A 288,358-nucleotide genomic window follows, 5' to 3' on the forward strand; every position below is an offset into this window, starting at 1 on the left:
AAGACACAGACATTGGAGACGGTGACACGCACAGAGACATCACAGTTGGTCACACACACACACACAGTGACACAGACACCAGCCTCACAATCACACACACACACACACACAGTGGCACGCGCACACACGAGAGATCGTGACGCAGTCACACAACGATAGACACTAGATAATGACACACACCGAGACTTCACCGAGATAGTTACACACACACACACAGAGTGACACACTGAGGAAAGCCGCGCCGTCACACACACACACAACACGCAGCCCCGCAGCTGCAGACCCGCCGGTGCCACGCGGCGCCCCCGACACCCGCGGGAGAGGCGCGGGACACGCGGTGACACCGGCCCGGTCGCGCGGAGGTGCAGACACGCGCGGTCACACGCACGCAACAGACACGCCCGGAGGCACACGCACACGGACGCACACAGCGGCAGCCCGGGCACGCAGCCATCCGGCGCGCACGGAGACACATGCACTCCCCCCGCCCCCCCGCAGACCCGGACCGCCCCGCTCCCAGCCAGCCCGCCCGGGCCGGGGCCGCCGGCACAGCTGCCCGCAGGCGCCGCCGGCCCCCAGGCGCTGGCTGGCCGGGATGGCGGCCACAGCTGAAACGCACGGGGAGGGGGGATGAGGGCAGTGGACAGAGCGACCCGCGGCACCGGTGGAGGTGTGTGTGTCTGACTGTGTGTATGAGTGTGTCAGTGTGTGCAAATATGTGAATGTGTATCTATGTATGTGATTGTGTGTGCATGCATGTGCCTGTGTGGTTTTGAGAGTGGGTGTTTATGAGTGTGTCAGCATGTGCAAATGTAATATATATGTATGTATGTGATTTTGCGTGCATGCATGCATGTGCATGTGTGTGTGTCCACACATTTGTGTGTCTGTGAAAGTGTGTGTGTGTGTGTGTGTCAGTGTGCACATTTCTGTGAATGTGAGTATGCAGGCTTGTTTGACTATGCATGCTTGTGTGTGCCCACATGTAAGTGTCTGAGTTTCTGCATGTGTCAGTGTGTGCATATGTGTGTGAATGTGTGTATGTCTTTGTGCTTGTGTGCATGCTTGTGTACATTTGGGTGCATGTGTGTGTGCCCATGCATGTGTGTCTGAGAGTTTGAGCATGTATCTGTAAAAGTGTGTGGACATGTGTGGGAATGTGTATATATGTGTGTGATTGTGTGCTTGTGCATGTGTGTGTGTGCGCGCACGCATGCATGTGTCTGAGAGTTTGTGGGTGTATCTATGGAAGTGTGTGTATGTGAATGTGTCAGCGTGCACATGCGTGTGTTTGAATGAGTATAGATGCGTGTGATTTTGTGTGCATGCTTGTGCATGTGTGCGTATGTGAATGCATGTGTGAATATGTGTGCGTGCATGTGTGCACAGATGTAGGGCCAGCCCCAAAGACTCTGCTTCTTTTAAAAACTTTTATAGCTTGCTTTTATTTTGTCACTTTACGCTCTGTTTCCACCCGCCTGGAAACCCCTTCAAAAGTGTGGCAGCCGGACCTGTCTCCACCCGCTTCTCCTCCCAGCACAGCTAGGCTTTTATCTGGCGTAGAAGCAAGAAGGTAATTCATTACTGTCTGTTTCCTTCCCCCCGCCCTGGCCTCTTTGCTGAGAACATCAACGAGAGCGCATGTTTGCGCTCTCCCCAAAGGTTGTTTTTCCCCACGCCTTGTCCTTTCCAAAGTGGACTGAAATTAAACTAATTTCACGCAGTCCATCAAAGATATCAGACGATGATAAATTTCATTCACTGCTGCGCTGTGGATACAAATTAGAGTTGGCATCAGTGAAAGGCACTGTATCATGTTTCTAATCCCCATAGCCATCCAGGTCTCTTAACAAATAACGTGACTGGGGAGATGCCGAGGGCTTAAAGATGAACTCAAAATGCTTAGAAATCAACATGTTTCCCACATATATGCTATGGATTTTTTTTTAAAACGTCACTTTTTAAACTTTTATGAGTCTGATCGTGCGACCCCTTAGCACTCTTACCACTTGGCGGATGTTAAAGTGCTCATGTGGTTGGTGCCTTTAAGGAAAAGGACTGCTCATGTAAAATTCTTTAAACATGGAGCAGCGAGTTGTTTATGGATGTGCCTAATAGCAGATGATTTACAAGCATTAGAGGAGCACTACAATGTGACTTTTTCAGCATTCTTTATTATGCACAACTGTAAGCAGAAGCTTACAATGCCAAATGCAGATAATAATGTAGAAGCATTAAGGCCCTTAGACCTTTCTGTACTTTTCTTCTCTAAACAGTGTGTGATAGTTATTCTAACCAAAGCTAGAGAAAGTATTGTGTTATATACTGACTTGAAAAGAAAGAGTAGTTTCATTAATTCTTTTAACAAACTGTAATTTTTTCATAAATATCCTTTCACTCTTTAATCATACACTTTTTCAAATAATTGTTGATTTTTTTGCTATATTATTAGTGGCTGAGCCAATTCATTTCTTTTATGCACTAATAAAAACCATAGCAAGAGATGCACGATACTTACCAAGCATGCAAGCAGTCCACACTGACAACATCTCGAGGCCAATTCTGATCCTATATATAGGCACATTAAAGGGCTGCAATGAGTTAAGGGGGGCAGAACTCCCTCTGTTTCAAAGCTATTTAGGCATGTGTTTGGTGGACCTGTGCTGACCCCCTTACAACCTTCATAGCATGGGCAAGAAAAGGTTTGTCAGGATCGGAAGAAAGAAGGAAAAGCAGAATTTCTCATCTGTATCACAGCTCTGAGTGACTGGTGCCTCCTGAATCTGAAGGGGCACCCGCAGAACCCATCAAGGGCAGCAGCCCTGCTGGAGTGGGCACCAGCCCTACCGACAGCATCAGTGTTGGCCATTGGGGGGGCACTGGCCCCGTCGTGGGGGCACATGCATCCCCGTGCACCCCCTACCCATTGCCTATGCTGCCATAAATTACAGGCATTTATGATGTACAGTTTTAGAATCCAGTATCATTGATGTCCAAGCTTGTTTTCTTCATCTCTTTCTGATGAACTCTTAGCAAGGTTTCATGGAAAGTCATCATAAATAGAGAAATACTTGTATCATTTTATTTTCTAAAATAGGTTAGATATAAGCTCTGCACCATATGTTGTGCAAAGTGATATGCAACTACCTCAGTCAGTGATGGACGTGAAGCATCATGTTTCTCCAAACTCTACACATGGGTTACATTTATTAGACACAAAACTGTATTCATCCAGTATTCATCTACACCAAATGCTTGCCAATTAGCAGGCCTCACTAATTTGTAACTATAATACAAAACAAGGATCAGGCAAGGAATTGCTAGAGGCAAATTATCAGCAGTGAGGGACTTCATATTCATCAGCCTTTTTGTCATGACAGTTTTTGCTAAATCATTTTCCTTCTATAAAGCCAAATCCTCAGCTTCTTCATAACTACCCTTTTGCCATTTTAACTTACATCACAGAGGTATGGGTGGGAAATAAAAGGAAGGTGCACACCCAATAGTGTGCAGGCAGGATTGAAGGTAGTTTATTTAAACCTAAAATGACTGTCCATTGTTTTCAGTGTGTGCTCTGTTGTTATTTCATTTTTATGGTGTTGTAACTTCTTTGGAATCAGTGTGGTCCAGTATAGTAAAACTAGATTAACATACTAGGAAGAGCCAGATTCTTATTTAAACTACTTGATCTTCCCTACAGAGTTAGCGCAGTCATATGTAGTATCTTGCTGTGCATCTAGATATGATAGTGCTGCCATCATAAATGGCCATCCCCTTGCCAATAGCTGTAAATAAATACTTGACATTTTGAGGCTGAGTTGTCAAAGACATGATGCTAACCACATCACTTCCTTGTGTGCCAGTAGCAACAGAAGCTGCTGTACCTCACAGAAGCTACACCTTACACCAGCTACAGAAGCTGGTGCTTGCCAACGGCATACCTAAGAACGGGTCTTTGACCTTTTTGGCTTTTTTGCATGGGAACCTGACCGTGACCGTGTACCATGTACTCCAGCTTTGCTGGAGTAATAATTTATCTGGACACTCTTCTGTATAATTATTTATCTTCCTGCTGTAGGCAAGCCCTAAGGCTCTTTTATGCTTTACTCTGAAAATCTAAAAGAGTCCTTGAAGCTGGAGTAAATCACATTAAGTAATTACTTTTACATGCACTTGAAGGAGCTTCTTAATCTGCTCAAGAAGTGTAATGGGGCCTTCTTGTAATGGAGAATGTGGCCCTTAATATTTAATATCCCATGTGTGACAACCATAATCAACCTGTCAGCTGCATAACATTTTCATGTCTTCACCTCCTGAAATAACAAAATGGGGTTGATCTACTAAAATAAAGTGTTATGCTTATTGTGTATTTTAGGCTCTTCATGAAAACATGTACCTTTGGCCATGCTAGCTAAGGAGACAGATAGGGTGGGGGCAGACATAACCTTTGAACTATTCTAAAAATGTCACCGACTGGGAACCAGGTCACAGTTGTCCATGTGTACATTTATTTAAACCTAAAATGGCTATCCATGGTTTGGAGTGTGCACTCTGTGGTAACCTTCAGGGTCTGTCTTACTACTGGTTCTAGGTACTGTAGACAGACCAACTGCAGGCACTTCTTCAGTCTGACGAAGGGTATTTGTACTTGAAAGTTTGCAAGAAAGAATTTTTCCAACTATTTGGGTTGGTCTAATAAAACATCAGATTTACCCACAAAACCTTGTCTGTCTAAGTAGAACCCTCATCTTCTATGCAATGCACCACTGCCAAAGTGCCATGGCAGGTAGGAGAGTACCCAAACCATCATGTCTTTCAGTGAGAGGTAGAGGGTTTGCCAGGTACTGCAGGTGGGGGTGGACACATGTTTGTGTTTCCTGGGGGGGTCCCCCCAAGATATCCGCAAATTTGCTATGCCTGCCTTGAAATCTGCACTGTCATTTACACCTCTTTGCTGGAGATCCTGCACTCTGGGATGCCAGGCACTTCTGGGGCAAACCACACAGCTCCCTCAGCCCCTGGCAACCCTGCCACTCCTCCCCTTTTCACCAAATGAGCTTCCAAATGTGGATCTCTCACAGGAAGCAAAATTGACAGCACAGCTTTCAAGGCAGGTGTTGAAAATCTGCATAGATCTTGGGGTAGAGATGGGGGGCGGGAGTGGGGAAGGAAGCAGAACGTGCCAGACCATATGGAACCACAAGCAAGGGACCATGCACTCCTGCAGTATCTGGCAGACGCAGAATCAGTGGGAGTGGCATAGATGTACCCCTCTTTCAGACCATGCTGGCAGTGCAGCAGCCCCCTAAACAGGTAAGGACTCTTCCCCTCTCTTCCTCTCTGTTGTCAACAGCACCTCCCCACCTCTCCCATTTTCTCCCTACCCTGCCTGCCACCTGTGCTGTCCCTACTGTCCCCAGCTGATGGAGTGGGACTCTAGAGCTGCTCCTGTCCCACTCCAGCCGAGTTCAGCTGGGGACAGCAACAGTGATGCAACAGCAATAGGATGGGAAGAGAGGTGACACAAAGCATGGAGGGAAAGGGAGTGGGTGTTGAGAGCAGGGGTGGTGGGATTGTTAACTCATTTCAATGCAGTCTGTCCACACAGTGGGGAGGAAGCTGAGACCAGGGGTTTGGACTGTAGAGTCCAGCCTGTATTCCACAACAGCCTTTTGCCACGCATGTGTTTGTGTGGAGGTGAGGAGTGGCACAATTTGGGATGCCTTGAGGATGCTAGGTATGTAATGCTTGTGCCCCCATGTAACAGTTCATGGAGGACAGGCTCAAAGTACTACTTGATATTCCTGGTGTGCTTTTGAAACATTCCAGGAAAATTAAGCTGGTCTTAAGTATGCCTAGATTCTTGGGGTTTAAAGTATATTTAGGATGTTCTAAGCCAGGGGTGTCCAACCTTTTTGAATGTGGGGCCGGATCATGAACTTTTTATCACCCAGTGGGCCAGCCAAAGGACCCCCCCCCACCCATTAGGAAGCTGCTGAGGGGCTGGGGGAGGGACAAGGAGTGGGGACAAAAGTAAACAGCGTTTACTTTCGTTTCCCATCGCAGCACCTCGGGCCTCAGAAAACGGCTTGGCGGGCTGCATGGCGGGCCACAGGCCATATGTTGGACAAGCCTGTTCTAAGCACTATGTCTGTCCACCCCCATAGAGCCCGTCATGTCTAAGCACAAATGGGGAGAGCCTCTTAGTAACACTTTTCTATTGCTAAATTCAGCCCTGTTGTAATGAAGTACCATAGGGAGTACATGGATTTAAATGAAGTTTCACTTCATGATGTTAGGATTTAATATGATTGGTGGATTTTCCAAACATTATTAACTGCCCAGTAATCAAGGTGAGTATTTTCATGAGACGTATCAGAAGGACATAAAACTGCCTGGCTCAAGCCTTGTACATCTGTTGTTATTGGGATATTTGTCCATTAGAGCATAATTTAAAATATTGGCAGTAGTTGAATTTGAAACCATCACCGACCTCTAGATAATCAAAATATTGTATTTTATTTCAAAATCAGTTCCACTGTGTACTTTCTTATAGGTTCTAGCTCCCTCATTGCCCTCAAAAAAATCTAGCTTAATTTGGAGTGGGTGTTTTTGGTAGACATTTATTCCTTGGTCCTTAACCCTTTTGGTCGTCTGAAAACTAAGTTTTAAGCGGTGTGAAATTAGCTTATATGCATAACATTTGATGTGATGGCACAAATTCCAGTTGGAATGAAGGGCTATTCACTTCAATGGGAATTTGTAAATAGATTTGTGACAGCACAATGTGCTTTTCTGAAAACTCCAGCTTCCATTCTAATGGATGTGACGGTAGCTCCCCGGCAGTGTTTGTGCTTTGCCACCCAGTATGACCTTTAAAAAAAAAGGATGCTTTTCTTCTAGGTCATTTCATCTGGGTAAGATATTCTTCACTTTCTGTGAAGAATCACACTGCTTCTGTGACTAGTTTATAGGTGGTCTGTGGTGGGCAAAATCATCACTATGTTATTTCCAGACCCACCATCAAGCTAGGAGTGTCCATCTGCACAGCCTGCTGAAACAGCATACAGGGCCAGACATTTGTTGTACTGTCTGGTGAGAGATGTCTGCCTGAGTCTCAGTCTGGAAACCCGTGGAAGGTCTCTCTGTAGGCTGTATGTGACAGGAGTGATTGACAACAATTCCATCAGGGCCAAGGATCCAAGGAACATGGTCTGCATATTTATGTGCATGTCTCCCCTGACCTAGCAGTGGTTCCTATGCTCAAATTATCCATAAGCGCTTTTGCGTGAAGATTAATCCACTCAACACTATGAACAGAATCAGACTCGCTGCTGGTCACTCATCTTTTTAATGCTTGTTGGATTCCTTGGATGAACGACACTTTGTAAACAACAGTTGTTATTACTTTTAATGAACAACTAAATAAATCCATAATTTCCTATGGAAGACAGAAATATTAAAAGTCATGCATTTTTATTCCTCATGCTCAGTGTGTACAATATGATATAAAGTAATCAAGGTTGTACTGTCCTTGCACTCATAGGGAAAATATCTTATAAGATTTTAATGTAAATCATAAGCCCCTGAGTCAAGGATAGTCTATACCTGCCTGGTATTTGCTGTTTCCAAATTCCACTCGTCCCATGTGTCACATGTTAAGGATGACCCATTTTATAGTTATTTCAGTCACATACTATCCCTTTAAAGAGAAATCTGGAAACACATCCATTCTTTATTCCCATAAGTGGAATACAATTAAAAACCCTGTTTTGCTGGCACACAGAGCTGCCCTTCATGTCATAGTTTATTAAAAATCCTTTCTTTGTTCAAATACAGTCCCGAAAGTTATAGTCTTTGTATAAAATAGTAGTGCAGTCAGTGGCAATAATATTCCAAAAATTACGTTTCTTACCCATGGGCAGAAGTAAACATCCTCGAGCCTCAAAAGAGGTTGAGATTCCCATAGTCTCAGCCAAGCAGCTTTAAGAACCCCAGCCAAATAATTAAATTCCCTTCACATCCTAACAAACAAAAAATAATAAGCAGGGAAATGAAACAGTTTCCACTTAGATCTTTCTGATTGCCACTTATTGCAGAGAGAAAGGAAATAGAAATATTAAGGATTCCTCTTGTAATATTTACAAGTCATAGAATGCTTCCTCTGTTCTCTGTTCTGTTTCCCTTTTGTGTACTCTATTTCAAAGTCTCTTGTCATTTATTTACAATCATGATAGTTGTAACAATAACTAGCACTTAATCTATGGCATGGTTTTAAAAGGTAACATTATGAATTTATCTATAAAACAATGCAAATATTTTATCCTAGAAATTACTTGCATTTCATTTCAGGTACAAGCTGTCAGTATTAAAGGGGAAATAGGAGTGAGAGAGAGAGCCAGAGTGAGAGTGAGACTTGGGTTAGTTTAAAAAGTTTTAGAAACAAAATTGCAGTAGTGCAAGCGTAAAGAAAAAAAGAGAAACAACAACCTTTTTAGCTGTAGCTGAGAAGCAGATGATCAACTTATGGATACAAACACACACTTCACATTCTACCTGTCCCAGGGCTGTTTTGTACCTGTTACCAACAGCCCTCAGGGCCTGAGATGGGAGCTCAGGATCGCTAGCACATCTCTGCAGCTCAGCCTCACTTACTTCTTTGTACCTACCCAAGTCCTGGACACCAGGTACAGGGAGGAGGCAGTGTAGCAGTTCCTGTCATCTTTATACTGAGCGATTGATTCCCATATGCAAGAGAGAGCCAGCCAAGTGGGATTTACTGGGATTAGAACACTTTCTACCTCTGAACAGCCCGAAGTGGCTGAGCCTGGAATGCTCCAGGACTTGGGTCATTATAGACCAGAAATACCAGAATAGTATTCTTACTACCTAATAATATTTATGACAAGAGGAAAATAATACTGAATTGGCTCTGTAGGAGAACAGAATGGTGACATGCTAGTCATATATGGACCATAGAAAAGTGGTTTTAATGATATTTCAATTTTATAACACTTACATACACTTCACAATAAATGACCTACTCCCTGTCCTCCACTGGGTTGATTCCAAGCTCCAGGGAAGCCTGATTCTGATGCACTGAAGGAAAAAGACGTTTTCACATTGGTATCAGAAGGAGTGGGATTTGGCAGAGATCCCTAATTTGAAGCTATTAGTTTTCTTGGACTTACTCCTGGCTTTCAGTTCCATGAGATGAATCAGACTTAATATCTCTGTTCATCTTCTCCTAATTCTTACCCTAGACTCTCTTTCTTTAGTTTCTCAATCATTTCCCTTCCTGTCTTCTAATTGTCATTGTTAAGGTTTATTCTCTATTTTTAGAAATGAGAAAATGTGGTCTAGGTCTTGACCCCTATACCTAATATCATCTTATTACTTAGCTTTCTTTGGCTCTACCTCTCCTAATGGTCCATGGATTCTTAGATTCAGCAGGTATTCCGCATTATAATTGAGTACAGTAGGTTCCCACAAAAATGATATGTGTGTATATCCTAGGAAAGTGGCTTGAATCTGCAATGCATACAAGCCACATCAAAGTTGGGTCATAAGGTGAATGCAGCAAGATACTGTATACCTCCAATCAGCACCTACATTTTGTACTTGCAGACCACATTAACTTCTATGACTTCAGAAATGATGTAAAACAGCTCAAAGATCAGTAAGACATATGCAGCCTTATTATAGTTACTTATTTCTGCTGTTACAGTTCAGTTTAAGTTATGACAGATTTTAGGAAATTCCTGAACTAGTATAAAAATTAGCCCTAAGCTAATACTAGCTAAAACATTTCATCTTCTTAATGAACTTACTACCAATTTCTTTTTTTTTTTCTACTTGGATGCTCTTAAATCTTTACGACTGAAAATATACAAACATATACACACACATATTTCTGGTGTTTATTTATTATAGATGTTATTTTTGCATTGTATATGTATAACTCAAGTCAAAATTCTGCTGTTCCATTTTCAGACTGACAAATACTTTACCCATAAGATTGTCTTCCTCTTTTTTTATATTTTGAAAAAAAAAAATGGAAGCAAAGACATTTTATTAAACTCTGGTCACAACACACAAGCAGCCCTCTCTTTTTATGAAGATTTTTACTAGTTTTGCTTAGTAGGCAGCATACAAATTATTTAAAATCTCTTCTATTCTGTATCAGTTTAGCTAAAGATGGATTTATTTAACTGAAGAAGTACAGTAAATATTGGTGTGTAGAAATTCATATTTCAGTTTTAGGCCCTTTCTACTTGCCTAAGTTGTACTGCTACATAATAATGTTATAGGCTGGCTAGGCGCTGTGAGTCTATCAGCCATGAGGCTGCTGGGTTCAGGATCGTGGAGGCGAGTCAAGAGTGAAGTAAAGGCAAATTTACTTATAGCTTAGCTTACAACAGTTAACAGAAGGGTTAATGCGACAAAAAGATAGTACAGCAATAAAGAGCTAATAGTGAATGATAACAACAGATAGACAGAATGACAAAGAGTTCCCACATGGGGTTGGCAACTTATCAGCAGTCCCTCTATGCCAGGGGCGCGCCAAGTTGTTTCAGCGAAGTCAGGTGTTGCCAATCAATGCTGTCCGAGGGCTCACCGGGAAGGTCCGTTGGTCAGGATCTGGTCCTCACTCACACTGGGAGTCCGGTGTCCAAGCTTGGTACAGTGATGGTCCTTCGGTACCATCCTTCATGCTGGTCACCTGACATACGTGCTTTTTTATACCTTATCTTATGCTAATCTGTTTGCTTTAGAGCCACTCACAATCTTACCCTATAGTTGTTACCCTACGGGATCAAAAGGTGTTAGAAATTATCATGAAAGGTTACCTCCCGAACTTGGGTTCACCCGATAAGCAAATTACACCACTTTACTTTGAGGTTTGAAATTAGCATTACCTGCCTAAGCTCAACTCCTTAGTTTTATATTCTTGGATTCCTTGGAATGTGCTGATTATATTAGGTGGTCAGATCTTGTTATGGCCTGACCTTTAAAAAACCCGTTAGATCAGCTAATCTTGTAGCTGTTTATTTTTGGGGCTCAGTGGTCCCATGATCAGTGCAAACAGTTAGACTTCTAGATTTCATAGATATTAGGGCTGGAAGGGACCTCGGGAGATTATCGAGTCCAGCCCCCTACCCAAAGGGCAGGAAGTCAGCTGGGGTCATAGGATCCCAGCAAGATAAGCATCCAACACTTTGGTTAAATTGTGACAGACAAATTCTACTTGCAGGTTGTAAACTTACAAGCTTTGCATTAGTTAATCTTAATTGCTTAGAAAATTACCAGATGCTTCCAAGAGCATATATTTTTTTTATTTAACTCCTCTGGTTCTGGCTACCACAGTATACCAGGATAGCGTATTATCATTATACCAAAACCATTATACCAATGCCCCACCCAGAGGCGAGACAAGCAGAGTTGGCACCCTGGGCAAACCCTATGGGAGGGTCAGAGGCACATGGTTCTGAGAGCAGGGCAGGGGAGGCATGGTGCATGCTGGTTGTGAGAGCAGGAGAAGCACACCTTTCCAAGAGTAGGGGTAGGCAGAGGGACTGCAGCCTTGCTCTGCCTGCAACAGCTATTGCTCTTAAAGTTGCAGCAGCCACCAGGGACTTTTTTTTGAGTTCCTGGCATCATTAAGGTGTGGGAATGCTCTTGCTGCCAGGGAGGAGATTCTACAGAGGTAGGGAGTGATTCTGGTGCTTCTTCTAACTTGGCACCCATTATGGTTGCCCCATTTGTCCACCCCTAGTTATGTTACTGGCTTCAACTGAAATGGTTCTTCCAACACGAAAAAGTGTATTGACTAGAACTAAGCAAATGATTGAACAAAAAAGTAAAGACATATATATGGGTCAACCTGAAACAGTACACAGAATTAAACATTATTTTATTTATCCTGTTTGATTACACCCATTTCTAAACAAAAATGTTGATATGAAACAAACATTTCCTACTCTTTCACCTTTTTGTTTTTTGCCAACCTACATTTGCAAGTAGTTTCAGATCCCCTCCACACACATTTTTTTGAGCAAATTTACAAATTTGCAAAAAAAACTTACATTAAGCTCTAGTGTACTCAAAAGATTGGTTATTTTGGTTTAATAAAATTCATTAAAATTGGATTCTTAACCTCTTAAAATAGATTAGATAAACCCAAAATAAACTACTCTTACACTGAAATAAGAATGTCAATATACACACATGCACTCCTTTAAATAAAAAATGCACTTTTTGTGCACAAACTGCTACTCTTTGATAGGTGGAATACCTGATTTTCCCTTCCTATCCAATAGGTTTAGCCTATGAAGGATACTGGGCCTAATTTGTCATAACACTTAAGCACATACGTAACTTTAAGCACAGGCATTTTCACATTAAAGTCAATGGGAAAACTCAGACGATAGTTACACCCCCGGGCTCCATCCTGCTCCTTGAGTGGGCCCCACCGCTGCACATTTCCACCCCAGCCCAGGGCCCCATGCATTGCCCCAGCTGGGCAGTGCCCCTAGTCCAAGCTATATCCTGCCCTGCTCTACTCTATTCTACTCTACTGTCTTCCTCCCTTCATCACCATGGGGTCTTCAATCTGCCCTCCCCCCCATAGACTTACCTGGAAGGAGCTGCAGGAACTGTTCTCCATGCTGCCTAGCTACCATGTGCATGTGTGCATATGCATGTGCACATAGGGCCCCAATCACCCTCCTCCTGCTCCCCAAAGCATCCCCTTGCAGGCTGGAACTCTGTTGTTTCCCAGGTTATTCTCCTTCATTATAGTAAACCACTGGTGGCAATCTACCTTTTTATTTTAACAGGATGTCATGGGCCACAGCAGTGTGCTGACTGGGCCACATACAGCCCATGAGTTGTGGTTTGAGAACCACTGCTCTACACCATACTACTGCTACACACTTGTTGCTTCTCATGTTACTGCTTCTGTCTCATAATATCCTTCAGCAGGAAGTTCCAAGGTCTAAATACATATATTTTATTAGACATATTTTGTCAGTTTATTTGCATCCTAGAAAACTGAACAGTATTTTACTTGGTATAAATTCAGTAACTTTTTGATTATAGGATCTATATTTTTACTTCAGAGGACTACATTCTATTAGAAGTAGTTCTAAGCATATGGTGACTCTTTTTTATATGTTGAATACAAGGCAGTATGTCAGCATTTAATCCTAGACCCCCAATATTAATATTGTTTATAAATGTTTTGGTATCCATTTAATTTCTGTACAGTAAATTCTAATATTTTATAGATTTCATAGACATTAGGGCTGGAAGGGACCTTGAAGATCATCAAGTCCAGCCCCCTGCCCCAGGGGCAGGAAGTCAGCTAGGGTCAAAGGATCCAAGCAAGATAAGCATCCACACGTTTCCTGAATGAGTCCAGAGTAGGTGCCTGCACCACTTCTGGAGGGAGTCTGTTCCAGGTCTTGGGAGCTCAGACAGTAAAGAAAATTTTCCTTATGTCCAGCCTAAAATGGTCTTGGAGGAGTTTATAACCATTGGTCCTTGTTTTTCCTTTGCTCTGGTGAACAGACGTTCTTGCAGATCCTGATGTACACCCCTTATATACTTATAGGCAGCTACCAGGTCCCCCCTGAGCCTGTGCTTTTCCAGGCTGAAGAGTCCCATATTATAAGAACCTTAATCTGACTGTCTTTTTGGTGATCTGTAACACTTTATTCATGCTCTGATTCACTGACAAACAGCCAATCAGAGTGAGAAGAAGTGTTTGGACAAGTGGCAACCCACCGCCATGATGGCGGGGACACAGGGTATGCAGTGGGGAGGGTGAGGCCAGCTATGCTGTGTTCCCTGGAGGCAACGGCAAGGAGCAGATGGAACAGTGGAAGCAAGGCCAGCAGTGCTGGCCTCACCCCCCTGCCCTGCTCTCTGCAGATAGTGATGATGGAGCAGATGAGGGGGCGAGGCCACTGAAGGCCTTCAAAGGATGGAGGATGGTATTCATCTCCAAGGAGGATTATTCTGCACTGGTCCGGTCCTACAGGGAGCAAACCAAGAAAGCCAAGGCTGTAACTGAACTCCAACTAGCTTCGAGCATCAAAGACATGAAAGAAAAATGCTTACTGTGTCTTTATCCTCTGAAGTAATTCTGGATATTCTAGGTAACACGGAAAGAATAAATAAAATATATATATATTGGGAAAAAATCTCACAAATACATGCTTTCTTTTACAGGAATAGCCATTATATTTAGGTATGGATATACAGTTTTGGAGGCTACTGAAATATTTTTTCAGTCTATAGAACACCATTAAATAAAAAGTATACAGACACAGAAGGTAGCATGATAAATTGCCATGTCATGTTATACATGATATTTATTGTACATTTTTGACCATCTCCTCAAAGCTTTCATTCTAACTCCCTAAATCCCAGACAGTGGTCTTATTAGAAAGGAAAAAATGTCTCTTTTATATTCCCCAAATCTGGGATTTTCTTCCAAAATTACCCAGTCTTGAGGGACACAATTGGAAGTAATCAGTGATATTTTACTTCCAATATCTTGTGCACCCTGCAGAGCTAGAAACAGGGGATTTGATTTTCTGTTGTACTTTACCCCACATAACCATATTTACCTGTGCAAAGAGGGTGTGAAAAGTTATGATTCTGATCCAGGGGTGTTCATAATTTTCATTTTTTGCTGTAAAATATGTATATATGAGTACACAGCCTACAGGAAGGAGGAGTATCCCCATCTAGGAATGTTATGTCATTGGAAAGAGGAGATCTCACATTCCTGACAGAGAATGCATCATTTGCATTTATCCTAGGAGTGCCCAGGATACAGTTTACGGGATACACCCTTTACAGTTCTGAACTACTGTAGTACGTATCAATAAACTATTTTAAGTTAATTTTAGAGGTGTTTTATTTTTATACCTTATATTTTCCTTTCTGTTAGAATCTGTACAGTTAAACTCACAGTGACTAAGTAAGCAAGTGCACGGAAGTTAAAAAAAAATGTCCTAATAACATTTTTAAAAACTGTCTCAGAAACAGACAAATATATAAAATATGTGGAGAATACCTAATGGTACAATGTTTCAAAAGGATTTTACTGGTAATTGTGAGGTGGAGTGACCTGCATACGCCATATGAGCAAGATGGCAGTTCTCAGTGATTTCAGTGGTGCTTTTATAAAATGAATGAAAAGCAAAAAATCAGCCCAAAGGATTTCATCTAAGTTTAGTGAACATGACAAAACAAGATATATTACTCAAGTACAAACATCTCCAGGGAAACAATTAGTGATAGAATTTTTTTTCACTTGGATAGCACCCGAAGTGGAAGAGCCCATATTATTCAAATATTCCATGATCACTGACTGGGATTGATACTAAATATCTGATCCTATAAAGAAACCAGGCCACAAAATGATGACAATCCGAAGACATTGCCATATGGTAACAATTAGTTAGCCTGCAATAAGTGTTTTGGCGGTATCAGCCCAGTTACTCATGAGCAGAAATCTTCAGCAGTAACAAAAGCTATGGATTTTATTGTAAAAAATGCCACTGTAAAATTCTAAACAGACAGACGGATATAAAATGAGCACAAATTGATCTTGTTGGTAGTCATGGCACTGAGGAAAGAGATAGAACTGGCATGGACAGTAAACAGTCTTTTCACCCTTAGGGATAAGTCTTGCATAAAAACACACTGTCTGGGAAGCAAAGGGAAGGTGGTGTTAATATGGTCTGCATTGTTTCTATTCAGTGGATAAAAAGAAGACTCTCTTTTATGTGTGAACTGTGTGGAAGTGTTATAAATTATGTACTGTATGACTATTTTACAGAAAAATGCTACAATAATTAATTTGGTCCATGGAATGCAGAGATTTATACAAAACTTTAAATATTTATATGCCTTTCTCCATTACTACGTAAGTATAGCATTTAAGACGTAAGGGTAGGATTAGAAGCAAGACTGGTGGTGCTACATTGAAACATTGCAATTGGAATATTTCACGGTTTCTAAATATAATAAAACTGTGACTATAACCTACCTGAAGAATGCCTTACTGTTGGAAGTTTGTCTAACTTTATGCCGTCTATGCAGTTAGTTCAATAAAAGATATATTCAAAAATCTTTGCCTCTCTCTTATCATGTAGCATGCATTCCTATGTATACATATATTGTATATGGAAATATACATATATTCATATATTATGATAATATATGTAAAGGTTCTATATAGTATAACATCTATATATGAAGTTTTTCATATAGAGAGAGTAGATGAAACTTTATGCACACATATGCATACAGAAACAGAAAGAGAATGTAGATGTAATTTTTTATTTTAGGTTTTATCCTACAAGGACTTGTGCATACATATCTGTCTTTATGTGTAGAGAAGTCTCATTAACTACAATCAAACTACCCAAACATTTAAATGGCTATATGTGTGCAAGTCTTAACAGAGTGGGGAGCCATAGTAGACTGGGTGTCTATGTCATCTGTGATTAATGCAGGTTAAGAAATTTCTGGCAAAATGCACGTTCATCAAAAAATGTCAGTTAATTACAAATCTAATATTTCTCAAGATCATGCATTCTAGTGTGAAGGAACACAAAATTTCAAAAGTTTGGTTTGACTAGAACCACTTTTTAAAATAATTTTTTCAGTTCTTTAACCAAACTTAAAAATCCAGCTATTTGTCCAGCTCTTAGTGGCAGTCAAACATGCCACCAGGCTGTGTGAGCACATCTATCTTTAGCCCTATTCTGAGTCTAAAATTTGTGTCTATCAGGCTATGACTTTCTAGATCTGAAAGTGAATTTATTTATGCTAAGTTTGAACCAAAATGATGCAGCATATTTGCCTTATTATACAAGAAAATCTAGAAAATTTTATTTTGAACAACTCTATGGAGTAACTTGAGTAATATTTTGAAACAAGTTTATGAAGTTCTGGTGAAAATTAGTCTGCATTTGATTAAGTTGCAATACTATAAAATAATCACTGTTTTGGCATATGTCATTACCATGATCTTCTTACATCTTTTGGCAAAAAAATTCAGTCAAAGTAGATTGCACTGTGTATGACTGCATGGCTAATCTAGCTCATTAGTGGATAATTTAGTAAATGTGCACACTGAAACACCACAGCCCTAAAGAAGACCTTGATTCATTATTTCCTCTTTAGTGAGACATTTTAGATGTGAAGCAACCTCTGCAGGAATCTTTATCATATACAGGGCCTACTGAGGTCACTGACACGTTAGATATATCCCAAATATACATTTCTTGTAAGAAAATGCCAGGGTTATATTTACCTGAACCTTGACCCTTTAGGGCAGAGATGGGTGGACAAAATGGCAGATCCGGGGCCGGGATCTTGCAGTGGTAATTGTGTGGTCCAGAGCTGGGGCTGAGCCATGATCCCCTCCACGTAGGCCCCTGCCTGGGGTGTGCGGGCAGCGGATCACAGCTCTGCCTCAGCCCCAGACCACACCGGAGCAGCTCCCTGCCCAGCTGTGTGCCCTGCCAGCACTGCTGAGGCCGGTCTCCATGGAAACCCTGGCCCTGCACTATCATGGCCCTGCTGGTACTGGGGTCTCCATGGAAACCAGCTACAGTGACATGGGCAGGGGCTACTGGGAAATGGAGTGCGCCACAGGCCCAATTCAGCCCATCAGCTGGACTTTGCTTGCCTCTGATTTAGGGCATGTATTGACGTTACATCTGCTGATCCATGCAAGCATTAAGGCGTTTAAATTGGACTAGAAATGGTGGGCCTGATCTAAGTTCAGGTGACCTTATTTAAATTGGGAATGGGTTAGCACATGTTCAGAGCACAGTCCCAGGGATGAGAAAGCCCAGCTGCTCTCCTAATGACAAGGCTATGCTCTTCCTACCACATCAACCATGACTGGGTTATTTTTAGCTCCCCGACTCTCTTACCCCCAGATGGAAAACTCCCTTACCTCCCCCCCAACCCCTTGTCCAGACTTTCCCGGCAGACCCAGCAGTCTCCCCCACTGTCCATCCCAATTCCACCAATCCACCCTCCCCCACACACACCAACTGCCCCCCCATGAACCCACTAGCTTCCAACCCACCCTCCCCTTACTCCAAGTTCCTTACACTGGATTCCCCACACCGCTCCCAGCACTGGTAAACAGCTGTACATACCACCCCCAGTTTCCAGTCATGTGTCACAAAGCAAGCTGTGTGATCATGGAACAGATGTGGGAAACGTTTGACACACCCCTAAGGATCTGAGTGCTGTTGAAGGGATCAAATGAGACAGTAGAAGGAGTGTGGCTGCATGCAGAAGTTTGGCGGGGTCAGAAAGCATGCTGCAGCAATGAAACTTGTGTAAATGGTGTTTATTTTTGGCTGTTAAACTGAATAAAACTCCAGGTTTGCAACTTCCTCAGGTCAGGGAGCGTGACATATACATCCTGTGATGTGGCCAGTGAGGATATGTGGCAGAATTGTTAGCAAATATTAAGCATCAAAGAGGTTGTGCTCGTGCAAGAGGGGCCAGAATTTGGTCCATCTTTATTCACGCTTGTGGTAGATGTGAAAACGACAGACTGAAATTCTACGGTTCTGTTTATTCCTTGATTTAGTGTTCCCAGTTCAGTATTCTCCCACTTAAGAGACAGAATCCAGAGTGTTGCAGAGGGGCGATTTTCATTTTTTGGTAATTAATGAGCCACCATTTTTTAATATTTACTTTCTTAGCATAGTAATTATTTTATAGCTGTGTAAGCAGCTTCTCAAGTCCCATTATAAATAAAAATCAGTGCATCTCCCTTTAGGTTATCAGAAGTGAATTCAAGATTATAGGTCCCAATATTTTCACATTTCTATGAGAGGAAGACTGCATAGATTAATCATAATACCTCCCAGCTAAATAAATATCCAACCTGATTCGGATGTCATTTCATGGTCAATGCTAAGCACAAGGTGACTGCAGGATTGTGGCAAATACACAAATAGACTTAGTCTCTGATTTGTTGTTTTTTTCGGAGGAACTGTGAAAACTTCTTTCATGGTACGCTTTGATTTTCTAAGCATCTTTTCCTAGGTGACCTATGCCATCTTCAGTTAATTGTATCCTCTTTATTTCTTATGTAGTTCCTCCCCCATCCCACCAATGTAATGCTCAGTTCCCTCAGTGGGTATTATAGTCAAGCCAAGCATGATGTTTTAAAAGAAAATGATGAAGTGTTTATGAGGATTAAAAGAGCAGCTGAACAATTGTCATAGCACAAGAAAAATTCTTGAAACATTTTTTTGTTTAAATAATTTAAAACTCTTACTGAATTAATAGTAACTAAATCCCGTGATTAGTGCAGGGTAGGGTTTTTTTTAAACTATGTTTTTTCCATATCTGTGTAGCAAAACTTAGTCACAGTCAAGAGCAAACAAGAAAGAAAGAAATACTATAAAATCAGTATGAGGGAAGAACTGATACACAACCTCCTGATAGCAGGGGCAGTATTCCCACAGAGGGATGCTCCACATCACAAACAGGACATGGGCACCCTATTCCCATTGTTTTCCCATGGGAATTCCACACCTAAGTGCTGTTTCTGCCTCTGAAAATTCATCTCTACCCCTTCCTTCCTTCGTTTTTGCACTGGGATCAAAAAAGCAATATGCTGTTTCCTCTCTCTGAGCTTCCTCTGAAACACCCTCACACCTCCCCTTTATGTTAGCAAACATGTTTAATGACTGTCGTGCCAGAAAACACAAGAGCCTGCCTCATAATGGAAGGTCTAGTACATGGGAAATAGAAGCATAACATTTTCTGCAGTCATCCCAGAAGAAAGCAAGTAGTGTAAAAGCATATCATTTTGCACAGCCATCAACATTACTCTTTCTAAAAATATACTCCAGCTTTGGAATGAAGATGAGAATGGCAACTGTGGGGCCAAAAAGGCAAACTATATCATCCCTTGTTTAGGTGATACAAATCCCTAAAGCAAAGTGCAGTTGAGTTTGACCACCCAAGACTCAACTGACAACACATGGGAGATCTTGAGTGAGTGTGGCTAAACTGGAGGGAGTATAGTGAGATCCAGTTCCTCTTCTCCAGGCTGGTTTGGTGGCCTTTGAAATGTCTGAGCTCTCATGAAGTTCATCTTTGGGGGTACAGCAGCTTTTCTGCCAATCAGCTCCAGTCTACCTTTCAGAAAACTATCCCCTGCTATTTCCCCATCTGTGTAGAGGATTCCAAACTTTAGGATGACCATTTCAGGTCATATTATCACAGATAGCTCTGCAAATCATAATTTAATACACATTTTAAATTCAAACCCATTTATCCTGCACCTGAAAGTGCTTTTTTGGAGTATCTTGGAAAGGAAATTTAGCTGACAGTTCACTAGGCTCCTTTTCCAACAGCTACCAGGAAAGGTATTACAAGTTTCATGTATAAGTGAATATTTTGACATTTCACTGCTCTGCATGTATAAAATTGACTCAGAGCCATAGGGCAGCGATCCATGGAGTATTCACCTCCAGAATAGCTTACAATAATTCACAGTACCTGTAGGTGAATGTGGAGACCTTGAATAGAGTCCAGGTGGTTCAAAATGAGGCTATTTGCTTCCTACATGATTTAGACTGCTCTGGATACAAGCAGCCCATGCTCTTTTTTTTCCATTGGCTCCCAATTTTTTCCCAACGTCAGTTGACGGCTTTTGTCCTAATCTCAAAGTAATTAATGGATCAAGCCCTAGCTATACAAAAGATCCAGTTTCAATCTGTGAACTGCTGAGACATTTGCTTTCCCCTAGGACACGGTAGATCAAGGAAGCAACACTCTTCCAGCTATAATTTCCAGAAGATATGAGGCAACTCTAGAATCTGACCATCTTCAGATAATTTTGCTGAAATATCTCATCAGTTATAATGCTCATAAAACATTCCTACCCAGCCCCACAGCAATGTTTTCCCAGAAAACCATGAGATGAAATAAAAACAGAGTAACCAAAAAACCAAAAACCCGTAAGATAAATAGATGGACAGATAACAATATATACAGCATATTCTTGTACTAGAATAACTCGGAACCATATTTCAGATTAAGATTTGCTGTAGTTTCTTAAGGTAGTGTTAATATGATGGTCTTTCTCTCTCTCTCTCTCTCTTTTGCATTCAAACTATGCAGTGACATTTCATGACTGTTAAACACTTGAAACCCAGGATCTGATATATACATCTGCGCAGAATGATACAACCACAGATAGAATGAGTGCCTCATATACTGTCTTTACAACAATTGGTTTACACACAATTTCAACTCAGTGGGCACATCTACACATGACCCTATGTCACCGTGTCAATGCACTACAGCAACCTAGCATTGTCGGGCACAAACTGTGACTCGGCAGCTACGTCACTATAGTGATGCACTCCCTTCATATATATAGTGCATTACTACAGTGATGTAGGGGCTAAAAATAACTGTGTGCTGCTGGCATGGCATAGTAATGGCTATTATTGTGCTATCATTTAGTACTTCCAAAAGGAAGTACTATATGATCATGCAGTAACAATGGTGCCATAGGGGCACATGTAGACATGCCCACTATGACCTAACAAGCACTATGACCCAACAAGAACTTACATATTCTGATGACTGATGGGAAAAAAAGGATGCAGTGTGACCAGTCACCATGTGCAAACTCTGAAAAAAGTTTAAAAGCATACAAGTGGGGTACTTGCAGATGTGCAGACCCCTGCTCTAACTCATGGCACTTTACATGAATGCTAGGGCTGTCACTGTGGGGTGAGAATCAGGGTGACTGCCCCAGGCCTTGTGCTTTGGGGGGCGCCACGCACAGTGCTGTACAGGCCCCGTGCTTTGGGGGCCCCACGCACAGTGCCGTACAGGCCTCGCTGTGGCTGCTGCATACCACCAGCTTCATACTCTGGCTGCCCACCACCCCTGCCACACCCGTTGCATGCTCTGGCTGCTTACCATCTCCCATGCCTCACTCCAGCCACTTGCCACCCCCCAGCCCTACATGGGCTGATATGCCTCGGGCCCTGCACACCCTTACGGACATCTCTGACGAACACTGTGAGTTAAAGAGTTCCCCTGGCCCAACAGACATTTGTCTGTTGGGTCGGGAGTGTAGGGGGAAATAATCCAGCTGAGGATCTACCCCTCTCCCTAGCCCTGCTCCCAACCCCCTCCAGCTCCTGGGCTGTCATCAGGAAGGGGCATGCTGGGGGGAAGGTGAAGCCAGCAGTAGTGAGCTGCCAGTTGGGGTTTGCCCAGCCTAAGCTGGAGAGGGAGTTTTGGGGAGCGGGGAGGCACAAGGTGTGGGGGTTCAGGTCAACCCTCCCCACTCTAGCTCAGGCTGGGCCAGCCCCATCCTGCAGCTCACTGCTGCTGGCTTTCCCCTTCCCCCTCCCTTCCTGCTGACAGCCCCAATTGTGAGACAAATGAACCCTAGGGAACACAAGTTCCCTAAGGCACTCTAAAGTACAGTGATTTCATCTGATACCTCATTTGAGGAGTGTTAATTTTTCAAGTGATCAGCCACTTCAAAAGCTCTCTGCAGCTGTGTACATATGTCACAGCTGTAGAACACTTAAGAGGGCCAATCGCATGAAAAATATAACTTCTGTGTGCACCCCTGGAAAGAACAATAGTACCCTAACTTAGTTGATGGTCTGAACTGGAGTTGAATTTTGGAATATTGTTCCAACTTCATTTGGCCACATCCTGATAGAGCCTTATTTGATCACCACAAAGTACATGAGTTTTTAAAATGCTGTTATCAAGCAAACGTTAGCAAACCTGAGTGCAAGACAAGGTTGAAATGGAAAGACTGGAATGTATAGTATTCAAAGTGTTGCATCATCAGAAGTGTTCAATAGTGGAAACAGGCATTGTTATTACACAAGCTTTCAGTCTTCTCAGAAGCACTCCACTATTTTTCTAGGCTCTGATTTTGCTTAATGATTTCACTTAGCTGATGTTAAATTCTTTGCAGACGCTTCTTGTTTTGCTCCCTCCCTAGAGCATATATTCCATTAGCACTAAGGCAGGTCATTGGGGCCAAGTATTTCATGGAATACACAACAAGTGATTAATCTACTGCAAATGCATCAGGTCAGACACTGAAGCATCAGAGGCTCTAGTAACAGTCTTCTTTCTACACTATATAATTCTACAGAATTAATTTTAAACATAACTCCCTAAAATGCACTTGGATATTTTGAAGTGGCAGGCCCCCTATGGCCTTCTCAGTTCTTACCTGCGGAGCCCAATCAGAAACATGCACAGGTTTGTCTGGACATAGTGTGAATAAGTAGTCAACACACACATACTTAATGCATTAAATTTAACATATAAAATTCAACACACACACAGAAAGTTAATACATGAAATCACCCCTTTGTGGGGTTTGCCCTGAATTAATCACATAGAGAACAACAAAACCTTAGTGGCCTGTCCTTAGGATTTCTCTCTTCAGGAACTGTTCATCAGAGACTTAAGCTGTTGCTTTCTTTCTCCAGAAAGAGATACTCCAACTCATCTATATATCCTGGTTAGAGTTAATTATATTCGCTTGCCTCTTTGAGTCAATAGAAAATTACTTTCTGCCAGTCTGCTAAAGGAATCATCTAGCAAAACATATCCTGTCTTGGGAATTGTCTTGACAAATCCCTCAGTTGAGAGCATTATCAAACATAATTTCTGCACTCTGCACAAAACCAACTAAAAGCATAATATTCCTGAGCTGTTCAGAGGGGTTACATGGAAAAAGCTTAAAGACTACGGGAAGCTATGAACTGCTATGAACAATCAGATTTCACACTAGGTGCTATCTTGTGCTAGTGTACTAAGGAAGCAGCATACAAAAGTGCTTGATTTCTTGAGCCCAGACACTGGTCAGGTTTTGAAAGTTTAATGTCCATGTTACACAGGGGTGGGGCAGGTTGAATATTAACTGACTCCTGTGGCTAGCCTTGCCATTTCTCTCTTTCTGTCAGCTGGGACAAACCTCTTCACTACAAGAACTGCACTTTCTACATGTCATGATGTTGTACTGTTCTACTGCAATGAAAGCATACATTATCATGACATTTTGACAACCGACAGCCATTTACTATTAAAAAGAAGTAAAAAAAAAAAGATTAAAAAAAAAGTCTGTGCTGGAGCATGATAACATTTCAGAGACCTTGAAAATGATTTAATGACCTCTGAAATCCCCTCAAACAGTGGAACCAACTTAACATAGGACCTCAATATTTAGAACAAATGGTGTGGTGAACAAGTTTTAAAGGAGGAAGTGGAAAATAGATTCTTGATCCAGGGGAAACTTAAGGAAATGTATCTGATTTAGAATTTGGCCAGAACACTGGGTCTTACTCTTGAGCCAAGTGCCACAGGAGCTTTTATGATCACAGGTGGTTTCTCTAACAAGGCTTTGCTGTAAAATGACATCTTCAACAGAAACGAGCAACTAGTGGCCTTATGAGGAATTAAATAAGTTTGGAATAAGTTGTGAGCAAAACTTTTCTGAGGTGTAAAATACATAGTTTTCTGTTCAGCTACTGTGAATGGTCAGTATTTACATGAAAAACCACAAGGTACACATACATAGGTGATAACTGAAGTAGTGATGACTCAGTTGATTTCACTTTTCCTACTGAGTGGGTGCATCTACACATGCATTTGATCCAAGATCAGTTTATTTGTGAGTAAGCTACTCGTGAGTAAATGCACCCGGGCAAGTGTCTACACATGCAGGGATGTGGGAGAAGTTTGCTGCTCCTGCTCCCACTTCCTGCAGCCCTAAAATGGGCCCCTGCTGCCACCAGGGGGAGTTTGAACCTCCCCCTGGGTACTAGTTCAGGGGCTGGCAGGGAACACCAGGTCAGGAGACAGCTGTCTCCTGGCCAAGGCTGGGACATTGGTCCTTGTCCCAGGGGGGCTGCATGCTGCTGGGGTGGGGACAATGTCCCCCTGTCCTGGCAGCAGTGAGCACCCAGCCCTGGCTCCCTGACTGGAGCAGGGGAGTTGGAAAAAGCTGTAGGGGAAGGACAGGTCCTGCTCCTTGCCCTGATCTGCCGATGGGAAAGCTCCCAGCTGGGTGAGGAATCCAGTGTTTATGAAGATTAAAAGAACAGCCCAGCTGGGGCTAACTGCTCTGTAGGTAGATGGGGCCCTTTTCAAGCCCTCCACCTCAATCACCTGATTGGGGCACAGAGCTGGGACCTGCCCCTAACCACAAGTGTGGAGCTAGGTGGGGAACAGGATGCAGAGCTTGTTCCGTGCTCAGCTCCTTAAGTGCAGAGCTGGGTGGGGAACATGCTGAGAACAACAGGATCCCCAGCCTGTTACCCACCCAGCTCCTTAATCTTGGAGCTGGATGTGGAACAAGCTCCCCAGCCCCTGCCAGCAGGGAGCTTCCAGCACCAGCTCTGCAACCATAGGGTTGGTGCTGGGAGATCTTTATTTCTCAGCCTGAGCTCCATGGTTCTGGGCCTTGGGCTCGGAGATCCAAGCCCAAGGCCTAGTCCTATGTACCAGCTCCATGGTCACAAGGCCAGCCCCATGACTGTGAAGCAGGCTCTAGAAGATAAGGGTCTCCCAGCCCAAGCCCACTGTTGTGGAACTGACACTAGGAGATAAGGATCCTTAGCTCTCTGATCATGATGACGAAGCAGGGACTGGGAGCTAAGAATTTCCTAGCTCCTGCTCCCCAGTTGCAATCTTGGAGTGTGATCCCTGCTGCCAGGGCAGGGGGACATAGTCCCTGTCAGGCTCCAGTGGCAGAGCCTGCCTCATCACCAGGCACCTCCTGAGGGCAGGGAGAGATCTCCTGCCCCCTGTTGGCCAGCTGACTGGGAGCAGATTTCCTCCCAGTCAGGTGTCTACATGAATGCTACTGTGCAGTAACTACTCACAAGTAAATTTGCTACTTGTATTGTCAGGTAACAAATTTACCTGTGATTAGTGAGGTTTACTGCACAGTAAGCATATGCACATGTCAACACACATGCTTACTGCACAGTAAACTACACTACTTCGCAGTAAAGTATCTCATGTACATGTGCTCAGTCAGTCCTAAATTAGTGGATATGTGATACTGCAAAGGCACTGTGTTATGAGAGATACCTAAGAAACTTATTGCCATTTTTATAAATTGGGTAATCATTTCTCATAGACGGGAAGTAACTGTTACAGAAATCTTTATATTATTGCTATTCATCTAAGAAAAGAGCTTTTAAAAAGATTTGCTAATGTTGAAAATACCAACTTTATACATAATCACAAGCTTCTGGGCAATAATAATAAGCAGAAATAAGGAAGGTATTTTAATGAAAGACTACTATGGCTATCTGTATTAGTAGGGATTCCAATTTATGCTCATCATATGAAAGTAGCATGTTGAAGAATAAAAAAAGTGCCAATATTAAAATGGAATATATTATTTAATACAATTTAATGTCTATATGTACATAGATAGGTAAGAAATGTAATTCAACAATTAGGGCCCTTTCTACATTACAGGTACCGTGCAATTAACCGGTTAATTGCACATTTACCTTGAGACATGTGCAAAGTAGCTATCACACCATAAAAAGCTCCAACCAGCTATCAAGTTAGACCTCAAAATGTGTACTAACTTCATAGCTGATTGCTGTTGAGCTTTAATTTGTACATGTAGCAGGGGCTCCACAGCTGATCCCAGCTGCAAGGGTTTCATGGAGCCCCAAAGCTGGGAGTTCATGACAGCTGTGTTTCCCAGCCTTTGCATATGTGTTGGGCATCCCCCACAGTTGCAGCTCCTTAGCTGAGGGGGCTTCTAGTCATGGGACGTTGCTTCTTGCTGGTGCAGGGGGAGCCCAGGATCAAACTCTCCCAGCTCTGGCAATAAGGTACGATAGGATCAATCTAATGTGCAGTCCCACAATTGTGCCTCCTGCCATTGTGTGGATTATGCATTGTGTGGATTAGATTCCATTGTGCATTTACTAAGGCACTGTGTAAAGCTTCAGGTGGTGATTAGATTTGGAGGAGTTTCAGCTTGATTTGGTGGCTGAATCTCCAAATGTGAATTGGATCAGGGGATCAATTAAAAGGTCTGAATCAGTTCAAAGCTCTCTGAATCTTTGTCAAAGTTTTGGAGAACTTGGATGATTCTGACAGTCCCTGCCCAGCAGGGAGCTGGAGCCAAACTCTGAGTTGGTAAGTAGGGGCTGGAAGAGGGGGGAGGGTACCATGGGGGGACCCCTGCCAGGCCCCATCCCTTGCCTGATCCCCCAGCGCTGCTGAACACCTGCCAATCCCTGCCTACTCCCCCAGCCCTCTCATGGCTGCTGCACCCGCCCCAGCTCCCGGTGCTTTAAAAAAAAAAGCCCACTCACTGGGTGCTGCTGAGCGGCAGGGGTGATCCCCGCTGCCCCCTACTGCCCCATGCTGCATGGGGGGCTCTGCCACAAGTCCTCCAACTCCCCTACCCCCACCCATAGCTACCTCACCAGCCCCAGCTCTGGCCCTTTAAGAACAAAAAACCCTGAGAAAAACCATGGGACTCACCACTCCTGCAGCCTTCAGGGGGCTCCTGAAAGAGCCACCCACATAGCATGGGACAGTGGGGGTCGCCCCCCGCTGGGCAGGAACCCGTGAGTATGCGGTTTTTCTAATTTTTTTCTTTCTTAAAGGGCTGGAGCTGCAGTGAGTGGGGCAGCCATGGCAGGGTTGGGACGGGGGTGGGGGGGATCAGGGGGCTCATGCAGAGCCCCCCACACAGCAGGGAAGTGGGGGGCAGCAGGAATCACTCCCTGCCTGGCAGCATCCGGTGAGTTGGGGCTTTTTTTCCCCAAATGCTGGGAGCTGGGGCAGGCCCAGCAGCCATTGCCAGGCTGGGAGAGTGGGTGGGGGATGGGCCTGGCTGACTTGGAGATTCAGAGATTTGGCAGGAGCAGAATCTCTGAATCAGATTTAGCTGAATCAATTTGGGACAGTGATTCAAATCACTGAATCGAATCACTGTCCCCTGAATCAGCTGAATCTGAAGCGAACACTAGCTGCTTTGCACAGGCCTAGCATTTACCTGCGTGTATAGAGGGCAGTGTATGTTATCAGAGTGTACTTTTGCTAACAAAATGAGCTAAGTAATTCCCAGGGAAAACATTGCACTTTGAAATATTAGCCATATTGTAATAGTTGACCTTGATGTATCTTGCAACTCTGAAAGTGTAATGATGTAATTTTGAAGCCTTATCGGTAATAAACATAATCCCTGCCTTGGCTAGTTTGAATTATGTGCAGACTATAATTTTACATTGCTGTCTCTATTTATTAATTATATTACAGTTCTCTCCAGATCTTCAAAATAACTTCAGGGAATATATGTTTGGGAGAAAATATCTTTACACTCAAGTATTCTATGGAAAAGTACGCTATAATCTTCTAACCCCCTGGGCTTCATGAGAAATGGAGTGCAATTAATGCATGGCATGGAAACATTAATATTTGCAAGGCTTCTTTCTGAATCATGGAACACCAGCTTACAAAGGAGATTAGCTACTGTCTTGGGAATGCTTGACAGCTCAGCCCCACATGGCTGGACAACCTGTAGTACAAGGGCGCTCCAGTGGCCTTAGGGCCAGCCTGAAGATCTAGGGTCACAATGACATGTAGCCTTCTGCAGGTCTTCTAGGATCCACAAGGATTGGGAGTAGAACTGGTGCCTTTAGACCAACCACATGAGAACTATGACAAGTTGAGAATAATTTGGAGAAAACTCCAGCCCCCCCTTCAACAATGACTACCTTTTGGAAACATTCCTACACTAAAATGAAGCCCGTGGAAGTCAGAGGTGTATCTAGGTGCAGCGTTTCACCTGTACTATGTCTGCAGCAGGACTAAGTCCCATATGAAAGGCTTTTCCTGGAGTAAAATCCTGGCTTGACTGAAGCCAATGTCACATTTGGCACTGACTTCAATGTGACAAGATTTCACTTATGTATTTGTCCGTGATACTGAGGACATCTTTCTGGGGAATTTCTGTAGGGACAGGATACACTGAGGTTCGCTAAATATATGAAGTGTGTGTGTGCATGCGCACAGGTGTGTACGTGTACTCCTGTCTGCGGTATATCCAAACATATTTAATATGCTGAAGACACTGACTTAAAATAATATTTCTCCTTTACAATGTAACGTCTCTGGTGAATCACATAATGGAATCATCCACATCTATTCCATTTGTCTTCTTGAGGCTTGCATATTATTTATCTTGTGAATCACTTAAGTTTTATTTAAAAACAAAAATAAACCATGTTTTCCTTCTTATAACTGAAGTATCTATGAACAACCTGGATAGCTGAAGTATCTTTGGAAATTTGCATATGTTCTCTTTCTTCTCGGTTTATTTTTGCATTTCCTAAGTATTAGTAAAGAACTTTTCTCAAAACTTTCTCTTATTCCTTTGTTTGTGTACAGCATTGCACCCTATATTCCTCAAGAATCACATGCAGATTTAGTGCATACTTATGCACAGAGCTCCAGGAATATTTGATCTCTGTCTCCCACTGTAATATGAGCCTCTACATGCTTGTATGACATGTGAACTGTTCAAAATCTTTTTTGAGCTTTTTTTAAGCTCCGGTTTTGTCCATGGGAATGTATGGTATTTCACTACTGCAAATACGAAGATTATTGTTATAACAAGGGTAGAAAAGCAGGTGAAAGCTTGACTGAACTGTACTTAAAGGCAGAATGAAATTGTATTTGTTTATATACATAGACAGACAGACAAGATCCTATTCTTCCTTCACTTTCAATAGTCTTACACCCCTATCAATCAGCTAAATTCATTATACAAACTAGAAAGAAGAATCAAGGCCCCTAAAGGTTCCAGACCATTTATATATGAATTTATCTGAATCTACAAAAGAAAATACATTTTCACGTACATAATAAAACTTGAATTTTTTTTTTGTGTTTTGCCTTGTAAGAGAATTTGCTTATACTAGTAAAATGCCTTGTTATCTAAAAGGTTTAACTTATTATAGTGCTGAATAGGAATTTTTCCTTAGTTTAGACAAGAACAGCCTGGATTAAAATAAATTATCTAATCTTCATTGCCTCTACTTTATACAGTTCTCAAAAGTACCAGGGACTGCTAAATTCCACAGAGCTGCACTGGAGAAATCTATCGTAAGTGAGCTGAAGGTCCCAAACACGGCCAATATGTTTGTATAATCTTCAGTCAGGCTGCAATAAATGCAGGGATTCCATTGCATGGGACTGGAACTGAAGAGGAAAAAAAAGGGCAGCTCAATGTCATGATCAAAGCAGTCATAGTTATAATATGCTGTGCACAGTATGTTGTGCTCTACAAAAGATGACTGGTACAGGAAGGAAGAATGCAGTGAAATTATTCCCTAATAGGCATGTCAAGAAGCTTCTCATCCATGTAAATTAAACTACTTAAACTGAAGCATGTTTCCCCTTGAGAATCATACCATTTTTTGTTTGAGACGAGCTAGCTGATTTCAATAGTTTACTAGCTGCCAGGAGCATAAACCATGGCAAACCTTTGAGGAAAACCTCTTGCACCACCTGACGTATTTTGAACATTAAAGTAAAAAGAGAAAGCTATCTGGATACTTTAGGTAAATCATTGTCAGTAAATATTTTCTTTTGTTTTGATACAAAGCAAATGGGGCATTTCAAAAAGTGGAATGTTGTTAATATTTAGCACAGGCTACAGCTGACCTGGTTGAGTCACATTAGAAATTAAAACAAAGGACCTGATGTTGCAAGGTGCCAAGCATTCCTGATCAGGAACCAAGTTTCTTTTATGTCCCATTTCAGTTACTGTGTTGCACAATCTGACTCTAAGATTACTTTTCCTTTTCTTTCAAATCTCAGGGTATTCTCTTCTGGTGTGGGAGGCTGTTGTCTGAAAACCTAGAAGCTCTTTCACTTACAGATGAGTTCTGTGGGTTGACCATTTTAAGTTGTCAGCATTGTGAAGGAGTATAAGTCTCGTTAAAACTATAAAATAAGCAAGTTATGAAGTAACAAGGGCCATCATAGACATGTCGTTAAACAATTATCTGTTGAGGTAGGAGTACCGTAAAGTGTTGTTTTCTTACCATGAAAAGGCCAAACCGGTGGTGGTTGCTCAGACCACTTTAGAATATCAGTATACTCACTCAGATACCATAGATATGAATTTAGGGGCCTGGATCCTCATCTGCTGTAATTTACTGTGATTTCACTGAAGTCAGTGAAGTGCCCCTAATTTACACAAATAAAAGATCTGTGTTGTGTTTTTTGTAAAACTTCACCCAGGCTTTTTATTATTGAATGAAAAAAATATTTTGGGAGCACAGTGATTATCTTTTGCCTTAATTCTTAGTAGATCACAGAAAATGAATTGCAGGCCATTTCTTTTTCTTGCTCCTGCAGCTTATGTGCAAGGAGAATGGCCAGTTTTTGGACGACTCATTTGGGGACCACCTTCTTCAATTCCAAATGTGAGGACTTTATCGAACACAGCAAATTGCTGAGATAAAAGAAAACAGTTGTTTGGTTTCTTGAATAAAACAAAGCAAGGCTTTAAGCATCAAAATGATTACATCAAATTTGATTTCTTGGATTCTGATCTGTATGGGAAGGACTCAATGTGTGGTTAATTAAAAGCAGCTAACTGGAAGTCTGGATCATGCTCAATTATTTTTTTCCTTTTCAAAACTGGAAAAGCTAATGAGTATGCAAAGGATGGGAAAATCTGCCAGAACTGATACTTTTCCTTCAAAGCAGACAAGGCTTCAGAAACTCCACCTGAATCTATATCAATATTGCTCACCGTTTACAGCATAATGTGGCCATATGTTGCTAACCCCTGGTTTAGACTAGCACGAGTCCTTTAACTTTTAATTTCCCCAGTCATAGTGATTTTCTCAGCATCCCAGAGTGTATCCCAGAGAAAGCTCACTCCCATTTATAATGGAGTCCACTAACTCCAATTTTACTTAATAATCAACAAGATTTTGCTTCACAACAAACAAAAGTTTTGCTTCACAACAAAGAGATTTGGTTAGTGAATCTAAAATACCTTCTGCAATTTAACAAATTCCATTCTTTGGCAGTCAAGACACAAAGGGCTAAATTCTTATTCCTGTGGCATATGTTCCTGTGTTTCTCAATGATCCTGCAACTGCAGACAAAGATAAAGAAACACAGTATGTGACATTGCTCAGCTGACATTCAAATAAACCCTGCATTTGTGGGTAGTGATTATGGGGTATGCATAACTGCACTTGTCAAATGGTGGTGGGCACTTCAAGTGTTCTAAATTCCCACTGAAGAGCCATAGTCGCCTTTCAGAGACGCATCTAAAATAGACATATCAAATAACTGACACAAGTAAAAGGAATTGTTCTTTTCAGAAACAGCAACTTCATTGACTCCTTTTTTCTCTGCATATTAATATTATATTACAGTACTAAAAAGGAGACTTAAACATCAGGAATAGACTATTGTTTCAAAATCCCAAGCTGAATCCTGAGATGCATGGTATTTCTAAACAAATGAGCTCTCACTAAGACCATGGGATTCTCAGTTTCTCTTATGTGTTTACCCTAGCACTTTCAAATACCTTCCTTAATCGTTATTGACAGATAGTGTACCTGGTCAGCAGATTTGACAGAAAAGCTCAAAGTCTTACTCACTGGTCTGGCGAAAACTGCGGGCCTGTCACAGTTGAAATCATGGGAGTGTTGCCATTAGCTTCAGAATTATAAGCAGTTCTAAAGGACTGTGCACCTGTACAAGGGAGACAAGGAGGGAGTTTCTATTATAACATCTGCTGCTGACCCATTCTTAGGTTATTTCTAGACTGTTATTTAAGGATGACCCTGAGGGTCATCCTCAAATAGCTTGAGCCAAATAAGCAGTCCCTCCTCATTGATATCTTACCTGGTAGTCACCCTACACAATGATTCCTTTCCTTCCCCTTCTAGGCACCAGTCTGTTCGTTATCTGTCTCTCCCTCTAGGCTTGGGTCTAACTGTTCAGAGTGGAGAGGAGGACCTGTGTGTAAAATGTCCAGAAGTCAGGAACAGGGAACTGTAGTATTACCCCTGGTTGATTTCTTGTACTTGCAGTCCACTGCAGTCACCGAGGTAGTGAACGCACTTTGTGGGGAGGGGCAGGCGAGGAGGCTTGACTCCAGGTCCTAAAACAGAGCTCCAGTCTTGGGCAAGACAACTTCCAGTGTTTGGGCATAGGGCTTCTCATTGCAGAAGAGCAGGGCACATGGGTCTACGGGAGCCCTAAATTCCACATTAATTGGCAGTGAAGACAGAGTCTTAGGGTGCCTGTACATGTGCCAGGAGGCCACTCTGACATGCTGTAATTACAGCACATCAGTGCAGACTTGATTAATCCATGTCTTGTGTACCAGTATCCCTGCACTTCAAAATGGTGGCAGGGGCATTTTAACTAAAGCTCATTTGACAAGCTTTAGATAAACACCCCTGCCACCATTTTGAAGTGCAGGGACACTGATACACAAGACATTGTGGGCGCTTTAATTAGAGTGGCTCTCAGAGCTGTTCTAATTAAAGCACTGCCCCCGCCCCCAGCACATGTACAAACTCACTTAGAGACCAGCATCCTGTGTATTGATTGTATAAGGTGGCACTTGTTGGGCTTTTGCAAGGAGTGAACAGTGAAGAACAAAGAAAAATAAAACTTAAGAACATAACTCTAACACTGGGTCAGACCAATGGTTTGTCTAGCCCAGTGTTGTCTCTGACAGTGGTAGAAGTGGATGCTACACAGGGAGAACACTGGCCTTACTATCTTTAGAGTGATCTATACCCTGTTCAATACCCTCCTTAGCATCCACCATTACAGGTTTAGAGAAGCCAGAAGAAACATCTCCAACCATTTTGTTCAGTAGCCATTAATAGATCTATCATTCATGAATTTAGCATAGCCAGGCTCAGAAAAAGACTAGATATCTGCCTCTGCCACCTCCTGAGTCATTTAAAGATATCTGTGGCAGGGGAAACAGGGAGAACCTAATTCACAGTTATGCTAAAGCCCCTTTGAACTCTCTGGCAATGTAAAAGGTCCTTAGTGTAAAGGAGAAGTAGGCACAGCTACACCATACATCACAGCTAATGTGTTTACTTGAGAACACCTGTCATTCTTATGGTCACCTCTGGTCAGTTTAATAAATAGGGAACAGCAGAATTTTTGGCTTCAGCATTAGTACCATCTGTTCTTAGAGTACAGAACTGTCTGTCTTAAGGAGGACGGCTGTTATTTTTCCATGAAAGCACAGTTGCCTCATTGTAGGCAAGTACAGCTTTGAACTTCCAGATAATCAGGTACAGTAACCATTTTATTATTCTCCATGCCATTTCTCATCAGATAAACTCTGGAAGTTATTTACAGTTCAAATCATTTCAAGGTTTCTGGAATGTGAGGCAATGCTGATTACACGATTAGCTTCACATTACTACAAGTAAACAGAAAGTTTTCCAGATTCCTGTGATGCACAAGCCAAATTCATTCAAATGAAGCCTAGGCAGAAACTCCCCTGGGAGTGTCTGACCCTGGCCATCCAAAAGGAGCTCTAGAAGACTTGTCTCCACTCTTATGCCTGGTAAAGACCATTACTGTTACTGAATAAGACTTTGAGTGAAAATCCTCCTTAGAAGTGCTTCCTATGGCTACGCAATATTTTTTCTGAATTTTTTTAACCTCCATATTCTGGGAATAGCAGCTCATCCTTTGGGACAATTCAGCTTATGCTAAATTGTGTTCCAGTATCTTCTCTGTCCTACAGCTCCACCAGCTGCTCTACCTCCATCATCAATTCTTCCTGGTGTTTGCATCACAGTATATAGCTAACTCTCATTCTCTGAGGGGTCTGGGGGATCCCCTGGCAGCCTGCACCCTAAATACTCCCATAATCCATGACAGACATCTCCTATGTGTGCACAGGCCTCTAAAGCAATGCTCTGCATGGATTACAAGCTTGTTCTAAGTTGCGTTCTGAGTTGTATTCTGTATTCTGCTTACATAAGCCGGAAAAGTGAAGGCTTAGGGGTGATCTGGTGGCTGCCTATAACTTTACCAGGGATGTTCACCAGGATCTGGGGAACATCTGTTCACCAAAGAGCCCCAAGGGATGACAAGATCGAACGGTCATAAACTCCTCTGTGACCATTTCAGGCTGGACATAAGGAAGAACTTCTTTACTGTTCGACCCCCAAGGTTTGGAACAGACTGCCGCCAGAGGTGGCTCAAGCACCTATGAACACCTTCAAGAGAAATTTGGATGTTTATCTTGCTGGGATCCTATGACCCCAGCTGACTTCCTGCCCCTGGGTCAGGAGGCTGGACTCGATGATCCTCCCGGGTCCCTTCCAGCCCGAATGTCTATGAAATCTATAACCCTTATTTAAGTAGGTCACTCAGGTGCCCTTTTCACCTTAAAGGCAGCAAAAAGGCTAGGAATAGCAACAGGCCTCTGAGCCTGTTTCTATGTTGCTTTGATTGGCTACTCATTCTTATGTTTCATTTCATTGGTTAAATATTAGAGCCAGTGTTACGCACTATGCTTTTGTTGCACACTGTAGCCAATGTTGGACTCACTATGTTTACAAGATTGACAAGCATGGAAGTTCAGTAAGGAGTTGGGGGGGGGGGAGTGGGAAATGAACCTTGGGCTGCAGCTAGTACATCCTCTCCAGGTCTCCGGGCAGAAAATGGAGGGGCTCACTTCATCTCCTCTTAGTTGTAGCTCTATAGCTTAATGGAAGTTCATCTCCGAGAGGTCTCATGGCCAGCAGAATGCTGAAGGCTCCACAGTCCACTTCAAGCCTACTTTTAGTATAGGCCTACAACATGACTATTCTTCCAAGAATTGAAATCATGGCAGCTTCTTCCTTGATTCTATTACTTCTTGACCCAAAATACAAACTTAGGCTGGGTTACATTAAGCCTGTTTACCCAGGGAATGGCAGAAGGCTTCGTTTCACTGCAATGGATATGCATTTTTCTATCACTTTACCGATGAGGAACTTCTCATACTATTATTTATATCAGGAATGGGCAACCTATGGCCCATGGACCTCGTCCACCCTATGAAGAGACTGGATGTGGTGTGTGGCTGCTCAGGGAATTGACAGCACATTCCAGCTTCAGCCAGAGAGGAGGTATTCCCAGGGTCCTATTGCCTACCCATTTATGCCCTTTGTAGAATCTGCTGACCACTTGGGGAGCATAGAGGTACAGCCTGCAGCAGGGACTGGCTCACGAGTCGTGGGAAAAGGTTGCCAATCCCCGATTTATATCAATGGTGAATTTTTATGCTTTGTTTCATGAAATGTACTTTGAAGGGAAGTAAGAAAGAGTGATGTGCAAGAGTAAGAATTGTAACAACAGCAAAATAATAGTACTACAACTTACCATTTGCACGATGTCGTACAAACTTAAAATACAGGTAGAATCCCTTGTCAAAATGGTTATTAACTAGATTTGGTGTTTCAGCCAATCTGAGCACAGAAGAGTGGGATAAACATGCATGGGGCAGAGCATCTGACCCTGAATCTATTATTTTTAATGATGTTGATTAATGCATTAATTGCTGCAGTATCAATTACACTAAAAGATTATCAGGAGCCTTAAATCCTATAGTTTTTAGCAAATTAATTAAAGGATTTGAATCCTCATGAAACCAAAAATTCTTCATTGTTTAATACCATAATCTTCTTTGTTATGAATTAGGGTTCCAGTCATACAAAATAATCCACAACCTTCTGCAACGCATAATGCAATGAAAAGTGCATGTGTCTGGTTCCAAAGCCAGCTAAGCTGTTTTTAATGAGTAGGGGCATCAGTAGGATGCTAAAGTAGTCAGCTGGTTAGAAGAACTACTGAATAGTCAAAATGTATTAATATGATTGGTAGTTTGAGTGTGAAGAGAAGACTGCTCTGGAAGCACACTGAGAAAGAAGGCTATATTTCTATATGAGTGGAGGCCTATCAAGAAGGCCTAAACTTCACAATAGTGTGGACTTCATTGGTTGTGTCAGTAATCTAAGTGCCATGCTCAATTTGCACATATATAATACAATATAAATATTGTAAAATAGTATGTTTTATATTTATATTGTATATTTATATATAGATTACATATTGCAAATATATTTAATAAATTAATGCATTAAAATAAAATCTCAGATAATCTTAATAGCAGCAACTGAATGGGATGAACAAATGTTAAGGAAACTGTTCCTATTTAAGGAAAGACGATATTGTTGTTGTTGTTGTTGCTGTATCGCAGTAGCTTTATATATATTAAAAAAAATCCCAGGAGCTAGCACAAGAAGGCAAAGTTTAATAGGAAATAACAGCTGTGCTACTTTGGGCTGATGAAAAAAAAAATTAAAGGCATCTTGGATAGTAAGAAATTCCAGAGGTCAGACCAAAAGCATTCAGGACTGACCTGCAATAGGTCCCAGTACTAATTCAGTGGTCCTGTCTTAGATGCATTTTACTCATATAGTTGTCTGTTTAGCTCCTGTTTATGCTCCTTCTGTAGCTACTTTCTCTGAGAGAGATCCAGTGCAATCATTAACTCACTTACACAATATATAGGTACTTAGTTATGGTACTTACAGCCCAGGTCAGATCTAGGACTTTAAAAAGGGGGAGTGCAATTGATGTGGTATATCATCACATACAACACAATGCATATTTTTATCACATTAAAAATAAAACTGCAGAAAAAAGACTAGCTTAGTTTGTGAAACATTAAGACCACCAAAAAGGAGAGAGGATCATTAACACCTGTGGAATTAAGAGTTTAGAAGGAATCAGGTGGAGTATAATGAGCCATGAAACCAACTGTTCCATCACTGATACCTGACTAGAGGGCTGTTGCCACTTTCAGGTATTTGGTTTAAAAATTTGGGTGAACCAGGAATTAAAGCAGGGAAGGTGGGTGTGCAACCGCACCACTGAAGACCTCTGGATCTGCCCCTACTTATAGTATAGTTATACTTACCCAATACATAGGTCATTTTCCTAAAAAAAAAAAAAAAAAAAAAGGTCTCCTGTATGAACTTTTGGCTCTTGCAGAATTTTTTTTCAAGTATTCCCTATCCTTTCTTGCTCCTTGGAAGATGTCCTAATGCTGATAAGAAGGCAACATGTAATTATACTCCTTTAGAGATTTTCAGGAGGCATGCCCAAAATGGCAGTACCAATGTAATTAATCCACGTTGGGTAGTCTGCAAGTTTCAGCAGTCAATGCTCTGTTTGCATTATATTCAACAAGGTAACACTGCAACTGTCTTTCATGATGCCCTGGAGACCACTTACCATGCTGTCATCAACCTATTGGGAAGACAGCTCATATGCTTGCAAGAATATCCAAGTGCACATATGGTTCACTGAACTGCACTGAAGGACCACGCCTATTTTCACTTAAGGACCACTACAACTTCTAACTGGTGTGTGCAGTCTTGGGTGACTGTCAGAATGACAGATATTGAAAGGTGTGGAATTGGACTCTGCTCTCATATCAAACTTATAAATATGAGCTAGGACTCTGCTTCATAAACTGTCTGCCACTCAAAGTAGTTCCAATGACCTGCAAAACTGCAGGGAAGAGCTTCCCTAACATTTTTTCACAAATAGGTGGATTCTAGCTTTTGGATTTGTGCATGGACAAACGGGGTCAATTACATTCAGGAAAATACCTTATTGCAGCTTCAGGGGACCTAGGAGGATGTACACCTATTTCCAGTGTTTTACAAATTGCATCTTGTAACTTGTAAGAGGAAGCCCTGACCCTTGTTACTGGGAAAGAGGAGTGTAGCTGGGGAAGACTGCAAAGAGTCTGATGGCAAAGGGTACCAGGTGTAAGCCCCTGTTTGTAAATTGAACCACTGGCTGCATAAGGTCAGGCTGCTGCTGAGGGATTCAACAATATCTGGCCCTGAAGAGAACTGGATCAGATAACCAGAAGGGGACCCGGCTTGGGGTCATATAAACCCTGCCTTTAGTTATGTTGGGGTAAGTAGTTTGAGTGGTGAATGGAACTTCCTTCAATTTAGAGTAAGGCTGATCCAGATGAAATTCTTGGCAGGCTAGGGGAAACTAGCTTGCTTAACTAGGGGTGGTACAGGAAGCAAAGAGCAAAGGAGGGGTTTATATCTGGGTTATAATGTTTGGGTGGTGTTGTCTGCTTATATCTGATGAGAGGCTTGGATACTGCTAGACAGTACTAGGTGTGCTCTGCAGAACAATACTGGCTGTAAGCAGGGATGCAATAAGCTGAGGGGGAAAACAGTGGACCTGGGCCAAGGTCTTGGCCTTGCATTCAGTGTATCTGTTTCTTCACAAATCTTATTTGTCAGTGTTCTCTAGAAGGTACACCATAATCAGAGGTCACTTTCTTCCTTTACCTTGATACAAAAATTCTCAGCCAGGTTTTTAATGTTCTTTCTCTTTGATCAATTTTTAAGGCTCCCCCCCCCCATTGGTTTGTTTGTTTTCCCCATACTATTATCTTTGAGTTGTTTCGCTTAATTCTTTTGTTTGTTTCCTCCAAAATTATTCTTCTATATTTTGGTTTAATTGCTCTATTTCAACCTATGTGATTCCAATTCAGTAAATACTTTCATGCATATTCCTAGCTTTCACTGAACTTAGTTAAATATTCTAATACTTGTTTCTCTCTTAGTTTCTTCTTTTCTGACTTTCCCAAGTCCTCCATCCCTATGTTGCTTTCCTTATGATAAATGGGAATGATAAATGTCTTTCTTTTTGTTGTTCAGCAGCCCTTCTCTTAAAAATATGTATCCTTATAATGTGGCCACCACTGAAATGTTAATAAATTGATATCTCTCTGTTGGAAGGGAAGATTTTTTTCTGTTTGTTTGGGCGTTTTTTTGTTTACTAATGACAACAGACATGTGAGTGAAAAGAAGGGGGGAAAAGCCATTCTTTTTCTGACATGAACACTTCTAATTTAAAATAAAAAGATCAAAATTCTGAGGAACAAGGAAAATCCATAAGACAGTCTCTGGAATATTTTCCTTTATAGTCTGTACTCAGCTGAATCCCAAATGCTACATACCTACAGCTGAGAGCTGATTTCCAGAGATTTATTGGGGTTGTCAGCAGAAACTGAATTCACAACAGCTATGTGGCCATAGAACATGCACCTTGCCAACTGTCAGATTTGGGGAAAACTCTGAAATCCAAAAGAAAAATACAGCTCACAAAGAATACAAGGAAAGGCTAATTTTTTTTCCTCTAAAAGCATATTGTGTTTCCTTATCTGGCAAGTAGTATGCTCATTAATGTAATCAGAAAACACAGAAGATTTAGTTCATAACAAACAAAGCTCTGGAAGAGTAACTTCTTGAAACTTCAGCAGTGGATAGAGCCTCCATCAATAGATATATTCACTTAATGTGGTAAAAGGTGCAAAAGGTTGCACAGACACCTACCTATCTCTTAGCTCAAAGAAACTGTCCCAACCTTTCTTGAGATGCATCCATGTACAAGCACCTGCAGCTCCTTCTGGTGTTGTTGGAAATCAGTTCCTCTTTTTGTGAACGCTTGAGTAGATGGAGGCCCATAGCACTACTTGTTTCTGTGTTTTACAATGACCCAATGGGATACTGCAAGGATATGAAATTGTCACAAGATGGGTTTACTTAGACATTTACTGTGATTATCATCCTCTCTTTCCAGACGGCCCGCAACACCCATACCGAATTAACGTACTGATGCTGTGCACTGGGGACCTTGCACAGAACTTGTTCCTGTTTGTATTTACCTAGTGTTCAAGAAGGACATGCAGCCTCCTTTCAGCAGCTGTTTCCTCCAGCATGAAAAAAATGACAATACTTCCATTCTCATATATCTAGTCACCTTGCTCAAATCATACTTACCAGCCCTATACTAAAAGCTTAAAACGCCTCTCTCGAATGTGTTAGTTACCACCTTGTGTGTGTGTGTGGGGGGGGGGGAAGTGAGGTAGGTTGTGATCAAAGAAATACTGACACGTACCTTAAAAAACAAACAGCTCTCCCCCACCCAAAAAATCCAAAAAAACAAAAGAACCCCAACAAAAATGTATTGGCTAATATGCCTGAATGAGAAACAAATGACATCTGTCTATATGAACAAGGCAGAAGTCAGTGAGGTGCCATGTATACATGCATACAAATCATTCCTTACTCCATGAAACAGTCTGAGCTGTCTGAATTGCTAAAAAAAGTTGGGTGTTATTTGGCTTATAACTTGTCCAATGGATCTGGCAGGAGGAGCTAATTTCTGTCCAAAATTTGGTCCACCCCAATCTTTAACAACTAGAAACATAGCCAGCAATTGCAGTGAAGAGTAGCAAATTCACACTTTTTTGTCTTATGCTGAACTGTCTGTGTTTTGAAGAAACAGTTCCTTTCCAGTATTGACTCAGTTGGGGTGTGGGTTTTTTTTTTTTTTTGTGACTCATTCCTGGCTTCTCTCAGTTCAAATGAAACTCATTAACTTGATTTCTTTATTAATTGTGTACAGTGTAGCCCATTGTTCCAAGTTCAGTTATGCAGATAAAACATTCACCTGACCCAGACACACAATCATCTCAAATTATGCTTAATAAAGACCTAATTTTAGAGCAAAAACTGAAATAAAAAGGGGCTAAGGGCCTGTTTTCAGTACTTCTGTTACAAAGGTACAATTACTGAGAGAGAGAACCAGAAAGAAGTGTTAACATCTGTAATAGTTACATAGGTGGAATAGATGAAACCTTGAACCCTTTGCATGGGTTGGGTTTGGAGATACTGAGCTGAAAACTTGCTTGCTGATCTATGATGATTTTGCTCTAAAATAGGAGAAATGCACCTGACAGTTGAGCAGAAGAAACAGAATTGAGATTTAAAACATCCCACTTCAAGTTTGGTATTGAGCTCGGAAATAAACTCCCAAGTGAAGGTTTGCACACAGCCTCCAGTCTGGTGCCAGCTCTTTCAGTTAAGGGTTAGGATTTCATCTTTTTTTGATCTGCTGATGTTGTTGTCATTAGTTTTTTAATTCACTACCATTTACCATCAGAACAAACTCCTTTGCAGTACTGACTCATGTCATCTTACTTCCTCATTCCTTGTTTCAAAGCTCAGATATAAATGTCTTGTGCCCAACCCAGAAGCAATAAACATAAATATCTGAAATGTAAACTATAAACTAACATTTTGATTTATCGATCCTGAGCTTATTTTAAAATCCTATAGAAATAAGAAGACTATTTATGACATGAAAATATGGATACACTTTGAATCACAAACAATGTATGAAGGCAGAGATTTTTCAGGACTGCTTAATGGATGTTGCCACACAAATCTTGACTCCAGTTACTAACCTCCCATACTGGGTGTTTCTCCAGACCAAGGAAAATAAAAATGAATTGGCTTAAGAAAATCTTCAGCCTCACTTTCTTTTCTAAGCATATCAGTGGATTTTGCTGATCATTTATGACCATATTGTATATGCAATTATATGGAATTGAATGGAAGTTGTTATGACCTGAATCTCAATTAGACCTTTCTAGGTCAGCTATTCCAGTGCTTGAACAGCACATGAGCTTTGGAAGGTGTTAAACAGCAATGCTGGGAATTAGTTGTCTTGAAAGGCTAATTTTGTATGTGGAAATTTAATGGTAACACTTCAACTTTTATTTGAACACATGAAACAGACAGATCTGTTGGAAACTAAAGCCACTGAAGGAGACAGGAGGCGTTAGTTATGTCTGATAGTATACTGTGTGTATGTATAACCTTTCACAACACAAACAAGTGAAAAATAAGACCTTAAGTAATGCTAGGTGAAATCCGATAATAAATTGTGTAATGTGTATATTCTGAAGCTTAGATTGATTTACAGACCTGTGAGCTAGAATTCTGGGTGCTCTGTAAGTATGAAGTAGCCAGGAAGCTTGATTACCTGCCCTCTTTTGGGATCTCTCTGTACTGGAGGGTCTTCGGACAGAATAGACCTGTCACAATGGTTCCTATAGCACCTGCTCAAGGGGAGGTGGATAAGGTTTCTGGAATTACCCCCAGTATCAGCTTTGCCTAGCTGATGTAAGATAAAGTTGCTTTTTTGGGTAGTTCTGTAATCTGAAGAGGCTTTTCAAGTATATTCCAGGAAACAATCTGGCGCAGATTGAATCCAGGATATGGGCAATATAAAGGAGACTCAAAGCTACTTTTGCCATTCCCATAATCTTTACTAAACACACCGGTAGGTAGTCCCTTTTCCCCAAGCAGTTAAATGCAGTTTTTTTTTCTTTGTGGTGGCTGTCGCTACTCAACAACTTTGAACAGGATAAGAAATGTAAGGAACTAAACTGAAATAAAATAAATGTTTTAGATAGTCACATTTTGCCTACTTGAATTGGATTTGTTCTCTACAGCACTTACTCTTGGAATGACATTATGGAATTTCCTACCTCAAATAGATGGCTATAATTGCATTGGACATCACATTCTATCTAGTATTTGTTGTTGGGTTGGAGACTGTTTTGTTGTCTCATGGAGGAAGCTGACACAGAAAAAGGGTTGAAAAGGAATTTGCCAAATCTTGCTAGCAGGATAATTAATACTGAGATGACAATACAAGGAGGCTGTATCTGGAACAAAGAGCAGCAGGCTTGTGGCCATTTATGGTACATAAGGATCAGGGGGCCAACTAAGCTTTGCACAGAGCTGTAACATATAGCCATCCAAGACAATTTTCCAAATATGAAGGCCAACTCAAGTAATAGTGTATATGTACTAGTACTTCTCTAAACCTTCCCAAAGTATTATCACTATGAAGCAATAACTAAGTAATCTTTACTCTGGCAAAGTAGTAGACCTGGACATGAAAAAAATCTAAGTGGGTAGATTGTCAGGGTAGTGTACAACAAAACAGAGCATGCCTCCGGAAGTGCACAGCCCTGTAATGAAGCTTGCCCTTTTCCCAAGCAGATCTCATTGCATTTTAGGCTGCTAATCTTCTAGTTTTATAATGCAACTTACATTACTACAACTTACTGACCAAAGGTTGCATACAGTTCAAATGTACCACAGATTCTGATAAGTTCCTCACACAGAGGAGCATATATTATATTAAAATCCGGGTAAACTTTGAATCGCAAACAAGACGTGTTCCTTGGACCAAAGCAAAGCATGTAATAAAAAATGGACATTTTCTTAATATAAATGAATAATTAAAATAATTTGCACTTATCTAACTACTTTTATCTGAAGCACTTAGCACACTTTTCAAAGAGAAGCATTTTTATCCTCCTTTTACAAAAGGAGGGAATAATGAGGCATGCAAAGCACAAATGACTTGTTCAAAGCATTGCATTGGAACCCAGGAAAGCACTTCTATGCATTACTATCATCTTATTATAGTCATTTACTAGTGTGCTGGATTTCTTTCCTCCCTTAAGAAGTGCAAGTCTGCAGCAATGGTAGAGAGTTTTCTTAAATCAATATCTGGTTTTATCTCACCAGCTCTGGATGTCAAAATAATTTTGATATTATCCTATGTAGTTGACTAATAAACTATTAAGTTCTGATGTACCACACTACCTTCCTTGGAGTCTGAGTAGTCATTTTACATGCATGTAAAGTAGGTATAGAGCACTGCTAGGATTCAAAGTACCTTGAAAATGTATATTTGACTATCTGATGTGCAAGCCTTTGGGGAAACGTGCCTTATTGATGACTGATTTCCTGTGCTACTTTTTCAGTTTATAAATGTAAAATAAAGAAGAATCTTTTATCTTGGATGTCTGAACAAATTGGTTATAGAATAGAGAGATTTGGTCCTTTAAGTTACTAGTTTTAAAATCAATTCAGGTTAGTTGTGGTCAGAAGTCATAACTGAGAGCTGTTTGTGGTCTTACTCCATATTCCAGTGGATAGGTGACCGTGTTGAAAACAGCAGTAATTCACACTCTTCTCATGCTGCTTGGAGAGGCTAAAGACTGCTTAGGCAGGCATGGAGAATGAATTATCCTCTCTGCCCTAGAGGCAGGTCAGGACTGAGTCACATTGGTAGGGCTCTGTGTGGGAAGACTGAACTGCTACTGCTTCTTTTGTCCCTGTTGAATAAATAGAAAGTTAATCCCTAGGGCTGGGAATCTGACACCTTTCAGCACTACATATTCACACAGACAGACAGAGAAGAGGAATGCAAAGTGTTTTGAATCTGAATTCAAGTTGGTGTAAATTGGAACAACCTCATTGACATCAATAGGGTTATGCTGATGTAAAGTTGATACAAAATCAGAATCATGCCAAAGCCCTTTTCTTATTATAATTCCTGATTGATGAGTAACAAATCCTGTTAACCCTTTGCAAAAATACAGCATTTAATTCATACACACAGCTTGACTAAATTGCACAAGTAAAGAAAGCAGCAATGGCTTGCTCTTTTATATTGCGAGGAGGAAAAAGCTCAGTTAAGTGGGACTGCTAGCAGCACATATTTCATTTAAGACGCTGTTTACTGTGCACATCCTTCATGAACCTATACTAGAAATAAAGGCTATTAAATTGCATTCAACCCATGAAATTATTACTACAAACATTCATTATTTTATGAAGCAGCCTATTGACAGTCTGTAGCCTGCAGAAAGAATTATGTACCCTCATTACAGTAGTATACCATAACTTGGCTTCAGATTATAAATTCATCACTGTGCTCATAAACTCTTACCAGTGTTTCAATGTTTAGGTATAAAATATATATAAATTCACTTATTTCACTGGGGTCACTGCTACATAGAAATTATTGCATTAAAATGCTTCACATACAGACTCAGGCATGCTAAAAATAAAACATAACTCTAGATGATTTATGGTACCAGATAAAACAAGAAACCAACAAGTTCTTAAGTGCACAATGTTAGCAAATCAAGTAAAAGATGGTGGATCAACCCACAAAGCCATGTAGCATATGAGAGGGGTAGTAATCTTATTTTCTGTAGGTTGGCAGCATTCTGTGGGAGCTCTGCTATGTTATGAAATGGTAAACTGAGCAGTGCAATGACAGTATCTGCTAAATGATCTGAAAAATTGTAAATGTTCTAAGTTTAAGAGATCTACTGAATTACTGAATCTATCACTTTGCTAGCATTTGTTGTTTACTAATGCTTCCTTCAGTCAAGTTTTACATTTTCCAAGCAATGGAGCTTCCTATTAAGAGTCTATCCTATGGATTGCAGCATCAGGAAGTGTTTCCTTGTTTTCAATCTTAATTTTCCTTTTCTTAATTTCATGCCATTATTCCTACATTATTCCTGTATATCATACTGCTTAGTAATTCCTTTCCAGACTTCAGATTTCAGCATTCAAACATTTGAAAGGTCATTATGCCTCTAGATAGTGCTATAACCGTTCTGCGGAGTACCCATCAGAGGGAACAAGGGCTGGGTTCAATTTTGGGCTGCTAAATATATTTTATCTTGGCTCAAGCCCCCACCCAGACTACCTGGGAAACACTAAATGAATCACTTGGGTGTACCAACAACCCTTCCCTCGCAAGCAGTGTAAGCACAAAATCCAAATTTCTTACAAAGATTAAAGATAAAACAAAGTAAACACTAATTATAATTTTAAAACACTATGAAATACAAAACAAGGTCTATAGGTGACAGAGGCTTTACCCATACTCAGGCAGTCTGGGATGTTGGGGGCTCTCCAGTGGGTAGTTCTGAGGGCCTGCACCCCCATACCTGCCCTTCAGCTGGCAAGGGGGGCCCACATCCAGGAATCCTATGAGCTGCTCCATGGGTTCACTGCACTACAGGGAGATGCTAGAGAGTGTAGGTCCTTCTGTGTTGCAAGGGGCCCCTCAGTGCTCCCTGTGTAGTTGTAGCACTGATCTCCGTGTGGTGGCTTTGAAGAGTTAACTGCAGCAGATTTCATCAGCATATCGCATCCCAAAGTTTCCAGTCCTAATCCCAGCTCTGATGGGGCAGGAGACTGCAAGAGAACTCAAAGACAAGGCAGCCAAACAACAAAAGAGCCTGAATAGCAACCAGCGCCAACCTCGCTGCTTGGTCAGGACACAGGGCTACAAAAGCAACAACATGTGGCAGGTCCAAAACATGCTAGGTTGCAGGCCTGCCCAGACATATAGCAAATGTACAGCAGGGCTCAGCAATACAGCTATGCTGAGACACAATAACTATAAAACAATAAAAGGGGAACTCAGGTATGTTCTGCACCAGGGCCTAAACATGCAACAAAAGAGCGCTGGGCCTATTTGGCTGCAGCCTGGACATTTAGTTATGCAGAGACCTAATAGCTATGAGACAACAACAAGGGGCAGTGGGGACAAGCCTATCTTGACTTGGGCCTGAACTACAACTAGCACCCAACCACACCACTTGGTTGGGGCATTAACTGCTAAAGGGACAAAAGAAGGCCCCAGCCTATTTCACTGGGCCTGGACTGGCTGGCAAAAAGCTGGTTGGGCCCACACAGCACTGAGGCCTGGATAAACAACAAGAAGTGCCAAGGCTTCTCCCTGGCCCAAATCTGCAAGGCAGCCTAAGGCTGGGGTTCAGCCCTACACAGGTGGGCTGAAAGCGCAATATCTTTGAAACAGCTATAAGGGCCCAGGCTTATGGCTGCAGCCTGGACATCCAGTCTCAGCTATACCGCCAAGCTGAGACACTACAATTCCCAAAGCAAGGGGCCAGTAGCTGCCAGGACCCTGTTCCTGGTCAGTCTGCACTAGGGATTAATACACTCATGGCATCATCCCACTCAAGGCCTGCATGGCCAGTAGCTGCTAGGACCCCATTCCTAGTCAGTGTACACTAAGGAATAAGACAATCGTGGTATCACCCGACTCAAGGCCTACATGGCCAAAACTTCCAGCAAGACAGCTGGGGTTCAGTAACACAGGTATGTTGAACCCAAAAGAAGTTGCAATAGCAACTAAAATATGCTACGCTCTTAGCCCTGGCCCAGAGCACACCAGCAAAACTGCTAGGCTCCAACCTTGGCTAGTTTGCTGCAGGAATTGATACATCCCCATAGCATTATCCTACTCAAAACCCAGAAAATACAAAAGGGAAAAGAAGAGGGAGAGAACAGGGGTCTCAAGCCCTGAGACAGACTTTTTCTTCTTCTTCCTGAGGCTTTCTCTTCATATAGCTTCAGCTTGCTTCTCCAGGGAAAGTGGGGAGGGGTGGGGAGACCCCCCGCCCACACACACACAGGGAACAGGTTTTCTGGCTACCCAATTCAGCATTTGTGGGGTATTTTTAGGAAAAAATTTCGTGTTCCAAGTTCGCCCGGGAACTGACTGAGGCCGCTTGCTCCAGGACCTTGGTTGTCATGGGTGACTTCAATTACCCGGACATCTCGTGGGAAGATCACTCAGCTAAATCTGAGTGGGCGCAAAGCTTTCTCTCGTGCGTGGATGACCTCTACCTGACTCAAGAAGTCTACAGGCCAACGAGAGGCAAAGCGCTGCTTGACCTGGTACTGGCTACGGGGGATGACCTAATCGGCGACCTAGTGATTGATGGGAAGTTGGGTGACAGCGACCACGAGCTGATCACCTTCACCATCCGCCGTAAAGCTGGCAAGTCAGTCAGCAACACAGAAGTCCTTGACTTCAGAAAAGCCGACTTTGATAAGCTCAAGAGGCTAGTTGGTCAGGCCCTCAGGGACCATGACCCCAGGGAGATGGGAGTTCAAGAAGAGTGGTTGCTTCTCAAGGAAGCGATCCTCAGTGCACAAGCTAAATCTATTCCAACACGGAGGAAAGGCAGCAAGAAGGCACAGCAGCCCCCCTGGCTCTCCAGAGACCTAGCGGACCTACTGTGGCTAAAAAGGAAAGCCTACAAAGGATGGAGGACAGGATTCACCTCCAAAGAGGATTACTCCGCGCTGGTCCGGTCCTGCAGGGACCAAACCAGGAAAGCCAAGGCTGCAACTGAACTCAAACTAGCTTCAGGCATCAAGGACAACAAAAAGTCCTTTTTCAGATATGTGGGGAGCCGGAGGAAAAGCAAGGGCAATGTTGGACCCCTGCTAAACCAGATGGGGCAACTGACAACTGACGCCCAGGAAAAAGCCAACCTATTAAATAGGTACTTTGCGTCAGTCTTTCATCAGTCACACAGGATGCCCATGCCTACTATGGGACAGGGAAATCTCGGTGAGGGGGATCCCCTACCCTCCATCAATGCTGACCTCGTGAAGGAACACCTTGAGAAGCTGGATACCTTCAAGTCAGCTGGCCCTGACAACCTGCACCCCAGGGTACTCAAGGAGCTGGCGAGCGTCATAGCCCAGCCCCTGGCACGGATCTTTGAAAACTCCTGGTGCTCTGGTGTAGTGCCCGAAGACTGGAAGAAGGCCAATGTGGTGCCGATCTTCAAGAAAGGGAGGAGAGTGGATCCGGCTAACTACAGGCCCATTAGCCTGACTTCTATCCTGGGGAAGATCTTGGAAAAGTTTATTAAGGAGGCCATCCTTGAGGGACTGGCCCAGGCTAACATTCTAAGGGACAGCCAGCACGGGTTTGTTGCGGGTAGGTCTTGTTTGACCAATCTCATTTCCTTCTATGACTAGGTGACCTATCACCTGGACAAGGGAGAAGAGATTGATGTCATATATCTTAACTTCAAAAAAGCTTTTGATCTGGTATCCCATGATCACCTCTTGGCCAAACTGCCCAGTTGTGGCCTTGGCTCCACCACGATCCGCTGGCTGGGAAATTGGCTTCGTGGTCGGACCCAGAGGGTTGTGATTGATGGCAGTCACTCATCATGGTGCCCTGTGACCAGTGGGGTCCCTCAAGGCTCTGTCCTGGGACCCATACTGTTCAACATCTTCATTAACGATGTGGACATTGGAGTCAGGAGTGGACTGGCCAAGTTCGCCGATGACACCAAACTTTGGGGCAAAGCATCCACGCCAGAAGATAGGCGGGTGATCCAGGCTGACCTGGACAAGCTCAGCATATGGGCAGACGAGAACCTCATGGTGTTTAACACCGAAAAATGCAAGGTTCTCCTCCTTGGGAGGAAAAACCTGCAGCACCCGTATAGGCTCGGCAGTGCTACGTTGGTTAGCACTACAGAAGAAAGAGACTTGGGGGTCATCATTGACCACAAGATGAACATGAGCCTGCAATGCGATGCTGCGGCTAGTAAAGTGACCAAAATGCTGGCGTGCATCCATAGATGCTTCTCGAGCAAATCCCAGGACATCATTCTCCCCTTGTACTCGGCCTTGGTGAGGCCGCAGCTGGAGTACTGCGTCCAGTTTTGGGCTCCACAATTCAAAAAGGATGTGGAGAAGCTTGAGAGAGTCCAGAGGAGAGCCACGCACATGATCAGAGGTCAGGAAAACAGATCTTACGATGACAGGCTGAGAGCCACGGGACTCTTTAGCCTGGAAAAGCGCAGGCTCAGGGGTGATCTGATGGCCACCTATAAGTTTATCAGGGGTAAGCACCAGGATCTGGGGGAACGTCTGTTCACCAGAGCGCCCCAAGGGATGACGAGGTCGAACGGTCACAAACTCCTGCAAGACAGTTTCAGGCTGGACATAAGGAAGAATTTCTTTACTGTCTGAGCCCCCAAGGTCTGGAACAGTCTGCCAGCGGAGGTGGTTCAAGCACCTACATCGAACACCTTCAAGAGTAAATTGGATGCTTATCTTGCTGGGATCCTATGAACCCAGCTGACTTCCTGCCCTTTGGGCAGGGGGCTGGACTCGATCTCCCGAGGTCCCTTCCAGCCCTAATGTCTATGAAAATCAGCCAAATCATTTCTAAATCCATGGGTCATTCAAGAACCATATGTGGTCCTGCTACCAGGAAGCATCCTCCACCCCTGCCTGAGGCTTCAGAGGCTCCCAAATCCTTTAGCGGGCATCCTACATGCAGGCCGAAGCCCAGAGCCTTGGGGTTTGGATGCCCCCAAGTTTTACTTGCCTTCAGCCATATGGCCACAGCAGCAAGCTAGGGAGGAGTCTCCCATTTCCATAAAGTCAGTGTATAGCCATGATCTTCCCAATGGAAGTGAAAGTGGGAGGCTAACTAAGCATTATATTGGTCAGGGTACTACCCCCTGCCACATTTGTGGTCTTCCCCAGCCAGTAGGAAAACCACCTTGGTGGTCATGGAATTTCTTTTGGCTCCCCAATTCAGATTTCAGCAACCCCAGGAGCAGCATTCCCTCTAAGCTGCGTGGCGTGCATGACTGCACAGGCACGCCTGGCAGAGCAGCATAAGTACACCTGCACAGCTGCACATGCCACATAGCTTAGAGGGAATGCTGCCCTCTAAGCAGAAAAGAGAGCCTTTCCAGGTGGCCTGAACCTTACATCACTTTTCTGATATCATCATTCGGTCCCAGTCAGAAGCAGCATCATTTGAACACCGCTAATGGGGACCAATCAATTTAAAGGTGGTCAGCACTCCTAGTGAAGTGGCCAGAGACACCAAACTGGTTTCACAGGTCCCTTGGAGGAATCTTAAGATTAGGTCTTAAGGGGGAGGGGATGTGATCCCCTTCCAGTCTGAGAAAAGGCACAATATACAGCACAAACAAGATACACAGCAACCTGAAACCAGAACACACTTTATGACACACAACCCCAATGTGTGTGTGTGTGTCACATTGCTATTTACTGTAGTTTATTTAAACTTGCCTCCTATATTAAAGCTGAGAGGCTCTTAATAACTTTACTGCTATTCTCTCTCTGTTGTCTGTTCCTCTGATTTGTCAATAGTGATGTGGTGCTGATGTACAGATTCCTAAAAGCAATGCTGTAGGCAGAATTCGTCAAATGAGATGTTAGGTAGAATTTGGCTATTATTTCTATTCACAGTCTGCATAACATTCCATTGCCTATCCTCCTGTATTAATTGCATTCACGTCATGAATCCCTGAGAACACTGACTTCCTGCTATTCACGTGCTCAACTCCTCTTAATGTCCCTGCACTATTCAGTGCTAATGTTCTTGTCTGCACTGGCAAAGCTATGTTTGTCCACAGTGTGAAAAAGAAATAAATCTCTGACCAAAAGAATAATGCTGCCGTGAGTCCCAATGTAGGCAAAATTATACTAGAAAAAATCCATTGTCTGATATAGCTTGTTTCCTTTGGGGAACTGGAGCTATAGTAGCTCAAGAACTTTTTTGCCGCTATCAGCTCTTTGCTAGTGTGTTTTGCCCATGAAGCTATATTACTGTAGATATACTGGCTATCTTTTTCTAGTGTACATGAGACTTTGGTTTAGGTGAACTTGTGAAAGAAACTCTTTCCCATAGGAAAAAGAGGAATGTTAAGTGGAATGATATGGGTGTGGCAATGAGTCAGCATATGGGTGAAAGAATATAGGGCCTCATTCTTCTTATACAGCAAGGCTGCTTTTCCAATGGGTTGGCAGGAAAACATTTTTTAAATACATTCTAGAGAGCTCTAAGGTAAATGAGAATGGAGATCCTGGAGATCCTGGGAACCGCACTCCAAGATTAGGAGATGCCTTGTTGGAGACCCTGCTAAAAGAAATAGAACTAAGACAGTACTGGTGTCTGGTAATGCTGATGTTTACTCTTCAGAGTGAAGAGGTAATGTGAAAAGAACTCTTGGCTGAATTTATGAACAATGCTGTAAATAGCTTCTCTTCCCCTCTGTAAGATAGAAAATATAAAACCTTGTCATTCTCCTCTCTTCCGAGGGGGTGCTATGTGACAGGAGTTTGAGCTATTCATTGACTTGTTTGTGCAGCTCCCATCATATTATAACACAACATTTCCTAAGCCAAGCTTTCAATAAAATAATGTCTTGGATTGAGTAATCTCTTTGCCACATTCTTCTAACAAACAGATGGGTTATTATTGACATACAGCAGTGAAACATGTTTTCATGTTGGAATGCTGTGGTGCACCATATGTTCTCAGGCTGAAAGACAAAGACAACACGTTATTCCAAAGTGTATCAGAGACTTCCTTGATGTGAGCTGATAAATCAGTTTTGATAAGAACAAAGTGTGCTTAAGTCCAAACTGAGATATCCTGTTACATGAGGCTTCCAATTGCCAATACATTTTGACAAATAGATTGTATTTGTCAACCAGTTTTCAAAATTGAATTGGACACTACTTACACCATAAAGTACATTAAATTGTTTTCAGATTTGTATCTTATACCTGCCTGGTCAATATAAACTTTGTAAATTCCTGGAGTTCTTTTAGCTGTTTTGGTAATCTGGGAAGTGCATTTATTTGTGAGATCATTATTATTTTTTCTGACAGCTGTATCTGACAGGAACCTTACACAGGCCATCTCTTCAGATGACGATTGCAAAATGATTGAGGTGCAGGACAAAAGCCCACAACTTGCTACAATGTAAAATATCCCCAGATTAATTGCTTGGAATACAGACATGTGAAAAAGTCACAATCAGGTTGGGTTTTTATAATTCAATAAGGTAATGTAGACAAAAGACATCTACTCTGTAGTTTTAATTAATCCATGACTAACTACATCAAGGGGTTGGGTGGGAGCTGCCAGAGGGGACTAAGGCAGTTCCTAAGGTCTCCCATAGGTAAGTCAGCTGTATTTGGGTGCTTGGTAATTTGGTTGGGGTGAAGGTTGTTAGATGCTATTCCAAGCACATTATGCCCTTGTGTGCCACTGGCTACAGAAACTAGTATGCCTTAACCAGGCTGGTCTGATGGATCACGTAGGCTAGATCAGGGGACAGTGATGCAGAAGCCAGATGTTCTGACATGGCTCCAGTGGTGAAATAGTCTGAACTTTATTACCTCTGATTTAGTATTGAGGATTTTCCATAGGAATCTGATAAGAAAAGCATTTGTGCCACTCCTTGCTGAGAGTGAATTCTTCAACATTAGGAGAAAGGCCATGAACATTTTGCCCATTTGACAGAAAAGCTGATAGCAGTATTTATGTGGGATCAAATTAACATACCATATTTAAGATAAATATCCAACTATATTTCAAGGTCTGCAGTATTTCCTTGAACCTCTCTCCACATTTTATACAAACTATAATACTGCAGGCAACAATTGTAAAAAAGAACTTAGAGAGTTCAGCTTACAGTTGCCTCTGATTGCTTTGCTATATTAACTTTATTTGGCTGTAATGCTTCCATAGGCTTCCCCTCAGGGTGTCACCATGACACAGGGACATCTCTGGCCATGGAGTTTGCACACCTACCCAATGGACAGAGTTTGGCGAGGGGGACCACCAAAAACTGTGGGGCCATTTTTCTATCACTGGTCTGCTCATGTCTCAGGATAGGGTTTCACTGAATAGGTTCCACTGGCTCCTTGGATTCATTTGAGGGCCAGTGGGTATTATCCGATGTATTCTGCTTGGTGTGCCCCCTTCGTACACTTGTTTTGAACTTGTGACCTTTATTCCTGTCCTTATTTTCTTCTTAGTTGTCCCCATAATCATGTGATGTGCACTTAGTAAACTCCCACCCCAGATTAAAGTGGTCTTTTAGCTTTACTTGCTGGGCTATGATAGCCCACTACACCAGTGCATATCAAATAGGCTTAATGGTACACCGATACATTTCCAGTGAACTCCAAGCAAAGGGTGCACCTGCCTATGCTGTAGTTAGCCCTGCTTGCAACGACAGCCCAGAGAGGACATCAGCACTGGAGTGCAGATCAGCAGCTTCTCTAACCTGTATGTGTTAGACACACACTGCACCACTCTTGGATTCCAGACCAATCTTAACTAAAGCACAGGTATCCCCAACATATAAGATTTAAAAGAGTTCCTTTGAGCATTGTAAAGGAAAAAGAGTGAAGTTAAATATTACTGGTCATATAAAGTAAGAAGACAACAAAAGTAAAAATTGAAGGATCTATCCATGTACAGGAAGAATATGCTTCTGGCCATGGCAAGAGACTTCAGTGTCTTAGGAGATTCTGTTGGGATGAATCCAGATGCATAAGAAAAAGTTATGTGTACTTGGTGTAACAAGGCCCCCTTTGGTTGCTTTTACAAGATAGAAAGTAGGGGTGTGTGAAATAGGCAGTATTCAATTCAGATTTGGCCCAAATCAGGGACAATGATTTGATTAGTTGATTCAGATCGCTGTCCCTGATTTGATTTGACTGAATCCAAATCTGAAGATTCGATGCTGAGAGAGAATCAGAGATTGGGAGAATCAGTAATTCGGCCATAGACACAGCTTTAAATGTTTTTACTACATACCTCGAGGTACCAGGCGTGGCTTGTGAATACTGTGATCATGGAGCAGATGGAGTGTCCCACGGGGCAGGTGGGGGGAGGGGGCAGCATGCTCGGCAGTGAACCCGGAAGTGGACTGGAAGTACTTCCAGGTCCACCACCAAGCATGTGGGGGGAGGGTCCTGCACCTTCTTGGCTTGGCAATCGGCCACCCCCAGATGCCCTCCCAGACCCAGGAGTCACCAGTCGCTGAGCCGGAGGGTGTGCTCCCTGGTGGAACCAGAAGTGGACTGGAAGTGCTTCGGGTTCACTTCCGGGTTTGTTGCTGAGTGCACACTCCTGTGGGATGCTCCATCTGCCCCACCATCTCAGCAGGCTTCCTGCTACCTTGAGGTATGTAGAAAAAACATTTAAAGTTGTGTCTATGTCCAAATTGCTGAATCTTTCTGAATTTCTCCAAATTGATTTGGAGAGATTAAAGGGTCTCCTGATTTGATTTGATTCGATTTGGAGACTCAGCCACCAAACTGGGCCAAATCTCTGCTGAATCAAATCAGGGATCGAAACTTTGCACAGCCCTAGGGAATGGCCCTTTAATAGAAACCACAGACTAGGAGACCCCACCTTTACAGGGATCTAGGACAAGGGCCCCACCAGTGAAGAGGAGGAGTAATTTACTTTAGTTAGTGAGCAGACCTGAGTGGATAGAAACCAGAGTAAGATTAAGTGGCTGGTATACTGTAAGGTTATTAGTAGGACAGTAAAGGGACCTCAGGAAAGGCTGGGGCTGGGAAGGATTCAGCAGAAATTGAATAACAAATTGAAAGACAGTGTAAAGGGCAGGCTGGCTGTTAAGAAGCCATACAAGGTTGCCCACAAAAAAAGGACTGTGAGGAGGCTTGGTCATGAAAGGTGCTCCACCCCTGTGAACAAGCCTCACTATCCTCCAGTAACCTGTTCACTGAATTAGCATCATGGTGGCAAGTGAATCAAGAGGGGACAGGAGACTATAAGGATTGTACTGTGCCTGGAAAAAGGGGCATTGATGTGCTGTCATGTTTGGGCAGTGGTGGAGGGATTCAAGATAACTGACATTTGTGCCCATTTTTTCTAAAAGAATTTCTTTTGAGCTGAACCACCTCTTTTTCCCCTTAACCTTAACCTCCTAGAATGAGGCATTGTTCAGATAGTTTTAACTATTATTCTCTCTGAAACTATTAAGTCTCTATACCTAGTTTCTTCCTGCATTTTCTTCTTCTTTTTTTCCTCCCGGTTCTGTCATTGGATTAATGGCTTTGGCTTCATTTTGCATCTTTTTTAGTGATGCAATATAGTCGATAGCACCACTGGCTTGTGGGGTGAGTTGGGGTAAAACATGTTTCTGTTTGGTGCCTCAGTTTCCCTGCATGTAAAATGAGGAATAGGTTGTTTGCCTTCCTCTTTAAGGCATTTGGATTCACTCAGATGAATATATATAGCAATTAATCTGAGTGAGTCCATGTGTGTGTGTTCATATATGGATATGAACAAAATACTTCTATGATTATATGTAAAGCAAAAATCTTTCCCTATGTACTTCCTTTCTAATCCAAGGCATCACTGCTGCATAAGCACGTATCATCTGAGCTGAAGTCAGATACTGGTATGATTTTTACACTGGTGACAAACAAACTTATTTCTGCTTGTTAAGTCAGTTTGAACATAATGTTTTTGTAGTGAGAAAATGAGAGCATTTATTCCTTTGCCATGCAATCTAAATGGCAGGTGGATTAATTGGCATTGTAGATCAAGTGATATGGAATAAATAGTGTAAGATTTATGTGCGGAGGAAATTTTGTTCATGCACATTTCCAGTCCTGTGTACAAACTGGGGGAGGAGGGGAGAAGGGAAGGGAAATATATCGTTTACATGGAGAATAACAACACAAAAAACATAAAAATGAGTAAAATGTCTCAAAAGAACAAGTGACATCCTCTTCACTTGAAAATATGAGCTTGAGCAATGTTGTATCCCTTAACACAAGTATCATTTCCTGTTCCAGACACATACCATTAGAATTCACTGAAAATAGATTTTTTTAGAGCATGTTTATTTTTGATAAATAGGTTGTGTAATGTTCACTATGTATCTGTATGTACTTGTGTGCTGCCAGACCATACCATTTCTTGGAAGAAGTGATGAGTTTACCTAATAAAAAAAAATAAAGTGAAACCAGATGAGAGCTGGAAAGATCTTAGAAACTTTACTATGAATACTCACTCAGAGACAGACAGGCAGGCAGACAGACACGGCATGGGACTCAACACAAATGTGCTTCAGCTTTCCCAACCCCTGTTTGGTTGACTTTTAACATGACTGAACCAAACAATGCCCCTGTCATACCTAAACACTACTACCTGCCTAATTAGTGTCATGTAAACATGCATTGCTCCTCCTCTGACACTGCACAATTACTACCTTTATGTATCAAGTTATGCAGGTGCATATGCATTTGCAAGACTGCTTAATTTACTTTCATAAGTTTAATTTGCAAAAATAAGGACCCCAAAACAGTCACTGAAAACATATATTTTTTTTTAAATGGAATGGCCCAATGGAGTTCTTCACGTGCACAAAGGTTGAAGGTCTGTAAATTCTTGCAGGATAAAGATATACTTGTTAGTAACAGAAGGGTGTGCGAAAACAGCATTTTTTTAGGACCCTAATGTTCTCACACTTTAAAGATAATCAGATAAAATGAGAGTCACAAGGCACTGTAAAATACGTTTGCTTTTAAATAATTTAAACCACCATCTTATACTCTGTAAAGTATCATTAGAGGATGATAAAAACTGCTAGGTAAATGTGAGTTAGTACTAACGTACAGGCTTTAAAAATAATTTACCATGATTTATCCTTTGTTGACAGCAGAAAGTGAGATGATAGTTAGATATTCTGGTGTGAAAATATGAATGGTTCTAGTAGGTTAAATTTACATTACAGGCAACCCCAATTAGTGCTCTTAATTGGCTCCTGAAAAAACGAGCATTAAGCAAAACAAAAGTATTTGATGACCCAAGATGGTGATCACAGTTGTTTTTAATGCCTCAAGATGGTGACCGTGAGCGTTATGATGAAACTCGCTGAGCGCTAAGTGAGATCAGGTATTAATTTCAAATGAGTGTTATAGCAAAATAATGCTAAGCAAAATAGCATTACGTGGGGATTGCCTGTATAGCAACTGTGTTGAGTCTTAAAATTCTTTGTGGCATAGAAGCCCCTTCCTCCTTTTTTTTTTTTGGAAGGGAGACAGGTAGAGGTATGCTCCTACCCAGGAAGAGATGTTCAGCTTATCAATTAGTGGGATGATTTCCACTTGGAATCATTAAGGCTGCTGTGTAGGTAGGCTAAGAAGAGTTGAGGGGGGTGTGAGGGACTAGTGTGCGGGATGGGGAGTCAACCCAGCTGGGGTGAATCCCATTTTCTGCCGGATCTTGTGCCAGGGCTGGGAAGTCAGTGTTTTGACTAGCCAGCCTTTGTTTCTTTTCGATTTTGCTGTTTCAATGTCGAAATGAAACAGGTAGCAAAATTTCGCACAGCCCTAATGTATAGCATAAAGTGAGGGTAACCTGTAATTAAGTAGTTGATGGTGGTCATGAGATGTACTCTTCTTACAACTTGTAGGAGAGTGGGGGCCAAACTTTTTTGCAGGTGTGCCACAAATTAGCCCTGCACCCTTGCCAACTGCCTCACTGATCCCCTTTACCTACTAAGTCTGCTGCTCTATTTTCTACTTCCTACCTTATATACTGCTTTGCTTTCTGCTCCCAGCCCTTTGCTCTCTGGCTGATCTGCTGCTTTGCTTTCAGTTTTCTGACCTATTTGCTAATTTCTTACCTTTTCCCTCTCTGATCTCCTGCATGTCATAGATGGAGCCAAGTGGCACCTGTGTGGCAGGTTGGCCACTCCTGTTGTAGAAGATGAGGTTTTCTGTGGATATTGTTTGTAATTTTTTTTTTTACTTTTTGTTGTTGTTGTTGTTGTTCATTGAAATGGTATGGCTTGAAATGGTAGTGCATGTTATTTGGTAAAGTGGACTGAGAAATGCTTTTGTTTTATCTTGCTTAATTTATTGAGATATGATTGTGTACTGAGAGTGTAGTATAAAAGTTGTGATTTAACTTTTTTCTGTTTGCGTTTCTCTTCCTTGATGGCATAACTAAGTGCTTTTTATTTCTGTGTCTGAAGACTAATTGAAAGAGGTGACTCACAAGCCATGATTCAGAAAAGATGGCAGAATTTTTGCTCATAGAATTACAGTATGTAAGTAATAATCAAATGGGCTTACAATCCTGCTAAGTTGTTAGTTACATGAGGGACAAGTCTCTTTTAAATCAGATGTATGAACATGACATGTATGCTATTTGTAAATTTGTCCTCCGTTTACTTTGCTTTGTGTTCCTTTCCCCCCTGAATTTCTAGGAAGTTAGTGGGTGAAAAAAATCCTGTAACATGATATTGGTTAACTTTTACTAAAATTCAGTCAAAAAGGATGCTGTTGAGGACCTTTTTTATATTCAGTGGCTTGCTTGCGCATGGTGCCAGTAGTTGCAAAAAAAAGTAGCTGGTAATATGGTTTAATGTTCTGTTTGAAGGGTGAAGATAAACATTATCAATTTTATGTAAATTACTTACAGTTCCTACAGAAATTCCTACAGAACCCAGTGAGAATTTACAGAATTACAGTTTGCATATGAAGATCTGTGGTGTTAATAGGTTGGGATGATCTAGAGACAGAGAATGCAACGAGTTTATTTTTAAAGATGTAACTTATGTGAAGGAAAAGAAATAGATAAAAAGCTACACATCTATAGTTATTTTAAGAAACAAAGCAAGTTTGTTGTTGTTAGGCCTCCAATCCAGGAGGACCCCCTGGGTCGGGGAACACATGACAGAAAGGGGAAAGACATAGGAATAACTCAAACAGATCACTTACCAGCAGCAGATCCTGCAACGCAGCTGGAGGGAGTGAGGAAATCCACGTGGATCATAAGCCACACTTTTACCTAGCTGAAACTGGCTGGTGACGTCACTGGCAATCACTGGCTGACGGGGATAAGAGGAACTGCTGGGGAAGATGGCGGGGAGAGTGGAGTAGGGATGAGAAGGTCTCTGCAACTGGGCACTGCCCAGAATGTCTGGTGAGTGAGGGAGCCAGCAGGGGCTCTCTGCTGCGGCTAGAGACAGAGCACCAGGAAAACAGAGGAACCAGAAGACGATCCCTGCCCTGACTGAGGCAGGGTCGATGGAGGGACGACAGAGTTGGAGGAAACTCTCCTCGCTAACAGAGGAGGGAGCACAGAAGGCAAGGGAGGAATCCCCATTGGTGAGAGACGGAATGGAGTAGCGAGAGAAACTGAGGTACAGCCCGGCCAGAGGCTGGGTGCTAGCCCACAACCCGAGGAGTGACTGAATACCTAGGAAGACTCCCCAGGGTAACAGGAATGGGGTGTTCCCTACAGGGGAGAAGGATGACAATGGTCTGTGGCATATGGGGCGGAGGAAGAGCTGTAACAACCCGGGGCAAAGGGCCACAGTCAGCACTGACCCCAACGGGCCAAGCCTCAGCAGGGTCAGGGGGTGTGAAGGATCGACAGATGCCCTAACATAAGAGTAGGGGACAAGGACCAGTCAGGTCCTCACAAGCTAGTTTTTTGTTAGTCTTTTTCTTCTTTAGTTCTCCCCCTTTTGGAGGTGTTGAGAGAGAGGGTGAAGTGATAGGTATAGTAGGGCACTGTACTGTATTTTTCTTTGAGCCTCCACCTTTGGTGGGAGAGTAGTGTGAATGTTGGAGTCCTGGGTAGGGACTGTCCGAGCCAGGAGGGTGCAAGTTTCCATAGCCTTACTTCTGTTTGAGTTAGTCACTTTGGGAGGCAGGCCCTAGAGTGTGGTGAGGGACACATTGAGCCAACGGATCCCAGGGAAGACAAACATCATCAAGGGTATGGCCAAGAAGACCTGCCAGCCTGCCGGAGGTTGGTGTGAGGTTGGGGTGTAGGGGAGGTAGAGTCCCATGGACTACTGCTGGGCAGTTGCCGCGCTGCAGCCAAACCCTGGGTGGCGGGCCCCCCCCCACTGGTGTAACATTCAAAGTCATGGCAGGTGAGATTGGGGGAAGTCACTCGGGGGATGGCAGCCCACAGCCCTACAGGAGATTGCAGGATGCCCTCTACTGGCCACCCGGACGAAGGCTGCACGAGACTGGATGTTTATGTAACTTCTGTCCCAGACCTGTTCCTCATTTAAGTTAAACCAGAGTCCCCTAATAACATAGCATGCTTTTTGGGCTGTGCTCTCTGCTCCAGAGGGCTGGTCCTGCCCTTTTGATCCCTAGCCGGAGCAAGGAAAAGCAAGGTTGGGAGCCTGGCTATTCCTCCCTCCCCTTTGTGTGGCAGAGGGGGCTCATTCTGTAGCTCACCCCATGCAGGGAGCGAGCAGCAGCAGCAGTTGGGGTGGGAAGACCCCGCTGCAGTCCCCCAGGGGCAGAGTGGAGAATAACCCCTTTCCCTACCCGCTCGCCTACTGGGCCAAGCTGGACAGGCTCTGTCTGTGCCTCAACCTTGCCAATTGAATGACAAGTGGGGAGTGTCCATGATGGGGACAGCAGTCCCTGTCAGGGTATCCTGGAGTGCAAGCCTCTTCCTGGTGGGGGGGACTGCGTTGTGGGTGGGGGCTATGCTGTGGGCAGGGAAAGCTGCCAGACTGCACAGGGGAAGAAGGCAGCAGGACTGGGGGGATTTGGGAGGCTATGGCCCCCTCTGAGTCCCAGTGCTGCCACTCGCCTCATGCAGTCTATGGAAGCTCTGACCTTTGCTCATGGTCCCTGCACCAGGAAGAGTCTTGCACTCCCCAGACACCATGACAAGGGGTGCTGCCCTCATCAAGGGCCCTGCCCCCTTGCCACTCCAGCAGCAGGGCAAGGGCATGACCAGAGATTGGCCTGCGGAGCCTCCAGGTGGGGACAAAGAAGGGAGTTATTTTCCCCTCCCTCCAGCATCTGGTGGAGTGGACAGGAGGGGCATATCTCACTGCTTGCCCTGCATAAGGAGCAAGCGGCAGTGGTAGTTGGGGCTGGCAGACCCTGCTGTGGTCCCCCAGGGGCAGAGTGGGGGATAAGTTCCCTCCCTGCTCCCTCTGCCTTAGCAGGCCATGCTGGCCAGCCTCTGGGCAATGCCCCCACTGCTGCAGTAGTGAGGGGGGAGTGCCAGGCAGATACTGGCTTGGGTCTGTGGGACAGGGAGCGGGGAATTCTGCCCCCTCCCTGACCAGTTCACTGCAGGCTATTGCCAGGGCTGCCCATGCCCCGCTTCCCCCCCTCCTCCTACCCAGCACAGTTTACCTGCAGCCAAGGGTGTGCTCTAGCATCCTCCGGCTCCTGGCCTGAGCAGATGCAGGCATGTATCTGCACTTCCCCAGTCCAGGGGGAATGTCTGTCAGTTGCAAACTGGTTCAATCTAGCCACATTAGACTAACTTAGAAAGATTGAATCAGTTCTGGCTCCATCTTTTTGAATGTCTGTCCCTAGCCTTAAAGTTGTACCATCACAATCAAAAGTTGTAAATGAAGTAAAAGCTTTACAGCAAGTTTATAACTCCTCTGGTTAATGCTACTGAGGTAAACATGTGACTCTTCATTGCCCTATTTCATGAGCTCAGAAAAAGTTGCTTCTTTAGTAGTGTGCCCTTGAAACACAAGTGGAGTAGGAGTAAACATCTGGGATTGTTTCTACATAGGCGCTGAAGTCCAGGGTTCATCTAATCTTAATTTTTAATAACTTCCATTAATCGTAAAAGGTGGCTTTCACAAAGTCAAGACTTCAACTTGCCTCTTTCTTTAAACATGATTGAAGGGTTCTTGTTTACCTGTGTTCCTTAATTTTCTTGTACTTAATTAAGGAAAATTCTGTTGCTATCAGTCAGATACCGAAGTACAGGCCTGCTCGTGCAGTGACTAAGCTCTACTTAGGTTTGGCAATTGCTCAGAGTTTTCCTGAAGAATATTTAGCTTTGCTTTAACATACTCATTACACTTTACAGGGGAATTTCTGTTTTGATTTTCAATTTAAAAAGACACAAACCTCACCTTTCTAGCCACCACAGAAAGATGGAAGAAAAGAAGAGTGGAGCTGGAATCATGGTAAAAGAATCCCCATACTCTGGCAGAAAGCTCCCCCCATCCTCAAGCCCAATCATGTTTAAGACCCAGACTACAGAGCACACAAGCATCATAGCATATGTTAGAAACTGACTTATAAATACCATGTTCTAGTAGAATCCTCAATAAGAGTGTGAATTTTAAATGTTGAGGTTATATTAGGAAAAAACATGCTGGAAGTAATATATTTAAATTTTGGTTTATGCACATACAAAATAGTATTGCTCAGAAAAGGCTAAATCTTCTGGGGTTTTAGCTTGTTCTATTTGTAAACTTAAAGATGGCATGAGAGAAATAGGAAAATACATATTTCAGTAAGTCAGAGCCCCGTGGCTACTTGAACACAGAAGACAGGGTAGGTTTGCACTTTACAGGCTAACCAAAGTGTGTGCATGTGGTGGGGGGAGGGGATACTGGGGGGCACAAGTTTTCCTGAGCTGAGGCTTACTGTTCACAAAAGCTTGTGCTATATGTGATCTGTTTTGGTTAGTCCATAAGGTGCAAATCTATCCTGCTTTCTACCTGAGAGTAACACAGCTAACTACATCTATCTACTTCAAAACAATTTATTTGCACCCCTAATAACTATTCATTTTCTCTCAAAGAACACCTAGTATAAAATGAGTTTGGCTGCTTTAAATTGCTCTTGAATGTTAATGCACAATTCAGCTGAAAATAATGAGTAGTTTGATTTTGATAAGATTAGCTCTTAGTTGGAACTGGTTATGAAAAAACAATGCTAACAGGAGAAATGAGTATGCAAGGTTTTATTACCTACCTTGCAGTAGAAAGGAAGATGATATGTTGTCCTGAAAGAAGAGAGATTTTTTTCCTTCAAAAGTCCGACAATGTTTGAGCCTAAAACAAAGCCATGTTTCTGCTTTGGAATGGTTAGGGGCTCTGCTAGTATTAAATAGCTAATTCTCACTTGGAGAACTGCTGGTGAAATGAAACAAATTAAAAGTAAACATATTTAAGCTGTTGTATCCACTGAACTCTTAATAGACTGTGCCTGGTTTCAAGCTGCTCTTAAATGTAAAATAAGTACTAAATAAGGAGTTGGTGTCAACTAAACATTATTTGGAACAGTAATGCAATATCCTACCTCTAATCAGGCAGCAAGCTCTGTTTGGAAATGAGTGGAGACAGTTGAATATGAGAGATGGCAAAAGATGAGCTAGCTACAGTAGGAACCAACTGGAGGAGGGACAAACATGGAAGTTGTACTAGTTGTATTCTACAAATACCTTGATGTTGGAAAAACATGACTCAGGGTACTGATAGATGTGCAGCTCCCCACTCATGGTGCTTCTGAGAAAGTGCCATGAGTTAGTGACCCTTCTCCCCTGATGCAACAGAAGTCTGCTATTTGGTGGGTGTGGGGATCGAGTTCCATTTTAGAGCCAAAGCAGGGGAGGAGCTGCCTGCTTGCAGCCTCACTCCCCTAGCCCCACCTCTCTCCCAGTTCAAATGCAGGAAGGGGGTGGGGATGAGAGAGGGGGAGCATGCTGCAAGCTGGGGTTTGCCCATTCTTAGCTGGAGGGGAGGGGTCTGGAATGGACTGTGAGGCAGGGGGTACTCCATCCACCTCTCCACCCTCCTCCCCCCCGCCCGCTCAGGTTGGACAAACCCCTGTCACAGCATGCTCCCCCTCCCTCATCTCTTTCCCTTCCTGTAGACACCACTAGGGGTGGGGCTGGGATGAATCAGCCCAGCCCTGGTCTTACACAGGGACTGAGATAAGACTGATGAAGGTGCTCTGCTTTGGACTGCCTTCATCTGATGGCTCATTACACAAGGATTAATTTGTTGTGTGATTGGCCACTTTTAAAATGCTCTGCAGCTGTTATGTTCTGTCACAGCATGGCTTTAGAGCACTTTCAGGGGGCTGATTGCATGACAAATGTCACTTCTGTCAGCACCCTTAGAATCTGACTGTAGTTGTAGTATTTTAGCTGCTAACAGTGGATTTCTGATGGTTAGGAATTTTCAGGCAACCCTAACGTTAACTTTACTTCTACTTACAAGCCAAAACAGCCAAAGGAAAGATCCATGTTTGGAGTTACAGCATCTAGTAAAGTGTTATTCATAACCAGGGGCTGCACGCAAACTTATTGCTAGCCTATGTTAGGGCAAAAACATATTTATGATATATCTTGCATATGCTCAGAAGCATGCACAGTGCTGGGCAAATAAAGCTTTAAAACTGGTAAAAGAGAAAGCTGATGGAATTTCAGCCGCCAATTCTCACTACTCTGCTGTTGTTAAATGTGTAACAGTAGTACGTGCTTATAAAAAGAAATAGTTAAATAGGAACTTAAGGTGTTTAAATTATGACTTGAATTTTAGAAAATAAAATGTGTTTTATTTGGTACTTAAAGGCTGTCAACACTGTTGACTGCTGTGGCTTTGTACTGTTGAACTACCAGTGTTATGCACACAGTGCTGATATAGATAAAATGATGTGGCCAATATAACATGCTCATTCCTAGCCTGCAACCAAGGGTAAAAATGCCAGTGGTTTCTAGGTTTCGCTGTATGCTACATCTCTCAGTGGTGGAAACCAACAATGACACAGAATAAAATTTAAAGTTCTGCCTATAGTATTAATAAGTAAACCTGATTTAAAAAAATAGGTATTTAACAATGACAAAGAAATTTAAAACCATACTGCATAATCACCATTCAGCCAAACAAATATTTTACAGATGGAAGAGCAGATGAATTCTAGCCAAATGATTCTGAGGGCAAATGAATAGGCAATAATGGATTACGGAATCATTAGTTTCTCCTCAGTCTGAGACAGTGACCCATTGTTTACAATTAACAAACCCTGAGGCACAAAGAGGATTGACATGGTAGCTGACTAGGATTCATTGAGATCTTAAAAAATATACAGTAGGACAGTTTATGTTGTATGTTGACATGAAAGGCAGTTTTTTCAATGCTTTTTTTAATTAAGTGATTTTTACTTAGATTAACTGAAGTGGATGTCCTGCCACCATAATATTATGTATTATAGACAGTTGCCTTCTGCTACTTTAACTTATGTATAAGATTTTGTTTTTACAGTAAAAATTAAATCTCTTTAGTGGGTTTCCCCTTCCTCGCAGCGTTCAAAAGCATTGATTGAGCTTGTGCATGAGAGCTAGGAAAATGAGGAACAATCCTGAAAGGCTACTGTGCCTTCATCTGCAGGAAGTTGAAGACATAGTTGCAAAGAACCTCAGAAATGGTGAAAACTTGATTTGAAAAGCAAAGAAACTCAGTCAGCAACTAGCCTTAAATACTAGCTTTAAGGAGCAAGTTTTTGGATTGTTGATAATGCTGAAGGTTGCTGTGATTTATTAAAGGAAGATTTCAAATTAAGTATGAAGACAGGCAAACTTAATATGAATGATGGTTCATTCTGTTTTAATAATTGGGTTTGGAGAATATTGTCAAACCTCTCCAAGCAAGAAATCCCCCCAGAAATGGAAAGGTGTCTAGGTCTGACTTTACTTCCCAGTCCAACCTCTAATGGCCATTTACTTAGAACTTGATTAGGTATTAGGGTGGGATTACCTGATCCTGTAAGATTAAAGGTGACATGAATGTTGGCAGGGTATTTGCAAAGTAAAATACAGGCACTTGGAAAACTCATTTGTGTATAAATTTATTCTGAGAGTGAGAATCCATTTTACAATTAGACTACATTAAGAGAACTTAAAACTTGAATGATCATACATTTATGCTCACTAATAAGTGCTAAGTGCCTTCTAGGCCTTGTAAAATTATACCGCTTCAGGCAGGGATTATCTTTGAGCTGTGCTAGTTCACATTAAATTCACTTCTTGATGTTCACCTGAAATAATGCCACCAATTTCTAATCCTCCAGTATCCCAGGATGCACAGCTCCCAGGTGGACTAGCTATCTTCCAGAACTGTACCACTCTGGGCAGACAAGTGAGCTGCCAGACTGCTGCCCCCACCACTCCTATGTGCCTGGATCTAGCCTCCTTTAAGCCCTGCAACTGAAGGAGGGGATGGGGGTGGGGAGAGGGGAGCAAAAAGCTACTGGGCAATCATTGAGGATGGATCTAGGGCTGGTGTAGGCTGCAGGGATCTCAGGAGCGTACAAGGAGGGGGAAACCACTCTGGGGTGCAACCCAAGTGGCAGAGGGGGCCCGTTCCCTTCTGTTCCCCTCTCCTTCCTAGCCTGTAGCTGTGGCTAGAGGGTCACCAAATGGGGTAGGCTTGGAGCAGACTTGTAGTCCATGGCCATACCCCTCCTCACCAGTCCTCTAGCCACTTGTCTGAGCAGTGTAAGTTAGGGAGGGTATTAACATAAAACTTGTGACTGATCACTAGCACGTGCTAATCTTAACACTGACTAACATTCCTGTCCCTTTCCATATCTTTTTGCTCTTCCATAGTTAGGAGACTATATTTAACAGTTTTCCAGATAAGCTAACATGAAGCTGAGAAGCTTGGGCAGCTAAGCAAGTGAGACTTGGAACAGCTATTATTGCTCATTAGTGTAAAAATTACATCCCTCCTGCAGAAAACTTAAATGCTTAGTGCTTAATCTGATTTGTAAGAACATTTCATGAAACAAACATATGGGAAGGGAATTTATCTCCAGCATTCAACAGTACAGCTGGAAGAATATACCAACTGTGTTTTCCTCTGTTCAGTGCTGCCTAGTAGATATAATTGGAGAGGAGATGAACACTGTGTAAGAGGCAATAGCTGAATATTACACAGTACTTTACTCTTAGTCACGCAGTGTTCCTTCCATGAGGTAATTGATAGTGCAGATTTGATACCTTGTAATATTAGAAAACTAGTGGCTTGGTCCAGGCTTGATGGTTGGTAAACTTATAGAGAATAGAGCTGAATCCTTTATCTTGAGGGAAAGGGTTATCTTCTTAATGAGGTTGCTTTAACTGACTGAAGATATTCATGAGAAATAAAATAGAAAGCTAAAGGAGTTAGTAGCAGTGGAGCTGACTGGTCAGTTTGAAGTGGAAGTTTTCTAAGACCAATATGGTAGAAAATGTGGCATAGTAGGAGTCCTTAGAAGTTATAGTTCTGCAGCAGTCCTGTGGACATGCGGGCAAAGAACTGAGCAACCTGGATGTCCCGATTGTGGAATAACCACAAACTCTGGAACTCAGTAGGTTTTCTCATTCAGGTGATGAGCTATCACTGTGGTGCATGGGAGCTTTGGGAGGTACATTTCCTGAGCTGTCATGAGGATTCTAAATGCTATTTGCTGGTGACATGAATGGGAGCCCTTCATTTATCATAGTGCCAATAAGTCTTCAGCTTCAGCAGTGTAGGAGCAAACTGAAAACTGAGAAGAGACCCCTGACAGACATTCACTTTTAGATATGATGGGATCTAATTCTTGATCCCCAAAATCATGTATCCTGCCATGCCTTGTGCATGGCAAGACATGCAATTTTAGGATCAGGGATTAGATTCCCATCATACCTCACTTGCCAGCACATGAGCCTGGATTCCTGCTGCACCAGCAAGATGAAGCCAATCAGTTGATAGTTAATTGGTGTTGGGAACCAAACAGGTCCCCAGCCCCAGCTGCCAGTAAATTCAGGTACCTGGTATCAGGCTGTGACAGCCTAGTGTTAGGCTCCCAGTGTGCCAGGAGCTATAAACCCACATGCAAAATCCAACTGGGCGGCACACATGGTTTTGACATGTCCCTGTGCATGGGGAGCTATATAAATTCCATGTACCACCCAGCTGCCAAACCAAGAAGGAAACTAGAGGAACTACTTAAATGTGGTCATTGATGGCCTAGTGAAATGGAATTTTTCTCTTCTAAACACTGCTTGTCTCTATGAGTTAAGGTGTGAGGTATTATGTTTCAGGTAGAATTTATGATATAAAGAAGGGAACTTTTAATTATTGCTCCATTAGCTATAGAAGGAGGTTTTTCCAGACATGTGAAAGAAAAGCCACTATTCAAGATGACCTGGATATGGGGGTAAACAGGAAACCTATGACAAGCCTGAATTTCAGCAAGCCTTCAAACAATGCAAATTGCTAACAGAAATCTCAGAGGAGACTTAAGGTAAAGATGCCTAAGCAGCTAAGTACTATAACTGTCTTTGTGCAAGAAAGGTAACCAAATGGGATGGAAGGATTTTTGTTTGTTTTTCTTAAAATCTGCCATTTTAAAATAAAAAATAGAAAGATTCTGTAGTTCAAGCAGCTGTTCCATGTTTTGCAGCTTCTTGTTTTCTTGAGCTTTACTCCAACTGTATAAGGGGAGATGAAAAAACTCGTAGCAGTGATGTAGCAGTGACATTCGTAAGGCCTTGAACTACATAAAATGCTAAGTTTTTATATGCTGTCATTGCATGATCTATTGTCTGACAAAGACCAAAGGTTAGCTCTCTGAGCCCAGTTTTTTTTAAAGACAGAAACAATGAACCACATCAGATATTTTTTATATTGACTTAGAAATTACCTTTAACTCTACAAAAACTGTTTTGTTCTGCTTCTATTTCTTCAAAGGAAAACCTAGGTCCTTTCATGAAGGTGCACTTTCTGGTAAGCTTGAGCTTTTTCATGCAGTACCTTGATGTTGTTGAGTTCCTTAACTTCACAGAACTTCAACACTTAACACAGAAGTGAATGACTAACATAGTGAGACACTAAATTTAGTGAGATTATTATATTTGGAAAATGAAAAACATGGCTTTAAGAATGAGAGAGCAAGTCTTTATCTTTTGTGAACTTAATACTGAGAAATTTCTGGTTAAATGTCCTCTTCAGTGTTTCACTATAGAGAAAATTCTCCAGGATGGACAGGGAATTCAGTGAGATTAGAAAGCTTGGTTCTAAGTCTTAAGAGAAGGGGTTTGCAGGTTGCTACTAGCAGAATGAGTGTGCACTGCAGTACTGTACTGCAGTTGGGGCACAATTAAGTCATGTCCCAAGAATAGAGAGGGAGAGCAGCATTAACTTGAACATGTATGTTTCTTTCTTCATTCCTTGGCCATAGCCTTCCTGCAATGGGTACATATTTACGAAGCTGACTATAGGGATACTTATCTCTGTTAAAGTATGCAAATGGAAAATATAGCAAAACTGTAAGCTCTTTGGTTAACAGTGACTGTGTGGCTCCTGAATTAGTCAGGACTGACTGTCACTGATGAATTAAGTCTTTAAGTTTTCCTTAACTGCAGCCCCAATGGCAGGTGTAATCTCTAGGAATAGTTTCTGGCCTAATGTGAAACAAATTTACTTACAGTGTGGGCTAGGCATAACCACGTAATTGCTGAAGAAGCCAAATAAGTTAAGGATAAGAACTAAAACAAGTAGACGACTGACATGCTCAATTTGTGCTGTGAAGTTGGTATAACAGTTCAAGAAATCATACAAGTTTTATCTTAAGACCCTAATTTATCCATGGAAAGAATGGAAATTAACAATGGCAAACTCCAATTATTATATTTTCCTTTAATTATTTAGAAGGTACCACTTAAAGGATAACTTAAATGTCTTTTATTTTGGTTAAAAACTGAACATAAGGCAGTTTTCCAATGTTAAAATTAACTACCAAAACAATGCACTGTTTTAGAGTACTTCGGAAGTCTTTAAAGGTTTTTAGATATATGATAGTTTGTTTGGTGCTGTCTGTAAAAGCAAGAAATGTTAAAGTGGAAACTGAAAGTAGCTCTAAATTTAAGGACTGCAACTAACATTAATTTGCTTCTCAGCAAAAAATGGCCAAGGTCAAGATTCAAGCAATACACCTTCTAGTTATGACAGGGATTACATACTGCAAGTTGGGAATACGAGCAACCTCAACATCTGGTGTTACAAGACTCATCTGCAAAACAAAGGTTGCGAGCCACATCTGAAATATACCAGAGTGAAATTGTGACAGTAGACCTAGGGCTCCCATCACTTTAAAGGGAGAAAATGCTATAGTTAGGACCCACGGTAGCAAAATAAAGGCTAGTTGTGAGAGGCCAAGCAGCCAGGAATCACAGGTGCCTAGGCAGAGAGCAGCTTGTTAAAGAAAAGGGGAACACCTGTGGCCTGTCAGGGAACCACTGCAGAGAATAGGCAGGCTGTAGTAGACCTGGCAGCCAGGAGACCAGCCATCTATCAATGGTCTGGGTGGCAGAAAGTGGACAAATGGCCAGCTGCACATAAGGACTAACCCTGGGAGGATGACTCACCCAGGAAGTGGAACCAGAGCAGTGGGTCACTACACCAGGCAGACAAATAGGCAGTCCAGAAGCCAGGGACTGCAGGATGCTTGGCTAAGCCCTAGCTGAGAAGGTGGGCAGGTCATCAACCACAAAGAAGAAACAGCTGTGTGGAACTGCAGGGTCATCTGACCAGACGGGGCAGGATTCAGGAGGCACACAAAGACAGTGCCTTAGCTCAGTCAGGCAGTTCGGCTCTTCAGGCTGAAAGGGAAGGAGCTCCTGAGCAGGGAGGCCGAAGGGGGCTTCCTGACTGACTTGAAATGGTCTGAGATCTGCAACAAGATGCCTACAACCTACAGGGAAGTCAGAACCAGTATGAGAGGGGAAGCTTGGTTACATTCAGCCAGAGATCTAATGACATAACCCAGAGAGGGGAAACTTTGTTACATACGTACATACTGCTGGGGTCTATGTTGGGACCCAGTGTGAGGACAGGTTTCAGTTACAGGGAGAAGTCTTTCTTATTGATGTGATTTGGGTTTGGGACTATGGGAGAAGTTTGGAGGTCCCAGTTTTCCCTGCAGCGAACATGACTGCCTTGTGCCCAGCCAGGGGTGAGGCAAATAATGAGAGTAGTGGAGAAAGGGCCAGGCTCCCAGTGCCTGAGTAGGGCAAGAACCAGGGTCAGGGACTTCTAGCCCAGAAGGGCAAATTCTGGGGCCAGGGGCCCAGTGTGAGAGATAAAGTGTAGAGGCCCAGAGAGACAACTGACAGGGCTAGAGCTGAGAAGCCAGGTCTGGGACAGCGGACCTTGGCTAAAGGACTAACTGGAGCAGAGGGGCAAAAGCTGGGAAAACCAAAGCCCCTACAAGGGAGTAAAGGCCTGAGGTGGCCTGGTGGCTTTGGGAACAAGTGTCCCACTTGAGTGATGATACATAACATCTGTAAGGCGTGAACATGACTGTAGGGGAGGTTGCAAGCTGGGAATAGCCCATAAGGCAACTGGTGCCTTGAGGCACATGTAGGCCAGGAGAGCCCATCTACTGATGGACCAGGTTTGGGGCTAGTGGAAAGGGATCCACTGGTGAAGAAAGGACTAGGGCATGTCTGAGAACCTTCAAGCAGCTTCCTGTTAATGATCTAACAATTACATCAAGGTATAGCAGGTGAGAGTGGAAGGGACAGTGCTTGGAATCAGAGCCAGGCAGTAGCCATAGATTTCATAGATTTCTAGGGTCAGAAAGCACCTATTAAATCATTGAGTCTGATCCCCTACTCTGGGCAGGAAAGAGCATAGGCATTAAGTAACCCCAGCCAGGTGCTTGTCTAATCTCTTTTTAAACACCTCCAAGATAGGAGAAAGCACCACCTCCCTTGGAAGCCCATTCCGTATTTTGGCAACCCTTACCATAAAGAATGTTTTTTCCTGATGTCCAATCTAAATCTTCTGTCCTTCACTTTCTGTTCATTGTTTCTAATAACCCCAAGGGTTGCCCTGGTAAACAGAGTATCTCCTATTCCCTGCTGACCCCGCCGACGAGCATGAAAACAGCCACAAGATAACCTCTCATCCTTCTCTTGTGGAGGCTGAAGAGATTCAGGTCCCTCAATCTGTCTTCATAGGGTCTTACCTGCAGGCCCTCAACCATACGAGTGGCCAGCCCTACTCTGAACCTTTTCGAGGTTATCCACATCCCTCTTGAAGTGCGGTGCCCAAAACTGGATGCAGTACTTCAGCTGCAGCCTCACCAGTGCTGCATAGAGGGGAAGTATCACCTTCTTAGACCTGCTTATGCAAGACTGAGTGCCGTTTGGTTACCACGGGCATCTTGGCCACCCCTGGGGCCCAGTCCTGCTGGAGAAACCCATTGCTGTTTTTCCCTGTGTGGTACCACTTTTTGGTACAAGTTGTGTACAAAATAATCAGTACATAAAATGCTGTGTTCCTGAATGGATTGATAAAAAATGCACTGGAAATGCGATATATGGAAAAACATTAACAATTTGAAGATAATGGATAGTTTCAGAAAAGCCTAACAAAGTATGTTTTGAAAGTTTACAGATTCATTAGCTATGAAATGAAAAAGTGGATAAATTGTAACACTAGGATACTGGAATACTAATGATGGAACTGAGTAACAGATTTTTTTCTAAATGCTTGTTTACCTAATCTGCTCAACTCCTAAAGAAAGAGTTCTTCATCATAATTACAGTAACATGGCATGTAAATGTTTTATAATTAATGAGCTAAGGTTTTTCATAGATATCATAGACATTGCTCAGGAGGCTTGTCAGTCAGGCCCTAAAGGACCATGACCCCAGGGAGAGAGGAGTTCAAGAAGGGTGGATGCTCCTCAAGGGAGCAATCCTCAATGCACAAGCTAAGTCTATTCCATCTCAGAGACAAGGCAGCAAGAGGGCACACCAGCCCCACTGGCTCTCCAGGGACCTAGCCTGAGGCTAAAAAGAAAGGCCTACAAAGGATGGAGGATGGGATTCACCCCCAAGGAGGATTATTCTGCACTGGTCCAGTCATGCAGGGAGCAAACCAAGAAAGCCAAGGCTGCAACTGAATTCCAACTAGCTTCTATCATCAAGGACAATAAAAAGTCCTTTTTCACATATGGGGGGAGCCGGAGGAAAAGCAAGGGCAACATTGGACCCTTGCTGAACCAGATGGGGCAACTGAGAACTGACGCCCAGGAAAAAGACAGCCTATGAAATGGGTACTTTGCATCGGTCTTTCATCAGTCCCATGGGACACCCATGCCCGCTATGGGACACGGAGGTCCAGGTGGGGGAGATCCCCTGCCCTCCATAAATGCTGACCTTGTGAAGGAACATCTTAAGAAGCTAGATACCTTCAAGTCAGCTGGCCCTGACAATCTACACTCCAGGGTAGTCAAGGAATTGGTGAGCGTCATAGCCCAGCCCCTGGCATGGATCTTTGAAAACTCCTGGCGCTCTGGTGTAGTGTCCAAAGACTGGAAGAAGGCCAATGTGGTGCCTATCTTCAAGAAAGGGAGGAAAGTGGATCCGGCTAACTATAGGCCCATCAGCCTGACTTCAATCAAAGGGAAGATCTTAGAAAAGTTTATTAAAGAGACCATCCTTAATGGACTGGCCGACGCCAACATCCTAAGGGATAGCCAGCATGGGTTTGTTGCAGGTAGGTCTTGCTTGACCAATCTCATTTCCTTCTATGACCAGGTGACCTATCACCTGGACAAGGGAGAAGAGATTGATGTTATATATCTTGACTTCAAAAAAGCCTTCGATCTGGTATCCCATGATCACCTCTTGGCCAAACTGGCCAATTGGGGCCTTGGGTCCACTGTGATCTGTTGGCTGGGACATTGGCTTCGTGGTCGGACCCAGAGGGTAGTCATTGATGGAAGTCGCTCATCATGGTGTCCTGTGACTAGTGGGGTCCCCCAAGGCTCTGTCCTTGGACCCATATTGTTCAACATCTTCATTAATGATGTGGACATTGGAGTCAGGAGCGGAGTGGCCAAGTTTGCCGAGGACACCAAACTTTGGGGCAAAGCATCCACGCCAGAAGACAGGCGGGTGATCCAGGCTGACCTGGACAGGCTCAGCAAACGGGTGGATGAGAACTTGATGGTGTTTAACACTGAAAAATGCAAGGTTCTCCTTGTTGGGAAGAAAAAACCTGCAGCATCCTTATAGGCTCGGCAGTGCTACGCTGGCTAGCATTATGGAAGAAAGCGACTTGGGGGTCATCACTGACCATAAGATGAACATGACACTGCAGCTGGAGTATTGCGGCCAGTTTTGGGCTCCACAATTCAAAACGGATGTGGAGAAGCTTGAGAGAGTCCAGAGAAGAGCCATGCTCATGATCAGAGGTCAGGAAAACAGACCTTACGACAACAGGCTGAGAGCCATGGGGCTCTTTAGCCTGGAAAAGCGCAGGCTCAGGGGTGATCCAATGGCCACCAAAAGTTTATCGGGGTGACCACCAGGATCTGGGGGAACATTTGTTCACCAGAGCACCCGAAGGGATGATGAGGTCGAACGGTTATAAACTACTACAAGACCGTTTCAGGCTGGACATAAGGAAGAATTTCTTTACTGTCCAGGCCCCCAAGGTCTGGAACAGCCTGCCATGGGAGGTGGTTCAAGCACCTACATTGAACACTTTCAAGAGCAAATTGGATGCTTATCTTGTTGGGATCCTATGATCCCAGCTGACTTTCTGCCCTTTGGGCAGGAGGTTGGGCTCGATGATCTTCCGAGGTCCCTTCCAGCCCTAATGTCTCTGATATCTATGAAATCTAGTTATGGTTATCTTGCATGATGTATCAAACTAACTACTTCACCCTTTACATGGGAGTGAAACAGTATCTAGAACGTATCTCTTTCTTACAAAGCACTGACTTGATAGACTCCAAAATAGGAACACTAGTCCTGAGCCATTTGATCTGTGAATGGGGCATCCTTTATCTTTGTACCAGTAACATAGGGTCTGTTTTGTTACTATGAGCAAAGTGGATCGCACCTTCTGCCCACTCCAGATGAGATGCTGCCTGCTCCCTGGTTTCCCTGCTCATTTTGTCTGCCACATCTTATTCTGTGTTCAGGTCTCTGGAGAGGAGGAGAGTCAGCAGCGATTTGGACAAGGGTGTGGAGAGCAGCCTCTCCAAGTTTGCAGATGATACCAAGTTATGGAGCAAAGTTAACACACCGGAAGGCAGGGAGCAGATAAAGGCCGACCTGGACAAGTTGGATTAATGGGTGGAGTGGAATAGGACGCAATTCAACAAAGATAAATGTAAGGTAACCTAGGAAGGAGGAATGCCCAGCATACCTATAGGTTGGGGAATGACCTCTTCAGCAGCTCAGAAGCTGAGAGAGATCTTGGAGTCATAGTTGACTCCAAGACGAACATGAGCCGGCAGTGCAATGAGGCCATCAACAAAGCCAATTGCACCTTGTCATGTATTAGCAGATGCATAACCAACAGATCAAGGGAGGTGATGCTCCCCCTCTGTGCAGCATTGGTCAGGCCACAGTTAGAGTACTGTGTCCAGTTTTGGGTGCTGCACTTCAAGAGGGACACAAAGAATTGGAGTGGGTTCAGAGGAAGGCCTACTCGCATGATTAGTGGCTTCCATGAAAGACCCTAAGAGAGGAGGTCAAGATATCTGGATTTCTTCAACCTTCACAAGAGACATCTGAGGGGAGACCTTGTAGCCACCTACAAGTTTATCAAGGGAGGACAGCAAGGAATTGGGGATGTGTTGTTTACCAGAGTGCCCTAGAGAGTAACTAGGAAAAATGGGTGAAAACTAGTGAAAAGTAGATTTAGATTAGACATTAGGAAGAAATGTTTTACAGTAAGGGTGGGCGGAATCTGGAATGGGCTTCCAAGCGAGGCCGTACTATCACCTAACTTGGAGGTCTTCAAGAGGAGGCTTGATAGTCACCTGGCTGGGGTCATCTGACATTGGTCCTCTTTCCTGCCAGGAGCAGGGGGTTGGACACGATGATCCATTGTGGTCTCTTCTGACTCTACAATCTATGAATCTATGTGAATTCTTTTGGGAAAGGTCCATTTCAGATTTTCTGCTTAGTGTCCCTTTTCTTGTTGCCTATCTCTGCTGAACTTAACCTTCCTGGGAAAGTTTTCCCCAGGCCGCTTAATACAGTTTAATCCTTTTGGATAAGCCCTGCACCAAGCTGGTTTTCTTTGCAGTATTAGGCCTTTTCTTTTCCCTCAGGCTTACCCACATTCAGCATCCTGGATCTTTCTTCCTAAAGCAGGAGCTTTATCTTTCTCAGGGTCAGAGCCCTTTTCTAGCCTTCACTCCTCAGCCACCTCCCACTCCTACGTAGGAGGACCCTTTCCCTTATATTTCTCTCAGAGGTATGGCCTTCAGCATGTATTCTCTTTGAAGGGCTCTGTTCTTTAGGACACTGACAGAAGTGATGATTTGTCATGCAGTTGGGCCCTGGAAGTGCTCTACACCCATGCCCTTACAGAAGCAGAAGGCTTCAGAGCGCTTTAAAAGTGCCTGATCATGTGACTATCGGAACTGTCATTACATGAGTATTGGGGCTCAGATCCATCTGTCCAACCCTCCAGTGCAGGCTGGGCAAACCCCAGACCAAGCTCCCTGCACCCCCTCTCATTCTAAAGCCAGCACTGGAGCTGGGAGGTGGGGTGGGTGGGGCTAGGGGAGAGTGGTTGCAGACATGCAGCTGCTCCAGCTGGGAATTAATCCCCCTGCCCCCTGGCAGTGAATGTCTGTTGGGTCCGGGGGATTGTTGTAATTCATGGTGCGTCTTGTGAAGTTATTGATAATAAAACAGAAATACCCAAACAAAAATGAGGTATAAAACAACTGTTAAAATTAGAGGTGCACCAATACAGTAGTTTGATATTGGATCAGCACCGATATAAAGAAATTTGATTGTATCAGAAATCAGCCTGATGGTGCCAATAATTTGGCTGATAAATGCCCATGAATGTGTTCAGCTGCAACACAGGAGACAGGCAGCAAGGAGCACAGCTCAGCAGTTTAGCGAGCTCCATGCAGCTGGTAACTTTGTTGTGGTGGACGGGAAGGAAAAGAGCATGGGAAGGCAGATTGATGCACCCAGCAGTGAGAGAGAAAGCGGGGCTGGGGCAGGCACTGCCCAGCCAGGGTGGAGTGGAGCTATGGCTTGTTCAAGGGCTGCAGGGAGGGGGTGGGCATCTCCACTGCTGCACACACCCCATGAGGGCACAGGGCGGGGCATGTGCCCCCAGTTCTCCACGAGGCACAGGCAGGGTGGGCTGCAGCTGTGGGCTGGGGCCAGGGCTGCACCAGGTTCTTCCTAGCACATGGAAGGGTTGTGGGCAGTGGTTCTGGGAAGGGGTCCTCAGGGAGGATTACAGCAAAATTTGGGGTGGCGGTAGTGCCTGCCCTAGCCCCTTTCCCAGCACCACCACTGCCCACCCCGAGTGCAGCCCAGCTCAGCCCCTACTGGGAAGAGCCTGGAACAGCCCCAGCTCCAGCCCCAGCCCACAGCTGCAGTCTATCCCACCCGTGCCCCGCATAGTTTTGGGGGAGCACATGCTCCCCCACTTGCCTTCCCAGGGTGCATGTAGTGATGGAAGCTACCCCCCATCCCATGCCCCCTGGAGGAGTTGTGGCTCCTTCCTGCGCTCCGCCCTTCCCTACCCCAGCTAGGCAGTTCCTGCTGCAGCCCCAGCCCCATCCCCTCCTTCACTGCAGGGGATTTGATCTGCCCCCCTATCCCGCTTCCCTCCCCCTACCTCTTCCACCCCAACAGACTTACCAGCTGCATGGAGCTGTATTGGAAGTCAGATCAGTATTGGCCAACATGCCTCCTTAAAAATCAGCTATCAGTATCAGCATCCAAAATCACTATTGGTGCACCCCTAGTTAAAACAGATAAATTGGGAAAAATAATCATAATTCTACCTGTCAGGCTTAAGGAAGTGAAGACTAGAATCCCTACTTTATGCCTTTGGGCCAGTAGCTTTGACCCTGGGACACACTAATTACAGGTCTTGAAGAACGCTTTCCTAGATTTGGTGTGTAGATAAAATTTTGTCAAGCAAATGGCCACATAATTGTGAACACCTCAGAGTTAGAATCAACGAAGTAGAAATTCAATATGAATGCATTATGCTGCAACAAACCATTTATTGTAAAGTTTGCATCTGAACTTGGGACTGAAAAAGGGTGGTATAAAATCCATTGGCTAGTAACTATGTCCTTGAGGAAAGGAAACATTTGCCGCAAAGGGAGTTTAGAACATATAATCACAAAATATGGTTGTGCCTTGATGGTAGTCAGGGAGGAGTGAAAATATTGTAACAGAATAATTTTTTGTTACTTACTTCACCTTTATTAGATATGCATAAATCACTTGGTTTGGAAGGGCAGTAGTCATAATGGGCTGATAATTAGGTCTGATGGTCAGTATCAAGGCTCAAATGAAAACATATTTGCTTAAAAGCCAGGAAACAATCCTTTTGAGATCACTTTTTTGGCTGTGTTTGGAGGTCCTCACTGATTTTTCTGTCTACACAAATAACTGCCTCATTTGTAAGAAGCCTTAAAATAGATGAGGTGCAGGCCTTTAAAGAAAAAAAGAACAATGTTACTAGGGGAGGGGTTTAAGAGTGAAACAAATTATTGGAGAATGATCAATGTTTAGTGTGTTGTTTTATGCCATATGTCTACAACTTTTTCCTCAGTATATAAAAATGTGATTACAAACTGAATTGGAGAGAAAGGAACTACACCAATAACACAAGTGATGATGTAGGAATTTACAGTAAGAGTTTACAGTAGAATTTACAGTAAGAGGTTATACTAAAATGTATAGTACTAAAATTTACTGGTAATACTTGAATATAGAAGGTAAACAAGTTATGAAAAAGAAGCAAGGTTTTGCTTGAGTAGCTGGTACACAAAAAAGCCAATAAGTAAAGGTGTAAAAAAAAGTATAACAAAATGTGCTAGAGTAATGGAGGGGTGGTGCAGCTCGTAATTAGTACTCAAAGAGGAGTTGTATAACATTTAAACAAAAGACAGTTGCTTTAAATTGAGCTTATTAAAAGTTAAATATGTCATGGTTAGTTAAATTACTTTAAATCAGTGAAAGATTAACAGCCATACTTAAACGGAATATTTTACATTTACAAAAATGCATTAAGTATAGCCAATTAAATTTGCCTAATCAAGCTTAACAATGCTACATGCTGTTTCTCATTACAAAATAAGTAGTTGAACAATTTTTCAAAGTACTGGTAATATAACAGTGAGGAAATGGTGTACTGATATCCTAGGGTGCAACCATCTGAGTCACTTGCTTCAAAGAGTTCACTTGCTTTGCCTGTTATCTGTCCCATGTCTATAATAAACGTTTAGTAATGATAAGGGTTTTGTGGAGCCAAGGAAAATCTCAGTTGGTAAAACACAATGGATGGTAGTTCTGGCGATCTTGCACATGAAGCTAAAATACAATAGGCAAAGGTCATGGTATTTAGTAGAGAGGCAGTGTATAATGAGATATTTTAGTCTTAAAGGATTATTATGCATTTAAGATAAAAAATCAGCAAGGGATTAAAGATGGTACCAACTTGGAATCTTGAATGCGACAGCTTTGAGCTTTGTGAATTAAACTGAAGTAGAAGTTAAAATAAGAAAGGTAGAATGCTTAATGGTAAGTGGACTGAAGGGAGATACTGCGCAGGGAGCAAAGAAAGTACAAACAGTTGTGTTTGAAATATTTTTACCATATTTGTAAATACTTAAATGCTTAAAAAGAGTTACAACTTAAGTAAGAAAGGAGTATTTTAGGATACATATTACAACTCCTAATTCATGCTTCTCGTGAAGTGACAGTTTATTATAGAGATGTGTTGCTTGGAGATCTATATAGTCACATTATTTTAAAGTAAACCACCTCGTTGACATTTAGTTATTCTCAAATGTCGATTTTGGATATTCCATGCATTTTATGGAATAAGAGTGCCTTAACAAATATAGGTTAGAACTGAATAGATCTGAGCTAAGTCACTCCTACCCTGGGATAAGTTCTTGAAGAAGAGATTAAATTGCTAGTAGAAATTTAGGTTTGAAATTTGTATTCTGTTTTTAATTCATATAAGATTACTACTTGTATACAAGGCAATAATTTTAGTTCAATAAAGAAATAGATATTATGGTAATCTATTGAAGTCAAAGTACAGCTTTATCAACTTCTCTTTTTATAGTATTTATTCAGGTCTGAATTATACTATAAAACAGTGAAAAATGAAGAGGAAGAGTCTCTATTGTTACTTTAGTGTAGCAACAATAAAAAGAATGAATGAGGAACACAACTCAACATTTTGACCATAGTGGTAATTGGATGACTAAAGAAGAATGGGTGGAAAAGACACTGGAAATGTCACTTTTAGGTATGGGGCCCCTTATAAACATATACACATTGTACTACAACTAGACAGCTTAAAGTGCTAAAGCAAAAATACTTTTGCAAAACTTTAAACATTTTGTAGAGAGGCTCCCACTAAAATGGAGTTCTTGAGCTGCTAATTTCTTACAAAGTAACCTAGCAATTTGTAAGTTGTCATGTCTATCTTGAGATCCCCCTTAGGTTTATCTAGTTACCCAGAGCTAACCACGGTCTTGCAGCCCGACAGTTTGACCCCTGGCAACAGTTACCAAGACCACCAATGCTTCTTATATGCCACATCTTTGTTGGAACTTCAGTCTTGGGGAATGGTGTTAATCCTGCCTCCGTGGCATCTTGCTAGGTCTAATCATTAGAATGAGAACATTGGAGCTCCGCCTCCCCTACACCCCGCCTAGCGTCAACCCGTTGTTACTCCAATGTTGCATGGATGCAGTTTTACCTTGTATTTCTTTGGTCCCTTTTCAACTTGGTTTGCCCAGGCCAACTCCGCTTCTATACTTGGTCCCTCTTTGATTCAGTCCAGATGAATGGATATACCCCTGAAGGGGCCAGAGGGGCATCCGCCTTCCCCTGTTCCTCTCTCATGGTTCTTTACCAGTCATCTCTCTCTTCTTGTCCTGCAGATCCACTGCTGCTTTGGCTACACTCTCTGAAGCTGGACTTCCACATTGACTCTCCAGGTAAGCCACCTGACTCCTCTATATCAGCCTGTAGGGGAGGCTCCTTGTTCAGAGGCTGCCACCAGTCACCCCTCCTGGGGTTCGTGCTTAGCTGCAGTCTTCCCTCAGCTGCCAGTAACTCCCTTCCAGTTCCACCTTCGGACCAGCTCATGGGGTTTTTAGCTTTGCCCTGCCACCTCCTTTGGCAAATTGGTGTCAGCACATGCTTATAAATCATGTCCATGCTGGCGGCGGCTTTTTTTTTTCCTTCAGGTGTCCTTGTCCCTGTTGGCTGTGGTTCAGGACACTGCATCATCACTGTTAAGTCCTACAGCATGGTAATCCTACAGCCACTATCATGCTCTCATGGACTGACATGCCATAGTGCCTTTGGCAGTGCCCACAGTGTGGCAATCCCACCATTGCCATTATGTTCTCATGGCTCAGCATGCCATGGGGCCTCCAGCAGGGCCTGCGCTGTGGTGATCTCACCATTGCCATGGTCCCACAGCATGGTCTGCTGCGGTGCTGCCAGCAAGGCCTGTGGCATGTGGATCCTGGTGCTGCTGCCAGGTTCCCATGGCTCAGCGATTCCACTGCTCTTGCTACAGAACTATATTAAAATTATATCAAATAAATAAATTATGGCGGAGTGTGGTCATGCTCGAGGACAGGCTGGGGATACAGGAGGACCTGGATAGGTTTGCAAGGTGGGTGGGTCATAATCTGATGATGTTCAACATAGAGACATGTAAAGTGTTCCATCTGAGGAGGAATAATCTGCAACACACTTATAGGCTCAGCAGTGCTACGTTTGCCAGCACCACAACTGAAAGAGACCTGGGGGTTGTAACAGACCACAAAATGAACATGAGCCACCAATGCAACCATAGCTGGCAGAGTGAATCAAACACTGGCATGCAGATAGAGATGCATCTGAAGCAAGACTAAGGATGTCATTCTCACACTCTACTCAGCTTTGGTGAGACTGCAACTGGAGTAATGCATCCAGTTCTGGGCACCACACTTTAGGAAGGATGTGGAGAAGCTTGAGAGAGTCCAAAGGAAGGCCATGTGCATGTTAAAGGTCGGGAGAGCAGGTCATATGAGGAAAGGCTGAAAGACTTGGGACTGTTCAGCCTGGAGGAAAGAAGATTTAGTGGGGACTTGGTAGCAGCCTATAAGTTTATAAGGGATGTACATCAGGGCATGGGGGAGCATCTGTTCACCAAGACACCCCAGGGGAAGACAAGAAACAATGGCCACAAATTGATAGAAGATCACTTCACATTAGGTATAAGGAAAAACTTCTTTAAGGTTTGTGTGTCCAGAGTCTGGAACAGACTCCCCCCAGAGTTGGTACAGTCACCTACCCTAGAGTTCTTTAAAAAACATCTTGATGTGCACCTTGCTGGGGTTGTCTAAACTCAGCAGTCTTTCCTGCCCAAGTACAGGGGTGCTGGAATCAATGATCTTGTGAAGTTCCTTTTAGCCCTTAACATCTATGAATCTATGAATAAATGTGCAGCTCTACTCATGAACACAATGCAACAAAAGTGGTCTAATTGACAGTCTTATTAAAGGGTGCAAAGCCAAGCTTGTAAAGGAAAAAGGCTAAAGTAAGTATGTCAAATGTGGTAGAAAATCTTACCATATTTCATGGTGTATAAGTTGAGTTTTGAAGACAAATTTTCAAACTTTAAAATTCAATTTTTGTACACCATCCCCTGTGAGTGGTGTTGCCTGGACCCCCTGGGAGCTGCAGCGGCACATAGCTCAATGGCAGCCCACCCAGCCAGCCCCAAGGGGTGCCACCACTGTGGAGAGAAAAACTGGCTGCTCCCCACAGCTCAGGGGTGGCTCAGGCTGCTGTTAGATTGCCCCACAACCTTGGGGAAGGCTGGGAGGTTCCACAACAGGAAGGATCAAGCCCCTCACCACTTCTGCCTTCAGCAGGCTGCTGCAGCTGGCAGGACACCTGGTGCTGTCCAGTTAAGGTCTGGCTTGCCCTTAACTTTCATCTTTGCACCCACATCCATCATGCTGCACTGCTCCTCAGGCAAGCCAGCCGCTTCCTGGGCAGTGCCAGGTATCCTGGTGGCTGCAGGAGCCTGCTGAAAGCAGAAGTGGTGAGGGGCCTGATCCTGATTTTGGCAGAGACTGCCTGCCCCTCCCTGAAGTGGGGGTGAGCTGCTGCCAGGCTGGGCAGACCCTGAATTTTGGCCCGGTACTTCCCTCAGCAGTTGCGGCATCCCCTGGGGCTGGCTGGGTGAGCTGCCTGCAGGCTGAGTGTTGCCTGATCTTGCAGAGGTCTGATCCAACTTCCCACCTGCATGATACCTCTACCATGAGCCTGCCCAGGCTTCCAGTGCCTCACACACCAAGGCAGGGTTGACTTATATAATGGATCTACAAAAATCCTAATTTTTTTGTACAGAAATATGACTTCCACAGTGTGTTGACTGATACATGATAAAATATGGTAATTATTAAAAGCTGTCCACTGATAATTGGAATGTTTAAGCTAGGTTTTCAATCAGTACTTCCTGTATTAGTAAACTTGGCAGGTTATGCAGGATTAAGCAGTTAGTCATTAATTATTTTAGCAAATTAAGGAAACTGATGGCATGAGAAGTAAGCTGTGTTGAGCTGCTAGCAAGGATGCTTTGTCAGTTACACCAATAGCTTAGACAGCTCTTTAAGTCCTGAGTCCTCCTTCATAATTTGCTTTCATAGCTGAAAACAAGCCAGGGTATTAGACCTACTTTACTGAATGTAGAAAAAGACTGCTTTGATTTCAGTGTTGAATCCATTTACATGAGTGTAGCAGGCTTACCTTTCAGAGCTTGGGTTAAGTGCCAGGCTTGAGATCCTGCTGTTTTGATTGGTGGAGTCCATCCACCAATCAGAAGGCAGCAAGAGAAATAAAGTCATGCCCCTTTCCTGAGGGGAGGGGGAGAAGAGTTCCCCCAGACTTGACTGAAGACTTCAAACTGTCAGGTCCAGAAGAATTCAGGGGTGGAGCCCTGGAGCGTATAAAAGGAGCTGTGTGCCCAGCACGAGGGCAGATGCAGCGAGGGACTCAAGAAGGGCAGAGCTAAGAAAAGCTGGGGAGCCCTCCTCCAGTGGGCAGTAGGCTCAAGGCTCCTAAAGCCACCACTGGATGAACAGCCTTGGGACCGGTGCGAGACTGCTCAGGCTGTTGACGGCGCATGGGGACAGTGTGGGGAGACCCAGCCCTGGGAGTGATGTGAGACTGCTCGGGCCCATCATGGTGTGTGGTTTGGTGTACTGAGCCCAGACTTTGGGAACCGCAAGCGGTAGCTCGAGCCTACAACCCTGGCAGGGCCAGTGGGGGACACAGTGCATGGGGCAAAGGCCTTGGGGGCTGCAGTGAAGTGGCTTATGTTCCATCTCCCAGCAAGTGGTCAGGTCCCACCGTACACAGGGCGGTGCACGGGCTCAAGCCTTGGGAGCCAGGGAGCAGCAGAGGCTGCTTGGGTTAGTCACCCAGTGTGAAGATGGCTGGACAGAGCCTGAAGGGCCTGGCCTATGCTAAAAGAGCCCTCAGTGCTGAGCCAGTGCATGGTGAAATAGTAGTGCTGCAGCATGAGGCCCAGCACCCAGAAGCCAGCAGTGGTGGTGCAGCAGCTGAGATGAGCTGAGCCCTCGGTGTCCAGAGCAGGGCACAGGGTGGGGAGGAGCCCAGGGTGGGGAGGCCTGGAGAGGCACTCCAGCAGAAGAGACCCCATCGAGTTGTGCCCTTACCACCACCACCTGAGGGAGCGTGAGTCATTGGGCCTTTGGGTCCCACAGGGGAAAGATGTTTGGGGCGGGCAAACCCAGAGAAGGGGCTAGGTGAGCAGCCCTCCACCGAGTCAAGGCCCTAAAGGGGAGGGGCCCCTGGTGCTTCCTGGACACTCCCCCAAGGGCCCCTTTGAAAATGGCAGAAAAGGACAGTTTTCTTGCCATTTTCCAGTTGGTCTAATACAAGGTATCATTTTGGAACCAAGAGTTCTAGTTTTTTGTATGAATATACGTATATAATATTTAGTTTTATGATTATGTACATTATAACTAAATAAATTCTATAAAGTTAAGAACTTTGGGCTTGGGCTAAGAACTTTGAGCTTGAGCTAACTATAGAGGAAAGAAGGATCCACTTGAAAGTCTGGCATTCCTCTCACAGCATCCCTTCCTGCCTATCCATCCCATCCAACTGAGAATACATCCTTGGGTGTACCTGGGTTACATGAGTTAAGTCTGGTTTTGGTTTTGGAAAATTCTGATTCAAGCTTCCATGTGGACAAACAATCAGCAGCTATATTGTTAACTGAATGTATTACTGGCCATAGACAAATAAGCTGTCCCTTCATCTGAGCTGACCTAAGGTGAAAGGTGATAGTAAATGATGGAATGCAGAATATCAGAGAAAAGGCTAAATGATTTTAGAAGGAATCTTTAAAACATTCAGTGATGAAACCTACTCAGGATTATGCATCTCCAGGCCATTTAGAACAAGTTCAAAACTGGATGTAAGTTAAAAAAAAATGGAAGTAGGCATATAAACAAAAGACAAGGAATCAAAATTATTAAATGTAGAAAATGAAATATGGGAGTATCAAGCAGGTGATAGTCCTATACTTGACAAGAGAGTATGACTTCAGTAACTTCCCCAGTCAAGGGAAAAAATAAGGATTCATTTATAATTTTTATGGGATCAAATAAAAGTTCTGTGGGCTGGGTGGGGATGTAACCTGGTGTGTTAAACAGAATGAGTAGTTAAAAGAACTAGTGTTGACAAATAAACTGTCTTCCTGCTCTCTGGCTTTTACATTTGACAAATCAAATTTTAATGTCCCTAAGCACAGATGAAAGGCCTTTATAAACACCAGAATATTAAACTGCAGCACCAGGACTGAATTGCTTACATATGCTTGATGTGTATAACAAGCTGACCATTTACAAAGGTTTTCTTTTTATACTGAAGTACTTGCCAGCACAGATTCTGGGCAGTGTGAGTTATCACAGCTATTTGTTACACTGGATCCTACCTCTCCTCTAGTCTCCAGGTCCCTCCCCCAGTACTCTTCAGACTTGGCCATAATCAACTTGGCCCCACTGTTGTTTATAACAGCACCCTTAAAATATTTTTTAAAAGCCCTGCATAGAAATCCTTTCATTAGGGCATTCAACAGAATGCTGAGGCAATCACTTAAGACACAAGGACTAGGGAAAGACATTACACATAAACTGGTTTAAGTGATCAGAAACTGGCTTAAACCTGTAACAGAACAGATGTCAGTGCACATAAATGAGTCTGAAAATGGCTGAAACTAGTTTGAGAGAAACTTGGTTGAATGTAGTATAAGACTTAATGGATCTGGGTCAAACCAGGTTATGCAATGTCTGTTCCAGACCCCTTCTTGGTTTAACTTAAACCAGAGTCCCCCAGTGTCCGAGATGCTTTGTAACCTTGGGTGGGGCTCTCTGCTTCAGTCCAGCAGGACTGGCCCCACCCCTCTGCTCCCTCGCTGTTGCTCTGGCATAGACTGCAGGTACAGTGGTGTCTGCCTGGCTTCCTCCTATCTCCCCCCCAACTCCCTGCTCAAGCAGGGTGTGCCCATCTGACTTCATGGAGCCTCTCCTTTGTGTCCCTGGAGCACACGCTAAGTATCTGCTGTGTGGACAACTACAGGGTTGTGTTCCCCTTGGAGGATACCCCAGTACTCACCTACCATGTCTTGGGTGTTACATTCAGTAGTAGGGTTTTCTTCCATTGTGGGGAATGCACTGGCCATCATCACTAGTGGGTGTTCCTGGGGCTTCGCCTCTCCTACACCCCAGCCATGCACCAGCCTATTGGGACTGCTGAACGATGGGCCTTTCTCCCCATTGCAGAGATTTGCTTGGGGCAGTGAGATGGCCTCGATGATGGCCTACCTGCATTGGGATCTTCTGAGCGGCCCTGGCCTGTTCAACCCTCAGTGTCTGTCGTTTGGCCTTTTCTCTGGCCCTGGGGCTTCAAGGTAAACTGAAAGTTAAATAAAGAACCAAAACTTCAGGAAGGGGCCTCTGCCCACTTCCCACTCATGCATCCTGTGTTTGCCAGTTTTGCTGTCCCTTGGTGTCCTCCTCCGGACTGACTCCCTCAGTGCCTATGTGGTGTGGCCCTTTAAATCAGGCCCTGGACACTCCTGCTGGGTCCCTCTCTGGCCCCTTCTTGTTGGTGTCCTCTGTTTAGCCCAGGAGATGGTCCCGCAGCAACCTCCCTGCTGCGTCTGTCTTGCTGATTTCCTGCTGCTAGCTTTTATCCCTGCTGGGTGGTGTTCCAGGATGAAGTCATCGGGCCATGCTAGTCCCAGATGCAGAGAAAAGTGGTTGAACTGTGTGGGTGTTCCTCCCCTCTGTGGCTCGTCTGGCCTGGCTGTGCCTGAGGGAGGTAAGTTTGCCCTGTTCTCAGGGCTTTTCATCTCGTTATCTTGGTGGGGTGTTCCTGCCACAACCCATGCTGTGGGAGGGGGTCTCACAACCCTTTTTTATTGTCCCCCTGTGACACAAGGATTTTCCCCCACAGCACAGACCATAGACAACATGTGGTATGTTAGGTAACGCTGAGAGGTGTCTGTGTAAGGCAGACAGGGCAAGGGAAGACAGGACAGTTGTCTTAGGGCTTTTTGGAGCTACTCAACAGGTTGCCAGTAATGTCTCTCTGTTCCTTCTTTGGAAAAAGTTGTTTAAGAAGACCTTGAACTAATGAGAAAGGCTTTTGTTTTCTTGATGGGGTGCTAAATACTATTAATACTATTAATTCCTGTGTCCCTGCTGTGTAACTAAAAGCTCTGTTATCAGCTCCCTGCTGGTTCCCTAGCTCGTCAGGAGCAGTAGTGGGGGAACCCTTCCCTAATCAGAGCATCCTGCTGGCGCCTGCCCCCCACCCCTCAGCTCAGCATTGTGGAATGGAAGAGAGGGCTGCTCTAGTGCCCCCTGGCATCTAGCCTGAACCACTTCTGGTATGTGCCTGCATTTCTTCAGTTTGGAGGGGATGTCTGTACATTTAAAAACTGGTTCAGCCTAATAGACCTGTGTGAGTAGGCAGCTAGTAAATCTAGCTTCAGATCTGGCTGCATCAGATATGAGGGATTTGATTGGGAGCTCCAGATTGGTTTCCCGCTTCAATCCGGCCAAAGCGGCTCCGAAGGTTCAGAGCCGCCTCGGAGATCTGGCCATAGGGTATAATGGGGAATCAATGTAATATCTATAAATTTGTTGTTTTTTGTCTGATTTGGATGAAACTTGCAAAGATAGTAGCCTCTGCTGAGAGTATGAAGCCTACCAAGTGTCAAGAAGATCGGTACAGGGGTTTGGGGGAAACTGTACCCCAAATTCTTGAAAGCAAAAATCATGTCGTGTGTATGTTACACCACAGGGGGTTAAAACTGCAGAGATGGTGGCCCCTGCTAAGGCCACAAAGCCTGCCAAGTTTCAAGAGGATATGTGCAGGGGTTTGGGGGAACCGCGCCCCAAATTCTTGAAAGCAAAACTCATGTCCTGTGTATGTGTTAATTTACAGTGGGCTGAAAACTACAAGGTGGTGGCCCCTGCTGAGGCTACAAAGCCTGCCAAGTTTCAAGGAGATAGGTGCAGAGGTTTGGGGGGAAACTGCACCTCAAGCTGTGGACAAGCAAAACCAGTGACATGGGTGACACTGTGTGTGTTAAGGTGCAGCAGGGTGAAAGTTGCAGGGATGGTAGCCCCTGCTGTGGCCATGAAGCCTGCCAGCTGTCAAGGAGATAGGTGCAGGGCTTCTGGGTTCTGGGGCCCTGCACCTCTGGCTGCTGACAGGCAAAACTCGTGTCATGGGTGCTTGTGCAACTGTGTCTGTCTTGGGGCACAGGGCAGGGAGTGGGAATGGGGGGACTACTGCAGGCCTGGCTGCTAAGTTACTGTGTTATCAGTTACCAGTTAATCATGATTCACTCAGGGACCAGTTCATTACACAGTACCTAGCTACTACGTAATGAGTTAATAAGCAAGGATTAACACCTACAAAACCACGGACTAAGGAGAGGAAATAATCAGTACAGACAATCAACTGCCACAAGACAGAGACAGTCAGTTGCACAAGCACCCATGTCATGAGTTTTGTCTGTCAGCAGCTAGGGGTGCAGGGCTCCAGACCCCCCTGTACCTATCTTCTTGACAGCTGGCAGGCTTCATGGCCTCAGCAGGGGCTAGCAGGTCTGCAGCTTTCACCCTGCAGCACCTTAACACACACAGTGTCACCCACCCATGTCACAAGTTTTGCCTGTCAGCAGCCAGAGGTGAAGGGTCCCAGAAGCCAGATTCCCCCTGCACCTATATCCTTGACAGCTGGCAGGCTTCGTGGCCTCAGCAGGGGCCACCACCCCTGCAGGTTTCAGCCCGCTGAGCCTTAACACACACAGGGTCATCTATGTCACGAGTTTTGCCTGTCAGCAGCTTGAGGTGCAGTTCCCCACAAACCACTGCACCTATCTTCTTGAAACTTGGCAGGGTTCATGGTCTCAGCAGGGGCTATCACTACTGTAAGTTTCATCCAAATCAGACAAAACCAACAAAGTTATAGATATTTCATTGCTTCCCCATTATACCCTAAGGCTGGATCTCCGAAGCAGCTCCGAAGCTTTTCCAAAGCGGTTTGGAAGCTCCCAACCACTTCGGAAAACCTAACGAAGCCAGTGCTTCAATCCGGACATGCTGCTTTGGATGTCAAAGTGTCTGAAGCTTGTCTGGATCTGAAGCACGGTCCAAAGCCTCGCATAGCCCTACAGACTAGCCAGGTTAGACTAAACTGCAAAGATTGAATCAATTCAGGCTCAGGCTTTTTGAATGAATGTCCCTAGCCAGGATGGCTTACAACTTTTGAATATTACAAGGCAAATAGCACTAACTACCATATAACTTCTTCACTTCCAGTCCTATATCAGTTGGAGGAACCATCCTGGAAAATAGCAGCTGTGGTATCTTCTGAACTTGCTGTATTTTAAGATGTTAATTCTCTGAACAGTTTTTTTCCCCACTAAAACAAAGACCATTGGTTTTTATGCAATAAGATGCTTTTTTCTGTTTTAGATTCACAGCTAAAACTTACAAATGAAATGATCTTCACAAAATCCTAAAACCAAAAGCAACTCTTTGTTTAAAATACACTCTAGCTATAAACTTCTGGATATGAAGTAATAGCACAATGCAACTCTGAAGTTCCTTTGTTCACTTACTTCCTGTTCTTCACCCCCCACTTATTTTGAGTTAATCTTTCATTTCCCCTGATCCATCTTGAATTACTTCTGATTCTAACTGTCCTACAAAGTAAAATATATCCTTGACAATTCAGGTTGGTTATGATGAACAATGTCCAGCATATGGCTCTTTACATGAAACACCAGTGTCTTCATTTCAGGTTTAAAAACTTCCTGCTTACTGGGCACCCATGTTGTAGCTCCTTAGTCCAAAAATGCATCAAATACTTCTTAAGCTTCAGGAGGAAAGTAAGGAAAAATTTTAGCTCTGTGAAAGAGGCAACATTTTCTTTTCATTTTGGAAAAGTTGAGAGTTGCTAAGTAACTTTGCCCCACAGATGTATTCAGATGATCCATATGAATGATGGGAAGTCTCCATGATCAGTCAGGCCTTGTAGCAAAATTACCTTCTACAGTTTAAATTTTTTGGACTGGTGGGCAAAAAATGGGCCTGTGATTAATGAGTGGTTCTCTGTGTATGTGTAATGAGAGTGTGTGTGTGTGTGTGTGTGTGTAATGAGTGGTTCTTGGGTTCAGAAACAAACCCTGTTTATTGCCAAAAGTTGACAAGCTACAGGTGGGCTTTGGTAAAATAGATGGCAGTCAGGAGGCTTTCAGGTGAACTTCTAAGTAAGCAGCTCATTACAGTAGGGAAAAAAGAGCATACAGGATAGTAGCTGTTCTTTGCATAAGCTTTTAGTTTAAATTCTGCTCTTAATTGGGTAAAAAATGCAAAACTTGAGCAAAGTTTATCAAAAGGATAACCAATATAAATGAGTTGTGGTATTTGTACTTATCTGGGTTGGTTCCTGGTTTTTGCTTTGGTCTTATGTGCTGCATATTACTTGCCCATTTGTAAAAGACCCAGAGGAGGTTTCAGACATGATTTCTGCTTGACAAAGTTAATTTAGCAGTAAAGACAAAGGTCTGGAACACCACGGGAGCCCACTTGGGAAAAAAAGAAACCAGAATTAAATGCATATGTCTGGTAGATCAGAAATCCAGGGAGTAGTCAGAAGATGATAAGTTTGTGCCCCATACAGAATATCTCTCTTTCATACTTTCAGTGGTTAAATGGTGTCTTACATGATAGAGAGCTCTAGCTTCTCTTAAAATTTATCCTTTTTTGATGTTTTAACCTGTGAGTAGGTCCTGGGCAAATATCCAAATTAGTAAAATATTCCTTGTGGGACTTGTGGACTTGTTATTAGGATGAGCTCATTTCATTTCATTATCCATTTATTTTTGAGGATAGTATTGTGATGTAAAATAAACCAGGAATCAGTTGCCTTTGTATTCCTTTTCTGTTTAATGAGAAGAAAAAAAAATAGGACTATACTGAAAAAAGTGTATTAATGGGAATAAGGGTCAGCTGTTCTCCATAAAGGTCATAAGGGTTATTCTTTACCTTGCCACTAGATGAAGTCACAATATTTAGTAGAGGTCAGGACCTGAAGGAAACTGCCATCAGCACCTATTGGACCTAAGGTAGTGCACACAACTACTTAAGTGGGAAGAATAAGATGGATTTATCATCATGTCAGCATGTTAGAACTATATGCAAAAGTAGCATGCAAAAAATATCTGAGGTTCTTTGATGCATATTAAGTAAGTTCATTGGCTTCTTTGGATAGGAAGAGGGCTTCCCAATAATTTCCAGTCTGTTGTACTTAGAGGCTACAGCCAAATCAATGGTAGACTTAGTGCAAAGAAGTCTTGTTAATGGGGATGAGCATTACCATGGGGATGGCTTTAATAGTGGGTGGGACACAAGAGTTCTTTGAACAAAAAAAGCATAATGTGCAGCAAAGGTTTACAGGTGTTAGAGGCAGCAGGAGTAAGTATTTAAGAAGAAGAAAGCACAGGGTTTTATGTACAATAGCTTGATGTCTGCGTCTAATCCTGAACAAGGTGACCTGGTTAAGATCAAGTCCAAGGTTTAACATGCCTCTCTTCCCCGCAGGCCTCTCTCCTCCCCTCCACTTTTTAAAAACTTTTGTTAGATAAATTATAGGAAAACTTGAGAGTGTTTCCTCACCAACTAGGAGTATGGGGTCATATGCTTAAGGCTCTGTCACATGGTAATTCTTGGAATTCCTTAACATGTGGACTGTCTGTACATTAACACCTGAAATTGATTTTAAGCACATGTTACACAGCTTAAGGTTATGCCACTTCAGGGCAGGATTATCTCTAAGGTATAGCTGATCTCCCTCTGCCTCTGGCACAGACTGGGCCTATCGTCCCCATCACCCCATGCCCTCCCTAGCATCCCAGATCACTGACGCTCACTGCCTCCCTGCTTACTTGTGCCTGCCCACTTTGTCTGTCCTGGGGGAGCAGATAGGGAAGGGTGAACCTGCCTCCTACTGCCACTGCTGCTCTCTAGGGAGGCTTAGACCAGTGAACAGTGGCAGCATAGCTGTGATAGTTGGGCAGGCAGGTTAACCCCTCCCTGCCTGTTCCCCTGGGACAGATAGTGAGGGCAGCCACAAGTAAGAGGGGGGAAGGGTGAGAAGATGGGAGGAGCCCCAAGGGGAAGGATGGGGAGTCCCAGGGGAAGGGGGGAGCAGGGGTCAGGGAGAGAACCCCAGGGGGAGGGGGGGAAGTCTAGAATGGGAGGGGAGGGGAGGTGGGATTCTTACCTTACAGTCTTCCAGGCCCCTACAGGCCTAAAGTGTGACTGCTCCAAACTCACGCTAGCACTAACTCACACCAATATTTGTGTGGCTCACAGTATAAAATGTAACAAGGCTCTTACATAGCTTTAAAAAAGCATACATTAGTAGATAGTTGATTTTTTGATTTTTCCAGATATTGGAGGAGACAAGGTTAGGCAAAAGAAGATCCCAAGTATGGAATATAATTTGTTCTTTTTGGGGTTTTTTTAAAGTGATCTTAACTTCTAGGTAACACAGTAAGGGGGGAAGATTTGACTATGGGTGTAGTAAATAAGATGTATCTGGGGAAAGGAAATTGAATGCAGGATACACCTACTTTAACAAATGCCATACATGTGCAATTATCAAATAGACTAAAAACATAGGATCATAGGAAAGTAGCACTGGAAGGGACCTCAAGTGGTCATCTGAGTGACCCATTCCTGCCAAGTGTCTGTCTATCTTGTTCTTGAACATTTCCAAGGGTGGAGATTACACAATTTATTTTGATAGCCTGTTCCAGTGCTTGACTATCTTCATAGTCTGAAAGTTCTTCCTAATCTCTAGCCTACCTTTCTTCTCTTGCAGCTTGAGCCCCCTGTTCCTAGTCCTATCCTCTATGGCCACAAACAACAGCTCATGTCTGACCTTTTTGTAATCTTACTTCAGGTATTTGAAGACTCTTATCAAATTCCCTTTGGTCTTCTCTTCTTTAGATTAAAATAACCGTACTTTTTCAACCTTTACTCATAAGTCCGGCTTCCCATGCTCTTAATCATGTTTGTTGCTCTGAACTGAATTCTTTCCAATCTGTCTATATCCTTTGTAAAGTGTGGGGCCCAAAACTGGACATGGCACTCCAGATGATGTCTTATCAGTGCTGAGTAAGCCAAAAGAATCACTTCCTTTGATTTATAAGTGACACTCCTGTCAATACAGCCCAGTATGCTGTTGGATATTTTTCTCTTTTTTTCTGCAACAAAAACTCACCAGGCTACTGTAGCCTAGCCACTCATTCTCCACTATGCATTTGTGAATGTAATTATTCCATCTCAAGTGCAGGTCTTTGCTCTTGTCCTTGCTGAATCTCATCTGACTGATTGTGGACCATTTTCCTACTCTATCCAGGTCATTCTGGATCCTACCTCTGCCCTCCAATATGTCTGCACTTCTACCCAACTTGACCTCATTCACAATTTTGCTAAGAGTGCACCTGATCCCATTGTTCACGTGATTAATGAAGATGTTAAACAGGCTTTCCTGACCCAGTGGAGTTTAGGTAAGAAATGCTTAACTACTGGCAACTACTGGTTGCCAAAATATGGAATAAGCTTCCAAGGGAGGTGGTGGTGTACCCCTCCTTGGAGGTGTTTAAAAGGAGATTGGACAGACACCTGGCTTGGATCATCTGACTCCAGTACTCATTCCTGCCCAGGGCAGGGGATCAGACTCGATGATCTAATAGTTCCCTTCCAACCCTAACATCTATGAAACTATGAAAAACTCAAGATTCCTTACTGGATACCAGTGTTTTTTACACGCCCTCCCTCTACCCCAGCCCTAACCCTGCCTTTGCCTCTTCTACTGCTGGTCAGTGACTTATCAAAATATGTTCCATTAAATAGCATGATGAAACATAATGTCACCAATTGGCTACTACTGACAAAAATTAATACGATTAAAAAAGTGGGAATTCTTGACTATGTTGATGTCAGTAAAGAAAAACTTTTGTTTGTTTAGCTGAAAATAATAAGCCATCTTGTTTGCAATAGCACTTGCTACTTGAACACAGGAAAGCTTAGTTGTAGAAGACATCATTTTAATGTAGTGTTTTAGACATTAGTGAGACATGTACATCTTGCACAGGAAACAAAGTTTGTATAAAAATAGGGGAGAATCTCGCTATTGGCTGAAGTAATGATCTGAGGAATCCAGGAGACATTTTAATTTTTCAGTATACAGGAAGTCTTCAACTTACAATGTTTCGAGTTACAACGTTTCACACTTACAACGTTTATAAATTGACACCCTGTTTCAACCTTCTTATGTCAGGTTTGACTTTACAATGCTTGATCTGATGCCAAGCTGCACCAGCAAACAAGTTTGCTGTTGCCCATCTCCCTGGAGAACATCTGTCCAAACTTCGTTGGACATTTTCTTTAAGAAACCAGACAGACCTCATCCAAGACTCCTGAGATGACTCCAACCGAGAGCCCTTCAAAAAGTCCAGCAAAGTTACCTCAAAGAAGTACTTCCAAATCAATATGATTTCTTTTTACAATATAAACACATTAATGCAGCTATATTACTCATCTATAATTGATTGAGTACAAAATTTTGCGTTATTTTTGGTGAAAATAGGGTATTGGGCCTTTGTTAATCAACCAATCCCCCCTTTATAACATTGTTTCCTATGGGAAAATTGGTTCTGAGTTACAGTGTTTCGACTTAAGACATGGTTTTAGGACCCAATTGTGTCATAAGTCTGAGGACTGCCTGTATAATATTTTTCAAAGGAGAATGAAACAAAGATCCTTAAGATATGCCATAAATGCAAAAGAGGAAGAAAACTCTCAAGGCAATAATAATCTAATGTGCTGTTTCCAGCCTGCCTGGCAACACCAAGAGAAGAGTGATCGTTTTCCTTGGTGTAGAAGCATCTGTTAGATTGTAGAAGAAAGTATCAGACTGGTTTAAAAAGACGTCTTTTAAATTCTGGGTCATGGATTCAAGGACTTTTCTTCCATATGATCATTTGTGTCCAGATCAATAATAGCTCTGCTGGTGTGGTGTGGGGGCATAATTACAAAACATCCTTTCTGATAGAGAAATAGTTAGTGTGAGACAGCTTGAGATGGGTTCAAAGTACTTTGAGGCTCTAGCTACAATGGTACTTTTCAGTTGTACCATTGCTCTAGTTGCAATGATACTCTTTTTCAATAGACTTGAAAAACGTTTACCATATCTGTAGGGTACATTCGGACAGTTTGGTGTGCTTGATACAGACTTGAAGACAAATTATCCTGATCTATGTATTCCTCCTCCAGCTCCCGCTCCCCAAATGGAAATGGTGGGAGGCATACATGGGTTGAGCTGCTTTACTAACTGACAAGGATTAACTACTTATGTTATCCTGGGACTGAACGTTGTCAGAATTTTTGAGGAGAAAAACAGACTAGCTAGTAACTTAAGATGTATTCCAGCAGGAAACCTTTGTTAATGTTAAAGCCAAAATTTTTGTTCCTTGAGGGGCATAGGTTGGCAAGTTACCAGTTACTGCAGGAAGCAAGTACTTAATAGTACCATTTGGCTGGAGAACTATGTAAGAAAAAACACTAAACTAGGCCTAAGAAAGCAAGCCTAGGAAAAGTATTAAATAATAATTTGAAAACTCTAGATTTGGTGAAAAGGTTTTTCTGTCCTTTCCCTTGTTAACCATTCCATGAACAGAAACTGAAAAAAGTTTTCTCTTATTGGCTACTGTAACAAGGAGCCTGGGGCTTCTGTTACTTTGAGAGAGAGACTGCAGTAGGAAGGGCCCCAGGCTTCTGAGGAGGGGTTGGCTGCAAGAGGGACGGCAGTAAGAGAGTGATGCAGCCTGGGCCCAGTAAGCTGCCCATTAAGATGAGGAGGCATACCTTCAGCTGGTCAAGGGATCACATGACCAGAAAGGGGAGGAGCTCAGGGGCTATAAGCCTGGGTCCCTGGGTCAGTGCGGGCAGTACAGCCATGAACACTGAAGAAAAAGGAACTCCTGCCAGCTTAGGCTGGTGGTGAGTGGGAGCTGCAGGCCATGACAGGTACTCCTAGGGCTGAGAAAGCCAGAGAGTGGAAAGGTGGCCTGACAGTGGTAAGATGGCCCAGAGTGGGGACTTTGAATTTAAAGTAGTTGCTTGTTCTTGTTAGACTGGAGGAACGAGTGTGGCTGTAAGGGCTGGAAAGGAGCCACAGGGGTGCCTGAATGGCAATCCAGGTTTTGAGCTCTGCCAGAGGCATGATGGAAAACAGCAGCAGACTGAGGGCAAGAAGGCCAGGACCTGAACTTGAGAACAGGGGACAGAAGTGGCCTGAGGCTGAGAGGGCCAGAGACTGAGCCCAGAGGGGGAACCAGGGACAGCCAGGGACTGACAAGAGGCTAAGAGGCTAGAGTCAATAGGCCTAGGCCACCATTCAATAGCCAGCATAACCTGTAGGTTAAAGCTAAGAAGGCCAAAGTCTACACAGGAAGGCAAATGGTGACTGAGTGACATCTGTGAGGCATGGGCATAGTTGTAGGGGCAGGAGGAAGCTATGACTAGCCCTTAAGGCTTAAATAAGGTCATTTGGGCCACAGGTGGTGATCACTGGTTCACTGTGCGAGCCAGGCATCAGTAGGTGTGAGTGATACCTATGGAAAAGGTGTAGTTTGGAACTGCTGAGCACTGAGGGCACTCTAGGACTCAGGGGCAGCCTCCTAATTAATATCAAGGAAACATCAAGGCATAGAAAGTGAACTAAACAGGGGAGGTTATACAGAGGACTGGGAGCACAGGCAGGATTTTGGTGGCCTTAAAGGGCACCATGGCCACCCCCAGAGCCTGTCCTTCTACAGCTACTAAGAATCTGACAAGAAGTGGTTGATGTATTTACTGCTCAATAGCTCTGAATTATACTGGGCCCCAAACAGGACTTTATACATTCTTCACTACCTCCAAGAAGATGTAAAGTAATAAAATGGCTAGTAGAAGAATCTAAATATAGTAATTTACCAACAAACACAAAACTGTTTGCAAGTGTTCAGTTTTAGAAGGTTGTGTCAACTTCGTACAAGGTAAATTGAAGTATTCCTGCTTGTAGACAGCCTGTGTAGATGACACTTGATTAACCCAGTAGTCCAAGCTTGATCTGCTTTCTCAGATCAGGTTAGCTTAGTCAAGAGTGAAAGAGAAGTTTCTGGATAAATTTGAATTTCTGACCTTTTTTCTGCAACTTGAAGGATAAAATATATCTACCCTTTTGGGTTAAGAATTTCCAATTACAGCTTTCCAATTACAGCCATGCTTCCTTTTATAAATACTAATATATTTGTATAGGCCAGGTAATAGTGTTTTTAGCTTCACCTGAATGGAAGTAAGAGATGACCTTAGTGGAGATGTTACTTCCTGAGAACCCAAAATGCCATGAATGTAGGACTAGGTGTTTTGCTGCAGTTGACTTCCTGTTGAATTGGTATAATTGAAGTTAATGAAAAAATGTGTATCTTAAAAAGGTATGACTTTGGCTTTCCAATTATAGCAGAAAAGTAGTTTAAGTCAATTAGCCATAAAAACCATTTTGAAGTGGTGAAATTAGCTGCAAAATACAGCTCTAGGGATTGAGAACACATCACAGAAATCCCTCAGACAAGTACTTATAGTTTCATAGTTTCATAGTTTCTAGGGTCGGAAGAGACCCGAGCAGATCATCTAGTCTGACCCCCTGCCATGGCAGGAAAGAGTACTGGGGTCAAATGACCCCAGCAAGATGTTCATCTAACCTCCTCTTAAACACCCCCAGGGTAGGAGCCTGCACCACTTCTCTTGGAAGTTGGTTCCAGACCCTAGCCGCCCTGACTGTGAAGTAGCGTCTCCTGATATCTAACCTAAACCTACCCTCTGCCAGCTTGTGACCGTTATTCCTGGTCACTCCTGGCAGTGCTCGGGGGAACAGTGACTCCCCCAATGCCTGCTGATCCCCCCTGACTAGTTTATAACAGGCCACAAGATTCCCCCTCAGGCTTCTCTTTTGGAGGCTGAACAGGTTCAGGTCCCGTAGCCTCTCCTCATAGGACCTGCCCTGTTGTCCCCTGGTCATACAAGTGGCCCTCCTCTGGACCGTCTCCATGCTGTCAACATCCCTCTTGAAGTGCGGCGCCCAGAACTGGATGCAGTACTCCAACTGCGGCCTGACCAGTGCTGCATAGAGGGGGAGGATCACCTCTTTGGACCTGCTCAAGATGCATGACAAGGTGCGGTTGGTCTTCCTAACTGCCTCTCTACACTGCCAGCCCATGTTCATCTTGGAGTCAATGATGACCCCAAGATCCTTTTCCGCCTCCGTGCTGACAAGAGGGGAGTTCCCTAACCTGTAGCTATGGTGCCGGTTGTTCCTCCCGAGCTGCATCACCTTGCACTTGTCTGTGTTGAAACCCATCCTATTCTCATCCGTCCACCCTTGTAACCTTATAGGCTCGGCAGTGCTACATTGGTTAGCACTACAGAAGAAAGAGACTTGGAGGTCATCATTGACCACAAGATGAACATGAGCCTGCAATGCGATGCTGCGGCTAGTAAAGCGACCAAAACGCTGGCTTGCATCCATAGATGCTTCTCGAGCAAATCCCGGGACGTCATTCTCCCCTTGCACTTGGCCTTGGTGAGGCCGCAGCTGGAGTACTGCGTCCAGTTTTGGGCTCCACAATTCAAAAAGGATGTGGAGAAGCTTGAGAGAGTCCAGAGGAGAGCCACGCGCATGATCAGAGGTCAGGAAAACAGATCTTACGATAACAGGCTGAGAGCCATGGGACTCTTTAGCCTGGAAAAGTGTAGGCTCAGGGGTGATCTGATAGCTACCTATAAATTTATCAAGGGTGACCACCAGGATCTGGGGGGACGTTTGTTCACCAGAGCGCCCCAAGGGATGACGAGGTCAAATGGTCACAAACTCCTGCAAGACCGTTTCAGGCTGGACATAAGGAAGAATTTCTTTACTGTCTGAGCCCCTAAGAGGGTGCAGGGGTAGCAGTGGATATAGTCTTCCTGGACTTCCGGAAGGCTTTTGACACTGTCTCTCACCCCGTTCACATTAAGAAACTGGGGGACTGTGGTGTAGACACCCACACAGTCAAATGCGTCGCCAACTGGCTGGAGGGCCGCACCCAGAGGGTGGTAGTGGATGGGTCCTTCTCAGCCTGGAAAGACGTGGGCAGTGGGGTTCCACAGGGCTCGGTCCTGTCCACAGGGCTCGGTCCTCAGGCCTGCGCTGTTCAATATCTTCATCAGTGATTTGGACGAGGGGGTAAAAAGCACCCTGTTCAAATTTGCTGATGACACTAAGATGTGGGGGGATGTGGGCATACTGGAAGGATGCAGTGGGCTACAATCAAACCTAGACCATTCGACCTGTCCTCTGGCGTGGATGCTTTGCCCCAAAGTTTGGTGTCATCGGCGAACTTGGCCAGTCCACTCCTGACTCCAATGTCCACATTGTTAATGAAGATGTTGAACAGTATGGGTCCCAGGACAGAGCCTTGAGGGACCCCACTGGTCACAGGGCACCATGATGAGTGACTGCCATCAATTACAACCCGCTGGGTCCGACCACGGAGCCAATTTCCCAGCCAGTGGATCGTGGTGGAGCCAAGGCCACAACTGGCCAGTTTGGCCAAGAGGTGATCATGGGATACCAGATCAAAAGCTTTTTTGAAGTCAAGATATATGACATCAACCTTTTCTCCCTTGTACAGGTGATAGGTCACCTGGTCATAGAAGGAAATGAGATTGGTCAAGCAAGACCTACCCGCAACAAACCCATGCTGGCTATCCCTTAGAATGTTAGCGTGGGCCAGTCCCTCAAGGATGGCCTCCTTAATAAACTTTTCTAGGATCTTCCCCAGGATAGAAGTCAGCATAATTCTGTGATTTGTGCCAGCATAATTTTCTCAAACAGCTTGCCTAGAATCGAGGTAAGACTAACCGGCCTATAGTTTCCCAGGTCCTCCTTCCTGCCTTTTTTGAAGATGGGGACCATGTTGGCCCTCTTCCAGTCCTCTGGTACCTCACCAGAGCACCACGAGTGCTCGTAAAGCCGTGCCAGGGGACTTGCAATGACCTCGGCCAGTTCCTTTAGAACTCTAGGGTGGAGATCATCTGGACTGGCTGACTTGAATATGTCCAACCCCTCCAGAAGCTCCCTAACTAAATCCTCGCTAACCCGTGGCCCCGGTGTGCCTCCCCCAGGGCCCGAGGGGGGCCCAGCAGGGAGGTGGCTGTTCTGGTCCCTACTTAGGAAGATGGAGGCAAAGAAATCATTAAACATGTTAGCTTTGCCGTCTGGTGTGATGACCAACTTCCCAACGCATCCTGCAAGGGTCCCACATTACCCGGGACCTTCTTTTTACCCCCTACGTATTTAAAAAAGGACTTCTTATTGTCCTACTTGATGTGTATAAGTCAAAGAATATGGTTGGTGACTACATTCAGACTCCTTATTTCTGATATAGTTTTAGTGATTCTGTACAAAATCCACCTTGGTATTGTCTGCTGCTCCTAGATGCCTGATTTTACACCATTCTAAGATGAGGTTTTTTCCACATTTATAATGGGGAAAAGGTGGTCTTATCTTAAAAGCCATTGTCAAGTAAAAATGCAGTACCTGAAATTAGAAAAGGCAGCAGGAACCTATTTGGTGAGGCATGGAGCAGTGTGGGACACAGCGAGGATCCAGGGGGTGGCACAGCATGCAGTGGTGGGGGAGGGTGCAGTGGCAAGTGGCCAAGATCAGGGGGGCAAGGCATGTGGGGGCCAGGTAACCTGCTCCCCCCTACTGCTTGTTCCCCTGCTGCTGTTTTCTCTGGCAAAGCAGTCAGGAGACAAGGGCAAAAATCACAGCAGGGCCCAGGTCGAATACAACATGAGTACCATCTGCAAGGCTTGGGCTGTGATGTAGGGGAGGAAAAGGAGCCACAGATAGCGCCCCCTGGCACTGGGGCACGTAATGTGGGCAGCCTCCCAGTAGTTACATCAATCAATCAATCAAGATCAAAGCATGGCAGGCGAATAAGCAGGTGGTTGGCCCATAACAGAAGGGCGGAATCACCAATAGAAGGGCTGCAGTAGCGATACTCCTGTCATAGCATGTAACAGAACAGAAATTTGGCACACAAAAATGATCTCTACCCATAGCAGAACAGAAACTTTGTAAACAGACTGGTTTAAAAATGGCACAACTTGGTCTAAGATTTACCCTCCCACCTACCAAAAGCTGAATGTGTGTTTTGTTCACAACCGATCTAAACTACACCACTTACAGAAACCTGCATAACTTAGATGGATTTTGCCTGGGGCTTTCTGAATGTCTGTACCTAGCCTATGATTACCAGCTTCAAACAAAGCTTTTAGCACTTGCAAAATAAAGATTTTACATAAAAAGTTTTTACATAACTTTTTGTAATGTGTTAGGCAGGTTTCAGAATTAAAAAAGAAGGATGGGAAATGTGCGAGGCAAATATAGATTACGAGTGAGTTTATAGTGCCTTGAGTTTATGATGTTGACTGAGGATTGTCCTGCAGCCAATATAGATTAAAAAACAGATGAGCTTAGATATTGATGAAATTCAGAACTCCAGATGGCAAATATAAATGAATTTTTCATTGATAGAAGACAAGCACAGCACTTTAATGGAGAAGTTATATTATCTCCTTACGAGATCAATGATAGCATATACTTCATGTTGGAGTTCTGCCACAAAAATGAATGGTAAAAGGTAGAAATCACTTGGTTTTGAAAAAGGGTAGTCCAGATTCCCCTGTCCAAATGAAACCAGTTTTGATCTCCCCTTATCTTTAATTTTTATTTGGCAAAACACTAATTTGAGGCAATTACTCACTGTACAAGGCAAGTATTTGCCCTCATGAGCTAAGTAGTGCATTAAAGTACAAGGTATCATTCAACTGAATACTTGCTTACCATATGCAACAAATACTATGACAATGGGTCACCATTAGCTGCTTGGCTTAAATAATAAAAAATTGTATAAGCATTGGCAGAAGATAAAATTGTATGCTGGCAGAAGATAAAGTTTTCATAGAACTAAATGAAGTTGCCATTATAGTCCAAATTAAGACAATAGTCTCTATAGATCATCCTAATAATTGGCATCTCATAAGTTTTTGCTGCCTTAAGGCTACAAGCTTAAAGTTTGAGCTTAGTTGTGGTAGTACAAATGCAGTTTGGAAATGCACTTTGGTATGACCGTAATTTTATTTTGTAAATGTTTGACCTCTGAAACTGTTTTAACAGCTAACTATGCTAACTAACCTGATGCTTTAAGCTGGTTTACCTTTTGACTTAAGAGGGTTTGACACCCTGGATAGAAGAAAATCATCAGGATGCAATTTTGGAGAAGATAATGGAATGCTCATGACTAAATAGTAAAAGATAAGGTGAAATTAAATGAAAAACATAAGATGTTGGCTATCTTGCCAGCTACAGTTGGCATTACATTTGAGAGAGATAATTAAACATGGTTCTCCCCTCCATAAGCTTGCAGTGAGTTGGATATTGGTGTCTGAACATGGGTACAACTGTGCAGTGTCGGTAGAAGTTACTTTCATACATAGTATGCACCTTAAATACAGTTAAACAGTAGTTCCTATAGTGGGCGGATGGGGACCTCAAGGTATCCTTTCATTCTTGGTAAGTTCCTGCAAAAACACAGTTTATTAGCTTGTATGTGTAGCTTTGAATGTGTAAGCAGACTGCCTTCTTCAGAAGGAAGGGAAAGGCAAGGACCTAGAATAGAAGAAAAATCCTGGCTTGCTGCTTTCTCCCTGTGGGGAAGTCTGTATGCTGATGATAAGAGGTACACTCATTGGTACCTTCAGACTGCTTATCTGAATCACCTGTCCCAAGGTAAGAATTATATGTGTCTTATCCTCACTTAGGTTTTGTTTTTAAAATTGAGAACTTCAGTGTAAAAAAAATCTAACCTGGGTGCCTAGTGGAAGTTTCTAACTGGTGGAGGACTGTTGGTGAGGGGGTGCACTTCTGGAAGCCTTTGAGAAGTGGATTTCAATCCGTAAGGGAGCTTAGAAAGCTTGTGAAAAGAGGTTTTAATGAGCTAGAAGTACTAAGGTTAAGCTGTTCAGGTGTTAAGGTAGCTCATTAGTGGTCTTTCAAAATAAAACCATACTTGCAAGGTTTTTGAAAATAAGCAGCTGAACTGGCCTTGAGCAGAAGGACTTTGTTTAATTGATGGTTGGTAGGGAAGAAAACTCTAGGGAGTGTGAAGACATTATAGCCTTTGCCCTATTAAGGGAACTCCTTCAAACCTGTCATTTTGATTGACATTGGCATAGGTAGAGGTGCTTAAAAAAAGAGAACACAACAAAGCATGGATATTGACCTTAGTGTAGGAGTACAGCAGGATACAGTACTCTGTTCCTATTTCAAGGAGTCCAGATTCCACTCTGCATTAAATTCTAGGCTTCCCACACAATGACATGGTGCCAAAGACATGAGAGTGATAGAACCTGCAGGGCACATCCCCACGAGCAGGAACGTGCATTCCCTGGGGGCAAATAGCAGCGGCATATTTGTGCTCCGACTAATTGTCTCTGGGGGACTCCCCTGCATACACACTCTGGCACATGGCAAGTTACCCCGGGTGGGGTAGGGGAGCTACCCTGTGACTCCTGGGACTCCAGAGGTGGTGATCCAGGTGTGCAGAGCCTGGCCATCAGCCAGAGCCATGCTCTGGCCAGCCAGGCTCTGATTTTGGGCAGCATACACTGCTGCTACATGTGCCACAGTGCTTTTTTTGGGCATGTTTTTTTTTTGACACCAGAATCTGCCTCTCCCCCACAGCTCTTTCCCACCCCCCTGCCCCAATCTGCCAGTGGGGTAGCTAGCCCCCAGCTGGGTGGGGAATCCCTGCTCAATCGGGAGCAGCTGGGAGCTGTCCCACCAGTGGGGCAGCTAGCAGCAAGCCCCCACTGCCAGCTGCCCCAGTGGTGGGACAGTTCCCGGCCAGCCCCAGGATGAGTGAGGAAGGAAGAGCTCACCAGCCCTGGTGTTGTTCAGCTCTCTGCTTCTGTGGGGAGGTGGTAGTCCCACAGTGCTGGGGCAGGACAGGGGAGGGACAGAGAGAGACATGGTACCCATGCTGATTGGCTCCTTGGGAGAGCTGGGAGCTGAGCAGTGTCAGGACCAGGGCCCCTGCTGGTGTGGCTGATTGGGAGCAAATTTGCTTCCAATCAGTGTCTACACAAGCCCTACTGTGAAGTATCTACTGCACAGTTAACTTAGTACCTGTATTTACAGGTACTATCTAACTGCGCCATAGACTCATTTATTGTACAGTAGCTTATTAGCATGGTTCCTTGGTGATGCTTTACTGAGCAGTAGGTTACTCTCTGCATCCTTTCTGCTTCAATGTGCTAATATTTTGCCTCATAAGAGAAGTCTTCAGTAAACCTTGTAAGCCTGAACAGTACAGGAAAACATTTTTTTAAAATAAAATGCAGATGGTGCAAAAAATATCAGAGTAAATAAGGAAGTAAACATGGAAGGGATACTTTCGTTTTCCCAAATCAACTTCAATATTTTGAGTTTTCCACAACTTCAGTGGTAACAAACACTCCTAATCTTAATGTTATATCCATATAATATGTTATGTGATATGCTATATCTCTACGTTTATAAAAGTAAAAGGGACAGAACCATGTTAATCTTCTCTCAAAAGATAAATTAAGTGATATTCTTTCAGTAGGTGATATTGGATACTATTGTGTTGTTCAGCTTGAAAGTTAAATTTTCTATAGCAGTTCATGCTTGAGCTAATGCACTGTAAAATAATCATTCATTTGCTTGCTAAACGTGATCGTTAAGGATCCGTTACTTTGGGACTGGTGACCAGTGACAACTGACTGGCAGAGCTTACTTTTGTACATTTAATTAAACAAGTTATTGTGAAGGATTGCTGTTTAAATGTAAATCCAACTCACTTTCTGACATGCTTTGGCTCTACAACCAAATCTGTTTTCCTTTACCATGTGAGAGGCACTTAGCAGCCCATGTAAATTCAAAGTATATGCCCCTTCACACTTGCTTTGTCTTACCAATACTCTGCAGTGCTAACTGGGTATGAATGGAGTGACTGATTCTTCCACCAAGACTAAAAATGAATGCAAGCGAACACTGACTGAAACTTCCCTGAGAACGGGCAATGGCATACTCAGTTAATTACCCAAGTTGTACTGTCACTTCTGTTTGCATCTCATAAATTCACTTAAAAGAATATCAAAATGAGAAGCTATCAGGGAGGAGGAAAGGAAGTGGAACTTTGGTGGATTAATACTCACCCTTATATTAGCAATTGCATATTTGATCTTAAAAGTTAAATGCTCATTAACTGTGGTGACTTACTGTATATTAGCATATAATGTCATATGCTTTCAAATGCTTAGTCTTGTAAACCAACAGATCTCAGTTTACAGTTGAGAGACATTAAAGACATTTCTGGAAAGGTTTCCTACTTTATGGGAGGGGTCATGGAAAGCAGTTGGAGTTAGGGGTTGCTTTTTTCCCCTCAGCAGGAGAATCTGGATGGATGGAGAAACATGGATGCTGTGGGACTCCCTGAGACAGCAGTTGGAGAGGATTTTTTCATAGTAATGGGACAAAAATTATGTCTATAAAGTGCATCAAGTCAGTCCAGGTTTTATTGCTTATGTAGAAATGATTGAAAGAAGAGGTATAGAACTAAGTTACGTCTGAAAAGGTCAGAAGTAAAATGCTGTGGTTGAAACTCAGTCCAGCTATATACACAGCAATATTAGAAGAGATTCAGAAAGTGGATCTTAGACCAAATGGGTTTCTAGGTTTTTGGCACAAGTACTAACTTGCTATTGAACTTGAGACATTAGGTGAGTCACTAGGTACATAAGATGCACCCAGAAACCTGTGTTTTGGAAGAGTAGCAAGTAACCTTCTTGGAGATGAAATAGTGACTGTAAAGAAGCCTGTACCATTGAAAAGCAGATTAACTTACTGGTTTCTGCTTTAATAAGAAGATCCAAAGATTTCACAGATGCACCTGGAAAATACATGTGTGTTATAATATTATAGCAATCTATTCATGTGTACTCATCATATTGTCAGAGAAACCCCAAATTAAATAGTGACAAATATTGATTTAAAAGAAACTTCTTGAGTTGAGAGGACACATTTGAACCAGTGTAAGTTTCCTGTAAATCTTGACCTTTCTTCTGCATAAGACAAAGTCTTCAGATGTTGTTTACCTTTCTGGTTGAAAGATTTGCTCTCTTCAAGATTGAAATAGAGGCTGTCCAAAGCTAGTGCAGGAAAAGAAGGACAAAGTAATTTTCACAAGTTTGGAAGGGACCTCCAGAGTCTCCTAATCCAAACCCCCTTTATAATTGCAGAATACGGTACCCTGCATCCAGTGCAGGATAAACCAGCCCTGTCAAATGTCTATTCAGCCTCATCTCGAACATTTCCAATGAGAGAAATTCAACAACTTCTCCTGGCATATTGTTTCTTTGTTCTGTTCTTACACTTAAGTGTTTCTTGAGACTTAACCTAAATCTGCCTTGCTGTAGTTTAAATACATTACTTTATGTCATGCCCTCTGCAGCAAGGGAGAACAATTGTTCTCTCTCTTAATGGAGCATTTCTGATGCATGAAAATGATCGTGTTCTCTCTCCCTGCCCCTTACTCTCCTTTCCTCGCGGTTTGACCTATCTAGTTCCTTAACCTTTCCATGTACAGTTATATTCCAACTCTGTTATCATCGTTGCTGCTTGCTTTTGGATCCTCTCCAGTTTCTCTGCATCCTTTTTGAAATGGACACCCAAGAACTGCACACAGTACTTCAACTGAGGCCTAACTAGTATTGAGTACTATCACATCCTGGGTTTTGTATACAATAGCTTTGTTTCAGGTAGCCCACAACTGCACTAGCTTTTCTATATCACATTGAATCCAGGATCCATCACAATGCCCAGATCCTTTATAGAAGTTGGATTGCTTAGTCAATTTATCACTTTAGATATTTCCCCACTGTGCTTTTTTTTCCTGGGCATCAAACTGTCCCAATTTTATGTTGCTTTCTACAGCCCAGTTGTCTAATTTATCCAAATCATTTTGAATTCTACTGTCCTCTGAAGTTTTTAGCAAGCCTTCTCAGTTCTTTATAGCCTGAAGATTCCTCTGGTATACTCATGGTTAAACTTACTCTGTTTTCCGGTCTGTATAGTGTTCATTGTATTGCCCAGTTCAAACTTTGACATGGCTTCTCAGCCTAAACTGTCACCATGGAACTAAGTTTGTCTGGTTCTTATCAGGTGGTCTGGGTTCATGCTCTACAGATTCAGCCAGCCATATAAGACTCAGATAGATTAAAGCAGTCAGCACACATTTTTAAATACAAACATACATGCAGTTATGGCAAATAGACACCATTCAAACAGTCCCTGCAGACATGCCAGATATCCCCTAGCCTGCAGTAAAATACCCCTGAAAGGAGTCTCACAACAGAACCATTTCTTTGACATAGAGTAAGTCCTCCTAGACACAGAATGTTCAGGAAGTGTGCTATCCCATAAGACTCTGGGTGAGGAAGAAAAGGAACAGGCCAGCCACAAGACCCTTGTTGCAAGGTCAGGGGCAAACTGGTACCTCTTTACTGTAAATAGCCATATAACAATTTCTGTATGCAGTGAAAACTTGTTTTGAAATTACAAGCCTTCAGACACGATTTCTACTGTTTCTCTCAGAAGTTTCCAAGCAAAGTGTTAACTTCCTCTTTTCATGATAAACCTAGAAAACATCAGGCTCACAGGGTAGCAGTCAATGGTTCGATGTCTGGCTGGCAGCCAGTGTCAAGTGGAGTGCCACAGGGCTTGATCCTGGGGCCACTTTTGTTCAATATCTTAATGATCTGGAAGATGGGATGGAGTATACTCTTAGGAAGTTTGCAGATAACACCAAGCTGAGGGGAGTAGTGGACATACTGGGGCTAGGATTTAGAGAGACTTTAACAAATTGGAAGATTAAATGAGAATAAATCTCTTGAGTTTCAGTAAGGACAAGTCCTGCACTTAGGATGCAACAATCCCATGTACTGATTCAGGCTGGGGTCTGATTGGCTAAGCAGCAGCTCTGCAAAAAAGGACCTGAGGGTTACAGTGGACAGTAAGCTGAATATGAGCCAATAGTGTGTCCTTGTTGCCAAGAATGCTAATAGCATATTGGCATGCATTAGTAGGAGCACTGCCAGCAGGTGGAGGGAAGTGATTATTCCCCTTTATTTAGTACTGGTGAGGCCACATATGGAGTATTGTGTCCAGTTTTAGGCCCCCCACTACAGACAAGATATGGACAAATTGGAGCGAGTCCAGGAGAGGGCAACACAAATGGTTAAGGGGCACATGACTTCTCAGGAGAAGCTGAGGGAACTGGGCTTATTTAGTCTGGAGAAGAAAAGACTGAGAGGAGATTTAATAGCAGCCTTCAATTACCTGCATGGTGGTACCAAAGAGGATGGAGCTAGCCTGTTTTCTGTGGTGGCAGATAGCAGATCAAGGAGGAGCAATGGTCTTAAGCTGCAACAGTGGAAGTTGAGGTTAGATATTAGGAATAACTTTTTCACCAGGAGGATAGTTTCATAGTTTCTAGAGTCGGAAGAGACCTCAGTAGATCATGTAGTCCAAACCCCTGCCATGGCAGGAAAGAGTACTGGGGTCAAATGACCCCAGCAAGATGTTCATCTAACCTCCTCTTAAACACCCCCAGAGTAGGAGCCTGCACCATTTCTCTTGGAAGTTGGTTCCAGACCCTAGCCGCCCTGACCGTGAAGTAGTGCCTCTTGATATCTAGCCTAAACCTACCCTCTGCCAGCTTGTGACCATTATTTCTAGTCACTCCTGGCAGTGCTCAGGGGAACAGTGACTCCCCCAATGCCTGCTGATCCCCCCTGACTTGTTTACAACAGGCCACAAGATCCCTCCTCAGCCTTCTCTTTTGGAGGCTAAACAGGTTCAGGTCCCGTAGCCTCTCCTCATAGAGCCTGCCCTGTTGTCCCCTGATCATGCGAGTGGCCCTCCTCTGGACCCTCTCCATGCTGTCCACATCCCTCTTGAAGTGCGGCGCCCAGAACTGGATGCAGTACTCCAACTGCGACCTGACGAGTGCTGCATAGAGGGGAAGGAGCACCTCTTTGGACCTGCTCGAGATGCATCTCTGGATGCATGACAAGGTATGGTTGGCCTTCCTGACTGCCTCTCTACACTGCAGGCCCATGTTCATCTTGGAGTCAATGAGTCAGGATGACTCCTTGATGAGTTCATCAAGGAGTTCATCAAGGAGTCAGGGGATGGGCACTCTGAAGTGCTTTGGGTTAGAATACAAGGCAGTCGAGGGGAAAGAGACTTAACGGTGGGAGTCTACTACAGACCACACAACCAGGGAGAAGAGCCTGACCAGGAATTCTTGGGTTAGGTCACCGAGGTAGTGAAGGCTAAGGATGTGGTAGTCATGGGGGACCTGTACTTCCCAGACATCTGCTGGAAAGAACAGCCAGACAGGTCTGAACACTCACGTAGGTTCTTGGCCATCGTGCAGGACCTCCATCTAACCCAGGAGGTGCACAGCCCCACCAGGGGAGATGCCTTGTTGGACCTAGTACTGGCCACGGGTGATGACCTGGTGAGGGGGCTGCGGGTGCTCGACCACCTGGGCGACCGCGATCATCACCTGCTGGAATTCACCATCCAGCGCAAGGTGGCAAAGGCATGCAGTAAGGCAGCGGCCCTAGATTTTAGGAGGGCAAACTTCAACAAGCTGAGGAGGATAGTTAGAGAAGCACTGAGGTCCTGGAGGGGAGAGGAGGGGAGCCAGGTGTCCAAGGAGAGTGGTCGCTCCTTAAGGAGACGATCCTTCAAGCCCAAAGGAAGGTAATCCCAATGAGGATCAAAGGGAGCAGGAGAGCACACAAGCCTCCATGGCTCACCAAAAGCATCCGGGAATGTCTCCTTGCTAAAAAGGAGGCTTACACCCAAAGGAAAGAAGGGTTCATCACCAGGGAGGACTAGCCTGTAGTTCCTCGGGGATGTAGGGGGGTAGTTAGGAAGGCCAAGGCAGAGATGGAACTGGGACTAGCTTCCCAGATTAAGGACAGTAAGAAGTCCTTCTTTAAGTACATAGGGGGTAAAAAGAAGGTCCGGGGTAATGTGGGGCCCTTGCAGGATGCGTTGGGAAATTTGGTAGTCACCCAAGACGACAAAGCTAACATGTTTAACGATTTCTTTGCCTCCATCTTCCTAAGTAGGGACCAGAACAGCCACTTCCCTGCTGGGCCCCGCTTGGGCCCTGGGGAAGGTACACCTGGACCACGGCTAAGCAAGGATTTAATTAGGGAGCTTCTGGAGGGGTTGGACATATTCAAGTCAGCCAGCCTGGATGATCTCCACCCTAGAGTTCTAAAGGAACTGGCCGAGGTCATTGCAAGTCCCTTGGCATGGCTTTATGAGCACTCGTGGTGCTCTGGTGAGGTACCAGAGGACTGGAAGAGGGCCAATGTGGTCCCCATCTTCAAAAAAGGCAGGAAGGAGGACCCGGGAAACTATAGGCCGGTTAGTCTTACCTTGATTCTAGGCAAGCTGTTTGAGAAAATTATGCTGGCACACATCCATGAGGGGCCAGCAGGGGACTGCATGCTTAGGGGCAACCAACACGGGTTCATCAGTGGCAGGTCATGTCAGACCAACCTGGTGGCCTTTTACGATCAGATCATTAGATGCAGGGGTAGCAGTGGACATAGTCTTCCTGAACTTCCGGAAGGCTTTCAACACTGTCTCTCACCCCGTTCTCATTAAGAAACTGGGGGACTGTGGTGTAGACACCCACATAGTCAAATTAGTCGCCCACTGGCTGGAGGACTGTACCCAGAGGGTGGTAGCGGATGGGTCCTTCTCAAGCTGGAAGGACGTGGGCAGTGGGGTTCCGCAGGGCTCGGTCCTCGGGCCCGCGCTGTTCAACATCTTCATCAGCGATTTGGATGAGGGGGTAAAAAGCACCCTGTTCAAATTTGCTGATGACAGTAAGATGTGGGGGCACGTGGGCACACTGGAAGTATGCAGTGGTCTACAATCAGACTTAGACAGGTTACAAGGGTGGGTGGATGAGAATAGGATGGGTTTCAACACAGACAAGTGCAAGGTGATGCACCTGGGGAGGAACAACCAGCACCATACCTACAGGTTAGGGAACTCCCCTCTTGTCGGCCCAGAGGCGGAAAAGGATCTTGGGGTCATCATTGACTCCAAGATGAACATGGGCCGGCAGTGTGGGGAGGCAGTTAGGAAGGCCAACCGCACCTTGTCATGCATCCACAGATGCATCTCGAGCAGGTCCAAGGAGGTGATCCTCCCCCTCTATGCGGCACTGGTCAGGATGCAGCTGGAGTACTGCGTCCAGTTCTGGGCACCACACTTCAAGAGGGATGTGGACAGCATGGAGAGGGTCCAGAGGAGGGCCACTCGTATGATCAGGGGACAACAGGGCAGGCCCTATGAGGAGAGGCTACGGGACCTGAACCTGTTCAGCCCCCAAAAGAGAAGGCTGAGGGGGGATCTTGTGGCCTGTTATAAACTAGTCGGGGGGATCAGCAGGCATTGGGGGAGTCACTGTTCCCCAAGCACCACCAGGAGTGACCAGGAATAACGGTCACAAGCTGGCAGAGGGTAGGTTTAGGCTAGATATCAAGAGGCACTACTTCACGGTCAGGGCGGCTAGGGTCTGGAACCAACTTCCAAGAGAAATGGTGCAGGCTCCTACTCTGGGGGTGTTTAAGAGGAGGTTAGATGAACATCTTGCTGGGGTTGTTTGACCACAGTATTCTTTCCTGCCATGGCAGGGGGTCGGACTAAATGATCTGCTCAGGTCCCTTCTGACCCTAGAAACTATGAAATTATGAAACTATCCTTTTCCGCCTCTGTGCTGACAAGAGGGGAGTTCCCCAACCTGTAAGTATGGTGCCGGTTGTTCCTCCCCAGGTGCATCACTTTGCACTTGTCTGTGTTGAATCCCATCCTATTCTCATCCGCCCATCCCTGTAACCTGTCTAGGTCTGATTGTAGCCTGTTGCTTCCTTCTAGTGTGCCCACATCCCCCCACATCTAAGTCTCATCAGCAAATTTGAACAGGTTGTTTTTTACCCCCTCGTCCAAGTCACTGATGAAGATGTTGAACAGTGCGGGCCCGAGGACCAAGCCCTGCGGGACCCCACTGCCCACGTCCTTCCAGGTTGAGAAGGACCCATCCATTACCACCCTCTGGGTGCAGCCCTCCAGCCAGTTGGTGACCCATTTGACTGTATGGGTGTCTACACCACAGTCCCCCAGTTTCTTAACGAGAACGGGGTGAAAGACAGTGTTGAAAGCCTTCTGGAAATTCAGGAAGACTACGTCTACTGCTACCCCTGCATCTAATGATCTGGTGATCTGATCGTATAAGGCCACCAGGTTGGTCTGACATGACCTGCCACTGATGAACCCGTGTTGGTTGCCCCTAAGCATGCAGTCCCCTGCTGGCCCCTCATGGATGTGTGCCAGAATAATTTTCTCAAACAGCTTACCTAGGATCGAGGTAAGACTAACTGGCCTATAGTTTTCTGGGTCCTCCTTCTTCCCTTTTTTGAAGATGGTAACCACGTTGGCCCTCTTCCAGTCCTCCGGCACCACACCAGAGCACCACGAGTGCTCGTAAAGCTGTGCCAGTGGTCCTGCAATGACCTAGGCCAATTCCTTTAGAACTCTAGGGTGGAGATTGTCCAGACCGGCTGACTTGAATACATCCAGTCCCTCCAGAAGCTCCCTAACTAGTTCTTCACTAACCCTTGGCCCAGGTGTGCCTCTCCTGGGGCCCGAGGGGGGCCCAGCAGGGAGTTGGCTGTTCTGGTCCCTACTTAGGAAGACAGAGGCAAAGAAATCGTTAAACATGTTAGCTTTGTCGTCTTGGGTGACTACCAAATTTCCCAACGCATCCTGCAGGGGCCCCACATTACCCTGGACCTTCTTTTTACCCCCTATGTACTTAAAGAAGGACTTCTTATTGTCCTTAATCTGGGAAGCTAGTCCTAATTCCAGATCTGCCTTGGCCTTCCTGACTGCCCCCCTACATCCCCGAGTGACTGCAGTATAGTCATCCCTGGTGATGACCCCTTCTTTCCATTGGGTGTACGCCTCCTTTTTAGCAAGGAGACATTCCCGGGTGCTTTTGGTGAGCCATGGAGGCTTGTGTGCCCTCCTGCTCCCTTTGATCCTCGTTGGGATTACCTTCCTTTGGGCTTGGAGGATTGTCTCCTTAAGGAGCGACCACTCACCTTGGACACCTGGCTTCTCTCCCCTCTGGGCCCTCAGCGCTTCCCCAACTATCCTCCTTAGCTTTTTGAAGTTTGCCGTCCTGAAATCTAGGGCTGTTGCCTTACTGCAGGCTTTTGCCACCTTGCGCTTGATGGTGAATTCCAGCAGGCGATGATCGCTGTCGCTCTGGTGGTCGAGCACTGGAAAGGCTACTGGAACAGGCTACTCAGAGAAGTGGTGGAATTTCCATTCTTGGAAGTTTTTAAGACCCGGCTAGAGCCTTGGCTGTGATGATATAGTTGGGGGAAGTCCTGCTTTGAGCAGTGGGTTGAAGTAGATGACCTTCTAAGGTCCCTTCCAATCCTAATTTTCTATGATTCTATGATTGTGTTCCAGACAGGCTGAACTTGATGTATGGATGCTTAGTTAGAAGCTATTTTCTTTAGTAGAAGTCCAGACTTCCTGAAGTGTGGATTCCATGGAAAGCTGCTTTTTAAATCATCTGCCTTAGAGCTCAGAACTTGGAAGTCCTCCAGTTGGATTACAAAAAGCAGAAAATAATTGTAAAATGTGCTAGGAAGAAGTCACTTAAATGTTGATGTATATATTCTAAAACCTGCCCCACAATATTTGACTTGAATCTGTGAAAGCTGCTGGCCACTATAGAACACAGCTCCGTGGATGTAGGAGGTATTCTGGCCGTATGGGCATTCAGAATGCTTCCAGCTCTATGAACGAAAATGCAGCTGGTTTACCTGTCAAGATTTGAGGAGTAGATGAAATAAGCCTAGTAGTACTCCAAATGCCAAAATTAACATTTTGGGTAGGAAAAGGACCGCACTATCCTACCGTCCAAATTCAATTACCTTGGTGTCACCCTTGATTGAACCCTCTCATACAAAGAACACATGATGAAGATAAATGAAAAAGTGAGCACTGATAACAACGTTCTCTATAAACTCATGAATTCAAAAAGGGAGTTAGCCCTCAACTATCCAAACTACTGCTTTGACTCTCAGCTTCTCCTCTGAGTATGCATGCCTTGTATGGGAGAAATTTGTACATGCTAAGTAGAGCTGTGCAAAGCTTCAGTAACTGATTCAATCTGGAGGAGATTTAGCCTGATTTGGGGACCAAATCTTCAAATCTGAGTTGAATTGGCAGACCAAGTAAAAGCTCCAAATTGCTTTGAAGCATCCGAATCGCTTCAGAAAAGGTTCAGCCAATTTGGAGTTTCGGCCATAGACTAAACAGGTAGCTGACAGCTGTCTCCAGCTGATAAGTCATTTGGGGTTGGGAGAAGGGGGAGGGAGGGACTGGGGCTGCGTCAAGCTGTCCAGCTGGGGCAGGGGGTGCATTACTTGGGGAGGAGGGCAGAGGCGGGGTGGGACGTGGGCTCACGCTGCACAGGGGGGCTCTGCCATGAGCACCCAGAGGTCCCAGTCACCGCTGCCAGAGCCAGTGAGTGTGTGGCTTTTTCTTTTTTTTTTTAAATTGCTGGGATGCTGGGGCTGGGCAAGGCAGCCATCAGGGGTGGGGCTGAGCAATGGGGGAGATTGAGGAGCGGGGCCTGTGTGGTGGGGCTCTGCCACATGGCCCCAGAGCCACCTCAGCCATTGCTACTGCCCGTGAGTGCATTTTTTTGTGGGGGGTTTGGATTCCTGGACTGCTGGGGTTGGGTGGTGGTGGTGGTAGGGTGATTGAGGCACAGAGGCTGTGTGGGGGGGCTCTGCCAGGAGGCCCTAAATCCCCCACCGCCCCTGCTACAGCCTTTGAGTTTGGGGATTTTTTTTGCTTTTTTTATTAAAGTTCCGGGACTAGGCTGGGGCTGGGTGGGGGATGGGGATGAGCAGGGCAGCCATGGGGGATTCTCCTGCAGCTACCTCCACCTGGGGAGAGACAGGCACAGCCTGAGGAGCTGCGGGAGAAACGGCAGCCACCAAGCTGTGGCTGCCTCTCCCCACCCGATCTGAATCACCAAATCTCTCTGAATCAGTGCTGAGTCTTCTGATGCTGATTCAGCGAAATCTATTTAGGACAGTGATCTGAATCTCTAAATCTACTCATTGGCCTCTGAATCATCCGAATCAAATAATTCTCTATTTACACAGGCCTAATGCTTAGCTGCTTGATCCCATTCAAAATGATAGCTGTAGATGTATCACAGGATATCTAAAGTTTACCCGCCTACACAGTATGTATCTGCTGGCTGGCATTGCTCTGCCTGACATCCAAAGAGCAGTAGCCAGCAAGTTAGAACAATCAAAACAAGCTGGAGTTGTTAGACACCTGCTGTATGACCATCTTGCAGGGCCCAAACATCTGAAGTCATTCAGGAGCTTCCTTACCAGCACCTAACCTCTCAATGCCATACCCAAGGGGACATGATTACAAATGTGGAATGAGTGGCTGAAAAAAAATACCTGATGGTGAAAAAATATACATTCCAGCAGCTGAGTCCTTACCACCAGGTGCTGATGAACCATGACAAAGGTGGCAATGTCTCAGCCACCTGTATACCAGGGTCAGCTGTTCCAAGGAACTAATGAAGAAGTGGGGCTATACCATTGGTACAACCACCTGTGGCTGTAGCACAGAGCCTCAGACTATGCAATGCCTGCTGCCATACCCACTTCTTGAATGCACATGTACAATGAAAGTCTTGCAGAGTACAATATATGTGCACAAGCATGTGTAACAAAATGGTCAAATGTGGTGTAAAAACATGAGAAGAAGAATATGAATCATGAGAAGGCCTATGGTGTTTCCTACAGCACATAGCTTTCAAGTGGCTTGGGCACTCTGGCCACTCTAGCTGAAGTGGAAAGGGTGTGGGTCTGAATCCTTAATTTTCCTCTGTATAAATTTCTTTGTAGCTGTGAAAGGTACCAAAGAGCTTATTAGCAACAAGGGAGATGGAATGACAGGTGCTTTCTTCCACAACTTCTTTAGGTTTTCATTGATGGAATTTCTAGAGGGAATGTTCGCTCTCAGTAGAGATACCAATGATGAGAGAAAATATGACACTTCAGTCTCAGAAAATATTACTAAATACTAAACATTAGGGAAGCTTTCTTATACTTCTAGGTAAGTCATTGTGTTGCAACTTACCCCTTGAGCTTTAAAATATATCTTTTTTGTTTTTGTTTTTAATAATAATGGGAACTCTCAGTGCCCCTAGAAGATATTTTGCAGTTTTAAGCTTAAGTCTTCAGAGCAGCTAAGCCTTCAGTGTTTAATCAAAGCATCCCTAATAGCAAAAACCCTACTCACAGAGCAACTGATATAACTAAATCTCAGAGTAGCTTTCCTGGTGAATGTAGGAAATAAATGGAGGAGTACGCTTGGTGACTGTTGTGGGCATAAAATGTTATGTGTTACTAGGAGAGGAAGAAATATAAATTGTGTTAAGACAACTATTTTCTGGGCATATGATATATTTGTTAATGTACTCTGTAATTAACATGGAGTGAAATAGTAAACTTAATTCCAGAAGTTACCTTCCCAAATAAGTCAACTGATCTTTTAATGTTTCAGTGATGAGGCTTGGACAGGTGCCTTAGCGATGAAAAGCGAACTTGATTTGTTGGGCTTTAACTTTGTATAACTTAAACACCAGACTGAATTCCTGCCAGTGGAATAGTAAGCAATTCATTGGTTTTCTTCCACAGCACACTTTGGAAGCCTGTGAGTTTTCAGACCCTTTGGCATAGCTTCTATGTGACTAATAGAAGATGTATAGTAATGGTGCTACTATAATCTAAAATGAGAAGCCATTTCATGTTACTTAGGTGAGTGAGGGACTAAAATTAAGTAGCATCTAGATTAGGGGTGTCAAACTCACCTGGGGCCCTGGGTCAGATCCAGTCTGAAGCATGAGGGCTGCTGCAGTGGACACCACAGTGGTGAGGGACCTAGCACTGATGGCAGCAAGGTGTCTCATACAGCGAGTCTAGGGGTGGCAGTGGCCATGCCCAGCAAGGCTAAAGGGTCCTGGATTCTCCAATAGAACATCCCTCCCCACCACAATTTCTGGTGCCAACTGTCGCCCAGCAGGCTGGATAGAGAGGCTGGCCCATGGACTATATGGTCGACATCCCTGTTCAATACACTTGCAATAAAACTCCACTTTTATTTGGGCCCAGAGATAGGATCCACTTAACAGGTGTTCATACTTCTAGTAGTGGAATTTTCTTAGAAATTTCTATCACTAGAAATCTTTCATGTGTTTAACTGGACAAAGCTATTTCTGTTGCACAGTAAAACCTCATGTGGATATATCAGCTGTTTGTTAGGTAATTAGTCATAATCCCCCATGTAACAGGGGCCCCTAACCCCTGTTACTGGAGAAACAGAAGTAGAAGAGCTAAATGGCTACAGGAAAATGCAATGGATGGCCTGTAGGGAGATAGACTACATAGAAGTAAGCCCTGTTGCTGAGGCCAACTAGCAACCACAGGCTGAGAAAAAAACAGAATTCCTCTGTCACCCCCCCCATCAACCTGTCACATATGATTAATGTGGCCCCACTTTCCATGACATGGAGCTGCACTAGGTTACCCTGCACCTGACCTGCATATAAAATTTTGGAGGATCCCAGGACTCATGAGAAGAACATCTTCTTTGTTTCAATCATGGAGTGGGAAGGTAATTAGCACGTGGATCCTTTGGGCATTGAAGGGGTAGGAGGGTATCTGGATTACATAAACACATACTAAGCAGTGCTGAGCTATGGAGTCATCATGGCTTGAAATGCTGTTGACTCTGCTGAGGACCAGCCCAATGAACTATATGGTAATCATGACCCTTTTGGCTTTGGACTAATATCATGCACAGTGGGTACATCTACACAAGACATTTACTGCAGAGTTGCCTAATTAGCTTAGCATTAAACATCTCAGTGTCTACACGTGTAGCTCTATTAGGCTGCAGGAAACTATTAAATTCCACAGCAGGTTAGTACTTGTAAATACAAGTACTATCCTGCTGCAGAGATTTTTCATGCACAGCAACACATATATAGATGCTGACCCAGCTGGCTGGGGCATGAGGTTGCTTCAGTGTGGGGCCTGCCTGCCAGCTAGCCCTGCACCGAAGCATGTTTTTTGTTCAAGTCAGTCCATCTGTGGCAGGTTGAGCCTGGCTGGAGCAGCCCTGGGCTAGCAGGCTAATCCCCAGGGGTCCCCTGAAAACCAGGGCTGCTCCAACCTGTCTCAATGTTCTGTGGTCCAGGGTACACATATAAATGCAGTGCCCAGAATCAATAAACTCCAGCATGATATGCACCAGAGTTTACTGCTGTGCATTAATATGCACATGTAGATAAGCCCAGTTTGTACTAGATAAGTATGTACAAAATGCTGTTTTAAAGAGTGTTTAGAGACTATCTGTGGTAAAACTTGCAATCATTTCAAAACAAATTAAAATGTATCAATTCTAAATGAACTCTGGGGCTAATTCCAGTGTAGGGGGCAGAAGAGGGTAGCACTGGGCTCCTGGAACTCAATCCTGGAATGTGGGTGATGGGAAGGGTGGTTCCAGCATTCAGAGAGCAGGAGGGGGCAGTGTTGGGCTCCCTGAAGTTGATCCTGGCATGTGGGGGGTCTGGGATGGGGCACTGCTGGGCCCGTAAGACCCAATCTTGGCATTCAGGATGGGGCAGTGCCTGGCCCCAGGGCCTGATCCAGTCCACAGACCAGCTCCCTGCCAATCATCTGGTCCATGGGGCCTAAAAGTCAAGCACCATTGGACTAAAAGATCAGAAGCTCAGTCTGAAAGATCCTAAAGAGATGGCAGTCAGAATATAAACCTGAAAAGGTATGTGTGCAGAGGCATAACTAGGAATTTTCGCAACCTGGGCATAAGTGGAGATCTTGGAGAGCTAGAGGTGGCAGTGGTTTGCTGCACACTGGAGAGTCTGACAGTGTGGGTTGTTCCTCTTCCTGCTTTAGCACAGACAGCTGTTGCCATCATGTCCTCTAAATTGACTCTTGGGGTTGGTTCCCTGCTTACCCACCCCTGGTTATCTGTTTACTTGAAATCTAAGGAAAGTTTGCAAGGCTAGGGAAGTTGGTGCTGAAAGTATGCTCCAAAAAGGGGCTGTAAAGAGTATTTTAGGTTGTAAGCAATTGAGAGGCTATGGAATATGGGAGAACCTCAGGAGAGAAATTGGATAACCAGTTTTCTGCAACAGATGTGAATACTGTTTTTAAACATAAGGGGATATATTTATTTCTTGGGTTGAGGAAAGCTATGTCAGTATGCCTGCAGGGCTGTTCCATACTGTGACAAGGTGCTCTGGGTTAACACCCAATCACAAACCTGACAAGGTAAAAATAGAAGGGAAGTAACTTCTGTGTAGCAAAGAAACAAATCAGGTTTATACAGGCAGGTGGGAAGGCGACTTCAGTATCCTGACATATGGTATAATGTGCAAACAAAAGGTCTGTCACTCTGGGATTTGACAAATATTGCAATCTGGCTAGCTTGTCATGGAGCTTTGCCATATGATTCTGTATGATTTCAAGTTCACAGGCCTCTAGTTGCAAAATAAAAAAACAGTAATAATAAAGGGGGTGGAGAGGGGGAGCAGTCCTCAGAGTAAAATGTTACTCTGTGCTAGTTGACCTTGTCACTGAGTTATTGCTTTTAGCAAAAAAAAATAGTAATACAATATAGGAAAATACGTCAACGTTGTTTACAGTGGGATTGTACATTCTGTTTTTGCACTACATAAACTATAGACAGAAGCCCTAGATACTTCGTTAGTTATATTATTTGCTCTATTAGGTTTGGTACAGACTTTTCGCAGTCTAAGTGATCAGAAACCAGTCTAAACCCATTACTAAAACAGAAGTTTGGCATGCATAGACTGGTTGAAATATGGTGGAACCTGGTCTAAGATAGAGTTGGATGGATGTGCACTCAAAATTAACCGATTTATGTTAGACCAGTGCATTGAGCGTTAGTGCAGTTTCCTCAGGCTCTTTTGTGGCCACCTGTTTCAAGGAGGTTGCAAGTGTTTGGCCTTCGCTTGGCTGCTTTGGCCAAGTGCCCAGGAGATCCTGCCCCTGAGCTGTCACAGAGTGAAGTAAACAGAGACCCTTTCCAGTACAGATGTTTTTGGCAGCCCTTCCTCCTGCCAACAGTCAGCTGCAGGCAGGTAGTGCAGGCGAAAAGGGAAACATCTGTGTCACTGCACGAACCCTGTCACAAAGCACCCCACAATTTACACACAGACCTGACACTGTGCCCAGGAGAACCCTTGCAAGAGGGCATAGCACCACAGAGAATGATGGGGCTACCAGGCATGGGTGAGCATCCACCACTTCCCCTACTGCCTTGTCTGTCAGCTGTAGGCATCTGTCAGCCATGCAGTGACACAGATGCCTCCCTTCCTACCATACCCAGAAACTGACAGCTGATGCAGCAGGGGTCACCTGTGCCTGGCAGCCAATCAGGGCTGGCCTGAGCACTTGGCTGTGCTCAGCATTCTTGAGCAGCCTGAAGGACCTACAGGGCCTGCTGGGAGGGATGCAGGAGTGCCCGCAACCTGCTGGCCTTGGCCAGTGCAAGCAGTCTGTGTGCCTCCTCCCACCCCTTGCCCCCCTCCCCAAATGATGAACATGGGTTCTGTTCATTCACTAGAGATCTAACCTACACTGCTTACAGAAAACTGCGTAACTTAGATCGATTTTGCCTTTGACTTTTTGAAGGTCTGTGCTTAGCCATAGTCTAATGACTTCTCACTAGATTTTAGAGATATGTATTGTCATGTCTGGGGAAATTAATGAAGGGCTTCATATTATGGAAGCTGCTATAAAAAGTAGAGGAAATAAGAAATAGTTTACAAGATACAACAAAATGAGCAGTGCTTTGGAAGTAAGGTATGGAGAGAAGGGAGTTTTTGGTTTTTTTTGAAGGGAATTAGCAGGTAGCCTGGGAAAAGAAAAAAAAAGGTGACTTACTAAAGTGGGACAAATATAAAATTCTGCCAATAAGTTAATAAAATGAAAACAGACTGGAAACCTGTTAAAACCTAGTAATCCAATTGTCTGAATAACTCATTTGGGAATTGATACTAAAAGAGCGTTATCCTCTTAGGAAATCTTGCTTCGGAGCATTTTGCATCTAGTATTTCAAAATGGCAGACAATTAACTAGGTACAATAAACTGAGTCCAGAGTTAATTTATGGCAAACCTGGAACCCAGTATTGATGTACAGTTCCAAAAATCCAAGCTTGAGAATGTCTGAAATGTTTGTTCTTTTTCTGAATACAGAAAGATTATATGCATTATGGCTAGTGTGAACAAACATAATCAGCATAGCTTCATCTTGAATTAGGCATGTGAAACTCATAATGTTAAAATGAGGAATTTAACAGCATTCTTGGTCTACCTAGGTAATTATTATTCTCTCACAGGTACAGTATATGTTAGACGTAAACAATGTAGCCAAATAAAGCTTAAATTATTTTGTCTGCCTCATGTTTCTAGTGCAGTATTAGACTTCAAATTGGTTGGAATCTTAAAGTGTTCTGATACTTCATACAAATGTGAATCAGATAAGAGGTTGAGTAAATGGAACGTAATGTAAATTGTTCTTCCATTTATATTGAGATGGTATTGGAACATGTTAGTGCCAAGTCCAAATTATCATGCTGAAAATAGTGCTTGGCTAAAGTGTGCATAAAATGGATCTTCTTTTTCTCAAGAATAATTTAACTTACCCAAACACATTTCAGTTTGGATTAAATTAAGGTTAATTAATTATTTGATTTGTTTGTTATTTATTATTTGTTGCTTGATTTAAGTTGTCTTTAGTTCTTGCTTCTTGAATGTCTGTTATGAAGCTAGATGTGGTTGAACGAGAAACATAATATTGTTCCTCATTGCTATTAGTTACTTGAATAAAAAGATGAAGTAAAAATGAAAAGGTGGTTGGAAAGAATAGTAAGTTTCTTGCTGATTTAAGTTTGAGATCAGTCATATTTTAGTCTCAGTTGGTTAGTTCTTATTTGTTTCTGAATTTCAGTAGACTGCCTTTTGACAGGCTGTCCTTTACTTGTGCACTTGGTACAACGTGAATATTTTTAATGTCAAACTTCTGCCTTCAGTTACCTTATATCCAAAAATAATTGTCAAAGATGGGTATTAGTTGTATTGCTTGAGGTGTAAACATTAAATAAACCATGGTTGTTTAATCATTTTTAAAGTAGCTTAAAAGCTTAAAAGGAATTTTAGGGCCCAAGCCATATATATACAGATGCATGTAACCCTTGTGAAACAATGAATGTAAATTTCTTAGAATAAAGAAGGTAGAAAATAGCAATACTGATGGAAGGTTATTTAAAATACCATTACATTTAAGTCAATAGAAACTTGCCCCATTTTAATGTTTAGGCAGGAAGATAACTTTCATCCACATTATAGAATGCAAGAGGATTTCTTATTGTTTAATGGACGATCACATGTTAAAACGGGCAGGAACGAATGATGGCAACTCATTAGCCATAACAACCCACATTTTTGGGATAAGCTTTCTAACTTAAACTAATCATACTACCTTGTGTTGCAATGCCTGTTGCTTGAAGGCTTATGTACAATGAAAGATCTTGGAAAGTATTGTATAATAAATGAGCACAAGCATGTGTAACAAAATGGCCAAATGCTGTGTAAAGAAACAAGAAGACGACTTAAAACTAATGGATATAATGTAAAAAAGAATCTTAGAAGGCTGGTAATGTAGCAATTTCCCTCTTATTTAGGATGATTAGCATGTTACCAGTTAAAATAAAGGCCCATGGGTGAGCCTCAGCTGGGCTGAGTTCCTTTCCTCAACCCAATCGTAGCACTGGGGAGGGGAACTGAGCGATCATGCTCAGCTCCCTTCCCCAGTCTGATCAATTTCAGCACTGGGGCGGGGAACCGAGCAATTTGACTCAGTTCCCTTCCCCAGCTCCCTCGCCTTGGGCAGCAGCACCTGGTTTCCCTCCCTCATCTGGTAGGTGAATCGGGGTCCTGCAACCTCAGGAGGACTGGCACAACTGCCACAGCCCTCCCGGGGTTGCGGGCCCCCGATCTGCTTGCTGGATGAGAGAGGGTGTTTCAAGTTCCCCGTTATAGTCTATGAAATGTCAAAATGTCAAAACATCATTGAAATAGCATCACTGTTTTGACGAAACAAAATGGAACAGCAGTTTCGAATCAAAACAAAATGCTGTTCCATCAAAACCTCAAAACACAAGTTGAAACAGAATGGTGCCATTTCGTACAGCCCTAGTAGTTAGCCATGTTAGTCTGAGTAGTTACAATGGGAAAGTGTTTCTTTGTAGAAGTTTCAGTAGGATACTAAATTGCAGTTTAATACAAGGTATTAAAATAGAAGATACAGTTCTTTAAACTAAGTATTTTTTCAATAAAGATATAAAATGTCTGTGAAATTGGACCATTATAAATTAGGATTTTTTCAAGTGTCCTTGTATGTTTCTTTATAATAAAGAAGATGAAATTCTACTGTTGATGTGATAGGATTCAGACTATTTGACTGGTAATTGACTCATGTTGTCAAAATGTACATCAGGATTTACCAATATGACATTTGTTGCTTAATGAAGAAAAAGCTAAGTCCTAATGAGATAGGAATCATTTATGAAACAGTTTTTTTCTTAACTAAGCATGTGTTTCAATGAAAGAGGACCTATTTATTCCTGTGCCACTTTCCTGTGGTTTGATCTCATTGAGGGGTGGAATCTAACTGAATGGCCCATAATAAAAAATAGTTTAGGTATTCATAATCAAAAGCATACCAGTGGTATGGCCAGCATAACATCCGTTTGACTATGTAGGCTGAAGAGCCTCTTCTTATATAGCTGGGTCAGATGAGAGCAGATCTGAACCCAAGTCCCAAAATCCGACCAGAAATTGGATTTTTTATCTTAAAAGCCAGCAATTTTCCCAGTCTTTCTTTTGGTATCCTGTTTTGTATGGGTAAAGTAATTGGTATCTCCATTTTTCAAGAGGCATGGGAAATGGCTTAGGCCTGAAAAAAGGGTGAGTCCCATCCCTCACTTGGCTTGTAGACATAATTTTTAAACTGGAGGCCTAACAATTCTTACCTAGATTAAAAGTGCTTGTTCTGTGTTATCATGATCACATCTTGTCCCAGGTAACTCTTTGAACTATTTTTAATAGAAATTTGAAATAAATGTAAACACATGCTTAGTTAAGAAAAAAAACTGTTTCATAAGTGATTCCTATCTCATTAGGACTTAGCTTTTTCTTCATTAAGCAACAAATGTGATATTGGTAAATCCTGATGTACATTTGTCATGCATCCACAGGTGCATCTCGAGCAGGTCCAAGGAGGTGATCCTCCCCCTCTATGCAGCACTGGTCAGGCCGCAGTTGGAGTACTGCATCCAGTTCTGGGTGCCGCACTTCAAGAGGGATGTTGACAGCATGGAGAGGGTCCAGAGCAGGGCCACTTGTATAATCAGGGGGCAGCAGGGCAGGCCCTATGAGGAGAGGCTATGGGACCTGAACCTGTTCAGCCTCCAGAGAGAAGGCTGAGGGGGGATCCAGTGGCTTGTTCCAAACTAGTCAGGGGGGACCAGCAGGCACTGGGGGAGTCCCTGTTCCCCCGAGCACTGCCAGGAGTGACCAGGAATAACGGTCACAAGCTGGTAGAGGGTAGATTTAGGCTAGATATCAGGAGGCGCTACTTCACAGTCAGGGCGGCTAGGATCTGGAACCAACTTTCAAGAGAAGTGTTGCTGGCCCCTACCCTGGGCGTCTTTAAGAGGAGGTTAGATGAACACCTTGCTGGGTCATTTGACTCCAGTACTCTTTCCTGCCATGGGAGGAGGTCGGACTAGACGATCTACTCAGGTCCCTTCCGACCCTAGAAACTATGAAACTATAAACTATACAGGATTTTTAACTACCTTGAAAATTGATAGAGATGCATTAGAATTCTGTCTACTGCTAGACTTAAAGCCAAACCTGTTATTTAAAAAAAATAATAAAACTAGTCTGAATGGGTGATACAAGTACTGCTACTAGTCAGTCACTTCTGACGAATGTAACTCTGGCTAACAATAGCAGTAACTCAGCAAGTCAATTTTATGGAGGATGTTGTGAGGGAGCGGGGGCTAGGAGCGGCCGTGAACTCCCTAGCGCCCCCTACCGTCACGTTAGGGTGAACGTAGCACCCTCAGAACCTCGCCCGCCACGACTTTGATGACTAATATATATAGTATGGAGGCTGCCTGTTTCCCTAGTGGACGGTACTGGTGTTCCTCTCCCTACTCCAGAATGTGGTATCTATATGCGTCCTGCCTTAAGGGCTATGCGTGCCTCCAAGCCTCCCCCTCAGCACGCCCCAAGCCTCGCAGCTGTTCTGGGGATGTTTGTATGGTCCCTCGCCCCTCAGGTGCCCTCGCTCTCTCTCTCGGGCCCCTGGGCTCCTCGCCCACCTGGCGCCCCCTTGGGTCGGGCTCCTATCTCCAGCCCACTCCCGGCGCCTCGGGCCTCTCTTACTGGCCTCCAGCTAATCGCTGGCGCCCCCTGGGTCCGGCTCGCTAGCGCCGCCTAATACCGGCGCCCCTTGAGTCCGGCTTCTCGCCGGCGTCCAGCTAACCGCCGGCTCCCCTTTGGGCCGGCTCGCTCTCGCCGCCCTAGTCTCGGCGCCCTTGGGCCGGCTCGCTCTCGCCGCCCTAGTCTCGGCGCCCTTGGGCCGGCTCGCTCTCGCCGCCCTAGTCTCGGCGCCCTTGGGCCGGCTCGCTATCACTTCTTATTCTGCCCCGCTCTGGGGCCTTGCCCTCTCTAGGGCTGACACCGCGCGCCCCGCGCTCTGTCTCTGCCCCGCCCTGGGGCTTTGCCCTCTCTAGGGCTGACACCGTGCGCCCCGCGCTCTGTCTCTGCCCTGCCCTGGGGCCTTGCCCTCTCTAGGGCCGACACCGCGCGCCCCGCGCTCTGTCTCTGCCCCGCCCTGGGGCCTTGCCCTCTCTAGGGCTGACACCGCGTGCCTCGGGCCCTGTCTCTGCCCCGCTCTGGGGCCTTGCCCTCTCTAGGGCTGACACCGCGCGCCTCGCGCTAGGGCACAGGCGCTCGCCGCCGTGCCTGTCCCCTTGACCCTTCGCTGGGTCCGTTTGCCCGACTGGGCAAACACCGCCCTTATGGGCTGGGGCCTGCACCCCACACACCGTGCCTCCCTGGCGCAATACGGTGCCTCTTCGGCACCGACAATAGTGCCCCTGGCACTGTGCCCCTACTGGGCACTGGGAACCCCCAAGCTGTGGGGGAGCTCCCGTGAGGCCTCCTCGCTCCCCTACAGCCTCACCCGGTCCTCCGGAGTAAACTGTAACTCAAACTCCAGCCATCTGGCTGTAACATAAACGCAGAGGCTCCATACGCCTATCCATAACTCCAAGCCCCGCCAGGGCTCTCAGTCCTACCTCCCGTCAGGGTGATCCTGTTCCCCGCATCATCGCAGCCTGTTAGTGGGGTAAGGCTGCGACCACCAACTCAGGCCACTCAGCTCGAGCTGCAGAGCTCCTGGCCTAAGCTGTTTATAAAGGCCTGGCCCTGCCCCCTTCTGGCCATGTGACCACCTGGTTGCCCTGGTAACTGGCACCTGAGCTGCCTGGGTGATTGGCAGCTCTGCCAATCACCCTCACAATCACGGGGCACCTATGTGACTCCGTGACAGATGTTTCATAGATTTCATAGACATTAGGGCTGGAAGGGACCTCGGGAGATCATCGAGTCCAGCCCCTGCCCAAAGGGCAGGAAGTCAGCTGGGGTCATAGGATCCCAGCAAGATAAGCATCCAATTTACTCTTGAAGGTGTTCAATGTAGGCGCTTGAACCACCTCCGCTGGCAGACTGTTCCAGACCTTGGGGGCTCGGACAGTAAAGAAATTCTTCCTTATGTCCAGCCTGAAACTGTCTTGCAGGAGTTTGTGACCGTTCGATCTCGTCATCTCATGGGGCGCTCTGGTGAACAGATGTTCCCCCAGATCCTGGTGGTCACCCCTGATAAACTTGTAGGTGGCCATCAGATCACCCCTGAGCCTGCGCTTTTCCAGGCTAAAGAGTCCCATGGCTCTCAGCCTGTCATCGTAAGATCTGTTTTCCTGATCTCTGATCATGCGCGTGGCTCTCCTCTGGACTCTCTCAAGCTTCTCCACATCCTTTTTGAATTGTGGAGCCCAAAACTGGACGCAGTACTCCAGCTGCGGCCTCACTAAGGCCTAGTACAAGGGGAGAATGACGTCCCGGGATTTGCTCGAGAAGCATCTATGGATGCACGCCAGCATTTTGGTCGCTTTACTAGCCGCAGCATCGCATTGGAGGCTCATGTTCATCTTGTGGTCAATGATGACCCCCAAGTCTCTTTCTTCTGTAGTGCTAACCAACGTAGCACTGCCGAGCCTATACGGGTGCTGCAGGTTTTTCCTCCCAAGGTGGAGAACCTTGCATTTTTCGGTGTTAAACACCATGAGGTTCTCGTCTGCCCATTTGCTGAGCTTGTCCAGGTCAGCCTGGATCACCCGCCTATCTTCTGGCGTGGATGCTTTGCCCCAAAGTTTGTTGTCATCGGCGAACTTGGCCAGTCCACTCCTGACTCCAATGTCCACATCGTTAATGAAGATGTTGAACAGTATGGGTCCCAGGACAGAGCCTTGAGGGACCCCACTGGTCACAGGGCACCATGATGAGTGACTGCCATCAATCACAACCCTCTGGGTCCGACCACGAAGCCAATTTCCCAGCCAGCGGATCGTGGTGGAGCCAAAGCCACAACCGGCCAGTTTGGCCAAGAGGTGATCATGGGATACCAGATCAAAAGCTTTTTTGAAGTTAAGATATATGACATCAATCTCTTCTCCCTTGTCCAGGTGATAGGTCACCTGGTCATAGAAGGAAATGAGATTGGTCAAACAAGACCTACCCGCAACAAACCCGTGCTGGCTGTCCCTTAGAATGTTAGCGTGGGCCAGTCCCTCAAGGATGGCCTCCTTAATAAACTTTTCTAAGATCTTCCCCAGGATAGAAGTCAGGCTAATGGGCCTGTAGTTAGCCTGTTGTGGTATATTCAAATTTCAGGTGCCTCAAGTATTATGGGCAGCTTTGGCTACCAAGCAGAAATACAGTTAGGGTCATTTCACCTGTGTAGTTTTTATCTTTTGTTGAATAATTGTTCTCTAGAGCTTGCAAGTGGGTGTAAATAGTATGATGGTGTGAAGATGAATTGGAGAACACAAACCATTAGAACGGCTGCAATGTTGTCTGTTAAAGTCAATACACAGCCTTGAGCTGAAGTTCAAATTCATGAAATGCCATGTCAAGGTAAATTCCCATGGACTAATGAGTCACCCAAAGACATTAAAATTTGTCTTAAAGCTAGCTCAGCGTAGACTTCTGTGCAAGTTAATGTGCTAAATGATTTGAAGAGTTTCATCTCTCTCAATCTGCTATATTTTTTGTGACTACCCCTGAGCAATGGCAAAAACATCTTTCTTTCACATGATTGATACCATGTTTTTGTGTATACAAAACATGCATTATATTTTAGGAAGGCAGAATGAAGAAAAAAAGATTTTTCCAGAATCTTAATGCAACAGCATGGGCTCAACATGCTGGCAGCATGCAAGGGTGGCAGAGTCCCATCCTCAGCATCACTCTCTCTGTCACTACAGCTGCACAGCTACAGGTTTAAACCTGCCATAGCTACTGACACATTGACTGAGGCTATGGACAGCGTTAACTATTTCTGCAAAATATTCATACTTGCAGCCATATTCTGAATCTGACTGAAGTCATCCTGTACTTGAGGAGTAAAAGATGAAGTCTTTAGTAAGAATAATCTTTTAAGCACCTGGAATAAATACATTTTGGAAAACTTATGGTTCTAAATTAACTGAGGTCCTGGGTCAAAAAACAGATCAGTGAGCCATTTAGTTCAACATGGTAATTTATAAAATGGATTTAAAGTCCAGGAGGATTATGTAGCTGTATCCATTGTTTACTTTGAGGAGATAACATAAAAGCTTGTGTAGTTCATTGACAGATAAATGGAACAGGTAAAGGTTTTGTAAAAGGTTGTGATTTTGTAGTGTGTAGTTATTAAATCAACTCGTGGGTTAGGAGACAAAGGATTTTATTTTATTTTTTTAACTTTTTAGGCTCCCCTTGAGAGAAATTTTCAACTCACCATGAAGTCCAATATAAAGCAGTAGAACCAATCACTAGAAATCTCAGTGACATGGAAAATATTATTCAAACTACATAAATAGTACAAAAGCGTTGTATAGAATTATGTTTTCAAACATCTACTTCTAAACAGTTTTGAAAATACTTGATTGCATCATTATGGGCATTAAAACTTTTAATTTCTAGGTAAACTGCTGCTTCAAGCTTGAATTTAAACTGAGAAGAGGATCAATATTGTTATCTTCAGGCAACATAATGGCAGCTACCCTGCATGTACCCTGTCAATATAACGTCTCTTCGACTGTTGAGCAAATAGGTCTATCATACTAAAAATATTTTAGGCTATGACTATTATGAATGTGACCATAGCTTGTTATAAATGTATCCTAATAGTAAGTTTGGTCCCCAAAATATTAATTATTCTCTTCAAAGAAGCAAGCATAAGTTCAATTAGTTACAGTGTTATAACTGAGATCTTTTCATATGTGAGGGAAAAGGCCACGTTTATTAATGATTATCTTGATTAGCAGTTTTATTGCTTGCATTTCAGAAGACATTTAGAAAGACAATTTGTAACCATGCTACCCAAAAGGATGGCATGGTTGTAGAGCCTGACTTAGATATTCCACAAAGCTTCTTACTCTTCAGTGTTTTGTAACTTTTGGGCTCTGTATCTATTGCAGGTGACTTATAATAGAAAAATGGAGGTGTCTGAGCTCCTTGGGAGAAGACTCATAACTGGTAAGTTAGACTAAAAAGCCTTTTTCTTAAGATATGTTAATTAGATCAGTGTGAACATCAGCAGTTTTAAATTTCCTTGCTATCCTATGTATGTGTCTGTATCCTTTAAGGAGGAACAGTCAATTCTGTTAAGAAAGCTCAGCTGTGGGATATTGAGGAGGTACCAGAAGAGAAAGCAAGGAAAAAGAAGAAAGGTGCAGAGGGAACAACTTGCTGCAAGAGACTAGGTTTCTGTGCTGAGGGTGGAACAGAAAGAGCCTTCCTTCTTAGTATCCAGGAAAGGATACAGGGTTTTTATTTAGTTTGTTCATTTAAATACTGAGCATTGCTCTGGAGAACAATCTGAGGAGCTTCTTGGAGAGCAAATTCTGTGCCAAAAGCCATCAGGCCAAGAGACTTGCCTACAGTGCCATATTCTGAAGAGTATTTTGATTCATTACTTGCCCTCTCTGCTGATATGGCTAGTAAGGATGCTGACTGTTTCAGAAGACTGTCCCACCCATATTCTTGTATACGTTTTATGGGGGAAAAACAATTTAGGCTGGGTGACTACATAACTCATCATTTATGTTTGGCTTAAGTAAAAAAAGAGCTGGTTACCTCTTGTCTTTCAGCCAGTACTATTTACATTGATTCATGGATGGTTTAAATTAACAGTCTTCAGTGTTACCAGAGGGATGGTCCTGCATTTGACCCTCCCAGCACAGAGTAGACAGCATTTTGGTGGGCATGGCATTTGTTCCTGGGACACTGGTGCTTCTTATGACTAGTATCATGAAATACTACTACTGCAGTTTGTAGTCCTACTTCTGTCAGTAGAGAAAGCTGTATAATGACCAGCGAAATCATGGCAAAAGTGGGCACCCCGCACAACCTGCCCCCACCCCCCCCAACCAATTGGTGGAGGGGCCCCACTGCTTGCTCCTGATTGGCAGGGAGGCAAAAACCATGGGTTTAATTATTGTGCAATTTTTGCCTCCCGGCTTGTTGGCACTAAATAGCAGGGCCACCGGGGCCCCTCAGCCAATCAGCAACTTGTGCTGTGATTTTGATAGGTCCTTACTTATAACACTACAGGCCAGCTGATTGGACTGTTGGCTGCTGCCTTGTAAATCTGAACTAGCTTCCAGGACATAGCACCAAGGAGGGTGCCTAAGTGTCTTTCAATAGAAGTGTGTAATGTCACTTGAGACATAATCTGAAATCTTAAATCAACCTGGATGATGGCAATACTAAATCTACAGAGCAAGATGGATAATATTAAGCTTCTGTACAATATTAATGGGAAGATTTTAAAGAAATGACTAGGACAGCTCCTACACTCTCCCTTACCCAAAAGTTCTTGTGCTAGATGTTTACTACAAAGTAAAATAATCCAACACATTTGAAAACAGCCACAGGAAATAGATAGAACTTAAAAGCGTGCATGCTTTCTTAGACACAGAAAAAGGCAAGTAACAAGAATATCTTTTTTAGGCTACACCTTCCTCTGTGAAATAAACAACCTTAACTAGGAGTACTGATCTTTCTCTTTTCCTTCTGGAATCTGGTAAACCTGGATGAGTGCTGCTTTGTGCTTTGATTTATAGTTCTGGCTCAAGCTAGAAAAACAATTACTGTTTTGTTCTACGAGGGCTAGTAAACTTGAATGTTTTCTTGGAGTACCAGGCAGTGAGTGCATCTGCACAAAACACTTTACTATGTAGTAGAGCAGTTTATTGTGCAGTAAGTGTGTATGTGCACTGCTCTACTTGTGAGTAAATCTGCTACCTGAAAATGTAAGTAGCAAATTTATGGCAAGTACTTACTGCACAGTAGTACACATGTAGACACTGACTGGGAGCAAATTTAAGGGGCCAGCCTCACCCTAGCCCAGGGCCCCAGGGCTAGGAGCTTCTCCTGGCCCAAGGCTAGGCAGCTCTATGGAAGCCTCAGCTCCAGGCCTTTAAAAATCTGCAGGCTCTGTGGAGCCCTGGGGCATGTGCAGGCAGCCTGTGGTCATGTGTGGCCATTGAATCCCCCTGCACAGGTTGCAGGACATCTCAGCCACCCTTCTTGCACCTTGGTGCTGTTTCTTGGCACCACAGTACCGCATGACTGCCAGGGCTCTAGTGTCCAGCCCCACAGGGTGCTGCAGGCACCTGCCAGGCCTGTCAGCACCCATGCCACCTGCAGCCAGCCCCTGGCCACCAGAGCCAGCTCCGTCTGGCCAGCTGGTGACCCTCAGCTGCCTGCTGGGACCTGCCAGGTGCTACCTGGTGCTGCCTTCCCATGCAGCTGCCAGCCTTGTACCATTCCCTTATATTAGGAACTGCAGGCAACTGCCCAGGTGTGGCAGCACTGCAACAGTCGCACAGAGGCCCAGAGAGCTATTGTGGGAGTCATGCTGGCATCCTTACTGACACTACACACCACCTCCTGGGCCCTAATTGGTCACTGGAAGAGACTGGGGACCTAATGGTGTTGTGGGGTGAGGCTGAGGTGCTGAGGCAGTTCGTGTAGGGGGGACACTCTAACACACATGTTTGTGAGGGGCTGTCAGGCTGTATGCAGGAGTGCAGGCATGACCGGTTGGTGGAGGGGCTCTGTTGTTGGGGAGGGAGGAAATGATAGGCTCTGTTGCTGGGGTGGGTGGGGGGTTGTTTCTGTAAGGGCTATAAGGTATTTTTCAGAGAACTGTATGCAGAGAGTGTAGTGCTGGGGGTGGTTGGTGGGGAGGGTGTCTGTGGGTGGCTGTCCATGCAGGCTACAGAGGGTAGTGCAGGAGGAGGTGGTCAGCCAGTGCCTCTTACAGTTAGTGCACTGGCTCCCTCTGGGGCCTCAGTGGGAGGGGCCTGCTGGGGTTAACATGAGCCCAGGGCACCGACTGTTGCTGCCAGGGGCAGGGGCTGGAGCAGCCAAGGCATGGGGAAGCAGAGGCTATGGTGGGAGAGCTGCTGCATGCTGCCTCCAGGCTCTACACACTGCTCCTGACCAGAAAAGCAGCTGGCCAGGAAGTTGGGAGCAGAGTTGCTTTTTAAAGATGGCTGCCAGCCACAAACAGTTGTGGCTGGAGCCTCAGGTTCCCCCTGGTGGCAGCAGGGGCCTGTTTCAGGGCTGTAGGAAGTAGAACCAGTTTGCTGCTAGGACCAGCAAATCTTTTCCCACTTCCCTGCATGTGTAGATGCCTACTTGGAGCATTTACTCTCAAGTAGTTTATTGGAAAGTAAACTGCTGCTAGATCAAATGCATGTGTAGATGCATGCAGTGAAAACCATTTTCACTATCCCAGCTTCTTTTTGCAGATACTTCTCTCTACCTACACAGAATTTGTAGGAGAATTGGGTACCTGGGTGTCATGGTGTGGGGTTCCCAGGGATGGCCATGATACCCCTTGGGCTCCATGACTGTGCCAGCTTTGCCCTGTGGGCAACTTCTAATCTTGTCTGTCATGTCTTGTTGATTAAGATAATAAATAGGGAGGCTGTCCCTGAGTTTCTGGGTGGCCACAGTCCTGTTGAACCCCACTACATGCTGCATGTTCTTGGATCCTTTGTTGGGTCCTGCTCCAAGTTGGTGCCTCACAGAATACCCTAAGCCTTGTGGGCTGGCTGCGTGGCTCCAAAACCTCCCCTTTGCCTTGACCCATGCCTCACAGATGGTATACAAATACTATCTCCCTAATGAGGTCTTGGCCTAACTCAGCCTCCTGTAGTTACTGGGCTCTACAGCCCTGTAACTGCACCCTCTCTGGTGCTTGGCATTCTGCAGCCCTGTAGCTGTGCTCTCTCTGGCACGGGGCTGTACACAGTAGTGTGCCCCAATGAGGCCTCCTCTTCCCCTACTAGACTTATCCATGCCCACCAATGCAAATAACAATGTAAATATAAGCCCCTGGGCTATAACATAATAATGATGAAGGCTACACTCTGTCCCTTTAAGAAGACAAACTTCTTCCCAAGTATTGTGTTCCTCCTAGCCCTGGGTACTTTATGAGCAATTAGACCCCCATTAGTCTCAAAAGCAGCAGATCAGGCAGCAAAATATCTCTGAGTAGTTCTTTCCGGGGCAGCTGCTAGAAAACTTACCCCTGCCAGCCCCAGCCCTGAAGCTTCTATGTGCCCAGGGCCCTGCCTCTTTCTGGTCAGCTGACCGGGTGCAGGTGCCAATTAACTCTCTCATTAGCTTGCTGCCAAGGAAACCTGCAGCTATGGAGCTCTGCCTAGCTCCCAGGGCTCTCTAGCTGCTGCCCTTAATGGAGAAGGCATAGCTTAGTGACCTGCGACACTGGGATAGCTGCCAAGTTGCAAAACTGATTGCTGCTTCAGGTCTTAGCCATCATGTTGCTAGCCTGTTTTGGCAAAGGTGAAAACCCTACCTTGCCAGAGCAAATGTTGTAGTCAAGGAAAAAGAATCCCTCCTAGTTCCATAAAAGGCAAGTATGATGACCACAAAATGCAGATAACCAGCTATTGCTGGTTAATGTCAGGATGTGGAAAGAGAGCTACCAGTTTTTAGAATAATGGCATTACTGTCCAGAAGTCAAACATGGGGTTTCTCTGGCAAGCCAATCAGTTGTGATTACATCTTTCCTCACCTCCCAGCTACCTCAGAGAGTGATGAGAATATCTCAAGTGCACGGCTGAGAAAAGAGGCAGTAGCCAAAGATTTTATATGTTGGCCTGAAAAGTGGGTGCTGGTTTACAGTATAGCCCAGGAGTTGATATTTGGGTGTACCATCCCAAGGATTGTGCAGAGGAATGAAGACTCTGAGGTATTACAACATTTTTATGTTGTAAAAATACAAAGTAGTTTGTATGGTAGACTACCAGCAAGTACTTAGAGTAAGATGAATATGCCTAAAGCAAAAGAAATGGGCATTTAACCATTTCTTAAAGGTTGCAAGACAAAGAAAAGAAAACAAGTGTAAAGTGCATATGGCAGTACTTATTTTTTCCTAAGTAACTGGGAACCTGAAGTTTTGCTATTTAACAGCTCTGTAGGTAGCAAGCCATTTCCTTCTAATATCTTGGCATAATGAGTTTAAGATGTGTATTGATCGAATTTTTATTTTATAAGGAATTCAACAAAGCACTCTAAGTAGTAGTTACAAACACATAAATCAAAAGTAAAACACAAAATAGCTTTAAGACAGCATGGTTAAGGGAGCTCTCTTGATACACTAAAGCCATGGCCTTTCTTAATGACTAATATAGTACATTGGAACAGACTAAATAGCATTTCATCTAACCAGGAAGTTAATTTCATACTATTTAACTTCACTTTTTTGTCAAGTCCAAATTAATTGATATCGATTAGGTGTAGCTGTTTTTTGAGATCTTAAGATAGCTGAACACACATAGCAAATGCTCTGGTTACCTTGTTATCCAGTTGCGGTATATTTGAGAACAAGTATTTGGACATTTGAGAGGAAAATGCCGCCTGTGATTGTCTGTATTATGCTTTATTAGACTTCAGTACTAGTTAAAAAGGGATAAACAGCAAGTGACCTAGGAACAAATGCCTTAGTTACTATTTACAACTGAAATTTGGCCAGTCTTGGTGGACTTGTACACAAAAGCCGCAAGCCTTGGCTATTGTGGATAGAGCTTAACTTAGCTAAAAATAACTTTCACTGGTACATCTTCTTCCAGTCCTACCACAAGCAAAATGAGCGATAGCAGTAGAAGTGTAGTTGTGAGGAATAGCTGGAATTATCCTAGGGTGTTTTAGTAAGGTCTTGTAGAGGATCACACCAAAGTCTAAGTAGGTATGCCGGCACAGAAATTTCTATGTAGACATGTCTTTAGGACAGGTTATCTTCCGGATAGGCTTAATCTATGCAACTGTGCTACCTTTGTCCTTAAAATTAGTCTCAAAATTAAACAGAAGGGATCATCCCTGCCATTGATTACAGTCTTATGCAGAGTTTAGATTATGGTTTGATGGGATAGTATGGATAAGGACGATACTGCTTTAGGCAGGGGATTGGACTAGAAGTCCCTTGCAGCCCTACATCTCTGTGTATGGCCTACATCCTGGAAATAGGATACTTTAGTCAAGTCCATATAGCATACAAAGTCCATGTAGCATGTTGTCCAGTCAACAAGGTGGACTTAAACTGGAATAACAGTGCTTAGGTCAGTCCCTTAAGGCATCAAACTAGAAATGGACATGAATTGAGCAGAAGCAGGGAAAAAGCTTACAGCTAAAACATGATGGCACCATGTTAAAGCATGTATCTTACTATTACTTGGCTGTAAACTGTAAAAGCTTCACTGTATGGTCAATGACCAGTGGATTAAGCCATCAGCCTTCATGGCCTGTGGTGCTTTCAATACAATTTTTTTGGGTAATATATAGGGACTACAGGAATTCATGACAGAAGTGCACTTTTAATTTTGCAGTTTCTCCCACATGCCTCCCTGCCACTCGCCCTGATGGGTGGGGAGGTGAAAACCATGGTTTTAAGTATTCTACAGTTTTTGCCTCCTGCTGCTGATTAGTAGAGAGACCCCAGTGTCCCTGCTACTTGCTGCTGACTGGAAGCCAATCAGTGGTGACAGGGCACATTGCGGAAACTGCAAGTTTAAAGGAGCTGCCATGCAGCACACTTCCATCATGAATTCCAGTGGTCCTTAGTCATGTAGCATCTTATGGGCCTGGGAGATATCAGTGTTAAGGTAACAGCCATAAACATAATGTAGAACATGTTTACTTGGCACAGGATATGTTCACCATAGAGTGGTGTAATGACATTTTCTTACAGAACTATGAATGATGCCTTCTATAGAAATGTGCAACACCACATGAACATTTGCTGTAAAACACAGTAGCAAAGAATTCCAAGGCTTTAATTATGCCCATGGTTGTTGAAAGCCATTCAGTTATCTTGTTGTGGTATGCAGTCAGCTTTTAGAGAACTGACAAGGTTCTGTTACAATGGGTGTGCTTTGCATGAAATGATCAGCACTTGCATGTGTAGCATCCTGATAGTGAGGCTCATAACAAACTAATTATTGAGGGAATTGCAAATAAAACCAAGGTACCCAAAGATTAGAGGCAGAATGCCAAGACAACAAAAAAGAAGAAGAGAGGTTTGATTATATGCTTGCTAAATTTGGATACAGGGAAGCATAAGTGAAACTATGTAAGCCTTTATGGTGAGTGCTAATAATACTGAAAGACATACAGTTATTATTAGCTCTTGGCCAGGTACTTTTAAAGCATTACCTGTACATGAAATGAACCAACTAGGTTAGGCATCTGAATTATTTCACCTGTTGACATGCAAATATAGTTTTCATGCTGTTGTTCTTTAGTCTTTCTTCAACATTTGTTTTCAATACATTTTGTGATTCATCCTCTATACCAGGGGTGGGCAAAATGGCAGATCTGATAAGTGGCTGGATTCCATTTCCCAGCATCTCCTGCCCATGTTCTTGTGGCTGGTTTCCATAGAGACCCTAGGCGGGGTGGGACCATGACAGCATGGGCCCAGGGTTTCCATGGAGATAGGTCCAAGCAGTGGCAGGGCATGCAGCTGAACAGGGACCTGCTTCAGGGCTGAGGTCGAGATTTTGTTGTGGTGACAGTGTGGTCTGGAGCTCGGGCAGAACCATGATTCACTGCCTACATGCCCCAGGGTTTCCACTGCCCTGGAGCAGCTCCCCACCCAGCCACACGCCCTGCCAGTGCTACTTGGGTTGGTGTCCATGAAACCTTGACCCTGTGCTGTCATGGCCCTGCTCCTCCCAGGGTCTCCATGGAAACTGGTCCATGGGTCAGACTTTGCCCACCCCTGCTCTACACCAAGATAAAGATATTGGAAGCTTGATGATAATAACAAAGTGAATTGTTCTCTTTTTGGTTGACAATGGAGTCTCCGAAATTGGGGTTTTAGTACCACTAGGAAATGCTTCAGAGGGCCTTCAGCATTGCATATGGGTGACTGCTTACACAAGCTGTTAAAATACACTTGATTTAACCACTGTTATACTATTTGGCGTACTGTTGTCAGAATTTTTTGAATATTTGTGACAAATTATAACTGTATTAGCTACCCAGGGTAATTTCATTGTAACCCTTAATTGACTGACTTGGTCTTGTAACTTCATAAAGTTTAACCTTATGTTTTATCATCTTTAGCAACCTCATAGTAAAAAAAAAGAAAAAGAGAATTTGGGCATCAGAAAACAGTGATGGATTAAATGGGGTGACAAAACAAATAAGGCATTTGTTGACTGTACAGACCACACCTGTTCTGTCAATATTAAGGAGGCATCATCAAACACTGTCTAAAACCTCATACACTCAGTGATCCGAACTTCATAGGAGAATAAGAAGTAGATATCAGACCACTTGTTCCAGTACTTTGGTTCTGAACTTCAGCTTCTTTACTTAGATAATGAATTTAATTTAAAATCATCAAAACAAAACAAATACAAGTCTAACTTCTTCAGAATGAAGTTTCCCTATGAAATGAACAATTCAAGTGGAAAAAAGATATGTACACATCAACCCAGACATTGGATTGACACTGAATATATGGAAAAATGTGGCCATATTCCGTGGTATAGATCATCAAGAATTTCCATCCATGAAAACAGGTTACATAGGGAAATCTGAGCTCATATATGCTCTAGATATTAAGCATTTTCTCTGTGCCTGTGAAAAAAATATAATGTGCATCCACCCATTTGAAGTTTTCCTAAAAATGTTTAAGGTTGTGTGTGCTACCTGTTGCATAATATGCAACACGTGACCTTTTATTTATTAATTTATTAATTTCAGGTCCCCCTTTCAAGTTGCACCTTTGTCCAAAAAACTTTCTTTGCAAGTGTTACAGAGCACAGGGTGTGCTCTGTTACTCATAGGGAACATGAGCAGCAGCAAAGCAGGTGGCTGAAACCCCAGTCTGGCACAATTCTCTGATTGGGAACAGGGCCCAGTTGTTCATTATAAGAACGGGGCCTTGAGCAGCAAGGGCAGCAGTTTGATGCGAGTGGCTGGAAGGACACTGCCCAGCTGGAGGTGCTGCTCAAAACACCTCAGAGGTCTGGGGGGGACTATGGGGATGGCAGGAGTTTCCTTGTCCTGAGGCATGACATAAAATTACATTCTGCTGGGGTAGGATGGTCTGGTGGGGTTGCCCATGGCAGAGTAGTCCCTGGAAATGCCAGGCCAGTTGCCTCCCCAGTGAAAGGTGAATATGGGGTGCCTTATAAACCCAGTCCCCACAACCCTGGTGAGTAATAAAACCAAATCAGGGGCCCAGGCTCACTGTGAGCTCTGAAGGTCTGGTGGAAAGACCCAAGGCAATGGCCAGACTCAGTGAGCTCTGAGCCTGCAATAAGGGAGCTGGGTGTGAGGCTCCAGGGGGATTGTGAGGCCTCAGCATGGGGGCATGAAAGGACCACAAGAGTCTCAAGTTGTGTCAGGAGCCCTAAGTTAAGTTGGTAGGGACTGGGAGCCCTGAGCAATGGACTAAAGGAGAGCCCAGCGTTAGGGCACTGGGACTACAAGCTCCAGTGGGGAGTGACAGTCCCATGTGAGACTCTGGATCATGGGTCCCAGTTCAGGGGCACAGGTTTATTTGGCTGGGTGTTAGGCCACTGTAACAGGTTGCCCTCCCCAGCACCATCTTCCCTGGTAATCTGCACTTTATGTGGGAGGCCCTTGGAGTCTTCTTTGGGGTTCTTATGTCCCACCCTCTACTCGCCTGCCACATCTTGATGGAAGTTATTGTTGATGTTCTTGCGAGCAGGAGACTGCTTATTATATTTTGTATATTGGGGCCTTTCACCTACACGGGCCTGACCCCTGTCTTTCTCTAGCTAGGCCTCCCCATCTAAAACCCACCAAACAGGGTTTGACTCTGAGGCTCTAGTCTTTTCCAGTGTCTTGAGCTCCAATCTGAAGCCTGGCCCAGAGGCAAGGCCACCAGCTCTACAGCCAGGGGGCTACAGGTTCAAGCCAGGGGACAGCTCTGAACCTGCCCTCTCCCAGCCCACAAAAAACCCCAAAACAAAACAAAATCATACCTTAGGGGGTACCTAGGCTCTGGGCCCAGGTACCCCCCAAAAGTTGCAGCCTTGCTGGCACCAGGGTCCTCACTTTGTAGTGGGCCCCAAAAATGAGGTCTCCTCTTTCCCCTAATAGCCTCACCCAAACCACTGGTGTTATTCAACAACCAAAAGGGAAAAATAAAGTCCATGAGTAATAACTGCCACCAGGAAATACGATCAAGAAAAGTAGCATGTCAACTTGTGTTCGCAGGGTTCGTGTTTCAGCTCCCCACCATCGGCTACAGTCCTTGTTGTGGTGCGGCTGTCATCTCTCCATGGTTTCCGCAGTTCTTGTCTTTGGACCACTCACCCAGCTTCTCTCTGGAGCTCTCGGAGGTACTTCCTCTCCTTCAGCTGCTGTAACTCCCTATTGCTGCTCTGCCTAGGGCTTTTATAGTTCTGACCCTTCTGGTCAGCTGACTAGCTGGCCAGGCTCATCATTTAACCCCTTCCTTACCAGCACTCCATGCCCAGAAAGTTCTGGCCTTAAAGGGGCAGACCTACTTTCTGGTGACAGGGGTAGGGTACCCTGTTACAACCACATATAATAAGCCTAGTTGTTAGGTTATGGCTACCATCTGCGAGGCATGGAACATGGTATAGGGGAGGTCAGAGCTGTGTACCTAGGCCCTTGGCATTGGGCAAGTAAATGGGCAGCCTCCTGCCTGATAGACATCTCTTAATTATTATCATCAAGGTGTGGCAGATGAGGAAGGTGAGTGTTATCCCAGAAACAAGTGGGTGTTGCCAATGACTGACCAGCCCTGGGATGCCCACTTGTTACAGAGGGATGTGATACCAATGTTTAGGGATCTACCAAAATCCTGATTTCACAATTTTCATGGAAAATGCAAAATCAGACATTTTCTGTGAAAAATGGTGGGCTTTGCTATTTGGCAGGCTCCCTGCAAAAACAAACAAACAAACAATCTAAACAACTTACCAACAAGCAGAGAAAATGGTGGGAATCCCTGCAGCCTTGGAATATGGGGTGGGGATGAAGAGGTAGGTAAGAGGGAGGAAATGAGAGGCTGAGCCTGTGACATAGGCTAAGTACAGACACTAGTCTGGGGCCAGTCAGGGAAGCAACAGGGTTTTGGTGCTATCTTTTAAGCAGTCATAGGCATGCTGTTGGAGCATGCTGCAGCCTGGGGAGGGTTGAGCAAGATGAATAGTAAGAAAAAATCCTCCGGGAGGGTCAAATACATTTTAGCTCTGGACCATGAAAGGCAGTATCCTGCAGGGACCTTGCATACAGATACTGGAGGCGTACTATTCTGTACCACCTGCAACGTGTCTCTGGATGTGTCGAGGAAAACTGGTATACATTGATGCTTAGAGTCCCAGGCACACATGAAGCAAAGGCTGCTGCAGAGGCTGAAGGTCAGAGCAAGGATGACTCCTTAAAAGGACCTTACTCCTTAAAAGGATCACAGAAAGCAGTTCGGTAAGGCAAGTGGCAGCGTTTGCAGTGGCAAACAACCCACTGGAGAAACTTGACCATCCTAAGTTAGGGGATCATCTGAACCAAAACGTGCCAGTTTTCCAGATGTGAAAAAGTTTGGCCAAAGTGATCTTCCTTCAGTGTTTACTTTACATGTACAGTCCACAAAGTGTGCACTGAAAGGCCATGAATCCTCCTTTGTGGCTGATGAAGCCACTCACCCTCAAAATAATGATGTGCTGCACATTTTATTCATACTTGGGAGCTGGATAGACTGGAGCCTGCCTGTTTTTCAAACAGAGCCAGTCCACCTCTCGGCTGTCAATTTTTTTACCATTGCTCAGGCTGTAGTGAAGGCAGTTATTAACTACAGCTTAGAATTTAACGAGATCTCAGCATTTCTGTCCAACAGTGCCATGTTATACACGCAAAGCTTTCTCTGATGTGATCTGTGGAATGATGCCCAACACAATTCATGTCACCTGCAATGCATACATTCTGTTTTTAGTAAGTGACAGCTGACATATGCAATCCTCTGGTGTCTACAGCCTGGTGTCCTCCCTCAAGAAAGTCTTGAAGCACTGTCCAGGCTGTAAGCTCCGGTACGGGGAGTCCCTCACCCATCAAAGTGGGGACCTGCATGTGACTGTGTCACTGCCACCAGAGCCTGTGCTCACAAGGTAGAATTTGTGGTTCAATGCAGTCTGTTACTACACCAAGAATATGGAGAACTACCAGCAGTTTGTGTGCGAGGAGCTGGAAATCACAGAGCATGCCTGGCATACAGTGCATGCTTAAGCTATGTGACCTCCTGGAACAGGGATACATTCAAGATTAAGTGAAGTTTGTGGCAGAAAATGCCATCCAGTTCATAGAGCACCTAATGTGGTTTGAAACCTGGCAGGTTTTGATCCACCATGCCCGTAATAAGATGATGTATTTGATAAGTTGGGCAGCACAAGAACTGTGAAGCTCTCCTTGTGAAAACAGGTGGAGAAGGAACCTGTTTCAGGCAATAGCTGTGAAACTGAACCAGTACTACAGGTACGACCCATCACTACCACTGCATTTCAGACAACTGGCTGCCTCCTTCCTTATTGCTGTTTGCATTTTGGACCCCAACCTGGTGCCTGTTCTGAGTTGTAACTGTCAGCTGCTTAAATAAATCCCTAGTGGCCAAAAGAGAACGACAATGAATGTGCTGCTTACATGAACTCTGTCAGAGTCCCAGATGCCTGTGCCTGTGTTTTGGGATTCTGTCTGAGACCTGTTTCTACATCTGTATGCCCTGGCAAGATGTTGCCTCACCATTCCAACAAACTCAGTGGATGCTGAGCATGTCACTTCAGTGTGTGGACAAGTATTCACCGCACAGAGACAGAGGATGTCAGCAGCAACTGCTGGTTGATACTATATGCTAACGTTTAACAGCTAGCATGAACTACCTGTCTCAAGGTTAGCACTGAGTAGTGCTGAACTCCTTTTTACTCCTTTAGGTTAATAAAGTATAGTGATACTATTAGTTACAGTTCATGGTATGTATATGTCTAATTTCATAAGACATTTCAGTTTAGAGTTTAATTGAATGCTTAGATTGCTTAATAACGCATCAATTAATGGCCTCTGTGGGCTTAATCAGAGTAATTATGCCACAGTTTGGGGCCATCTGCAAATCTGTGGTGAGGGGAGGGACCACCAGGGCTCCTCAGCTGATCAGAGGTGTGTGATGGAGGGTGTGTGGGGGCGGGGGGAGGCACCACAATAAGCCTTGAAAATTGCCCATCTGCCCCTTTGATTTGGGTGTGTTCCTACCAATGTTTCTCTAGCTGACTCCCCCATGCTTTTGGGTTGTTTTTTTCTTCTTTTCAGAGACAAACAGCTAACAAATGAACCCCAGACTCTGTTCCAGCTGTTTTTCTATTGATGGTTTATTGTTCAAGACACCACTGAAGAAAGAGGGATTGTTTGCTCACTTAGTCTAGATGGAAGGTGATGGGTATCCTTAATTTTCAATGAAGTCTACCCAAATAGACTCCAGTATGAATGGAAAAATATCTTAAAGTAGGAAAGATGAAAAGCATTATAGCCACTCATGTGGTACTTATTAGAAGAAAGATTGTAGTCAGCTTTGCATGCACAGACCAGATAGGATGCACGAAAGAACAAACTTGGAGTTCAGTCATTACTGCTTGCTTTTTGTATCTTTTTATTAAAGCGCTTATTCTGTTATGGGACTTGAGTGAAGGATTTTCTAAAGAACTAATTGTAAGCTGATCCAGCAGGATGCATGGCTTTGTTTTCTGGTGATAGTAATAAACCGTACCTTAGATGACAAAAGACTAAAAAAATAAACAGAAGATGATAGATTTGAAACAAGACTGTGAAACACTCAAATTTCATGGTGATGGAAGCTATATGAGTAAGCTGCATTGATAAGATAAACAGGTCATGTCTGGAGCTCAACAGTAAGGAGAACTTTTAACCTTGTCAGTTGTGGCACCAGTACAACTCCACTGGATTCAGTTATTTGGTGGATTCTCTGAAGTATTAATTAGTCTTTCTTCACTCTTTTATATGCAACTTACTTCAGTTTTGAGGGCTATTTGGATGCCAGTACCTTAGGTAATATGCAACAGGAATGTAAAGTGTATGTCCTTGTGGCTTTTTTGAAGTGTGGTACATCGCCTTTAAATTACCACATGGGACAAGAAATGAAGCAGTCAGCAACATTCTTTAACTTAATCATAGTCTGTTTATGCCACAAATATTTTATTACACAAAAATGTTCAGTTTGGAGTATGACAGCCTCCTACAGCTATGCAGCTGCTGTGCCACTTCTGTCTCCTTAGGATGACTGCTTAGAGCATGTGCCCATGACAGCAGCAACAGCAAAAGAGATTCAGAAGTCAAAACAAACAGAAGATCAAAGCTCAAGATAGGGGAAAAAATCTACTTAAGGGGGTAAAAGGGACAGCTTAGTGTTCAATCATGAAATAGTAGTGGAGCCAGATAGTTGTAAACAAAGCATACATCTGCTTTAAAGTAGAAATGGGGACTATGGGGTTTCTCAAAACATTTCCTCTTAATTGTTTCCATCTCGATGCTGTGTTTGGCCAAAGCCTTCTGTGCGAGAAGATGGGATACAGGTTTTAAAATGGTGTTTCCTGTCAGGCAAATGCTGGGCTTTTGTTCAATAGAGTCTTTTCTGGTAGTCCTATCAGCGAAATGTGAAGAAACAAGGAGAAGGAGTTATGCCCTGAATCACAGGATCTACCCCCTGCATCTCTTCCTTTTTTTCATATTTTGAACTGTTTCTCCCATCTAGCTTGTTCTCCCTAAGACCCTCCTAGTAGGGAGGGTAACCACAAATATTCTTCAAAATAAGTTCTGTGGATGGAGGGGGCTGTGGCTGGAATATCTGAGGGTTTGCTTTGACAGCAGTTAGTAACCCTAGTAATCCAAGCCCATTTGCACCAAGATCACTTTCTAAAATGAATACATCACTAGATTTCAGTTTGCAGGCCTAAGAATGTCATCAGTGGTGGCGGCAATTCCTCAGTTTAAGAATGATTTTTACCATGGCTCTTGAGGTGATTTAAGACTCCAATCTTTGAGCCACAGATCCATCTGTAGACATTGCAGGTATTTCTATGGGGGAAAGAAGGTCAGAGGCCAGGATTTTTCTCCTTCTCCCTCTCCTGCAATCTCTTCTTTGCTTTGAGGGCAAGACACTTTACCTCAAAACGGCCTTTTGCTTGGCTGAAGTTGTGGCACCATTGGATCCAGTTAGCAGCCAACTCCTCCTAGCTCTTGATGTTCACACCCACTTTCTTGAGCTATGCCTTGAATGTGCCCTGGTAATATTTGGTCTAACTGCCAAAAGACTGCAGGTCACAACTAAGCTGGGAGTAGAGCAGACCCAAGTATGTATTGCTGAGGCTACTAGCATAACTGTTTTTAACATATAGATAGAAGTTCGTATGTCTAGAAAGCAAGAAGCATTCACTGGCTGCCAACGCTGTATTTCATATTTTCTTGGTACTGACATATTGCCTGTTTCTGGATCAGTGGTGACCTATCATTTCCTATAAGGTAGTTAATCACTGGATTTGAGTGTATACTTAAATGTAGCTTCTATATCACCTGCAATAGAAATGTTTGGTGGAAGTGATGCCCATATGATATGCCCAGGGTTGCTACTAGCTGGCTAGGGGCTGATAGTAAAGTTTTGGTAAATCTAGGGTTGGAAGAGAATATGAACATTATTTAAGTACAACGATCTTTAAGTCCAGTTTGTGAGGACAGAACATGACATATCTAGAAGAAGGCAGAAAAAAGGATCCATTAGATGGAACAGAATGTCAGCTGCTGAAAACATAGAACATGGTTCCAGAAAATCCTAAATCTAAATTCCTGATTTAGTAGATCATTGCCCCTTCCCTGCCAGGCTGCAGTCATTCTCCATTGGTGGGATTGGATTGGGTGGTAAATTCTGCAGCACAGAACCTGAATTGCCCTGCGGTGATTGGCTGGCTCATTGGATGCAGAGAATAGCAACTGTGAACACAAAGAACAGGTTCCAACCATTCAAGACATCCAGACTGATCCTAACGTTAAGTACTAAGATATGGTTGGGGAGAAGATAAGCACAGAAACTGATGGGTTAGATGGGAGCCATTTCTTGTGTTTATGGCAAATGTTAAAAGGGTTTCTTTTGCTCCATTCATGAACAACTTCTATGTGGTGAATGGACTTACTTTTAATAGCTGATTGCTGGTATAATGGTTTGGGGTTGTTGTCTTCCTCATGGACACACACAATAAAATATCTACTGTAGTAAATGTTGTTTAGGAATAGGGGTGTCATATTGTTATGTTTGCCTGCTATAAATAGTTTGGTTGTCATTCATAGTTTTTCTAGGGACAGCCATATGTATGCTGTATTAAACCAACCAAAAAACTTGCCTTTTAATTTCACTGTGTGGCTTATTGCATTATTACTGTGCAGGTTTTGCAGAATATAGGGCAGGTGGCAAATAGATAGTGGTTGTGGTTCCTATTTCAGCTTGAAGTTGGAAGTGTGAATTACAAATATTTCCTGGGCAAGCATGTATTGTAGGTTTTTGGCACATGTGATGAGCTGTAATAGTTTCCTCAGTGTCCAAGTTACTTTGAGGGCGGGGTGTAATCCCAGGTCCTTAATTTTCTCAATTGACAAAGGACTGTATTCCTAGTTTTTTTCATTTATCCTTGGGGATTGCCATTTGGTCTAAAAAAATCCCATGTTGTTCTGAGCTTACCTCTAAATAAATAAAAGAGTTTGGGGCAAGTTCTATCCACTCAGTCTCTCCTCATGGATCTCACTGCTTCCTGCAGCATTGCCTTCTGAGATGGAACTCAGACAGTCATGGTCCACATATTCAAGACAAGACAGTTCATCCAAGATCTGGATGTTGTTCCACTGCCCTGCTCTGAAATGCACTGAAGTGAGTCAGGGAGAGGGGGTGGAGGGAGGAAGCTGTTTACTGAATTTATATAACTTTAAGGTACAAATGTCTTTATTTCTAAATTCCAGTTTCATTTTTTATACAGGCAACCCCCACTTATTGCTCTTTATTGGTTCCTGAAAAACTGAGCGTTAAGCAAAACGAGCATTAAGCGAAACCAAAAGCAACCCAAGATAGTGACTTCAAGTGTTTTTAATGACCCAAGATGGCAACCACAAGCATTATAATGAAACAACTGAGTGCTAAGTGAAATCAGGTATCAATTTTAAGTGGGTGTTGTAGCGAAATAGCACTAAGCGAAGCATTAAGCGGGGGTTGCTTGTATAAGTGTAACCCTTCTGCCAGAAACTGGTTGGCAGCAACAAGGGCTGGATTTTATTTTTGGGTTACTAAATATATTTTACTTTGGCTCAAGCCCCTACTCAGACCACCTGGGGAACATCACTAGGATGTCCCACAGAAACAAAATACACTCCTTGCAAGCAGTGTAAAACACAAGCACTCAAATTTATTTCAGAAAATAAAACAAAACAAAAGAAAACAAAATTTAATTAAAAAACACTACTAACTACAAAACAAAGTCTATAGGTGGCACCTTCTTGGTGAGGCTTTACTCATACCCAGGCAGTCTGGGGCTTGGGCCTTCCCAGTAGGTAGTTCCACGGGCCTACACCCCTATACCTGCCCTTCAGCAACTGGCTGGAGAGGGGGGCCCACACCAGAGTTGTGAGCTGCTCCTTGGGTTCACTGCACCATGGGGAGCTGCTAAGTGCAAGGCGCTCCATTGCTCCTGGAGATGTGGTAGAGCACCAACCTTTACTTCCACATTGTGGCCTTGAGGAGTTAACTGCAGCTTTTGTCAGCATACTGCACCCCAAATTCCTAGTCCCAATCCCAGCTTGGCTGGGCAGCAAACTGCAGAAGAGCTCAGAGTAAAGGTCAGGCCTGTCTTGGCTGAGGCCTGAGCTACATCCATCACCCAACCGCACTGCTTGGCTGGGGCATAAACTACAAAAAGGGACAAAAGGGGGACCAGGCCTATCTCACTGGGGCTGATTTGAGCAGTAAAAAACTGGCCAGGCCTATACTGTACTGAGGCCTGGATAGACAACAAGGAGTGCCAGGTCTCACCCTGGCTCAAACTATGCCAGGGTTTACCCTGGCCCAAATTTGTGAGCCAAACATATGGCTGAGGTTCAGCCACATAGCTAGGCTGAAATGCAATAGCTGTGCACCAGCATAAAGGGCTCAGGCCTATGGATGTAGCCTGGACATCCAGTTTCAGTTACACCACAATGCTGAGACACTACAGTTCCCAAACACATGGGCCTGTAATGGCCAGGATCCATTCCTGGGCAGTTTTTTCCAGGGATTAATACTCCCATGGCATAAACCCATTTAAAAGGGGGGACAGGGAGGGGAAAGAGGAATGGCGGAAATAGGAGTCTCATACTCTGAGACAGATTTTCTCTTCCTGTACCTGAGGTTTTCCCATCCCATAGGTTTTGCTTGCCTCTCCAGTGAAGAGTGGGGAGGGAGACCGTTCCATAAGGAGCAGGTTTTCCAGCTCCCAATTCAGTTTTGTAGCTCTTAGCAGCCCCAGGAGAAAGCTAGAAATCTTAGTTGAGTTGTTTTTATATATCTGTTATGACATCACCCAAGCCTTGTCCAATTAGGGAGTGCCACACTCCAGCCTCTTTTACTCAATTTGCCTGGAGGATCTTTTGCTTCCTCTGGGCAGTGAGACCAGACTGTTTTACATATTTTGCCCAGATACAGGCCCCAGCATGTGATGTGCTAACTATGTGGCCAGAACAGTGGGGGTCAACTTGTCCGTATAAAACACACTTCCCCCCATACAGGGGTGAGCGGATGAGAATAAGATGGGATTCAGTACTGACAAGTGCAGGGTACTGGACCTAGGGAGAAAGAACCAGCAGCATACCTACAGCCTGGGAAACTCCCTTCTCGTCAGGGCAGAGGCAGAAAAGGATCTTGGAGTCATTACTGACTCCAAGATGAACATGGGCTGCCAATGTGGGGACACAGTCAGGAAGGCTAACCGTACCTTGTCATGCATCCACAGATGCATCACGAGCAGGTCCAAGGAGGTGATCCTCCCCCTCTATATGACATTGGTCAGGCTGCAGTTGAACTACTGCATCCAGTTCTGGGCACTGCACTTCAGGAGGGATGTGGACAACATCGAGAGGGTCCAGAGGAGGGCTACTCGCATGATCAGCGGGCAGCAGGGCAGGCCCTATGAGGAGAGGCTACGAGACCTGAACCTTTTCAGCCGCAACAAGAGAAAGCTGAGAGGGGATCTGGTGGCCATCTATAAACTGGCCAAGGGAGACAAGCAGGCAATGGGAGAGTCCCTGTTCCCCCAAGCACTACTAGGAGTAACAAGGAATAATGGCCATAAGTTGATGGAGAGTAGATTCAGACCACATATCAGGAGGCACTACTTCACAGTCAGGGTGGCTAGGATCTGGAACCAACTTCCAAGGGAAGTGGTACTGGCTCCTACCCTGGGGGTCTTCAAAAGGAGGCTAGATAGACACCTTGCCAGGGTCGTTTGACCCAGCATTCTTTCATGCCCATGGCAGGGGGTCGGACTTGTTGATCTGCTCAGGTCCCTTCTGACCCTACCAACTATGAAACTATAATATGCAACCCAATGTGTGTGGGTATTACATAAGTATACAGACAACAGTCTCCAAAACCTACCCTTCGGCAGAGTACTGTACCTAACAGATGAGTAACTTGGTTTTGCAGTTCCTACAGTGAAATGTCCAGGATTCCAAATCTGTTTGGAAAATCAAAGGTTTACTGAAAGCTTCCCTATATCTTGAAAGACTTCTTCAAACTTTTCTTTGATACCCTGTCCCTCCAATCCCTTCTTGTTTGAGAATGGGGTTTGACTTAATTCCCCTAACGAGTACTTACTTGCTTGATAACTAACCCCTCCTGGTGGTTTACCCATATGCTGAATTTATGTATCCTTTTATTATGATACTTACCACTTTAAATGATAATTGTATGCCTTTAATTCTTATTGCTTGTGGTTTTTCTCTTAGCACAGTTAAAACTTTCTGATACCACATTGGCTTGTGCACTTGTCTGTCATAAAATTAATAGCAGATTTTCTTTCAAGAGTATTGCCAAATTGTTTTGCTAAAAAGAACGTGTGTAATATATGGTATTGTTCTCACTCCTTTTCTCTGTGCTATACACATTTCCCTAGCAGTGGTGATGCATATGAGGTGCATGGGGGTGCATGTGCACCCCCCGAGAGCGCCAGTGCACCCCCTGACTGACTGCTCGCTGCTTAGGCAATGGGAGCAGGTGGGAGTGCTGGTGCCACCCCTGAAAGTACTGGCCGATTGCTGCAGCCATTCCCAGAAGCAGCCAGATCACCCCAGCCACTCCCAAAATGGTCACAGCCACTCCCGGAAGTAGCTGCAGCAGTCGGCCTCAGCGATCTGCCATCACGGGATTGGCCACGGGAGGATTCCCTCTCAGTTGGCAGGGTCAGTTTCGGGGGGGCATGTGCCCCCCTGACTAAGGTGGCACCAGTCACCCATGTTCCCTAGTGATGGCAAACCTCACACATGTTGTGTAACCAGCAGCATGTATTTTGTCTTAATAAATGTTCTTGGTTTGGCTTGTTTGCTTCTGTATGCAGATCGATTTGTTGCTTTTTTTGCCTTTATGGGCTTTCCGTGACTTCATGCTTCAGGTCATTTCTTGTACTGTTTTGATTCCTTTTAGTTCTCTATAAAGTTAAAACTAGACTGTGTAACTTCCCTTAAATTTAACCTCTAATTCCAGTTGCTTTTGTCAAGATTTAATTCTAGAATTCAGTGTCTATGCCTGCAATTTCCACAGAGGCAATATACTTTCTTATTGGGGCCTGGTTAGCTTCCCCAAAATTGAAAGAATGCTTGAGGAAGTGGGTGGTGGTAGACTACACTGAGCATGCTTGACAGCTGCAGTCTTTTCCCGGCCATTAGCCAAGCAAGTTTGGCTTGCAAATCACAAAACAAAAGTTTCAAAGACAGCACCAGTTTCAGGTTTGGTCCTGACTACTCAATTTCTTCAACATCCTACTATATCTCTCATACCGTATACAACTTAAATTATGATATAGACAAGTGAGTGGTTCCTTTTCTAGTTGAGGTAGTCTTTAAATGGGGATTCTTGGCTCTATAAGAAAAGTAAAATCATAAAGAACTTTTCATGAACACCTTCTAGGTAGGTTTCTGAAAAGAAATATTGAGACATAATTTAAAACAAAATCTTGGCGTCAAATACTTTGTTGTGTTCTTCCACATGTTTGTCGAGGCAAGAGCATAGACTAAATTTTAGACTATACTCAGAGACTTCTGCACCAAAATAAGGTGTTAGAATAAACAAGACACTCAGGCTAAAAAGAAAACTGGTTAATTTGCAGCAGTATTGCAAATCAAGTAGTAGAATCCCAATAGCTACTAATAGTTTTAAAATAAAATAAGACAACTATGTACTGAAGCAGATAAAGACCCTGTAAATCGATTAAAAATGTGAGGAAATCTCAACTACCATGCATGAATGTAGAACTAGAAGTCACTGGGCTGTGATACATTTGGGTAGTAACCTGTGGAGTGGAATACATGCTTAGAGGGTTAAAAATTGCCACTCACCCATCTGAAATACGCTGATGTCTAAGAAATGTTCTGCTGAGAAGCAAAGTAATTATTATATCTAAAATTGAAAGGTTTCGTTTTTTAAACTCTCTTTTTTAGGTATTTTCTGGACATCATTTGAGCTTGTTTGGTTCTGAATGAATCAGCCATATTTTCGTGATGCTCAATTTTATAATCTAATCTAATACTGCTGGATTTCCTTGTGAGAAAATATATTTAAAAAGATTCCATAAGGGCACTGAGTATTGATTCTGGGCAGGACCTAGCTGTAAATCTTGATTTTTACTTGCTGTAATGAAATTGACAGAATACATGTTAATCATAGAAATGTCTGACCTTTTTCACCTAATCCTGGAGGAAAAAAGTCAATTGTCTTCTGGGCTTGAATTTTTAGGCTTGCTTAACATGCAGCCATAGATAATTTAAAATATTATTTGTTACTAAACTAGATTAGGTTTTTAGTACTTGTACAGTCTCATGCTCTCACCTTAAACCAATATGAACCTGAAGGGAAGGCTGTTAAAGGTTAATTACTTTGATTACACCTCATAGTATACCTTCACATCTTTGCAAGCAACAGAGGCAAAAAAGGAAGGGTATATCCTGGAATAGGCATGCTGGTTGTTAAGCAGTATATTGGTTATTTCTGGCAGTAAACAAGTATGTGTGTGGTAATTGTAGACCAGTAAATCTAACCCTGATACCCTGAAAGATTATGAAGCACAGGGAGGAGATAGCTATAGATGTGATATGTTTCTATTTTGGCAGTGCCTTCAAAAATGCCTTTTATTAACATTCAGCTAATGTGGTGCTGTATAAATGAAACTGCTATAAAGTGACAGAGCATGATATTCAACCACTCTACAAAGAGTATTTATCAGTGGCTTGACTTCTGGCCGGGAGAAGATATTAAGTGGTGTTCCCTGAGGATCTGTCCTAGATCTGGTGTACTGTTCAGTATTTTCCATAATGATTTCTGGAGTGGGATGAGTGTATACCACACAAATTTGAAGATGAGGCCAACCTTGCTGGAGCTGCGGAAAATCTGGAGGATAGAATCGAGATATAAAATTACCATGGTAATTACTAGAACAAAATTCAATGAGTGCAAAGTCTTGCAGTTAGGACAATAGTTGCATGTACAACTACACCTTGGGTAGTGACTGACTAGATGATACAGACGGTTCTCGACTTACAACATTTTGAGTTACAACATTTTGCACTTACAGCGTTTATAAATTGACACCCTGTTTCAACTTTATTACGTCAGTTTTGACTTTACAACACTTGATCCGTTGCAACACCACACCAGTGAACAAGTTCACTGTGTTGCTCACTTCCCTGGAAAGCATCTGTTCAAAGTTCCTTGGACTCTTTCTTTAAGAAAGCAGCCAAGACTCCAGAAAAACCTGCAGCCAAGACTCCTGAGAAGACTCCAGCCAAGAACCCTTCCAAAAGTTCAACCAAGAGCCCTTCAAAAAGTCCACCAAAGTCACCTCAAAGAAGTCTTTCCACATCAATATGATTGCTATTTACAATATGAATACATTAATGTAGCTGTATTACTCATTTATAATTGATCGAGTACAAAATTCTGGGGTATTTTTTGGTAAAAACAGGGTATTGGGCCTTGGTTCAGGAACCAATCCCCCATTTATAACATTATTTCTTATGAGAAAATTGGTTCCAAGTTACAACGTTTAGACTTAAGACACAGTTTTCAGGAGGTTACAATGGAACATCAGTTGAATGAGTCAACAGTGTGTTATTGTTATAAAAAAGCAAAAGCATACTGTGTTTTATTAACAGAATGAAGGGTAGTTTTATAAAAGGAATGTGATAGAATATTCTGTGTGACTATAGAGGACAAGGCAGGAAATACAGGCCTTTAACTGGAACTAGGTTGCTTTAGGTTGATTTTCAGAAGAACCTTTTAACTATGAGGGCTGTGAAGTACTGGAGCAGGTGACCTAGGGAAGTGGCAGAATCTCTATCCGTGGAAGCTTTTAGGATTATGTTAGCTCATACTTGGATGAGAGTGTTTTAGATGGGGTGATCCTGCCTTGAGTGAGAGTTGGACTAGATGACATCTTGATGTTTCTTAAAGCCCTGTTTTTTTAAAAATAATTTTCTAAGAAAACTGTTTAAAATCTTATGACTAATATCAACTTTGATATATTTTCAGGAAGTCATCTAGGAAGGAAGACTACTGGGTGGCAATGATGTAATAGCAGTGAGATCGGTTTGATTGCAGAATAATTTTATAGGGGAAACAAAAGATAGGATCTATTCCAGTTAAGAGATACAGAGGTAAGAAACTAAGTAAAGATATGTGTGATGATGTCTTAGTATGTGTCCCCTTAATTACTGTTTGACAAGCTTATTATGTGTATTCACGTTCCCATATTGTTAATCACAGTTTTACTTTTCCCTTCTTCATGCTCATTTTTATTATTCCTTCAGCTTAATAATTTCTTAATACTATAAGATGTCAGTCAAATATAACTACCAAGCTGCTTCTGCCTCAGTTGTCCATTCTTACTGATTCTAAGAAACTAGCCCTGTTATAAAAACTTAATATTGCCAACTTCTAAGGTCACTTAGACAGCTGAATACTCAAAGCATCTAATTTTATCTTCAGCTCTCCCATAAATTCCTAGAGGTATACTGATACAATTGGAAGAGTGCTTGCTCAGTATTCAGCACTGAGTCTATTAAGAGAGGATGTATTCATTTACAAAGCTAAGATGAATACATGAAAATAAATGTAAACGTTAGTTAACAACCAGTTCTAATATGCAGCTTCTAACCTGGCTCTTTTCTGGAAGGTAAATAATTTGGGAAAGTGTTTGGTTTAGACTGATGTGGAAAGACTGGTACAAATTTGCTGTGGGGTGGAGTGAAATGCAAACCTTTGATTAAGGCAGTAGATTTTCATTAAGGTTGTTTTTCAGACACTTGGGCCAAATTGTATTCTGCTTCATGAGCATCTAAGTGGACTTGGTGCCCAAGTGCAAGTCTATTTTACCTTATTCAACTCCATGAAAATCCATTGCTGCATCTACTTCTGTAATGCACCATAACCTTAACCTTAATGTTGAGTTACAAGACCAGTGAGAAGGAGGGGGACCCACCTTTTGCATTAACTGTTTTTAGGAACTCTGGCAGGGTAGAATAGAATTGAACTTATGTGCCTGTGAGCTGGAATAGAAACTGGCACTTAGTGCTTTCAACCTTTATGGATGGCTTAGTGTTGCAATGAAAATCTGAGCCCCAACAAAAAGCTCCAGTCCAGTGCTTAAAGAAGAAAAGAATCTACAGAAATGGCCTAATCTCCCCAGATCTGCTAAACAGGCAGATTGCATAGCTGCAGAACCCCCTTCTCTGCCTTGCTGAAGTTTTGGTTTGGCATTGGTCTCCAGCACTGAATTTAAATTCATGCATTCACATGATGCTAGGTTATGTGTTGGGGGAGATGAGGAAGCAGCAGGAAAAGAAGCCATAGCTGCAGTTAGCTATAAAGTGTTAAGGTGCTGCCCTGGAGCATGAGTTAAATACTAACAATGCCCAGTGCTCCATAGACACTGGCCACTAGTGGACATAAAATGTTTCAAGAGGAGCTAAAATTAATCTATTTGGGGTGAGTAGCCCAAAATACCAGATGATCATTGTTTATCAAATGGTCAGTTGAGAAGTAAAGAAGTGCTGACAGGCACAATTTTGGATTTTCAGTCAAAATTTTTCATTTAAAAAAATGAGAGTGGTATCAAAGGAAAAATTTCACATGATACATGAGACTTGATTTCATCTGGGTTGTTAACTACCCAGCACTCGATGAGACATCCTGTACCAACTGATGTTGTCAAGCAGAGTTTAATGGGAAATCTAAGAGGAGCTAAAAATAGTACCCTTACAATATTGCAGGAGGGGTAAAAGGTTGACATATCTGACTGTCTTTTTTCCTTGAACTCCTGTAACTAGTCCATGAATGTATTTCCCAACATGAAACTAAAGTAGGCTTCTAATAGAAAAATCATAACAATGGAGAAAGTATTGAAAATGCATTAACATGTTCAAATGAACAAGTTCATGTGTGCATTGTAAGTTCTAGATTAACACTATGTCAAATAACTGCAAACCACTAAAAGCTAGCAATAGTGAGGGCTAAAAATATGAGCAGGTAACTAATTTCCACTTATATCTTCTGCTAGTCTTCTTAGTGGTCAAGAACTTGTCCTAGGTTCTCTTTACAGTTTGTTTTAACTCTGGCTATCAGGTAGGCATAGCCTGTGATGGAGCAGTGTTTGGTTGGGATACTTGACTAAAGGTTCAAGCCTCACTACACAGGACATTTACTGTGGAGTTGCCTAATAAGATCCACAGTAAACATCTTAGTATCTACACATGCAGACCAATTAGTCTGCAGGAAACTAATAAACTCCACAGCAGATTAATACTTGTAAATACAAGTACTATCCTGCTGCTGAGTTTTGTCATGTGCAGTAATGCATGTGTAGACTCTGAACCAGCTGGCTGGGGCATGCAGGTGCTTCAGTGCAGGGCCCCACTAACCCCACACTACAGCACCCTTGTGCCCCAGCCAGCCCCTCTGCAGCATGCTGGGCCAGGAAGGAGCAGTTCTGGGCTGGCAGGTTGATCCCCTGGGGCCGCCTGCAAGCCGAGGCTGGTCCAGCCTGGCTCAGTGTGCCATGGTCCTGGGTGCACATGTAAATGCAGTGCCTGGGAACAATCAACTCTCACGTAAACTGCACCAGAGTTTGTTGTTATGCCTTAACATGCATGTGTAGATGCAGCCACAGACCTCTTCAGGTTATTATAATCTACAAATTTGGATGCCATTACTTTTTACTGTTCAGTTTATATACCACAAAAGCTCTGTTATCTGGCACCCATGGGGAATAGGGGGTGCTGGATAACCAAATACGCTGGTTACCTGAGATATGCTGCGTCTGGTGCATCAGTGTGCTGGGGGACAGGGAGGGGAGCCTCGCACAGGCTGCTTTGCCCCAGGCTGCGGCCTGAAGTGGGACTCAGCGAAACTGGAAGTCCCACTTCTGGTTTCACTTTTGCTGCATTGATCATGCTGGTTAATAGAGCATGCTGGTTAATGAAGTTCCGGATAATGCAGCTTTTACTGTATTAAAGTATGGGAACACAGTTAACCAGTGTCTTTGACCCATAAATAATGAACCACTAGAACACCAGAACTTCATAGGTCCAATCAACTTTTTGAGGAGTAAGTGGTCAGAACTAGTACGCTTTTGTATGCTTCTTATGTGGTTAAAGCACAAGACAACCGCATTTGTTTGACTCTTTGGTGGAGGGTCATGATTGGTATTAATTTGTGTGCCACCTACAGCTTTCAAAGCTGTAAGCATCTCTCAATTTTGTTATAATTTTGCAGGTGTCTTTCATATCTTTTAATCCTATGTGAATGATTGAGTAAAGAAAATAGCACTTATCTGGTGCATGGGGGGTGTACTTATTCCTTGATATGGCATAGCATGCTTTGTAACAAAGCAACTTAAGGTTTAACAGTTAAATACCTGAATCCTTAATGGACCCGGGATTTTGGTCTGGGATAAGCAGACACAAGTCACTTGAATGCAATACAGTTGCACTGCCTTGAAGCATTTGAAAGTAATTTCTTTGTTTTCTAACCTGTGTCATGAGAAATGTGATGAAGGTGAAATGCATAACAAAGTGAAAGAAAAAATAATGTCATCTAGCATGCACCAGGATGCAGATAACAGGTACTTGCAACTAGATGACTAAATGATACTTGAATTTTCAGGGTATTTTCACTTCCTCTTTCTGGCCAACTGTGTACTAGTCAGTGCATAGCTCTTCAAAAAGCCTAATTGTCCTGAGAGGCTCAGTTTTAATTAATGTTTACTGAAATATGATAATGGTTCAGTTTATCAGCTAACATGGGTTGGCTTTGTGGAATAACTCAGATACAGCATCATGAAATTTGAACTGGAGAGCCATTTGCTGGTATGCAAGTCATTATTGCCTTTCATTCTGTTTTCAAGAGGACAGTTGAGTGAGAGTTTTGTTTTCACTGCAACTCTAGGCCTGCCAATTCTTCATACCTAATTAATTAATTAATAATCCTGAGCTTGCTTTTTTTTAACTGTATAGAATTATACAAGGAATTCTTAAGTTCAATGGAAAACTTGAATGGTCTTTACCTATCTGTTACAGACATGGCAGGAGCAAGTTGTGGTTTATTGTCAAAAAAAGAAATTGTAAGCCCTTCTACATGTCATGCATTGCCTAGATACGTCACAAAATAGTGACAAAATTGCCATTTCATTAGCTTAGTGAAAATACACATTGATGTATTTTTATCATGGTAGATTTTGATTTATCATGGTAAATTAAGCCACTTCTGACATGTTTTATTTTTGCATGGCCAATTGTTCCAGCAAGATTATTTTTAGCGTGGTAGTTTTGCAATGTGTGTCCTCGCACACAGGCAAAACCTCCATTTTCTCTGTTCTGCAACAGGTGCCGCTTGGGTTCACTCAGAAATCCATGCAGTTTTTGATGCAATGTGGCCACTTCACACCAGGTGGAAATGATGCAATTTTTATGGGTCAGGCAATTCAAGATTCAGGTTAATTAAAAATACTTTTTGTTGGACTGAAACTTTTCCACTCTCTTTAACCATATGCCAATTCAGGGGTCCCTGGGTTCCCCTCCAAGCTGCAGGTGAGGATTGACCAAGCCAGTTTCTCATGTTGCCACAAAACAAACACCCCACCTTTGTCGCCGTGGTTCCTGAGGTCCCCCTAGCATGCACCCCAGCTTTCTTGGGCCATGGCGATCACTGCAAGCATAAAAAGACACTTTATTCAGCAGCCAAAAAATTCTTTTGGACTTTGAATTAGGTGCTTCTGTGCCCACCTCAACAGTTTTCCTAGTGATGCAAGGCAAAGGTAATCACTCTGAGGGATATACCCTGCCAAGGTTGGCTACCATAACCATTTGCAAGCCAGCCTTTCATGGTTCCTGAAAGAAACATCCAACCTTTGTTCCCTTGGTCCCTGAGGTCCCTCTAGCATCCAGTCCAGCTTTCTCTGGACAGCATCCACCCCAGGGCTGGCTACCAAACCACTGATAAGCCTGTTCCTCAGGTCTTTCTTGCCTCCTTCCTACCCCCACCTTTTTGACGGCACTGGCCATGCACACTTTGCACCCCTCAGCACTGCCAAGGGGTAACCAAGTGTCTTTGGACAATGAATGGAACTGAGTTTAAAAGAGTTTAAATTTACTCTTAAACTGAGTTTAAATTTATACTTTTCCTTGTTTGCAGGTAAACAGTTCTGCACACTTTAAGAAGTCCTTTGGTGAACTGAATTTGAGTGAAAGTTTCACAATGACCACTAAAACAGTTAAACCAACAGTAAGAGTGTTAATAACAGATAGGCAATTAACCATAAATTGCTTGATTCCTACCCCTCCCCCCACCCACTAAAATGTCATGTTAAAGAGACATGAAAGATAGAAGGCTAATCTGATTTCATAAGATGAGGAGAGAGCAAACGAAGCAGCATTGCCTCACACCTGCACCACCACAGGAAAAACTGCAGAATCCCATCAATCCTCTTTTGCCATATATACCTTAGTAATGAAAATGGAGAAAGGTACATGTATTGACCACATAGCAATAAAAGTTAATAAGAAGTTAGAGAACTATTAAAAAGCATGAGCACTGATGACTGTTGGTGGACTGAAAAATTTGTTCAGACATCACTCAGCTTTGGGTACACTCATGCTTTAAGCATGAGAACCTGGTGTCCTCTCCACCTTGGGGTGGGGAGAGGAGGGGATGGTCTATATTCTCCTCCCCTTCATCCCTGAAGTGTAACGGCACTCTCTTCTTGAGGACAGAGGAGGCATTGGCTGTCTTTTGGAACAAAATCCACCGTGGGTTGGGCTGGCTTATTCTCAGTGTTGTCAACATCAAGGAGTCTAAAAAGTTCCTGTCTAAACCTTGTCTCCTTACACCCTCTACGATCAACATTCTTTTGGAAATTCTTAACAAATTCTAAGAATTCCTTAGTGCTTCTCTCAGTACTATTGGAATTGGCTTCCTCCTGCCTCAGTTGCCTAACAAAGATGTCCCTAATGTCATCTGCCATTCAGTCTGTGCTTGTAGATCTGATTTAGCATGACTGAACCAGTAGCTCCAAAATGTTTTCCTTTGTTCTTTGTTGCCTTTGTCTATAATTAGATTGATGCTCAGCATTGTTAATTGCTGTTGAGGATCTAGGAACCACAGCTACAGTACTAGGGTTAGCTATAGAAAAGAGAAAAATAAAGGTCTCATGAGGGGTTAGTTTATTTTAAAATACTTTTAAAAGCCTCCTATGCAAGCTTTACGAACTGGATCCCCACCCCCACTCACCCGTGTTATCGGGGTCTCCCCTCCAAAGTATTCTAAATCATTCCAACATATACTCCTTGTCACTGGGTTGTACCAGTTCCCCTGTCCCTCCCCCTGGGAATTACACCTACCTTCTACCCCCAAGTGCTTTTAACTTTCACTCACCCACCAGCATAGAACTGTGCAGGGCATAACTAACATTTGGTTGATGCAAGCAGTCTCCCCTTACCCGGCAGACTAAAAAAGTGCAACACCCAAATCTTTAAATCCAATGTGTCCTACCATTGCCATAACTTACAAGTCATAGGTCACGAGGCTTGTGGTGTTTTCTGCATAGAATATTGTTCTCTCTTGGGAAACTTAAGCCTCCTGCAACAGAATATTGGTGGAGTCAGAGCCCTCATCTTCCTCATCAACAGAGTTGGTTGTCAGCCCCTCCGACTGATCATTAGGGCTGTGTGAAATTTTGCTGGGTGTTTCACTTCAATACTGGTTTGACTCAGTTCGAGCTTGAAATGGTGAAATCAAAACAAAACAAAAGGCTTCAAAACAGCCTTGAAATGAAATGAGGACACTTGAAATGTTTCAAGTTTCAAAGTTGGGCTTGCTTGTAGGGAAACAGAAACTAAGAAGAGGGAGGGGGAAGACTGGGGAAGGACTGCTCTGATACTGACATGTGCAGCTGGTCAGTGACTATGATGCTTCCCTGAGGTCTCTTCCAATCTCAGTGCTCTTGGGGAGGGATGGAAAAACAGCATAAAAAGCTGCATTGTTTGAACTGAGCTTTCTCTGTGCCTTGGGGTCAGTTACTAAGTTGCGTCTTCCAGCAGCTCAGTAGCATTAGAGAAAGACTATCACTTCCTACTTGCTAGCAGGGGTGATGCATAGGGGGTGCATGTGGGTGCATGCTTACCTCCTGAGCGTGGCGGTACACCCCACCAAAAAGGCACTGCTGACACTGTCAGTGGTGCCTGCAGGTGATTGCTGCTTACCACCTCACTGCTGACACCACCAGTGGAGCCTGTGGGGAGTCCCTGATTACCGCTGGCCACTGCTGATGCTGCCAGTGGTGCATGTGGGTGGTCACCAACCCCTGGACAGTGCTCGCCACCCCTACCTGCTGCCAACAGTACCGGCAGCATCTGCGGGAGCTCCGCATTTACTGCCACTGGGCTCCCACTGCTACCACCATGCTCTCACCACTGCCAGCACAGTAATAAATACAGACATACAATTATCTACGTATATTACATATTACACAAATACCTTACATTACAGAAGAGCACACAGATTTACCAGCACACCAAACACACTATGAAACACATTATGAAGTGTGCTGGAAGGGCAGCTGGAAAGCCTTCAGGGAGGGGCAGAAGAGGGGGTAGAGGGAGAGCTGTAAGTCCCCTGCCCAAATGGGACTCAGCCTCTTTCCTACAACAAACAGGCATGAGGCCTCCAGTTCTACTGGCAGCAAGGAGAGGGGAGCAGTGCCACTTCCTGTTCCTGAGTCTGCATCTCCTCCAAGAGCACTAGCCATAACCCACCTCCCCCCCACTACCACCATGACAACAAGCAGCACCAGCATGACAGTCTCCTTCACCCCCATTTCACTTTCCGTCCTGAGCTTTCATCTGCACTTCTTTGGCAGGCCTGAGGCTTGCTGGTTGCAGTGGAGTTGTGAGACTCCAGGTGACCTCATCTTAATTGCCTGGGATGCCAGGTTTCAGGATGATAAAGCTGAGGAAGTACCTGCAGTTGGTGTGTGCGCTGTTCCTGGATGGAAGGAATAGTAAAGAAGCCAGAGGCTGGCATGCAATGTAGGCAAGAAATCCAGTCAGTGAAAATGAAAATGGAGGTGTCAGGGGGTGTGGGACAGGCTGAGGTTGGAGGTGGGGATGTAGCAGTGCAGGTAAAAGTGGAGAGGTATCTAGGGAGTTAGATGTCTGGCAGGTTGTAGTGTCAAGTTCTAATGTTTATGCTGAGTCCATGAGTTTCTGTACCTAGGAGGTTGAAGAAGTACAGTTCATAGGCTCATCTGTGAAGGGTGGTTTATAAATTCCCTTTGACAAGCAGGCCTGAGAAATTGGAGACAGCAACTTGGTAGCAGTGTGTGAAATGGGTCGTATTCAATTTGGATCCAGATTTGGCCGGAATTGGGGACGGTGATTCGATTAATTGATTTCTATCACTGTGCCCAATTCAATTTGGCCGAATCCAAATCTGAAGATTTGATGCTGATTCAAAGAATCAGTGATTCGGCTATAGACACAGCTTAAAATTTTTTTTTCTACATACCTCGAGATACCAGCGTGGCTTGTGAATGCTGCGATAGTGGGGTAGGTGGAATGCCCCACAGGAGTACTTCTGGTCCACTTCTGGGTCCAACGCCAAGCATGCTGGGCGTCCCCCTAGCTCAGTGATCGGCCATGGGTGGACCCCAGGTGCCTCCCCAGCCCCTCAGACTCAGGAGGCACCAGTCACCGAGCCACAGTGTGCACTCCCTGGCACACCCAGAAATGGTCCAGAAGTACTTCTGGTCCACTTCCGGGTCTTCTGCTGAACATGTGGGGGACCCCCCCCATACTCCTGTGGGATGCTCCATCCAGCCAGCATCGCAACATTCACAAGCCACCTGCTACCTTGAGGTAAGTAAAAAAAAAATTACGGCTGTGTCTATGTCCAAATCATCGAATCTTTCTGAATCTCTCCGAATCAATTCAAAGAGATTAAAAGGTCTCCTGATTCAATTGGAGTTTGGAGGTTCAGACACCGAATCGGGCCAAATCTCTGCTGAATTGAATCAGGGACCAAAGCTTTGCACAGTCCAAGTAGTTGAGTGTTATTCTCTTTGATATATTTTTGGTGTTCACTTATTTTGGTGTGCAGTTGTTGTTTGGTGTCTCCTACATATTTTCCATCAGGGCACCAAGTGTTTAGTGGTGTTCACTGCAAGGTGATTGCTGCAAGCATACAAAAACACTTTCCCCAGCAGCCAAAAATTTCTTTCAGTCTTCAAATTAGGGACTGCACTGGACACCCAAACAGTCCCTTTAGTGATGGGATGGAAAAAATGGATACCACGTAGGTTTTTTCAGGAGAGCACCCAAAAATGAATAGCTGGGTGAACGGAAGAACATTTGGGAGGGTGGGGAGGAGTGTAACCAAAAGCCACCCCAAAAAATAAACCAATCCCTAAATACATTCCTAAACTGCCCCATGCTGTAATTTAGTACTAGGAGGTCAAGAGGGTAGAATTGTTATGAGGTGCCCCCTAGTGTCTTTTACAAGTAACTGCATATGAACCAATTATGAGTCTTAAATGCATTAGGTAACATAAATGTAACATAATTCATTGTGGTCCAGTGTGAGAGTGAAAAAACTCTAGGGAATATCTTTAGCTAGAGAAACCTGATAAGCGCCCTACTGCATAGCAATGCGTGTATGCCAGGAAATCTGTTGAGGAAACCGGATGATTTTTCTATCTAAGGCACAGGTGGTAGCCAATAGGGGTATGTGAAGCAGGCCCTATTCGATTTGGGTTTGGATTCAGCCCAAATTGGGGACAGCAATTCAATTAATTGATTCAGATCACCATCCCTGATTCAGTCTGGCTGAATCTGAAGATTCAATGCTGATTCAGAGAAGCAGTGATTCAGCCGTAGACACGGCTTTAAATGTTTTTTTTACATACCTCGAGGTACCAGGTGCAGCTCATGAATGCTGCAGTGCTGGGGCAGATGTAGCATCCCACAGGAATGTGAGGGCACCCCCCCAGTGTGGTTGGTCATAAACCCAGAATTGGACTGGAGGTACTTAGAGTCTACTTCCAGGTCCACTGGGGAGCACATAGGGGGGCCCCCACATCCCCCTGGCTTGGCGATCAGCCATGGGGGGACCCTGGGTGCTCCCCCAGACCCAGGAGGCACCAGTTGCTGAGCCAGGATGGTGCCGGGGGGGGGGGGGGGGGGGGGGAGGCGCTGCATGCTCTCTGGTGGACCTAGAAGTGGACCAGAAGTGCTTCTGGTCCACTTCCGGGTCTGCTACTGAGCCTGCTGGGGATCCCCTCACATTTCTGTGGGACACTCTATGTGCTCCAGCATTGCAGCTTTCACAAGCCATCTGCTACCTAGAGGTATGTCGAAAAAACATTTAAAGCTGTGTCTATGTCTGAAGGATTCTGATTTGATTTGGATTCAGAGATTTGGCCACTGAATTGGGCTGAATCTCCGCCGAATCAAATCAGGGACTGAAGCTTTGCACCACTCTAGTAGCCAGTGCAATTGACTAAAGGTGTAATGAAGTGTTAATCTGAATTACAGATTTTGGATTGCCCACACAAATTTCCTGCTGCATTTCACAAGTACCTAATTAAATCAGCTAATAAACCTGGTTTCTAACTTGTGGGAAATAAACCTTAACTTCAGTTGCACTACTTTGGTCCAGGTAATTTGACAGACTTCCACAGCTATCTTAGGTTTCTACTGCAATGCATGTCTGCCAGTGTTCTAAAGAGGCAGATAATCCCGTGCATTGCTGTGTTGGGTGGTATCATAGTCATGGTGGTAATATCTTTCTAGTGTTAGAAAAATGTTACCTCTAGAGTTGTGAAATTTGGATGCATCATTACCAAATATTGTGGAAGCTGGTGTAACAGGGTGGCTGGCCTGCCACCTTAAGAGGAGACAGATAGCCTAGCTGAGGGGCTGTGGCTGTGTGAAGGCTAGTGATTAAGATGAGAGAAAGCAATTTTCATGACTTGGTCCTAGGCCAAAGAGCCAATATTGCGGTCATTTTGTGGCAGCGCCAGCCCTCAGCACTGATTGGCATAGAGGCCCCAGAGGGAGGAGGGCAAGTTGCCATCTTGACTGCTCGCTACCCTTTGTGTGGCTCCACCCCTCAGCATTGATTTGAAGAGGCATGAGGTGGCAGCTACCACCTTGGCTGCTGCCCTTTGTGCTGCCCTGGCAGCTGGAGCCTTTTCTTCCAAAGTCATGCTGCGAGGCCATGCTGCAGCAGCAGTGAGGACCATTGGCTTTCAGTGGGGATCCAGTATTTTATTTTTACTACGTTTTTCAGGGGGGGAGGGGGGTGATTTCCTGGAAAATTTCAGCCAATGCCATTTTTCTTGGTGATCATGGAGATCACCATTTTTTGAGGTTTCTGTGAAAATCACAAAACTGTGGTGTAAGTAGGTCCTTACTAACCCCGTGTTGATACACTAATGCACAGTAAAATGAGTCTATTGTGTATTAGCATCACAAAAAAGCATGTGCTAGCACTAATGTACGGTAGCGCCGATTATGGTTCATTAAATTAATACCTGTAATTACAGGTACTAACTTAATGCATCATAATTACAGCTCATTAATGAACATGTAGACACATCCATAAAATATGAAATGTAGGTTAAAAGCTATAAAGATAATATTTTCAAAATTGTTAAATAGGGCAATATAAAATATGTAACATGCTATGGAGAGACAGGATTATTGTTGTAGTTGCTAATGGTTCCGGATTTCCAAACCTCCATGCCAGGAAGACTTATTTAAGATCCCATAAAGCTGTGCAGTCTGGTTCTGGTAGTTGGGATCTATTTTGGGAACACTGTAATTCATTCAATATTGAAGCATTTAGTTTTGAAGCCCCTAACCATCTGTCTTATTAACTTTATGGTGGGGGAGGGAGAGAGGAACTAACTTGTATAATCTTCACTACTAAAACTAAGGAGATATTTCCTTGTTTATATGTACACCTCTCAAGGTCTATCAATATTGACAAAACTTAGGCATATTAAAAAACCCCCAAAAGAAGTCTACCTCATTTAACCAGTCCCTAATGTGCTAGACCACAATCAAAACACAGCCCAAGCAATTAAGGTGCCAGCTGGTATCTGCAAGCCCCTGATTACCAAGTATGGCAAGTACACATTCTGTGCACAAGGATCTCAAAGGACAAATAGAATGAAAGAAAATGGCAGTCTTTCAGCTGATAATTTTAACTGGTGGCTACCAGCTACATACCTTCTAAGGGCATTCTAAAGCATGAGTGATGCTCAGAACTTAGTGCATTTAGGGTGTTAATAGATGTGTTTGGAGCAGGATCAGCTGTGCTGGAATGTGTGTCCTTTTGTCCTGCAGGGCTCCCAGGATTTCAGGGGCCCAATCCTGCAGAACAACAGCCATGGGGTGTGGCAGTGTGATGCACCATGGGAACCCCCTGCAGGGAGATTTCCAGAGCATGTGTCTGCAAGTGTGAAGAGGGAAACACATATTTGTTCCCATCTCCACACTTGCAGTCTGCTTCTTGACCCAAGGCACGGCAGTAAGAAACACATGCCTTGGGAATCTCCTTGTAGGGGAATTCCTGGGGTGTGCAGAATTGGGGTCCCTAAGGCCTGGGAACACCTGCTTGGGATCTGGATGGCCCGCTTTCTCCCACCATAAGTGAACAGACATCAGCTGCAAAAAGATGGCACAGACTATGACTAGGAATCTTGGAGATCAAATTTGGGCATTTGTGACACAACAAAAGGCCAAGATGTGTGTTCACTTGGCTTTTGTGCCACCATACAAATTTTTATTGAGGGACAAAGGCGACATCTATTTTCAGCCTTAATTATTAATTCAATGAAGGCTATTATTTGTTTGTAAAAAGCAAATATTCCTACAGTGATGGAGAACTAGTCTAGCAATTTTCTATAGCTACCATATTAGCCACCTTAGATATCACATCTCTATGGTAGAGGGATTAAAAGCTATAAAGAACATTATCCTTAGATTCATAGACTGTAATGCTGGAAGGGACCTCCAAAGATCTTTGGGTCCAGCCCCCTGCACCAAGCAGGAAAGATAACTGGGGGTCATGTGACCCCAGCAAAGTGACTGTCTAGTTTCCTCTTGAAGATTTCCAGGGTAGGCGATTGCACCACCTCTGGAGGGAGATATTCCACAGTCTGGATACCCTGACTGTGAAGAAGTTTTTCCTAACGTTAAGCCCAAATAAATCTTCCAGAAGTTTGTGGCCATTACTCCTGGTTTTCCTCTCAGGTACCCTGATGAACATTTGCTCACTGAGCCCTTGATGTACTCCCTAGTGCAGAGGTAAGTTGCTACCACGTCTCCTCTCAGCCTTCTTTTCCTCAGGCTGAAGAGTCCCAGATCCCTCAGCCTTTCCTTGTATGGCTTGCCTTTTAAGAGTCTGATCATACAGGTGGCTCTTCTTTGGACTCTCTCAAGCTTGTCCACATCTTAGTTAAAGTGTGGTGTCCAGAACTGGATGCAGTACTCCAGCTGTGGTCTCACCGGTGATGAGTAGAGCAGAAGAATCACCTTCTTGGTTTTGCTGGAGATGCATTGATTGATGCATGCCAGAATATTGCTCACCCAACTGGCTACAGCATCGCAGTGCTGGCTGTCATGAGACAGTTCCTTCTGTTTTCATTACGCTCTCCCACTTTGTCCTTCAGGTTTGGGGACTTGTAATAGGGGGCTTCTAGCCTCTGTCATTTTAAGGGGGAGAAAGGGCAGCACAACAGGGCCACGATCAGTGGACTGCAGGAGCAGAGCTAGCTGCCAGGAAATAGATGGTGGTAGCAGAAAGTCGAGCCTACAGACCACTGTGTGGGAGCAAAGTGCACCACACTCATAGGGCAGAGCTCCAGCTGAGTCATTGAGTAAGGGACTGCAGTGCAGGAGGAACAGGCTGATTAAGGCTAAGGGAAAACCCCTGTTCAGAGTTGGGAAACATGACCTGAAGGAATGGTACTGCTGGGGAATATAAGTCAAGACTCTGAGCTCGAGGCTCAATCTGGCTCTGACATTTGCAGGAAAAGAGCTTCTGAAAGCACAGGCTGCTAGAAAGAAAGCTACAGGCCCAGGAAGATATTCTGGAGTCTGGGGGAGAGCCAGCGGATAGGGAAGGGAGTTTACAGAGGTGGAGAAACTTGAGGTGGGATTTGAGTTAGAGACTGGTGGGTCTGTTTTTGTGTTTGTTTAAGCAGAGGTTTGGCTTGCCCATAGTCCCTGACTAATGTGACTGACTCAGTTCTCTGTAACTACATTGCACCACTGAAAGCACAACTCAGCCCTTGTCGTGCCTCAGGCTGTAGGCACACCATGACACAGCCTCAGTCTGTTCTGGCAAGCCTTGAGTTACAGCTGTGCCTGGTTCTCTTGATTTCTGACCCAGCTTTGTCTTTTTCCATCCCTGATCTTGGATCTCCCCATAAAACTTGGTGCTGGCTGTGCACTCTCTGGTTTTGCTGGCAGCCTGACTCGACTTTGCTACCTGGATTTCAATCTTAGATTCATCCTGGAACTCAGCACTGCTTCTCTGACTCCTGGATCCTGACATCAGCTTGCAGCTTGGATTGTGTCTGTTGGATCTCCTGTCTCAGCACCCCTGGAACCTGGTCTCATGCTGTCTGCTCCACCAACCCAGACCCAGAACCCAACTGGTACCCAGTACCCCTACTCTGCTGACCTCCTACTTGCTCCCCAGAGCCTATTCACAGGCCTGGCTACTGATGTCCCACCCAGTTGTTCATAGGTTGAAGTGGATATTAAGACAGGACTCAGTACATAAAACAGAGGAAGATCTTGGAGAAATGGGCATGACTGTGGGCATGCCTGGAGGCTGGTTCTTGCCCTTAACGCATGATTAAGGCCAGGAAGCCATGATTAGGACCAGTAGAGCCATGATTACTGTCAGTGAGACACAGGTGCCAGGAAGGCACACAGTGCTGGTCAGCAGACTTAGGGTCCAGTGGCAAGAGTAAATCCAGGGTGTCTGGTTGGAATATTTAAGCTAGGGCAAACATAGGTCCAGCAGCTTCACTTACTGACTCAATGGAGCAGCTTCCCACAGCAATCTACAGCAGTGGTCACCAACCACTTGACTGCGATCAACTGGTCAATTCTGGAGGCTCAGAGTTGATCTGAGGCTCCAGGGGCTGACCCCCACCCTCCAGCCCAGCAGGTGGGGAGGGAAGGGGTGGGGGCCAGCTTGAGGACCCCACAGTGAGACCAGGAGCAGGGAAGAGGAAGGAGCAAATGGTCAGGTAAGTGGGGCCCTGGGGGGTGGATAGGACCGAGGCTGGGGAGCATGGGGGGGTGCACCCCAGAGGACAAAGTGGGTGTGTGCCCCCAGATCATGTGGGGCAGGGTGGGCTGCTGCTGTGGGCTGGGGCTGGGGCTGAGGCCATGCTGGGCTCTTCCTGGCAGGGGGCTGGACCACACTATGCTTGGGGCAGGCAGCAGTGTCAGGAGGCTGCAGCCCCCTTCTCCGCACCACCACCTGCCCTGAGCATAGCTGGCCCCGCCCTGTGGGAAAGAGCCACAGCCTGCATCCCAATCTGTATAGACACATGGGAAGGAATCTAAAGCAGTGGTCTCCAACCTTTTTATCTCCAACCTGGCTGTTCCCAGGCTGGGTGCTGGGACTATCGGCTCATTCAGTGCTGCACTGGTGCTCTTGCCACTGAGCTGAGCCTCGTTTCCTGCCTGCCCAGTGGTGGGACAGTTGGTGGGAGCTCCCCCAGAGGAGCCGATAGACCCGGCTTGGGAATGGCTCAGCCCCATCCCCTGCCTGCCTGGTGGCAGGATGCCCGTAGTGCTGGACCCCATCCAGGCCCACCGCTGGGACAACCGGCCTGTCCAGGGCTCTGAACAAGCCCCACCACATGGCCCTGAACAAGCCCCAAACATGGCCCCAGCCCCCCTGCCCCACGTACAGATCAGGGTGCCAAGCTTTTGGAATACTTCACCCAGAAAATTCATTTTTTAGATGCCACAGTGAAGGTTTATAATAGCCTCATCACTACCACATTGTATCAGAAACCAACCACCTGCCACAGCTACCTTCATGCCACCAGCCTGTATCCTCAGCACACCACAAAATCCATTATTTACAGCCAAACTCTGTTACAGCAGTATCTTCTCTGACCACACTGACCAGTATGAACATCTTAACGGATCCAGAGCAGAGATTCCTACATTTACAAAACAATCCCAAACTGTAGCCACTCAGATCAACAAAACAAGTCTTAGACCTCTCTCTGACCTGTTACAATACCAATCCTGAGATAAGAACAACAAAGTCTCTCTGGTTATCACCTACAGACCTTGGCTTGAACACCTGAGATGCATCACTAATGACCTCCAACCCCTCCTGGAAAAGGATGACTGTTTCAAAGTAGTCACGGGGGGACAAACCTATCTAGCTGACAGGTAGCCTCTGAACCTCAAACAGCGTCTCTCAAACACCAGGCTACCTACTTCCCAGTCTCACTGAGATACTTGGCCTTGCAACAGACCCAGATGCCTTCTGTGCCTAACATCAATATAGACCACATCATCCCTGGATTAAATAATATAGATTATAATGTCTGTGGCTCATTTGCTTGCCATTCTACCAATGTCATACACCATCACCTGTTCACAGTGCCCCTCTGCTGCCTACATTGGACAGAACAGGTGATCCCAACATGAAGGAAAGAATGAACACCCATCTGACATCAGGTGCAGAAAGACATGCAGTCTTGTGACAGAATACTTTAATCTCCGTGGACACTCCATTGCTGACCTGAGGGTGACTGTTATGCACAAAACCTTCAGAAAGTGATTTGAAGGGAAATTGTGGAACAAAAAATCATCCACATACTGGATTGTGTTACGTATGGTTTAATTATGGACTGGGGATTCTTATTTCATTGCCTGGATTAACTTTTGTGATTCCTTTTGTTCCTATGATTTTGTGTGCTTGTTTGCCTTTCCTAGCAGTGTTCCTCTTCCTCCCTCCTCTTCCCTGTCTCTCTCCCCACTCCTTTTTGCCTATTGTATTCAAATTTGTCTCTTCCTTCTACACTGCTTTGTGCATGTCCCTTCACAGCATCTGTTGAAGTGAGCTTTAGCCTAGGAAAGTTTGTATCAGAAAGCTTGTATACATGTCCGTGCATGCTCGCTCTCTCTCTTACACACACACACACCTATATCTGAATCTATCTATAGAAAGATAGATATATATAGATATTTATATATAATATATATAGATATATACTGCTTTGGGTAATCCATAAGGTGCAAATCTATCCTGCCTTCTAATTTCCTGTAGGCTGGCTGATAGTATAAAACCACATGTTAATGCTTTTAACAGTATGTTAACAACATTGTGTTGTATTCTTAGCCAGAAGCTTTTGTACAGTGTGTGTTTTTTCAGTTTAAAGGATAAATACAAGAAACTACCTAGTTTGTTTCATGTTTTAGTCCATAATTGTCCTGTTAGCCTAAAACACAGTAGGTAGCTCTCTAATTAAAAGCTGTTGTCAGCTTTAATCATCATAGTTAAGCTTTTAATCCTATCTGACTCAGAGAGAGAACAAGTTTTTCATCAATGACCTCAGTCAATTTTTAGATTGCCTGCAAATTTTTACATTTTATTCAGTGTGAAGAAACATTCCTCTCATCAACTGTATTTATCCCTCCAACTCTTCAACTTTTCACTGGGGCAATATCATACTTCATTACCTGGAATAGGAAGGTTGCATTATTCGGAAAAGTAGGATTTGATTTTCTCTAATGTCTTCCCATTAATTTCCATTAACATCCCTGGTAGCATCACACGAGCTGCTGTTGGTCATGCTGTATCGTCATTAAGATGGAATATCTTTGCTGTAGTACAAGAGCACTGTTTTGATAGCTTTTAAATGAGTAAGGATTTTTGGATATCAAACAGAGAAAAAGGCAAAAAAGATTAGTATGTTAAGGGAAGGTACAGTATAGTAAAATTTTGCCCAATGAGGAAGGCCACTTTATGCTATGGAAAGAATGTAGAAACCCAAGGAAAAAGGAACTTGCTTCCCTGCTTCTTATAGGCATGCCAAGCTTTCAAACTAAGTGAAAACAAAACAGAGATTGGGCTAAAACTTTTGTTGGGCTTAGGTGAACTTTTGCATGAGTTTCTGGTTCTAGCTTGTGGATAATCCAGCTCTCGATGATCATTGTCCAACTGTTCTTGCCTTAAACCTTACTGGAAATATTTCACCCACCCAGGGGTGGGTGTGGGGTGGATGGGCCAGATACAATCAATTGCTTCCCCCCAGCTGCCAGGTTGAGTCAGCACCCCTACCCGCTTTGTCCCACAACAGCTCACCAAAACTCCTTAAATGGCCCTGCAGCCCAAATAGTTGCCCATGCCTGTGGGTGGGTAGTGGGTTTGGGCCAGTAGGATTCAGTAAGAATTGAGTGCTATATAGTAGCTGTTTGTGAGCTTCTAGTTTGCTTGTCAGCCTGTCACTTGTTTTCCTCTTTCCAACACTGCCAGCTACAAAAGGTATTTAACACCCACTTTAAATGCCTCTCCTAAATTAGTCTGAATTGTTAGTACAGAGTTGGCAGGAAGCATATAAACACAAATATGCCACATGTTCATTGCACCCTGATTAATGGAGCTTCTGTGACTGTCGTTGTTGTCATGACAGTAACCATGACCTACTACACTGTAGGCTGAAATCAACAGCTCATTTATGAATTTAAGTGACAGTGCACTTACGCAAACATCTTTTGACAGTTTCTTCTTGCTGTGCAGAGATGAAACTGGGGAAGCTGCTGACAATACACAACTAGGCGCTTAAATAAAAGGATAAAATTATCTTGAAACTAGATATGGGCACTGCAACAGCTGCTGTGCACGTACTTAAGTCACTACTATGGAGAAATACAAGACAGGAAGGGATATGGCCTCTATTTATACATGACCTGGAGTCTCTGGAGTATAGCTCTTCAGTGTAAACTTAGTTCTAAATCAGGACAACGTATTCTACAGGCTATATCTGTTTCCAAACTGTGAATACACAATGTCAGTGTGATAGCATCAGGTAACGAAACAATTCTGAATGTTCAAAGCTCCTTTATTTAAGGAAAAAAACATGGCATAATTTATTCAGGCTCTGAGTTACCACTTCAAGGCATAGGAAGTCAAGTTTGTCATTTTTCTTATACCACTAATGAAACTAAAAATTGGAGACATGTTTCATTTTATTAAGGATAAAAATGTATTAATGGGAATATGCCCTATGTAAGAATACAGAGAAGGTAAACTGCCATTTCTTTAAAACCCATCTTTTTAGTATTGTAAACTAGTGTTGAAGTTATCATCTAACCCACTTGAAGACTGACAAACTAAATATCCTGTATCTGAAACAGTACATGCATTAACACTCTAACTAAGAAATATTTTTTATTCATACAGCAACATGAAAAAGTAATTTGCCCAAGATATTACAGCAAGTAATTAGACAAGCAGTAGAAACAGATTTCCAGGAATATGAACTGACAAGTCTGGGAAGAGATGTGGTCTGTCAAAAGTCTTTTACACTGGTCTCCTAGAAGAAGCACATCAGACAAAGCATTTCATAAGGCAGCTTGAAGCCTCCTGCCACATACATTATTTCCAGACTGTCCCAAGCTCCAAGATACAGATCCATCAGCTAGGATGCAACCCATAAAAAAGCCCCACAAAAGCTCTCTCTCATTTACGATGTACAACTCTGAAACAATTCAATATAAGAACTTGGTACGTTTATGGAACTGGCAATTACTGACCTTGAAAACAGTTACAATGCCTCGTCACAGCCCAAACTGAAGCAAATGAAATTCCGTTAAACTTTACTTTTTGGTGTAGCTACTCTGGTCAGACTATATACAACCTCTGTAAAAGGCTTTGAGAGCTGAGTATTCAATGAAAGTGGAAACATTTTTAAAATGCTTGTTCATTCTATTTATAAGTATGGTCATTTGATCATGCTATCTGACATACAGATAATAGCAGTCTATCCCCCATAGTAGAAAGATTGGTGCCTCTCTCTAGGCCCGCAGTTCAATGTACCAAATGCATAGGGAACAGTGTTATTATTAATTGCCCCTTTTAAATGGTTGGTTGGAAGTTATATGGACCATACATTCTACTGTTTTGGAGATAAAACCTCTGAGGGGGGAAAGTGGATTGGGATCCACTGTGTCTATAGGGAGATTTTTATTACAGCATAAGCTTCTGAACCCTGTTTCTTGAACCAAAAATATTTTTTTAAGTTACACCTTTGGATCTTGTCCACACTTTTCTCTTGGAAGATTTTGTCTAAATAGTTTAAGTGGCTGAACTGTGCAATTATTTCTGTGTAGGGTGGATCAAATTTTTCCATGTGATGGGCTTTTCCTTTATTTTAACACACCTGTTGGGTACTCCTTAGAAGTTGAATATACTTCACAGTTCTTTTGTATGGGCTGAGAGGTGTGCCTCAGCATTGTCTAAATAGCTGAAATTGGAGTTTTTGTTGTCTACAAAAGAAGGCATAGGACAACGGGGGAAAGACTGAAACAAAAGAAGGGGAAAGGGACAAAGGCGAAAACAGAGTTTGCTTTGTGAAAGTATTGCATGTCTGTTGAGCTGGAGTAGTTTGTATTGCTGGGATTGAAATAGCTTTTCAGCTCTCAGACTGAGTGGTATTGGCAAAGGAGTTAGCTGTTCCAGACAGGACAATTGGTAAGAGTATGATTTGAAGAAAAGGGTTTTTCTTAACTCCTTCTGAGGTGCCATTTCAACTCCAAAAGTGAAAAGCAAACTCTTTTACTTGCTTTAAAAGAAAACTATTAAAATCTCAGAAAGAATATTTTTAAAAATGCAATTAGTGAAAATACTTTTAAAGCTTTTTTAAAAATGTCTTTAAAAATTGCTGTTACCTAACAGTAACACTCTTACCCTTTGATTTTTCATTTATATTGAGTTGATAGAAAGATTATGTTTTTAGAGTTTGAATGGTTACTGTACTTTCATTGTATACCACCTGGAACAAAGTGAATCATCTTCCATTTGCCATCTTTACTGGTACTGTGTACAGTTGATGTTACGTGCTGTGCCTATTTAATGAGGATCTTGCATAATGCTTATTAACATTGGGTAGACGTTGTATGCCATTTACTTGAACATCTATTTGTACTTCATTTCAAGGTTTTGAGTTAGATCACAGGCACCTTGTATTTTGGAAAATATGTACTTTTTACTGCACAAAAGAATTATCATCATTATCAAGAATAACAATGATAATAAATTACTTCAACATTCTCATTTCTTCCTGTGCTAATACTCCATGTTAACAAACCAGCTCACCAAGGAAAAGTTCATTGCACAGGAGCTTCTGGCCTAGGTACAGAGTCAAAAAGCCTGAGACTGAATTGATTCAGTATTTGCAGGTTAGTTTAAGCTGCCCAGATTAAATTGAAACAGAAGTGTACAGACAGTTACCTTTGATTCAGGAAATGCAGCCACATGCTTACAGTGGCTCAAGCCAGAAGCTGGGGGGTTCTAGAGCATGGCTGTCTGGCTGTGTGTACACTTCCTCTTCCTGTTGCCCCAAAAGTCTCTGGGCTTTGCAGTCCAAAATCACAGCAGCAGGACTTTGCAGAGTTGCTCATCACTTCCTCTTCCTGCTTCCATATGCCTCTTGGACCTGTAGTCCACAGTTGCAGTCAGCAGTAAGTTTAAATGAGGGAAGGGGTGTTTAACTCTTCTCCCTGGCTCCAGACCTCAGCTGAGGTTTTCTGAGTGGAGCAGTCCCTCCACTCTCCCCATAGACTGGACTGCATCCTCAGCTGGGCTTGTTCTTTCCACCCCTAAGTCAGCCAGCCCTAAGTGCTCCAGCTAGGGAGGAGAGGGTTGGGGCCATCCCTGCTCTCTGGACAGACAGCACAGACCCACCCAGGGCTGGAAAGCATGCTGGGATGCTAGGGGACTGTGATTTAACTTGAACCAGGAAGGAGTGTGTGACAAAAGTTTCATGAACCAGTTTTACCCAAATCAGTTAAGTCTGATACTACTTTCAGCCAGGTTTATCTTAAATCTGTTTCAGCCATTTTGAAACTGGTTTGTGTGCACTGAACTTCTGTTCTGTTACAGGTTTAAACCAGTTTCTGATCACTTAAACTGGTTTGTGTGTAACTTATGTCACTAGACCTGAAGGATAGAGGTTTTTCCTTTCCTTATTTTTTTTAACTTCTCTATCCACCAAGTAAGTAGCGTTTCTCAGGTCATATGTCACTTGAAATACACAGATTTGGAATGACTACAGACAGAAGTAGAAAATGAATCTTACAACTTTTCAACTAATAACTGGAATCTATACATAAGAATCCAAATGTACTTCAAGCTTTGTCTTTAACTTGCCAGGTATCAACTTTGCATGCACCCCTTGAATTTTACAGTGTTTCAGGAAAATCTCAGGGCACAAAGGGCCCTAAACCAACTGTTCAGGTTTGGGTTTGGGGCCACTAGAAGTACATAGAGATATTAACTCAGAAAGGTAAGGCAGCAACAACTTGATTTTCTGGCTAATACCAAAAACCTTGTACCTATTACCAAAGGAGGCTTATAGGAGAACCAGTGGTGGAGGGAGCAGTATATGAATAGCTTGGGTAACTTTAGTTAACAATAAGTTATAACGCCAACTTGTATGTGTTCTGGACCCAAGAGCTGGCATGTGTTCATTAAACAGTATAAGTCATGCTTGTTTTTTCCAAAACAGATTTTCATCATATTTTAACAGTTGTTCAAGTTTCTTGTACATGTTGACTTCAGTCTACTGAGGTGTCTGATGAAGGAAGGCTACAGGGTTACACCTATTAAAATGAAGCCCTTGATTAATTCTTTAGGGGCACAGGAGAGAGATGCTAAGTCCCAAATGGAGAAAAGAATCTTTCATCTGTAAGATCTAAACAGGTGTTGCTACTCCTTGCACCAGCTGTTATATCTAAGCAAAAAAAAAAAAAAAAACTACTAAGGAGAAGGAACAGGAGAAGGGTTTTGTTTTTCTTGACCTGTGTTCCACATGGGATTATGCCTCTGAATAATAATTGGTGATTGTAAAGAGGGTATTATGGTTGTATAACATCTGCATATTAAATTTTAACAGCTTGGGATAAAATATAAGAATGCCCAAGTTTGGAGTGGTTGAAATAATACTATCTTTCTGGTCTATTCCTTGTTCAAGGAATCTATTATTGACCAAGAAAGTTATGATCTGAGGGTTATTGGCTGGGAACAGGGAGCAGGGAAAGACTTTGTGGCCAAAACACTGAATTAAAGGAATAGGTTTGTGAACTAGCAGTACTGGTGTGAGTGTCCAACAGCATAAAAACAGTGCTGGACTATGGCTGTCTCCACTTGATGTGTTCAAGGTAACATATGTTTATAAGCATGAAGGAGGGCAACATTACTGCTGCCCTCAGAATTCTTCTTACATGACGTTCTCATTAACTTGAATAATGCCGATTGCAAGGTAGTGGGAGAAAAACATTGAAGTAACTTAATGCTACTGATGCATGTAGGACAGTGTGGCACTTTAGAGGTGACTAACTGGTTCAGAGAGGCATGAGCTTTCTTAAATGACAGCCAGCTTCGTTGAATGCTATCTTTGATGGCATGGCTTAACCAACAGAATACTTGCAACATTGACTCCCCCCAAAAGAGAAGGATAAAATAATTGGCAGTATTCAGTTTGATGATAAAAGAGGTAAAGCACGTAATTCTGATTCCAGCAAGGATATTAGGTGATATTATTAATACTGACCTTTGGATTCTGGATTAATGGTGAGGAAATGAAAATCACTGTGAAAAGTAAAAATAGAAACTATGTAATGGGTCCAAAGACTGGCAGAGATCAGTGTGTGCCAATCTGTTTAAGAATGGCCTTGGGCAAATCCTTGAATACAAGGAAGGATGGTGGCTCTGAAAGTCAAAGATACAATGCTAACTTAATTTTCAGTGCCACATCATTAATTCCGTGCAAAGATTGCCAGACAGTTGGAGAAGACATTATAGATTTTAAATATACTACACTGCATGTCTGTAATTTTGGATAATTTATTTATTGAACCTCCTGTGTTTCATAGCCAACCTAGAAAGGGAACAGTGGGATCTCTTGAGCATATATTGACAACCTTGTATAAAAACAGGACATTGGCTACCATGGTTCCCCTGCTTTACCTGTGGCAACTTAGGGTGTTACATCTGTCTTGTGTCAGGATTGACTAGTGTAGTCTTATATAGAGTTTAGATTATGGTTTGTATGGGATGATTTAGATGGGGATGATCCTGCCTCAGGCAGGGGGTTGGGCTAGGTGACCTCTGGAGGTCCTTTTCAGCCCTAATTCTCCATGAGTCTATGATGAGAGTAACTGTAGTAAGGATGGAACTTAATATATTTGACAATTTGACTTGCAGAAGGATGACCAATCCAGAAAAAGACCCAAATTTCAAAGATAAACCTTGAAGTCCATCCATTATTGGGCACCTAACTTAATATACAGCTGGAAGCTAAGGGTTAATATCTCCGCTGGCTAGGGAACTCTTGTATGGAGCGGAAAACCTGGGTTTTTGCCTTTGCAATAAGGACCAATTGATGTATTCTACCAAATGACCATTGTAAGTACATAACAGTCCTTGAACAAGGGGACCATAATCCAGATATTCTGCTTCCAGGAGAGTATGCTTAAGAGTAAAGCTGGAGAGTCAAGCATGTCTGTCCTTTCTCTAACTCAGAAATGATTCATACCTTTGAGAATAAGATGCGAGAGTGCCCAAACCCTGGAATAAGCTATGGCAGTAACCGATGGTGACTTACATTTTATCATGTGAGGTATGTGTGAATTTGGGTTGCCTTAGGAAAAGGAGGACATTAAATCTAGCTCTGCCATATTGTAGTAAAGTATTTTTAACATATTATGTTTTTATTAAAGGGGAAAACACCACTCCACCCTATTTCCAAGCTATGTTCTTCAGTGCAAACATCTGTTCTTCCTGTTTTCTCTTCAGGGTCTGATCCTTTAGATTAGGGGTGTCAAACTCATCTAGTCCTGTGGGCTGGAGGAGGGTCTGTGGACTGGATTGGGCCATGCTGGAGCTAGTATGCAGGGCCAGTTTGGCAGGGTGCCACATGCAGCCCACACCTGTGGCACCCTTTGTGCCATGGGCAGCATATGCTGCCCCCACTCCCAGCCTTGTGTTGCAGGTGGTGTGGGGGCTTGACCCAGTGCCATGGGTAGTTCCTGTAGCCCAGGTGAAGAACATGGAGCACAAAGTATATGCAGGGCCCTGCTGGACCAGCCCTGCTCACTGGCTCAGGCCCAGGGCTGTCTGTGCATACAGTAGTAAAGTACATAGAACATAGCTTGGAAATAGGGTGGAGTGGTGTTTTCCCCTTTAATAAAAACATTTACTTTACTACAGTGGTAGTCAGTATACCGGGCCTGTCTGGCAGGGTGCTACAAACCCTGTGCCATGGGCAATGCCCCTGATGCCAGGTCCAGCCTGGGCACCACAGGCAGCACAAGCCCTGGAGTGAAACCTGCACGTCCTGCATGTGGTGCATGGCCTTGCATGCTGGCTGTGGCATGTCCCAATTCAAACTAGCCCTGGGGCCAACACACAGGGTCCGCCTGGGGTGGGCTTCACATGCAGCATGCATTCTAGACTGACTCCTTTTGTAGTTGTCAATGTTAGAAAGAAGCAGATTTGTCAGGCAAGAAAAGCACCGAGTGGGACGTTCCCAACTGTTTCGTAAATAGATAATTTGTGCCTCCTTCTGGAAAGGTTCTGAGCAAATCCTGCTTTGAAGCCCCATATCTTCAGTGCTTTTATCCGAATTTCTTTCTGGAAGTAGCTGTGATATGACAGACTCCAAAAATGAAGCTCACCCATGACTTGGGTTCCAATTACATTGTACCAGCCTGAGTTTTTTTATTCACTACTATTATTCACCCAGGTCTATCACATGTAACTTTGTCTAGTTTGGCCTAACCCATCTTCTCCCTGTTCTTCCACTTCTGTTGGTTTGTTGTATGAGCACGATGGATACAATATCATGGATCACACTGCCAGCCTTTCAGAATCAGAGAACCATTTTACTTCTTGGATTACATCAGAATTTTGTCCATGTATCTTAGTACAGTTATTCAGTATTGTTATGTTTTTCTATCGTTCTCTATAGCACTGGTAGCTGGAGATAATAGGGAATGTGAATTTAAGTTATAATGGGGAAAACTAGAATATTTCAAAACTTACTTCATTCCTGAAGTGGTTTCAAATGTTTTTTCAACACTAAGCCTGGGTAGCTCAACAAATGAAGGGATAACTGAAAAAATCCAAAGTGCTTACATTTGCCTTTTGAGGGTGACAGCAACACTCTCCAAAAGACAAGATGGAGGCATGAGGGTTTGGTTGCAGCAGATAGAAATTTGCTTTAGGGTGTGTAGAAATGTTTTGCTGGTGTGTTTTTTTGGGTTTTTTTAAACTTGAAATAACCTTTAGCTTTGCTTTTCCTGGATATATGATGGCTTTGGATTATACCCAGAGAGTTGCCTGATAAGTTGCAGCAGGGGAAGGGAGTAAACGTTTTTCCCCCACCCCTACATGGAGTGTTCCTTCAAGGAAAGATGGAGAAAGTTCAGGTTTTTCTTTTTTTGGAGACTGCTATCATTGAAGTCATAATTTCTATGTTCTATAAAATAGAACAGTAGATTAAGTACTTCAAAGAAGATCATTTAAAAATGTTAATAGTAATCAGCATTCATAGCTGGCTGAAGAATTGAAGGCAATACATTTTATGACATCCACTTGTCACAACTAAAACGAGATACTAGAGAGAAGCCATTTTTATTGAAAAGAGACTCTTTTTGAAAGATGAGGAGAAGGGATATCCCAGGAGTAATGGATCACAAAGCACCAGTGCCTACTTTACCTATATATAAAGGTTAGGAGTCTTAGTGCTCTCAAACTGGAAAATCATTAACTCTCAGCTTAATTATTTCCTAAGGTATAAAATATTTGAAGGCCAATTTTCTTCTAGGTCTTGAGGCAAGTTAGGCTCAGATGGTAAGAGTATTTTTAAGGGAAATATTAATGGATTTAAAAGGTAGTTATTTTGATGGTTGTCTGTATTGGCCTGATGTGAATCACTAGAAATCAATTTAAATTAACTCCTGGAATAATATATCAGTGCTACTGTGGATATTCTATTCAGACTAAAAAGCATTTTGAGTAATTTTTAGTCATGAAGTAACAATGGAACACTAGATGCTTATTAAATTGCTAATTAGCTTCTAAAGTAACACCATGAGGTCTTGGATTCCCCCCTGCCCCCTACCTACTATATTCGTGAGAAGGTGCCAAAGACTGAATAGACACCAAGGCCCAGACTCCTGCCTCAATAGCTATATTTCGGTTAACATCTAACTTACTGTCACAGTTCATTGACCACAACCAAAAGAATATGTAAATAAGCAAGATGCCTATTAGCACTGTAATCATCCACATAGCAGGTTATTTAGAGGAAAATAAGCAGATTATTTTGGTCAGCCTGTTTCTGTATGCCTGGCCTCATTTTTGTGATAGAAGAAACTGCACTTTGTGAACAGTCAAAATATGCCAATATAGTAAAACCAGCCTACATCTTACTATGTAAACTCACACACACAATTACAGAAAATACTTTTAAATAATTTTTGGAAAGGCTATTTGTTTGACACTCAAACTGAAACTGTCAAGCAACATCCAAGGCTTTTGTAAAATGTGAGAGCAAGTAATCATAAGGCTTTGGGACATGTTACGTTTTGTATTAGCATAAGTAGTGCATCCAAAGAAACAAGAATAAGCAGTAGGGCTGTGTGAAGCATTGTTCCCTGATTCAGTTCAGTGGAGATTTGGCCTAATTCAGTGGCTAAATCTCCAAATCCTATTCGAATCAGGAGACCCTTTAATCTCTCTGAATTGAACCAGAACCCTCCAAATCGATTCAGAGAGATTCAGAAAGAGTCGAAGATTCAGACATAGACACAGCTTTAGATGTTTTTTCTACATACCTCAAGATACCCCAGGTGGCTTATCAATGCTGTGATGGTGGGGTGGATGGAACACCCCACACGAGTGTGGGGAGGGGTCCCCAATGTGTCAGCAGACCCCGAAGTGGAGCAGAAGCAGTACTTCCAATCTATTTCCAAGTTTGCTGCTGAACACATGGGGGATGGGGTGGGGTTAGGGTGGGGGGCGGAGGCGTACTTCTGTGGGATGCTCTGAGCGCCTCAGCATTGCAGCATTCATGAGCCATGCTGGTACCTCGAGGTACATAGAAAAAACATTTAAAGCTGTGTCTATGGCCAAATTGCTGATTCTCTGAATCAGCATTGAATCTTCAGATTTGCATTTGGCCAAATTGAATCAGGGACAGTGATCCAAATCAATTAATTGAATCACTGTCCCCAATTTGGGCTGAATCCAAATCTGAATCAAATACAGCCCCACACCCCTAAGAAGCAGCTGCTGAAGCGGTCACGAAGTTTTCCTGTTTCATCATTTCTAAAACAGAGGAAATCTAAGCACATGTCAAAGCCTCAGGTTATGTCAATAATGCTATTTAAGCCTGCCTCCAGCCAGTTCTCCAGCCTGAACATCTCTATTAAAAAACCTCTCACAACTGTCCAGTGTGCCTACCTTTCTCCCCCTGGAAGGTCCCATATAATCTCAAGGCAGAACTTCCTTTCCAACATACCCCTTCCTGCAGCATGCTTAGTATTCATCCAAGGTAAACAGGAGTTCAGGTGAGTCACTTGTTCTTCAAAGAAACAACAATGAGGGCGTATTATCCTAATCAGACAAAGGATCTGGATGTTTAGCTAGATACCTGTTTTCACTCTCCAAGGACTTTATAGTATTTAATAAAAAAGTTGTAAATAAGAGGAAGATGAAGGAAAAGGTAGGTCACTTAACAGCTAGGGAAGGGCAGCTAATAATGGGAAGGTTGAAGCATTTAATTAACTTTAATTTCAGTCTACACAGAACACATTTGAAATACATCAAGCAGCTAGACACATCAAGTGTTGATTAGCTTAGAGTAAGGAATGAATAAGTTAGGTATGTAAGACTGAGGTCACAAATTAGGAATACCATTATCACTAGGAACATACATTGCACATAAACCAGTTTAAGTGATCAGAAACTGGTTTAAACCTGTAACAGAAGTTCAGGTCACATAAACCAATTTGAAAATGACTGAAACTAGTTTAAGATACACCTGGTTGAATGTAGTATCAGACTTACCTGATTTGGGTGAAACCAGTTTATGAAACTTCTATCCCAGACCCCTTTCTGGTTCAAGTTAAATCACAGTCCCCCAACATCCCAGCATGCTTCCCAGCCCTGGGCTGGGCTGGGCTGTCCTGTCTGCTCCAGAAAACAGAGCTGGCCCTGGCTGTCTGCTGCCTAGCTGGAGTAGTGAGGACTGGCTGACAAAGGGGTGGGGTGGGGCAAGTCCGGGTGGGGATACAGCCCAGTCTGCAGGTGGCAAGGGACTGCCCCCCTGGCAAACCCCAGCTGGGGTCTAGGGCCAGGGCAGGGGGTTAAATACTCATTCCCCTGATCAAACTTACTGCTGGATGCAACCGTGGACTACAAATCCCAGAGGCACCTGGAAGCAGGAAGAAAAAATGATAAGCAACTCTGCAGAGTGGTGCTACTGTAATTCTGGATTGCAAAACCCAAAGACCTCATGGGAAAGCAGAAAGAGGAAGTGAACAAACAGCAGAGAGCTATGCTCTAGCACCCCCCCTGCTTCTGGCCTGAGCCACTGCAAGCATGTGGCTGCATTTCCTGAAAAAAAGATAAGTATCTGTTCACTTCTGTTTCAATTTAATTGGTGTGGCTTAGACTAACCTGCAAAGACTGAATTGATTCAGCGTCAACCTTTTTGACTGTCTGCACTTAGCTTATGAGATCACTTTTAGATTACTCATGGGAGTGGTTTAAGTAGCTGCAGAGTCATGCTCACTTGACCTGTGGGAGTTCTCTCCTAGGGTTCTGAGGGTAAATGTAGTGACTTCCTTAAAAAAGGGAGAAGGAAGGAACCAGGGAATTAAAAACCCATCAGTCCAACTTGGATACCTGGAAAGGTACTGGAGCATGACAAGGAGAACTCTATTTCTAAGCATCTAAGTTAACAACCTGTGGTCCACAGGCCAGATCTGGCCCATGGAACCTATAGAACAGCCTCATGGTCATAAAGCTTCTGTGGCAGAGGGCATCTTCTGCAGGAGGTCTACTTATGCTAGCACAGGGACAAACACAAGCTACAGGTACTCTCCTCATGCTACCACAGCAGAGAGAAATGTGGGCTTCAGGTGTTTTCCTTGTGCCACAAGGAAGACAAGTGGCAGCAGCAGGGCCTTCATGCCTGCCCATCTGTTTCTGTCCTTGGGTGGGTCATTGAAGTCTGCAGCTGGAAAAGTTTGCCTACCCCGACCTAGAAGTTAACCAGGTGATAAGGAGCGGACAATTTGGATTAGTGAAGAGCAACCAATTCCTAAACAATCTGACTTTGTATGAAGAGGACACAGGACTTACAGACTGAGGAAAAGCAGTGGATGTATAAGATCCCTCAACCAGGAAGGTTTTGGTGTTATTTCCCACTGTGCTCTCTTAAGTAGGTTAAGATAAACTCAGAAGGTGGGAGCATAATTGGATGCTAATGCTCAAAAAGTCCTCAGTGGTTTGATGTTGAAACTGGCTTTATGCTTTGTAAATCTGTAGGTAATACTAAGCTGGCTGGGATAGCAGGCACTAAAGAGGACAGGATTATGATTTTAAATTACCTTGATTGATTGGAAAAAGATAAATAAGATGGAATTCAGTAAGGATAAATACTGATTACTACCAATTACTACACTTGAGAAGGAGCAATCAAATACACAAAAAGAAGATGGAGAACTGTATGGGCTGTGGTATTTCACAAGAAGACCTGGAGGTCTGAATATGTGTTCCTAGTATAATGCCATTGGGAGTCAGGGGGAGCATAATGTATTAACCATAGTGTGAAGTGCAAATTAAAGAAAGCAATTCTTGCTCTTTATTTAGCACTGGTGTGGCCTAACCTGGAGTGCTATGGCTTGTTATGGCTGTACTTTGAGAAGCACATAGGGAAGTTGAAAATATCTGAGAAGAAAGCATGTTTCAATACCCTATCCTCAAATTGCACTAGCTGAAAAAGGACTGCATCCCATGGTGAACACATGTTATAAGCAACTTAAGTCCCTTTCTCAGTTGGCTCCAGTTATGCTGCACCCCCTCCGTGCCCCGCCACTGTCTTATAGCAAGTTGTTGGTCCTTAAGTGTAGGATGGTTCATACTGTGAAAATTCATTCCATTTCTAATGGTCCAGTCTTCTTGCATAATAACCTAGTCCTTTTCCATATTAGTCCATTTTCATATTTGCTGTACCTGCCAGATTAATGCCATCTGCAAATTTCATGAGGAAACATTTAGTTATAACAATATAGGATAAATCTTAAAAACAGCCCCTTGCAAAACACCACTGGTAACTTTTCTCATCTGATAGCTCGCCTTTCAACACAACCTGCTGTGCTCTCCCATTGAGGTACTCCTTATTCACCTCACGATTATAGTATTGATTTCTTTCCTCTCCTTATTTTGGCCAATAATTTGTGGCTCAGTAACAAAATTTTGGCTTGAATCTAGACAAACTAGGTCTGCTGCATTATCCTTTTCCAAGAAGTTGGTTAACTTGTCATACAAGGATATTAAAGGAATCTGACATAATGTTCATAGATGTTAGGGCCGGAAGGGACCTCAATAGATCATCAAGTCCGACCCCCTGCATAGGCAGGAAAGAGTGCTGGGTTCAGTTGACCCCAGCCAGATGCCTATGTAACCTCCTCTTGAAGACCCTCAGGGTAAGGGAGAGCACCACCTCCCTTGGAAGCCCATTCCAGATTTTGGCCACTCCAACTGTGAAGAAGTTCTTCCTAACGTCCGGTCTAAATCTGCTCTCTGCCACCTTATGGCCATTATTTCTTGTAACTTCCAGGGGCGCCTTGGTGAGTAGAGCCTCACCAATTCCCTTCTGTGCCCCCCGATGAATTTTTATAGGCAGCCACCAGGTCGCCTCTCAACCTTCTCTTGCAGAGGCTGAAGAGGTCCAGGTGCCCTAGTCTCTCCTTGTAGGGCTTGGCCTGCAAGCCCTTAACCATATGAGAGGCCCTTCTCTGGACCCTCTCCAGGTTATCCGCATCCCTCTTAAAGTGTGGCACCCAAAACTGGATTCAGTATTACAACTGAGGTCTGACCAGTGCCCGATAGAGGAGAAGTATCACCTCTTTGGTACGGTTTGTCATGCACCTGCTGATGCACAATGAAGTGCCGTTAGCTTTGCTGATGAGTTCTTCACACTGACAACTCATGTTCATCTTGGAGTCGACTAGGACTCCGAGATCCCTTTCTGCTTCTGTGCTGCCAACCAGGTCATTTCCTAGGCAGTAGGTGTGCTGAACATTTTTCCTCTATAGGTGCAGCACTTTGCATTTCTCCTTGTTAAATTACATTCTATTGTTTTCTGCCCATTTGTCCAACCTGTCCAGGTCTGCCTGTAGCTGTTCCCTGCCCTCTGGTGTGTCCACTTCTCCCCACAGTTTTTTATCATCCACAAACTTGGACAGAGTACACTTCACTCCCTCGTCCAACTCACTGATGAAGACATTGAAGAGTATCGATCCAAGGACCGAGCCCTGTGGGACCCCATAGCCCATGTCCTTCCAGGTCGATACCGACCTGTCCACCACCACTCTCTGGGTACGACCCTCTAGCCAATTTGCCACCCACCAGACTTTGTAATCATCCAAGTCACAGCCTCTTAATTTGCTCACCAGTATGGGGTGGGATACAGTATTGAAGACATTCCTGACATCCCAGCAGATGTCAGGGTAGTTTAGGTCCCCCATGACTACTGCTTCCCTAGTCTTTATGGTCTCCAAGAGCTGCCTCAGACTTCCTGAAGTCTAAGTAAATGATATTTACCCCTACTCCTGTGTCCAGGTGCTTTGTAACCTGGTCATAAAAAGACACTAGATTAGTCAGGCATGATCTACCTGCTACGAACCTGTGCTGGTTTCCCCTCAGCATCATTTTTCCTGCTGGGCTCTCACATATATAAGCCTTAATAATCTTTTCAAAGACTTTACCAAGGATGGAGGTGAGACTGACTGGCCCGTAGTTGCCTGGATCCTCCTTCCTCCCCTTCTTGAAAACAGGGACTACATTGGCCCTTTTCCAGTCCTCCAGGACCTGGCCCGTGCACCATGAGTGCTCAAATATTCTTGCCAGTGGCTGTGCAATGACATCAGCCAGTGCCTTCAGTGCCCTTGGAAGGAGCTCATCCAGTCCTGCCGACTTAAACACATCCAGTCCTTCCAAGTGACTCTGCCACATCTCAGAGTCAATGCTTGGTAGTCTGGCACCGAGCTGTTGTCTCTCTATGATCCCATTGTGAGACTTGTTTTGCCCCTCATTTAGGAAGACTAAGGCAAAGAACTCATTGAGGCGTTCAGCCTTGTTTCCCCTGTCTGTCACCAATTGCTTTTGCCCATTCAGTAGTGGTCCTATACTGCCCTGGGCCTTCCTTTTACTCCCTATATATCTGAAAAACAATTTTTTGTTATCCTTAACTTGGGATGCCATCCTCAGCTCCATGGTAGTTTTGGCTTTTCTAACTGCCTTCCTACAACTGTGAGCTGAGGAGGCATACTCCTCTTTAGTAATCTCTCCCTGTTTCCACTGCTTGTATGCCCCCCTTTTTGCCCTTAGGCTGCTCTAGATTTCTCTGGTCAGCCAAGGAAGCATCTTGGTCCCTTTCCTCCTTTTCCCCCTCTGTGCCCGAAGGATTGCTTCCTTAAGGCACAGCCACCCTTCCTGGGCTCCCATCTCGCCAAATCTCTTACTCTGCAGTGCGTCGTTGACTAAACGCCTGAGGTCACTGAAGTCAACCTTCCTAAAATCTAGCACTTCCACCCTACTAGTTACCTTACCCACTGTCCGCCTTATGATGAATTCTATTATTTGGTGGTCACTGTCCCCCAGGTGACCACTGATCTCTAGGTCCCCTATCATGTCATCCCCTGTTGCCAATACCAGGTCCAGTAAGGCATTCCCCCTAGTGGGACCATGTACCTCCTGCATCAGGTGGAGGTCCTGTACACAGGATAGGAACCTGCGTGAATGGTGGGAATTTGCTGTCTACATCTCCCAGCAGATGTCAGGGTAGTTTAGGTCCCCCATGACTACTGCTTCCCTAGTCTTCATGGTCTCTGAGAGCTGCCTCAGGAATTCCAAATCTAGTTTTTCCGCTTGGTGTGGGGGTCTGTAGCAGACCCTTACCACCAAATCCCTTTCCCTTTGACCTCCATGTATCCTAACCCACAATCCTTCTATTTTCTCCTCCTCCAATTCCATTTTGATAAGGGTTGATATATAATGCTCCTTGACATACAGCATGACCTCTCCCCCTCTCCTCGCTACTCAAATATGAAGACAAAATGAAAAGAAAATGGGACCCAATACTGTTTTATCCACTGTTTGTTCTCTGGATAAAACAGTGTTGGGTCCCATTTTCTTTTTATTTTGTCTTCATATTTGAGTATCCCTTCTTTAAGTAGCTGTTATAACACCTTTTATATTACTGAAGTCAAGTAGCAACTGCATATTGGACATCCCAGGTTATTCAAACAAACAGCAAAATATTCGTACAGGCATAAATAAAAAAAAGAACCAAGAGCGAACAAGAGGGACTGTTCTACACCAGAGATTGGTTTCACAGTAAGCTCAAGGATAACATAAGCACGGTCAAAATATAGAATAAGTAATTTGCTTCTGTTTTCAATAAGGATGAAGATGTAATTAAAGTTTGGGTGGGTGCTAAATAGAAATGAGCTATGGTTATGACTACTTTTATCTCATAGGCACATATTGCAGGATAGATGATGGGCAGTAAAACCTTGCCTTTCCCAAACTGTTGCTTTGCCAAATAATTACAATATTGAAAACTTGAGCTCTCCTTAGACCAAAAGTAATGTGCACCAGGCCTGGAAAGAACATCTTTTGTTAGCATTTTTGTTTGGAAATAATGGAAAATAGTTGTGAAACAGAGGAATTAGGCTGAGCTTGAAATTAAAGTTTGAATCATTTTCCTGGGATGCAATTCAAATAATAAGTTTAATTCAGCTTTGCAATGCTTAACTTCAAGTATATGGTTTAGATATTTAAATATTAGGAAGAGATGGTTAAGTTTTCACTATGCTGTATTAGTTCCAGAAACGTTTTAATTTAAATACCAAAACTGGCAACTATTTGCACAGCTTTAAATGTAATTTGTCCATCCCCTAGGAACCCAGGTCAAGCACCTTTTCCATATTACCCAAGATCTATATACCTGGCAACCTAGAATGCCCAGTTTTTCTTTCATTGGCACCATCATAGATAGATTTCCTGGCTGGCTTGACTCTATCCTAATCCCGTATGCCACTGAAATGTCCAGCTATTTGAAGGACACCATAGATTTCCTAAAGAAACTAGGCTCCATTGATGAGCTTCCAGCAAACACTATATTAAGTACCATGACTGTCACATTTGTATACACTAACATCCCCCATGAGGACAGATTTTAATCCATAAAGAACACTATTCCAACAACGATGCTGTTTCTGTTTCCATTGCAGTCTCCTGCTTTGTCTTCACACAAGTATTTCAGGTTTGGAGACTCCCTATACCTACAAACAATGGGCAAACCATGGGCACATACCTGGCCCCCTAGTATACCAATATATTTATGACAGACCTTAAAATCCATTTCCTCCTCAGCTGTCCTCTCATCCTCTGTATACCTGAGGTAGATCAATGACATCTTTATCATATGGACACACGGGAAGAAATATCTAGAGAAATTTCACCAGGACTTTAACAAATTCTACCTGTCCTTCAAATTAATTTCTGAATATTCCACCCAGCAAATTCATTTTTTTGGATGCCACCATTAAACTTTGCAATTGCCACATCACCACCATATTGAATGGGAAACCAACCAACTACTACAGCTACCTATACGCCACCAGCTTTCATCCTAAGTATACCTCTGGATTCATCATCTACAGCCAAGCTCTGTGTTACAGCTATATCTTCTCTATTCCCACCCATTTCATGCCTTAGGGATCTGGAGTAGGGATTCCTACACTTACATTAAAATACAAAAACAGTAGCCACTCAGACCACATCACTATACCAAACATCACAAATTGTAACATCAGGGGTTTGTTTCCCTGCTTCACTACCAACATCATATATACACCGTCATTTGCTTCTATTGCCCCTCTGCTGTCTGCATTGGACAAATGGGAGATCCCTCTGTGAAAGAATAAAAGGAAACTGAATTGGCAACAATTCCAGAATGACACAAAAGCGTGTATCATTGAGCACTTCAACCTCCCTGGACTTTATATCACTAGCTTTGGGGTAGTTGTTCTGAAACAATGAAACTTTAAAAATCAATTTGAATGTGAAATTTCAGAAATAATCCGTATCTTGGATAGTACTATGATGTCCCCTTGTAGCCCAGTGTCCCCTGCCTCACTCTGGCTCCTCAGGGTGCACCCTCCCTTTTTAACCTTGCCTAACACACCTTAATGTTTCTTATGGATTATAGAGAGACTGCCCCAGGGTTCTAAAGTGAGCCCCAAGGCTTGAACTAGCCAGTTTCAGTTTTACCATGGGTCTGGAAAGCAGCAGAACGAGAGGCATTAATTGTGGTGGCTCTGTGAGGCTTTCTGCCAGAAACGGTTCTGCACTTGATGCGTACATAATACTTTTCTCAATCTGGAAGCTGGGAAGATAGCTTGATATTTAGTTTCTAACTACTTGAGAGTCATACATCTATAGAATTAACTCTGTGGTCCTTCACACCAATTCTTAATTGCTAGGTTAAGCTCTATTATAAATAGTGCTGCTCCCCCAACCTTTTCAGCTTAGTCTCTATAGCATTTACAGCCTAAGATTCTAGGGTCCCATTATTTTTTGCCATTCCACAATATTTCACTAATGCCTGTTATTCCAAGGTCCTCTTTTACTGCAGTAAGGCTTAATTCATACCGTTTTTCTTTCAAATATCTGCCTTGTATATCTACAGATTCTATTTTACTTACTGCCTCAAAATCCACAGGAACTCAAAATTTCATTCAACCTTTGCTCTATTTAACTTATACCCAGCACTTGACTGTTTATACCAAACACCTATGTATATCAGTGACATTCTTCTGTCAAACACACACATGTACACCCCTCAGCCCTTTTCCACCCTTCCTGTTACTCCACGCTTAAATTTTAAATGAAGACCTAAACTCCATTCATTTCACATCACCAGTCTGTCTCTACTGTGGTAGAACCCTGTATTCTTTACAGACTTCACCCCAGTGATCTTGACTAACACATTTAAATCCCTCTTCACAGCAATTTTTCTAACCACCTTTTGAAGGTAAATTGCTTTGTAGATTAAAACGTCACATGCAACTGAAAGCATTTAAAAGAAAGCCCTAATATCATTCTGAGATCCAAGTCTTCCTCCATATTTTTGGAATTCAGTTTTTCAAGGCCTCCCATCTACAGGCCTCTATTCCATGTGTCATGAAAAGCTCTACCTTCAAGTTAGCCAGATGGAGTTGTAGTTTTCTTATGCAGCACCTTCAAAACAAGCAAACCGGCCACTAAACTGAAACCAGTGTCCTCTCATTCCTTAGTGTCCCATCTGAAAGAATATGTGGCTTTCCTCCCTTTACCTTGAGAGCCCTTTAACCAGGAGAGTGGCTTCCTCAGGTTGCATATCATGGAGATTATAGAGATATAGAGCTGTTTTTTATTATTGAGATAAATTGTAAATATTACTATTTCTCTTCTCCATGTATTCATATTGTCTGGCTTTCAAATACTATCCACAGCTAACAACACTGTACTGCAGTGGTCACTAACAAGTCAATCATGATTGACTGGTCGATTGGGAAGCCTGTGACAGTTGATCTCAGTCTGGATTGACTGTCAGAGGCTCCATGATCAGGTGCAGTGGGATGCACATGGGGAGCAGCGGGGATGGAGTCCGGGAGCTGAGGGATGCATATGACTGGAATGAGTTGTGTCCCTCCAGGGCCAGGCTGAGCAAGTGGGATGATCCCCCTTCATGCCCCTGTTAGAAATATTATTAAAAATGCATTATCAATAGCTGTTAGCTCCCATCAATAGTGTTGTCCTCTGAATAAGCACGGCTGCCAGCCCTCCTTGTCTCCTTAATGAGAGAGGGAAGGGGGGGGGTTGGAAACTGAAGGAAAAACTCCAAGAGCTCTCTTTGTTCTGCAAATTTACTATCTCTTTGTTACACTAAATCACACTTTCTTTCATGGCTCCCACGGTTCTTAGGCTAAGATAAGAGTAATTGCCATTTTAGCCTTCAGGTTGAACCTTGAGTAACCTTGAGTCCCTTTTGAGCACGCGCAATAACCTAATACATATTAAGCCTATCCGCCCCGCATACTTAAGTAGTTAATTATAATACACATGGGATGCATGATCTGACGTATTCTCATGCATGTTTGTATGAACCGGAAATGAGTTGTAAGAGTTCCTGTTTCTGTACACGTGCCAGAAGAGAGGGGATAAAAGCCTGCTAATGATTGTGCTCGGGGGCAGAGGGTTTTGATCTTTTGTCTTCTCCCTCTGACCCTATTTGCAAATATATACCTTTTGTCTCACCAACAATGTGTGCCTAAGGATTTGTTATTCAATGAGCCTCCAAAGAAAACGAACCGAGAGAGAGTTTTTTTTTACCTCACCCCCTTCCACTGAGTGAGTGGGGTACCAGCAGGGCTGGGCCAGGAGAGGGTCAGAGCCCAGGCAGCTCATCCAGACATGCGGGGGAGGGTGGGGGTAGGGCTCCTGCCACTGTACGCACCTTGCCAAAGGCCTGGGGAACACGTGCGCCCGAATCTGCCACCCCCGCCAGCATTTTTAAGCATGGGGATAATATGTGAGATGCTGGAGTCAGCTAGAGCGCGGTAATTGACGCGCTTCAACAGACTTGACTGAGTCTGCTCTGACATGCTGTAATTAGAGCATGTTGGAGCAGCCTTGCTCCAATAGGCACTATAGTATAGAGCCATTAGAGACAAATTAGTCTCTAAAGGCTCTATAGTGCCTTTAGAGACTAATTTGTTCAGAGAGGTACAAGCTTTCCTAAGTGACAGTTTACTTTGTCAGATCTTATAAATGGACTTACAGAGCAGGAGTAGTAATAGAAATAAAGTAGTTTAAATACAAAGGATGGGCAAGGGGGAGGGCAAGATAGCGGGAGGGAGCAGTGCTGGGAAAATAGAGGGTGGGTTGAAGAGATCTAAGGAATAAACAAAGCAGTTATCCCACTGAGGGACTTAAGGGTTTGTGACAGGGAGCCGGAAGCCCTTGTCACGTTAACAAGAGAGTAGAGAAGGCCAAGCCTGCTGCATGGGACTGCAGCAGTGGAGAACAGGCTGGCCATTAGTCAAAAGGGAAACTCCTATATGTGTCTGGAGAGCCACATGACCAGAAGGGTTGGGCCTTAGAGGCATATCTGCCCAAGGACTAAGGGTCACCCAGCAGGACAGGTGATTTGGCCTGTGGAATAACTTCACACTTTTCACCTGGCCTGAAGGGCTAGATGAGTTGACTAATACTGCTCTAAAGATCATGCCTTCCAAGCAGCATGCCTTCCATAAAAAGAAAATAGGCTTGTTTAGATACTAGAATTTATTAGAAGCATATAGGAGCTGGTTGTAAGTCCTCTGCTCAAAGTTTTTTGCTGATATTTGTTATAATAGGCAATAAAAGAATTGACGCCTTAGGTTCAGAGGTCAAGTGTTTACTGGGATCAAAAAAGTGGATGAGTAAAGGAAAAGCTTTAGAACTATCATGACTTGGAGCACAGTTAGAGGATGCTAGCAGATTTACTCAATATTCTGTGTTGGACCATGGGTTTAATGATCAAAAAAAGGGGGTTGAGTAGCGAGAGCAAAATGTGGGGAAAAGAAAGCTTTTGAAGCTCAAAGACCAAAGGAGACAAATGGGTTTTGGAGAAATCTAATCCTAACAGAGAAACCTAACATAAAACCTAGGTACATGGGAGCCCTAATTACAGAGAGAGGTCACTGTTAACGTAAATGGAAAGCCATATTAGTTGAGGTGATAAAAATAATAGATTTCAAACTTCAAACGTATAGGATAGAGGCTTCAATGTTATGGTTGGATACAGGTGGAAATTTACTCTGTGTGTGTGTGTGTGTGTGTGTGTGTGTGTGTGTGTGTGTGTGTGTGTTTCCCTCCCCTTCTCTTCAGGGAAATTTCTGATAGATAACTTTGAGATGAAACCAAGACTGAAAAAAAGGTATGAAAAAGTATGTGAACAGAGAGACTCAAGAAAATAGGAAGATGATTTGGACATCATCTCAGGATGTGGGAGAATCACATGGAAAATCCAGCTCTGCCGTTTTATTGCATGCCAAATAAGTACTGACCACCAGACTATTTGACAATTTTGTTGGGTTTCCATCTTCCATATTTTGACCAGAAATTTTTACTCTGACCAAAAAGAACTTGCCAAATAAAAACTTAATGCCAAGCAGAAAATTGGTATGACCCATGGAAAAATATGTTTTTGATAAATTTGTAATTTTAGTTATATATAGTGTGAATCTAAATAAGGACTTCTGGTCCTAGTGTAGTTGTAGTCCAAAAAGAAATCTCCCCCCCACCCCCTTCTCTTTATTTATTTATCTATTTTTTAACTTGTATGTGTGTTGGGTGGGGTGGCCAGGAAATTGTGTTGGATTCAAATACAAGGTGGGGTGGGAGAGGTGACTTCCATGGCTCCAGCTCTGGCCCTGATGTGGGCTCAGAGTTGTAATCAGAGCTGTAGATTCTGTCTCCTCTTGTCACATCTCCCACAACCTCTTCACCCTGCCACCTCTGCTCCCCAGCCTGCACACCTCTGCTACATCTACTTGCCACTTCCCACCACCACTGCTTACCCTCCATCTTGACTCTGGCTCTGGCGTAGGCCACAGGGCATATGGTGGCTCCAGCCCCAACCCAGCCACACAGCAGTAGTGGTGGTGGAGATGGCAGATCTTCCCCAGGCTCTAGCTCTGGCTCCAGTTCTGACCTAGTCCTAGTCCCAGGGCCTGGGCTAGGGCTAGGGCTTACCACAGCCACTGCTGTGTGGCTGAATAGAGGCTGGAGCCATAGGTGCTGAGTTCATGGCCCTACCTTGAGAAGAGGGTATGGTGGCTACCCATCCCTAATTGGGCTGGACAGTCCCAAAATGACAGCATGAAGTCCCAGGTTGCATGATTCTGGGACAGCATTTGTCCTGGATTCCCACTATGGTGCAGCATCCTGGGTTTTCCATTCACTGCAGAAAAATGTTGGAAATGGTGCATTCACCCTTTCAGGCTAGCAGAGTTCCAGCCTACAAGGGACTGCGGGGAGTGTGGTGCAAGGGGGCACCATGTGTATGCACACACACGTACATGTCAGGAATACAGCCCCAGGCAGCAGTGGAGTGCAGGATCCCCAGCTGCCTACAAGTAAGTCTGTGTGGGGTGCAGAGGCCCCCATGGTGGAAGTGGGGTAAGGACTAGGCTTTGGGGTGCTGCCCAGCCAGGGTAGTGCATGGGGTCTGGGGTTGGGGTAGGGAGTGAAATAGAGCCGTAGGTAGCTCATCCAGGGGGCTGGGGGGTGGGGATCTACATGCACGGGCAGGTGGGGATGTGGGCTGCCTGCTGCAGCCTCAAGGCTCCATACCCTGCTGCCCTCCTCCTGGGAGCCCCACACCAGCTGCATAGCCATGGCCAGGTACTCCTTGTGTGCCCAGCAGCAGCAGGGATGGCAGCAGAGAGTTGTGCCCTCTGCTGCTGCTGGGCAGGTGGGGGGTGCCTTTCCATAGTGGCATCACCAGTGAAGGCCTCCCAGGGGGAGGCCAGCAGGGTGGGGAGCCTATATCTGCCTCTGCCTCACACAGACTCTGCTCATCTCTGCTCTGGCTGTGATTGGGTGAGCAGGGGAAGCAGGCATATCTCCTCCCTTTCCATTTTGAAAAGGTGGTCACCAAGAAGAGGGCTGTCACATGTCCATCTTCCCCCTCCCCCCAGCAAAAATACAAGTCAGTACCTATGGCTAAAGCCACCATGTGCACCATTCTCTAAGCTGGCAGGTGCTAGTGCTGGATCTAGAGCCAGAGACATGATGAAGGGTGAGCAGCGGTGGCAGGGTCAGGGGGTAGGGTGCAGGCCTTATGTTGGTGGGCAAGTATTGGTGGCAATGGGGTGGCAAGTGTTGGGGGACACATAGCACCATGGGAGGCAGGCAGCAGGGGGCAAGATGGAGCTCAGGCAGCAGGGGGTATGCAGGGGTTGTGGCAGATGCTGACGTGGTAAGGCAGATGTTAGGCCACTGGATTCCCCTGTTGCCTACCCCTTCCCACTGCCTGCCTTATCACTGCTTTCTGTGCTACAGTGGGAGACGCATTTAAGATGACACTCCAATAATTTGATTTTATATAGGGAAGATTATAACAAATATATACATTTTCATGTACAGAAGCTAATTACTGGGAGGTCATCTTACATCCATAGCCCTCTTGGATTCAAGTAAATATGGTACTTACATCAGGATATACTGCAGTACTGGTTATACTGGTTTAAAAAGGATTTCAGGAAAAGAGAGTTGAAAAGCTGTTTAATAAAGGAAATTTTATAATTACCTCAAAAAGACCATAAGATTGAACTTTGGTGATGATAAAATGGTAAAGTAAATAAAGCCTATCAAGAATTAATAGTTTCAATAATTTCTAGAGACATGACCATTTGGGAGATAAAGAGAAAGCAATATACAATGCCAGAGCATGTGGCCATTCAAGGTAGATGCCTCTGCTAAAATGTGACTAAACTTAGCCTTTTTGAGGCAATCTAGTCTGTTGACAATGGAGTAAAACATTTATGGAATAAACTTCAGGGTTTTAATTTTTGTTTCGTGGGGACCATTTATTTGACCCCTTGATCGTATTTAGTTATTTATTAAGCGGTTTTCTTCATAGATGAATGTGCAGGTGACTTAAGGACTTAGCACTGTCATTGTGATAATCTGCCCCTCATGATAGTGAAGGATTGGGGTGGCAGGAAATATGAACATCTCTGGAGATGAAAAGAGAAATCTCAGCGACCCATTCATCATCAGGTAGCTTGGCTAATTGTGTTGGTTCAGACAAGATTGAGTCAGTAGTGGCTCAACTGAAAGCAACACTATTGATATAAAATGTCAGTTATTGATACTAACTTCACAGGAGCACACAGTCTCCTGGAGATAGACTTGATAAGTCGCTGAACAATCCAGTCAACCCCTTTTATTTATGTGTGCGTATCAATTTTGTTTTTTCTCCTCTTTAAGTCATAATATGTAAGAATACTTAAGATGCCCGGTAATCAATATTACCTTGTCATCATCCATCATATTTCTATCTAGCAAGATAACTGATGGACTCTTTACACTTGCTTTTCAAAACTGTAATATTTTTAATGAGGTGGGAATATGAAAGCTCTGCTACTGGTTAAACAATATCCCAAAAAATCTTCAAATTGAGGTCAGGTCACAGAATACATCAGGAAAAAGACTGAGTGGTTAAATGATCTAATTTGCAAGAACTTTTTTAAAAAACGACTCTATTTTTAACAGATAAGGTGTTAGAGTTTCAGAGAGACACCATCTTGTGCATTTATCAAATCAAGGTCTTATAGGTAACAAGCAGTCAGAACAGTGTGGCTGTAGTTGTTGAAGCATCTTTGATAAGAAGTTGTGGAGGTGCAGAGGAAACCATGTAAAACAGATGAGGTTTGACCTGCAAGGAAGACCCCACATTTTTTAAATTGGAATGCCAGGCATGTAATGTTATCTGGTTTAAGTGGTATTACATTCTTCCTTTATGTATTGTAAATTTAAATAAGAAAATCTGGTGAAGTTACTGATCTCTGACAGAAATATTTGGGATGATTTGCTTGAATTTGAAGATGACCAAGGACTTCAAATAGTCTAACCTAGGAAAAAAATTCAAAACTGAATCATTTGTTTGGAAAAATTGGCTTTAAGTGTTAGGCTTAGGTAATACAGGCTGCATCTACATGAGTGACAGAAAGCAGTCATTTAGTATCTGCATAAGCAAGTACTAAATGACTGGGCAGTAACCAGCATTACTGTGCAGTACTATCACTGCATGGTTTTTTTCCAACACCACTGTGCAGTAGCAACAAGCTTGTTGCTACTGCTCAGTAGGATCTCATGTAGACATGCCCACAATATCATAATTGTAACAATGCCACATGCATTCCCTACCATCAATTTCTTGGAATTATTTAGCGCTTACTGGTACGCCATGTATCAAAAGCAGAACAAATAAAAATGACATACAGTTCATTATTGCTTAGCCTTCAGCATTGACCGGTTAATGGCTCAGCTTACTGGCAAGAACTCTTCTGCTGTTGTTGTAATGTAGGCATTGAAGGTGTTAGTTTGGAAACCACATCCCCTGAGAGAGGGCAATGATATTTCACTTAGAGGGGAAACAGCCTCCCAAATCAAGCCAAACTTGACAGTTGTTGAATAACTAAAAATCCAGTTCTGAAACATAAATGCCAATTGCCAAGCTCTCATGGTAGAGTTCACTATGCTTAAATAAAAGTGTAGCTCTATATCTGTTAGCAGTGGTATTTTTTTTACTTTATTTAAAAAGTGATCTTTGAAGTCATTATTAAAGCTATTAAGTAAGCATGTAATAGTTACCCAGGTACTTAGTGAGGTTCCTGTAACATCATTTTCACAAGACAGCCTCCAGCAGACAGTTCAAATGTTAATAGGTTGTTTTCAAATCTTAGGGCTTTTATAGATGTGCTCCAAGAGGCCGTGGGGGTGGGGGTGGGGGTGGGGGGAGGGAGGGGAAGGGCACTTTAATTAGCACAGCTTTGAGATTCGGGCTAATTAAAAACACCTGCAGCATCATGTGTATTAGGGTTCCTGTGCTGAAAAATGGTGGCAAAATGCTTTTAACTAAAACATGTTTAATGCGTTTTAGTTTATAGTGCCACACCATCATTTTTGCAGTGCAGGGATGCTGATACATGTGGTGCTGGAGTCTGCTAGAGCATGGTAATTACAGATTAATCGAGTGTGTTCCAATTCACTGTAATTATAGCACATCGGAGCAGCCTCCTTGCACGCTTATAAGAGCCCTTAAATGCTACACCTTATGCCTTGTCTGTTCTGGATGTTGGGGGTTTTAGGCTGTAGTACAGAGCACACTGTTACAGCTGGGTTTTTCCTACCTGCAAACCTATAAACTGGCTAGTGGCCAAGTATTTCCAACCTTTACATCTGGCCAATTCAATTGTTTCTTGCTTAGAAAAAAATTATGAACATGGGCAGTGTGACAAACTTGTATTATCAGGCTTACTGGCCAGTACTTTAAAAGTCTTTAGAAAGAAGACTTTCCATTTTTTTAAACTACTACTTCTCCTGGTTATGTTGTAGTTCAGGGAAAACAAGGATGACAAGAAGTCTCTCCCTTCAGGAAATGAGAACAAGGGTGGGCATAGCAGCAGGTGCTTTTGTGGCTGGAATAAGGCAGATATTAAAAGAGGTTTCTCAAGTTTTTTAATGGTTATGTTGTAGACTTAGGAATTCCCAGGATAACACACAAGAAGGTCTGAAATAATTATCGCTGTCATTAATTAAGAGATATAATTCTTCTCAAGATGCATGATGAAAACTGTGCAATTGCACAGCTGATGATGTAATTTAGATTAATTTAAGTTATCAGCTTTAAGGCTAGGGGCAGACATTCAAAAAGCCTAAGCCTGAATTGATTCAATCTTTGCAGGACTCATTTGGAAGTGGATAGACATTACCTTTTCATTCCAGGAATGTGGCCACATGCCTGCAGTGGCTCAGGCTAGAAGCCAGGGGGCACTAAAGCAGCCCTCTCTTCCCTTCTACAGGGCTGATCTGAGTGGGGCTGGGCCCCAGCAGGATGCTCTGATGTTTCCCCTTCCTCCCCCTGAGCAGCCCAGCAGGGGATGTTTATTACCCCTATCTCAGTGCTTATTAACCCATTAAGAAAACAAATAATCTCTCCAAGCTCCTCTTAAATAGCTTTTTCCAATGAAGTACATTAAGCTACCTGTTGATAAGCTCAAAAAAGCCTGTCTGCCTTTGTCATCTCCCACAGCATGGATTGTAGCTAGCATGTGGTCTGCTGCTGAGGTGTCTGTCTAAGGCAGAGGGGTGGGGTGAATAATCCCTGCTCAGCAGGGAGAAGCCAGGCTGATGCTTCGTTCCTGCAAGTCTCTGCCAGAGCTGCAGCCAGTGAGCAGAAAGGAAGGGCCAGCCCTGCTGTGGAGCAGAGAGCCTCACTCATCCCACAGAACATGCCAGGATGTTGGGGGAGTCCGATTTATCTTAAACAAGCAAGGGGTCCGGGACAGACATTGCATAAACCAGCTTGACTCAAATCAGTTAAGTCTGATACTACATTCAATCAGGTTTATCTCAAACTGGTTTCAGCCACTTTCAAACTGGTTTATGTGTACTGAACATCTGTTCTGTTACAGGTTTAAATCAGTTTCTGATCACTTAAACTGGTTTATGTGTAATGTCTGTCCCTAGCCTAAAAGACTGCCTTACCTACCTCTATCTACAGCTAAGAAACTGAGGTAAGACTAGAATTCTAGGCTACCATGCCATTTTTCACTAAATCTGTGTCAGTCCTCTCCATTAGCCAGATCTCTCTGTCATTTCCCATTTCACAAAAGTGGCATAAATGTAACCTTTAATCAGAACTATTCTTAACTGTTTCTTTTTGTCTCATTCTTTGACAACCAAACTTTTGCAACTTTCATTTGAGGAAATGTGATAAGCCTACTGTCTGCTTGCCTAATTAAGAATATGATTGGGTCCCTGGGAGGGAAAGATATCCCTAGGTGATTGGAATGAAAGAACTGCTCACTTTTAAAATAAGTCTAACCAGAATCATTTTTAGATGCCTTATCTACATACAAAGTAAATCTTCCTAGGTGACTCAGTGGAGTGATGCCAGGGATGAAGATAGCACAATATGGATAGTTAATGAACCAATCTGGAGCAAAAGTCAGATAGGGTTTATATTCCTGTTCATGCTGAGGTAGTGAACCATTCTCTGCCTGTTCAGTAAAATAAATATAATTATAATTTTCTTACTTTGCAGACATGCTGTGAGGTTTGGTTGGTATATTTTTTTTAATAGCAAATCCAAAGTGGTAGAGAAATCCTGAAATCTCAAAGAAATGTGTGCCCAGGTTTCTCTTTTCTTGGAGCCAAATGTTTAAACATTACTAGGGTGGGTGATTTGGAAAACTCCCCCCACTAACAAATCCCCACTTAAATCAACAGAAGTTAATACTTATGTTACAGCATGTCAGTGGCATTTATGTGTGGCATGGAAGCAGCATATTCAATCTATTGGTTGTCCTGGTGTTAAGAGCACTGGAGTAAAAGTGGAGAGGTTACTGGAAATACTTAAATATCAGATACTGAGGTCACCTAATTTAGTATTTTCCAAGAGTTCCCTTAAATGATGGTTTGAATTTATCACTAGCAAGTGCTTCATATCTTAGACTTATTAATATAGTCCCCAGCTGATAACTTAAAATATGCTTCTCAGTTTAGGGAATATTAAAAATGTTGAACAGTCATAATACTTAGCTCTAAATATGCTATCTCTACTCACCCTCATCTTTGGATAATGGCAAACCCACAATGTGCCTTTCTGTCTATTGAGAGAGCACAATATAGTACATCTAGAACACAAAACTTTCTTTGAGTCTTTGAATACCTGCTGTCAGTGACAAAAAGTCATTGTATGTTTGTTCTGGTATCCAGCTACAATCCTCACCTTAGAGATTCCTCAGAGCAAATTAGAAATACATTCAGTAGATGACAGTAAATGTAGACAACGTCCAGGTTGTTTACATCCAACCTCAATAGGCTGCTCATTTAAAATTACTGATAACTCCAATACTGTTTTCCCAGCATCTTTTGACCTTTGTTTTCCAGTCAACATTGGCACAATCTGGGTATATCTTATGAATCAAAGACTTCATTCTTTTCATGCTTAGGTGATAAATGAAACCAGGAGTTGGCCCATTATCTAGGGATGTGACATTTGAACTCCAGCCTGACACCCCAACATAAACAGCTCATTGAGGAATGAGTGGGGAATTTTCTACTATTAGGCTTTTTTTCTTCAGCAGCATGAAAGTAGGCAAGGATGTAAGGCTTCAAGTAATGAAGGAATTTTTCCCCCAGACTTGATACTGAAGTAGTCATTAAATTGCAGATTATGTACTATTTCATGTAGCTCGTGTTTGGGAAGTTTAAATTATCCAGTCAAACACACCCACATCTGAAAAAAACAGACCATGGTGTTCATCTGCATAAGAGTCTAACTGAAGTCTTAGACTGTTTTCTGAAACTGGTGTTGATACTATTTGTGGCTTGAGTCTGGAAGACTCCTATTACTTTAATTTTGATATCACAAGTAAGTTTCTATTTTAAGTCCTATTGAGAGTCAGTGATGAAGGGCTTGAACAGATGATAGTGCCTAGTTAAAACATGTAGCTGGCATTCAGTAATCTTACACTATCTTCGTGACCCTGCCTTGTGGCCTTAAACAATTTGCTTGACTTTTTCACTTCTGTGCAAAAAAAAAAATAGTTTTTATTAAAAATGCTGTGAATTCTTCCATCACAAACATACAAAATGTCATGTTGGAATAGAAGTGTTAAGGATCACAATTAAACTAGTGTAGAGGGGAAATCAGTGCAGAAAAAAACTGGGCAAAGTAACTCCTGAAAATGAGTTTGTGGCTATTTATCCCTTGTCAGGAATAAGGTGGCTAATTTTAATGTGCTGAGAGAAGGTATTTAATGTTGCTGTAAATGGCCCTTTTGTACTGCTTGCTGACAGTCATTGTAATGTTTCTGGGAATATTTTGTTCTTAAATCAGAAGCATGAGTTCAGAAAAATAAGGAAGGCTGCCTTATTTTCAGTCATTGAGGCATATAGATGGGAATACTGTGAACCAAACAGAAATAGCAAATGAGGCAAGGCTAATCTCTATATAAGACAAGACTAAAATGACACAACTTAAAGATAAGAGGCAAAAGAGAGGCAGTTCAATGTAATGGCAAGAAAGCGAAATCTATGTAAACCTGCTGGACCTTCCACCCACATTTATGCTAATAGCAATAGCAAATTGGTTCCTTGGTAAAGGTGGAAAAATTGCTATGTACCAACTAACAGATTTTCTTGCATTAAAGAATGTGGAAGTACATAATCAAGGGAAATAGAGGGACAGAATGAAATAATTTAATCATGTGATGTATAGCTAAATATGTGAAACTAGTTAATTCATACAAATTGGGACCATAAAAGCATATAAAATATCAGGCTTTTTAATATTGGTTTAAATTGAATTCAACCTCACAGTCTCACAGTTGATCCTCCATGCTGCATCTGAAATAAGGTAGTTGCATATTTAAAGTGCTCAAATGAGGATGGACTATGCATGAGTTTTGAGAAAGCAAATTCCCATTAAACGTCCACCACTTATATTTTACCATGTTGCCTGGTTTACTAGTATAAAGTTTTAAAATACCATATGTTGACAGTTTCATTTTATCTTAGCTAGGCATAGGGCTTTTCATACCCTGTGCACTTTAGGGAAAGAAGCAATTTAATTTTTATAAGTGTGATACTAAGAGTATGTGTACACAGTTACATGTGGTTTAAGGAAATCCCAGTGTCTGAAGACAGAGACCTATCTTTTAGGTTCTAAATTCTTTAGTTGTGATGTGCATTGTGTGTACCAGATGGTTTTCATATACAACGTGTTAAATGAACATTTAGATGCATTTTTGAATAAGTACAGGGCTGATTTAAGAAAAAAAACTGATTTTGAGCAGCAAAAATTCTCACCATTGTTCATATAATGCAGTAATCAGTAGTTAAATACAAAAAAAATTATTGTCACTAAGATGCTCCCTGGACTTGGGCATTCACCATTGAGACTTTCCTGAGTTTGTCCTCAGTGTTTGGTTTCAGGACCACCACATAAAAAGAGCTGCAGCATGGGTCTTGGGGACAAACTTCTGGAAGCCTTATTAATGCACTTGCAATTCTGGCATGTGTCTGTGGCTCTGAGTAGGGCATGCATAGATTTAAGGCTTTGTTACATGTTGCACTTAGCACATTATATTTAGAGTGTAGTAAGCATTAATATAACTTCTTTTTCTGAGCAGTTGCCCATTAATGTTTATTATGCTCTAAATATATATATTATAGTACCACAGTGGAGCCTTGAGCCAGTTTTGATGCAATCCCAGGGCTGCTGCTTCAGGGCTCCAATGGGAGCCTGATAAACAGCTATTTGTCAGGCTTCCACCATAGCCATAACACTGGAATCCCCCGATTTATGTTACCTCCATGGAGCAGTCTGATGTTAGCTCAACACATGTTAGGTAATATGATCTGGATATACTCCACTGTGAAAAAGGCCAAATTTACTACACTATGATGGTACTTAACACATGCTTCGTTGTTTGACTGCTCAGACATGGGCACTGTAAGTGCAGTTAGCATGTACTAAGTGTAACATGATGTCTCAGCAGGACACGCTGCTGCAATAGAATAGACAAACCCTTGGTGTGAAATATGAAACTCAAAAGAATATGTTACTCCTCACCCTCCCCCCCAAAGGGAAAAAAAACTGGAACCATGGATGTGGAAATATAAATATCAAACATGGATGTTTCTCTCAGAGGTTATTGAAAATACAATGATGGTTGGGCTTTGGGTGTGTGAAGAGTCTTGATCCAAATTGCTATTGGCTTGATTCTTCAGTGTCAGTATCATAACACAATCGATTAGCTGAATCTACAAATTCTGCTTGTAGTGTGTATTAACTGCAAAGAAGCCATTTTTATGGAGGAGGAGACATTGTTTGTGGTGCTCAGCAAAAACTGAAATACATATTTGTAAGGGGGTGAAGAAGGTGCGGGGCGAGGGCGATGCCGGCGGCGGCCGGCCTGACTTCCAGGTCCCGGTGGAAAACCAAGCACCTAAGTTTCCCCCTTCCAGGAACCCGGAAGCACCCGGGTCGAGGCCTACCTGGACAGATAAAGAGAGCCTAGCGGGTCCGGAGAGGGCCCCGGCGGATTCGGAGGCAGGAGCAGCGGGTCCAGAGTCGGGAGCGGCGGATCCAGAGGAGAGCTGGGGAAGAGCCGGCGTCGGGAGAAGCACCCTGGAGCGGGTGCGAGCTGCCTGGAGATGCGGCAGGACCTACTGGGGCAGGGGTAAGCCCTGGGGCGGCGAGGAGGCCCGGCCAACTGACGGCTAAGACTCGAGCGGCTTAGCGCCACGGGAAGCGATGGCACACGGCAGGAGCCAGGTACTGTAAGTACTATAATACAAGGGTGGCCACAGGCGGGGAAGTCACTGCGCCTGTGAAATTTGGGAGGACTAAGGGGTGGAAGGAGGCCCTGGGAGAGGGCGGAAGATCCCAGCCCGAAGTCCGGAAGGGGGTCAGCCCTGCTGCAGGTAGGGATATCGGGGAGGATAGCCGAGGGGCCAAACAAACCCTGGCTCCCATGAATCCCTGTGAGGAACTTTGTGTTGGACTCTGTACTTTGTTTTCCTTTTGAGCATTCTTTTGGGACCAACATCCTGACGAGTGGCCTGCCGAGGTGCGGCCACTACCCGGAGGACTGGGCGAGGGTGTAGGGGAGGAGGAGCCCTCAGGACCCCTGGACTCAGTGGAGATGGAGTGCCGTTTCCGAACTGCACGTGCCACAATATTGTGAACCCCAAGTTACCATCAAAGTCATGGCAGGCGAGACTGGTGTGGGTGCAGTGAGGACGAGACATTCCCCTCCCACCAGGGGTCCCCTGTGAGACGGTCGGTTGACGAACCACGCCCCTCACAACATTACACTAATATTCAAAGTGCGATCTATTAATTATCCTACTCTGAATCATCTGCGTCACTGCTTTCATGGGTTTGGAGTTGACTATAATATAACAGCAGTGGAGAACTACAGCAGGAAAACTTGGAATAAAGGGAGGTAAACTATAATCCCCTTATGCTTAGTTGCCCAAAACAATGATTTGTCAAGATATAGTTCTGTTATGCATTACTACTGTGTAGAAGGGGTGTGCAAAATGGGCCACAGTTGATTCGGATTTGGATTCAGCCCGAATCAGGGACAGTGATTCAGACCAGTGTCCCGATTTGATTTGGCTGAATCTGAAGGAGGGTGTGCTCCCTGGTGGATCTGGAAGTGGACTGGAAGTGCTTCTGGTCCACTTCTGGGTCTGCTGCCAAGTGCACTGGGTACCCACCCTATGCTCCAGTGGGATGCTCCATCTGCCCCACTATTTCAGCATTCATGAGATGCCTGGTACCTTGAGGTACGTAGAAGAAACTTTTAAAGCTGTGTCTGTGTCCAAATCTCCAAAACTTTCCAAATCTCTCCAAATCGATTTGGAGGGTTCTGATCTGATTCGGAGAGATTAAAGGGTCTCCTAATTAGGTTCCGATTCAGAGATTCGGCCACCAAATTGGGCCAAATGTCCACTGACTTGGACAGCGATCAAAGGTTCACACAGCTCTACTATGCAACACTACTATCCTTCTATTAAATAATAGCAATCATTAGATGGCTGCAAAGGAATTCAAGAAGTCCTGTAGTCTATGCCTTGCTAAGGCAGGATCAAGTATACTTAGACCATTTCTGAGAGAGTTCTTGTATGAGCTTTCCACGGGGAAGATTTTTTTAAAACTTCCTGGAAACTACCAGTATAAATTAAGTTTCCACTCCCCTTGACTGAATTGTCCTTGCTTGTAAATCAAGCCCCTTCTTGTTTTATCCACCATAGACATTCTTTTTAAAATTTCATGTTATCCTCACACAAATCTGTTATCTACATAAGATTGTTAGTCCAAACCTCTTCCTCTGTGGCTTTCTCCAGTAGCTTTTTTTGTAATTTTATTTGTATTCAAAAGCATGAAACCCAAATCTAGACACACTTTCCATCTAATATTAGACTTGAATAGAGTGGAATATTTGCCTCCTGTTTTACATGTAGTCCTGTCAATTCATTGCATACACTTTCTATTCTGAACAAGCTTCTTTTAGAGGCATGTGATCTCCTGGAATCCCCAAATTCTGTCTTGTACTGATCATGCCTACCTGATTACTCTACATTTTGGTTTTATGTACTTGATTGTTTCTGATCTGTAGCATTTTGTACTTGTTTTAGATTTAGGTTTGGTTGATGTTAAACTTTTTGAAATTTGTCAACGTTTATCAACATTTTTGTTTATGATTCTGTTGTGCAAGGGGAATAATTAGCAACCCCTCCCATCTTTGCATAATCCCCAGAAGTAACGATCCACCCTCTTCTGTTTACACAGGACAGCACTGAGTAGAATTAGGCCCATGACAGTCCCTTGCTGATTTTCACTTTAAATGTCTTTCCAGTTAGAGAATCACCTGCTATATTGGATGTGGGGGAGGCAGGGCAGTTACTTGTAGTGAATGAACCTGATTGTGTCCCTCTCGTGCAAACAAGTATGTCAAGAGGCACAAGGTTAATAGCTTCATTTATTATTTATATCGAGCTAAGGTATCTTCTAGTGCTTACCTATTTAACTAGGCCAGTTGCCCAGTAATAAATAAGAAACAAGACTATGTTTTTTTTTCCCTCCATAATATGCAACTAGTACATTTTTCTTTTAGTATCTTCTAGGTGTCCATACATTTCACTAACAGTTGCTTTAGTCTCTTCCTGCTTGTCAGTAGGAGGCTGTTGTATTTTTATAATTTCTTGGGGCCTTTTAGTGTTATGTGCCATTTGAAGTCCTTGGGACTGCCACATCATCCATGAATTTTTTTAAAACAGCTAATGGTTCATAGGTTGCTAGGTTCTCAAATACTGTGAGGGAGAATGCCATTGGACCCCGGTGATTTCATTATTTCTAAACTTTTATGTAAATATTGATTTTCTGTACTGCCTATTCTATACTGTACTTGTATTTTCTAGTTAAAAATGGGTTAAGTATCTGGTCACAGTTAATTATTCCTATTGAGAGTGGAGGCAAGGAGGCTTTGTGAATTTAAGATTCCCCTGTGAGGTGTATAACTTTCTCTTTTCCTATTTTTTCTCCTATTTTGCCCAATAATAAACTTATTGCCTCTCATGCCCCTTGCTACTTCAAACTCATTTTATCCCATGTTATTTGGATACTATGCCTTCATGCTTGCGCTTTAAATTGTTTTTCTTCAGTTGTGTCCTTGTTTATAGTGACTAAGCTTTGACCTTGAGCTTTTTCTCTTTCCATGCTTCCTAGATAGATTTGTGAGGGGACAGTTTACTCTTCAATGTTAACTGGTCTTTTTTGTTAAGTACTAGTCGTCTTGTAAAATGTACCTTTAAACTTTTCTTCTTAACAGATTCTAGGGTTAACTATTTTTGGCCTTTTTGCAGGCTTTTTTTTTTACTTTGTAACTCACTCCTTTTTTGTAATATACAGAAGTCCATAATACATCTGACCGTTTGTATCCAAAACACCTTATACTGTTAGATTTTTAAGTTCCCTGTCTGTCAGAATGAGTTTCTTCCATAGTATCTGCTCTAACTTCTCAATACAGAAAGCTGTTATCAATTTTATCTAGGATCTCACTGAATGGTTTGGATCTTCCCACTACTGCTCTGTCAACAGACATATAACTAAAACTTCAAAATAGCAAAGTACAATATGGCCAAACCTCTTCTCTTTCCTGAGCAGGGAAGACTGTTTTGTACAAGTATCTCAGTCTTCAGCTTTGCTTCACCAAGTTTCGTTGTGCCCATTTAAGTTAGATTAGGTTAGGTTGTGCATTAAGAGTTCCAGCTCTTTCTAGTGCTGCTACATATTCTTTTATTGGCAAAGACATAACATTAGTCAGACTGCCTTGGTGGTTTTCCTTTCTTTCTGTTTCTAATATAACTTCCCATTTCTCCACCCACTGATTTAGCCTTTCATCCTGGTCTTTCTCTACACCTGTAGTGCTCTAATTATTCCACCTTTTTAAGTGTAGTTTAAAGCTCTCATCTCTAGGTTGGCAAGTAAGTGCCTGCCCATTGAATTCTTTTTCGTTTATGTTTAGCGTTCACAGTACTATTACCTCATTGGGTTGGGCAGGATTGGCTCTGATGAAAACTTATTTTTCAGACCCTGAAAAACTTAACATTGAATTGCTGTTTGTCTGAGAATTTCTCAAATCTTTAAGGTACTTTCTAATGTAGGATTGTATATGGCTGTAATAAAATAAGAGAACAATAAATCATAAAAGTAATTCTTGATGTTGATGAGGAACAGCTTAAAAGTAAGCTCAAGCAGTAATAAAAATGGACTCAAACAGAATACCAAATGCACTTTGAATCTAAGGCCCCTATCTTGCAGTAACACGTTCTTCAAATTGCTTTATTTTCATTGTGTAAGGTATTTGATATACCATATTAAGCTTTTCCATAACCCTCCTTATCTTAAAAATAAAACTTTTCCTTTATACCTAGAGCTAAAACATGGGTCACAAATTTTTAATTTGAATTTTCAGGGATGACCAATATTGGTCTGAACTCTGGGAGTGTGTCCAGGCGAGCATGCATGTGACTCATGTGGCATCTCAAAGCAGTTTGAGATGCTACAAAAGGCATGCTGAGGAAAAAATGTTCCATAGGCTGCATATTTGCAGTACGGGCTCTAAATCTGATACCTTGAAATCCAGGTATTAAAAAAAAAAAAAACTCGTGGAGAAAAGAAGAGGCAGGGCATGGTCCAGGAATGTACCTGAAGGCAACTGGAGGCTATGTCCTCCAGAGAGATCCTCTGGCATCTGGCCAGAGCATCTCTATGGCTGCCCACTTTGCCTGCTGCCCCAATACACTGCCTCAGCATGCTGGGGCAAATAGGAGTGGGGCAAGACTGCAGCATGACCTGGTACCATTCCTGGTAAGTAGGGATGTGGGGATGGGGGGTGGACTGTGAGAGGTGGGGGGGGGCTGTGGATGTGGGGGGAGGGACTGTGGGGGTTGGTGGACATGCACCTTTGGGCAGCACTGGGCCACTCTGGCTGTCACCTGGGGTCCTGGCACTGCACACAGGGACCGTGCATCAGGCCGGGCCAGGTCCTGCCTCCATGCAGCCAGCCTAACCCAACAATGGGCAGCCATAGAGACATCTCTCTGGAAGACACAGCCTCCAGTTGCCTGAGGGCATGTTTTTCAACAGGGAACATCAGGATCCCTGGTAGTGAGACAAGTGGTGAGACCTGGGCAGAGAAGCCTGCCCAGGGAGAGCACTGGGGACCCAGCTAGAGAGGAGACAAGGTAGCTGACCTGGCAATTTGCCAGTTAAAAGCAGGTCACTGCAATGAGCACATCTTCTGGGTGTAGCTGCCCAGATGGCAGGGCAGGGGCACCAGAAGATGTGACAGCAGTGCTGCATGAAGGCCAACTGTGCAGCTACAGCCTACTGACAGCTGATCCAGAGGTGCAGGAGACTTTTCTATAGTGCCCATACCACTGCCCAGGCAACTGTGTGGTCCCCATCTGGGTCTGGCACAGCCATGGGGCTGCAGGCTGTCACAGGTAGTAGCAGGTCACAACCAGGCAGCAGGCCCCACTGCCAGACTGCTGCAGTGGCTAGAGGGTGCAGGGGCCACTCTAGGTTTGGGTTGCTTCAGTAGTCCAGCTGGCACAAGGGGCTAGTGTTCCCAGATACCAACTGGCTGGGCCCCAGAAGCTCCTGAGAAAAAGTATCCTTAAGCTGCTTCCCAGGGTAGCTTTTTATACTGCTGGGGCCAGCACAGGTGCTGGCCCGAGGCTCCAGTTCCCCCTGGCTGCAGATCTGGGAGGAGCTGGGCAGGATCAGTTTGCCCCAAATGCCACAAGTTGTCCCACACCAAAGTGCATGTTCAGGTATGTGTGCTGAGGCAAAAATCCCCATCACCAATTTGTGCCGCTCCTATTTGAGCTGCTGCAAGTGCACATGCCTGCATGTGTGGATGCACCCCTAGTGTCTTTAAACTTTTGGCCTGCTTTTGACTCACATAGGATTGCCTAGATAATAATGTTCTTATCTTCACCATTTGCAGATATAATTGGACCATTGGCAAATTCAGCTACTTGGTTTCACCGAAATCGTCATTCTATGAACAATTCATGTGTTTTCCTTTTTAAAGCCTTCTTCCACACCATATCCTAGCATACTCATGTTTTTTGTCACTTAGACTTAATGGCCACATCCACACATGCAGGCCTGTGTGGTTTGTGGTGCCAAAAACAACAAGTGTTGCATGTTAAACCATGCACAGCACTTCTAATTTGCAGCACAGGCAAAATTTGCTATTGGTATTTCCTAGTAGCAAAAAAATACCCTTGAAAAAACGGCACCAAAGCATGCCAAAATAGCATGTACAAGGACAAATATGGAGATCCCATGCTGAGGCACACCATGGCTGTCTAGGGTGCAGTGTATCTCAAATTGGGGGAGCTTCCCTGTCTCCACATGCCTCAGTGTAGGGGCTCTGCAGTGGAGCCCTTGTGCTGAGGCACACTGTGATGGGGGAGCAGCCAGCCAACCCTGCTGTCCCTTCTCAAGGCACACTGGAGCACACACAAGGTACACTCGAGGCACACTAGAGTGGCTGACTGAAACACAGTGTGCCTCAGCTTGGGGACTCCTCAGCAAGCCGTTCCTCGGATGGTTGGGGCATCAGGTGCCTTAACGCAAGGGCTGCTTGTCAGCTAGTCCTGTGCTGTGGCACCCTTTGCCCCAAGACCCACTACCCTTTGTCCCCCACAGCATATGCAGCCCAGTCAGAGCAACACACTAGAAGCCTGGAGGACCTGGGCACAGGTAGTTTGCTCATAAAAAGAGAATGTGTCCTGCAAAAAAGCGCACATGCAGAGGTGTGATAGAAATTTGTGCCACTACTATTTGTGCTACTGCAAGTGAATACCCCTGCTTTTCTGGATATGATCAATCTCTTTTTAGCAGTGGGACCCAAGAAATGCTATCCCATGGATAGGAGGCCAGTATTCCATTTACTTCCAGTATTTAAATTCCTGGCAGCAGATACAGGGGATATGACTGAAAGAGAGATGGTATTTACCCTGATCCCATACTTTCTCAACTGGTTGAAGTGGATCACTGGCCCCAGGTGGACCCTGCATAGCTACAGATTAAAAACATGTGCAAGAGCTCTTTGGTGGCTAAGTGACAATACTGAGTAATTTTCCAATAGCATATGGACATTTTTTGATGAAGCAATTCATCAAGACTATCCCATATACTGGAAGAGATTTTTTCTGATTTCTGTATGCAAGTCACTTGGAAAATATTTCTTGAAGTGATCAAAAAGGATACACTTGATGCTGTTTTTGTCAAATGCTAAATTACATTGACAATAAGGACTTAAAAGAAACAGTGGTTATCGCCATATTCCTTACAATGACACTAGTGGCTTGAGAAAAAATTGTCCTAGTCTTCTGTAGAAGTGGAAGGCTTGAGAGACAGCACACCATTGGTGCTCGACCGTATGGCCCCATGGGTCAGATAAGTGGTACAGTGTTGCTGCTGAGATCCCACCCTGCACTGCCCAATGTAGCACGCAGGGCCATCCTGCAGGGTCCGCAAATTTGGCTGAGGGAGAGTGGTGGCAACTGTCAAATTTTAAGACACATAGAGAGGCCAGCAGTTGGATGCCATGGCTCTGAAGGCCATATCTGGCCCATAGGCTGGGGGTGGAGCAACCTGGTCCACACCATAACTTTAGAAAGAAGCCTATAAAATCCTAGTTTATGTTCAGTAGTTACTTAAAAACCTCTGCTCTACAGTTCCCAGAAATAAAAATATGAGTGAAATTGACAACAAGTTACATGAGAACAAGCTGCTTGAGATAGACACAATGGCTAAGTACAGACACACAAAAAGCCTATGGTGGAAGTACTCTAACCATCAATCTTTACTTAAAGTGCTATAAATTAGAGGGTGAATGAACCAAATAGATGTTTGCAGGGGGAGGGGGAGCAGGGCTCAGGGCCTGCCCACACTGGTCACTGGGGGTGCTTCCATATGACTTTCAGGAGGCTGCCAGTGTGGCCCCTATCCCCAGCTCCAGCCCCCTATCATCTGGTGACTGTCAACAGTGATGGTGGAGAGGATGAGATCCTGGACCCCGCTAACCTGGGCTGAGCTGGGCTGGGCTGCAGCACAGCCGAGCAGGGGCAGTTGCTGGGAGAGAAACACCGGAGTCATTTTCCTGCAATGCATGCTTTGGGGCCAGGGTGGCTGAGGGGACAAATCCCCCCTTCTCCAACTCACTCGACCACCTGGCAAAACTGTGTATGGGCTGGAATAGAGGCTGTCCCTGACTAGGGCCAGTGACAACTAATGAGATGGGGGTGGCCCAGCCTAAAGTACAGCCCTATGCAACATCACCTGGGATGGCAGCGATCATGCTCAAAGTTAACCCTTGATGGGATGGAATATCTTTGCATAGGTGTTCGATAAAGTGCTGTAACGGAAGGCACTTTAGTCTAATACCTCATCCTTTAAGGGTTAACTTAGAGCCCAATTCATCCTTGTAAAATTGCTCTAAGAACCATGAATGTCTGTTCAGTTACAGCTTTAGAGGGCTTTCTGTTTGCTTCATACATGATATGTGTATCTAGCCAATAACCTAAAGGTGTCTGATTGCATAGGTGCAATTGGTTTGACATTAGGGAATTAATCAGCTAAGAGTACTGGGAAGCAGTATTACAGACTTCTGAACTCTGTTTAACCTTGGCCTGGAGAGACTCTTCTGCAATGTCATTTAATCTCAGCCTTTCCAAGCCTGCAACAAGTGTCTTGTTAAGCACTGGTAACTGTGATTTCTGCACTGGAAGCTGTCTAAATTCAATTAGTCTCCAAATTAGTATCTCTTCAAACTGTATGCAGGAACCAATTGGAAGGTAAATGCTTTTTAGTTTGGATAGTCTTGTGCCTATGTTTTGTGCCTTTATAGTTTTGTAATGTGAATAAAGATACCTCTACATAACTGTGGTTCAGCGCATACTGATCAAGCCATAGTCATATATTATTCTTTATCAGTTATCTGTTTTGAGAGGAAGCAATAAATAGTAGGAAAACCCCTTCCTGCATTTAGTTTTAAAACTGAATTAAATTTTAATTTTTAAAATTGTAATTGAAAGTGAAGGCCTTTATATGGTTGTATTATTGCTACTGCAACCAACAAAATAATTTATACTGATTGTTGGTAACTATAAATGTCTTCCATAAATTATGAGAAATTGGGTTTCCTCAGTAGAAGACTTACTATTTCTGCATTTCTTAGAACACAAGTTATTTCATAGTCACATTTAGACAACAAACAGATATTGTATTTCTCCCAGGATAAACAGTTTTATCCCAGGAGAAAGTGTAATTGTCGCCGCTGGGATGCAACTGGCTGTTCTCGGGCCGCTCTTCCCCGTGGGGTTGGTGTTATCCCTTGTTGGCGCTCCCGCTGCTGCCTGAGCGAATGTTCTCTGCCTGACTCCTTGACCCCATTCCTTCCTGCCACGACTTGATGTTATCAGTGTTAGGGGTCAATTGTCGTGCATGCTCGTGGCCCAGGGTTCCCCGGCGGTCACACTCAGGGCTCCGCCACTCCTGCACCCCGGTCTCACACCTCCTTACGGTGCTGTCAAGCTGTTAGTTGTCTTGCTCTAGGATTATTACTGAAATAGGGCCAGCTTCCCTTCTGCAACTGAGACTATACCTACTACCGGTCTAATGCCCCCTGGTCTCCCCTAGAACTCAGGGAATAGATAAGCATAACAGAAAACATGAAAAAGGCTCAACACAAACTGGGTGTACCACCCCTTTAATTGCCCCCCCCACCTTACAGAAGCCCCATCTGCTTTATGCCTGGGCATTCAGTTCTAGCCCCATTCCCCGGCACCTCCCGATCCAGTGGCGGCGTGTCCTCCAGAGGCACTTCTCTCTGGGGCTTCCCTGTAGGCTGTCTGCCTCTGTCTGCCATTGTTGGAGATACCCTCTGTAGTACTACAGGGGCGATCCCGGGTCTCCCTGCCAGTTGCCTCTGCGGTGATGCTCCCGCGGTGTCCCTGCCTCTTCTTTTCCCCATCCGGGGTGCTTCTCCCCTCATGCTCCACTGTTCTTGCTGGTCCGAGTGGCGAGGGCATTGGGAGCAGCATCTCCCCCTTCTCCCTGCCTCCCGCAGCGTGTGCTGCCATTTTTATTTATGCCAGCCGGCACTCCGCGCTTGCATCACCGGCCGGCTGCAGCTGTATAAACAAGCAGCTGATGAGCTGCACAGGTTTCACCTCGTGGTCTCCCTTCCCCGGCTCAGGAGTTGCCGGTAGGTATCTTTGCATCCCAGGACAGTAATCTTTCAGAAATCCATGGCCATTGTTTCAGGAAAAAATCCTAAAAAGGTTCACAGGATAAGAAGTAACAGTTTATCCTGGAATATTACAAAGTGCATCTGAATAGGTATCCCAGGAGTGCATTGTTGAATCAATAGGAGAAAAGCAGCAGTGCATTTAGACACTTACTAAACCCTGTCTAGAAGGGTGATGTATGTATACACAAATCCCAGTGTATTTCTGTTCCAGGGCAAACACAGGCAAACCTGTCTAGGACAAATGCCACATCCGTTCCTAGCCTTATATTGCTCTTAATGCTTGAAAATACTTTATACTGTATGTGTATTAGCAGCATATACAATATAGGTTTTTCTCTATTGGTTCCTAATAATAATAATGATGATGATGATAGACATAATGATAATAATATGTCTTAAGAACAATAAGGATCAGAAAACATATATGAGAGGATAAATAAAACAAAACTAGACTTCTCTGGAAGTTTCATAAATAAAAATGAAAGATGAAACTGGTATACTACACTTACTCAAATATAAGATGAGGGTTTTCCCCACAATCAGCATGGAGAAAACATACTCTCATCTTACATTCACATAGAAGGAAGCCTCATAAAATACACTGTCTATCATTAAACTGTTGCCAAAAGCAGCATGTTCCAAGTATGAAGTTGATTTAAAGTGGCTAACAATGAGCATGGCTATAAAACTCATGGCTCATTGGGGGAAATATATACATATATATATATTTCATGTTCCAGGTCAGATTAGCCAAATCAGTTCCAATCATACCAATCATTCCAGAATTCAGTCATTCCAAAAACCGTATCAACTGAACAGGCAGAACTCAATCATTCTAAATGCAATGTATGGTGCTACAACTGGTGAGCATCCTCCATCTTAGACCCTCACCCTAGGACTTCAGATACCCTCAAATCCATTGGCAGGCATCGTATATGCAGGGCTAAGCCCAGAGGTCTTGGGAATCAGATGCCTCCTACATTTATCTGAGCCAAGAGGCACTTGACTTCAGTCCATTCTTTCTTGAAAAATATATTTCTATGTATAAACATAGATAGTTTTATTTATATATATATATATATATACACACACACACACACACACACACACACCATTTAGCATACCATTCTTCCCAAACCTTAACTCATTTTCAAAGCCTTACATCTGTACCAAAAATCTCACGTCTGTGCACCCATGCACTTGTTACAATGATTGCACCCATGATCCTGTGGCCCTGCACACCCATCCGTATTCCTTTCCTTGTTATATTTACACTGTCCCTTGGATTCTAGCTCTGATATGAGCTTTAAGCCCTTAGTTCATATCACTGTCACTGTTGCTGGTGGTTCTACTGTTGCTGTTGCTGCTGCTGTCCTCATTGCTGTCGTTTGACCTGGTTGACTCATTGTTTTCTTCACTGTCACTGTCTGCTTCCCCTTAAGTGAGATCTTTGAAAAATCTGTGCCAACTCTTCCTCTGCCTGCTTTCCATCCGCTCCTACCATTTTCTGGTAGTAGGACTAGAGTTCACTCAGTACCATTTTAATGAAGTCCAATACCTTGATTTCCATGTGCCTGTACATCAGGAGGTTTCTGGACTTCCACAGGGTGCTTCTGACACAGGACACAAACTGATTGAAGCAAGCTGTCAGGGTCCCCTGGTGTTTAGTCAGGTGCCTGTGTAGTGCTGCCTCTCTTGTCATCAGTCTGACCCCTATCACCTCTTTGCTGGGCCGGTTTACTTTCTTCCACGCCCCCTTGTCTTATAGGCAGAGTCATAAGAGGTTGTCAGTGGTCTCTGTTGTGCTTTGGCAGATTTCTCTGGGGCAGCTCAACCTCTTTGCCCTTCTCTGTGTATCTGCACCCTCACTGGGAGTGCACAGTGTGCTATTAGCCAGTTCAGGTTTATGTGGTTCTTTTGTAGGTCCTTTTGGAAGATCTTCTCCCACAGTGCAAGGCAGCCATTGTTGGGTAGCAGTTCCATGGTTCACAGCATGTCTCTGGCTCTGACCCCCTCTTGTATCTTTCTGTGGATAGAAATAGTCATTGGGCCTTTGTTCTGTAGCCTTTACTCACTTCAGAACTCATTAGGACTATGTAGAACCATGGGTGCTCCATGGTGTAAAAATATAACATGTAGTTAGCACTTTTGGTGCCTGCCACTTTAATGGCTTAGATCAAGCAGCAGAGCAGCTTGTAGGTGACTGCACTCCCCAGTCAGGCATCATATTGTCAGCAGAAGACTGCCTGATTGGGGAAAAGGACTCATCTGCTAGCAATAAGAGCAGGCTTGAGCAGGGTAGCCAACAGTTTGCGGCAAGCAGCCAGCAAGGGAACATCACCTGGCTGGAGCTACTTCTCACAGAACATCTTGGAGGGCAAGAACTATTGTTACCAGATTTGCCCGCTACTTTGGGGTGTGCTCATTTATTAGGGCTAGGGTCTTGGTAATTCTATCAATGTGCTACTTGTGTTACTTGTGTTTCTATATGGAGCTGTATCTCTCCCTTCTGCAAGCCCTCACCCCCAATGGAGCTATCTTGCAGGACTCAGTTCAGTGGGTCTGGGTTCCTCCACTCCCCAAATCAGTCATACACACAAACACACACAGATTAACGTGACACGCCTGACCTGGCCGGGTTGATCAGCATGGACAGGCTGACACCCTCATATGCCAAGAATCAGTTCATCAGAGCAACAATAAACTACAGTCAGACACACGCACATAGTTAAACAGAATACCTCTGAATCCAGCTGGGTGTCCAGACGACACCCTCATGGGCCAGCATTCAGCTCATTAGGGCACGTCTGAGCCAATCTGGGTCAATCAGCCTGTACAAGCTGATCCCCTTATGTGTTTCAAACTCAGCACGTCCCAATCTTTTAGCCTCTTGATGAGTGGACCCCACAGTATTTCTGAGCTTCACAGGGATCTTTAGCTTAGGGAAAAAAAGCACTGCTGCAGAGCAAGTGGGGAAGGAGAAGTATAGAAGAAAAAATATACCCAGTTACCACCAGTTTGACTATAAAAGTTATTTATTGTTAAGTCGATGAAATATGTAATGATACTAGTAGTAATAGATATGCAAAGGAAAAACAAACACAGTTACAGTATACCCTGGTTTCACTAAATATTTGGGGAAACTTAGCTCAAGCTTAACTAATACAGTTCAGGTTCAGAACTCTATGCTTAGAGAGAGAGGAGAAGAGAGAGAGAGAGCTGGGATCTCACCAGTCCAAGGCACTCGGGTTGCAAAGCTGACAGGTTAAAGTTCTCAGCACGATCCTTGAAGGGAGATGATCTGCCTCCTTCAGCCTCTCCAGAAGAAAGCAGGTGGTGTCAGCACACACATTGCTGCTTTTTACAGATTTTTATACCCTCAGTTCAGCTTCTTTCAGGCATTCTCAGTGGTGTAAATTAAATTGTCTTTTCTATAGACAAGGGGTATTCTGGTTGGAACATCTCAGGAAACTGATTGATACTCAGGAAACACATACTTAGGAGCCAGCTTGACATTCCTATGGATAGCAGATATACTTGATGGGATATCTCCTGGTGTCTTCAGAAACAATAGATAGCTTGCAGCATCAGGGTTTAGGATTTTTACTTGCTGTGAACAAGCCTCAGCTTAGCATGACTTTTCCAGATCTTACTATAGTCTTTTAACAGACTTAAGGCAATTATTGGAGTGTTCATAACCTGTTGTGTAGAGGACTTCCACCAGTCGTCTCAGGAAAAGTATGACAATACTTGTGGACAGGACTCCAATGGGCTGGCTGCTGTGATGAACCCTGTACCATTGTTCAAATGTTGTCCATACCACACTGATTCAGTCTTTTGCCTCAGCTTTCCCTAACCCGGCAACCGAGTTTTAGCCAATTAAGTTTACATAGGCCTCCCATAGTGGGACTGGGGAATGTACAGCTCGAGATGCGTGTTAAATTTACTTCTGCTTAGAGGTGTTGGGGGGGGGGGGGGGGAGGAAAAGGCCTTTGTAAATCCAGATTAGAACTGGTCTGATAAATGCTGAGCTGGGTGTGAGGGTTGATTAGCATTTGGAGCACAGAAGCCCCATCATGCAGTGCTCCCCTGCTTCGCTGGTCCCAGAATTCACTCCAGTCTGTGCTTCAGCCTTCCTGTTCTCCATCTCTCATGTAAATGAATGGTCATCTGGTCCCATCTCAGATGCAAATGAGACCTAGGGCAGTTGTTTCACTTCTGTCACCCTTATCTGGAGGGTTTTAGGTGTGTCTCCCACTGCATCTTAATCAGTTTCTGTTTAGGTAGAGGAGGGGGGGAATTCTTTGTGAGTCAGACAATCTGTGTCCTGTGTCAGGGTTCCCCAAGAACATGGAGCTGAGAGGTAACACTACGGGGCTGGCAGGAGGTGCCTGGTCCTGGGGCATGACCTAAAACAACACCCTGCTAGGGATGGATGGTGTGGTAGGGCTGCTTGTGATGCGGTGGTCCTCAGGAAATGCCATACCAGTTGCCTCCCTAGTGAAAGGTGAGTATGGGATACCTTATAGCCTCAGCCCCCCAAAACCTGTTGGGTAACCAAGCAGTAGGGAGTGAAGGGGACCAGGTATGTTTATGGACACCTGAGCTCCATGGGTTGGAAGAAGAGTATGCCTATGAAGAGTAGCCCTATGAAGAGTAGCCCCAGTTAGGGGGCATGGAGTGTAAGGGAGGCCACACAGAATAGGGTTCACAGTGGCAGCCTGTATATAAGGGTGCAGAGTAGGGTTCATGGAGGTGGCCCTGAAGGGCTGCACAGGGGTGCGTAGAGTAAAGTTTATGTGAACTGATGGGTTGGCACAGGCCAGCCCCAAGAGATCGATGACATAAGTAGGAGGCCCTAGTGAGAGGGCATAAGTGGGAGAACCTAGAATGAGAGCATGAGTTGAAGTTACAGGGAAAGGCATATTGGCCAAGGTTAGTCTATGGACACCTGACGCTGAATTTGGGACAGAGGCTGAGTGAGATCCAGCAACAGATCTCAGGGAGCAATAGCGGGCAGTTTAATGATTTTGGATGCCATCTATGAGGCATGGAATGTGGTATAGGGAAGGTCAGAGCTATGTATAATGACCTAGGCATCAGGACACTTAATGGGTACCCTCCCATATTTTCTTATCAGTTAAAACCACAAGACATGGCAGGTGAGACAGGACAGACTGCCCTGGACAGGTGGTGGGCTGATGTCAGGACTGGCCTTACGATGGCCTCCTATCACACAATAGTAGGTTAGCACAAACCGTCTGAATAAAAGATATGATAATGCCCATTGAAGTTGGTCCCCTCAGCACCAACTCTTTCTCAAGTCATGGTGAGCTGCTACATGAATACATTTTTACTTCCACTTCACTCCCAAAGCTTAACTGTGCCTTTTTTTTCTATCTCCAATGATTCCTGTTTCTTGACCAGCCTCGTGTCAGGCAAACATCACCAAATGAAGCCCCAAGAAGTTTACCCAGAGTCCCTGCTCCCTCAGACTGTTCCATGTGATTAGTGTGGCCCCATCCTCTATGATGTGGAGCTGGACCAGGTTGTCCTGTGTCTCATCTGCACATACTTTTTTGGAGGGTCACAGGACTCATGACAAGAGCAGCTAGTTCCAGTCATGAGTGGGGAGCTAGTTACTTACTTATTATAGGCATGTTTGTTTTAAAGTCAGTGTCTTCAAATTTGCCCCTCACTTCCATGTGGGAAAGCAGGGTCTAACAGTAAGAGGGGTGGGAGAAGAAGTTGAGAGGGCAGAGGGCAAAGGGGCCACTTGATCCCCCAGATTTATTTTCCCTCATGTAGCAGTGGATGGGGGACAAATTCAAGGCAAACTTTCAATAATTAGATTCTGTACTGGGAAAATTACATCAAACTTATAAATTTTACAGCTATAAAATCTAATTATTAAGAGGGAGGAGTTGTCTTATAATCAAGGTCATCTTATATTTAAGCAAATATAAAAGTGTGTGTGTGTGTGTGTGTGTGAAATGTAGAAGTCTGTTATGAAAACAGATCGTGCTTTCTGCTTGAGCATGAAAGGCCATCTTGTAATCTTGTTTGGTGTAAAAAACAATGAGGAAGCAAATTAGTCTGTTATGATTTTTGGGAAAGAAACTGAACTTCACTGCTAACTTCCTGAATTTCTCTAACACATAGGCTTACTTAAATTTACCAGTAAGAGAAAGTGGTCCATTAATCTATTACTTCAGCATGTCCATGACTACTTTTTTCCCTAAAATCTAATAAAAACCTTGTACAGGCTGGTAGTGAGGAAGAATTCAAACTGATGGAAAAGCACATGAAGATCAAAAACTTTAAGTTTTTCATATTGGAGGTAATAGAGGTATTACCTTTGAACTTATTAGCCTGATATTGATCCTAAAAGTTTTTGCTGTATAACACACAAAGTCAACACAACCAATAAACATGAACTAGTTGAAGTCCAAATAGATTATATTAAACTAAACTAAATTAAACTAAACTAAAACACTTACCTTGATGGTATATGATTTACCTAGTTAATGAAAGAGAAGTGGAATATTAAAGTTTTTAAGCTTTGTAAATGACATTTTTGCTTTAATGGTGTTTCTCAACATTTTCTAAGCAGCTTCTAAAATAAAATGAATCCTTAAATCATGTACACTATATTGGAATGAAACAGAAAAAATTAGAAGAGGAACACAAAAATTGATTCAATTTATTTTAATAATATTAATTATTAGAATTGGGGGTCTTTCAGTTAGGTGTCTCTAGTCTTCTGAATACTTGAAGGTTCTATAACCAGTACGGTAAATTATTGCAGTCATCTCTCAATGGTCTTAGGACTGTTCAGTATAAATACCACATCCTATCAGTTTTCACTTCTGTCACAAAAGTACTTAGTGGGCACATGTTAATAATGTTGAACTGTATTGGTTCAGTCCTATAGGTCACTCTATATGGAACTGGTGGGTCTTGTATAAAAACTATTTTCTATTCACGTTGCAATTGTGATGCAAATTATCAGACGTTAGAAGAGAAAAATGCAAATGTCTTCAGGGATTCATCTGCTGGATGAGTTGGAAAAGGAAACAAAGACGCTTGTGAGAGAGCTCAATATTGATCCTATGGATGCTATAAATTATTACTTGACATTTCCAGAGAGGAATCAGGATTACCAGCAACTGAGGTTGGAGAAATAAATAAAAGACTTCCATTGACAAAGAAACGTAATGAAGAAACATGGTTAGAATAAATGGAAGGGAAAAATACATAGATATTAGGGCTGTAGGAAGCTTCAGTCATTGATTTGATTTGGGGGAGATTCAGCCTGATTCAGCAGCCAAATCTCCGAATTGAATCATGAGACCCATTAATCTCTCTGAATCGAATTAGAAGCCTCCAATTCAATTCGGAGAGATTTGACAATTTGGGCATAGAGACAGCTTTATATGTTTTTTCTATATACCTCAATGGCTCGTGAATTCTGAGATGGTGGGGTGGATGGAGTATCCCACAGGAGTGCAGGGGGGTCTTCAGCATGCTCAGTAGCAGACACAGAAGTGGACCAGAAGCACTTCTGGTCCACTTCCAGGTCTGCTGCAGAGCATGCAGGAGACACTTCCCAGTACAGCTCAGCAACTGGTGCCTCCTGGGTCTGGAGGTGGTACCCAGGGTTCCCTCACAGCTGATCACTGAGCTGGGTCCACCACAGAGTACCTCCAGTCCACTTCTGGGTCTGCTGCCAAGCAAATGCCCCAACACCACCACACACGCGCGCTCCTGTGGGTCGCTCCATCTGCCCCACTATCTCAGCATTCATGAACCACACTTAGACCTTGAGGTATGTAGAAAAAACGTATAAAGCTGTGTCTATGGCCAAATCATTGCTTCTCCAAATCAGAATCAAATCTTCAGGTTCAGATTTGACTGAATCGAATTGGGACAGTGATCCAAATCAGCAAATTGAAATATTGTCCCCTGAATCAAGCCAAATCCGAATCTGAATTGAATACTCCCGCTTTGCACACCCCTAATAGATATCTTATGGAGCTGTATTGCTTACTTGGAGATGCAATCAAATGCTATATAGTGGAGAAGTTTTATTGTTGATTTTCAGACCAAAAATGGTGAAAAGAGCAATTAAATTGAATGGATTTATGGAGATCATCCAAAGTTCATCAGATGGAAACTATCTTTAAAAAATCTATGTCCACTAGAGATAGTCAGTTGACCTTTTTTTTTGTTTTTTTTTAAGCTGAGCTCAGATGGAGCTCATAGAAAAGAAAGCAGGCTGTCAGAAGTCACTTAATGCAAAGGGAGGTCATGACTAAAAAGTGTTTTACTCAGAAGTTTATCTTAATCTAGGGCAGTGGTCTCCAAAGTGGAGTGCATGCACCCCAAGGGGTGCACAAGGCAATCTATTGGGGTGCGGTAAGAAAATATTAGAACTTCTATTTCTATTTATATTTATATAAATGTACATATATTGGGGGTGCGTGCTCAAAAATTTTTTACTGATAGGAGTGCACAATCAAAAAAGTTTGGAGACCACTGATCTAGGGTATGAAGACCTTGCTCTGGAAAGAACATGACTTTATTGTTCTATCCAAAAAGATTGTGGTGTTCATTTAGTGTTATATTAATCAATTTAATCCTAAATTAATTATTTCTGCCTGCCAGTGGAAGTCCTTTTGGAATGTGGAGTCAAACCAAGAAAGAAATGGGATAACTTGGTGGCAAATGAGAACAATGGAACAGAATCAATATACCAAGAAACAAGTTAAACTAAGTGTTGTTTTGTCTTTGAAGACAGCCTATGAAAGGATGAGAAGGTGTTACGCAAATACATAGACCCTCAAGTCAGAAACCTTTTTTCAATCTGGAGCATCAAACAGCACAATGAAATGAATAACAATATATTTTAAAAAGTTAAGTATAATGCTGTAAAAACAAGACCAATTAAAATGTGGCAGATGGTGCTATTCAAATACATTGGGTGAAGTAAAAAAGAGGACACTGGTAGTGAGCTTTTACCGTTAAAATGTGACTTATTGTATTTAGCTTCTAATTTTTAATGAGAAACAGCTTCAGAGGTTTGCCATTGATATTACAAGCTAACACAATTGTTTTCTGCTTGTGGGAATCAAGGCATATTTGACCTGCTAACAAGCTATAAATACTGACTTCATTATACATGCCAAAGCAGTGTATGTTTATAAACACAAGCAGAAAGGAAACTAATCAAGCAGGTGATAAACCAGATCGTGTGAATTAAGTGGGAGAACTCATAGTTCTTCAACAAAAAAAGGAGTAAGCATAAACATTTGCTTCACTGATCTGTAGTAAGAAAAGAGCAAAAGCAGAAAACAGGTTGGTCTGCAACAGTAAATTTGTGCACGAACATGCCAGACCATGAACAATAGGCAGCCAGAAATGTGAACAGGCAACAGGTGTTACATCTTTATGAAGGACAATGGAAATTGCAAAATCAAAACTGTTTCAGTGGTACATGTGGTACAGTGCTATCAGAAAGGCTAGATGGGGGATACCTGAATATGTTCCATGTAAATATAAAAAACCCAAGGAGCTGCTTTTTATATCGCTGAGCCCTCTGCTTAGGAGATGAAGGTCCTATTGTTTTAAGCACTTGAGAGACACAAAGGGGATGGTTAAAAAGATGAGATTCCACTCTAAATAGAGGCTTACTCTGCTTTGTGTATAGTGAAGGGGAGATGAAACAGTGAGGAATGCTGGACAAGGTCTCGCATCCACAGTTTAGAGCAGAAGATGTTAAAGCAGTCCACTACCTCAATCATAACATACTGGACCATCCTCCTGGACCTAGTCTTCTGAATTGTCTTTTATCATTGGCCCAACATATATAGGCAACCCCTTGCAGTCAAGGATGATTGTCTTTTGTGACTGGTTTATCTGTTGGTCCAAAGATGGCTGACAAAGCTGCTCTGGGATTGACGCTCTGTTGCAACTTGGCCATTTGTTTCTATGCAGGGTGGTGGGCTCCGGATTCTTGATTTGGTCCACAACACACAGTTTTGCTGGGCTCATTTTTTTCTTCTCCTGTTGTCATCATAAGGTTTCAAAGTATTGAGATCCTTGCAGCAGACTCTTCTTCCATTTGAGGAGGTCCTGGGAAATAGTTTAATATGAATTGATGTTGGTGTTACATTTTTTTGAAGTTGACCTTAAGGAGGTCCTTGAAGCACTTTCTCTGCCCTCCTCTTGAGCATATGCCTTGCCTGAGCTGAGAGAATAAAACTGGCTTTGGAGTCTGGAGTCTGGAGTCTGGCTTTGGATGACATGGTCAGCCCACTGAAATTGATGTCAGATGATCATCACCTCAATGCTTGTGGTGTTTGCTTCTGAGAGGATGCTAATGTTGGTGTGTCTGTCCTCCCACTGGACTCAAAGGCAGCATTGATGGTACTTCTACAGTGACTTGAGATGTCTCCTATATGTTCTTCACATCTCAGCCCAATACAGTAAGGTAGCTTGATAAACTGTAAGCTTGGTTTTGGATCCAATGTCATGATTTTTGAACATCTATTTTGCTCAGGCATCTGAAGGCTGCACTTGCACTTTTAGGGTGTTGTTAGTTTTCTTTGTCTAGATCAGATTTCTATGAGAGATGGCTTCCAAAGTATGGGAAATACTATTCTCCAGAGTTTCACTGTGAATCTGAATTATCAGAGCTGAAGACTGCTCATTAAGTGCTTGGTGCTGGAGGGTCTTAGTCTTCTGAATGTTAAGCATCAGTCCCATTTTCTTGTATGCCTTGGTAAAGATGATTATTGCCTGAAGGTCTGCTTCTGAGCGAGCACACACTGCAGCAGCATCAGTATACTGGAGCTTGATGATTGACGTCAGGGTAGTCTTGGTTTTGGCTCAGAGTTGGCTGAGATTAAACAGTTTACCATTCATTTGGTCATTTAGCTCCACTCTGTAGGTGGTTACATGTAGCATTGCAGTAAGGAATATCGAGAAGACTGTTGGAGCAATGATACAGCTTTGCTTAACTCCTGTCTTAACCTCAAAAGGATCTGTGATAAACCCATTACTGAGAACCACCACTCGCATACCATCATGGAACAGGTTAAGACTGTTGACAAATATCGGTGGGCGCCCATACTGCAGAAAGATCCTCCACAGCACTTCCATGATGGTGGGGACATGGGATGGAGTCATTTTCATATCTCTGTGTTTTAAAGCATTTGATATAAATGTATTTTTCATATCTGTTTGTAATATAGTCAAGACTATGTCAGTAAAGCAGTGGTTAACTTAAATAACCGTCATTTATTTACACTTAGAAGACAGAGTGGCTGATAGTTAGCATTTGACTTGGGTTGTTGACTCCTCCAGGCAGACTTGCTTTTAGGCATTGGAAGCCAGGATCTGGCTAGACAGTTACAGATTTACAATGTAAAAAAAAAAAAGCTGCAGCATCTTGATATGGGGAGAACACTTCTCACTTAGGGGAAATGACAAGACAGACAGATATTGGATTAGCGAATTCACATACCTGGAAAGGATACAAATTTGTAGTCTTACAAATACATTCTTTGGAGGAGTGGGGTGAGAGGAGGGTGGTCAAGTAGTTACTGGCATAGTGTAAACCCCTTACAAATGAAGGGGTGATATATGTCAATTGTCAGATAAACAACAGAAATACTTAGGACTGACTAAATAGCATAGCTTGGTCTTTAGTCTTTCTAGGTACAGGAGAGGCTGGAGTCCCTTAAATTAAGAAGAGCACGCTAAGTGAAGAAGCTCTCAGGGAAATGCAGAAAGCACTGTAGGGTCAAAGGCAGGGTCCGCATTTTAACCTGTGAAGCTGGCTAGGGTTTGCATCTTTGGATTTATGGGTTAGGGTAAGAACAAGTTATACTTCTCATATTTTCTTCTGTTTGTTTATTCTTATATCTCTATCCCAACATATGTTTACTGATTTCTTAGCTTGTTCTTGTTTTATATAGTAAATCCTTTTGTGATCTTTTTATAAATCATTTGACATTTTATGACCCAGGAGTGTTTTAACCATCTAGGCTGGCTCGTCCCAGGGAAAGGGGGATACATCTTTTGTGAGCACACAACTGGATAAGGGTGCAAACCTTCTATCTAGCAAAATCTTCTCTGCTAAAAGCTGTCAAGGCCTGAGCAAGGTATGTAGGATTGAGGCATCACAGGCCAAGGAGTTGGCCTCTCACATCTCAGCTCATTCTTAGTGGAGGCAGACAGCAGAGAGAGAGGGGGTTGGGGCACTCCAAGGTATGGAAACTCCCCAGGACTTGAGCCCTGTTGCCTAGACACTTCTTGTTCTGGGTCAGGGGTTTATATGGGGGAAGTAGAGGGTCAGCTGATAGGGAGTGGGTGAAGGGCTAGGTCCTACTGGAGGCTTCACATCAACTTTGACCAGTCTGGGTGGTTAATCATGGGGTGGCAGACTGAGATGGGTGTCTTTGCCCCAGAGTCAAGGCTGTGGCTTGACACATAGGGGCATAGCTGGTCACCTGGTGCACAGGGACAGTGGTGAATTCAAGTTGTTGCCATGGTTGTAATTAAGAGAAGAGTCACCATCTGTCATGGTTGGTGGATATTGATTTTTTCTGAGTGCTCAGCTGATAGCAATATTTGGCATCTTTTTCAAGATAGGTTTATGCAACATCTATTATTACCGATAAATTAAGTTGTACACACTGTAACCATATTTAGCTCTCCTACTTTTGTCAATCAATATGGGTAGTTCCTAGTGGGCAACTCATTTGTTGGCTCAATGTTAGGATTAGATCATGAATCATTAGCACTACAAAATGTCAGCAGGGAATTTTAAATTTACTGAGGAGAATCCTAGTAGTTAGAAGCTGTTCACGTGTGACTCAAACACAACAGATGAATTGGTAATACTGAAAGCCTGAATATTGATTGACTGCCTCAGATGCTGTGAAAACCATGGTCTGATCATCACAAGTTGAATGAATACTTTTATTTTACCCTAACGTTATGCATCTCTTTAATTGGGGAGTGGGGAATATGTTTCATAGATGAGATGGAATTATTTTTTTTCACTCTGTTGAACTTGCTGTTTTGGGTTAGGAAATTGCTACATGTCCTTGTTTCCTTTATGTACTTTCTAAGACATTTCCCACATGTGGGAAGGAGATCTCAGGCAACCAACTTTTTCAAACTTATTGAAGTTCTTGCATGAAAATACATGAAGCTGTACAACAGTGAACTTTACTATTTTTCTTGCACAAACTTTTTATGAACCCAACCCCCGCTTTTTTCTTTTTACCTCTTCTAATTCTTCTAAAATTGCATGAACCCAACCCCACCCTTTTTTTCTTTTTTCCTCTTCTAATACTTCCTAAAATTGTTTGCTCTGCTGCTTGATCTGATGAGGAAAAATCATTTGTTCAGTAAAGTTTCAGCTAATAAATGTCGGTATATCCAGAATAATAAGATGTGATCTAGAAAGAGTGCAATTTAATTTCTCTCACCTACTAATAAATTACTTAATTCTGGGTGTCCTACATTGTGGATTCTCTTAGCAGCTTTTGTCATCAGCACCCTGTCCCTTAATGTAGAGGGTCAGTGGGCGTGTGTAGATGAAAGAAGGGCCCTAAATTAAAACAGTGGGTTTTAAAAAACACCACTTCAATTTAGGACTGATTAAACCCCCATGTCGTGCACACACCCCACTAACTTACCTGCCTCTCTGGTGGGAAGGGGAGGGGAGGGCGAGCTGCTGGCAGGTGGAGCGGTTCCTGGGCTGTGTGGGTGGGGGGAGAGGGGGCTGTGCCCCCCGCCCCCTGGTGGCACCCGCCTGCAGGCACCTGGCTCAGGCGGTCCCAGGAGGCACTGCAGCTGTGAAGGGAAGCACTGGCCCCCTGTGCAGCTCAGGCAAGCAGGCAGGCTCCAGGGGAGGAAAAAAAATAAATCAGGCTTGCCGCTTTTCTTTTCTGTCTGTGGGGCTTCTTGCAGAGCCATGGAGCTGCATGGAGCCTGGTGCTTTGCTCTGTGGCTGTAGAGGCAGCAAACTAAAACTCCTTCTTGGAGGAGTGTTAGTTTCCTGTGCCCCAAGTCATTTAAGGTGCATTATGCCACCAAATTTCCTACAGCAGCTGGAATTAATGCACAATACACTGCCAAGGCATACAAGCACCAACACCATTAGAGCGGTGCAGAAGCATTTAGCCTGCTTTAAAGTGTCATGCAAACATGCCTCTCGTTTTGTCTATACATGGCCATATGTAGTGATGTTCCTATAAGGCAGTGGTGTCCAATTCACCTCCTGTCCTGGGTTGTTGACTCCTTCCATCCTTGATGGAATTATTGGTTTCAGTTTCATTACCTGGATTATTCAGTGGAATAATCTTATTACATCTACTTGCTCTAAGCAAGACAGCTAGTGCTGACTTGTACCTTGTTCATGTGGAAAATACAAAATATTGCTGAGTTTTTGAGAGGGCTCTGACTTTCCGATTTTTGTAGAAAAATATTAAACTGCAAGCATTTAAAATAATAGGCAAAGAAACCAGTGTGCACTGACTTAAAACCTGCTTTTCTGTCCTTTGGAAAGGTCAGCCTGATAAACTAAACTGATTAAAAAATGCTTTTGGCCAAAACTGCTGCATGCCTGAAGCAAATTTTTATGGTCAAATTATAACCCCTCGAAACAGTAGGGCTATAATGAAAATGCTGACATACCATTTACTGTAGAGGCAATAGTCAAGACCTCCATAAAACATAGCTTTTAGTTACATTGTGTTAATATAATATATAGCTATCTTAATTAAAGTACTGTTAGAGGAATAAATCACTCAAAAGAATCAGCTACTTGAACAGTAGTGCTGCAGGTGGTCAAGCAAACAAGCCAGCTGTCTTATATCACTGTGATATAAAGAAGGTGGCTGGAGGTGGAATTATTCTTAGCTGAAGCCCTGTCCTCTTGAACAAGGGAATTTGTGGCTACTTACTGGAAACTTTTAGAAGACTTTTTTTTAAATATATATTTGCCTCAATATAGATTCTCCTTTTTTAAATTTGAAAATCTGTTTTGAAATAGCAAGGAAAAACAATGCATGAGGTTTTACGTAATTTAATGGGATTACAGGTTATTGGGGAAATGAAGGCTAGTGCTTAGTGTTGAGAAGATGGGATCAAGTTGGTAAAATGTTCTTCAGAGCACATTGATCTTGCTTTAAATCTGTGGTTCAGTTGTTGCATGTGAGCTAAAGATTCCAGTCAGGTATACAAAGCTGCTTTGTCAAATAACGAGACTTCTGATTAGGTATGGTGACTCAGCTAACGTGTTTGTTTTTTGGGTGGCCAGTCAGCCAGAAGCACTATCTCATAAGAAGACTAAGAAATGCCTCCAAAGCATGGATGATATTATTAAAAATGAAGATGAATAAGTCATGTTATTGTGAAAATCGTCACTTCAGTGACCTTATTTTTGAGAATAAGATGCAAGGCAAGTGTTGTGTATGAGAAAAAAGCTGAATTGTTTTAATTGTTGAGGTGATTTTTAAAATGGTACAAAACTGTGTGCAGTCTTTTGCTTATTTTTTATGTATATTCAGTCTATTAGAAAGTTAAATAATACACTGTACTTGTGGACTATTCTCACATGGGTTTACACCAGGTAAAGGAATATAAAAACAGACTCAAGTTAAATTAAAGCAACCTGAATCCTGTAGGCAGTCTCATGAATTTGAGGGACTATGATGAATAACTGACATTTTATAGTCTACCTAGACATTTTTTTACAAGACTCCTTATTTTCACCCAATAGAAACAATAATTCTATGGACTGTGGTATATTGTAATAGTTTCAGTCTCTTTCCAAGGTTTTGTACTGTGACTGTAACTGCAGGTATATACAGAACATATGTGATGTACTATTATTGTCTCATGCTCCTCCTAAACCAAGCATAATAGTAATTTTGTTAAACAAGATACCTTGATTATTAAAAGGAACATAATGGTTAACACAACAGTCTCTTTTACTTGTGCCCAATTTTGCTAGTGAGCAAAGACAATGATGGATAGGAAGTGAATGGCTATAGTTGAAGATCATCTTACCTAAAGTTGTATTATGTTGCTGTGCTGGTTTCAGAAGGAATTAAGTTGAATACAGCTGCTGCAATCACCAATGAGAAATGAGAGGGAGGCCTGATTTACACTGAAATGTTCTACTAGCAAAACTTTATTTTTTCACAGCATAAGGTTGCATGCATCTACACAGTTTTTTTCATTTCACAGTTTTTCTGCCAGAAGAATCCTTCCATTCTGCTGGTACAGTTAAGTTGCTGTCCATGATTGACACAAACCTTCTGCTGCCTTAGGACTGTTGGGATGAGTGTACGTACTGGATCTTCTTAGGATGGTGAGTGGCACATCCATATTCTTGATTTGAATGTGATGCTCAGAGGAATGTCTTCATGTATAGCTTGTTAAGAGGTAAATATACATCTATATGCAAGTATCATGGACTTTTACTAACCATCTAACATTTATGGTGGAGAAGCATCTCCAGTATTCTGTCAGTGCCTGCATCCATAGGAAGAACAACCCCTTCCTCCCTGTGCACTCAGAGGCCATGTATGGTACGGTATGGATAGGTGTAAGTCTGATCAACAGTCCTACATAACTTTGCATTTCTAAGTCCTGAATGTGTCAATATGATTAGAGGCCTCAGAAATGTGATCCATAAGGGAAGTGTAAAAGCACTACAGTTATTTAGTTTGGAGAAGAGAAGACTGCGAAGGGAATTGATTATAATCTTCAAATACCAGAAGGATAATTAAAATAGGATGGGGGTAGATTTTTCTTTGTGGCTATCAGGGACAGGACTAGGAGTAATGGCCTCAAATTGCAGCAGAGGAATTTAGGCTGGAGACTAGGAGGAACTTTCTGAGCAACAGTAGGGACCTGCGGTTTTTGTGGAAACTGCAAAAAATGATGGTTTCCTCAAACACCACAAAAACAGTAGTTTCTGCAATTCTGCACAGTATCATCAGAAAAAAGCCTGAAAAAAGAATGCTGGCTCCCTCCTGGGAGCCAGCAGCTGCTGCAGCCTGGTCTTGCAGCCTGCTGGGGGAAGGCAAGCTGCCAACACAATGGGAAACCACCCAGATAGCAATTGCTCTTTCCACCACTGATTGGCTGATAGGACTGCATTTCATGTGGCCCCACCCCTCTCTGCCAATCAGGGGTGAGGGACATCAGCAGTGGGGATGGGGGGTGCTGCAATAAGCCCTTGAAAATGGTAGCCAGCACCATGATTGGCCTGCAAAATTACCTATCTGCTGCCTTGATTTGGGTAGGCCCTAACTATGAGGGTGGTCAAGCTTTGGAACAGGCTACCTAGAGAAGCTATGGAAACTGTCTTTCTGGAAATTTTCAAGAGCAGGTTAAACAGATACTGGAATGGTTCAATCAGGGATGCTCCTGCCTTGATCAGGGGTCTGGATTAGATGACCTTCTGAAGTCCCCTTCAGCCCTACTTTCCTATGATCCTATGGTCATGCACAATCTAATCACCAAACTCCTAACTTTTAGTCAGATTATGGCTATAAGATGAGTCACTTGAAATCCTTTGGAACTTATTTTTTCTCACTGAAGTAACTGGATAACCATAGAATTTGTTAAGTTAAAAATAATATTGGAAGGGTTTTCATGAACTTGTAGCTTTTTGTTATGAGGACTTGATATGAATAAAACTGAAGAAACAGATCAGGAAAAAGGAAAATTTGGAAGATTGGGAAGAACAGTTCCAGATAAAGGAAACACTTGTCTCTTAAGACATATTCAACAACATGAACTTCGGCAAATGAGTGTCTGTTGATTCTCATAGGTCCTTAATGCTTCTCAGCTTACTTATTTTATGAATTGAAATGGTGATCTGTTTTGCATCAGGATGTATTACGTATAGAAGCTACACACACTTCTGAATAAAATTATTCAACTGAATAAAGTTCTACAAGGATGCTATTAATGAAAACAGTGCAAGGGAAGTAACAACCTAATTATTTAATTAGTGGGAATAGCAGTTCAAAGGGAGAATGAGTTAATCTGGACCATTTTTACTGTGAGGGGAGGGAATTAATTCACTTAAACAGTTTCATTTTGTTCTGAAATGCTCAGGTATAAATTGAACAGTCACGGCTGAGGGAAAAATATTGGGTGTAATAGGTAAGTCGGTATTTTACTTCACGACACCTTTACTCCACAGAAACTTTATCTAATAATCCTCTATTCAGGGAACACATAAGGGAGGTGAGTTACCCAAATCATCAAGGTCATTCTGACGTGTTATTGTTGAGCCATGGTTAAAATCAGTGAAGAGAAAGGAAGCAGGTAAAATTTAGCCATTGGGCCCTGTAGCAGGGTGGTCTGACCCTTTAAGTGGGGCAGCCAGCCCTGAGGTAGAAGCCCAACTGTGAGTATTTAGCTGGTAGTTTAAAGCCCAAGCAGGGATGGAGCAAGGAGCTTGAATTGAGAGAATGAGATAGTTTGCTGGCAGGAAGTTGACTGAACCAAGTAGGGGTCAGCCCTGGTAAGGGCTAGAACTAATAGGCCCTCTCCTACTTTCTGGAGAGAGTTTAAACGTTCACTTTACTTGTATGTTTGTTTGGACTAAGGCTTTTGAATAAGGAGCTGAGCATGTGCAGGTGGCTTCCCACCAATCTGGGACCTTTGCTTCAATTTTCTCCAGGGAGCCCAGCCAATGGGGGAGTGAGGACCCACAGGGTTGTGTATGTGTGTGTCCATGTACTGCCCAGCCCCACTCCTGGGAGCCATGACATCAAGGCTGTGTGCATGTGCCATGCAGTCCTGTCCAGCCCTGCTTCTAGAAGCCACTGGGGCAGGTCTGTATGTGTGTGTGCATGTGCATGTGTGTATGTGATGCCCAGCCTGCTTCTGGGAGCCATGGATTGGAGCTGTGTATGTATATGGGTGTATGGGTGTTCATGTATGCTAAGTAGATAGTACAAATATTATACTGTTGAAAGCACACAGTAATAATGGGAGCCAGTTAAGTACAAAGGCAAGATCTAGAGAATTAATTAGGAAGCTGGCAGAAAACCCATAACTTTCCTTTTGTTTGTATTCTTATGGGGAACTAGGAATGCCATTTTGAGATGGGTATGTGCAGGCTGTAGAAATAAGGCATATTTTGCAGCTGCAGGCACACAGCAGCCCAGAAGTGAGTCTGATTTCAGGGTTGACACAAAGCCCAGAAGCAACTTAAACCTGCAAATCATAAATGGAAAAATCATAGATTGGAAAAATAATTCCAATATGCTACTATCTGTAAGTATATGAGTGTTGGCTGAAGACAAGTGAGTCTAATGGCCTTGTTTCACATATCTGGGAATAAGTATTGATTACAGAAAGGTTGCTATTATTGACTATTGTTTCTAATCTTATTACATATGTAGCAAAGAAAGGACCCGGGGAATTGCTTGATAGCTTTTCAGTCATTTTGTATGTCAAGGTGTTGACTCCTCTTGACTTCAGAGAGAGCAGTCAGTGTTGCTCAGCATATCTACAAAGCTGGGGCCTTTGTACACACCACAAAACTGGCCTTTAAAGTGGCTTAAATGCCCTTTTTCACCACTTTAACGGCATTGCTGTTTACACTCTTGACAGCGTATTGCACTTTAATGGCATTGCTGTTTATGCTCTTGGCCGTGTATTGCAGTTTAAATGACTTTGGTATGCAGCAAGATAAAACACCTCTGAAGTGTTTTAGTTTGCTATCCTAACAAAGTCAACAGCCATGTAGGAAAGCACTGAGCCGTGTGCAGCTCAGGGGCTGTGCGACCTGGCGGAAGCCCATACAGGCAGGCTGCACTGAAGAAAAAAAAGCACAATGAGCCAGATTTGTTTTTCCTCTCTCTGGAGCCTGCCTGCCTGCCTGAGCTGTGTGGAGGCCTGGTGCTTCTCTTTGTGGCTGCTGGGGAACCGGTGTTCTCCTCCACGGCTGCAATGCCACCCAAGACTGCCCAAGCTGGGTGCAAGGAGGTAGGTGAGGCCTGGAGGGTGCCAAGGTGGAGGGAAGCACCAGCGTCCCCACAGCTCAGGGATCACTTGGCCCACTAGCAGCTTGCCCCTTGTCCCCCTCACCACTGGAATGGCAGGTAAAGATTGGGCCCCCACCCTCGTGTACACACCACGGGGGTTTAGTTCAGTTTAAACTGAAGTGGTGTTTTTAAAAACCCACTGTTTCAATTTAGGGAGAACTAAACCAAATTAAACCCCCATGGCATGTGCAAGAATCCCTGATGGGTACTTTAGGAGAGGGGGATGGAAAGGGAAAGGATATCTAGCTAGTGACCACTGTGCAAAAGTCAGCTAGTGACTTGACTATCTTTATAAAGAAGCTGTGTAGCAGAAAAGTGAGGAAAATGAGGAATGTCTGTTTTAGGGGAAACTGTATTTCAAAATTGGTGTTAAGAGTAGATTGTGTCACATTTTTTATGGGTTTCCTGCAGAGGTGTAGCAGAGCATCTGTGATGCATGGGGCAGTGGTAGTGTGATTAGCAGTTTCTGTGATAGCTGCTATTTTTTGCATATGCCCCTTACCTAAGGTGGTTTATCGGGCTGTTGTTCCAGTAGCCCCCAACTCAGTTATGCTTCTGCTCCTTGCCCTGTATTTCTTATGATTCACCCAGAGGTGACTTGACTTCACTGTATTCTGCAAAGTTGACTTCACTATATTCTTAATCTTTGTTAAGAAGAAAATTACTGTTGTTTTGTGAAATATCTCACTAAGCAAAGAGCTCAGTCCAGAGGCACTACTGGGGACTTGGAGCAAAGCATTGCAATAGAGAAAAGCAGACACATTATTTGGGATTGTTTCAACAACAAAATTCTATTTTTGTTCAAGTTGACCTGAAATGCATCTTATTCATTTTGAAAATAGAAAACTGGAACTTTTGGCAAAATTTAAGCTTGGCACTCTAAATTCTATTTTACAGCAACTACAGTTGTTATCAGCAGATAATTGATTGAATCAATTGAAAATCAGTGCCACCCAGAAGAACTAGCTCATATCCAAATCTGCTATCAACTGCCCTGTTTCCCCTGCCCATACACAATATGTGTTTATAATCAGTCTGTATCAGAATGCATCCCTTTAGCCTCCTTTATATGTGCACACGTAATCTATTTTTTCTCCATTTTTAGTCTTGACAAATATATTTGTCTTGAGGGATGATAATGGGTTTGGGGGATGAAAACAGGTAAGAGTTTTCAGTTTGATCTTATACTGGGCAAACCTAAATATTCAAACATGCAACATATCAGCACCCATGTAGTTGGTCAGTTGATCTGAATCCACTATAAGTTCCTTATAAAAAGCTAAAAGCGTTACTAAAAATTGTATTGCATGGCCACTGTGTGTCATGGAGTGCAAGGTTGTAGGAATCAGTTTTGTAGAGCAGCAATTGAGTTTGCTGCTTCTGAGGGGAGAACTGATTCCAGCCCACTTTTTTTATTCCCCTTCCCAAATCCAGCATTTTTTCCCCCCCTCCTGACCTGGGTTTCAGAGGCCAAAAAAAATTGGGTGTAATTTCCCCCCTAGTAGCAACCAACTCCACTGTTGCTCTAGAGAGTTACAGTTGTATTACACAAAAGGGTGAGAAAGTGCCAAAATGCATTAATTGCACATGATGCCTCTGCTAGAAAGACAGTGGATGATACACTGCTCAACATGGGTCTGCTCAAAGCGTAGACTGCTTCCTATACTGGATGCCAGTATCAGGTTCCCAGCTGGGCAAGCTTCTTGCCCCAAGCAGCACAGTGTGCTTGAGAGTACTAATACCATGGGTGGCAACCTTCCTTTTCTGTAAGCAAATATAAAACAGTAAAGTATTCAATAATTGTGGCTTGAGAGCAAGCCAAAATCTGGCCCAGACCCAGGGCCCCAGTGAATCTTAATCCACCCCCTACCTGACCTGTTGCAGGTGTGCTGAGTGCCAAATGAGCAGCCTGCTGTTGTCTTCTTATCTGCGCTGCATTTGTCTCCCTGCTCCCTTCCTGAAGCTCTGCCCAATTGCTCTGCAGCCAGACCCCAGGTAGTGACTTGCAGCCCTGTACCTCCCCTCCTGCCTACGTTCCTGCAGCTAGCCCTTACTCTGCTGCCTGCATTTTCATGCAGACCTTTCTGTTGCACCTTCTTAAAGTAACAGGAGACTCTTGCTCCCCATTATGACCCCCCTGTCCTCCTCTCCCCACCCCACTGCTGGCTACCTCTCCCCTTGAACTCTCCCCACAATGAACCTAGGACCCACAGTACAGGGTACATAGCAAGAAGGTTAAATTGGCTTTTAGAGCAGGGTTCAATAAGCCCTGGAGTCCTTGGGTGGGGCAAGACAGCATCCATCTACCTGGGAATTACAACATGCAAAGGGTCACACTGGCCCCGCCCCCTCCTCCCAGTACCTGGCAACTCTTCCATGCTCCTGGGACTCCATTGAGTGGGGTCCATTGTCTGTGACAAAGTCCAGAAAGAGTCCATGTCCCCCCTCCCTGCCTCCCACCTACACACACACATCTGTGCATGCCCCATTAACCAGACTTTCAGAGAATTTCAACTGTGGGAAATGGTATCTTCCTTTTTTTGGCATCCAGCCAACCTGGGCCTTCATCCCCCCTCTAAGGGAATCCTGGGAGAAGCTCCAGGCACTTGTCCCTGGAAGGCATGATGGGCTGATTATTCCACCACCCCTTGCTGGTGTTTCAGCAGTGCAGTCCCTAAAAAGTGAGGGTTCTTCTTAGAGCCATTAGCAGTGTACTTGCAGACTCCTCTGTTGAGGGCCCATTGTGAACTGGTTCCAAGTCAGTGAGCTCCTTGAACAGTTCAGGTGTTATGTCTGTCTGCACACTTAGGTTTTAGCAAGTAACTGATTTCCCTGTAGACATATGTTTTTCAAAGATGACACTACAGGTGCAAGATTCACAAGTCAGTGGAACAGAGCATGTTTTGATCACTTGAGAATTTAGCTGTGTAAGTCAGCAGAGACAAGGATGAGTCACAAGACCACAAGCCCATGACATGACACTTTCCTTATGTTTAGTCTGTAAATAGACAAAGTTTGAAATGTAGCTTTCAGCTAAAAAACTGACAGGCTGCACAGTGGGGAAAATATGAAGAACAAAGTTGCATAGGTGGCCCAATATTATCAGGCAGAAGGCAGGGTAGATTTGCGTCTTTATCGACTAACTACATCTGAATGGATAGCACTAGTTTTTGGAAGCAGGGGGGTTGCTTCATCAGATGCCATGGAGGGACTACCTGACAGCTGTAGCATTATACATTGTATTGCATTTATGATCCACCATACTCTTGGAAAAGATATAACATTTACTAGAAGGTCATCAGGTAAGAAAAATGTCACTTTTCAAAAAATGGGGAGAATGTATGGGGGAAAGAACCAATATCAGAACTCTTGCTACAAGGGAGAAGTATGTTAATTAGATGAAGTAGACAGAGGTAACTATTCTATTTTCCATGTACTCAATTAACATAATTTTACTAGTGGTTAATTCTGTCCCCTGTTAGTGACTAATAGCCAATAGTACCATTTCATATTTTGAAGTTAGCAAAATTACCAACATGCATTAATATTAATATAATACTAAAAGTAGACTTTCTTTTTGTGGGGACGGGAAATTGATCTCTTTTTCATTCCTGGGATTTTCAGTGAGTAAAAGAGGAGGCCCTATACAAGTTACAAAATGATAGCTTTGTTTTAAAAGTCTGAGGTATTGTGATAGGAGTAAAAGCCTCAAATAAGCCTGGCTAGAATTGGAAATATGGGCAACTTTTCTTTCTTCAACACAGATTTCCATAATATAAAAAATGTATACAATATTTATCTTGCCTATGTGGCCGTAACATTTTCAATCTACAAGTGAAATGAAGAACTGCAACTGAAAGACCAGGTAATAACATCAGTAAAGCCTCTATTCTTAGGATATAATTACATGTCAAAAGTTGCTTGTGCTAACTCTAATGGATGTTAGTATAAAAATTAACACATGCTTTGAGCAGTTGCATGTTAATGGTTAATACCATCTCAAGTGGCAGGTCAGAGCTGCTCACATTAAAGTGCTGTGGAGTTGAGTTATGGCTAGGAACTGCTAAATTTGCTCTGTGCCTACCCAGCCTTGCCAGCTCTCTAGTAACAGTACAGGCTAGGGGAGGGGGGAGGGAGAGAGGGAAGGGATAGAGTGACAGAGTCCTTTTCCTGATCAGATTGCTGTTGTCCCCACTGCTCCAGTTGTCCCATGCTGCCTCATGCCACTTGGATCCACCCCTGCTTTCCAGCTTATACTGCTCTGATTGCCCCTCCCCTGTCCCATCATTGTCTCATGGGGCTTTTCTTTGACTTTCAGCTCCCTGCTCATCTGCAGCTGCCAGCTCTGTCCCAAGGGTGAGGGAACCTCTTTTGTTCCAAGGGCTGCACTCAGCCTGAGAGCAGCAGCAGTGGTGGCAGTAGGGGAGAGGAGGCCCCCTCCCCTGACTGCTTCTGGACTGATAGGAAACAGCCAGGGGCTGTACTCGGCCCATAGCAGCAGCAGGAGCAATGCAAGTTTCCTACTTGCTCTGGGGCTCCCTGTGCACTAGGATCCAGGCTGTGTGGTCCCTACTGGGCATCACAGTGACTGCCTGCCACCTCCTTTCCCACCTATTCCCCCTTTTTTTCTCCCCTCAACTCCCTTACTGCTGCTTGATTGTTTTGGCTGTCAATCCAGGGCACATGAGTCCAGGAAGACAGCTAGTCCACCTGGGAGTGGTGCCTCCTATGATAATGAAGGGCTGCAAATTGGTCATTTGTAGCACAATTCAAAGGTAATCCTTGCCTGAAGTGGCATAACTTTAAGATGCTTAGAGGGTGTTTAGCATTTGCTAACAAGCTACAGATACTTGCATGCCCTTGACATGGTCTAACATGTAACTTCACCCTTGGGCTATTGTGACTGCATCTACATGAGACACTAACTATGTAGTCATTACTGCACAGTCATTTACTTGTAATAAATAAACAAGTGCTAAATGACTGTACAGTAGTGTCACCAAGTGGCATTTAGGTGACACTGGATGCACAGTAGCTTGTTGTTACTGCGCAGTAGCATCGCATCACGCTTCATGCCATATGATGCTCCTGCACAGTAGGGCTGTGCAAAATTTTTCTGGTAGTTTCATTTCAATGCTCTTTTGACTTGTTTTGAGCTCGAAACAGCAACATCAAAATGAAACAGAGAGCTTCGAAACAGCCTCGAAACAAAATGAGGCAAGTTGAAACGTTTTGAAATTTTCAAAATGTTTCAGGTTTTGAAGCTCAAGCTGGGCATCCCTGCAAGGAAACAGAAACTAAAGTAAGGAAAGAGGGGGAGAAGAGGGAGAAAGTGGGGAGAAGGACTGCTCTCATTATTGACTGTGTAGCTGGCCAGTGACTATCAGCCTTTCTTGAGGTCCCTTCCAGTCCCAGTGCTCTGTGGGAGGGATGGAAAAACTGCATAAAAGGCAGCATTGTTTGAACTGCTCTGCTTTCTGCCTTAGGGTCAGTTGAGTGAGGGCAACCTTAACACACACACAGTGTCATCCACCCATGTCATGAGTTTTGCCTCTCAGCAGCTAGAGGTGCAGGGTCCCAGAACCCAGACTCCCCCTGCACCTATCTCCTTGACAGCTGGCAGACTTTGTGGCCACAGCGGGGCCTAGCAGGCCTGAAGTTTTCACCCCTCTGTGCCCCAAGACAGACACAGTCAGTTTTACAAGCACCCGTGTCATGAGCTTTGCTTGTCAGCAGCTAGAGGTGCAGGGCCCCAGAACCCAGAAGCCCCTGCACCTATCTCCTTGACAGCTGGCAGGCTTCATGGCCTCAGCAGGGGCTAGGAGGCCTGCAGCTTTCACCCTGCTGCACCTTAACACACACAGGGTCACCCATATCATGAGTTTTGCTTGTCTGCAGCTTGAGGTACAGTTTCCCCAAACCCCTGTACCTATCTCCTTGAAACTTGGCAGGCTTTGTTGCCTCAGCAAGGGCTAGCAGTTTTGGCCCCACTGTGGCTTAACACACACATATACACGTGATATGAGTTTTTTGCATTCAAGACTTTGAGCTGCTGAGACCCTTGCAGCTATCTCTTTGAAACTTGGCAGGCTTCATGCCCTCTGAAGGAGGCTACCATTCCCACAAGTTCCATCCAAATCAGGCCAGAAATGACAAGGTTATAGGCTGTTTTGAGCTACCCCATTATAGGCTATGGGCGAAACAGTGAAACAGTTTCGACAAAATAAAACGGAACAGGGTTTCGAATCAAAACGAAATTCAAAATGAAACACTGTTCTGTTGTAACATTGAAATGCAAGTTGAAATGGAAGGCTGCTGTTTCGCACAGCCCTGCTGCACAGTAGTAATAAGCTACTGTTCAGTCAGTTTCTCCTGTAGACGCAGCCTGTGTGTGTTAATCTGTGATCCTCAGTAATATGGGAGTAAATGATGAAATTGCAATCTAGATGATGGAAAGGAATAAGAATTCATCTCCCATGTTAATTTCTACATATTAGAATTGACTGAGTCTTTAGTGTTAGGTCTTGAGACCTTAACTTCGTCTCAGCATTACTGTATGGATTTCAATATGTTTTGGCTGCCAAAGTCATAACAACTTGCTTGTGTAGTGTGTGGGATCAAGTACCTTTCCTATTATAAATCTATAATAACATATAGGTCCTTCTGAACCAACTGGCCTTTTAAAGAAAAAAAATATCAAGTTTTCCTACTAGAGACTGACAGGAAATGATATTCTGTTCTGCACTATTACAAGATGAAAAAATGTCTTCTTTCATAACACTAAACCTTTATTAAACTTTCTATAGAAAATGAGACTGCAGCACAGACCTCAAAGTGAACCAAGAGCCTTGTGTCTAGTGCCTCTACCAGGATAGAAATAACCTAAGTTCAAGGCTCTTGCCACTTACTTGCACACCAGATGACTGTCCTTGCCATTAGAAGACTAGTAGACAGGCTAGTCTTGAGTAAAGGGTTTCAGCTTTCTGGACCAGTTCTGCTTCTTGCAAAGTAATTGGAAAAGGGGTTAGAACTTCAGTTTCCCAGATTCCAGGTGAGTACCCTCATTAGGTTTTTTTGTTCTTCTAAGGCTGGAGGCTGGTTTCTGTTCAATCAAAATTGCATCGTGGTCTTGAAGGTACTTTTTTTTATTAAGCTTTCTCACAATGTTTGTCTGGCTTTATGAAGTCTTGATATCCACAAACAGGCAGTTCAACTTTCCATTTGATAGAAAAATTCCCCAAATACTTCTATAGCCAGCTCTCGTAGAAATGACATTTTATTTTTGTCTAGGCTGACGTGTTGGCATAAAACCCCTCTGAGTGACAGAGCAGACTTATACCTTCCCTAGATATTTCCAGCCAGGAAGGACCCCATTTTATTCTATTTTACTCATAAATCACAGGGCTACAATCCATTTCAGTTACTTTATCTCTTACAAATAATCACTTTTAAACTGTAGATAAGACTGGAAGCTGTGAAAATGTGCAACTTCACTGCAGTTTTTTAAGGTAGCGGATTTCCTCTGTGCAGATCCTTTTCCTGGTCTAAATTGCACAAAATGCCTAGCAAGATGTACTATGTGCAGTTGCTTGTTCTAGTCTTTGGGATCCTGACATTGTTTCATAGTTTCTAGGGTCGGAAGGGACCTGAGTAGATCATCTAGTCCGACGCCCTGCCATGGCAGGAAATAATACTGGGGTCAAATGACCCTAGCAAGGTGTTCATCCAACCTCCTCTTAAAAGCCCCCAGGGCAGGAGCCTGCACCACTTCTCTTGGAAGTTGGTTCCAGATCCTAGCTGCCCAGACTGTGAAGTAGCGCCTCCTGATATCTACCCTAAACCTACCCTCTGCCAGCTTGTGACCGTTATTCCTGGTCACTCCTGGCGGTGCTCGGGAGAACAGTGACTCCCCCAGTGCCTGCTGATCCCCCCTAATTTATAACAGGCCACAAGATCCCCCCTCATCCTTCTCTTTTGGTGGCTAAACAGGTTCAGGTCCCGTAGCCTTTCCTCGTAGGGCCTGCCCTGCTGTCTCCTGATCATACAAGTGGCCCTCCTCTGGACCCTCTCCATGCTGTCCACATCCCTCTTGAAGTGCAGCGCCCAGAACTGGACGCAGTACTCCAGCTGCGGCCTGACCAGTGCCGCATAGAGGGGGAGGATCACCTCCTTGGACCTGCTCGAGATGCATCTGTGGATTCATGACAAGGTGCGGTTGGCCTTCCTGACTGCCTCCCCACACTGCCGGCCCATGTTCATCTTGGACATTGCTGTTGCCAAGTACTCCTGTGGAGTTGGTGAAACAGTTAGAGAAGTAGTGAATCAGAACTTTCAACTGGCTGCATTTGGAGCTGTTTAGATTACATGACCCTAACCAATAGGGTTTGAAGACCTCAGTAGCAGCTTTAAATGCTTCATGCCAGAAGTAAACATCTTCCTTTAGTTGTCCCAAAGCTGCTTTACCAAGGATAGAATGAATAATAGGGACCTTAAAAGTGGAGCATATGGGTCCTGAGTTAACTACCTGGCCATCTACATATACTGTACAAATTTGTGCACAGTTCAAAGTACACATGGTTTCTTGATATGTAGTCACAATTCATTTAAAAGTCTATCTTTCTCTCTCTCTGGTTGTCAAAATAGAAAAATATCCATAGAAACAGTCATCTTTCAACAGACTTTGCTTGTCAAAATGCTTGTCAGAATTTTTTTCTGGATTTAAGCAAGTATAAAACAGAACTTCAAACAAAGCTCTATTTGAGTCAAGCCAAAATATTTGTTACATTAATGTAAAGTAAAAATGAAGGACAGCTTAAACTCTGCCCCTCTTCCCCCACTCCAAAACAAAACACATGGTCCAATCACCTTTACTAAATAACTGATTTTCACATGTAAATTTTTATTACTGTTAGGTTCTCCATTCTAGAGTTAAAGACAGAGGACTCAGTCATGGATTTCAAGTATGAAAAGCTCATATTAAGAAATGGAATGGAAGAGGGAGTACTCTTTTGTAATATATCCTTTTATCCAAGACTGAAATTGCTGAACTGATTTTTGTTTTCATTCCAACAGCCAAAGAGCCCTTCCCAGCAATCTACTTTTGCATACATGAAGTGATAGCTTGAGATCCTGAACAAATCAGAACAAACAGGTTTAACCTGTAGAACGTCTGTTGCTTGTTGAACGCAATTAGTTCACAGAGCCTCTTCAAACGCAAGCTTGAATACCCAAATAGTTATTCTTGTGTTTCAGAAGGAATCCTTTTTTTAAAAATATTTTACTCTGGGAGCAGTATTGATTAATTAATTCTATACATGTATAACTTAACTTACTTTTGACAAAATTCCCAAATTCCAGTCCATACTGTTTCCATACTTTGGAATTTTGCCATGACTAGAGATCTGTCTTACCTGTTACTGCAGTTTAGTCAACTATGGTCCATGACTTTTATTCAGATTTCAGGCCATGTTAATAGTAGGTGGAGTAAAAGTAGGCAAGTCTGCAGACTTCTAACACGAGCTGTAGCTGTGGCCAATACATCCTGCTACCATACCATTTATTGATTCATTATATTGAAATGACATACTGCAGGAGGTTTTATGTAATCTATGGTAGAAGGCTTTGTCTTTGTAGGGAGTTTTTATGAGATGGGAAAGACAAAGTACTTGCTTACTGAAAAGCAGAGGCCTGTTTTGGCCATGTGAAGAACAGGGGCAGATACAGGAGTATGCTGAAACATCTCCACTTAAACAACAGTCCAAACAAGCCAATTTCCTGTCACTTATGGGGATGGCTTCTGCATACAGGGTTCAGCAGAATCTTGCTTTTTTACTGTAACAGTCAGGGGAGACTACTGATTACTTGCTTGAAAAAGCAGAACCTAAGAATGAATAACTTCAGGCAGACAAAGTTCTTTGGGTAAATTCAATATCTTTTATAGTTGGAAAAAATCTTCCTTGCAAGCTTTCAGGTACAAACACCTTTTGTCTGTTTGAGTCCAAGATTACCAAAAAGAGAACACCATCCCCCCGGCTCCATATATTAGTATTTCCAGTGGAAATCAGTGTTTCAAAAAGAAGCAATTCAGTTTTAAAATGGTCTAAGATAATTTAGTCTGGGAAACTGGCTGAGAAGAATTAGCGTAAGAAACAGAAAATTAGAACAGCTTGCAGACTACAGATTTAACAGGAAAAAAATACTGACCCCTCCGTAGTGGGGTACTCCCACTCCAAGCTCTGTATCTCCCAGGTGGGAGGGGTCAGTACTGAAAAATACCGATGCCCCCAAGTGTAGCTATGCCTATGTTCTACTATGGGTATTTTCCATGGTTTTGTCTTAGCTGGTTGCCCCCATAGCCCCTTCCTCCTACACATATCAGGATGTTTTTAAAGCTCCCTCAGAGATATTGGGTGTCGACTACAGCCAATGCTGGGGATTTTGACTGGGGTATGCCGATGCTCCTGCAGGTATCAGTGCTGGGGTTTCCTGGCTAGAGGTTTTTACCCTGCTTGGGATCAAACTAATTGCCATATTTGGGGTCAGGAAGTAATTTTACCCTTGGTAAAATTGGTATGGACTGTGGAGTTTTTTTGCCTTTTCTGTAGCAGGGGGCATGGCCCTCTGCCCAGGATCTCTGGAGCATTAAATGAATCAAATATTAGGGCCCATGCTGTAACTCATGGTGCTTTATACAAAGCACCATAAGTTAGTACCCTATCCACCCCCCAACCCAACAGATAAGCTCCAGCAGCCTCAGAGGAGGCTGTTTAACTGTTCCTCTCTCCACGCCCCAACCCCCTTCCCACTCCAAGCTCTGTATCTGCCAGTAGGGAAGCCAAGGAAGACTGCAGCATGCAGCTGCCAGCTGTTTTGCCCACCCTGAGTTGGAAGGGGGTTGGGGCTGGATTGGTGTATGCCGGGCCAGCCTTGCCCCTTGCCTGAAAAATTAACCCTGGAGGAAATGTAAGTTCCACAAGGCAGTTTGCTTTAGAGTGCCTTAATTTAGTAGCTGATTTACTGAGGGTTATTTTTTGCACAGTCAGCCATTTTAAAAGCACTCTACTGCTGTCCATAAATGTTATATTATGGCTGTAGAGTGCTTTCAGGGGCCCAATTATACAAAAAATGTCACTTGTGTAAGCACCCAGACTGACAAGCTTTCATAGAAGCAGGGCATTGGCTGCCATGGTTCCCCTGCTTTACCTATGGCAGGTTAGAGTGTTATGTCTGTGTTGTGCCAGGGTTGACGGTAGTCTTATGTAGAGTTTAGATGGGTTGTGTCCAAAATGGTTTGACAGGGATCATCCTGCCTACGGCAGGGAATTGCCTCATGCAGAGATGACCTCTGAAGGTCCCTTTCAGACCTACTTCTCTGTGATTTGCTATTCTAATATTGTACAGACACCAAAACAATATACAGCATCTTCATGATTTAAATGGATGACTTTTTGTTTGGAGATATAATTAGTCCAGTCATAATAACTGTTGTGAAGCTAAATTTTTCTTTGTGGATAATTTAAACATAAGGAGACATGGGATAAAGCTTTCATCAAAATGAAAAAACCGAATGTATGTGTGTAGTTTTTTCTTTTTCTTTTTTGCTTTAAAAAAAGCAAACAAACAAAAAACCTTTCCCCTTAGTACCAAATCTAGTGAGAAGCTGATAAGGACAAGTGCTGCTATGAAAGGGAGTTTAATTTCCTGATTTAGGCTTAGTAATCTTTGAAGGTGACAAAGTTCATCTGTTCCAAGGCACTGGCTTAGATTAGATAGGTGCCATGCCTAACACTTGAAAACATGAACTTGTTGATAAATTAAAACAGTTGCTTAGACACTATTTTAAAAGAAGCTTTTACTGCTTATTGTACGGTTACAGTTAACTTCACGTATAAGACTAAGGAAAAACATTTTTGAAAAGGATGAATTAATGCTGCTGTTATATTACTGCTTTGTGTCTCAACGCTAAATTTGAGAGAAAAGTTTCACTTGAATATTTTTTTCGTGCGCTTGTAGAAGAAAAATCCTCCCAGGATTACCAGGTAAGAAAAGGGTCTCTACTTACTATAATCTGGGTTACTATTTTATTGGACCCATTAGCATTGACTAATTCTACTAGTTCAAGCATTTTGCCTGGGTACTGAATACTAATTAACTGCTAATGCTAAGCAACTTGTATTGCCCCATTGTTATGAGTAGGCCTTGCAGATTTAAAGGGTCCTAAGTACAGAAGATCTGTACAACAAAAAATAAATTTGAATGGTGAGCAAAGCAGTGTAAGAGAGATATTGTAGCCATGATGTTCCAGAAATTATTCAAGAGGCAAGGATTTCTTAGGGTGATATCTTTTCTTGGACCAACTGTATAGTTGAGATAGCGAGACAAATGTTTGAATGCAGGACAGAAAAATGTAAGCAAAGGAATTCTGTGTAAATCAAATATAAAGACTTAAATATACTTTGCACAAAGCAAATGCCATCTTATGCGTGCCTGAATTTTTTTGCTATTTAATCAGTTGTCCCTTATTTAGAATAGCTTGAGATTTTTACAGGCAGAATTAAATATAGCAGTATCCACAGATGAATAACAAAAACTTGAGGACAAAACTTTAATATAAAAGCAGCAATTTAGTGCCCGATGAAATAAGCCCAGTTTATTTTCCAGCAGGCATCAGAACAGAAACACCTTTAGTGTTGCATATGAAGGTCTTTTACAGGAATTTCATACGAGGGAAGGAAAATGGTATTTCTCTACCTGTTTAGAAGCAGTAGGGCATCCTTTTGAGGACTATACATATCTAAAACAATCTGAAAGCTACCACTGTGTGTTTCTTCTTGTGTCTGTTAGATGCATTGACAGAAGCAGAAGAAGGCTACCCCTGCTTCCCCTACTTAAATTTAGCACCACAGCAGCTGAATAAAGAGTCAGGGATCTGAATGGAATAAGCAGAAAGCAATCTTTTCCTTCATCATTAAAAATGCAATAGAGCAAGGGAGAAATTAGAAAAAGGAAATGATTTATAAACAGAAACGCTTAAGTTGAATATATTGTAAAATGTTAATTGGTTGAGTTGGGCAGGGAAATTTCTTTGAACTAGAATTCTTTAGAATATGCAATTAGGTCAGAAATGGTTGTGTGTGTTTTTGGATTATGGGCATGTGTATTTTTGCAAATATCTGATGCTTTCTAGAATTTTTTTCTAGGAAAAAAGAAAAGTAGGGAAATTAAATCAATCATCAGTCTTTTAAAAGAAATGAGATTTCAACTTTCTTTTCTAAAAACCAGTTCTTGTTTTTGAATTTCTTGTTTGTGATGTTCTGTACGGAAACAAAATTTTAAAACAATACTTGAATAACCCAAAACAAATATTTTTGGCAATTTTTATGCAGAGAAATCCAGTTTATTTTTAATCTTTTTGTGCATGTGTTCAAGTTTTATTCAGGCCATAGACACATGTTAAAATCTTCAAGTCCATTGTGAAACAATTTATTTTTAAAATTGGTCCATCAAAATAATCAAATATTGGAGCCTGTGACTTGATGTCATGGTCTCCAAAAGACTTAAGGTAAAGAAATCCTTTGCTGAAAAATAGTTATATGAAGTATCTGAAAAACATGGCTAATCTTTGAAAGGATGCTCTTTGCCACCAGAGCATAGAAACAGAACTCTGCAGCAAGCCTTGAGTTTCCATTTAAACTAGAGGTGAACACTGGCCTGGAATAGATCTTCTGGATAGTCTAGTCCCTGCTACTACAGGTATCATATAATGGAATACTAATACTTTTAAACTGCAGATGGAAGAAACAACCAAACAAACATAGGTGAAGAAAGAGGGGGGAAAAAAGATTGAGGGGGCTGAGCACGTGTGTGAACGTACATGTGCATGTGCATGCGCACACCCCCCCCAGCAGGTAAGTCTGTGTGGGAAGGGGCAGAAGGGGTGGCAGGTGACCAGTTAGCTCTGTTGGTTGTAGCGTGGTGCTAATAATGCCAAGGTCATTAGTTTGGTCCATGTATGGGCCACCAAACATGTTGTACCCCCTGCTACCTTTTTCTTCTTGTGCAACAACTGCCTTACCCTACAGCTTCCCTCTTTTGGACGGAAGGAGGCGTGGCAGAGACTGCCCGCATGGCTCTGCTCCGGGAATGGCTGCTGTGCATGGGTGGCCAGCACCTGCCCCTCCCCTAGTCCCAACCTCACTCCCTCCCTCACCGCTGCACCCGCTTTCCTCCCCACCTCCCCCCTGCTGCACTCACCGGAAGCCTGTGGCCAGGCTGCCTTGTGGCCCTACCACTTTGTTTTGAGGGCTAAGCCCTGTTAGCCCCACAACCTTCCACTGCCTATGCATAAAAACAAAAAACTCTAGGGTCTTTTTGTGTCCTGAACTTCTTTCTAGTAAAGTGTTTCATAACATTGTTGCTCTAATGGCCAGGAACCTAGTTTAAGCCAATTCATTTGTTTTGTAAAAACATTGTTGATAGCTTTTCTTCTTTCACTTTTTCCTGGTGCTTCTTCCTTGTGTACATATAGAAGGTCTCTCGCTCGCTCTCTCGCTCTCTCTCTCTCTCGCCCCTGCCATCACAATTGTGTTTTTACTAGATTCAACAAACAAAACTTATCTTCCTAGTTCCTATATACTAAGCTGTTCGTTCCTCTGATCATCCTAATAGCTGTTCACTATACATATTGCACTTGATTTTTCTTAGTCATGGATGACCACTGTACTTCTCATAGGATATATACAGGCTTTCAAAAGATCCAAGAAAACTGTATTTTTTTTCCCAGTAGAAAAACCTACTAGTCAAGCCGAGCCCTATGTAAAAGTTACAGGGCTTGGCTGGGTGTTCTGAAGACAGTCTGTGCTGCTGACACCACTGAGCCAGGGGCCCCCTGCACACATATCCCAGCATGCTTTGCAGACAAGGCTTTTTGGGTAAATCTTGTATCTTTTATTAGAGCAACTCAAAAAGCTGGAAAAATTATTCTTTGAAAGCTTTCAGGTACAAATACCCTTCATCAAGCAAAAGAAACCTCTGCAGTTGGTCTGTGCTCTTCCTAGATGGAGTAGTAAAGCAGCCAGAGGCCAGTGCATATGCAAGAAAGCCAGTCAGTTAAATGTAAATTGAGGTAGTCGATAGGTGAGAGACAGGTGCGGGGGAGGGGAAAGAATGCAGCTGTAGTCAATGGAGAGGTTACCTGGGAAGTCAGATGTTAGGCAGGTTATAATGTGTCATAAATCCAATGTCTATATTTAGTCCATGATTTTTTGTATCCAGTAGATTGATGAAATGAAGTTCATAGGCTCATCTGTGAAAGGTGTTTTGTAAATTCCCTTTGTGGATTAGAACTGAGAGATTGGAGAGAGAGTGGTTTTCTTGTGAGAAATGTGTCCCCACAGATAATTGGGTATTTTTTTCTTTGATAGATTTTCTGTGTACATTCACTATGGTGCACAGTTGTTGTTTGGTTTCTCTTACATATTTTCCAGCAGAGCATTTGCTGTACTGTATGAGATATATTACATGCCTAGAGGTGCAGGTGTAAGATCCAGAAATGCTGGTGGTTTTGTTGTGGGATGTAGGAATTGTGGGCATGGTGGAGATGTGTTGACAGCTTTTACATTTCTTGTCATGGCCTGGTCTGGATCTGTTCAGAGCGTTTTGAGGTGTAGGAAGTTTGCTTCTGGTGATGAGGGTACCGAGGTTGAGTGCTTGTTTGAAGACTAGGTTGGGTGGTTCTGGGAAGATCTCTTTAAGGTTTGGGTCTTCTTCTAGTATGGGTTTCAGATGTTTGACAATTTTCCAAATAGGTTCCAGAGAAGGATGATAGGTGATAACCAGTGGTGTGCCATTTCATGGGTTGTTTTTTTTTTGTACTGCAGTAATTCTGCACGTGGTATCTGGGTGGCTCTTTCAAAAGTGCAGTCTATCTCTCTGGAGTGTCCTAGTTTAGTGAAAGCCCTTTTGAGACTTGTGAGGTGATGATAACGGGTGTTGTCAGTGCAAATTTGGTGATATGGAAGGGCTTGGCTATATATTACAGCTTTCTTGGTGTGTTTAGGGTGATTGCTGGTTCTGTGCAGATATGTATGTTGGTCCATGGGTTTCTTGTATATGGTGGTGTGAAGGGGTCAAGGACTTTGGGGGGCCGGAACAAGGCGAAGGGCGGAGGAACCTGGCCCGGCTTCCGGGTCCAGACCCAGAAGCTGCCCCTGAGGTCTTCCCCTTCCAGGAACCTGGATGGATCCGGGTCAGGACCTACACGGAGCAATAAAAGGAGCACCCCAGCTCCAGTTGAGAGAGGAGAGAGGCCCCGGCCGCAGCTAGGACGGGAGGCTGCGGAGCCGGAGGCGGCGGAGCCGGCGGTAGCGGAGCCGGCGACGGCGGAGGCAGAGAGGAGCGGTAAAGAAGTCGGCGGCGGGGAGTCCCTTCTGAGGCGGCTGCAAGCTGTCTGGCCACACGGAAGGACCTTCTGGGGCGGAGGTAAGCCCCAACATGGCCAGGGGGCACGAGTGGCCGGCGGTGGAGGAACAAAGACCCAGACACCGCAGAAGGCAGCGGCACCTGGCCAGAGCCGGGTACCGTAAGTACCCTAATAGGGGCCCGCACAGGTGGGAAAACACCCTACGGCGAGAGTCCGTGGACGGACTCAGGGACAGGAAGTGCCCAGGGGCTAAGGGCAACTGATCCCAGCCTGAAATCAGTGGAGGGCAACTGGGGAGTGAGGTAAACTCTGGCCCAGGGACAGTGGGCTTAGAAGTTGTGTTGGAATTGTATTTCTTTGTTCCTTTTTGTTGTGCCCCTTTTGAACATTACAGGGGCTAACGCCCTGTGGGGTAGCTCGCCCTGAGAGGCGGCCAAACCGGAGGACCGGGCGAGGGTGTAGGGGTGGAGGAGCCCTCAGGACCCCTGGACGCTACAGTAGAGGGACTGCGTCCGGACTGCCCGCGCCCCATATGGGTGAACCCCCCATATTCCATCAAGTCATGGCAGGCGAGATTGGCGGAGGTGCGGTGCGGACGGCAGATCCTTCTCTTCTCCAGGGGCCATCCCTGTGAGGCAGGCGGCCGATGAAGGGTAGCCCCCCCACAGGTGGTCTGTATTTTACCATTCTGGATAGTGGCCATCATGTCTAAAAAGGAAATGTTGGTACTGGAGTATTCAAGAGACAGTCTGCTGGAAGGGTGATGCTTGTTGAATTTGTGAGGGAAATCAATCAGACATTGCAAGTTCTCCGTCCAAATGATGAAGATGTCATCAATAAGTATAGCAAAGGTTTGATGGTTCAGTCCTTGAGTAATTTTTCTTCCAGGTAGCTTATGAAAAGGTTGGCATACTGTGGGGCCATTTTGATTCTCATAGTTGTCCATGGTCTGGAGGAAGTGTTGGTTATTGAAAATGAAGCTGTTGTGTGTGAGGATGAAGTGTATACATTCAGGAATATATTTGGTTCTGTTCTCTGGGTTTTAATCTTGCTCTTATGTAAGGTAGGCTTGGATGCCATCCTGGTGTGGGATGTTCGTATATAAGCTAGTAACGTAATGCCCATGCTGGCTAGGAGAGTGTTGCTGGGAAGGTGGTCTGTATTTTTAAGTTTTTGTAGAAAGTCTGTTGTGGTTGATCTTTTTCTCTGTGTTGTCAAAGGTTGAGGTGTGGTTGAAAGTGGATTAATTTTGGCTGTGGAAATATTTCTTGAGGCAGACACCATGACCCCATCCTCATGACAACCACTTTTCCTCTCTCCCAGCTGCATGCTTTCAGATGGTAGAACCAGAGCAGGTCTGCTGTCTTTTCAAGCCTGTCGATTTTCCCTCTAGCAGTCCACAGTGGATCCTTACCCTTACCCCAACCCATCTGGCACCAGTTGACAGACACAGTTCCAGTTTGGGTCAGGTGAGTCTGGTCAGGGTTGGTTGGGTGCTGCCTGATCTGGATATGAGGGACTGGGGTCTAGGTACTTTGGGTCCATGATGGTACCGGGATCAGCTAAACCCCACTTGCCAGCCCCAAACTACATAGACCCAGCTCCTGACATACACAGAGCTGTAAGACTCCCTCTCCTTGGGCCTAAATCAGCCTTTCATGTAAGGTCTGGGTCAATGGTGGAAGGGTCTGAAGGCTCCGGGAATGATGGGGAAGTGAGAAGATCAGTCAGTGTCTAGGGCAGATGCTGGTGAGTTGAGGGTGCTGGTGCTGGAGGGTCGGGTCAGGTCAGGTGCTGATAGGTTGCTTTCTCATGTGTACTCAGAGGTAGAAATTAATAGCTGTACAGTCCCAGGACTGTGGAGATGGACTGAGCTTTTCCAGCTCCATGCAGCATTGCCAGATCTTAAATATGAAATTATCATATTGGAAGCTCAAAATTATTGTAATTGCTGAAAAATGATCATACACTGAAAATATACAAATAAGTATGCGTATGCAAATAACTCTTATTATTTATTTTATATCCCTTTCTGTAAGTTGCCAATCAGTAAATGAGAAAGGGGTCATCAAAGTTGAAGCATTTCTTTTATATTATGAGCCAAGCAGTCATAAGAAAGTGTTGAAATCCAAAAGTCAGTTAAGACTCCCTAAGAGTGACTTGGTTTTTGCATGTGCTGCATCAATTAACTGCCTCAAAATTATCATACATTTTGAAATTTTACAATTATTGATCATACACTGTTCAAGGGTTGAAATTATTGTACAAATATGATAATTATTGTATACCTGGCAACACTGGTTTCAAGGCTGATGGGGGAGGGGCTATCTCTGTGCTTGGATGGAGCAGCAGTCTAACTGAGTCCGACAGTCTCCTGGGGGGTGGAGGGGAAGACAGAGGAATGAACGCTGGGATGCCGGAATTCTAATGTATGGCCCTTACAGTAGAGATAAGTGTATGAGTTACCTCCTCTCTGGCATAGGGGTTTGTGTGCTGAATCTTTACCCAAAAGCTTGTGAGTTCAAGGCCTCATATGTGTCCTAACTGCCCTTATATGGGGCATCCAAGAAAGCTGGCTAGGGTCATCTGACCCCAGCACTCTTTCCTGCCTAAGCAGGGGGTCAGACTCAATGATCTGTTGATGTCCCTTCTGACCCTAGCATCTATGAAACATACACTTCTCTTTTAATGGAGAGGTAAGTGTATAAGGTTGGTTTCTCCAGGAGAAACTTTACTGAAGGCCACCTATACTTCACTGAAAATGGTAGGTCTTGTTTTTTCTTACTGGACTTACCATTTTTGTCCTGGTAGGAACTGTTTGAAGGCTTGTACACTTAGGATTTCCACTGACAAAAATATAATACTTGCATTCACCCCTTGTCTTATCAGTGCCTTGTGCAATGGCATCAATATTGCTCTTGATAAATTCAAGGATCATCTTTGCCTTTTTACACATGCATCAAACTGTCGGCTTGTCATAATTATGTGATACACTAGGGTGCCTAGGTTCTTGGCTTTGGTTTTCAATTGATAGGTGCCTAACTTGTAGAAGAACTTCTTTTTTTAGTTCCCGACTTCATTTTGTACTATTGAATTTTATCCCATAACTAGGATACCAATTTTTATGGTCATCCAGCTTTCTGTGTATAAATCTTGATCCCTCCTAATTTCTGAATCATCAGAAAATTTCAGGATTCCACATGCATACTTTTTTTACAAGACCAATACTGGAAATATTAAGCATGATCAGTTCCCAAATTCATCCTGGAGGACTTCTGCTAGTAACTTTCCTCCAGGCCAATAGCTCACTTGTTAACACCACAACCAGTTGTTTCCTGTTTAGCCATTTACCTACCCCATAGAGTTCCTTTTATCGTATTTGTAGAGATCCTCTGCCACTTAGAACTGATGCCTAGATAGATGAGATCTACTATTCTTCCTTTGTTATGAAGAAGACAAAAGCTACTGGGTTATGCAAGACAACTATTAGGTTTGTCTTCATAGTCTCCTTTGATGTGTATAACATTTTACCCAATTTTCTGTTACCTCCATGTCCTTATTTAGTTTCTTCCTTCAACTTCTCTTGAAAGTCTTGCTTGCTATTGAGGTCAGACTAACAAGTCTTTAGCAGCCTTCCTGAAGAACTTCCTTCATCCCCCACACAATGGTCAGTCAGTACTAGACCTGTGTCAATAAATGCTGGTTTCTTTAGTTCACTACCCAAAAGGAAAACTGGGGAGAAAATTAGTTTCTGAAGAAAAGCAAAAAATATTCAATGTTTTGTTTTTGGATTTAAAAAAAACCCTTTGGTTTAATTATAAGGGTCTGCAGGTTGCGTGTGTTTGGTGATGCCTGTTAGACGATAGAATTGGCTTATATACTTTTAAAAATACTCAAATATGCCTTGTTGGTGAAAGCATCAACTGCTTGCCCATTTATTTAGGAGTGTAACAGTGAGGTTTAATCCTTATTGTTTCTAGTCAGTTCTTAGTTCTGCTTCTCTTTACAATTGTCAAGTTAGTTATGGTGCACCTTTTCTTTTTTTATTGGGGACCTCTGTTTCAAAGTTTGTGGGGGGGAAAGCAGAGGTTGCACTTGCTGTCCCAAGCATGAATTTAAACCACCATCCACAAGCTTAATCCTGCTTCTATTTTCTTGTGTGTTCTTGTAAGTATGTGTGTTTTGCGACTAGAGTGGAGGAAAGAGCCATGGGCCTACTACTTATAAATGGGAGTCTCACTTAAATCCATCTTAAAACAAATGCCACTAAAATGAAGTGGGCTGGCCTCTATCAGGGTGCATGCAAGTAAAATAAATAAATTAAACAGTTAGCCCTGCCTACCCATCTTCAAAGTTCAAAGGTGAAATTCTTGTATGTAGGTAGGTGGAGTCGTGCTCGAGGCAAATCGAGCAAGGATTTTTAGAACTTCAGTGCAATATTGCATCTGATCTGTCTGCTGTTAACACACTGCTTTTACCTGACTGAAGTGGAAAGTTCTGACCTCCTCTTAGTTTTTACACCCTACCCCTGTCCCTGCCCATCCTCCATTGCTTTTTCTGAGAAGAAAACCTGAAGTTGGAGATGTGTGAGTTGCTTAAAGCAGGCTGGCTTAAATTAGTGACAGGTGCTCAAACAAGACACTGGAGAAGGTATACTTGTGTGTCAGTGTGTGGTATGGAAGAAAGCTGATGCAGAGCTTTGATCCAAGTTAGAGTTTTAAGATGGAATTTCCTCCAGTTTCCATTACAAAAGGTGATGTTCCCTGGTGTCCTGGCAAACATCTCTTGTCTCAGTAAAACAGCTTGTAAAGTCCATAGATCAACCGTGTGACCTACTGCTGAGCAAATGATGGCCTGAGTGTTTGCAGAACAATTGTTACAGTATTACTCAGTACTGCTCTATTTTCAGGTATCTCAAGTGTAAAAAAAATCATTGTATATCATTTCACATTCATTTGGCGTTCCTCATAACAGTGCATGTCAGCATTCCAAAAAGTTTATCCTCTGGTTTGGTACTGCAGCTTCTTGGCTTACCTTTTGTTAAAATAATAAAACTACAAGTTAGCATTTCTGTGCATGTGTACAAGATTTTTTCATCCCCCTGTCCTGAAAAGTATAATCTAGACTGCTTTGAAAATTTGGACCTGTGCAGAACTGATTTTCTCATGTGGAAGTTCTTAGTTTAAGATGGCATGGTTATTAGACTGAGATTTCAAGAGGCCTCAGTTTAGGACCCATCAGTTGTATTGCTGTCACAATGCAGTGTTGCTTTGAGCTTTTAAAGAAACGTCATGCTTATGACTGTTTCACTTGATGTACACATTTTCCTTTTTAACTGTGTTCAGCATGATTTTGAGAAGAGCAGTACTCTTGCCAAGTGAATAGGCTTCGACGGAAATATTTCCTTTGGGAAGGCAGTAAGTACCTCTTATGGAATGTCTTAAGTCCTCCTCTGAAGTATGAATTGGTTATTACTGAGGTTGTCTACTGAACAACAGAAACCACTAGTCCAGCTCAACACAGCAGTCTCAGTTTCTAGGTAGCCATCAAACATTCTTAATTGCTTTCTATTTTACCTCTTTCAAATACCAGATTTAGAAATATGTTATGTCCAGCATGCCAAAAGTCAATCAAGTTAGAGGGGAAACTTCTACTGAAAAAAAGCTGACAAACAATCAACTTTTGACTGTTTCTTGAGCTATAATTGTATATCTCTTCTGTAACTTTAGCAATGAACATACTTCATGCTGTAGCAGGCTGTTTGTCTAAGTTTTCTTGGCTACAGAGACTTGTAGCTTGAGAATATATCCTTAATTTATAACATAGCAGAGAACTTTGTTTATTTATTTGGCACTAGCATGCTAGCATGCAATTTATCTAAAATATTCCTTTTACTACTGTAAGAAACTTTTCCCTATACTTTATGTACATTTGTACAGGACTCCACAGTATTCCATGTGTCTTGTTTATGTGACTTCACACTATTTACTGCTTACTAAGTCTAGGTTAAAGATAATGTAATACATAACTTATTGGTACTCAAGAGGCAGGTATATAGCACAGTGGGCACACCTGCAGGTTCATTAATACACCACAATGACAATGTAGTACCTGTAATAACAAGTACTACTTTAATCTACCCGAAACATACTGCCAGCAGTGGCAGAAGAACGGGTTAGGGAATATTTAGAAAAGGTGGATGTGTACAAGTCCATGGGGCTGGATGGGATGCACCCAGGTGTGTTGAGGGAGTTGGCTGATATGATTGCAAAGCCACTGGCTGTCATCTTTGAAAAGTTACGGCAATTGGGAGAGGTCCTGGATGACTGGGAAAAAATATAGTGCCCATCTTTAAGAAAAGGAAGAAGGAGGATCCAGGGAACTACAGAGTGGTAAGCCTCACCTCAGTCCCTGGAAAAATTATGGAGCAGGTCCTCAAGGAATCAATTTCTAAGCACCTGGAAGCGGAGAAGGTGATTAGGAACAGCCAGCATGGATTCACCAAAGGAAAGTCATACCTGACCAACCTGATTGCCTTCTATGATGAGATGACTGGCTCTGTGAATGTGGGGAGAGAAGTGGATGTGATATACCTTGACTTTAGCAAGGCTTTGATATGGTCTCTCACAATATTCCTGCAAGCAAGCTAACGAAGTATAGGTTACAGGAATGGACTGAAAATGGATGGAAAACTGGCTGGATCATCAGGCTCTGAGGGTAGTAGTCATAGCCTTGATGACTAGTTGGGATGCACTGTCAGCAAGTTCAACGATGACACAAAGCTGGGGAGAGTAGTGGATATGCTGGAGAGTAGGGTAGGATTCGGAGAGACCTTGACAAATTGGAGAATTGGACCAAAACAAACCTCATGAGGTTCAGTAAAGACAAGTGCAACATCCTGCACTTAGGACAGAACAATCCCGTGCACCGGTACATGCTGAGGATCAACTGGCTAAGCAGCAGCTCTGCAGAAAAGGACCTAGGTGTTAGATGACAGAACAAGAAGCAGTGGTCTCAAGTTGCAGTAAGGGAAGTGTAGGTTAAATATTAGGGAAAACTTTCTCACTAGGAGGGTGATAAAGCACTGGTACAGGTTACCCAGAAGGTGGTAGGATCTGCATCTTTGGAGGTTTTTAAAATCTGGTTAGACAAAACCTTTGCTGGGATGTTACATTTGGTGATGGTCTGGTCCTGCTTTGAGCAGGGGGTTAGACTAAATGACCTCCTGAGGTCCCTTCCAACCCTCATTTTCTATGATTTTGTGTTTAGCCAAGTAGATGGGGGATTGAAATCAAATTGAGGTTCATTTCAAGCCTATGATATCTGGTAACTGTGGTCATGAATTATAAGCAGTGTGTGAGCCCACAGTATTGGAATAAAATTTCACTATCCAGATCTTGTAATTGTATAGCTGAATAAAATACAATATCAACCTAAAGTACCTAATCAAAGAGCAATAGAGAAACCTAGAAAATGACTGCTGCTGAGAGCAAAGCAGAAATACTGAGTCAGGAACTAAAGCAGGCAAAAATCCATGATCAGATAAGTGTATGAGTACTGTGAATAAATGTAGAAAATAGTATTGCACTTTTATTCATCAAGTACTAAATGACACATTTATACGAAGGCCTGAGATCTTACAATCAAAACAGCTTACAACTTAAGTTAATACAGAACTACAGGAAACCTTGTTTTCCTTCTAGTATTTTTACTGCAGCAGTGAAGCTTTCTGGTGCCAACTTGTGTTCTTTTCCTTGCTGCTTTTTTTCCTCCTTTCCCAATTTCAAAAGCCAGGAAATGATTCTGAAGAATGGTGGTGTGGTGGATATGTAATACTATTTTACCAGCTGTGATTTGAATGGACTGAGGAACAGTGATATGGGGCAAGGTCAGAGAGCAATTTGTAGCGAACAACTGAGAAAATACTAAGAACTAGACTAAAGATTTGGCCATGTGGGCAGAGGGAAGGACTGTTTTCTGGTGTTTTGTGGCCAGAAGTGGTCAGTTTCTCAGAATAGTAAGGAGGTTAGATGACTTGTAATTTTTGGGAAGAGGCAGCTTATATTTAGGACTGCTGCTGTTTTTCTCATTTACACTTGTATAATTTTCAGTCAGTACCTACATTGAGAATTTGTATGTGTTGATCCATGAAGTGATCAGTTGTCTCTAAAAACAAGTATTCTCAAGTATTAGGAAGTTTTAACTGTCTTCCCCAAGTGATTATCAAGTGCCTGGAGACACACATTTTTGGTGATGGAAGCTGATAAAAATGCTTGGGGCATCAACATGCATGAAGAAGTGCACATGTATCCCTCATGCTCAGTCTGTCTAAAGGAGACCTTGTGATTCATGTTTAGGCTGTGCCACAGGACTTGGGCAGCAGCTTTTGTTTAAATGTAAAAAGAAATGCATAATGTTTCATTCTTCTACCCTTAATAGTCTTTGTTTACATTACCCACTGTTAGTACAGAAACCTGGTATGTGGCAGCAGCACTTTGTACAATGTCTCCCTTAAGCTTTAATCTAATTCTTATCCAGAGATAATGATGAAGCTCTTTACTAAGTGTAACTTTGTGTATTGTATTGGGCTACACTGCAGTACAATAGAGTAACATAAATTCCATTAAACTTGGCTTTTGGTTAATTTGCAAATGTAATTTAGCCTCATTTGCTTTATCTACTTTAGTTAAGTTGTCAGTTTTTATATACATCTTCAAGAGTGATTTACTTTAAGTAGACAAGGTTCTTTGGGTATATCTGATATCTTTTATTAGACAATCTCAAATAGTTGGAAAAATTGCTCTTAACAAGCTTTCGGGTATAAATATCTTTCATCAGGCTGAGGAAGCCTGTGTAGCTGGTGTGTGAACTGAATGAATAGTAAAGCAGCCAGAGGCATGTAAGACAGGCAGTCAGTGAAGATGTAAACTGAGGCATTGGTGGGTGAGGAACAGGTTGGGGGCAGGAATTAATGTAGCTGATAAACAGTGGAGGGGTATCTGGGGAGTCAGATCTTACAGCAGTACCTCCAGCAATGTAATATCTCATCCGATGCACTAAATGTCCTGATGGAAAATACGTAGGCGAGACCAAACAATGAGTGCACACCAGAAATCTATCAAAGACAAAAATACCCAATTACCTGGGGGGGCACAATTCTCACAAGAAAACCACTCTCTCTCCAATCTCTCAGTCCTGATCCTCAAAGGGAATTTACAAAACAGTTTTTACAGACGAACCTATGATCTCCACTTCATCAACCTACTGGATACAAAAAAACATGGACTAAATATAGACTTTGGATTTATGACACATTATAACCTACCTAACATCTGAGACCCCAGGTACCTTTCCACTATTTATCAGCTACATTCATTCCTCTTTCCCCCCCAAGACTCTCTCTCACCTGCTGACTTTTCAAATTTCCATCTTCACTGACTGGCTTCCTTGCATGCGTATCAGCCTCTGGCTTCTTTACTATTCATTCCATCCAGGAAGAGTGCACACCAACTGCAGAGGCTTCCTCAGCCTCATGAAGGGTATTTAAACCCAAAATCTTGCTAAGAAGAATTTGTCCAACTATTTGAGTTGGTCTAATAAAACAATATCAGATTTACCCAAAGAACCCTGTCTGCCTATGTCCTTAAACCAATACGGCTACAACCTACACCTCTGATTTACTTTAAGGAATTACCTTTCTGTCACTTTGTGGACATTGTACTCAGAGTATTACCTGAGGTATCTGCTTTCCTTAATCAATTGTCAGATTATTTATATCTTTAAAAAAAGCCGGGTGGTGGGGGGGACCCTCAACGCTGTCCTTTAAATAAATGAAAAACCACCTTGCCAGTCCTACATCATTATGAAATTGTTATAGTGCCTTGGGGCATCTCTGAATAATTTTGGAAACTGACACTTTTCTCCCTGGCCTCACTTTCTCTGCTTTGTGGCAGTTCACATCTGAACTGTGTGCTTGATCCCTTAAGCACTGGACATGTTGAATCCTTATCTTTAAACTTTGTTCCAAATTTGTTCTGATGTATTCAATACTGCTGATAACTTAAACAACACAGGTTCACTCATGTCAGTATATCATAGGGCCTGCTTAATCTGCCAAGGCTTTTCATGCATCTTGAGTCCTTTCTATATGAGAAGGGATAAGTAAATTTGATAACCTGCTGTAGCAGGTTGACTGGCAGAAGCTTGCAACAACTTGCACACTCCCAGCTGTAGGAGCCTACAAGGACTACAGCCCAGCTTTGGGCAGTAAAGCCTGATTGCAGGCTGCCCTGGAGGACTGAGCAGCTAACACAGATTAGCAGCTGGCCACAGGAAGCTAAGGGATTCTAGGGAAGGCAGCTTGAGTCAAGCAGAGAGGGGGGCTTTGAATGGGTGTTTGGCTAGTGGTTGCAATACTGGACTAAAGATTCTCTCAGTGTCTGGCAAAAACCCCAGGGCTACAAGGCTGGAGGTAACATCCTTGAGACCAGGAGAGGGAGCTCACATGAAGAAGAAAAGGATTATTGGACTGTGGTGCTCAGGGAGCAGCACAAAGCTTAACAGCATCTTCTCAGGATTTGGGAGGAGACCTCAGGATTGTGAGTCATCCCCTTGTGAACTGTGTTTAAGGACCATATTCTTTTTAAAGGCTTTGAGATCCAAAGAATAACCCCAAACCCAATGCACCTACATCATAAGATTCCAAATAATAGTAAATGGAAGTATTAGGCATACTAAAATTTCCATGCTTGATAAAGCATATGGTATGCAAACAGAATGTAATAAATTATGTAATCAAATTGTAACTAATAAGTGACCCTTGCTACAAATAGCACCAAGTGTTCTCTACTATATGCCATGACCCTACCTGAAAAATTATCATTTGCTAGTATATAACAATTTGTTTTTACCTGAAGTGACACAATATTCCTAATTATTTTTTACCAGTGGTGGAAGATCCCTGTTCAAGTAGGTATAATCCTGTGGTTAGTGGTGGAAATGACAAGTGATTACCCACCTTTCTGCACTGAGGCAGGATGAAGTCACTCTCACTTAGTTTTGAGAGAGAGAGTATTTTTGTGAATTTGATGCTGTAGCTCCAAGAAGGTATAGGCTCAGTGTAGAAATTACTGGGTGAAATTATTGGGCTTCTATGTAAGAGATCTAATCAGATTATCATAATAGGCCTCTTATGGCCTTCAAATCTATGTATTTAAGCATTTATAATACTGTTTTGAGTGTCTGACCCAGCACATTTCACATGTTATTAACATCAAAATTCCTCTTACTGCTAATTCAAAGACTGGAACGGTATTCTGCTGTGTATCTGTCAAAAGACAAAAGTTAAAGTTTCTTCAGCATCAGTGCTCAAGACTTTTTGACTTTTATTACAAAACAGGAACCAGGAAGGACGTTAGGGGGTCTTCAAATAAAACTCTGGTTTGCTTAGAGAAGCATTTTGACAAGCACGCTTTTCCAATAAAAGACGTGTATCTGTAAACTGAACTGAATAATACAAGTTAAAAATGTGTAGTAAAATATAATACATTTGTATAATTAAAGTTGAATGTATATTTTTATATTACTATATAGGTAGCTAGACAGAGCGGTATGTTTGTTTAGGTAAAATGTAATTCAATCAGGCTTGAATTTACTTCTTGTCATACCATTTATCTAACTAATGCACTGTAGTACACAAGCTGACATATATATCCATGCCTATTAAGTTGTAATCAGTCATGCTTGCTTGATCTATGGCATGCACAAAGTATCATTGAATGAATATGTTACTGTTTGCATTTGCACTTACTTTTGTTTCAGTAATCAGTAGGCAACACAATTTAATGGATAAATACTTAGTAAAAGTTTCTTTTGTATGCAACATGTCTCATTTGTTATGTATTTAGCAGGAAGGTGTTAAATTTGAGACATGTTATACTGCTAGTCTTGTTCAGTCTGATACTTTTAGGGCCAAGATAGGGTTAAATGTTTTAAAGGAACTGTTCACAGTTTTAGGTTGTGTGTATGTAACCATTTTAAACTAAAATCCTTGTGTTAAGGTGCTCATGTTATTTTTATCTGTATTCTCTTGATACCCACAGCTTTTCTATTAGCTTCATTTGTTCTTTCTTTTGGGGTAAAGAGCTTTTCAACTAATTCCATAGGATATTGTCTAAATTGTGACTTGAGCTTTAAAAATTACAAAATATGAACCTCCGTGCTGTTAATTTAGAACCACATCTTTTCCTTGTGCAGAAGCTAGTTGTATAGTCCAGTGATGTGTGGAGTGGCATAATCAATACAGAGATGTGCTATACAATCTTAATGCTTCTGGTACCACTACAAGTAGCATATATAGAAGTATCAGAGCAGGGCACTAGTCCTCAGCACCAGTTTTAGAGAGGGCACCAAACAGGCACCTTAATTCTGGGGTTCATTTCCCTTCTCCCTCCCCCAAGCCTTGCCCCAGGTGCCAAAAGTGCTTGTTATGGCTTTGGTTAATGGGGAGTATAGGTGACAACTAGCTTATGGAATTATAGAAGGTGTTTTGCTGTAGAAAGGCAGTATATGGATCTTTAACAATTCTGCTGTGAATAACCAGGAACTTTAACTGATTTTATTAGTTCTACTGAGATGCAGATTTTCTGAGATTTAGGCCTTCCTTTAGTTCACAGACCAGGGGTGGGCAAAATGTGGACCACAGGCCGGATGCATCCACCAGGTCATTCTAGCCGGCCTGTGGGGCCCCTCAAAAATTTAGAAAATTAATATTTATCTGCCCCTGGCTGCCTATCGTGTGGCCCTTGATGACTTGCCAAAATTCAGTAAGTCGCCCTCCGCCTGAAATAATTGCCTGCCTCTGTCATAGACTAAGCTCAGATGGTTGCAGTGGCATTGAGGTCCCTTAGAAATGTGGGGTTGGAACAGAATTCATATTTTAGTGCAACCCTCTGCACAGATACAGGGTATATTGTTCCTAAACCTTTATTGGACTAATGACTATATACTTCCTTGAAAGTTCCAATGAAGGAGATTTCAAAACTCCCTTATGCAGTTTGTTCCACGGTTCTTAAGAAGCTTTTCCTGCAACTTTAAATTTGCTTTCCTGCAGTTAGAAAGTCATTGCGCCTTGTCCTACTGCCTGTGGCAAAAGGAACAATTTTACTCCTTTGACAGCTTTTCAACTATCTGGAGATTGCCATCATGTTTCCTTCTTCACCACCTTTTTCAAAACCAAACATAGCTAGTTCTTTCATTTTTTTTCTCTACAACTTGCATTCTAACCATTCTAACCAATGATATCATTATTGGTATAATTTGCCTTTAGATTCGTGCTGTCTTTCTCAAAATGTGATCCCAGACATGGACACAATACGTCAGCTGAGGCCTAAGCAGCACCAAGTAGAGTGGTACAATTATACCTATTTGGGACTTCTTTGTACCAGGACAGGTTAATCTCTGTAGCTATGCTCTTATCTTTTGAATACATGGGAGATGGGGCTGCTTCTCTCCTCAGAGAAACTTAGAAACTTTCTGCTCCCCCCCCCCAAAACCCCATCTTTATCGTTGGAATATGTGAGAACTGCCTTGTTACAAAGCTGCTCCCCTGCTAGGCCATGACAGCCTGATTTTGCTTCCTTGCATACTAGTTAGCTACACTTATATTTGGTAGATTGAATGATAAGCAATAAACACTCAATTTGTTAGAATTTTAATGCATATTTAAATTTAAGTTACCACCCACCAGCTGCCTACTCTGAGTCCTGGCAGCATAGGGACCCAGAGTCCTGTAGCTTTGGTTGCTGGGTGCCAGGACCCAGCTAGGGCCCAGCATCCATGGGGCATGACTGCCGCATGAGTGCATGAAATCCCTGGGTCTAGGGGATTGCAGCAGCCATGATCCCTCTGTCTTGGGGGGGTGTGGGGAACCCTTACAGCTGGGAGCCCCTCAACTGAGGAGGCTTCTCCCATGATAGCTTGCTTTTTGCTGGTGATGGGGATGCCCAGGATCAGTGTTCCCCCCACTCTGGCAAAAAGGCACAATAGGATCTAATCCCACAATCATACTTGCTGCCATGCATGCGTGGCATAAAAGGAGGTACAACTGTGTGGATCAGACTTTATATCCCACTGTGCCTTTACCTGCACATGTAAAGGGGCCCTGTTTTATCAAACTTCACTTAGGGGGCTGTTGAAAAGTTTTTGTGTCTTTTTTTCCCCAATGCAGTTAACATCAGTAACAAGATTAATTCCTTTTTGTAGAAAGGGAAGTTTAAAATCCCTTGTAAATAACCAGAAGAAGATACAATTGCCTTACAAGCCTGCTCTTAGAAGTTATTTTAGTACATGACACTACAGATAGCATGACCATGTCTTTGAAGAATTCTTTTCAGATTCTTCACTTGGCCTTTGGACAGTCTTTAGTTTCTCCTTAAAAATACGAGTTGTCATGAAGATCTCTTGCATGCTTATGATATTGCTTGATGCAAGACAGCTGGGGGTAGATACAGGCATTACACTTATACTGATATAAGTAGTCAGAAACCAATCTACACCTATAGCCATATAGAGGTTTAGTGCATATCAACAGGTTGAAAAATGGTAGAACCCAATCTAAGATGCATCTGGATGGATGTAGTATCAGACTGCCATAATTTAGGTAAGCCAGTCTATCTAACTTCTGTAGTAGATCACCTACTGACTCAAGATAGGTTGCAGTCTGCTGGCAGTCCAGGCCCATTTTGTAGGCCCCCATTTCCCTTCCTCTCCCCTCCACCCCTTCACAGGCATGCTGGAATGTGGCTCACTCTTGGCTGCTCTGGCTGAGCACTCAGCTGGCCCTGTCTCTGGGTTATCATAGAGCTGAGGCAACAAAGCCCTTCTGTCAGCCAGGTGGAGCAGCAGGAGAGTGGAGGAATGGAGCCCCATGCTGTGCAGGTCCCCCAGCTGTGCTGGTTTGTGTCTGGAGGGACAGGGGCCAGGCCCATGTGGCAGGGCTTCTGCTTCCTCCTCCTCCTCATCTTGCTGTTCAGCCAAGCCTGCCTGAGAGGCACAAGCAGGAGGTGTCAGCTGGGCTGGGTGACAGAGGACAGAAAGCAGAAGCCCACACTATACACTCCCCACCCACCCTAGCTGTGCTGGCTTGGCTCTGGGGGTTGGGGTGAGGTGGCCTCCATTTATCCCTCGCCCCCACCACCACCACTGCTGACAGCTGGCCACTGGCAGAGGGGTGGGGTTGAGGCGAGCAGCCGCACTGACTAATCAGGGGTGGCGGGCTGCTCCATTGGATCTGGCATTCTCCAGCAGCCTGCTTGGAGGCATGCAGAAGTGCTCCTAACCCTGCTGACCCCAGCCAATGCAGGCAGCCTGCGCAGGGCTCCCAGCAAAGGGCAAACATCTGTTCTGTTTGCTCCTGACCTAACCTATGGTGCTTAGAGTAAAGCATGAAACTTGGATCTCATCTGTATTCAGCTTTTTGAACATATATACCTGGTCTTGAATAGAAATATGATAAATGCACTCATTTAACTTTTAAACTTTAAGTAAGGTTCAAATACATAGGGTTAAAATATGACAGCATTTTAGACAAGTGCAAGTCTTCAAATTCATGAGGAATGTCATTGCATTTTAACAGATCAAACACTGTGCAATGTTCTATTTTTATTGAGTTATATGTTTTGATATCCAGGATTCAAAGCTACTTGAAGATTTTGCAAGGAAAACTGACCTTCTCATTCACATAATCATGTGACACTTGATCAGCTGAATTTCATTTCTTGCTTTAATTTTGAACCATAGCATATGTTTCATAAATACTCTAATCCTTAGTTAGCAATGGTTGAGGAACCTAGATCTTAACTTTTGTTTTGCTTTTTTACAAAATGGGGAAAAAACCCCAACCCAACAACACACAGTCTCCTAATGCACCATTTGGAAATGAAAACAGTTCAAAATTTTTTAATTTCTAAGTTTGTAATCTGTTATTAGAAAAAGAATGACTTGTACTGCTTGTACAAAAGCCTATCTTCTATGAGGAGGTACCAAGTTGGAAATGGGTGTTACTAAAACAAACCCAATAAAATCCTAATAGGGTTATATATAACAAGTTATTAAAGAATAAAAGAATGTAAAATGTAGGTCAGGTTTGTGAAAGACAGGACTCTTAAACTCTTTTGGGTTCAATAAAGACATGTTATTTACAGGCTATAAAGACAGTAATTCCCTTTATAGAAAGGTCATTGGTATGTATGTTTCCCAGAGTTGATACATGTTTGTACTGTAAGCAAGAAGAAATAAAACTGTGTCAGTTTGGGTATTATTTGCAGAATGCAAAAGTATTGTTATAGCACTCAGTGGATTTCTGTGCCTAAATACCTGTCCTTTCATGGTTAATGGAATGTCTTTCTCTTGCCTGAGCAAGAAAAATCAATAGTAAGAGTATTAATGAGCTAGTTAGGTTACAGCTGCAGTACTATACATTAAACCCCTCACAAAAAAACACAACTCCCCCACCCCCAACCCACTAATCTACATAATTTGTAAGTCCTAGCAACAAACTGTTCTTTTTCCTGCCTGGCCTAGAATAAATTCCACAGAAAGTAGGTTGCTTATCCTAGTGCCTTACGCCTATTTGTTGTGTTGGGGGTGATGGGCCAACTCTAAGCCTCCCTTAATCAAGGAGGCTACTGCAAGCACAGCAGATTTGGGGGGGACAACAAATGAGAAACTGGGACACAGATTAATAATGACAAATGACACGGCTCGGAATAATCTCGGCTGGGTCATAAATGACTACAGGGGGCTGGGCTCGGGCCCGGGGGCACAGGTAGTTTTTCCTCAATCCTCCCAGTCACAGGCAGAGGGAAAGGTGCACCAAAGGGGTTAAAGAAGACTCCATCACAAGGGGGTCTGGCTTCTTCAACCACGGTCTGCACTTCAGGGAGAGAGGCAGCAGTTTGTCGGGAAGGGAGCCTCCACCTCACCCTGAAAGGGAAGACCTCTTCTCAGACAGAATGACTGACCTACTTGAAAGGGCTTTAAACTAGGATCATTGTGGGACAGGCGGTCGACTAACAGTTCAAGCCCAGGTCATGTCAACCATAGTATTAACAGATGACGTAGCCCAAGAGAAGGTCATGTGCCAATGTGCAGGGAAGCCCAGTGCTTCCCAGGGTAGGCTCAGCTGCCTGTAAACAAATGCCAGGAGTTTGGGAAACAAGCAAGAGGAACTGGCCCTTCTCCTGAGTGACAAAGATTATGATCTCGTAGGGATAATGGAGGCCGGGTGGGACTCCACCTATGACTAGTCCATGGGTATAGAAGACTATACCTTGTATAGGAGAGATCATGTTTGGAAGAGGGATGTGGGTGTAGCTCTCTATGTCAAGGATCAGCATACTTCCCTTCAAACCAAGTTTAGTAACCAAGGATGGTGTCTTGAGACTCTGTATTAAAATACAGAGCGAGCATAGGGAAAGAGAGAGACTCCTGCAACTATATTACAGACTTCCCAACCAACAGGAAGAGCTGGATATTGAATTCAATAGGGAACTGGTTGTGGCTGCATGCTTCCCATGCATGGTCGTATATGTGTGACTTCAACTTCCCTGACATCTCGTGGGAAGAACACATGGCCAAATCTGACTGGTTGTTTAGCTTCCTTGCTTGCATTGATGACCTCTGCTCTAATGCAAAAGGTCTACGGGCCAACTAATGGAGAGCCACTGCTGGATCTGGTTCTGGCCAAAGGGAATGGTCTGGTGAATGATCTGAGGATTGAAGGGAAACTTGGTGACAGCGACCGTGAACTGATCACTTTCTCTGTCCAACACAGGGTAGGCAAATCTCTCAGTGAAACAGAAATCTTTCACTTTGGGAAGACTGACTTTCACAAACTCAGGAGACAGGTCAATCGGGCACTAAGAGATGTCATGTGAGGATGCAACAACAGATTAAAGTGAGGAAGTACCCTAACAGACGTCACCAGGCTTATTGCTTCTAGGAAAGCTTTCTGACACTTGCATGACCAAACCCATTTTCAACAAACGTTTTAAAGGCTATACCACCATGGCTAGATTTGGTACTAATTATTACAGTAATTAATATATCTTAGAAAAGATCCGAGTTGTGAAACATCTTTTGGATGTGGGGCTTCTAAAACTGCTTTAATCTTCTCTTGAGAAACATGTAGGCTTTGTGTCAGTAGCATGTCCACAATAAACAACTGAGTCTTCAAAAAATTAGGGAGTCTTGTGCAATTTGCTCACAATGCATACTTTCCTAGATGTTTTGATACTCAATTCAAATTCCTCCATCACATGGCCTTGCCCCTTGGCCAATCATCAGTGAGGGGTGGGGCTGCATAATTAACGCCCTCAGCCAAGCAGTGATGAGGGGCAGGGCCACCAGGGCCCCTCAGCCACAGGCATGTGGGGCCCTGCCATGATAAGTCTGCAAAAATGTTCATGATTGACCTGCAAAATCACCTATCTGCTACCTCAATTTGAGTAGATCTTTAGCAATATGAAATAGTATACTGCTATAACCCATTTTGCATACTTACAGTAAGATACCCCTCTGAATGCTTTACTTTTTTTTTATACATAAGTTTATGGGTACATCAATCCAGTGAAATCCTTCCTCCTGCTAATGTGGCAAAGATACATCTTCAATTTGAGGTATTGACTATTGTATCAGCTTTTAGTATAGAGTGTATAGTAACCTTGAAGTCCTCAAATATCTGCACTGCACCTTTTTCTTTAATATATAAAAAACAGTTGGCTCTATAGGAATGCTTCATTCAAATCAAGGCTACTTTTGCAAGTATGCCTTATTTTTAGGCAGTTCAGTTCTACAACTACCGTGGCATGCATGCTTTAAGGAACTATCTGAGCTTTATGAAACTTGGCCTCGGCATTTTCATCTATCATTTTCTAGCTTTGTGTTTTTAAAGTTCCTGTCACTTTAGAGGCCTGGCTTAATATCCCTTCTAATTGTTGTTTAACTTTCTCAAGAGACCTTTGAGAAGTACCTGCAGTATCTTTATACAATTCCAGTGGAAGGGAATCTTATAGCCATTCACAACCCCACAGAACAGTTCCCTCTTTCTCCAATTATATATGTCTAATAAGTGCCACTTATTTTCTACAGGCACTTAGTTTACTCCTTTGGCATGATTTTTCTCTCTGGTGCATGTATTTAAGGACACTGGGGGCTCCTTTAATTTCATATTTTTAAACTTAAAAATATTTGGAATATGAGGTAATAGACACTGCAGAGCCTGTATCCAATTGAATGTTATGGGTTTTACCAGCAACCTGGGGTGTCAGCCAGATGACTGATTTATCATCCTTGTTTTTATGATATACTCCATTCTCACTATCTCTGTCACTGCTGTCCTTATCTATTACAAATACTTTTTTATTCCCTTTCCTATATTTTACTATACTCTTCTTTAGTATGCCACATTGCTTGGATATGTGCCCTTTTTGCTATAACTTCAGCAGTAGCATTCCTTAAAATCAGCAGTTAGTTGGAGTTTAAGACCTTTTTCAACACCAGTAGTATGCATCAGGCTACAGTGTGTCCTAGCTTCCATGGCACATTTAACCCAATCATCCCAGTTTCCATAAGCACTCCTCCGTGCAATTTGATGGCATCCTTTGCTATTGAGATTGGAGCATGTTTAAAGGTGAGCTCTTCCTCTGTTAATGAAGCCATACAAAAGGAAGATCTTAAGTAGCCCACACAAATCTGTCTGGGGGCTCATTAAGTTCTTCCTTAAAACTTATTTTTTGACAATTTGTCTAACTGTTGCAAGAAGAAGAAATAGATTCACCTTCAAGCTGATTTCTCTTATAGAACCTTTGTGCAATGGCCTAAGTTCCAGGTGTTCTTGGACAATTTTCACTAATTCTTGCTTGCTGGCTTTTCTAGGGTGAACAGTCTGTGCAGAGCCCCTCCCACCCCCCCCAAAAAACCCCAAACCAAACCAAACCAAAAACAAACAAACTAGATATTTTTCCTCTCGTTAAACTCAGTAATGTAGCTACATGTTTCTGTGGGGGAAAGTCTTATTCACTTAAAATGCTCCAGCTGCTCTAGATATGTAGACCAGTACTCCAGGGTGCCATTTTAAGATCTAGATAGTCCATATATAAGCAGCTATTTTGGGTTCCAGCAGTTTTCAAGAACTCAGAGCAGATTCTTCTCATAGCTTTAATGCATGTTTGTGGGATCCTATCCTTGTTACCAGCTATGTTTGCCCTAGGTCCTTCATAAATAAATTTATTCTAGCTGCAAGTATTGGCAAGAGTACTGCTAGACTGGCAGGCACAGTATTTCCTGTAACCATAAAATAAATCTACACATGTATTAGTATTAGCATATTCAACAAAGTAACAAAGTAATTTTAGATTCACACATCCAGATTCAATACATTGGCATATCTCATAAATAGGGAACTACTGAGTTTGGGGCAGCTGCCTCCCAATGTCGTGGTCCCAGTGCAGCATCTGACACCATTTTCATGTGTAGTGGGCAAAATGTAGTGGGCACCCTATGCCTCTGCCCGAGGGGCACTGGAAGATCTCCCCTCCTTGGAGACTGACAAGATGACCCCTAACCAAGGTTTGTCATTGTGATGATTACTGGCTTCCCTAGGCCTGATCAGGGGAGTAAGCCCACAGAAGCCATTAATTGCCACATTATTAAGCAGTCTAGGACATGGTTAATGGTGTCTGTGGGCTTGATCAAGACTAGGGAAGCCATTAGACATATCCTAAAGAGCTTGCTAATGTGGCAATTAATGGATTTCCCAGGCTTGAGCAGGGATTGCTGTGTTAGCAAGCAGTCTAGCAGTCTAGGATGTGGTTAATGAATTTCCTGGGCTTGATCAGGGGGATTGAGCCTGAGGAAGCCATTAATTACCACAATATTATTAAGCAGTCTAAGCATTTATTTAATATGTAAAATGAAATCTTATTGAAGAAGAGGAATGGACACCATGAATTGTAAGTAATACTATCCAAGCACTTAAACTCTATACTGAAATATGTAAAAAGCTGTACTAGGCACAATGTGAATTGTAACTAATACCAACTAGGGCTGTGCAAAATTGTGCTGGCTGTTTCATTTCAACACTGTTTTGACTCATTTCAATCTCAAAGCAGCGAAATCCAAATGAAACAAAGGGCTTTGAAACAGCCTCAAAACAAAACAAGGGCACTCAAAACATTTTGAAAGTTTCTGAATGTTTTGAGTTTCAAATCAGCCCAGCTGAGTTTCCCTCACCAGTGCTAGGATTGGGCTGGGGAAGGGAACTCAGCCCAGCTGAGCTGAGTTCCGTTCCCCAGCCTGATTAATCACAGCGCTGGGCAGGGGAACTGAGTGATGGGGCTCAGTTCTTGTCCCCAGCTTGATCAGGCTAGGGATGGGAGATGAGCCAGATTGCACAGCCCCGCCCAGTCCTCCCGAGGTTGCAGCCCCCAATCTGCCTGTTGGATGAGAGAAGCCAGGTGCTGCTGCCTGGGACGAGCAGTGTGCTGGCATGGGTCCCAGGTGGCAGCACTGGCTTTCTGCCCCATTTGGCAGATCAGGGATCTGCAACCCCAGAAGAACTGGCACAGGCCCCGCAGCCCTCCCAGGGTTGCAGGCCCCTCATCTGCCTGCCAGATGAGAGAAGCTGTTTTGAGCTTCCCCATCATAGTCTACGGGCAAAACATCAAAATGGTGTCCAAACAGCGTCACTGTTTCAATGAAATGAAATGGAACAGCAGTTTCTAAATGAACAAAATTCAAAACAAAACTCTGTTTCGTCAAAACCTCGAAATGCAAGTAAAAACCGAATGGTGCCGTTTTTCACATAGCCCTAATACCAATTGTATACACATTAATGAAGGATTTTTTAAAAAGGAGTTTACTAAAACTGAATGCTAACCTTGAGACAAGCAGTTCAGGCTGTTTTAAATGCAAACATGGTTCATCCAGCCACAGTGGCTGGATGCATTCTTTGCCTCTGCGGGTGTGAACACTTGTCCATACACTGAGATGGCCTACTCGGCATCCACCAAGTTTGTAGGAATGGTGAGGCAGCACCTTGCCAGGGAATAAGGATTTGGAAATCAGTCACAATCGGAGTCCCAGAACACAGACATCTGGCACTTTTTTCACAAAGATCATGTAGGCAGCAAGTTCATTATCATACTCTCCTTCCCCCACCCCTCCCCAGACTTTCAAAGCTGAGGGTCAAAACTCAAAGACACCTGGTTGGGATCCACAATGTGAACAGCAGCACTAAGGAAGAGGGCAGATGACTTGTCTGAACTGTGGTGGCAGTGATGGGTTGTAGTAAGTGGCTCAGCTCTATGGCTATTGCCTGGAACAGGATACTTTTGCAGTGGTTTCATGTGGGGAGCTTGACAGTTTTGCGATGTCCTGTCTTTGACCCAGTGTATTTAATCCTTCACCTTGTGTGTGTGGTGGATCACAGCCTGATGGTCTTCAAACCAGGTCAAATCCATAAATGGGATGGCATTATCAGCCACAAACATCATTTGATCTTGAATGTCACCTTGTCCTAAGAGACTGGAAAGCTTGAGCATGCACTGTGCCAGGTGTGATTTCCAGCTCCTCACTCTCAAACTGCTGGTAGTGCTGCATGTGCTTGGCATGGTAATGAACCACATTGAACCAGGAATTCCACTGTGTGAGCACAGGCTCTGGTGGCAGTGACACAGTGATGTTTGAATCCCCACTGTGACTAGCGAGGAACTCCCTGTACTGGACCTTTATGACTTGGACACTGCTTGAAGGCTTTCTTGAAAGATGCCAAGCTATCCACCTGAGGGACCTTTGCGTGCCAGATGTCACTTGCTAAAGACAGAATGTGTGCATTGCACGTGACATGAACAGAGTTGGGCAGCATTCCTTGAAGCATACTGGAGAAAGCCTTACACATGTACATGACATTGTCAGACAAGAATGCTGAGACCTTGCTAAAGTCTACACAATAGGTATATGGTTCATGGAAGGTATACCTTCATGGTTGCTTGGGACATGATGGAAAAATTGACAGAGGTGAGGTGACCTGGCTCACTTTGAAATACAGGCAGGTCTCAGATGGTCCAGCTCCCTTGTACAAATAAAATGTGTGGTAAATAGTTGTCCTGAGGGTCAGTGGCTTCATCAGTCACAATGGAAAAGAAATGATACTTTGCCAGGGCAGTCTTCATGGACTCTACATGTGAAGCAATCACTACAGGGAGATTGTCTTGGTGAAGCTTGTTGGGACTCACAAGACTGCCAGCACTGGGCACATTTTATTTCAGGTAGTCCGTTAACTTGAGGTGATCGAGTTTCACCAGTGGGATGCTGGCTACTCTGTAAGCCTTCGCAAGGGAAAATACTGCCCCTTGCCTTGCCAAGCTGCTTTCTGTGGTCCTTTTAAACAGGGAGGACACAGTCACTTGCTTCTTGCTGTGACCTTCAGACTCTCTGCAGCAGTCTTCCTCTTCGTGTGTGCCTTGGACTCCAAGTGATAATCAATGCTGGTTTTCCTGAACGCATTTAGAGTTAGATTGCAGATCGTACAGGAGAGTCTGTTTCCATCTGCATGCTAGGTCTCTGTAGCATACTGTCTTGCATGGTCCACCACTGAAATGTATTAGGTAGTTTTACAAGACTTCTTCATGTTCATCTCTGCTTTCTCAAGCAGAAGTGGGCAAGCATGCTGTAGAAGCATGCCTGCAAGTGCTTTAAAAGCTGGTGCAAAAACCATCCCAGCTTTCCTGGATGGCCCTTGATTTTACCTCCTGAACTGAGCCTACATTAGGGGGCTCAGCCTCCAATTTATTCTTGCTCCCCTCTCCCCTCCTTGTTCTGTTTGCAGGTCCCTTTCCCCCACCCCTATTCAGTGGCCATTTTTGTGCTTTTTCATGCTCCCCGTGATTTTGGGGGAGGGGAGGCGAAGGGAACTTACCTATTTCACAGTTTTGCATAAAAAATAATCACAAAATTGCAAATTCAGTAGGTCCTTACTCATAAAAAGCTAATGATCTTTCTAGGATCAATGAATATATATTTAAAATTGAAGGTGTTTAAAGTTTGAAGACAAAGCAGTGTGATTCCCCAGTTTTTTAAAGAGCTCTTGGTATGGGATTTATTTTCTTTTGGTTAGCAGTACATTTCCGCTGAATCAAGAATTTTGTACATAACTAAGACTTCTTGGTCTCAGACCCATCAAATATAACTCCTGCTGTTCCAATGATAGTCATTTTGAAATGCTATACATTTTTAGCTTTATAGCATAGTTATTCCTGTCAACTGAAATGGTTAATTACTGTCTATATCTAGACAACTAACACAACAAACAGGCCCTCAACTCCTTATTGCCATTAATTACCTATGATGCAGAACAAAACATTTGTTTCATCTGTGCTTGCACTCAGCCTGATATCACTTCCCACAAGACATCTGCTGAGAGATCTAATTTTATGTCATGTCAGTATGTTTTATTTCCAGAGGTATGAATTGTATGCTTGTAGTTGTGTTAGAATGTGGTTGCTCTTGTTGTATTGAGCTGCAAACTTTACATAGGCTTAAGAGTGACTAGCTCTTCAAAGAAATCTTTTGTGTGCTACTCCAGCAAAGACTAATATTTGAGTCAGAGTTTTGCATCTTGAGTAGCAGATGATAGAGAAATCCAGAATAATTCTCACCATTTACATTGCTGGCCTTGGAGCACTGTTGACCAGTGTGATACTTAATATAACAAGATCCCTTTAAGGGTATTGGGAGTTGGGGATTGGAGGAAGGAAAACTGGACACAAAGAGCAAAAGGGCAACAGAAAGAGGAAACAAGAGACAAAAGACTTGAGTAAGACTTTTGAGAAGAAAAGGGGCCATCATTAAACAGAAAGAAGCAACAGCGGGAAGTGTTTCATGGAACTAAAGTGCTTTTCAAGTCTTTTTGGTCTGTCCCCCTGTCCCACCCATGAAGGTCAGGTTCTTAAAGGTCAGGTTCTTAAAATTAATTGCCAAAGCAGCAAACTTCACATGAGGATCAACTGATTTTCACAAAACAGTTTCTCATTCTCATTCTGTAAGGATAATGCTTTGTCAATTTGCATATCTTAAAAATTGTAGTATAGAATAATTTGCACATGGAGAAGCCTGGATAAATAAATGGGCTTAAAAGCAACTTGAACTCTGCTCTCACCTGCCCCTAACTTTGCATGGAATCACTATTTGCCCCGTGAAAGGTACTCAACTTTTGGTCCTTCGAGTACGAACAAATGGTGATGCCATATTCATGTCAGCTTTACATAAAATGTAGATGAAACTCAACCTTACTGCTAGAAGTTACGTGTGTGTGAAATTTGGGTTCACAACCTGTGGTACGCATACCACCAGTGGTACATGGACAACTTGTCGGTGGTATGCGTTAACAGATTTATTATATTTTCTTTATATGACAAGCATGTGCTGGTGGTACTTAAAGTTGTATCATTTTTAATGGGTTGTGCACAAGCTGTCAGACTGTGGGAACCATGGCTCTAGTCCTTTCTTCCTAGAAGGAACCACCAGGGTCACACTGTATAAAATCCTAAAGAACATACTTACTTTGCCAGAAAGACAACATTGCCAACAACCAAGTGCATGATAGAGCATTTGTTTTAGCTCTCTAATAACCCTTACAAAACTGTTTCCTGTATCCCATTTGGAAAAATGGACTATTGAAAACATTTGTTCCAAAGAATATTTTTATAGTTGTATTCAGGCAGGAATTGTGTAGGTGCATAAGAACTGAAGACCTTTTTATTGCCAATGTCCTTGTTCTTTTAATAATGGCATAGATGCTTCAAAAGGACAAGTGGTACCAGAAGATTTAATCTCATGTACTCACCTTGAAGCATATAGAAAAAGCAATTACTGCAAGCTTACACAATAAAAAAAGAAAGCTGGTGACATGGCATGAATAGATTAAATGCTTATTTTTGTGACACTCATGCTTCCAGATTAGCTGTGACTTGGGGATCTAAGACTGAGGTCTGTTTCTGGTAGGCTTGGCAGGCCAGTCAATTAATTAAATAATGTCAATTTACTGGTCAGTTGACTACCTATTATTAGACTACAGTCAAATACTGGCAAATGATCCATGAGATCAAGAATACTTTTGTGTAGGTGGTGGTCACCCTTTTTAATTGAATCAGTGTCATTTTTTAGGAAGGGCAAGAGTGAGGACTACTTTTGTCCCCTCAGCCCTACTAGAGTCAGGACTGACTTGCTCTCATTCTCTCCATTTTGGCATCTTATCCCCAGTAAGCCACATGAGGCTGTAGGAGCCACTCTGCACTGCTGGAGGAACCCAAACCAGCAGCATTGAAAGGTATCTCCAGTAGCTCATTTTCTGTGACTGCAGGCAACTCTAAGCATGAACAGAAAAAACACAAACAGCAAAATGCTTGAAGAGCTGGCCTGCTGCCTACTGAACCTAACATAGCTGTATTTAAAATGACTTTTGTTTTTTATAATTGTTGTGTGCTATTTCTGGGTGTGTGTTTTGTTTTGTTTTTTTCCATTTTATTTTGCAATGGTTTAAGTTGACTGTGGAGTTCCAGAATACAAGCCAATAAGAACTATCCAGTAGGAGCATGCAGAATGGGCTGTATTCAATTTGGATTTGGCCCAAATTGGGAACAGTGATTTGATTTGTTGATTTGGATCACTGTCCCTGATTTGATTTGGCCAAATCTGAACCTGAAGATTTGATGCTGATTCAGAGAATCAGTAATTCTCCCATAGATACAGCTTTAGAAGTTTTTTCTACATACCTCGAGGTACCAGGCGTGGCTTATGAATGCTGCAATGGTGGGGTAGATGGAGTGTCCCACAGGAGAGCTGGCGGTGGGAATGCACATGCCTGGCACCAAACCCAGAAGTGGACAAGAAGTACTTCCAGTCCACTTCTGGGTCTGCCTCTGAGCATGCTGGGGCACCCACACAACCCTCTCCCTGGCTCAGTGATCAGCTGCCCCGGACCCAGGAGGTACCAGTTGCTGATCCAGGGGGCTGCAGTAGGGGGGTCCCCAGTGTGCTACCTGGCAGAGCTGGAAGTGGACTGAAAGTGCTTCTGGTCCACTTCCAGGTCTGCTACCAAGCATGCTGGGGACCTCCTCCACATTCCTGGGGAATGCTCCATCCGCCCCAGGATCTGTGTTCTTGAGCTGCCTGGTACCTTGAGGTATGTAGAAAAAAACATTTAAAGCCGTGTCTATGGCCGAATCATAGAATCTTTCTGAACTGATTCAGAGGGTTCTGATTTGATTCAGAGAGATTAAAGGGTCTCTTCATTCTATTTGAATTAAGAAATTCAGCTACCAAATTGGGCTGAATCTCCGCTGAATTGAATCGGGGACCAAAGCTTCACACAGCCCTACTGTCCAGTCCTGAATATTATATATGTTTATACATACCAACTTTGTTATAGTCCAAAAAATTGTAATGAATTATTATAAATTCCATGTTTCACAATAAGCTAATTAATGTGTTTTTCTGTCATTAACATAAGTATCTAACTTATCAAAAATTAGTCTTTTTGCTACTCTAATGCTTTAAAATACTTGTTCAATTAATATTTGACCAGTCAATCTACCAAGTATTTTTGACCAGTTAAAATACCTTATGTCATGGGTGTTTAGGAGCCAGAGCCCAAGAAGCCTTTGGTAGAAAGGATGAGCCAGGAGTCATGGAGACTAGAAGCCCGGGTTCTGGGGCTTAGAGAAGTCTATCTCTGAGGCAGTAAACTTAGGAAATGCCTGAGTGTCTTGGATTCTAGTTGTGTAAGCGATTTGTAGTTCTTACAATTTGCAGGTTTCTAGGCACAAGAAATTAGGCTGACCGGGCACTGAAGAAGATCATGGGAAGACAGTTGGCATTATGGGATTGAATAAAGAACATATTTTAAAGCATTTGAGCCCAGACTAATTATTGAATACCTTGTCTGAAGACCTTGGGTCCTCTTCCAGTCTAGTTAGAACAGGAAGATTGCTCCAGAGCTGCCGACTAGGTTTCTAAGCAAATTTCTAGGCAAACTAGATAGAAACTAAACAAATTTCTGTGGGAAATTACTCGGGTTCTGCAGGTTTATTTTTTGTTTAAGTGAGGCAACAGTAATAAATGTTAAGAGAAATTTTAGCAGAACGTTTGGTCAGCTCTAGTACTACCACTAGTTAAGACCTGAAGATATTAAGATTGATGAAGGGGGCTAGTAGGAACAACTTTAATTCTTTCGAATGTTGTTCCACTTGAAGCAACACCTTGACTTTGTGTTCATTAATGCCAGAATGAAAGCAGCTTTGTTTAGAAGAAAGTGTAGGCAGAGCAGTCCAGTAGTTAAAGCAAGAAACTTGTAGTTAAAATGAAACAGAAGTTATGAGCCCAGTTCAGTTCTTGACATGAGTCACAAGTCTTGAAGCTTCTCTCCTGGGTTCCTAAACTAAAAATGGACTTGGTAATTTAGGTATTATAAATGCATTTAAGTGAAAGAGCTACTTCACCTGCCTTGGCTAGGTTTATATTCAGCATGATGAGCCTTGACAGCTCCTTCAATGTAGTTGTTAAGTCTAATATATGTGCCTCTTCCCTTTAAAAAAAAAAAAAAAGAAGAAGAAGAAAAGGCTAAGTGACCTTGATGCATCCTTTTCAACCTTTCTGAAAAGGTTAGGAATCACCATGCTAGCACATTAAACAAGATTTTATCCGAAAGATTCCCATTTGAATTGGTAACAGGATCCGGGAATGATGTCTGGGATAGTGTTTAATATTCTGAGTACTTTTACCGAGTTTCCTCTTGAGCAGTAGCTCTTAAAAAAACACACAGCTCTTATTCCTTTTGGAGACTGGGTAGGTTTTTAGCAATGATAGAAATAATAGTTTTAAGTACTTTGTTGCATCACTTCTGTGAAATGCAGTAATAAGTATCAGCCACCAAAGCTGTCCCATGTTGGTACTGAATTTGCAAAGCATATTTGAGGCTGGATAAAGAAACTTTTCACTCTTAGGCAGGGTGCTGTTCGGTCCTGTAGAAGGTTTCTTCCTCAGGCCTTTTCAGCCAGGTTCTTGCCCTTTCCCCAAGCATCTCTTAGCAAGTCTTGGTAATATGCAGTCTTTAAACCTACTGGCCTTTTTGCCTGGTACATCTTTCAGCATGCCCTGGTAATATATAGTCATTCAACAAAATAAAGCACATAAACCAAAAACCTTATTGTCCTGGACCCTAGGATGGGTCTGCTGTGGCTTCAGCCTTCTTTTTCCAGGCTTGTCCTCATAGCCCAGAAGTCTCTGGTGCTTCTTTTCCACTGCTCCCCTAGTTCTGCCTGCTGGGGTTTTTGATTCCCAAGAAGCCATGCTCTCATTGCCCTTCATATCTGCAGCCCTTTAGCCGGCTAGCTGCCTGCCCTTAAGGGGACAGGTCACGCTACTACAGGCCTCTTTTGGCCATTGTGGCTTGTTATCAGCTTTAGGGAAAAGTGGTGTTCCCCCAGTAAATATGAAACATTTTACAGCCGTGAGCTAAGGCCAAAGCGTCTCTTCCTAGGTAGTGGTCTCCAACCAATATATCTAGAAATCACATTAGTACAACCTCTACATAGCTTGTTTAAAACTTGATGCAACTTTGGAGTTTAATTGGAGAAATGAAACGCTCTAATGGGATGTCTGAGTTTTTGTAAATGCTTGCTTCCTGAAAGCTGAAGTTCTGCTGCTTAGTATTCGCTAACTCTGTCTTTCATTATGCGACAAACAGTAGTATATGTTAATGGCATACTGGCAAGAGGGTGTCAGACTTGGAAAAAATATATTGATTACACTGGTCACAATTTCTTTTCATCAAAACAAACTGTGTTGAGGGAGTATAATCAAAACAGAGGTCCTACCACAGCAAATGTCATCTCTCTCTCTCTCTCTCTCTTTAAAGCTCCATTATAGGGTGGTTGCTAGGCTGAGGCTTGGAATTCCAGTACAGAACTAAGTGAAGCCACAGAACTGGAGTGAAATTGATTGCTTGGAGTTTCTGAGGCCCCAATACAGATCAGCAAATACAGTACTAGACACACTGAGCTAACATTAATACATAATCAAAGGCATTAATGTATGAGTAGGGTTGCAAGGTGAGCTTGATTTAGAAGATACATGTTTTGGAATACATCAGGCTGGATGTTAGAAGGCACTATTTTACAGTCAGGGCGGCTAGGATCTGGAACCAACTTCCAAGGGAAGTGGTGCTGGCTCCTACCTTGGGGGTCTTTAAGAGAAGGCTTGATAATTACCTAGCTGGGGTCATTTGAGCCCAGTTTTCTCTCTTGCCCAGGGCAGGGGGTCAGACTTGAAGGTCTACTTGGGTCCCTTCCGACCCTACATCTATGAATACATGATCAGTACAATGATTTAGGAAGTTTGATCACACATCTCTACAAGGAAAAAGCAACTTCTTATGCTTTCCAAGAGGAAACTTTGCCAGAAAGCACATGCCCAGTTCTTAGGGTGTAACCATTGGTGGAAGCCTCAGTGTTGTCTACTTCCCCCTGGTGGTTGATTCTGGCTAGTTGGCTCTTCTCTTTTCCTAAGGTGCCCACCTACCTCTCCTCTGTCACAACTTGGTTATTGAAAATGGGTGGTAGGCCCTGAGCCCTGTAGAAGGAGAGCAACTTTAAGTTGCATTCTCTTTATGCACACCTCTGGATTACCTTTGCCTCATCTGCTGTGGTCTCACAGGGTCTCTGGCTCAATTGGCAGTCCAACAGGGTGAATTTCCCTCAGTTTGCTTCGTAGCTCGGATTAGGTTAGAATAATCTTGATATTGCCTCTCCCTCAGCCTACTCCTAAAATTCCTGCCACTGTCCACTCCTGTGACTTGATCCCAGCGGGCTCCAAAGCTCTCCTCTTCTGGCATCCCAGCAGCACAACTTAAAGGTGTAATCCCCACTTCCCTGCTCTAATTCTCCAAGAACAGGGAAGCGTTTCCTTTTGCATAGGTATTGTATGGGAGCAGAAAAGATAGGGAGTCCAGGAATTGGCAAGCGACACTGGAGAAATGTACAAGTCACAATATGGAATCAGTGATTTGGACATTGGGTTTGATTCTGTTTTGTCACACATCAAATTCCATTAACCTCATAAGTCAGACAGATGTCTCTGGAGGTGGTGATCAGATCCACAGCAGATGAGAAATGGGAAGCATTGTGACATATTCTGGCACTCATACTGGCCAAGTACAGCATCTTCATGTTCTTTGAAGATGAGGCTGATATTTGGGGCAGCATCATTTTGTTGGTTAAAGCAGGAGGGTTGAACTTTTAAATATTGGCTTTATACTAGTCCTGTCCATGGCTGCATATGGTTTAAACAGATTGCTAAGCACGTTGTCTAGGTTTCTCCATCTGTATTATTGGCTTAATACCTGCCGTTCTCACAGCTATTTAAAATCTAAATTAAATTGTTTATAGCTTGCTCTGAGATCTACAGAAATTAGGAGAACTAAATAAATTTTTCACATTCTTCCATGACTGATAAGTTGAACTATGTCACAAAGTCGTATGATGTCCGAGACAGAAAGTCCAATTCCCTGTAATCTGGGAGGCCTCCGCATAATATTTTCTGAAGCCCATCAGGATGCTTTCATTCGATGCCCTTTTATTTATTTATTCTTTTTGGATTCCATGCTGTGCTGAAAAGTACCAGGAAGCTTCCAACAAAATTAAGCTCAAAATAAATCTTGTGCAGGCCTTCCTCATGAATGAATGCATTCAGCCACATAGAGCTTTACTACACTGAGCTGCTCAACCAAAGGGTGTGAGGAGATGGTCCCCAAGTAGTCAATTAGTAAATTTATTCTCTTGGAAGAAGTCACTAAATGTTTGTTTTCAGTAAAGAAAAAGCATTGTAATTGAGAGAAGCTGTTTTTCTAGACTACATAATAAACTCCTCTGAGACATTAAATTAGCCTTTTTGACAATGTAAGTGGTGAATATGTAAAACTTGTTATGCCTGATTGTGACAGTTAAAGCCGCCTTCTGAAGGTGGCTGTTCAGTGCCTCAGATGTCCTTTACAGTAGCTTATTTTTCTTTGAGCTGTGCATTTTCCATTAAACCACACTTGAGGTACTAACTGACGTAGAACACTTGGAAGACTAAAAAAATTGAGGAATTTTTGCTAGTAGAAGAACTGAATGTACCCATGAATCTCAATTCCCAAAGGCCAGGTACAAACATTATACTTTTTATTAGTATAAGTGATTAGAGACCGGTCTATATCTATAACAGAACAGAAGCTCGGCACACAAAACCAGTTTATACCAGCAACAGAACAGAGAAGTTTGGTGCCACTGACTAGTTTACAAATAGAGGAACCCAGTTTAAAATTTGCCCCCCTCCCTCCTGACCAAAGTTGGCAAATACGTGTTGTTTGTTACTGAGATAAACTACGCCACTTACAGAAAACTGTACAACTTAGATCGATTCTCCCTCAGGCTTTTTGAATGTTTGTACATAGCCAGAGTAAATTTGCCATTTCAGAGCTATTTGAAATTCATCTTTTACAATGGTGGTCCTGAGGGCTAGAGTAAACAAATCATGTTCTCAGTTTTGTTCTTTGGATACTTTGGTACATCTCAAAAGCAGGATGGCTTCTGTCATTGAAGTACTTATTACTGTACTCTTCTTTTGCATGCTTACATTTATTTGGACAAGTGTATGTACAGTTGAAAGGTTCTCCCTAGGCAGCCACGCTATCATTCTCTTGCACTGCAGACTGCCACTAATGAAAAGGCAGCAATTTTAGAGAAATGCTTACAGTTCTGGGAAAGAGCAGAAGAAGTAGAAAAGGTCACCCAAGTTGTACTCTGGGCTGTGATGCAAGAAAACCAAGGTGCAAAAGGGTAGCTTCCCACAGTCACTGACCTTACTATTACACAGTTCCAGGGAGAGCTTCAGATTCAAGGAGGAAAAATGGTGCCTCTTTGGGGATTTGTACCCACTGTATTTTGACTACAAAGAGGATATTTTTGATGCTAAAGCTGAGATGAAGGATGGTGGATGGAAATGGAAAATGTACAAATCTTTGCAAAGCATAGGTCTAGAGAGCTGTGAGATAGGCTCAAGAAATACAAAGTGGTCCCTGGGTCCTTATAAGACTTAGAAAAAAAAGAGGGAAAAGCTCTGCTAAGCAAAGACCCATTGTGGCTATGAAAGGTGGCCTAGGATTAGAGCCTTTGGCTTTTTTTCCTAATAGACCAGCCTGCTTCACAAACCCATGTAGATACTATTGATCCAGAACCTCTGGGGGTATTCTAATATTACCATCATGCCATCATGGTGGTGGGGGGGGGGATAGGCAGTATAATACACAGGTGAATACTGGTGTGCTCTTCCTGTGGAATGTAATGCAGGGAATACTGGACTGTTGAGCTTTGTCCTTTTTACCTAAGCTATTCTAGTAGTTATTTTGGAGTTGTAAATAGAGACACTTTGGGAAACCGAAACTAAAAGATGAAGTGGGAAATCTAGGAAGTGGCACATTAAGGAAGGCATAGAGAGTTACAGATTACATGGTACAAATTATGTGATTTTGGAAGTGAGTGGTGGGATTTGTCTCTGAGAAACAGAACACACAAGCGAATAACTAGTATAGAAATGCTATTATTATTATTATTAAGATTACTATCATGTTTTGTATTACATACCTGACAATAGTAGTGGATCACAAAATTTAGATGCAAAAACTATCTGTAAATCATCATACAAATAATGACAAATGTGAAAAATAAATGGTTCATCTTAGATTTAACGGTGGTATAGAAATAGGTGACCTGCCTCTCTTTTG

At 43.3% G+C, this 288,358-nt stretch overlaps 1 long non-coding RNA gene across 2 annotated transcripts; it reads right to left on the reverse strand.

The window, feature by feature from the left end:
• Positions 1 to 29,982: 29,982 nt before the first annotated feature.
• Positions 29,983 to 176,156, reverse strand: LOC149874202 (uncharacterized). Of its 2 annotated transcripts, none has more exons than XR_016443556.1 (5): positions 176,026 to 176,156; positions 32,989 to 33,102; positions 32,742 to 32,835; positions 32,126 to 32,227; positions 29,983 to 30,312 (listed from the first exon to the last, which is right to left on the reverse strand). It is a non-coding gene; the product is annotated as an uncharacterized LOC149874202 (long non-coding RNA). The 2 variants fall into 2 exon arrangements; XR_016443553.1 differs by lacking the exon at positions 29,983 to 30,312 and adding an exon at positions 31,350 to 31,573.
• Between the last annotated feature and the right edge of the window lie 112,202 nt (positions 176,157 to 288,358).

This window comes from Crocodylus siamensis, chromosome 1 (genome assembly GCF_052110815.1).
Source record: "Crocodylus siamensis isolate JL-2025a chromosome 1, ASM5211081v1, whole genome shotgun sequence".
Lineage (NCBI taxonomy): Eukaryota > Metazoa > Chordata > Crocodylia > Crocodylidae > Crocodylus > Crocodylus siamensis.